Source organism: Haliotis cracherodii, unplaced genomic scaffold (genome assembly GCF_022045235.1).
Source record: "Haliotis cracherodii isolate W230 unplaced genomic scaffold, xgHalCrac1.p SCAF_5, whole genome shotgun sequence".
Taxonomy (NCBI): domain Eukaryota; kingdom Metazoa; phylum Mollusca; class Gastropoda; order Lepetellida; family Haliotidae; genus Haliotis; species Haliotis cracherodii.
The window spans coordinates 14,392,203-14,643,758 of NW_027266308.1; the positions used below are offsets into that span (position 1 = coordinate 14,392,203).

Below are 251,556 nucleotides of genomic sequence, written 5' to 3' on the forward strand. Positions count from 1 at the left end.
AGGACGGTGCTTGTTAACCTCATCTTCATTAGTCTCTTAGGTGAGCTTGCTATTATCTTCACCAGCCCTTGAGGTCTCCAAGCCCAGACCTGTCAACATATTATAGCTCATTCTAATAACACCAGTACTATACACCTCCCCGGGGTTTTTGGAAGAGCATAGTATCACTGGTCAGCTTTAATGGCTCATGACTCACGATTGTTTGTTGTTTGAAGCTGCACTCAGAAATATTCCAGCTGTATGGCAGCGAACTTTAAATACTGCTCTAGACAAACCGCTGATTGATATAATGAGCTTCGGTTCACGCAAATGAGATACGATGACATGCAATCAACCATCCTTACTCAGGACGATGGTGTGTAAGCACAGCATGGCGTCGACATTGTATAATTGACAAGGGTATGTTAGTGATAAAGTCAGCACAGTTTGACGTCTAGAGTTCCTTAATGACGACCGTATGTCGGGTTGGGCTAAGAGAAGGAAGCATGAAACGAAACTTGAGTCGAAGTATTATTACAGTGGCAGGCTGGGCTGGAATTGCAACTTGCACGTAGGACAACATGTTCTTGACAGGGTGGTTTCTTTGACTTGATGGTAAAAGGCAGCACATTATGAATCTCAACCGATTAGAAATATAACGGGGTTGGAAACTACGTGTGAGTATCACTTATAAACATGAAATACACCTTGTCAGTGATATTCTGACCAGTGTAATGACCAGTGTAGCATTTGATATTGGAAGGATGTTTCTTCGTGGGTCAAGATATGATGAGGGCGTTATGAGGATTTGAGGTTATTAGTTTTATGATTAAGTCTTCTGTTAGCAATTTTAGATTCTGTGTAAAACCAATAACGTCTTGTGCTAAAACTAAATCTTTTTTGTTCTGATCTTACGAATGGTATCATTGACGGAAAGGTAGGATGACTAGTCTTGGGTTAAAACCCGCTCGCTTGCTCCTTTCCTCTTCCCTCCTCATTCAATCACTCAGAGTGTATATATATATGTTATGCTTATGTACAATATAGTCATTAGACGTGACATTCATCATGTTATTGGCATATAACATCTGTGATCAATGTTTCTTGTACGCTTGTGCACATTTACTTGGCCAGCCTCATCAATATGTAAGATTCCCAACTTCGATTAGTGATGAATGATGGATGTGATAGCGTCCACCAGCAGACAAAATGACACCTCACTTCAGGTTGTAGTCACATTGTCAAACAATTGATTACATTATATGTTGTCATGGGCAACACGCAGTGAAGTTGGGGGAATGTAGATACAGGTCCCTGAAATCAATGTTGTCACTTAGTATTCATAAATAATACGTCACTTAGACAAAAGGGACTTCATCACGTCGAATACTCGGGTTCCAATAATCATTTTCCATTGGTTAAGTCAGGGTCCCGTTTATGATGCACCCCCTCCTCGAACAAAAACATAGTTGTGTGAGACCTACCCTAACCAGGTAACCACACAAGGGGCGTGTGAGAAGGAAACCGTTGAAAAAGATCTTGTAACACTGCAGAGAAATAACGTTTTCCGCACACCATTGTACCATTCCCAGCAGACTCCATACTGATGCCGTGACTTTGACAGAATGTAAGAATAGTCTCAAATACCAGTTATTCGTGGTATCTTTTTCCAACCTCTGCTAATAGGTAATTGGAGTATGCCTGTGTGAGTCGGAAGATTAGCTGAAGGCACCAAATCTGAGCTAAAGAGCCCATCACAGTCGCAAGGGAATGATTCCAATAATAAGAGATTAAATTTGATAAATACACAATAGAGTTACCTATCTACAACATGAATAAAAAAAGCATATGAGTCATTGCACTTTTGAATTATGTTAATGGTATAGTTTCATGGAAAACATTGTTACAAATGAAGAGGATTATAGTCGAATCAGTTCTCGTAGAGTCAATCCAATTATCTCTGAGTTATTTTAAGAAACACTTTAAAACCGATCGTTTCAAATTTTCTCTTCTTTTATTATATATTTATCCAGGAAATGGAAGAATATTATCAACCTAACCTTTACTGAGCTCATAACAAGATCATTGAAGAACATTGATACACTAATCTTTATTTAGTCACAGAATCAAGAAGATTGAAGGGACAATGACAATGGGACATCCTTCTGAATAATTGCGATTATAGAATGAACAGAAAAGAAAGAATATTGTCAAATTTGTACATCTTATCCATAATGTAGTCGTAGAAACAAGGGAATGGAAGAAAATTCGATATCAAAGCAGTTATTACAATCATTGAAATCAAAGATATATACGATTCTTATCATTTTGACATTATGGAAATTACTGACATTTGAAGTATTATTTGCCATTGATTGGATTTTGAATCAAGAAAATGGAAAGTACATTAACACAGTTTGTCACCATAACCATCATATTGATTCAGAACCAAGAAGATGGAGGAACACTCACATTTGGACATCCTAACCATTATATTAATGTAGAAGCAAGAAGACGGAGGAACACTCACATTTGGACATCCTAACCATTATATTAATGTAGAAGCAAGAAGATGGAGGAACACTCACATTTGGACATCCTAACCATTATTTTAATGTAGAAGCAAGAAGATGGAGGAACACTCACATTTGGACATCCTAACCATTATTTTAATGTAGAAGCAAGAAGATGGAGGAACACTCACATTTGGACATCCTAACCATTATTTTAATGTAGAAGCAAGAAGATGGAGGAACACTCACATTTGGACATCCTAACCATTATTTTAATGTAGAAGCAAGAAGATGGAGGAATACTCACATTTGGACATCCTGACCATTATTTTAATGTAGAAGCAAGAAGATGGAGGAATACTCACATTTGGACATCCTAGCCATTATTTTCCATGATATTTCAGTTAGATCAGGGCGTGTCAGTTCAATATCAAAGGAAAACACAAATTAATACAAATCAATGGCGATTACAACTTTGGTGAAACCAACAACCACGGACATTGTGCTGACAGGCCAAGGATAGATATGAGGTCGGATCTGAAATTCGGTATAATTATTTATCCATAGAACAAAGAATATGAAAAATAACCACACTGACATTTGAGCCTCCAAACCCAATTGGTGGAAGAATCAAGAAGATTCACAGTATGTCTGCCATTGCGCTGTAGAATCAGGAAAATTGAAGACCATTCATTTGACATTAAGACATCGTGACAGTCATTGAGCTATAGAATCACGAAGATAGAAACACATTGACGTTAAGACATTCTGACAGTCATTGAGTTGTGGCATCATGAGGGTGAAGGGACTTTGACGTTTAGACATTATGATAATATTTGGTCGCAGAATCAAGAAGAAGGAAACATTGAATACATGATGGCAGAACGTACGAATAATAGTTGAAGAAATAACACGGTGTTTCGGACGAAACAGTAATTTAATCAAACAATGGACACAATGATAAATGCGGTCGTAATTCGGTTCGTTTAGACATTAATCACACTGATTATAAATAACTTTTAATCTGATGTTGCTGTTGGTTGTGGGTAAACAGTATAAAGCTGATTGCAATATTACGCCATGAATCTTCATCAATATGTTTAGATAACGGTCCTGAATAGAAACGCTAACCTGTCATCGTTTGAGATTTACATGAGAATCAATAGCAAGTAACCAAATGGAAAGGTGTACAGGAAAGGAAATATTCATCATCTGTAATGATGTTGTTATTAAGGGTCAAATGTGATGATGAAAGTCAAAATCATGTTTATCGCAATTTTCACATTTTGAAATCATTTAAGCTAACAAATATCCTGGGCCCCGTTCGACAAAGCGGTCGTAGCGCTAGGACGATCGTAATTCACATACTTTAACATAGACTTACGACTGTGGTAGCGCTACGATAGCTTTGTGGAACGGGTCCCTGGTATTCCTTTAAGGACACAATTTTGAAACAGATATTGTAACTTTTTTTAGTTATGAGTTTTAAGTTTTTTACTTAATTTATTTTTTGTATGGATATTGCCCAAGGGTTTCAATTGGAAAAGCTGCTCGAGGTTCGATATGCTGCAAAGCTTCAGAATAAATTTCCAGAACTTTGAGTGGAGAGATCTGAAGAGAGATAAAGTGTGTTGTTTGTTCTTCAAGCTGGCGGTCAATACTTACATTTCTGATGTGCGCACACAGTCAGTGGTTATAGACAATAACATATTCACGAAAGCGATCTTGAAGAGTACAGCCACTTCTTATAAGCCAGCAATTGATTCTTTTTGACATGTGAAACTATCCAGACTATGACAAACTGAAAATATCACTTCTAAGCAGTTGCTGGCCATCACTGTCTCAAATAAACAAGTACGTGGGGAATGTGCAGGAATAGCAACTACGAGGAGCGATGTTATCACGTAAAACAACATCTCGTTTCCGGAATTGCCCGTGCCACCTTGGAAACACCAGGGGGCGCTGCGAGCACGTGCGTCAAGATCACACATGTTGAAATGAAATGACAAACTCGGATCAGATATTTTGATAACAGCTTAATGTTTCCTTGGCAACGAATTTTGTTAAATGCTGAAGGACATCTTTTTGTAAATGTATTGTGTTAGCGATAGATGGAGAGTATTTTGAATTGAGTCAAACCCTTTTTAATACAGTTTTGAAATTACAGAATGAACGTTTAAAATCGAACCTGACATGTACTAATAGAGGTTGTTCCAGTTGTAAGGGAGTGAGTAAATGTGAGTGAATGTTGTTTAACGTCGTAGTCAGCTAGCTATACGACGGCTACCTGCAAATGTGGGAGTCTGGTCTAACAACCCAGAGTTTGATAGTACGAACAGCGATCTGTACTGGTACGATGGCACACAAAAGGTCAAATCACACGTTGTAACCACCGATCCTCACTTTAGTCATCTGAAATTTTCAGTCATCTAGCCTTTCAGTTTAGTCAGTTCCTTAGACAAGCATAGGTAGTTTGACACCAATTCTACACAAAGGGATTCTGGGTAAAAGGGGACGTTTGGTGGCGCAGCGCAGCGCCGGTCCTTTTTTTGTCAGCACTTGTGACAAACCAGTCCTGTGTATTGATCTATTTTGTGCCTTATTGAACTAGTACTCTCTTACATTTGAGCCTCATTCGTTTTAAATGAATTTCGTTTGCTATAATCTGAAAGATACCAAGCCACCTGTTATCAAGAATGTGCTATATATTCAAAAAATGGTGATTTTAGTTTAATATTTTTTGAAGAATGTACAAATATACCTCTTTCTAAGCATGACAATAAATATTTCAAAACGAGTTTCGTTATCCTGTATATTTATCTTCTCACTGAAATGTAGAAAAAAACACATGCTAAAACTACTTCATCGTGATAGGTTGTCACGAGGCTAGTACCACGGTCACCGCCCAAGTCAAGGACACTAGATATGTCTTACATAAAGTAGATACTACATTCTGTGCAACTAACTACACGTGACGGGAAGCGTCAAATGAAGTAACGAAGCTAACATGTTGCGAAGTGCTACTTGAGCATGGCTTGACCTTATAGGAACTCTTAAATTGTGTATTTGTAGATCATATAATCTATGTCATGCGCTGTACAAGAGACAGACTTGTTGAGTGCAGGACGAGGAGGAGGAGGTGGCGTGTTTATCTATATAAACAGTCAACGTTGAAAATAAAATAAAATAATGTATACATGAAGCGACTTTTGTTCAGTAAGAAATAATTCGACGAGGCATTTAACTTAAAATATATAACCAATTTCGTAAAGTTTGGTTTTGAAATGACCAAAATACAGCAACACCCTGTTCATATGGACAGTGCCGTTCACAGTTAAATTAACCAATGTTCGGAATAACGAAACATGGTCTCGGAGTATTTCTCATAGTATGTATGTTACAAATTCATCCGTAATACTAATTTTCTCCGTATTTCCGTATTAAATTCATTTTATACAAACTCTGTATACAAACATTGTTTTCTTCACCGGAAATGGTGCCTTTTCAGAACCAATGAATAAATGTCAGTTGTCACTTACTGGAATTATTCAACGAAATGGCATTTATAAACCATTTATAATAGCGATATTGGAGATGTGTCAAATAATTACGTTACATCTAAAACCAAGGTTTAATGTGTATAAAACTTTTCGATCGTCAAGGAGGCTGAGCAGATGGAGGATTTACACTGATGCAACAGTAGTCAGTGGACAACAACAACTACCACATTTCTCGCATGATACGGCTGGGTATCGAACCTTTCACTCTCTGGACAGGCGCTCTATCCACTCGACCACGGAGTCGGTCAACTGCATGGCATAGGCAACGCGAGGCATAGGCAGCAAAGAAGCAACTACAATCATGACTCGATGTTGTTGTATCTAAGCATGTTAATTATTTTTCTGTAATGCCGCTGTCATCAGTATTCCAGTGTAAATAGTGTGTAAATAGGGCCAACTAATTACCGAAAACAATAACAATGATGACGTCATTGGACACGATGGCATATCATCAACTGACCGAAATCCTCAAATTGAAAATACACCTCAAAACGTTACATTTGTAACAGTTATGATTTAAGGGAAACACAAGCCTTTGGGGGATTTGAACAGGTTCTAAAAAGTGACATCCTAATGATTACGACAATTTGAGTATAAAAATCAATAATTACATCACAGACCTTATCGCAGCAGGCAGGAAATCGATATGAATTATTTATCTAACGTAAAATGCCCATGTCACTTTGGAGTATCAGTGCCACATGGCTCGAATCTAGAAATCATTGGCAATCGCAGTGCTTACATCACAGTTCCAGCTATGTTTCACCTTCATTTACCAAATGCCTCTTCAAAGATTCATGGCACTCTGGCATTCGCGGTCTCTCGTGGACACTCACAAAGGATCGGAGTCTTCCAATTCATCTGCTGGCGCACTTTGCGCGGGGAGACGATATTCCATCGCAGTGTTCATGGTCACTTATCTGCTAAAGTAGGTTCTTGACCAGCGTGGTTAATTGCCCCTTCCATTTCCCAGCGTCTGACGTCATAGCCACAGGAATATTGAGTTGATAAAGCTTCTGATAAGGAGGTATGTGGAGGTGCAGCTTCATTGTCGGGGACCGGCCTCTGGTGGAGTGTTATTCCTGTGATGTGCGATCAGATCTCAGCGCAGCAGGTTCATGGCAGTTCATTTTGTATTGATTCATTCGTACTTCACTCTGGACTTAACCATCATTTTGATTACCTGCTGGCTTATATCTAAACCAATATCGACATAACTTCTAGGTGAGCGCAATAATGGAAAAGCTGATGGTGAAAAACACATTGGCCATGGTTTGATTTCGGTCGAATGATGCAGGAGAATTACATGATGTGCTCAGATTGGCCACTGCAGTGTTAGAAAATACCCTCTTCCAAATAATTAGGCTATGATGAAATAATACGTTTCACATCAGAAGCTTAATCTCAAAATAGACCTTTTTCTCTGTAGACATAAAACTATTCAGCAAACATGGCGGCATGGTTAAGTAATAAAAGCCACAAAACCCTTTCCATATTCATAAAAGAATCTCGGCTAAAAGCAGAGTCGTATTGATTCCAACTACATATATCATGGCATGTGTTTACGAATCACTATCAAATAGTGATAATATAACGTGTTCGCGAAAACATATTTTTTCCAAAATCGGGACATCTATGAAATTCAAAACCGGACTCTTTACCAGACAGAACCAAACAATATTGATCTTGGTCTTTTTTAAACTTTCTGTTGCCTTACACATATTGTGCTGATATTGTAATGAGACGTCTGGAGTCCAAGTGGCCGCAATCCTCTGTGCAGAGGTTTACCTAGGCCGGAGTTAATTCGGAGATGCCATGCCTCAGTTAAGCATGGAAACCCCACCAAGACAGACAGGCTTTGTTTAATACACTTAATGCCAAGAGCCAGGGTAACAACAAGTACATCTTTTAACGAGGCGGACGGGGATCGAATAACCTACCTTTCGTTCTCTGGCCACACTGGAGACGTCCACGCTCATGGGCACGGGGCATGACTATCAGAGCGAACGTAATTACTCCAAGACCAGTGTATCGCGGCGAAATTGACAACTGTGCTACCAAGCGTCGCATAAGACTCGAGGAAACAGTTAACTAGGTTGTAATTAAGATTCAAAGAATGACGGACTGGATATGAATCTACTCCTAACCAAGTCGGGAGACACAGCGAATTGGGCATCGAACCCAGGCAAGCGAACGCGTTAACCTCTTGGCCACCCATTTCATTGAGCGAAACCAAATTCAATTTCATAATATTTCTTGATTGATCTGTCTGGACAATTTTGAATCATAAATGTGTTAGATAGAAGGTTATACAGGTTTCCGACATTTCCAATCTGAAATTCATCTACACATCAACAATTTGTCCTCAATATGCCATGAAGAACTAATAGACCAAACTATGCATCTCCGAAAATATTTATAGATGTAAACTACTCATATTTATCCGGGTTAGAAAGTGTACTGCTTGTCAAAAATGGCGACAACATTAGACGATTAATTCGTTTGATTGTGTCAAAATACCCCGACCACGTGGAATGTTGCTCATAATATCAACCACTTGTATGTCTACTCCAGAGTCGATAATATACAGAGCGCGATAAAATGGCTGGAAGATTGCTGACCCTGGCGTTAAACAGCGAGCAAACAAGATACAAATAATTCAATAATGTACCTTAAAATAAATCACTTCTCAAGCGAGGCATTCTGGGTGAAACTAAAATCCCCCGTTATATCATCCGGTTTCACGCATTGTGGCCTCAACCTATCACTGTGGGCAGGTGGGGATGTAATCCCCTTCATATCACGCTGTGATGTACGTCGTTTCAGTGTATCAATGTCCGCCTCGACAGATTAACGGCACCGTTGACGTATCACGCAGTTGCAGAACGTCGTTGTGAAGGGAATATGAAAATAATACTTCAAGGTTCTTTGCTTATAAAATGGAGATGCGATCACGCGTGATTTTAAAAAAAGTATTAAACGATTATATGATAGAAAGGAAGTCTGCTTGAGCAAACAATGGTTTTTTACGAATTGAGGATTGAGATTTAGTTCCCTGGGTTTGGGGAAATAACGTATGTAATAGATTTATATCAGGGAAAAGGCTGATGACAACTAGGGGGAGTTTGATTGTCAGGTGTAAATCTCATATCAAAATATTTGATGTAGTGAATGAACATTAATAAACCAAACTGTAAAAATCAAATAGTTATGACGCCAGGTTTTCGAGAAAAGGTGATCATATCCAACATCACCGGTGCTACCCGTCCCAAACACATGCAGAAGCTTTTTCATTTGGAAGTCAAAATATGGAGATATACGTGTTCGTCAGGTTTGCAAATGTCCTCTACACAAAACACAGTGAAAGCTGTATCTCTAATCAAACAAGTGTTGAGTTGAATGACTATCTTTAAAATCTTCGTAGAAACAACATGCTCGATTTTACCTAAAAATGGAGATATTATTCTATATGAGATCAAATCAAACCCACGATATAATACTAGTAAAATGGTTGTATACAGAGAGTATATAGACTATAGCAGTGCATATGTAACTGAAAGGCGAACAGCTGACTCTTCCTGCGTCACGAAATGACACAAGCTAGAGTACATATATACAGGTCTAAAAAGTCGCACTATTTCGATGCGTTGGTGCATGTATGAATCACTTTAACCATTAAGAGGGCCATTAATACATAACACACGCACAATGGTGATGTGTTTGTATTTACGCCACAGCTTGGAGCCAGATACTGCCATGAGACAACACTTTATCCCTGAAGGCTCCAATGGACCCTTTGATGGCCCCAGCGTTCTTGGTGAATAAGGAATTGGTATTACCGCGCAGTGAGACACGCATCTATATACGGAGTGCCAGTGAACACCATTCCCGGGGGCAGAAGGGTCTCTTCAGAATCGAGATGATTTCAAAATGTCCGATGCAGTCGTATGGTTCTCTGCCGTGCTGAAGCCATGATCCCACAACAACAGCACTATTCCAAATGTCAGTGTTGTACTAAGGGATTCCCTCCAGCTAATTACTTGGTCGGAGAGCAGGAGATCGATCTCGGGCTAATTAGCGCAGGTTAATCCTCAAGTTGCCCTCCCACAGATATGGAGGACTTACCATGCATGGACCTCTCTGCCCCTGGCTTATTGAAACTGGATTCAGAACGATGTTTTCACACAAAATCGTTACAAGAAGATTTGTTTGTGTCCAGATTTTATCGTGGTGTGTACAGTTATGTCCATTATATGTGCCAGGATCTACTAGTCGTGAGTTCGAATCCCAGATTTTTACCTGACTATGACTCTTGGTCTGTCAATCACATCGCTGTGTGTAAGTTCACTCGTGGGAAATGTCTCTTTCGGCTATCTGTGAACTTAAATATGACACTCGGTGATAATGAGCTTAAAGCCGCGCAATAGTCACTGAGTTAGCATTACAGATCTGAAACATGATGCCTTGTGCACCTTACACATCTGAAACATGATGCCTTGTGCACCTTACACATATGAAACATGTTGCCTTGTGCACCTTACACATCTGAAACATGTTGCCTTGTGCACCTTACACATCTGAAACATGTTGCCTTGTGCACCTTACACATTTGAAACATGTTGCCTTGTGCACCTTACACATCTGAAACATGTTGCCTTGTGCACCTTACACATCTGAAACATGTTGCCTTGTGTACGTTACACATCTGAAACATGTTGCCCTGTGCACGTTACACATCTGAAACATGCTGCCTTGTGCACCTTACACATCTGAAACATGTTGCATTGTGCGTGTTACACATCTGAAACATGTTGCCTTGTGCATGTTACATATTTGAAACATGTTGCCTTGTGCACGTTACACATCTGAAACATGTTGCCCTGTGCACGTTACACATCTGAAACATGCTGCCTTGTGCACGTTACACATCTGAAACATGTTGCATTGTGCATGTTACACATCTGAAACATGTTGCCCTAGTGCACGTTACACACCTGAAACATGTTGCCTTGTGTACCTTAAATATCTGAAACATGTTGCCTTGTGCACGTTACACATCTGAAACATGTTGCATTGTGCACGTTACACATCTGAAACATGTTGCCTTGTGAACGTTACACATCTGAAACATGTTCCCTAGTGCACGTTGTCTAACATAGAAAATAAGTATTGGAACTTCTGTCCACAGCTCCTATGAAGAACCCTCCGTGACAGGCAAATGAGAATTGATAACATCCTTTTTGCAACTATTATCAACAACAAAGGTAACTAATTTGTTGCTAAAATAACAAAATCGATAGGTGAGGACAGATGATTGATCTCAGGAGCGGTCGTTCGGAAATGACACATCCCGATTCATGTGATTGTGTTCAGTGACAGTTCAGGTCGTACGCGCCTGAGGATGCGTCATTCGGCGCGCCTCGCTGCTTTCCGTGCATGTCTGAGAGATAGTATGAAAACTGTAGATGAGCACTCAGTGTTTGAGTACTAAATAGTTTATGGTATTACTCAATGTTTGAGTGAATATTGTTTTACATTAATATTTCAGATATATCCCCTCTCGGCTTGTAAATAGTAGTCTTGGTCAGGAATACTGGTGGTTCATAGCATGAGCAACTTAACATGCCGTCGGGGCGAGTGTACAGTGTTACATCGGTAGTCACACGTTGTCACAACCCGATCCTCATATTTGTTGGTTCATTCTTAACACATGAAGTCCTGGGAATCTATTCCGCCACGAAATATCCTCTGTGAAAAATATCCTGAGCGATTATGATGTGGTTAGGTTTGTTCGTCACGCGGAAGTACCGATTCGATTCCAAAGAAGGATACTAGAAAGTAACGAAACAACTCTCTTGGTTCAAATAAGTATTTGTGTTTCATCAGAACCAGATAACGTGGAACAATGCTCATTCTTTCGGTCACTGGTTTGTCGGACCTAGAATCCGATATTTACACGAAGTCGAGCCGCAGCTGGAATTTAGCGGGATGCAGTGTTCAAGAACGAAACAACAAGAGTACATGTTTTCACTACTTTAAAAAAATTGCTCGAAAGAGGCACAACAAGGCAGATGAATAAAATGGCCCCTTTGTATCTCCGAGGTTATGGTTGGTCCTGTGTGATCGGAATGACTACGGGTTTCCATAGCGACATTGTACGCTAATGAAAAGGCCACCAACAGGCTTGCTTACGTGACCCCTCGTGTCATTCCGAGAGAAGTGAAATGGCTACCAGATTCCCTTCCCATGATCATCTCATGAATTCATTCTTTGTGCATGCTGGCTACAGCAAAAGAGAAGTTTGTTGAACAACCGGGATTTCATAATGGCTGTGTCATCTTCATGGATATGTTGTGAATAGTGCAGTTGTTCAATCAGTGGGCAATATCTCAGTACATTCAACTTCCCCAATTTAGGTCATTCCAGATTAACAGCATATAAATAAAGAAACATAGAAATATTTCTTTATGGAAATACATGTCTCGGAGTGTTTGTCGGAATGGTTTGCCGTGTTTTCGCACTAGCATCAATCGATAGGTTACGGAAAGGGTCGAGTGGTGACGAATGACTCGCATGTCCCCCACTTTGCTGTGTCGTTTGACTAACGTCAGCTAATGGACTTTGATTACTGCAAAGACGTAAAACAACTTTAACCAACGTCATTCTTAACATAACCCTGAGACTGCCTTAAAGTGCTGATGAAAGATTATTTGCTTTTTAGTTCTCCGTGAAACTCATACTGAATAATCAAAACTCATTATTGCGCGAATCGAGATGTCCTTAAACAGTTGTTATTGTTGTAGCATGCACGTTGTCTTATATAATTATGATAAAAACTAACAACGGATTCATTAAAAGCGTTAGTTCATTTGACAAGGTATTGGCAATTGTGGATACTGGCCATGGTCTGGTCCAAATAAAAAATACCTTAAATAAAATGGTAACTACAGTGAATAAATTCAATATATGTGGTAGCTGGATCGTACCTCGATGGTGTTGGACTTTGCTCATGATATCAAACACTAGCTTGTTCAGATTCGATTATTTATTCGACGAAATAGCTGGTATATTGCATATTGCGGCGTAAAACAACAAACGTTGTTGTGGGCGACCAGGCCTAGGGACAAGGAAGCAGCCCACTTGGGTTAGAGTAGATACGCTGCACCAAAGGCAACACACAAAACCACTACCGCTAGGTACTTACCTGATGTCATGTTGTCCATTTATTCGCCTTTTAGAGACAGGTATAGGCGACTGGGGAACAGAATTGGTACTTCGAATTCCTTCGGGTTTCATGCAAGCCATGTCGAAACTAAGTGAAATATAAAGCGTTTGCTTCACACGCCGAAGGCAAGGGTTCAGCTTCCATATGGGTACAAGTGGTGCCCATCTCTGGTGTCCTAGCCGTTGTGTTATATATCGCCAAGAGCGCTGTAACACTCCTCACTCTTCCAACAAGTCTCGTGCACTGATTCCTGCATATACGAATCATAATTAATACAAATTAAATTCAAATCATGCGTGTGTACCGTATTAGCATTACACAACTTTATAAGAATGAACTATAGGTTGAAAGTTAATCTAAATATTTAATAATAGCGACAAAACCCTTTCTCTAACCATAACAATTCTCCAATGTACGATTCCGACTGTCATGAGCATGTGTTTATGAATCATTATCGAATAGTGATGATACAGGTGTTCGCGAAAAAGTGAGCGTATCCTGCCACACCTGTGTCATTCATCACAAACACATGCAAAGGCAAGTCAAATGCTTGCCTAAATAAACACGGGGACACACCGTACGACTGTGTCGCTTATGCTTCATATTTGGAAATATCCTCCACGTCAACAATAAAACAAGAGTCATATGCCGCTCTTTGAAATTTTCGTAGAAAAAACATGCTCATGTGTACCTAGAAACGTAGACACCAAAGGCGGGCGCTGCTGGAAGAATGTTTTTGAAGGGGAGCATCATTGGTGCCTATTTGTCCTACACTCAAACTTATATAGATGTTATCAATGATGAAGTCCAGGGACCAGCTTTTCACATACTGTTTTTTTAAAGTAAAATTCAGATGACATTTCCTTACATTTTGAGAAATTGTCCTGTACCTCTTAAGATGGAGATGTAACTGCTGTAATGCGTCTTCAAAAGAATGTGACTGCTAGCCCCTAGCCCCAAATCGACTCAATATGAATGCGACACCCCCTCCTCTAAAACATCAGTAGATTTACATCTAAATATCTAATTCACGCTTGCATTAATTTCAAGATTTACAGTATGTCTTTGATCACCATGCTTAAAAACAAATGCCCTATGGTTCAAGGGTTAATTGTTTCCTTGGGTTTGCCGTGTGTGATAGTGGCGTACAAAGTTAAATCAAAATCTTTTCACAGAATTGAACTTGGTTCTTTTAAGATGTTGCAAAAATTCAAGCAAATTCTTGTGTAAGTTTTTCACAAAAATGGTGACTCTCCAGCATATAAGCGTGTATCTTAGTGTCTGTGTGTCCCATCTGTCTGTCTGACTCATGTTAGAGGTAGAACCAATCCCTTTCCTGGGCGTGTGAAATACATGCTTTTCTAATGTCCGCAGACACAAAGGTGGGGGTATGTCTCCTGTCGAGAGGCGTGCAATACAACCTCTTTTACTGCCTCCATATAGAACATCAGTGACAGTTTGACAGGATGTCGTGAGCATGATTCGTCAGACAACTTCCGGTGTGATTCAGGCGGGATGGGCTGTCGTACGTGTTTCAAGAGAAACTGATAATCGTTCCAAATACCCCTTTTACTGAGGTCATAATCAGTGCGGATCGCCATAGTTCCTCCTCTCTTGGTCAAGATCGACCGCTTCCGTGGTTTAGTGGATAGTGCGGCAGATCGGTGGTATACCAAAAATATGTTAAGAGATGTTACTTGTTGCTGCCCTGCCTGGCGCTCGGCATTAAGGGGATAAACCAAGAACTGGTCGGCTCAACGTCAGTATACTTTGACTAGGTAGGGTGTCTATATTGACATGATATCTCAGTGGGCTGGTACCATATAACCGGCATAAATCCGGAAGAGTACAAACAGCAACACACGTGCGTAAAAGTGCAACAATATTGAACGTTTCACCTCAAATGGAACAAGATCTGACAAACCCTCCACTGAAAATCACTCCGAGTGAACTTTATAATCATCCAACCAGTCTGGAAGCTTTTACATTTTACATGCATTCGGAGCAGCACCCCGCAATACGTTATCGTTCGTTACGCTAAATTAAAGACCAAATTAAAGACCCACATGGGTCCAATATGTGAAGTCTGTTTTTAGTTCCTCATATCGGGACTTTGCTTAACAGCTCTAAAAGCGTAAAACACAACTAGAGGAATCTTTATGTGAGGTGAAATGGGGTCTGACGTGGCGTTCGTGGTTATTTCACCCGTGGTCTAGTTGTAGAGCGTCCGCCCGGAGAGCGGAAGGTCCGGGGTGCGATCCCCGGCCGCGTCATTCCAAAAGACTTTAAAAGATGGTACTTTAAGGGCATTAAGGGGCGAAAACAAGGACTGGTCGACTCGGAGTGAGTAAACTGTGTCTGAGTGGGGTATTCATGTTAAACTGCGGCATGGTATCTCAGTGAGCTAGCACTATAAATCGGCATCAGTCCGGACTAGTCCGTTTGAGGTGTACACACTTAAAAGATTTCACGCTAAAGAAAATTTAAAGAATACCAACAAGTCAGAAAGCAAATCTGTACCGATTGGAAGAAATCTAGAAAGACATCTGAAAATATTTCTTCAAGAGGGGTTCTAATTGAACGATACATGATAGTCACAGAGATCAGGTACGTTAATCGCCTCGATCCAGAACATCGCATCAATTTCACATCACCGTTGGAGCGGCGTTCAGAGTCATGAAAATCAAGTGATTCCATTAAAGTCTAATGTTGCAGTTCTATAGGGGTTCCATCAAGTCGGAGGAGCATTACAGTAACGTGTCTTCAGGCATAGCTGTTGGAGAGAATTCCTGAAGCAGGTTGACACGACAGATCTCTTGAAACATTGGTAATTCAAAGAGATAATGGGGAAATTGAGAATATCGGTAAAATGTCAAATGTACTGCCCACATCAACTACTTTCCCGCACATGTAACGCCACTGCGTTGTGTATTAGCATATAAACATCACCATCACGGCGACCTTGTTTAACCTCAGTAGAATATATAAATGTGTTTTGATCACGGTTGCATCATTCAAGGTCTTAATAACGCTTTCCAAAAGTTTTATAGCAGTATTATGTGGAAGAAATGTGCATGTTTGACGCACCAGTGACACAAATGGTGTCCGATGCAATTCTCTGTTTTGGCCTGTACCCCATGTTCCCGTGATTTTTTTTCAGATGAATAATTCAGTTGCCTTTGCATGTGTGCCACTGTTGGAGCAGTATAGGCTTACCTTTTCGCGAACAGAGCTTTCTTATGATTTGTCGCTATATTTACGTCATCGGACTGTGTTACGTCATCTTCAGATGGTCACGTCAAAATGTCCTGACGTATTTTCAGTGGTTATACAAATGTCATACGCTTATTCCCTCTCTTATTAATACATCGACATTCACGGATGAGTGAGTGGGTTGGGTTCCAAGCTGCTTTGAAAGGTATTTCAGTTTTTCGTCGCGAGTCAGCTCTAAGACGTTTACCACTTAGATGAAAACCCACGAACACGAGAATGGAGCTGACAAACCTAAAAAAATAATCAGGGCGAATATGGGACTCGATCCAACATTCATAGGTTTGTGACACACCTAAATAACAAAAATCTGGACAGCCCACAGGGCCACTCGTGCATCCTTACATCCACACTCCAGCAGGTTCTGCTGAGTGAGTGAATGAGTGAGTTGGGTTTAACGCCGCTTTTAACAGTATTGGAGTTATATCACAGCGTGTCAGCTTAATGTGGGAGGAAAGCCCGAAGTGATGCAGGTCTGAGACGTTTACCACTTGAAAACCACGAGCACGGGTATGGTGCTGACAAACCTAGAAATATAATCGGGGCAAACCGGGCTTCGAACCCACAATCATAGGTTTCTGGCGTGCCCAAGGGACGCAACTCTGCACAGCGAATCGCGGCGCCTTAGAAGACTGCATGTTCATTATAACCGTAGTCTACTGTATGGTTATATATATATATTTGCCTTATATATATATTGCCCTTGAGCAAAATTGTCCATTAGTCTGAAAAACTACCTGTCGTGTTCCGTATATGAATCTGACTTGGTTTTCAAGACGAAAAAATAACTTTCTGAACCGAGATATGAGATACATCTGTCTGGTGATTTCTTACTAATGACATTAGCAGTCATCTGTTCATCAGACGGCTCCTGTTGCCTTCTGCCAATGGTGGAGTGTTTGGGTATATGAGTGTTGCTCTATGGGACAATGCCAGCTTACATCAGGGTAGTCGGTATAGAAACAGGTCTATATCTGGGTCAGTCAAACCAACTGTATGAGCAACGCCCCTGGTTGCGATGGCACGCAAGATAGGCTATTCATTTACTGACCAGTCATCAATCCTTGACCATTTTCTTCCAGGGAATCCTCAAAAGGAGACTGTCGTAAAAATGGTGGGGGATAGAATTGATTCAGTCATACAAATATGAATTTAATAACTATTCATATCACTTTCTGAAACAGAATACGAATTTTCTTTTCTTTTATTATTGTGTCATGTTTTACTTTCATTTTTCTGGACAACCTCCGTGGTCTAGTGGTCACAGTGTCTGCCCGGAGAGCTGCAGGTCAGTGGTCAAATCCCCTGCCCGTGTCCTACCAAAAGACATTGAAAGATGGTACTTGTTGTTACCCTGCTTTGCTTTGGGCATTAAGGGCATAAAACAATGACTTGTCCGCTTGGAGTCTGTATACTGTGTCTGAGTGGGGTATACATGTTAAACTGCGGCATGGTATCTCAGTGGGCTAGCACTATAAAACCGGAATACGTCACGTGTAGCACACATACCAGCATGCACGTCGCAATGTAAGTGCAATATTCTTGAACGCGACGTTAAACCTCACTTCATTTCATTTCATCTTTCTTCTGACATACACGTATGTGGTATAAAACTGTGATAAAAATTGAAATATATGCAGCAATACCATTTCTGAACTCCAACCAATATATTTACTTCAATTCAACTGTTTATTGTACGAAATGACCAGATACACAATAATTATATTGCATATATGAGAATATGACATATTGATTGTCCAATTATTCATTTACTTTACAACATATAATGCATGATGGGTGAACTGGGAAAATGGATATTGTATTGTTTTATCACAATCTCATGAAATCAGATCTTAGTTCTCGCCCCCGCTAAACAAAGATCTGAGGACATACCATTACGGCTCACGTCAGACCGACGTTGCTCAAACTTTGACCGACCAATGGAATGAATGACAAGAAGTAGACATTAGCCAATCAGAAGGCAGCAGAATTTCAAATTGGCAACTACGCTTCGAAACATATTTTGACAAATTCTCTCTTAAAAATTTGAAACCTCAACAAAAGAACATTCTGGAATGGCTAATAGATAGTCTATATTGTTTGGATTCAGTCGTCAAGCCTGTTATCGTTCGGATTACCCCGTGTTAAAGTTTTCAAGGTTGCATGATTGGATATCACATTCCGACTGTCACTTTCATGATCTGGTAAACGACGCTCTGATTGGTCGGATGTAAGGTCGTTCTGGCACGACCCCTAATGGGATGTCCTCAGATCTTTGTTTAGCGGTAAGCGAGAACTAAGATCTGATTTTAATAAGATTGGTTTTATCATTATTTGACGCGGACGAAAAAGTATGGAGACTAGTGACTGAAAGAACCCTTACGGGGAGATACTCAGTTCTGATGTCAGTATATGTAGGACAAGAATCATGAAATGAAATCTCCCACACCCTTGCAACAAAAAGGGCAAATTCTGAATGATATGTCTATGCAATGATGCCGTCACGAGTTTTCTGAAATTGAGAAAAGTGATATTTTTATTCCGGTGAACATAAAGCTTGATATATCACTCCAGTGAACACAACACTTGATATTTCACTGCAGTGAACATAACACTTGATATATCACTGCAGTGAACATAACACTTGATATATCACTGCAGTGAACATAACACTTGATATATCACTGCAGTGAACATAACACTTGATATATCACTGCAGTGAACATAACACTTGATATATCACTGCAGTGAACATAACACTTGATATATCACTGCAGTGAACATAACACTTGATATATCACTGCAGTGAACATAACACTTGATATATCACTGCAGTGAACATAGCACTTGATAGGACATGGCATTGTTTCGCCGATGGATCTTGCAACAAAATTCCACAAATTACGTCATCGGGTGTTGTGATTGTAAACTTTGAGGTACAAGGCCCGTTCCACAAGGCGATCGTATTGTAGCGCAACGACAGTCATTAGTCTAAATTAAAGTATGTGAGTTGCGATAACCTTAGCGCCACGATAGTTTTGTGGAACGGACGATTGAATTCTAAAGGTGGACCGTTGTATGGTATTAAATTCATACGTTTCAACTTTTGACGTGTTTGAAGTATTATTCTGTTAAACTCACTTGAAATTTCACTGCATTGAACATAACATTTGATATTTCAGTGCAGAGAACACAACACTGGGCCGGAACTATTGTCATACAAGAGCTTCCTCCTCGCAAATTGTCTCCCTTTATCATAAGTGTCTAGCCGTATTGGAGCTCATTTCAGTATGAGGATTCATAGAGTGAGGGCCAAATTGTTTGAACGTCGGATCTTACGATAAATTTGTCCATCACTGTCTGGTACCTAGTAGGATATTTAAACACATATAGTCGGTACGTGTGAGCTATTGATTGAGTACATGAATGTATATTCAATATGTCCCACATTAATATCCATTTTAGTTTGGTTACGACAAACTGTTTCCAATAATATCTTCGTTTGATGAGCATCTTTTGTTAATAACCACATAAGTGGGACACAGTGATCTAAGGTCGCAATACATCAGCTTCACGTACAATACGCCAAAATACGCACCTGGAGACATCTCCAAAACGTTTTCACTGAAACTGTCACCGTTACGATAAAATGTGCGTCGCCATAGCTGAATTGTCCGATCAATAAAAGGTCATCATAATTAAGTGTCAAATGGTAGATGAAATGACTATATAGATAACTGTAGATAGCTAATACTCGTTTTGTTCACAAGGATTGGTGGTAGAAAGCATATTCTATCACAGACATGCTGGAAAAAGCTCTTGACTTTTTCCACTCTAATCACAGAGATGAGAACATATATATTCGTGCTAGTGAATTCCCACGGGTTAAACCATGAATGTGGAAGTAGTCGGTGTATGCGTCATTTCTGGAATCCAGACTCGTGAAAAACGTATGCACGTCAACATCTGTCTTCCATACGCTTATTAACGTCAGTTTTGCAGTAATGTGGCCCGCATGTCGTCCAGTGGGAAATCCTTGTATCGTGTAAACGTCACATCAAAAACTATTTCTTGAATAAAAACGTTAAAATGTCCAAATATATTGTGACAAATCAGTCAGAAATAGAACACTTTTTGAATATTTTATTATATTCTAAGCAGTGTTACCAACTACTGTCCTTAAAAAGACAATTCCATCTAGAAAGAATATGTATACAATACAGAGATGTATACAATACAGAGATACAATCGGACCCCTGACGTGAAGATATCAGGTCCTTTGAATGTAAGCACCGCGATGTAGGTGTGAATTGAAGCTCACCTGACATGGGCAACGCGGCGTACATGACGTTCCAGTAACATCCTTATTATAACCAATCATTTTCATGCAGCCAGAAAGTATCAAACGGAGAAGTGTATGGGAGCGTCTTCCATGTGGCTAGACCATGACACTCCAGAGTGATGTCTGTGGATAGTCAAACAACAGTTCCTCGAGGGTGTTCATTTTCCTCTTTCAGACACGTGAGTCCAAATAGGATGGAACCAACAGTTGAACACCTACACTCACGAGTCAGCGTAAAGGTATTAAGAAGACATCAATATCCCATTTCGTGGTGCAAAACTGCGTCTCTTAGATGCCAGAATCTGCTGTTCGTGGGTTCGAATCCCAGAGTATCTCAAATTATAATTCTTACTAGCTGCCGTTGACTGCTGTTTAAACCTGGCCACGCCAAGACTTGACACTCTTTCACCGACAGTCCAATCATGTACTGCAACTAATAATTACAAAAAATATATCAACAATAGTTTCTGTCGCCACTTATAATACTTGTATATACCAATCATCTTGAACATTTCTCCAATTAAATAACAGGTCGATGCATAATTTCCAACAGTGAAACCTCGTTAGTCCGAACCCTTTTAATACAGACACGATCTTGTTAGAGTGACATATTTATATAAACAAAATAATGTCACACTGCACCCAAGACCAGTTAATCCTGAAATTTGATAACCTGCACAATAACCTTAGAAAGTTTCCATCAGGATTAACATGGTTGAACTCTCCCGTTCAAAGCAGGCTTACCCCCGTCCCACTTAGCATTCACCAGTGGTCATCAAGTGTCCTTCTGCCACTGTGGTCATTTCAGTCACCTCCAAGGACAAGTAAGATGGATCATTCTGTCCCAAACATCCACGTGGGTACAGCGTGACAGATCTCTCTACTCTCTGATGTGGGTCAAAAACACGCCTACTAGCTTAATGGCAAAGATTGTATAAACGATATCTAGTTACGTTGAAACACAAGTTTAAAATAGATGAAGATTTATGTTTTAAATAGATTAATTTCGAGTTAACGGCTGCAAAATGTATGTTATTCAAATAAAATACCAGAAGTGTGTGTTTGTTTCAGCCTCATCACAACAACCTGTAAACAATGGAATATAACCTTCAAACCAGTGACTGAAAGCATAAACAACGATCCTCGCTATTTGGGCACCATGACATTTAATCAGCCATGTAGCCGAACGTCACATGTTAATCTGCTGGATGATTATGATGCGATGGTACGGTATTACCTTAAACCAATCAGGTGTTCTTCCACGGCACATCAATCAGGTTTTATTTCACCGTACCCCGACCAGGTCGCATACCCCAGAACACCAATCAGGTCTTATAAAACGGTTCGTCAATCAGGTCGTATACCGCGGTACACCAATCAGGTTTTATACTGCGATACACCAATCAGGTCTTATGCCAAGGTACACCAATCAGGTCTTATACTGCGGTACACCAATCAGGTCTTATACCACAGTACACCAATCAGGTCTTATAAAACGGTTCGTCAATCAGGTCGTATACCGCGGTACACCAATCAGGTCTTAAAATGCGGTACACCAATCAGATCTGATGCCACGGTACACCAATCAGGTCTTATACTGCGATACACCAATCAGGTCTGATGCCACGGTACACCAATCAGGTCGTATACCACGGTACACCAATCAGGTCTTATACAACTGTTTATCAATCAGGTCGCATACCGCGGAACACCAAGCAGGTCGTATACCACGGTACACCAGTCAGGTCTTATACTGCGGTAAACCAATCAGATCTTATGCAACGGTACTCCAATCAGGTCTTATACTTCGGTACACCAATCAGGTCTTATACCACGGTACACCAATCAGGTCTTATACAACGGTTCACCAATGAGGTCTTATACAACGGTACATCAATCAGGTCTTATACCACGGTACACCAATCAGATCTTATGCAACGGTTCACCATTCAGGTCTTATACTGCGGTACACCAGTCAGGTTTTATACTGCTGTACACCAATCAGGTCTCATACCACGGTACACCAATCAGGTCTTATACAACGGTTCACCAATGAGGTCTTATATTACGGTACACCAATCAGGTCTTATACCGCAGTACACCAATCAGGTCATATACTTCGGTACACCAATCAGGTTTTATACTGCTGTACACCAATCAGGTCTCATGCCACGGTATACCAATCAGGTCTTATACAACGGTACACAAATCAGGTCTTATGCCACGGTACACCAGTCAGGTCTTATACCACGGTACACCAATCAGGTCTTATACCACAGTACACAAATCAGGTCTTATACCACGGTACACAAATCAGGTCTTATACCACAGTACACCAATCAGGTTTTATGCCACGGTACACCAATCGGGTCTTATGCCACGGTACACCAATCAGGTCTTATACCACGGTACACCAATCAGGTCTTAAACCACAGTACACAAATCAGGTCTTATACCACGGTACACCAATCAGGTTTTATGCCACGGTACACCAATCAGGTCTTATGCCACGGTACACCAATCAGGTCTTATGCCACGGTACACCAATCAGGTCTTATACCACAGTACACAAATCAGGTCTTATACCACGGTACACAAATCAGGTCTTATACCACAGTACACCAATCAGGTTTTATGCCACGGTACACCAATCGGGTCTTATGCCACGGTACACCAATCAGGTCTTATACCACGGTACACCAATCAGGTCTTAAACCACAGTACACGAATCAGGTCTTATACCACGGTACACCAATCAGGTTTTATGCCACGGTACACCAATCAGGTCTTATACCACGGTACACCAATCAGGTCTTATACCACGGTACACCAATCAGGTCTTATACCACAGTACACAAATCAGGTCTTATACCACGGTAAACCAATCAGGTCTTATACCACGGTACACCAATCAGGTCTTAAACCACAGTACACAAATCAGGTCTTATACCACGGTACACCAATCAGGTTTTATGCCACGGTACACCAATCAGGTCTTATGCCAAGGTACACCAATCAGGTCTTATACTGCGGTACACCAATCAGGTCTTATACCACAGTACACCAATCAGGTCTTATAAAACGGTTCGTCAATCAGGTCGTATACCGCGGTACACCAATCAGGTCTTAAAATGCGGTACACCAATCAGATCTGATGCCACGGTACACCAATCAGGTCTTATACTGCGATACACCAATCAGGTCTGATGCCACGGTACACCAATCAGGTCGTATACCACGGTACACCAATCAGGTCTTATACAACTGTTTATCAATCAGGTCGCATACCGCGGAACACCAAGCAGGTCGTATACCACGGTACACCAGTCAGGTCTTATACTGCGGTAAACCAATCAGATCTTATGCAACGGTACTCCAATCAGGTCTTATACTTCGGTACACCAATCAGGTCTTATACCACGGTACACCAATCAGGTCTTATACAACGGTTCACCAATGAGGTCTTATACAACGGTACATCAATCAGGTCTTATACCACGGTACACCAATCAGATCTTATGCAACGGTTCACCATTCAGGTCTTATACTGCGGTACACCAGTCAGGTTTTATACTGCTGTACACCAATCAGGTCTCATACCACGGTACACCAATCAGGTCTTATACAACGGTTCACCAATGAGGTCTTATATTACGGTACACCAATCAGGTCTTATACCGCAGTACACCAATCAGGTCATATACTTCGGTACACCAATCAGGTTTTATACTGCTGTACACCAATCAGGTCTCATGCCACGGTATACCAATCAGGTCTTATACAACGGTACACAAATCAGGTCTTATGCCACGGTACACCAGTCAGGTCTTATACCACGGTACACCAATCAGGTCTTATACCACAGTACACAAATCAGGTCTTATACCACGGTACACAAATCAGGTCTTATACCACAGTACACCAATCAGGTTTTATGCCACGGTACACCAATCGGGTCTTATGCCACGGTACACCAATCAGGTCTTATACCACGGTACACCAATCAGGTCTTAAACCACAGTACACAAATCAGGTCTTATACCACGGTACACCAATCAGGTTTTATGCCACGGTACACCAATCAGGTCTTATGCCACGGTACACCAATCAGGTCTTATGCCACGGTACACCAATCAGGTCTTATACCACAGTACACAAATCAGGTCTTATACCACGGTACACAAATCAGGTCTTATACCACAGTACACCAATCAGGTTTTATGCCACGGTACACCAATCGGGTCTTATGCCACGGTACACCAATCAGGTCTTATACCACGGTACACCAATCAGGTCTTAAACCACAGTACACGAATCAGGTCTTATACCACGGTACACCAATCAGGTCTTATACCACGGTACACCAATCAGGTCTTATACCACAGTACACAAATCAGGTCTTATACCACGGTAAACCAATCAGGTCTTATACCACGGTACACCAATCAGGTCTTAAACCACAGTACACAAATCAGGTCTTATACCACGGTACACCAATCAGGTTTTATGCCACGGTACACCAATCAGGTCTTATGCCACGGTACACCAATCAGGTCTTATACCACAGTACACCAATCAGGTTTTATACCACGGTTCACCAATGAGGTCTTATATTACGGTACACCAATCAGGTCTTATACTTACGTACACCAATCAGGTTTTATACCGTGGTAAACCAATCAGGTCTTATACCGCGGTACACCAATCAGGTCTTATGCCATGGTACACCAATCAGGTCTTATACCACGGTACACCTATCAGGTCTTATACCACGGTACACCAATCAGGTCTAATACCGCGGTACACCAATCAGGTCTTATACTTCGGTAAACCAATCAGTTTTTATACCACGGTACACCAATCAAGTCTTATACTTCGGTAATCCATCAGGTTTTATACCGCGGTACACCAATCAGGTCTTATACTTCGGTTAACCAATCAGGTTTTATACCGCGGTACAGCAATCAGGTCTTATACCGCAGTACACCAATCAGGTCTTATGCCACGGTACACCAATCAGGTCTTATGCCACGGTACACCAATCAGGTCTTATGCCACGGTACACTGATCAGGTCTTAAAGTTCGCTGGACCCATCAGCCGATACACTGCCGTACATAAATCAGATTTCAAACACAGTACGCTAATCGGATTTTAAACAATGTTGGTCAATCATGGGTCACTTAGTATACGTCAGTCATGTAGTCCGGGACACCCTTTCCACACTCCATCACTGTGGTTCAATTTTCTGTCTCGAACCCCGATCTGGTGTGCTTTCCCGTGAACACGACAGCTGAGTATGCAGTCACCAGGCTTCCATATATTGGCACAATAATTCAGATCATTGTCCTTTCTTGTACTTTTGTTCTCCACTAATGCCCCCAGCTCAAGTCCAGGAGATGTATAGCCTCGCCATGGGTTGTTTCACTGATCCTAGACTAGGTTTCAGCGGATCATAACATAACAATTTTGACAAGAGAACGAGATCGATGAGAAGAAATCAATAGGTAGTCCCTGTGATCTTACTCCGCGAAAGGACAGTGGTCTCCAGACATGCTATGTGTAATTGAAGTCCCCAGTTGAATGGCGGGCTGGAGGGAGGAGAAGGGTTGATGAAGAGGACACTGTTAAGGGGGAATGACAGGGCTGTAGAAAAAGGATGTATCAAACAAATATGAGTCAAGTGAAGTTTGTTGAAAGACTGTTTTGGGTTTTGGTTTTTGGTTATATTTTATACTTATATTATACAAAGGTATGTGGAAATGTATATTCTTCACGAACACCTGGCAGCATAACTTATTGGGTTATTGATAATAATAATACAGTAAACTACGGTTATAACGAACTCAAAGGGACAGCTAATTTTAGTTCGTAATAACCGTAGTTCATTGTAAGCATATATACAGCATATATATGTTATAGTGCAAACCATTTCAATACTTTTACTTAAATAGTGCAAACCATTTCAATACTTTTATTTTACATTTCATTTATCCAAATACCTAACTGGTTCAATATGTTTCCAAGTGCACCGAAATTCTATGCCCTTTGTCTGTTTAATATATTCAGCAAACATTCGGCGTTCCCCTCTTATCATAAGCCCCTCCGGGCAGGACCCTTAATCTCCAGGGTTATCTATAAATTTCAATTAACACCTCTTAACGTCGCCGGATCTTACGTCTATACATACACGTGGGACAATGACCTTGCCACACGTTACGTAATACCCCGCTCTACAAAACCCGACTGACATGGTCAGTCAGGGAGACAGCCTGGAGACAGCCAGAATATCGACTTGTGTAAGTGACAGAACGGTTCTCCCACCCGGGAAGATTGGCCACTCGGTCCCGGTGTGCGTTCTGTCACGTTATTATCAACATGTACCCTTTCGACTCATTTCAACTATCAACAATAAATATGGCTGCTGTCGTCTAAACTTCACCCCTGAGTTTTGTCTTCCGTCATCACCCTGAGCTACCATCCGAGGGACGAAATGTACGCCCTTGGACATATACATCAAATGGCCGTGACTAAAGAATAAGTTCGTTATATCCGTGAGTTCGTTAAAAGCGTGTTCGTTATAAACGTAGTTTACTGTAATGTGAAACATCAACGTAAGAGAATAATTAGTCTCCGTTACCTGCCGAAACAGACTCCATTTGGGCGTCGAAGGCAAATAGTCGTGATATCACATGAATCTAACACAGAAAATCCGTGGCGATACCAGGTGTTCGTATTTCTGAAGAGTGTATTCTTTTCTTGAGACCTAGCGGTTTACTTGAAGTATCCTGTCGAGCAACAAATGTGAAGAGTTAGTTTCCTTCCTTAAGATGTGAAATTTACCGTGGTAAATCTAGTATGTGCTTTCGATGAGCAGATTCTATCGATCGGCTAAGACAGGTATTTTAGGGTAGATAACTTAACGAGGGCCTCATTTGATTTCATTTCAAAGGATATTCACGCGATCAATCAGTTCGTTTTCTCCTAAGACTACACACAGTGGTACATTGTGTATTAATCTTGTCGTAAGAGGCGACTAACGGGACCGGGTGGTCAGGCTCGCTGACTTGGTTGATGCATGTCATCGATCCCAACTGCGTTGATCGATGCTCATGATGTCAATCACTGGATTGTCTTGTCTTGATTATTTACAGACCGTCATATAGCTAGAATATATCTGAGTGTGGCGTTAAACAACAAACCAACAAACAAAACATTGTATATTGTACATGTACTCTGCAAAGTGTTTTTGGGAGTGGGAGTGTTTGTGAATGAACTAACATTTAAAATCTCATCGAAAATGTTTCATTCATATACCGATGAGAGCAGTAATCAATAAAGAAACATGTTATCAATACAGAGACCCGTGAAGATTCAGGGGTAGAATAGGTCTTTAAAAACCCATGCTTGGCGTAAAAGGTGACTATACTTGTCGTAAGAGCAGAATAACGGGATCTGGTGGTTGGTTTGTTGTTTAACGCCGCACTCAGCAGTATTCCAGCTATATGACGGCGGACTGTAAACAATCGAGTCTGAACCAGACAATCCAGTGATTGACATCATGAACATCGATCCACGCAATTGGGATACGATGACATGCATCATCCAAGTCAGCGAGCCTGATCACCCGATCCCGTTAGTCGCCTGTTACGAAAAGCATGGGTTGCTGGAGACCTATTCTACCCCGGATCTTCACGGGTCAGTTTTGATGTAACAGGCCAAACATTTGTGTAGTTGACTATATAAATGATAAATGCTACTGAAACTCGGGGACTTTAGGCCACCAGCAGAAACATCGACCCAGTCCAAGTAAATATAAAACGTCAACGCCAGAGACTAACCAGGTGAGGTGAGTAACATTGGGTTTAACGTCGCGATTATAGCGTTTATGTAGCAGTATATGCACGTGTGTGTGTGTGTATGTGTGTGTGTGTGTGTGTGTGTGGCTGTTTGTACTAGTCCAGACTCTACATATTTCTACCCCACTGGGATACCAGTTTAACGCAGTTTAACATGAATACCCCATTCAGTATTGAGCCGACCAGTCCTTGTTCTAGTCTCTTAATGCCGAGGGGCAGGGTAACAACAAGTACCACTTTTTTACGTCTTTTGGTATGACATGACCGGGGATCGAACCACCGAACTTCAGCTCTCCTGACACTCTACCAACTGACCACGGAGGCTTTTAACAGTATTTCATCATATCAGTCAGCTTAATGTTGTTGTTGTAATTACCAAAGCGACAAGTCGTACACGTTATTGACGCCTAGAAACGAACCGTACTTGACAGAGAATACATATATCATAATGCCATACATTTACTTGTTATAGTTTAACTATTATATGTCAACGAAATAGAAAGACAGCCGTGAGCTTATAATGGTGACTCGCCAAACTGTTCCATGCGTAAAATACTAGTAGAACCGGCAATGTATGTGCTACTTTTATGTTTAATTCTTATTCTTTCATCAATATATGGGGCGGTCGGGTTAAAGCGTTTGCTCCTCACGCCGAAGACCCGGCTTCGATTCCCGACATGGGTACAATGTGTATTGCCCATTTCTGGTGTCCCCCACCGTGATATTGCCGGAATATTGCTAAAAGCGGCGTAAAACCATACTCATTCACTCACTCACTCACTCATCTATATATATCAAAAGCTGCAGCTAACCTGATTCAATATTGGAATAAATTATTCCTGCTAAGATAATAATTTCAGATACAATTTCCTCTTATCATTCCATTAAAACATTAGTTCTTTACATCTTCTTATTGGGTATATTGTCACCGGCAAATCTGGATGAAAATGTGTGTACATCAGATAGCTATTTCAGGTTTAATTTACTCGACAAATACAATAGTAATCTTAATCTCTGCATATAAAACATATCTGCATGATATAAATCCCTGGTGCATAATATCTTTCTTTTTTTATAAAACTGAAGGCGAAAGTAGATGACACCAATACCAGGCAGAACAGGAAATGCAATTGAAATGGTAAATCATGTCTTATGATTTTCACATTTTCATTGACCACGTCTCTTATCTTCTATTCGTTCACCTAAAGCGATACGATGTATGTTTTTACTGCAAAAATTACTCGAAACATCGGTTCTGCTGTTCTGAATGTTCAAAGTCGTAATCAAGATGTCGGCAACACGTTTCCTGGGTGGCGAATTAAAAGACAAAGACTGAAAAATGTCTTGCGGTGATAATACATCTGGTAATATATTTATTATGTTCTGACAGGAATATGAAATCCGCTGTACGGGGTGTAAAAACCTCTATTGAAGTCAAGTCTTCCTACACACAATGTGATCACACTAGACGGACAGCTGGTCAAGGCTGTGGTGTTCGGTTTACATAATGCCAGATGTGAACGATAATAGCCCTTGTGTAAGGCTTCAATACAAGATTGGATTCGGCTGACGACTAATCAGAAGTGTGCAATCAATGACCTGTTAGAGTAGTGGGACAATCGGCATGCGGAAAACGTACAGTTGTTGATTAAAGATCGATGCATTTGATGCAATTAAACGCAGATGTCCGTCCATGTTACACTCCGATCGAATAACAGCGATCGCATTGTGACGTCATAAGCAGGGTGCGACTGAGAGCAGATTGTCTGGTTGTAAGGACTCTGTCCCGATAACATTTATTTCGTTTAATACTACTATTCCACACAGGCCACGAATCCCACGAATCGCCACGGTTTGTAAATTTTAGGATTCGTGAGGATTCTTGGAATTTAGCAAATATTCTGGTTCAATTCGTGACGCTGTACGATTTAGTTACGATACAGGTACGATAGAGTTACCAATATTCGTGGGATTCGGCTGGATTCGCATGGATATTGTCAAGAATTCACTACGATTTACAAGAAGCTATTACGAATACTGCACGAAAGTTAGGAATCAGTTACGAATCAGTTAAGAATACGCCGAATGCATGTACGAATAAGGTACGAATAAAAATGAATTCGTGAATATTCTTGAAATTTTGGGGATTTTTCCCTAAATATAGATTCGGCGTGTATTCGTTGGCTTCATGACAGATTCGTAGCCGATTCGTCGTAAAGCCACGAATTCACGAGTCCCCGAATTAGTTAAGAATACCTACGAATGCCTATGAATCGATTACGATTCAGTTACGATGCCTAAGAATGCATTACGAATTTGTTACGAATTAACTACGATATTTTTGAATCGGGAGATCGTGGCCAAAACTTTGAACAGCTCAAAACTTTTGCCACGAATTCCCGATAGCTCAAGAATTGTAAGAACTAACTACGAATATATGCGAATCAGTTAAGAATTTCACGAACTGATTACGATTCAACTACGAATTCTAAAATTTATTAATTCGTGGGATTCGTGGTCTGTGTGGAATAGTAGCACAACGGGACCTTTATGTGCCGAAACTGTTCTATTTCTGAGAACGCTGCCAAATGCAACTATTTACATGAATCTCACGTGCTGCACCCAGTCCTCGTGCTGCAGTATTTTCATATCCGAGTGTGTTACGGTAGAGGCCAATATCACGCTTCGCATGAAGTGCACGTGCAGTACACGACCCCCATCAAACGAACTGTCTGCAATTTGAAACAGTTATAATAATTGGCTGACCACCCCCCCCCCCCCCCCCCCCCCCCCCCTCCACCCTAGGATCAGCGTGGAGCATAATCGCTGTAATTGCGATTTCTTGTAGGACTATAAACAGTTCAAGCATTCATGTGTATGCGAGTGAGTGAGTAGGTTTAACGCTGCTTTAAGTATTTCTTCGGTGTTAGCTTGATTTGGGAAGAATGCCCGAAGTCATTTTGGCCTAAGACGGTTATATTTCAGTGAAACCCACGGGCACAGGTATGGTGCCGCCAAACCTAGAAAAATATTAGTCCCCACGATTCGAACCCACGATCATATTTTTCCTGACATGTCCAAGTGTCGCAACATTGAACAGTGAATTGCGGCGCTTTAGACGACTGGCCACGAGTCGCACGACGCTGGGGACGTCGCTAGGCACGTGGCCCCAATAGAATAAAGTTTATTTTGATATTTTTAACCAAATAAAGAGGTAAAAGTGTAACAGAATCATCCTCCCTACTCACAATTTTAAAGAATTCATGAGAAGCAACAACATACTTTACTGGCCTAACATACTTTGTTTGTTTTGTTTGATTGTTTGTTGTTTAACGCTGCACTCAGCAAAATTCAAGCTACAGACGGCGATCTGTAAATAATCGAGTCTGGACTAGACAATCCAATGATTAATAACATGAGCATCGATCAACGTAATTGGGATACAATGCACTGCATCAACCAAGTCAGCAAGTCTGACCACCCGATCCCGTCAGTCGCCTCAGCATGGGTGGCTGAAGACCTATTCTACCCCGGATCTTCACGGGTTTAACATACTTTGAAAGAAATGAATCACGATACTCCAATGGTTCTAGCCTGCATATGATAACCTTATCCTAACTCAGGTGCCACAGGGGGTGGAGTGGGCGAGCGGTCTAAAAGCCAGGCTTGCAAGCGGGGGTGCGGAGATCGTATCTCGCTTGTTATTCTGCCAATGGATCAACAACATTGATACGTCATTATGCTGTTGTCATTACGCTCAGTGTGTGCATGATAACTAGAATGCATACGGATCCACTGGTCGAAGAACCAATAAATCGCAATTGAGCAGGGATGTTTGTATACGGGCGATATATATATATATATACAGTAAACTACGGTTATAACGAACTCAACGGGACTACTAATTTTAGTTCGTTATAACCGTAGTTCGTTATAAGTTACGAACATGACTACAGCAAGTAGTCGGGACCAAAAAGTAAGTTCGTTATATCCGTCAGTTCGTTATAAGCGTGTTCGTTATAACCGTAGTTTACTGTATATATATATATATATATATATATATATATATATATATATATATATAATGCTAAACCATCCTTATCGTATTATGAATCTGACATTTGAGACTTTATCTATGTATATCACAGGCTTGCGAAATGGCAACGAATGTAACTTTAAGTATTAATGCACTGAACTGAATTATGCATTTAGTTGAAGAATTATATATTATTGTTTGAATCGATAAATAATATGATCCATGATGAAACTGGTCCCTCATTACAGAATCCGCTGTGAAACCTAAAGGTCAGCGTAACTACATTTACTGGGTACTTCAGTTTAATTTACATAGGAATGTTACACGTAAGCTTCAGGTATGTCGATAATCGGATTTCGTTCAATAATGGATGGATCACTGAAAATCAGTGACGACACCAGGTGTTCGCGAAAAGGGTAGACATGTCCGCCCTGCTCCGTCAGAAGCACCCACCATCCACACACGTTTCATGATAAAATAAATGTTTGTTTGTTGTCTAACGCCGTACTCAGAAGTGCTCCTTCAGTATGACAGCGGCCTGTAAACAACTGAGTCCTGACCAGACAATCCAGTGGTCAGTATCATGAGCATTGATCCACGTCGTCAAGGCCACGTAGTCAACCAAGTCATTAATAAGTATCAGTGAATCAAGAGATGTTGAAACCTCCCTGTAGCGGTCATACTGTAGGATAGTAATGTATATTGCTCGACATGATGGGAAAGTGACGGTGGGAAAATCGAAATCATCTCTCATCATGTAGATGTTTAAATAACGAAAAGGTATAACACCACGTGCAGCAGGTGGAAAAGTACTATATGTCACTGATTACATATAACGCCTATGCTTATATACTGAACAAAAAAAATTTGGGATCATGCATAATTTGGGGTATGTTTTTGTAGGGAAGACTGAGCAGACAATGTCATTATAAAAATACCCGCAGCTAGTCATGATCCCTAACTTATTTTTTTCAGGACTGACAACAGCAAGTTAATGAAGCATCTTCCCTATCGTTTCATTAAATACTCCAATCCTTAACAGAAACTGTATCCGAGGCATTGAACACCAGGTGATATGCCGAATTGGTCATAACTGTCTCGAATCTCATTTGTCCCTGGTAAAGTCACGATTAATTGATAAGGTGCTTTGTTGTCAAGAGGCCCCACAGAGGAGGGCGGGTCGATACTACTTACGCTACAACTTGATGACACTTTTAAGTACAACCGTGGCCGTAGTCAGCACATGGCAGTGCTATCCACGTATAGGAGATACATTAATTTGAACCTGCGTCCCGACTGATATGCAGAGCGACATTGGTTGGATATAAAGAGCTGGGTTGCAAAAGTCACAAAGTCGATAACGACTGACACTAATATCTTTTTTAATGTTACAAAAAAGAAGGTCGTTGGGTCACGAACAGGAAGGTTTATGCATTTGACAAATGACAACCTGATGCCTAAACAAATTTATATTTATCAAAAAATTATTTAATTAACTACAGTAAACAACGGATATAACGAACTCAAAGGGAGCTCTAATTCTAGTTCGTTATATGGATAGTTCGTAATAAACATACATTATATATACATACAGTATGTGTACAGCAAATTGCCGGGAGCAAAAAAGACAGTTATTTATATCCGTCAGTTCGTTATAAGCGTGTTCGTTATAAACGTAGTTTACCGTATTAGAAAACGAACTTAACAATCTCCATTTCAGTCTTTGTCAAATTTAATATATGATGTATTTTGATAAATGAAATGACTTAGTTTAACTTGATAATGCCTCTTTTTAGCAAAAATGAGAGGCATTACCAAGACGTTTACTCTGAATGTACCAACAGTCCCATATCTTCCTCAGGCGAGATACATTTGTGATTGTGAATAACGATTTGAGGTTGGTCATGCGTACACACGTTTCTTAAAGCGAGTAATCTCGAGATAAACAAAACAGACTTTGCTCGGGGGAAATTATCCCTGTCTTTTTCCAAAGCATTTTTTAAGCAATTTAATACTATTCATATGTGTAGTGTACATCCGACTGGAGGTTTATATTGTTCTCAGAAATTCACAGCCACTTTGAATGATGATAAAAAAAAGTTAATTATCCCTTTAACAAATATGGTAAAGCCTTACAACACGGAAATGCTGTCTAAACGTACTAGTGGTGATGGCTTTATATCGAAGATTAGGGTTTTATCAAATCTCTGTCGTATTGTCTGGGCTTTTTAGTGTTACTTCAACGGGCAAGATATAGTCATTTGCCCCGGGCGGCAATCATTCACGCACAAGACTTCCGTGCCAAATTTAATTACTATTGAAATCGATTAAAAGCATTCTTAGGTGAGGAGCATTATAGGCAAAGAACGTTGTATATGCTGGGAAATTGCATGATGTACTCGGTCTCGAGGAAGCGCAGTGTCAGCCATAAGCAGGGAGGTCCTTGAAGAAGGACGACACGAAACGAGGAGGCATACGCGTAGGTCCATCAATCTGAAGCCCAGACCCATCTTCGACGTGCCTCTATAGTGTCAAGCGGCGTTCTGTTGTTCGCGGAATTTTCCCAATAATCCCGATCGATCTGCCATTATGGCCGCCGTTTCCTAGGATGTGACGTCAAACGACCACGTGACCAGAAATTGTTATCGATTGCGCGCCATCACCGCGCGAAGGCAAGCGAATATTTTATTAGGTGCTTTTTGCCAAGAACGACCAGGTCGGGGATTCAAGCAGGGGAAAGGAACATCAGATATTGAAGTAGAAACATCGAAAACAACACCTGAAGATTGTTGCTGGAAACAGAAAAGGAGAAACCGGAATTGAGGGCGTACTGTTTGAAATGGTTAATTTTCAGTCATGGAGAACTAGACGATTTCTGGGAATATTGGTAACATTGGCTCTAGTCCTTCCCGAGCTGGTCGTATGTAAGGAGATAGAAGTGCTTACTAACTCCTGGTTAGTGGAGCTTGAGGCCCCTGGAGGAGCAAGGGTCGCCAGAGATGTAGCAAAGAGAACAGGATTTACCTATGTGTCTCCGGTAGGTAACTGTGGTTCCAGGGAATTTCTTTTTTAGTCCCTTGGCCATCGCGATGGTCACTGATGGGTATTGTGGTCGATGAGGGTTTGCACGGCCAACAGTGCCCATTCAAAGCTTGTCGTAGCTTGGTTGATACGCGCAGGCGTATATCTACCATTCCTGTTATTTCAGAAATCGTGATCTACAAATGTGTAAAAATGATTAAATAGGTTTATTTCATGATGTCAACAAACTTCAAACCTAATCTATGAGGAACCGATTTACCTTCATATTGATATTGTTTGGATGACATTTTAGTGTATTTTTGCATCATGATATTTGTGTTGTCAAATCGTCATTTTCTCTTGAATAATAGAAAATATAGATGTCAGGATCGAACATCTTGCTTATATATTATTCACTAAGCTTCAGCGTTTCATCTCAGCAATTGCGAGCTCGTTTTGACAACGTCACACATAGCGCCCATAGAACCCATTGGCGTAGGTAACAAAGGGGTGTCATAACTGGTGATAATCAATTATATAGTTGTCATGGAAACGAAACCGTTTGACAATTAGCACTTACAGATATTGTGTTCCAGGTACGTCATCAGGCGCAATCGTCAGTTTCGATTATGGCACTATATTCGACGGCCATCTGTTCTTATTGATGTTTTCACACTTAGGGACCGGCTGTATAAACCTACATTAGCATCAAACACGGCATGTCTTAACTAACAGTAAATACACATCGCAGAAAACGTGACGTTGACAGTGCTTTCGTCTCTCGCAGACATTTTTCCACCAAGTCAATCAGAACTTCTTCCCAACTCTCATGAACCAATCTTAGTGATCATAGGGATTTCGTTTTCTTGTAAATAATGTGAACCGGTGTTTTCTTGTGATGTACATGAGCTTGGAATATGAAATAATAGCAGACTTCTGAATGAAATAATCAAACCATTGTAGATATTTATCTATTAATCTGTAGGCACTTCAGACAACTTTATATTTTTAATAATAATCAAACATATAACAATAGTCAATAGCGGGAGACCTAGTTTAACGAGGACGTGAGGTGAGATGGGGTTAACGTTAACGCCGCGTTAGACATTATTGCAGTTATATTGCATCGTGTTAATACCAGTACTAGTCCGGTTTAATAGTGCTGGAAAACTGAAATTACACACAGCAGTTAAACATAGATTCCATACTCAGACACTGTATACTGACTCCGAGCAGGTCAGTCCTTGTTTTATCCAGGTCTTTCGAAAGGCAGTGAGACAGGATAGGCATACACACAACGTCAGAGCCATGTTTCCTGATAAATGCATAGTAATATTATAGACCCTTAAATCGGTTCAGTTAGTGTTTAATATAAAACCGGTGTCAGCACCCTTCAGAAAACTAGAAACAATCCATTTTACCTAAACTGTCGGGAAAAGAAAGTAAATATTATCATTACGTTACTAATCTGAAAACAATCACCGAAACACTGAAAAAGTAAGTCCAAAACGCAAGTATGATACCCGCGTCAAATTCATCGCCATCGAATAATAAGTTCATGTTTCTTTCATTTTAGCCACAATCAAACATGGGTGTATTCTTTACTTTAGCCCGGCAGTATAGCATATTATCCTATTCCCACATTTAATTACGTTAAACTGTTATTAAAAAGTATCGAACTATGCATTAATTGATGACCCTCTTAATAGAGATTGAAGTTTCTTTGTCTATTCCCGTTTTATATGCATTTAACACGTCTAAGGGATTTGTCATATTATATTTTAAAGCCTATACTTAGTATACTATCATTCATAACAATACGTGGTGTGTCCATGGATTTGTTAGCTTAAACGTCTTTGTCGGTCAGCTTGTTGCTACCATGTGTAGCAGTGTCGATCACCTAATATATATCATACAGTGAACCCCGTTTTTCCATTTTCTAGAATTCCCAATAAATACTTCCACTAGAATAACCAACGAATTAACTATTGCAATAGAGCATTTACTAAACATTCGGGTAACAGTTCAGCGTGTTACATTGTGAACAAAAACAAATGAATTTCATCAGAAAATTAATACAGCATGTGATTTCTAAAACTGACTGTTTATAAGAAAATATATTATCAGCTGCTCTTAGCTTTATTCTTTGTATATAAGTAAGCGTTCAGGGCAGCGATCATTCCAATCCCAGTTTGTTTCCGCATAAGCGGGTTCCAGATTAACGAGGTTCCACTGTCGTTTCAATGGGATATCAGGTGCAACGGCCTTGCTAGCTTCTTACATTTAAATATATATGATGCAATGTCGGGTGTTGGGTGCGTCACGTCTCATAACAGTATCTGTATCGTTTATGTACTACAGTTGTGCGTGTGTAATGAGATATCCACCATGTATGAGGGTATTATCATATATACACCTGTAAACAGATGCCGTGATAAGATATCAATTTAATCCCAAGATAAGTACAGAGAAGAAAAAGCGTTCCTACACAAACGAAGTCACATTATATTTCTTTTTTACAAAAGTTAAAAATATTCTCTCTCTCAGTCTCAAACAGGACAGCAATGAATAACATATATGTTTCTTTCTTTAACTGGCAAAACAAAAGTAATTTTTTAATTTCTGTTTTATCAACGATCGAAATATTCTTGTTTCACTTTTAAATAAAAGATTAGATTATCGACATAATGTTATTGCCCACTTTGACATTGTAAATTCAAATTTCTCTTTTGGTCAAATTCAAAATATTTCTATTATATACCCATAGGAAAGCTTAAATTGTTACATCAACTCTTCACGACATTTTGGCTATTACATTCTAGATACACATTTCAATGTATCGCTTCACTATCTACCAATGTGAATTATTAGTTTTCATTGGCATCAACCCTTTTGAGATATTATTGACTTTTCTTTTAAGAGGTTTCACCATATTGACACCATATTCTACTAATAATTGGTTATCTCAGTCAGTTCCCTCAGATCTATTCAGTGGTAGGTATCCTGACATGAGCGACTTTCACATATCTCCCCTCAGCAGCCGGCTGTTCACATATCTCCCCTCAGCAGCCGGCTGTTCACATCTCCCTTCAACAGTACGCTTTTTACATTTCTCCTACCAGTAGTTTGATATTCACATTTCTACCGTCAACAGGTTATTCACATTTCTCCCGTCAGCTGTACGTTGTTCAGATTTTCCTATTAGGTGTAGGCTATTCACATTTCTCCCGTCAGCTGTACGTTGTTCAGATGTTCCTATTAGTTGTAGGCTATTCACATTTCTCCCGTCAGCTGTACGTTGTTCAGATTTTCCTATTAGGTGTAGGCTGTTCACATTTCTCCCGTCAGCTGTACGTTGTTCAGATGTTCCTATTAGTTGTAGGCTATTCACATTTCTCCCGTCAGCTGTACGTTGTTCATATGTTCCTATTAGTTGTAGGCTATTCACATTTCTCCCGTCAGCTGTACGTTGTTCAGATTTTCCTATTAGGTGTAGGCTGTTCACATATCTCCCATCAACAGTACGCTATTCACATTTCTCCTACAAGCAGTTTGATATTCACATTTCTCCCGTCAGCAGGCTATTCACATTTCTCCCGTCAGCTGTACGTTGTTCGGATTTTCCTATTTGTTATAGGCTATTCACATTTCTCCCGTCAGCTGTACGTTGTTCAGATGTTCCTGTAAGTTGTAGGCTATTCACATTTCTCCCGTCAGCTGTACGTTGTTCAGATGTTCCTGTTAGTTGTAGGCTATTCACGTTTCTCCCGTCAGCTATACGTTTTTCAGATTTTCCTATTAGTTATAGGCTATTCACATTTCTCCCGTCAGCTGTACGTTGTTCAGATTTTCCTATTAGTTGTAGGCTATTCACATTTCTCCCGTCAGCTGTACGTTGTTCAGATTTTCCTATTAGTTGTAGGCTATTCACATTTCTTCCGTCAGCTGTACATTGTTCAGCTTTTCCGATTAGTTATAGGCTATTCACATTTCTCCCGTCAGATGTAGGTGTTAACAAGCACAAACATTTTCATGTACTCTCTAAAAGTGTAAATCAATATGTAAGAAAAAAATAAGCTTTTAAGTCTGAAGTTCCATTACCTTGTATCCTTTTACCGTAGTAAACATTCATCTATTAATAATTCTACATATTCAAACACCACGTCAAATATACGATATGCTAAAATGAAATAGGAAATTAACGATTCGCATACTCGAAAATGCGTTTAAGTTCATATTTCCATGTAAATAAAAACTGTCAAATTACACAACCACGGCAATTATTATGTAACATTTTGAGATGAAAACTAGCTTGATTTGTTGCCAGGCAACCGCTGTGTATATGCTATTATGTATGGGCAGATATGATTAGCCCTTTGTCTCCAACGGCCACTATGTAAATATGACGTTTGTCTGTCAACTACTTGTTATGCACAAACAGGCCATACCCTCAACGGACAAACACAGTAAATTGCCCGCTATTACCACGGAGTCTGGAATATCGCTATCCTTGTGTTTATCCCAAGCCTTGTTGCCAAACACTTGGGCCATTGAAGGATGGCGATGCTGTTTGACGATCTTATGATTTCATATCCTACATTGTATATTCCGCTATGCATACTTAATACTTAATACTTAATCCCTTGGACACGCCAGAAATCTATGATTGTGGGTTCGAATCCCGGTTCGCCCAAATTATGTTTCTAAGTTTGTCAGCACCATACCCGTGCTCGTGGGTTTCACCGAAGTGGTAAATGTCTGATACCTGCATCACTTCGGGCTTTCATCCCACATTAAGCTGACACGCCGTGATGTAACTGGAATACTGTTAAAAGCGGCGTTAAACCCAACTCACTCACTCACTCACTCACCTTAATACAAGATGTCAGCGGTTGGACTGTTTATTTATCTATTTGGTTCTTTTTAATGGCGTTCTGGTTCATTTGTTTTTCATTCGTTCGTTCAATGTTTTATTTCGATTCATGTTTCTTCATATTGTTAAAGGGGCGGTCGGGTAGTCTTGTGGTTAAAGCGTTCGCTCGTCACGCCGAAGACCCGCGTTCGATTCCCGACACGGGTACAATGTGTGAATCCCATTTCTGGTGTCCCCCGCCGTGATATTGGTGGAATATTGCTAAAAGCCGCGTAAAACCATACTCACTCACTCTTCCATTGATTTTCGATCATATTTCAAATGATTAAGAGTAATAAAACTTATTTAGATCTTACTTGAAATGTTGGTTGACATCACTAAGAACTAATTCAGTGGTTACAGTGTCGTGAGCAGAGTTTCCTGTGCCGTTCCTGTTCGGAAAGTGCAACAACCATTACAGTGTTAAACCAACCACCCTCAACTCGTGAAGTGTCTGTTTTCTTAGATATCTCATAATATATTCATCACACAATTGTTATATATTGATACACAACCTAAAATAGCCTAACAAGGCTAAAATTGACACAAAAATTCCCTATTATGATTTTATGATGTCGTTTTCACTCTGAACATTACCGGGTTTTTGTTCGTCGTTATCGCACCAGAAGACATCAAAAGTAAAGATAAAAATATAGAATTTTTTGTTGAATGTTGACGTAGTGTATATAAATAGTTCAACGATGATGGTATGGTTCGATTTAGCTGGAATATTAATTAAAAGCGCTAAAAACGTGTCTAAACCATGCTTCATATGCTTGGGTGAAATCACTGTCCATCGAGGAAATTGTAGTTGCTACCTACCAATGTATGGTTTGGCATCAGCAGAGCTAACTCCCTGTGAGTTATATCACGGCGTGTCAGTTTGAAGGCAGGAAATTTGATGCAGGTCTTAGGCGTTTAGAGACCGACCATTTGTTATACTGGGGGGCTGGGGGGCTGGGGTTGGGGGTTGGGACAGCTTGGATATCTTTTAAGAAAAACTCCTTGCAACAATGTAAATATGTGGCAGGCAATTCTTTTTTTCAACAGCCTGAAGTATCGATAAAATCACAGCACCACCCCACCCTACCACACAACACCTCACCAGCCACAGCCCAAAAAACAAGACATTATCCAACAACCAAGAGCAGGTGAAAATTCATTGTTACGAAATAACACCAAACGTAATCGGGTCACTATCTAAATTGCCACTGAATCAATACCATCCTATTGACTATATCCATTCAAATTATATACAATTACAGTAACAAAGATAACCATGTACAAGCATGTGTTCCTACCATTGCATTGGCGTACAGGGATGTGATGTTTTCTATTTATAACCACCTTGTAATTAACTTGTTTCTATATTAAAGTCACCAGTGCTAATCCCGTCGACAACGTAGGTGTAACCTCCTCCATTGCAGCCTCTGGCGGCCACCTGCTTCCTCTTACAGCGTTAGATCAGTACTGATAACGCTATGTTTAGTCCAAGACTATTGACATCCCTGCGGCTGGTGTTCACTTGAGGAGTGTCATCTAGTCATTGATAATACACGTCGGTAGCTTTTAATTAGATGGTAGTCGATATTCCACACCCACAGCGAATTAGCTATCATATTCATATTTTGATATTGATTTGGGGCATATACCCCGCTCACAGTGGATATTGTGACACCTAATGGAAAGCATCCATGTACAATGGTAAAAAAAAGGAGTATTTTGTAACTGGTGTAATAAAACTTTCATGCATCCTGTTTGATAATGTGTGAAAATCTGGAAAACTACTGGGATAATTGCTATCATTATCAAAAGAATGGTCTAATATACTGAAAATCAGTGTCCAACTGCGACGTGGCTAAAACATTTTACAAGTTTGGGCAACTTTGGAGATATAAATTGCGAAACAATTTTGCTAGGGCACTACTGGCAGTAGCCAAGCGGGATCAGTAGCCATATCTGTGCTTGTAGACCTCAGTGGCTTGAAAGCTTTTCCACAAATTAAAACAGATGGATTTGGCCGAAATATGTTCGAATGGTTACCGTGTTTCGTTTTGACGCCGGGTGTACATCTGACTGCACTTCGTAACGTTATGACAGGACAGGCCGACTGTCAACAACGTCTGACTGTGGCCGTGACGTCTCATAGATTAGGGTTAGAGTAGCTTCCCTTTGATAAAGGGCAGCTACTCTGTCGGACAGACCGATGGATTGCCGCGAAAGTCAAGTAAATTCAATTTGTGTTGGCAACTGTTGTGTTGCATATATGTAGTTACTCCACCGTATGAAAAACTGGTTACAGTTGAAACTATATCGGCTTCTGTCACTGTCCGACACATCACTTACCCTGTGACGTAATATATATTAATGCGCACATTCCAGGAAAACTTGCAATGTTTAGGTAATGTTTGTGAGGGATGGGAAGTGATTTTCGGGCACAGAATTTAAGAATGACATTATATGATAAAGGCTCGCACAATGCAGTGTTTATTCCTAATACAGTATATTCTCCACCCCCAAACACACTCGCGTTATAACCTCTTTATATGTGCCAGACATATCAGTATGTGCCAGAAATACATATATGTACCAGACATATCAGTATGTACCAGAAATACATATATGTACCAGACATATCAATATGTGACAGAAATACATATATGTACCAGAAATACATATATGTACCAGACATATCAGTATGTGTCAGAAATACATATATGTACCAGACATATCAGTATGTGTCAGAAATACATATATGTACCAGACATATCAGTATGTACCAGAAATACATATATGTACCAGACATATCAATATGTGCCAGAAATACATATATGTACCAGACATATCAATATGTGACAGAAATACATATATGTACCAGACATATCAATATGTACCAGAAATACATATATGTACCAGACACATCAATATGTGCCAGAAATACATATATGTACCAGACATATCAATATGTGCCAGAAATACATATATGTACCAGACATATCAATATGTGACAGAAATACATATATGTACCAGACATATTAATATGTACCAGAAATACATATATGTACCAGACATATCAATATGTGCCAGAAATACATATATGTACCAGACATATCAGTATGTGCCAGAAATACATATATGTACCAGACATATCAATATGTGACAGAAATACATATATGTACCAGACATATCAGTATGTGCCAGAAATACATATATGTACCAGAAATACATATATGTACCAGACATATCAGTATGTGTCAGAAATACATATATGTACCAGACATATCAGTATGTGCCAGAAATACATATATGTACCAGACATATCAGTATGTGCCAGAAATACATATATGTACCAGACATATCAGTATGTGCCAGGAATACATATATGTACCAGACATATCAATATGTGCCAGAAATAAATATATGTACCAGACATATCAGTATGTGTCAGAAATACATATATGTACCAGACATATCAGTATGTGTCAGAAATACATATATGTACCAGACATATCAGTATGTGCCAGTAATACATATATGTACCAGACATATCAATATGTGCCAGAAATACATATATGTACCAGACATATCAGTATGTGCCAGGAATACATATATGTACCAGACATATCAGTATGTGCCAGAAATAAATATATGTACCAGACATATCAGTATGTGTCAGAAATAAATATATGTACCAGACATATCAATATGTGCCAGAAATACATATATGTACCAGACATATCAGTATGTGTCAGAAATACATATATGTACCAGACATATCAGTATGTGCCAGAAATACATATATGTACCAATCATATCAGTATGTGCCAGGAATACATATATGTACCAGACATATCAGTATGTGCCAGGAATACATATATGTACCAGACATATCAGTATGTGCCAGAAATAAATATATGTACCAGACATATCAGTATGTGCCAGAAATACATATATGTACCAGACATATCAATATGTGCCAGAAATACATATATGTACCAGACATATCAGTATGTGTCAGAAATACATATATGTGACAGACATTCGACTATGTGTCAGAAATTCGGATATATAACAGAGATACACATATGAAACAGATACGAATAGGTGTCAAAGATACGAATATGTATTAGCGATACGAATATGTGGCAGAAATATGAGTGAGTGTGTAAGTATTGTTTTACGCCGCTTTAAGCAATATTCCAGCAATATCATTGCGGGGGACACCAGAAATGGGCTTCACACATTGTACCCATCTGGGGAATCGAACCCGGGTCTTCGGCGTGACGAGCGAACGCTTTAACCACAAGGCTGCCCCGACTGAGATATGAATAAGTGTCAGGTACGACCGTGTGACAGGATATGAATACTTGACAGATACGAATATGTGACAGATAAGAATGTATGACAGGGATGTGAATGTGTTACAGATACGAATCTGTGACAGACCTCCGAATACCCCCAAAACTGAAGAATACCCATGGACCACGCATAGACTCGTTAGTCCAGCCAAAATATTACTTCACAATTCCAGTCTGGTTCGGCAAGGGGGGAAACTGAACTTTTAAAGTCAGGTAACTCCTTACCGCGGGAAGATGTACACTACAATGCAACTCGTCTCTCTTTGTGACCGGTTCTTAATGTCCTCAGCGACTTAACCAATCGAAGATAGCAGAAACAGGCAGTTGTATAATACAATTACCTCGACCGGAGATGTTGTAATTGAGATCTGAGTGGTGGCATTCCTTCAGCTGAAACTTAGTCACGTCGAACAGCAAGTCTATTACACATCATCATCCCCAACCACGTCCGCGCGGGGGCGACTCTATATAGCTATGGTGTCCAGTTCATCGATGCTTGGATAGCGTGCGTTGTCGTACATTCAGCCACAGACTGCATATGTTTATAGCATTTTGAAGGAAAGGTCAGAATGTATATCCGTCATATGGTACTGAACATCAAATCCGTGCTTCACCAGACCTTGCAGGGTAACCTCAGAGCAGATTTGACGTAACAGGATAGCTGATGATGAGCCTAACCAGCCTGACTGTGCCAGGATCACCCAAACCCAAACTTTGCGGCATTTTCAATAATAATAATAATAATAATAATACTACTACTAATAATAATAATCGATTACGAGAACCTAGAGTGAAGGGTAAGTCATGCCTTAAAAAGACGTTTGTCGGGTATGTAGAGGCCAACAGCCTTGACCGTGACTCGACATTCTGACTACTAATTAATTACTGGCTAATAAAAGGTCACCAAGTTTAATCTGCGAATGTGTATACATGTGTTATAAAGTGTTCTAGTGTGTGTTACAGTGTAAAAATATACTTTGTCTCCAATAAATACCCCCGTACCCTGCACCTTACATATTTCTGAAACCTCTTTATTCGAAACCATTATAGATGTCATATTTTTATCCACTGACTTCTACAGTCATCTGTATCCTAGCAACTATGTATCCGTTTAGCCTGTGACATGTAAAAACATATGCGTTAAAGCTTTGCTGAAGTATAAACTATTCCAGCTTATCAAATGACGAGACAACATTTCAACATGTCCAAACATTTGTACATATACGTGTGTCGGAATAATAGAACAGCCTAATATATTTTTTATATACATATCTTATGTTGATGTGGACATATTTGACGATAAAGTAAATGTATAAAAATGTATAAAAATTGCATATTATTTATAGCTATTGATTTCACATTCAATCCAACATTAGATATGATTCTTCATTATCGTGATTCAGATGATATGGGATTAGCTGGTTTTATCTGAGCTCTGTTTATTTGAGCTCATTTTAAATCTTATCTCCCGTGGTTTTAGTAATCGAATCAATGGCTTTGAGGAGAAATTAGTTTTGGAGTTTAACAGTCTTCTGTATCATTAGCATCTTAAACGTCTTTATAACAGCCCTCTGTGCAGGTTAATTATACCAGCTCTCTATACCATTTCTTTATACCAGCTCTCTAAACCATACCAGCCGTCTAAACAGTTTCTTGATACTAGCTCTCTATAAAGTTTTATTATACCAGCTCTCCATACATTTCTTTATACTAGCTCTCTATAAAGTTTTATTATACCAGCTCTCTATACAGTTTCTTTATACTAGCTCTATACAGTTTTATTATACTAGCTCTCTGTAAAGTTTCTCTATACCAGCTCTCTATACAGTTTCTTTATACTAGCTCTCTATACAGTTTCATTATACCAGCTCTCTATACAGTTTCTTTATACTACCTCTCTATACAGTTTCATTATACCAGTTCTCTATACAGTTTCTTTATACTAGCTCTCTATAGTTTCATTATACCAGTTCTCTGTACAATTTCCTTATACTAGATCTCTATACAGTTTCTTTATGCTAGGTCTCTATACAGTTTCTTTATGCTAGCTCTCTATACAGCTTCTTTATACTAGCTCTCTATACAGTTTCATTATACTACCTCTCTATACAGTTTCATTATACCAGTTCTCTATACAGTTTCTTTATACTAGCTCTCTATACAGTTTCATTATACCAGTTCTCTGTACATTTTCCTTATACTAGTTCTCTATACAGTTTCTTTATACTAGCTCTCTATGCAGTTTCATTATACTACCTCTCTTTACAGTTTCATTATACTAGCTCTCTATACAGTTTCATTATACTACCTTTCTATACAGTTTCATTAAACTAGCTCTCTATACAGTGTCATTAAACTAGCTCTTTATACAGTTTCATTATACAAGCTCTTTATACAGGTTCATTATACTACCTCTCTATACAGTTTCATAAAACTAGCTCTTTATACAGTTTCATAAAACTAGCTCTTTATACAGGTTCATTATACTACCTCTCTATACAGTTTCATTAAACTAGCTCTTTATACAGTTTCATTATACTACCTCTCTATACAGTTTCATTATACTACCTCTCTATACAGTTTCATAAAACTAGCTCTTTATACAGTTTCATTATACTAGCTCTTTATACAGTTCCATTATACTACCTCTCTATACAGTTTCTTTATACTACCTCTCTATACAGTTTCATTATACTACCTCTCTATACAGTTTCATTACACTAGCTCTCTATACAGTTTCATTATACTAGCTCTCTATACAGTTTCATTATACTACCTCTCTATAAAGTTTCATTATACTACCTCTCTATACAGTTTCATTATACTACCTCTTTATACAGTTCCATTATACTACCTCTCTATACAGTTTCTTTATACTACCTCTCTATACAGGTTCATTATACTACCTCTCTATACAGTTTCATTACACTAGCTCTCTATACAGTTTCATTATACTAACTCTCTATACAGTTTCATTATACTACCTCTCTATACAGTTTCATTATACTACCTCTCTATACAGTTTCATTATACTAGCTCTTTATACAGTTCCATTATACTACCTCTCTATACAGTTTCTTTATACTACCTCTCTATACAGTTTCATTATACTAGCTCTCTATACAGTTTCATTAAACTAGCTCTTTATACAGTTTCATTATACTAACTCTCTATACAGTTTCATTAAACTAGCTCTTTATACAGTTTCATTATACTACCTCTCTATACAGTTTCATTATACCAGCTCTCTAAGTTTCTTTAAACCAGCTCAATAACAGTTTCGTCATACTAGCTCTTTATACAGTTTCTTTAAACCAGCTCTCTATACAGTTTCATTATACTACCTCTCTCTCTACAGGTTCATAAAACCAGCTCTCTATACAGTTTCACTATACCAGCTCTCTATACAGTTTCATTATACCAGCTCTCTATACAGGTTCGTTATACTAGCTCTCTATACAGTTTCATTATACTAACTCTCTATACAGGTTCATTATACTAGCTCTATATACAGGTCATCTTGGCTGATACAGGAACCACGCCTAACTCGAACTATTGATAACTCGATTTATTTTCGATGATCCGTATGATGACTTTGAGTTGAAGAAATTTCACAACTATATTATCAGTAGGCTCTAAAGGTTACAAACCTATAACTGAAGTACAAATCAAACCTGTCCTTTAATGATGGCAGTGCTTCTGTTCGCCAAGGGATCAACCGAAGTTTCAAATGATAATAATTCGGGAGAACCTACTAAAAGCAGAAACGTCGATGCGCTGAAACGTTAATCAATATTCCTGAAATATCCAACCGCCCAGCTGCTTGTCACAACTGATCATATTGCACTCGTCTACTGCGTTAAATAGGTTAAATATGTATGCGCGTAGAAGATATTTGTCCTATTTCATATTGTAAGAATGGATACTTTAATAAAGTGCACTTTAATTTAATGGTGAATGAGATCTTGGCATGTTTCAGACTTACCTCTCAGTCAGATGTCAATTCCTAAAGTTTCAGACTTACTTCTCAGTCAGATGTCAATTCCTGAGTTTCAGACTTACTTCTCAGTCAGATGTCAATTCCTGAGTTTCAGACTTGCTTCTCAGTCAGATGTCAATTCCTGAGTTTCAGACTTACTTCTCAGTCAGATGTCAATTCCTGAGTTTCAGACTTACTTCTCAGTCAGATGTCAATTCCTGAGTTTCAGACTTACTTCTCAGTCAGATGTCAGTTCCTGAGTTTCAGACTTACTTCTCAGTCAGATGTCAATTCCTGAGTTTCAGACTTACTTCTCAGTCAGATGTCAATTCCTGAGTTTCAGACTTACTTCTCAGTCAGATGTCAATTCCTGAGTTTCAGACTTACTTCTCAGTCAGATGTCAATTCCTGAGTTTCAGACTTACTTCTCAGTCAGATGTCAATTCCTGAGTTTCAGACTTACTTCACGGTCCGATGTCAATTCCTGAGTTTCAGATTTACTTCTTAGTCAGATGTCAATTCAAACACTTGGCAAAATGTATGAGTGGCGGGTGTTACCGGTACGGTAGGATATGCTTACCCTGTTTCATATAACTTTCACCGCTGTTTTGCCTTCTGCCCAATGGAATTTGTTTTTTTGCGGATGATCGTTACTGATTATTATCTGGCATGACATTTTATATTTCTAAGACTCCAGATTGATACATAACATTCCCACAACATCAAGCGCCGTCTGTTATGTTAACAGGACCGGGCATTATACATCGCCTGTTCACATCACGGGGCAGTAACTGTGACGAATTGAGTGGGAAAGTGTGGTGATCGGATGAGTGCGCTGTTCCTTCCTCGTGTAATTCATCAATTATTTACATGGTACATATTCCAGACGCTCAACGTGACCCAGAAACGCATCAAAGATCCAAATGAATATTCCATCTGCAATCCAGTCAGTACCTCTCGGGCATTGTCATTGTGGCTGTAGTCGTTCACACAAAAGCTGTAGTTGGAGAGGTTGCAGCAGCATCAGTAGAAGTAGTAGAGACTACAACAGTCACTTAACATTTGGTATTAGCAGATGCAGAAATGGTTTTGATAGCTGTATAAATAATAGTAAGGTAGAAATCGCACTTTTTTATGTGGTACAGTTTTTATGTCAGTAGTAATAGTAGTGACAGAAGTGATATATGTAGTGGCAAGACTAGCGTCAGAATAGCATTTATAGTGAATGTAAAGTTGCTGCAGTATAAGGGGTAGAAGTAGCTGTTGTAGGAGCAGAATTAAAAGTAGTAGCATAGTAGTAGTTATAGTAGAAGTAGCAGCAAAAGTAACAGATCTAGTCGTAGTAGCAGCAATAGTAACATATCTAGTAGAAGTAGCTGCAATAGTAACAGATCTAGTAGAGGTAGCAGCAAAAGTAACAGATCTAGTAGAAGTAGCAGCAATAGTAACAGATCTAGTAGATGTAGCAGCAATAGTAACAGATCTAGTAGAGGTAGCAGCAATAGTAACAGATCTAGTAGAGGTAGTAGCAAAAGTAACAGATCTAGTAGAAGTAGCACTAATAGTAACAGATCTAGTAGAAGTAGCTGCAACAGAACAGATCTAGTAGAAGCAGCATCAATAGTAACAGATCGTAGAAGAAGAGGCAATAGTAGTAGTAATATTAGAAGTTTAAGCCATGGTCGCAGTATAAGTAGAATTAGGAGTAGAAGCAATGGTAGAAGTAATAGTAGAATTAGCAGTAGAGTATGTGAGTATTGTTTCACGCCGCTTTTGGCAATATTTCAGCAATATCACGCTGGGGGACACAAGAAATGGGATTCACACATTGTACCCATGTGGGGAATCGAACCCGGGTGTTCGGCGTGACGGGCGAACGCTTTAACCACTAGGCTACCCCACCGCCCCGAATAAGCTGTAGAATGGTAGTAATGGTAGAAATAGCAGTAGAAGCAATGGTAGTAGTAATAGCAGAATTAGCAGTAGAAGCAATGGTAGTAGTAATAGTAGAATTAGCAGAAGCAATGGTAGTCGAAATAGTAGAATTAACAGTAGAAGCACAGGTAGTAGTAATAGTAGAATTAGCAGTAGAAGCAAAGCCAGTAGGCGTAGGAATAGTAGCGGCAGTAGCATCAGTAGTTATAGTAGTATAAAATAGTACTGATGGTAGAAATAAAAGTCTTGTAAATAGTGGTGGAGGTACGATGGGGCCATGAAAGGGACGCCTGTGTCCGTCCGCTGGGATCGAGATTCTCTATTTCAATCGGAACACACCTGCCCCCGTTATCACCGGATCCGCCCACACCGTCTCAAATATAGCAACAACAAAAAGAATGCCAGAGGGCCAGCATTCGGTAACCCTTTCGCACCTGGTTCATCGATATTGGATAGTGATTCATAAACACATGATTGTGATACAGCAGTGCCTTGCTTATGGCAGAGATTTCTTATGAATGTAAAAATGGTTTTGTCTCTTTTATTTAGATAAATCCAGGCAATATGACTGACAAGTGGTATTCTCCCGAAACGTTCTTTGTACTCGTAGCCTTGTGTTTGTATGGAAATGTGTGTCCTTTCAAGTTTACAAACACGATCGAATACAGTATTTAAACAGTAACATTACATGTATTGGAATCAGGATCACTCACGGAACTCCCCGGAACTCTCCATTAGAGCGCCTTCCCCTAAGACAGAGACCATGTTACGCACAGGAAGTATTCCCATGACTGACAACGTGTAATGACGTCACATTCAGCACGGACTGCACACAATGTTTAGCAAACAGCTTTGTCAGGCAATTGCTGCAATTGAAGTCATTTCTCTGCGTGGAGTGTCAGGGGAATATCCATGCCAGTAGATTTATCGCGCTATTGATCACATACATAGGAACTGCATACACGTTGTGACGTCAGACCGCCGGTAAACAATTCCCGGGTAATTGCTTCGCGCGTGACGTCATCAACATGCTTGTGTTGCGACCGGCCAAAAGGTCAGCCGTGTTGGTCAATACACACTACAATGATTGCCCGACGAGCTGGGTGGTCGATATGTAGCCTATCTTGGACAAACAGAATATTCCAAGTGCTCTGTGCAGCTATACTTTGGCGTAAGATGTGACAGCCATATTGGTGTTCACATTTGAAACTCGATCCCTCATTAATTCATCAGCAACCGCGGTGATGTACCACGTCAAGCAAACGTGGACAACGTAACTGTTGAAACGGGCGATGCTGGCTGAAGCGAAAGCTGATAGGCCAGGCATATATGTGCTCAATTATCATCACAATGTCGGAAAAGTTACCCTACTTCAGTTCCATGTCTATTTCAATTTTGGAGTTTCTTTCTTCATTTCATGTTTTCGCGTTTTTATCTATCCAATTCACTTGGCGGAATCGAAATAAAAAGAACACCATATCTCACAATTATAAAGTATGGTATAAAGTTGTTTTGGTGGGTCGGTGAATGGGGAAAAGCGATGTCAATACATGCAGGATGTGTGCTATTTTCATGTCTTCCCCGGGTTCAATGTCACATGAATACAATGTTGTAATGTGAGACTTTTTCCCAATTACACAAAATACACTTTATATTTCTAAGCAGTTTCTAAAATTTTGAGATGATATATATAGTGAGTGATTACAAACCCTACTTGAACGGTTTTTCAGTTAAGGTGAGATGGGGTTAAATGGGGTTTAACGTCGTAGGTGTTGTAGTTGTATAGCGACGTGCATTTACACGCGTGCGTGCGTATGTGTTTGAGTGCGTGCGTGCGTGCACGGTTATATAGTAATAGCCCATTGAGATAACAAGAAAACTCATTCTGTTATTGCTATGGTCCCCCATGTGAGCTATATTGCTTATGTTCCAAGCTCGAATTGCCGAACTGTTGGCATTACATTTGGCACACACCAACTGCAATTTTGTATCTCCAATTTGGGGGAATGACTATGTTTGTTTTCTGGCGTCTTCTATTTTGCCTAACTGTGGTATTCTTACCGATTCGGGCAAAAGCATGTATGAATAGGTCATAAATGCAAAAAGACGTGTGCGGCAAAATGCATTCGTTGTCCATCGGTCCCGGTGGAATGGTTTGATATACCCTCTATATTAGACTTTGAGGGTTCAACAACACATGCCCCCCTCGAGACCGGTTTAACGCCGCTTTGACAGTATTTCAGTTAAATCAGTTTGCTGTCGGAGAAAAGTCCGAAGTGATACAGGTCTTAGACGTTACCACTTTGGTGAAACCCACGAGCATGGCTATTGTGCTGACATACCTTGAAACATAATCACGGCTAATTTGATATTGTATCACTCTAATTATGTTCGTACATTATATTAATGACTAAAGGTTTGACTTGTCTAGCAACCATTTTTGAGAGTGATAAATTCGTTCGGATGTACCTTCTAATTTCCATATATAATATGCTCCTCTCAAGAATGTAAACAAACTAGATTCGACCAACAAACAGTCGCCTATATAACGGTAGACAGTGCAGAGTCAAACTTAAATTTTCAAATAGATAGAAAATGATTGGAAGAATATATACAGAGAAATGAATTAAGCACCCTGTTTTTGCGATCCTATCTGTCCAAAAGCAAGATATCATTCGCGTCAAGCAATGGCGGTGGAGAATTAAATGTCTTGTGTAAGCTGAGACTCGTGACTAAAGAAAACACAGATAAAAAGGCAAATGTTCAATATTTAATCGTATTAATAACACAGTTGCTATAGTACTGTAATTGAGCAAAATTTATAACTACGAAAATTATGGATCTGGGAAGTTCTATGATCGGGTATGAACGACCATAACTGCCCAAAAACGTTCATTGTTATCTTACAAAGATAGTCACCGCCCTATGCCGTGATTCTGCCCTTCTCCTCATTCCCCAGTGAGTCCTCCGATACCAAAAGGGGTAACTGCTGTCACTTCCGATACAATGAAGCCTCTGAAGCGGACGTCCAAGAATGTCCCAATCATGTCCCAGTAGATTCAGATCTGGACTCATAGCGGGGCAAGGCAGACTGTCAATTTATGTCCTTGCAGAAATGCATTCACAGTACGAGAACGATGGGGTCTATCGTTGTCGCCCATAAACACTGGTCGAGTGGCAAGTGCATGAGTGTCAAATGTGGCACAACAACAGGATTGAGGAGTTCCTGGATGTAACGGTCGCTGTTGAGATTGCCTCGTACTGTTACCATGTCCACTTCACAGTCATGGGATATTGCTCCCCACACCACTACGGAGCCTTCACCATACGAGACTGCTGGTACAATGTTCCTAGAGGTATACGCAGTGTTTCTGTGTCTCAAAACCCGCCTTCGCCCACCTGTGACGTGCTGCATGAATCTGCTTTCATCAGACCAATGGATCCTTCGTCCAATCCTCGGATTCTAATGTCGACGAGCCATACGCCAAGCCTATCCAACCAAGTCTCTGAGGATGAGAAGTTAACACGGAATCTATGATGACCCTTCGTGACTTCAACCCAAAAGATTTTAACCGGTTTCGGGCGGCTCTGCAGACAGATACCTGTTGGGAAGTCTCTGATCTTTCATAGCTTTACTCGCAAAGGGTGGTCGCCTCACAATACGTGCTAGAGCTATGTCTGCCCGTACCGCTGTCCTTCGGGGTGGCCCTGGTCGTGGAAGGTCCTTTATTCACGTGTAGGTCGGTGTTTTCTTACGATTCTGCTGATGACTGTATAGTCATAGCCAAGTTGAGGTCCAGTGGCTCTGTATGACATGCCTGTGTCATGCATACCAATAATTTGCCAAAGGAGTACCCCTGTCAGCCTGCGTGCCATGATTACATGTGCTGACCGAACAATTGGGAAATGGCAATCTATATACCCTGACTTGTATTAATATCAAAATAAGTGTTTTTCCTGAAACTCGAGCGTTTCATGCTTCACGTTCATATGTCTTTTTGTTTGGGAGACACAGTCTGTTGTAGCCATGGCTATACTCGCGGTCGACAGCCATTCTATGAGTGAGTATCATGAAACTTCATTATTTATAAACGGGTATATCACTGTTCTCTGTTTTGTAAGGGTGTGCTTAACTAATTTCCAGGAGCATATATAAGACATGGCATAAGTTAACCTTTATATTTGCTGTTCTTTTATAACTTATAATATTACTCCAATAATATATCAATCTATATTTATGTTACGCATCTTATTAAGCAGTTGGTTAGTATTCCCTGAGTTGATGCTTCACGTTGCTTTTTTCCTGTACCTTCATTTGTAAGTTCGTACTTTTTAACCCCTGCCATGATATTGCTGGTTACTACTAAAAGCGGCTTAAAAACATAATTACTCACTCACTCACTCAAGGTCCATGTTTCATGTTTCATACATACATAACATATAGATTGATCCGTCGAGCCAGCGTTATGGCTGCAGCTGTAACAATGCAAAGTGGCCTTCCGACAATCCGAGTTTATGTTAAACTTTCGTGTGGTTACGAATCCTGGTATTCCAGAGTACCACCTGGGAATAATTACATACTGTTTCCAACACGACACCAACCTCGTCTGGCGTTTGGTCGACCTACATTCTGAACTCAATGGCTAATAATGCCCCCCAAGTTGCCCAAACCCGCTGTTTTATAACACAGAAGCACTCGACAAAATTATAGACCTGACCATCCAATCGAACGAGTTTAATCAAATCTCTGCTGTTTATATCACATTCTGCAGGCCGATCGTAACAAGGCGATCTCTTAGGCATATATTATCTTTTATTAACCGACTTAAAAAAATAAATAAATAAAGTGGCAATATTGATGGTATATTTTATTGATTAACCTTCCTACCTAAATGATTGCTATTTAACGGTACAGTCAGCAATTTGCAGTATGCCAGATAATTTCTTTTATGCTTTCAACTCTCTTATCAGTCCAAGATGGCAGACATTTTCTTTAGTTTCACGAGAATCGAAGTACGTTTTTAACGAACTGACTTCCCTGTATATCATTTCGGCCTGTGAATAATCGAGTCTTTCCCAGACAAACTAGTGGTTGACATTATGAGCAACGACGCATACCAACCGTTCTCCGGTTTGTCTTGGTCTAACAACATGAGGTACTGGGGATGTATTCTAACTAGGAAGCCACACGGGGTATCTTTTGTGATATATGCTGTTTAGTTTTTCACTGATATTGCACACTTTGCTTTTTATGAAAATAGAATGTTTTCATCTGTTAGTCATGTCAGTACAGTTGGACTTTAGTAACCCATGTCTCTAAGTGAAAGCTTTGTAATTTATATTTTGGAGTCTTTATCCCGTTGTATCCAAATATGGCGGAACATTCTTTCCCTGCGCTGCAACCTTTTACAGCCCAGACAGGCCAGTCCGGTAATAGATCGGTCTTAGATTAACAAATTACTATGTCACCATCCATGCCAGCACCCGACTCTTGTCCTAAATGTCAAAAATGATGACAAGACTTCAGAAGTCTCAGGAAGCTATCGAGTTGTTTACACCAGCCACTTGGCTTGGAGCGGTTGTTTCTGGGGATTTGCAAGCCAGTGTCCAGCTTAAGTCTTCCATGCATAACTATGATGAACGGCCTGCTCTAGCTTCAGCCTATCCTACTTATGCCTAATAAAGCTGCACACAAACTAGATGTTTGAGATTCAATAGCGGTTGCCATCAACACACAGGCATGATGGCGGAGGGTCCCTGGAGAGGGCCGGCAAACGTAGCAAGGTCACTCTATTGTCATCCTGTGTGTGTGCCAGCATTGTGAACGTACTGGTTGACTGGGACAGGGATTATTACGCCTGACACAGACTTACTGTCAATTTATCTGGTATTTTCGCCGATTTCATGTTATAGGTGGCATTACTAGGCCTGTCATATAAGTACCTTTGTATAATCTACACGTTGAGTAAATTTATTCGAGGATCAGAACGGAATGGATTTATTAATTCGAATGTTTCATATTAACCCTCAGAAACTGAATGAAACTGTACTCTATCTTTTTAATCATCATCCGGTGCAGCGTGCTAGTGGTTAAAGTATTAGATCATTACGCTTGAGAATCGGCTTCGGGTTCGATATGGCTGGGGTTATGGTAGTAAAACCTCTTTCAACCACTTCCCGCATTCTTCTCGCATATACGGTAGATAAATCAATCAATGAATATTTGGAATACATGTACGCCATCTATTCCTTGGGGTAGCATAGTGGTTCAATCGTTAGATCGTAAAGTCCAAAAATTGGGTTTGATTCTCCGCGTACGCATAATGCGTGGAACTCAATGTTTGTGTCCCCGTCTTGCGTTTGCTCGAATAGTGCGTGCTGAAGGCAGCGGAAACCCTCTCTTACTATCCTTCCCTTCACACGTTCCTTGCTTAAAGATCAATATGCCAAACCTAGTTACATAATCATTGTTGAACCACCTTGAAATGCAAAGGACAATTTCATTTAACTTTGTTGGAACGGTACAAGAAGAAATGTGCATCCAGCTCAATTTGTATTGATGTTTGACATTCACATGAAAATCCACAGTTTCAACCAAACTCATTTCACCCTCCCAAGCATGCTGAATCCGTAGCAAGTCATGTGGATGATTAATAGCCTCAAGACAGGTTTCATGAAGGTTTTTCTCTAATTTGCCCATGCTTGGAATAGTAATTTCGCCTCATTATCATTGACCCACTTGCTGTACATTCATGACGTTGTACTCTCACCGTAGGCAAATATTCTTTATATTCTGACGTATTGATTCTACAAGAGAGTTTACAGATATGCATTATCTCGGTAGCAGGTCCCATATTGATCGTTTTTCTAAATTTCGTTTTATTGAGATTATGAAGTGACAGTCCTACTGTGTAGAACAAACATGATTGATAGTCGCAGCGGGAAATATGGAAAGTAAAGATGTTGGTTTTACGTGTTTTACTCACTGATTTTCAGTGATCCACTCATATGGTTTTCACATTCATATTTTAAAATCTAGATTTTCTGGCGATGACGCTTCATATCTATGTACAGTGAACACTCAGTAGCCCGGACCCCAGTAAACCGGACATGCTCATCCAGAAGAATCTGTTTGAACGTCTACACGCTTACAAAGAACATCACTGCGTAAAAATAGTCTTTAATCCCAAAGTTTAATTATCCGGACGATTTAAACTGGTGTCCTGAAAAGTTCCGATTAAAAAAGGTTTACTGTACTCGAGACACGTCTTGTCAATACTGTAGGGCTGTTATTCGAATGGTGAAACGTTGAACCTCATTTTCCAATTTGGCGTGGTCTCATGTTAAATAATACGCATCGTCTCTGGATAGCGCTTTAACGGGACCACAACACTGTGACAACACAACACAGCTACTGTTGTGAGCGGTGTTAAACACAGGCCTTACTCAATTGTATTAAAATGTTTGTATGGTTATTTTACAGAAACGTATGGGGTGGTTACACAATGCGACACTTATCCGTCGACCGACTCGGGTACATAGGCTCACACACAGGGTGCATCACTTCATGTGCCCTGAGGGATAGGTTGACAATGAAGAATTTATCTTACCAACATTCTCATACAGGTCCAGAATATATGCCCGAAGTTTCACTGAGTTTGCAAATCACGTAAAAGACCTCGCAAACGAACGGATGTATTTCCCTTTACCGAATGCATTCGGAAAAACATTCATTTCTTGTTCGAGATATGCATGTTACCTACGATGCGTTCCGATTGATTTCTTAGCAGGGTACATGTTTGGGCTATATGGAAAGTAATTGCCGACTCCTTGACCAATCCAAAGCTGGTATTTTGATGTAAGGTGAGACAAAGTCCACTGTGAGTCATCTTGCGGAGACGGCAGGTATCGATGCTCATGCAGTCAACGTCTGGTTTTCCTGTTCCAGGTTCGATTATATACAGGCTGATATAATTTGAATAAAACTGACCACGAAGTTTATTAACACCATCCTGAACAAACCAAAATATTATTGATTCCGGCGCTACAAAACAAACCATTAATATCCCCCCAACTCTCTTGACAAACCGAAGCAGGTGCGTGCCACATTATCTAATGACCATTAGGCCCAAGATGTTTTATACTGTGCAATGAAATACTCTTTATGTAGCAATAAAAAACGACGCATGAAGTCTCCACAACAATCTATAAAAACAGGATCCATGAACAATACAAAGATGACCGTTTCTCAGTCAAGCCTCCACCATCAAAGAAGGTCATTGAAGTGCCGATGTAGGTATCTGGCTTTGTCAGTCTCCGATCCCAGGACTATTATCTCATGCATCGACTTCGCTAATTATCAAGGTGGGAAGTTTCCTCTCTCCATCACCGGATCCATTGCCTCCTGAAATTTGGACAGATTCACGATAAAACTGACAGGAAATCGATAGCTTTGGTCTTTAAAGTTACCAGGCATTTCCCTTGGCACGTAGAACTATCGTTATTCTTTCAGCACAGGAGTATAAGACACGAATACTCCAGGAAACTAATTATTAGTAAATGTCCCAGCGGTAAGCAAGACATCCATATTCTTACTGTTAGAAACGACCCGTTTGACTATTATGTCTTCTTCACAAATCACCTACCAAGCATCCGACCCATTGCTTCAGCTTTGCTCTCTGTGAAACGCATGCTACGTTTAAGAAATAAATTATTTGCATTTCCATATTCGCGGGTGCTATTGGGTATTTGCATTCTGGGAATTTATTTGCAAATTGGATTGGGTATTAAATGAAGGAAAGGCAATCAACTTACTCAATTCGATCCGCAATGGTAAAAAGATGAAATATTTATCGACACTGGATAGACAAAATATATGTAATTTAAAATCTGTGTGTACTCCAAATAGTGTGATGAAGAAATACCTTCACACTGAATGCGTTTCTAAGAATGGATGACGCCATCATCTATCATGAAATGATTAAATAATATATTGATGTCCACATGCGAAGAACCGTTTTTACGACTTAGAAAAAGGTGTGATTTTTACATATCCATACAGTGAATTTGAATATAGTGATTCCCAAACCGTTTATCGTTCGTGTGACAACTAAGATGTGTTTTACAATGACATATACTCTGCAAAAAAGAAACGCAAAGGTGATTTTAAATGTATATTTGATATATCGTATAAATAATCAACAGATGGTAATCGATTGTTCACAATTGGCACACAACATTGTATTGACCCAGGTTCCGTATGACAGACACGGAACAGTACATTTTGAAGGTAAACGTCATATGTTCTGTATGGCCACCGTCCCGTTGAAGCAATCATATCCCTGGGGAATGTTCAGCCACTCTGCCTGCGGTGCCTGTGCCAGCTGTGGGAGGTTATATGGTTGTTGCTGACGTTGCTGAGGGGCATTACATAAATGTTCGTTTGGGTTTAAATCTGGATGCCTGGATGGCCATGGCATGACCTGGATGATGTGATTCTTGAAAAAGGCTGTTGTCAGTCTTGCCGTGTGAGGTCGGGCGTTGTCCTGTTGGAAAATGACGTTCGCAGGTTGCATAATGGGAAGGACGTGTGGCCGAAGAATCTCATCCATGTAACGTTGTGCAGTTAAAGTTCCTCAGAGCTTGCAGCAATTCTGTTCTACCAGTGTAGTAGATGGCTGCCACCTCCAAATATGTCCACGTCCTGTGACTCGTCGCTAAACCAAACTTGTCTCCATCGCAGTTGTGGCCTGACTCTGTGACCTTGACACCATTGACGTCGCAGCCGACGATGCAGGTCCGTCAACATGACACCTCTAACTGGTCGTATAGAGCGAATACCTTCAGCGCGTAAACGGTTCCTCACTGTCTGAGCTGATATTGCCACAGTTGAGGCGGCCGTGGTGGTTCTTACGTACGTAGCCGTAGGAATCCGACCTGTGCTCTAGTAGTGATACGTGGTCGTCCGGATTGGGGAAGGTCACGTATTGTCTGATAACGGTTCCACAGTCTTGCAATGATGCTTGGTACTACGTGGAAAAACATGAAAGGTCAAAGATGACTCTCCTATTTGCAATCGGCCGATGGCGTTGTTGATATGGGCGTGTGATTTGTGACATGTTTTCGCTGTTCACGTGCTGTAAGATTGTGATGGTATGCAAATGAAAACCAAAATTATTTATAGCCCAACAAGTGATGCGTTTCGGTGCCAGGCTCCCCCTTGGTTGTGTTTTTGCAATGTTTCCATCTTTTCACCAAATTTCCGTAGTACCTCATTCTTTCTAAACAAATCAATCCCAATCCATACAGGAATGACCAATTTATTTTGGGTAATAAATTTGGACCTCCAGATCAGACATCAGAGTACCCCATTACCATATATATTGCTGATACTACAGCTAACATTCTGGAGATTGTGCAAAGTTTATCACTGTTCTCCGCTGTAGTAAGATCTCAAGCATCAATACCTCTGTAAGTGATGCATAGAACGTTCCAGATTTCAAATATCGATTACCACCCTTCCCTTGGCTGTTTTATCGATAGACTAAAATACAAATTGTTTAAGAAAACCTGCTTTATACCAGATTTCAGACACAACATAGAAACATCCTTAATGCACCACGTCTAAACGTTCCGTATATTTACGTTCGATACAAATACAATAAACAGAAACCATAATGAAAGACGTTTCCATAACACTATCCGCAGTTTCATTGTGGTATAACAACACACATATCACGTTAGAGTAGAGTGTGAATGGTTTCGTGTAGACGATGCGCAGCGAGATTCTCAGTGTGACAATGTATTCTGAAGCTTGTGGTATAGATTCAGTCCATATACTTCTCATGCGTTGCTTCTGGGCGCCGCGTTTCTGTGTTCAGAAGAGACACATGGGAAGGCTCCCACAGAAAGTATGGTTGTATGGGTGGCGGGAAGAGGGGGGGGGGGGGGGGGGTAGGGGGTTTGGGCAACTTATTTGGACATCAGAAATCAACCTATATGAAGACCTTTAGAAGAAAGGCTAAATCATTCAGTTAGGCAAGTTCAGTTCAGGTAACTTCAATGTTTGACCTTCAAAATCAAAGAAATTTATTTATTTTAAATTTATTGAATTTTTTTATTTTTGCGTTTAAAGATCTATGTATGACATATAACGATTGTAAATTTTGAATTTATTTGTCTTTTCCGTTTTGCTAGAAACACTATATTTGACATATACGATATTACTAAAGGATGAGTTATTTTATTTTAATAGAGCATTAGCATCTGGTATAAGACAGAATTCGCTCTTTAAATCTTATTCCTTTGCATGCGAGGTATGATTAAATGTCCAAGAATACGGCCCCTCCAATCTAAATGGTTGAACAGTTACTGATGTTAGTGCATACTCGGTCGTCATTCAAGTTATATAAACTGTTCTGGTAAGATGGAGATTGATTGCTAGACCCTCGTGCTTGTATTGCAAGAGCTTTGTGTCTGATCGACAAGCTTGGCGAATATAAGACCAGACCCACACATTGATCAAATTAGCCCCAAGTAGAAGCAACATTATTTTGTACGTACTTGCCACCGGAAGCACACATCATGTCTAAAGGTGACAAGTGGACCCAGTCATCCGTTCCCTATATCTGCCAGCGCTCATCGTGTGGGAAATGCTCAGTGACTGACCATCATAACAATGTTCCCATGATCAGAAACAGGAAGTCGGGAAACATTTGGTAAATGGAGCTCAGAACCGGCCGTCCATGTGCAGCCTAATTTGGACGCCACGCTGAGCGGCTATAGGCCATTTTAATACAAGGTCAATTAGAGCATTAGAGCCAACGTGCCAAAAGTATCCATTGTGTCTCCACGGTAACTGACCCATGTCCTGCAAGTGGTCCATAACACCATGAGGTCCATAAGAATTTCATTCCGTCTCCATGGTAATTATATCTGACTCGGGTTTTATACGTGAAGTCTCAACAAGATCCAATGATCCATGATTATTGTCATTTTGTCGACGTCGCTATATAAGTACAATAATCTCGGACGCGTCGTTAAACCCCATTTCACCTCACCTCACGCCATTTTGTCGCCATTTTTAGAGGTAGTTGCTACCCTGCCTGGCGCTAGGCATGAAAGAGGTTAAATAAGGACTGTTCGACTCCTGTGTCTAGGTTGGGTATCAATGTTAAAACTGCGCAGTGATATCTCAGTGGGCTAGTACTATCAAACCGGCACGCCCACACCCCCAACCACACCGCCAACCATTTATGTGTGTATCCATAAGTATTCTGATTCAGTCCATCATTACTGACCAAGGGTCCGGGCGTAACATGTATCTTTTCAAGCGCTGACTATAAAACTATTCCGTGTCTCCCGCCGACATAATCCTACTTCCTGAGTGAACACGGGTGTTGGCAATATTTCAGATATTGACGCCTTGAAGGTCCCAATTGGTCTCACTAATTAAATCTGAGGAAAGAAATTCTGTTCTGGAGGATAGTAGGTTGTGAAAGGTCACTGATGTTATCTGCTTACGTTCATGCATGGCTTTTGCTGACAGAGTTGATGCTTCAGACCGCCCTTGTTCAAGATTAGATGTTACTAATTCAATAAAGCAGTTTCAGAAATGTCAATGGGATCTTACATAAAGACTCAGACTTCATAACTGTGTAAATGGCATCTTGATAGAAGGTACGCTTATTTTCTTAATGTCAATCTTGTGCGGATTTCCTAATAAATTAGGTGTCACGACAAGTCCCAGTGGCCTCGGGCACCGCGATTGGCTGTGCGTCACGTTGTCTTGCCAGTATGGTCGTTGGTTCGAATGCAAGATTTACCCTGATTAGGAATAGTTTGTCAGTACATATATGTGCAGGTGTTTTCACCAAAGCGTTGGACGTCTACGAAATACCTTAATATTATACAAAGTTGTTCAAAGCGGCGTTTAAACCAACATCCACTCACTCATTGTTCATGAAATATGCTTTTAGCGTTACCATATCTGATATATTCAATGCAACGATCGTCTAGTCATGCCGATATAAAGGCAATAACATAGGCTCTCTGCATATTATGAAAGTCTTGAAACGTGACGTTATGGATAGTTTGGACAGACTTGTTGATAGCGTTCATCGTACTTCAACGGCTTTGGACGTTATTCATAATACCAATCACTGGTTTGTCTGGTCCCGACAGGCTGCCGTTATGCAGCCGCAATATTTCTGAGTGCTACGATACACAATAACCTGTACGTTTTAGTACTTGAGACAAGGTGATGGTAAATGTTGTTGAACATAATAGATTATGTGTGTTAAGCTTCAATAAAACCAAGCTGAATGTTGACCGGTGAAAATGAAAATAATCACCTCATCTTATGTTTATAAATATAAGAAATGTTTAGGATTTTAAAAACTGATGAACATTTTATGGCTTTCCATTCAATGTGCCGAACGGAGGCACTGGTGGCCCAGTCGTCTAAGGCGCCGCGACTCGCTGTGCAGAGTTGCGTCCCTTGGGCACCCCAGAAACCTATGATTGTTGGTTCGAATCCCGGTTCGCCCCGATTAATTTTCTAGGTTTGTCAGCACCATACCCGTGCTCGATGGTTTCGCCGAAGTGGTAAACGTCTGAGACCTGCATCACTTCGGTCTTTCCTCCCACATTAAGCTGACACGCCGTGACATAACTGGAATACTGCTTAAAGCGGCGTTAAACCCAACTCACTCACTCACATGTGCTTTACGCATTAACTCTTGATTTTGTTTTATTTGTAATCGCAATGAATATCGAATGGCATATTTAATCATCCATACAATGGTTTTGATTGGCAACTACGACATATTTGCTAGCTTATCATCTCCGCAACCTTACGCACTTACATCTGTCATTTTACGTTTTATTTATTACACAAATTAAAATACACAAAACATCATGTAATTTTCAAATAGCAGCGTCATCGGTATTCATTCAAACCCACTTAAATCTTGCTTCAATCTTCCATCAGTATAAAAACAAGACACATCTCTGGAATGAGTCTAATTGACGTCAGTCTTCATCAGGCAGCCTGGGTCTTCAAACCCACATCAAAGCCAACCAATGGCAGTTTCAATCTTCTAGAGACGGTGTGTTCCTGACAGTAATCACTTGAGCTGTTACAGCTGCACCGTCACTGGGGCTACCAGGCCACCGCCTCTGGGACTTGAAACTCACCATCCCTCAGCATAAGGCATTTCTCACCCACTATATAACACTGTGGTCATGTAAATGCCATCACAAAGGGCAAAGCGGAGGATGTTGTGGTGATTGCCGAACTTCTGGTTGTTCTGCTGATTAGAAAAAAATTTATTCATGACATGTTTGCTCTTATTCTTTGTAAGGAGAGCTTAGTGACGGGACTAAGTGTTGGGACTTTCAAGAGATGTTTTTCACCAACATGTTTAATAAAACTCAGAAATTGAATTGTATTCATTTATATTGAAATGTCAGGAAAGCGCAAAAAAATTCATTCTTAGTGTTAATTGTGAGTGACACACAATTTATTCTTTTCTGTGCATGTTTCTGCTTATTCATAATTATTCATCATTTAGGTTTAACAGGTTTAACTCATTTAAAGTAAAACGTCAAGAAAGAATAAAAAGCAATTATTCAAATGCTTTCTAACAACATTCATTACGACAGACAATGCATTTTTGATTTAGCTTATTTACAATTTTGTATTATATGAGAGTAAATGTACTTGTGCCATTTCTCAGTGTCAGATAACACAACCCCACACCCGCATCCGCATCCGCACCCACACCCACACCCACGCCCACACCCACATCCACACCCACACTTAATCGAGTGGGCCCCTCCAAGTAATATCCTTACTGCTGACTAGTTGTGGCACAAAGCCTTATTTGCAAGGAAATATCATTCCTTTCCTTCAAGGTTGCCACACTGAGAACATATTGAAAAGTTGAGAAGAATTGATCGAAGGTCATTGCCAATTATTTGTCAATTTTGCGCAAGTTGTTAATTCGGTAGTGTTACGGTGATCGACGAGTATAGCACATATCGAAGGTATCGCGTTTGTTGAACTCTGTAATCTGTTACATATGTAAAGTGAAACCTCCTCAGACAGGTCTTTCTGTAACCCCGTGGCTATATAGAGATACAAACTGGCCTTTCTCCGTACGCAGCCTAGTGGTCTGGTGGGTACCGCTGCTCGGAGAAAAAGTGATGTACGCGAATCATGTTATTGGTGGCATAGTTAATAAAACATGCAACTAGTTTTTCCAGTATTTACTGTTTTCACAAAATGTTTAACATTTAAAGAATTGACATGTTCCTTTAGGGAAAATTAGTATCTCAGATATGTAAATGTTCAGAAGTGTCAGTTATATCAAGTAAGTATTGAGTGTTCAGTAAAAAGGATTTCACAAACGATTTTGTTGTTGCAGGTTCTCAACTCACAAACACAGTTCCATCTCATCAACAAGGGCGTGCACCATGCCAGATCAAGGAGAAGCGTACCACATACTAGACTTTTAAAGGCCCATCCCAATGTAAGTAAAACTGCCAGGTGGATTTCATGTTAGGTCCTACATCGTCTAAACTCTAATAAATTCTATTTATTTCTAAATTTTCCATTCATGGAAATAAGTGACTTCCAAAGGAACGTACTAATTTAAGAATCTTCGCGAGAAATTTCTTGACAACAGTTACTCTTTCCACACACTGGTTCCATGTTCTTTCCACTTACTCTTTCCACACAAGTGGTTCCATGTTCTTTCCACTTACTCTTTCCACACACTGGTTCCTTGTTCTTTCCACTTACTCTTTCCACACACTCGTTCCTTGTTCTTTCCACTTACTCTTTCCACACACTCGTTCCTTGTTCTTTCCACTTACACCTTCCACACACTGGTTCCTTGTTCTTTCCACTTACTCCTTCCACACACTGGTTCATGTCCTTTCCACTTACTCTTTCCACACACTGGTTCATATCCTTTCCACTTACTCTTTCCACACAAGTGGTTCCATGTTCTTTCCACTTACTCTTTCAACACTGGTTCCTTGTTCTTTCCACTTACTCTTTCCACACACTCGTTCCTTGTTCTTTCCACTTACACCTTCCACACACTGGTTCATGTCCTTTCCACTTACTCTTTCCACACACTGGTTCATATCCTTTCCACTTACTCTTTCCACACAAGTGGTTCCATGTTCTTTCCACTTTCTCTTTCAACACTGGTTCCTTGTTCTTTCCACTTACTCTTTCCACACACTCGTTCCTTGTTCTTTCCACTTACTCTTTCCACACACTCGTTCCTTGTTCTTTCCACTTACTCTTTCCACACACTCGTTCCTTGTTCTTTCCACTTACTCTTTCCACACTCGTTCCTTGTTCTTTCCACTTACTCTTTCCACACACTCGTTCCTTGTTCTTTCCACTTACTCTTTCCACACAAGTGGTTCCATGTTCTTTCCACTTACTCTTTCCACACACTCGTTCCTTGTTCTTTCCACTTACTCTTTCCACACTCGTTCCTTGTTATTTCCACTTACTCTTTCCACACACTGGTTCCATGTTCTTTCCACTTACTCTTTCCACACACTGGTTCCATGTTCTTTCCACTTACTCTTTCCACACACTCATTCCATGTTCTTTCCACTTACTCTTTCCACACACTGGTTCCATGTTCTTTCCACTTACTCTTTCCACACACTCATTCCATGTTCTTTCCACTCACACTTCCCATGTTGCTATGAGATTTTCTTGAAAGACTATTATCTTTTTCCATATGCTTGTTGAGTCTGACAAATATTTCGTGATTACTCTGTGGAATAGAACAAAGCAATACTGTTCTTATCTGTCAGGCTCAATTGCGTTGTATACTGTACTTTGTAGATGTGTTCATTAATTTTGAAATTGTTTTGATATAAGAAGGTGTCTGATGCTATTTGTTACTCATGATATATGTATAATAGACAACGTCAAGGACAGAGAATAACCAGTCCCGATTATCCGCCCAAACAGATTCCATTTGACGAAAATAAGACAAAGCGAAGGTGAAAATTTGTTGAATGGATCACTGAAAATCAGTGATGACACACGGTGTGCGGAAAATGGTAAGCAAAAGGTGTATGTATCAATATTAAACCGTTTAAACCACGTGCTTTTATATTTTGCTTTTCCTTCCTTTCCTAGGTAAAAAGCGCCGTTCAACTCACCGGATATTTACGTCAGAAAAGGGGTTACAAACCTTTGGATGCTATACTAACGGATTTTAGGCTACAAAAGCCCAAAATAGTAAATTACCCAGCTTTTGAAAGGAAAGAGCCAAAGTTACCCACAGATCCAGATTTTGACAAAGAATGGTATTTGGTAAGTTTCGTTTTGTTCATACTTGTGAGTTATTAATCAGTGCATATAAGTGAGTGTGTGAATAAATGTTGTTTTACGTTGGAAAAGCATTCATCCTACATCATATCCGTCTCTAAAAATTAATCAACTTCGGTCTAACACCAGTGGTACTCCATGAGCTACAATGTACGATCGACACCACTTGTTCACAATCAAACAAAGTCACCGTTCGAACCACCAGATTCTCGGTTGATAGCATTTTAATACATCCCATTGGCGTGGATTGATGTTCATGCTGACAGTCCCTGGATTGTCTGATCCAGATTTACACACAACCGTCATAGAGCTGAAACATTGCTGAATGCGGCGTTTAACAAAATACTCGCAAACACGCACCGCGTTGGTACATTCAACTCTGGGATACCCTTTGGGTATTGTATCTAAACAGAAGACGATCACCTGTAATATTCACTTAATACTATGATACCAGTCTAAACGCATCACAAGAGACTCATTATTCTTTACAATATTTTACGTGAGAAAACATGAATGAATATGTTATTCATTATGATATTGTCGTACTAATAAATCATTGTGAATAAATCGAAAAATGCAGTTGTTAAGCTGTCCCCATTGACAAAAAATATATACAGATATTTATTTGATTTACAAAATGTACTACCTCATCAAACAGCATCGTATTATAAAAAAAATAAGAAACTACATTCTTTATTGATCAATCAGATCGCTGATGCTGTATCTGCGAGATAGTTGAATTCATGCACGCAATGAAAGTAGGACATGTGACTAATAAGTGGCCCACTAACAAATCCACTTTTCAAGGTTTTGTGTTCGAATCCATTCTTCAACTTTCTTTGAGATCGTGTGAAGATGCAATTAATTGCAAGAAAGAGGCAGCAAGTTCCAGGATTGCTCAGATAACAAGGTATTTAATCTGCTCAATCGGAAGTACTCAGCTTTGCTCTTAAAGAGCGAAACAGCTGACGACTGACAGGATACCAAAACTTCGGAAACCATTTATTCGTCTTGCTGTCGATTCTGTAATGGTTGCTTGGTAACCAGGGGATTCACTTGAGACATGACAAGTTTCAATTGGCACTAAAGACAACCCTCTTTCCTTATATTTGGTATGGCAGCATGTCAATAGCTATGACCATTTCAAAAGTATCGGCCTCATCTGGCTATGGTTACAATGTAGCAGTATAGTGTCGTTCACATGACTCCTACACGTATCAGGGCTTATTACCTGAGTGCTGGGGCGTACAGGCGTCAAACACAAAGGGATATGATAGTTACCATGGACACAACGGGGTAAGTGAATACATATTGTTTCAATACATTAATCTACAATGTATAAGCAGGTTTGTTGTTTAACGCTGCACTCAGCAAAATTCAAGCTACAGACGGCGATCTGTAAATAATCGAGTCTGGACTAGACAATCCAGTGATTGATAACATGAGCATCGATCAACGTACTTGGGATACAATGCACTGCATCAACCACGTCAGCGAGTCTGACCACCCGATCCCGTCAGTCGCCTCTTGCCTTTTACGGCAAGCATGGTTTGCTGAAGACCTATTCCACCCCCGGCCTTTACGGGTGTATATGCAGGTGTATGATTTATAAGGGACCATGCGACCTCCAAGGCGTCATGGTGATAAGCATTGCACACGTATTAACAACATTCCTTCCCAGGGAAGCATAGTTCCAAGTTCTAACTGCCAAAAGAAAAGGGAATCAGACGGTCACATGTCATTTGGTTGATTTGTACCCAGATGGCAAAATCAATGCTTTTGCTATCAACCACTAGCCTGCGGGTGTGGTGAAGCTGTCTGTTGCGTAAACAAATGCACTCAGTGAGATAGTTGAGCAGGAACAGCTCAGAGAGTAAAGTTCTGTAATGTTCTGATCTGTTCCTCTAATTCAACCACCGCCTCCTTGGTCTAGTGAATAGAGTGTCTGCCCGGAGAGAGGAAGGTCGATGGGTGAACCCCATGACCCTGGCCAAAAGACGTTAAAAGATGGTACTTGTTGTTACTCTGCCCGACGTTCGCCAGTAAGGGGTAAAACAAGGACTGGCCGGCTCGGAATCCGTGTGATGTGTCTGAGTGGGATACCCATGATAAACTGCAGCATGGTATCTCAGTGGGCTACCGCTTTAAGTCCAGACAAGTACAAGCAACCACACACACACGTGCATGCACGTCGCTCTAGGAGTGAAGTAATCCTGAACACGACGTTGACCCCTTTTCACCTCACCTACTACTTCACAACAGCAGAACTTAGTTTCCGGGCACCATTCCGGCAGCATTGTTCACTAACAAGTATTTGTTATTTTAGCTGTTTGGCAGCGAAAACGATAAATGAGTCTAATCAATATGCGTACTTCCCTTAGACTCTTTGGAATATGGTAATATGCTGAAGTATCGGTCGATATTTTCCCAATCTATTTTATGTAATTTGTTTGCAAGCAGGTTACTTGGCAACGGTTTTATTTGTTATGCCAGTGTTGCAATAGGAATTCAATCTGGAAATTAAACTTACTATCTGTTTAAATCTCGTACAAAGTTATTACATCATTACGACATTAAGCTTAAATCAAAATATGATGTTTACGGATCTACAACAGAGGTCTGCAAAAGATGCGTGAAGTAACAGTTCGTTAATCCGGACCACTGTTAGTCTGGAAACCTTTCTTTCCGGGGCATTAATGTCAGAACGTCTACATATATTCGTTATTGAAATTGTTCCCCTGGATATTTTATCAACTGAAGCCTCACTACATCGGAACCCTTTTAATCCGGATATCTGTTACAGTGAAATCGTCTGTATTAACAGAGTGTTATTGTACTTAGGCTTCATATGATGAAATATACAGGCGTCGAACGATAACAGGGGTCATGAGTGGCCCAGTCGTCTAGGGTGCTGCATGTCAATGCGCATCTGTGATCGTTAGTTTGAATCCCGGTTTCCCCTGATTTATTCTTTGCAAGCACTATCAAGCATACATGCTGCGATGTAACTGAAACACTGTTCAAAGTGGCGTCTGAAAAACACTCACCAACTCGAACAATAACAACCACTGAATCAAGTCAAGATCAAGCCGAAACAGTAAACGGCACATGTGATTATTTAGCATAGCCCCAAAAACTTAATGCAGCGTAACATCCAAACTGATATTTTCAACACGATGTTGTTCTAACGGGTTTTGAAAAATAAACATCAGCTAAGAGAAATTTCGATTTCTGTTCCTCAAGTTTAGAGAATAATCTTTGGAACAAAATAGTCAATTTGCTGTGACTTGTCAGTGATGTGCTAACGTAAGGCCATGAACAACAGTTTTCAGACTAATACAAAAGACTCCCGTTAATCCAGACACTGTAAGTTAGCAATATAATCAACCGGATTAACCAGAGCGATAACTCTTTGGGCATATGTAAATGTGCATGTAATTACTGCTGCCACTGATGGCCAAGACTTGAGGCTCCGCAATTGGCAATGAAGAGTTGCATACCATGGTCGTGCCAGAAACCTAGGATGAGAAGTTCGAAGCCCAGATTCGCCCTGAATATGTTTCTGGGTCAGCACCAAACCTGTGCTCGTGGGTACCACCAAAATGGTAAACGTCTGAAACATGCATCACCCCCAACATCAAGGAGGCGATGGGGTAGCCAAGTGGTTAAAGCGGTCGCTTGTCACGCCGAAGACCCGGGTTTGATTTCCCTCATGGGAATCCGTGAAGCCCATTTCCGGGGTCCCCCGCCGTGATATTGCTGGAATACTGCTAAAAGCGGCGTAAAATCATACTCGTTCACCCCAACATCAAGCGGAAACGCTGATAACTTAAATAATGTTCAAAGGTGTTCAAACCCACCTCATTCACTCATGATCATATTGGTCCTTATGGCAGGGTGTCCTTACTGTTATTAATATCTGACCATGTTTAAAAGGAGGAACTACGATAAGGGACCCTTTGTGGAATACTTGTATGAACATAATTTATTTGCGAAAATGACTAACATATACTCCTCTTTGTTTTTCCTTACACCTGCTAGGTAAGACTTTTGCATAAACAAAAACACAAGTATGGCTTAAATGAGTAAAAGAGGCTCATTGTTTTGAGTTCAAGTGAAAATCGAAGTATGAGCTAGCCCGTGACGCAAAATGGAGTTCTTACTCTATATTTGTACTTATCTAAATCACCTGAGAAAATCAGCTTGGATCAAAGACTTGCTCATGTTATATACCCCATGCTAAATTTAACATTTGAAACATCACACTGCGCATGCGCGTTCGGTCCGCAAATTTTAGCGCGGTTATGTGTGCAGGTAATCTAGCTCTACATTGAAAACACAGTATGTTTATCTCCTTATTGTTATCTATGCTCATGTGGATAGATTGAAATCGCTATTGGATATTAAGAATATAAAGATAATGAAATATAAAATGTCTCCGTCGTTTTCGCAAGACCCACATTTCACAATGTGTGGGAAGCGCTATCCAACTAGCCGTTACAATTCAAATGTTCATTTGCCTCTTTGCAGTGTAACGCGTTCTATTTTTTACAAACGACTTTTTCCTTTATTCAACAAATATTTGACAGCATGAAAATTATTACACAATTACTACTCAGTTCGGTTGCCAAGGTTTGTTCACGTAAACGGGTTTTTGATTCTCTAAACTCATTTCGTGGAAAGCATTTGAAATGTCAGAGTTGATTCATTGTAAAAGACTTAAAAACTTGATTCGCATCCTCCGTCAAGCTGGTGGTGAAAGCATGCTTTGGTTGGCGACCCGAGGCTTATTCGACTTCATGTAATAGCTTCGCCGAATGAGAAGCAGATGCGTTCATCCAAGACCTAGTTATCTCTGTAGGGCATCTGTAATGTTGCCTTGATGCAGTGTAACCATATGATATATATGTAGCATTACTCTTCAAAACGAATATACAATCGATCGCGGACAGGTCGCAAACACATCGCGTTTCATCCTCGACTTAGGCTTGACAATGTCGCGACCCGAATTTTCTTTTAATCAAAATGTACTTACCTCCAATCACGAGTGGTAGGCCTAATGGCATGTGACGTTAGGCGTTGTATACAAATGGAAAATATTTGTAATTCTTTGGGAATGACGTGACACTATTTAAAATGAATTTGTTGTTAAGGTCTTTCATATTCTTACATAAATATAAACAATTTAATTGCAATTTCTTTTCTTAAGACATCGTAGTGTATTTTTAAAGGCAGTGTTAATGCGGGTGATTATAACACTGACTGTATGTTCTTTCAGAGGAACACGGGACAAAGCGGCGGAGTTGCCGGCCTGGACCTGAACGTAGTGGAAGCATGGGAGATGGGATACACCGGCACAGGCGTCACCACCGCTATAATGGATGATGGTAAGGTCATAATGTTGCAGCTTATATTAACTGCATGGGTGGTGGGTTTTAAACAATCGTAATCAAAAATATTATTTAAAAGATTTTTTTCAGGGTTTAACAATGAATGGGTGACAGACAGTTGTGTTTGCGATGACTCTCTCTTTGGGATGCCAGTATAGATGTTGGTTGCAGCAGCACAGCTGGATTGATGGATGTGCTTGCTTGCGTGCGTGCGTGCGTGCGTGCGTGCGTGCGTGCGTGCGTGCGTGCGTATGTGTCTGTCTCTGGAGTGTGTGTGTATGAATGATGATGTTCTTAAGTGTCATCAACCATTTACGGACACATAACAATGCTGGTTCTACCGTCTATAAGTGAATGGATGTCAACCGTTGCTAACAATTGCATATGACGGGCAAATAATTATGCCGTAGTTGAAGCCAAAGTTGTTCGGCTCAATAAATATTTATGATTCAAGACTGAACTTACAAATACTAATAACAACCTTGTCAGGAAATGCGTCTATGCAGCAGACAATTGTGTTTGTGACATTAGAATGATTTTTCAGACTAGTTTGTCTATTTTTGCTATCACATTGCCATCACCCTCGTTGAACCCATAAAGTGAAGTAATTATTGCAAATGAGAAAGAGCATAATAGCTTATTGTGTTGCCAATGCCATTCTATAATAGGCGTAAGCGTAGACATCGGCAACATCATGAGCGAGATTCAAGACCGGTCCTTCGATCTCGCCTACAATTGTGTGAAAATTAAAATAGATAATGCTATTATCATAGAATAAAATACGTATGAGGGTGAATGAAAAGTGGTTAGTGACTATTTATTGACTGTATGTCCATTACGTGGCTAAGGTGTTTACAGTGCTGGATGAATGACTTCATGTTTACTTGTGTTTATTTAGGTATCGACTATCTTCACCCTGACCTGCGCCACAACTACGTAAGACAAATTGTTGTGCAGCGACAGTGATACGAAAATGTTTTGTTTTTATTTTATTTTTCATGTTTTATGTTGTGCTAACTAACACGTGTTGTGTGTTTCGTTTATGCCGTGTTCACTCCCGTTCCTAGAACTCTACCCAGTTCTAAACAACAGCTTCCAGATCGCGACTTGAGTGCGAACGTTTCGCGTCAGCGTTGTGAATCAGACGCGTATAGTGCGCGATCAAGGGGACATTTGTTTTGAAACAGTGAACACCTTTTTATGTTAACTCTAGCCTAGTACATTTTATGTTAAACATTATTCATTGATATTGTCTATAGACTTGCGCCGTATGAATAGGTACCGGTACCTAATATCTCAAGCGTTTTGTCAAAGTCAGGATCATGTGGGCTGCTGAATGTGAAAAGTACTAATATTAATATTCTACCCTTATGTTATAAATATCGGCTAATATTAGATAATGCTGGGGTATGTAACTAAGATTACCCAGAGGCAGACGAAGAGGTGTGTAATTTTGCAATTTATGACGTTACAAGCATTCACTTACAGCTACTTGTCAGTATCTGTCAGATCTTTAGATGGAGTCCGGGATGCAGCATGAAAACCTCTTAAACTTTGAATGTAAATAAAAGTGACGAAACCCTTTCCATATGCAAAAGAAATCCTGCCGAAAGCAGAGTCGATTAACGATATATCATGAACATTTTTTATGAATTACTATCAAATACCAATGATACCAGGTGTTCGCGAAAGATGAACGTATCCTGCGAACACATGCGAAGGCAAATCAACTAGGCAAATAAGGAAATTGGCTATTTGATGGATCGTGAACTATATCAGATGATCGATAGACCTGAAGCTAAAGTTGAACTTCTTAGCTAAATTACTTTGTTTTGAATATGCCAACCCGAGCAGAAATTCCGATTCATATGCATAAAGAAACAGATCAGCAAGAAGGGTGAGCACAACTGGTGCCCATGGGGATGCCTACTTCTTGCCTTAATGTCGTACCCCCAAAGTTAACATGGATCTAGTCCAGCATTTCAAATATTGTTTTTATAGTAAACTTTAGATGGCTTTCATTTTTGACACATTGACCTGAGCCTCTGTTGATGGACGTATAACTGTACCTAAACAAAAGCCCAATGGATCAAGGAGTGATGTTTTCCTTTAACCTTGTCATGTTGGAAAAAATCAAATGTTTTGACAGAATTGTGACAGAACGATAAAATGCTAAACGAATGGCCTTTAAAGGATTATTATTTTCATACAATCTTTAAAACGGTTTACTCTAATGGATTCAGCCACTCCGAAGATAAAAGATAAAATGAAAACACTTTTTCATTGCATGTGTGGTATCATCAACTGATTATGGCCTCAGTTGGTGATAGCCAGTATCGATTTTAAACGTTAACCCTTTCATTGCTTGGATAATATTTATTGCAGGACACCACCCTGTCAGAATCTGGTGTCAACTAAGACGTTCAGCATCAGTCTCTCCATTTATATAGATCACCTGATTGAATGTGTAATCAGTTACAAACTGACAAATCGATTTAGCTTCATCTTTCTCCGAAGTCATCTTCTCTCTTCCCTTACTAACAAGGCCTACCATTGTCACTTAAACGCCATGTTGACGTCCGTGTTTCTAACACCATGAAAATGAGAAAATGTCCCATTGTCCTTCGTGCACTAAAGTCACAATTCTGCCGAACAGCATGAAATCACTCAAAGGAATTAGAATTCTAAGCATCTTGTCGTAAAACGTTTTACACATTTTGTCGATAAATGTCTTCTTGGTAGCAATTACAATCGGTCGTTATTGTTGCACTTTACAGACATTGGGTATTGTTCTCGATGTTCGAAATGTCAGTTTCCTGAAGCGAAACGAAATAAAAAAACGGCGTGATCAATATGCTGATTTATGATGAAAAGGACTCTCTGAACAAAGGGAATTGACGTTACTAGCGCTGGCTTCGCAAAGACAAATGTTGGTCTGTAGGTGTTTTTTTCTTGAGATTTGTTTTACATTTCAAAGGTTACCTGAATGTCAAGGAACCAATAACAGTTATCTGTGATTATTGTGCAACAATGCAGACCAATGGAAATAGTTACAGTGGAAACCTTGAGTTAAAAGCTTTCACATCCTATTTGTTTATGTAACACATGCATGCAGCTGAACCACATGAGTCGAAATCCGTTATTCCCGACAGAAGCGTGTCTGACGAATGATCTGCCGAACGTTCCAATAAAATACCAAGGAGGGTTACTCTGAAACCTGCTAATGAATGAAATTTGGCTAGGAATCAGATTAAACGTAACCATGTAAGGCGTAAACTGGAACGTTATGTGTAAAACAGGAGTTGAAAAACAAGTTCGAATTTTGCTGCAAAAATATTGTGGAAGTTAAAAGGAATACTATCTGGTCTAACAGGTGCAACAACAGTTTGCAATTGTGGATATCTATACATACGTACCACTTAGCTGCTTGAAACAGTTCGTGTTGTCACATGCCGTGTCTATGGTCAAACGGATGTCACGTTAAGTTGTACGTCCTCTGACAACCTTACAGAAATGTTAAAACAGCGTTAACTCCTATATCTCGATGTAACGTTTATAACGATGTCATGTTGTCATTGACTACAGATAAGTTAACATGGTTCCAAGGAGTCAAAGAGTCTCCCTGAACCTGAACACAATAATGTCCTCGTCTGAAGATCAGCGTCTTCGTGTCATCCATGTACAGTTCACCACCTAGTTATTTGACTACAGTTTCTAGTATTCACATCATTGTTTTATTCCGCATCTGTGTCACACGTTGTTTTGTATGAAACCCACATTGTTGTCGTGTTACTCGAAGTAACTAGTATTTTCTTCTCATCGTTTTCTTTAATCTATCTTCCACTCCACTCTTTTTCTTCCTGATTGTTTTCTACAGTAAAATACTAAAATTCTACGACTTCCAAATGTCAGCCATTATGGGCAAATAATTTCATAAAATGAAAATCAACTGGAGGACCTCAGTAAAATCCATACCATTATTATCTATTTTCCTTTCGAATGGCCAAAGACTCAAGCCTGTTGTTCAACCTAACAGGGTCCCCTTTATATGTGCACACCGGATACCTATGGAGGTTGTATGTTCACTTTTGGCCAAAATAATTATAATATTTTCCTATATTTTATAACGCCCTCGTGGGGTTCGGGGTAAACGCAAATCTATGCTGGTCGTCAGTGGCGAATATGTGCTGGTCGGGCTCTGTGACGTGTTCGACTGCGTGGAAACGTACCCCGACGTCGTGGAACGTTGCTCACAATGTCAATCACTGGATTGTCTGGTCCAGATTATTTACAGACCGTCGTCATAAAGCTTGAATACTGCTGAGTACGGCGTTAAGCAACATACAGAAACTTATTTATCATGTCTTTTTCTTCAGAACGCCGAAGCCAGTTATGATTTTAGCAGTAACGACCCATACCCATACCCACGCTATACAGATACGTGGTTCAACAGGTGAGTTCGTACATATTAATAGATGGGGGGTTTATACATTAAACGTTGACATGACATATAGCCTTACAGACATCCATACAGCTTTAGATCAAGATGTTATCACCGACTACCATGGTGCAGACAGGCGGGTAATTAATACAGATGCCAAGCCCAGATTACCTTGGCATTTGGAGCTGTCTTCATCCATGAATATCTTAAATGGAACTATTTCTTTGCCTTGGGTGCTACTATATACTCACGGACTTATTGCCCCGATGGTATTAATATTGTAACAGAGGGGTATACCAATGGAGACAAAGCGACAAAATCCTTTCCATAATCATAAGAAATCTCTGCTTAAAGCAGAACCCATTGTACGATTGCGACTGTTGTAAAAAGTTCGTTTTTATGACTCACTATCAAATACCAGGTTTTCGCGAAAAGGTGATCGTATCCTCACGGCTCATCCAATACGCACAGAAGAACGTAAATTTAATCACTAGGATATATACAGTTAATGAGAAAGTCAGTACTGCAAAGATTCGATATCAATACCTTATGCTGAGTGGGTATTTTAGAAACCCATGACGTTGTTAGGGTATTACTGTCGCATGAAATATTTCATATACACAAGAAGTACAGATCAAACTGATTTCACAATACCTACATCCGCTGACACCTACACCTTTAAAGGATGTTGGATTTCAGAACCAATATAGATAAATACACGCTGTCCTTGATAAGGCCTAATGTCATTTCAATAAAACCTTTCAAATCATTCGGAGTATAGTTTCAGCATTGGGGTAATTACTGTGGTAGTGTATTCGGTAGGGCTTGTTGTGTTCCACAGAAACATAACAGTCTATCTTCTTTGAAGATTCCAGCTGTATTATTTTCTTTTGTAAATGTGATTGCTGTCAGCGTACTATGGAAATTAGTATCTGATTTCTATGAGTCATTTTTGGAGAACATTTCGAAATGATAGCAATACATTTCAAAAGCACAAAATCGAAGTATGCGCCTGTTTGAAGACTGGAATGATTACCATCATTTTCAACGCTAAACGAACGGTATACAATATCACGGGAGGCACGTGTGCCAGTAAGCATGTAGTTCTTGACGAATTTACAAAACATATATGAATGTTTCGCTTAAATGATTATTTAGTTCTGAATCTTTCTTATATTGCTTGCTGGTATATGCGTTTGAACATACATTATTATTATTATTATTATTTACAGATTAAAATTAAAAATGCAGCAAAGAGGGTTTTGTTGATCCTGTCACAGTCTGGTTGGTTAGGCTCATCAGCTCAGGGCCTTTGCCCCCTCTATTATTATTATTATTATTATTATTATAGACAGTTTGAAAATAAACTTGACTACCGTCTTCGTGTGTTGTAAGAGTACTGCATAGTGACGAGGATGTCGTTCATGTTGCAGTCACGGGACTCGATGTGCTGGCGAAGTATCCGCCGCCAGGGACAACGGAGTTTGCGGAGTGGGCGTGGCTTATGGGTCAAAGGTTGCAGGTAATGTTCACCAAGAAATCAAACCTTAAGAACGACTATACTGCTATGTGTTCTTTAGCTTAACCACATGTAACCTGGTATTACGTACCAGGACTGCTCGGCTCGGAGTCAGCAACCTGTGTCTGAGAGGGATATCCACCAGAAACTGCAGCATGACATCAGAGAGATAGCACACACGCACACACATACACTCACGCAAACACAAACCACACACCCACACACATAGATGTGCATGTCGCAACATAAGTGTAATAACCTTGAACCTGACGTTTAAGCCCATTCCACAGCACCTTTATATGTGCCCTACGTCACAATGGTTGCAAATGTACTCGTTTTGTAGTAAAACGTGACTTGAGCAAAAATAATATTAGCAATCACACTGACTCAAATTCACCTAAAGTATTATCCACGGGGTACACTCTTTGCAAGTCTCGCATTCCCTTAATTCTCTTCAAACAAAAAAATACAAATTGTACAGCAATTATAACGATTGTCGGCAAGTATTCACTAGCGTTCAATATAGGTATTGGTCAGAACTGTGTATAATTGTTCACATTGTTGGGCATTGTTCATGATTGTTTTTTTATTTATTCAGCTGCTCTCCATCATTCAACTTTCTTCTCAATTGTTCGCGGCTATTCACTATTGTTCATTATTGTTCAATTGTAAACAATTGTCCATTGTTCGCAATTGTTTGGCATCATTCACCACAGTTCTTATTGTTTAAATCTCTCTAACTAGGTCTGAGAATGCTGGACCAGCCCTTTATGACCGACCTGATAGAGGCCAACGCTATGGGCCATATGCCTAACCTCATTGACATCTACAGCGCCAGCTGGGGACCCACAGACGACGGCAAGACAGTGGATGGCCCAAGGAACCTCACCATGAGGGCCATCGTCAATGGCGTCAATAACGTAAGTAGTGCCGCAGGCATGCACAGTCATTTGGCATTTGAAAAACCCACACACGACCATAAAACCAGAGGTATTGTCTGGGAAGAAATAGATCTATTGTGCTCAAAGGATGGTCAAAGGCTGATATGACGTATCAAGTATCAAGTCTACGACAATCTGAGGACTGTATGGCGTCAGGTGTCAGAAACTTTTTTTTATTCTGCTGATGTCTAGATAGGCGCTCAAGGGACTATTTGTTTCTTACCAATACCAATCTCTGCTGCTACTGTCCATAGAAACATATTTTAGGTACACGAAAGGTCGTTTTCAATGTCTGTATTGCGTCAAAGTATATCAGCTTAGAATCAGTTACACATAGATGTATGTGAACTTCTCTAACCATTTACACGATACAAGATATTTTATTTATCGTCGTTTATTACAAGTAACAAATCACATTAGGTACTGTATGGCTATTATTCCGAAAAAAAACAGGTTAAGTGAAAAATATATAACAACAGAGATGATAAAATGAACACTGAAAGAAAAAAAACATATTTACAGGATTTCTTTTAAAAAGAAATAAGAAAAGGTTCTTGTGGTCCTCTAAGCAATATTGTCCAAACATAGAATTTGTTACCAAAGGAATTTCCGCTGTAATATCTGCTGGGGATGGGGTTGCCGGGGGTTGGGTTAGGTCTTTTGTGGAGCATGAGTCACAGCTTACTATATAGTATCATTCCCTATCGATTTTATCTCACATTTTGTCGTTTAAGCTCCGTAATACTTTCAATATGATAAGTGAACCATTGAATTCCTGATATGGCAAACAAAGATAATACGTTGATATTGGGTTTACAAAAATATATTCGGGTAAAATGGAATTCTCCAGTCGGCCTTGGCACTGGGTTATAAAGCTTTCTGCAATCTTTGTAGAAAGTGGTTATGAATTATTTATGTGTTACATTGAAACGGTCCCAGGGCGCGTATCTGAAAGTTTCCCGAAAATAGTAATCGCTATCTCGGTAGCACATTACAGTTGGTCCTGACGTACGGTTGTGATCTATACGTATGTGATATGGTTATGGTTAAGACGGTCTTGTTGGAAGTGAACAATGTGAGCACTGAATATGATAAATATGCTGTGGTTAGAATGTAATATATTGTAGCACAGTATAAGCATATGAATGTGATCTTAGAATCGTTATCACATAATTAATAAATAAATACAGAAAGACAGGCTATTTAAATATCTTCACCCTTCGACATTTTCTTACTGAGTGCCAGGTTAGCTCTAAATCACCGAATACATTGCACTGTTACGTCCCTTAGCTACTGTGATTTGCTCGTCGTGGTTCGAAACCGAGGTTTTTCCCTTTCATGAACTTCTGACAGCACAAATCCTTAATGCTCGTTGGATTCATGTACACTTTTAAGATGAAACGTCGTGATATGCATTTGGTACTTCGTTCAGTATGACGTTGGAGCTGATGACGACAACGACTATTATAATGACGACGATGACGATGACGATGATGATGATGATGATGGTGTTGGCGGTAATGGTGATAATGATGCTCTCATACAGGGTCGTGAGGGAAAAGGCAACATCTACGTCTGGGCTTCTGGTGACGGCGGTCCCAATGACGACTGCAACTGTGATGGATACGCCGCCAGCATGTGGACCATATCCATCAACTCCGCCACCAACGATGGCCAGACTGCCGGCTACGACGAGAGCTGCTCCTCCACTCTCGCCTCCACCTTCAGCAACGGCAAGGCAACGTCCCGAGATGCTGGAGTGGTGAGTAGCATTTCATATAATTACATTTGAATTACTTTTGTCTGAACTGCGTCATTAACACCCTGTGGAAGAAACTATTATCCGTTCTGTAATCAACCAGCTATTCTCAAGGCTTTGAAGTCTGGCGAGATGAAAATGGGCATATAAAACTTAATGATTTATCCGTATTCTTACCGGCGTATATTATGAGCTGGTTGGAATGTTGGATGTTGGAAACGGAATTTACAGTAAACTATATGTAACATTCGAATCTTTATAACCTGCGGAGGTGTATGTGATAAGAGTTGCCAACAGATTATCATTATATGATTGATTGAACTAATGTCAGTTATTTACGGTGATATGGACTATATGGTTTTACAGAAACATCATTCGTCTAATTAATATTGTGTACACAACAATGCACATTGGAGTAAAATGTATAGTCACACCTTAACTTGTTTAATCGCTTTGAGACTGCCGTAATCTCATATAGTGAATACAAATAACCGGAGATTTAACAACTTGTGTGAAAAACATAAATTGTTTGGCAAATGTTATTGTTGTCTTTTGGTTGGTTTTTAAAATTAATTTTAAATTTCGATTGCAAATGCGATTCATTGTCAGTGCAATAAAACTCAAAAATAACTAAAAACGAGATTAGTTGAAGTGATATGCTTTTTAAACATTGTAAATAAAAAGTATCACATTTATACTCCCGTTTATGAGTTAAAGGGAAATCTCAGGACACCTACCTCTCTGTCCTTTGCTTTTGGTATTCTGGAGGCGAGATAGGTTCAAAATAACCACCACACACTGATAACAGTGATGAAGCCATCCGATATTACTGTAGGATCTGTTTCTCTCTTTAACATCATACTCCCCCACAGCGCGTCGCTGCCGTTCAATTACTTCTCCCATCGCCATTCCTCTTGCCGTGTCGCCCCATTTGGGAAATAACGATTCCAGAAATAATTAGTTATTATGCATACCACTGTCACATAATAACTCCAGCGATTGTCTTTGAAACTACCACTTACTCATTCTGTCTATCATGTAGAGTAATGTCACTCTAAAGGAGATCCCACACAGTTATTACACCTTCGCTGTTCGGAGCTCTTCCGGTCTCCCACAGTGCAGATGACCGGAAACTAATTTGTACTCAGTGCCGTGAGGGCGGCTAAATGGTTGATCTTCGGACTCTGTCAGGCTGATCACAGGGGAATTATGGGTAATGTCCCCAAGCATCACACGTGCATGACGTGCGTCGTCGAACAGCTGTTCTACAGGGCTAGTTAATAACGCCAGGTTGCGAAAGGCATTATATCCAAAGCTATATTGTTGTGCAATATCCATTTTAAAAGTGCTCTTGGAATCTAGTTGGCACGATAACTACCATCTTCCCGAGGCAAGAGAGTTAACTGGCTATAAAAGTCCGAACTAGGCTGGAATTACGGGGCTCGATCGTTATGTCCCCTCTAAGCCTCTCTTAAGGACCAATCAGATTCCACCTCTCGTATCACTTGCGTTTGCTTCACACAAAATGGTGGCGCCCAGTCAAGACGATCTAATCGATAATCAAGATCTATATTGTGATAAAACGGGTCTTACATCGCGAAATGCATCAAATCAAGTGAGCACCTTGATCAAAAACAAGAAAAGATTGGGAAAATATCTGCTGACAACGAATTGGCGGTGCACATGCTTTACAAATCCCGCAATCGACCGAAATCTGCACGACAGTTTACGAACCGGATTTTGATTGGACTATGCATAGACTCGTTAGTCCAGCCAGAATGTTACTCCATAATACCAGCCTAGTTCGGCAATGGTGGAAACTGGACTTTTATAGCCAGTTAACTCTCTTGCCTCGGGAAGATGGATAACTACATCAAACATTGTGCATGATTCGACTCAAGTGCAGGATGCTATAAACAAGGAGGCAGTAACGTCATTCCGTCCTTACTCAACGTAGGTTTATCTCGGGTCGGCTCCCCGAAATGGCTTAATATCTGTCGTCTACAAACGTTACAATCAGTGTATTAGTGTTCAAGAGTGACAGATGGTACATGCTAGAATTATTGACGATTTATTTCCGTTCTTTACTGCTTTTTCCACTTTTCTCTCGTATTGAAAGAGGACGTATTGTTTGCTGAGCATCGTTACCGCTTTCAACGTAGCCACTTTCCACAGTCTCTCTATCACCTCATGCGGCAATAAGCACCATTGACCATCCGTTCATTCGCCAATATTTTGTCTTTTGACAGATTTTCGAATCTAGTTATTCTCTGGCGTTGACGTTTTATATTTTAGAACTTTCCTCGTTGATAAAATCACTGAAATTTCATTTTTGTTTGTCATTTAAAACACGAGAGTAAATACGGTAAAAAATTCGGTAAAGGCAAAATGTCCATATTTCATGGGAAAATATATATTTTTCCAATATTGTCAAGAAGCAGGAATATAGATTTCTTGTGAATATTTATTCCATTGTAACGTGTAAATAATATAATTTTGGAAGAAATATATATATGGCACAAATGGACGGGGGAGTGAAGTTGTTGAGGGTTTGAAGGGGCAGGCTGGTTAAATGCCTCGAGTAATGACATATAATAGGGCTTCTCCAGTGATTCGCTCCTGTAGGCTTGTCTCAACGTTGTGCCGCGTAAAAAGCTAGTTATCTCAAATCCCGTGCTATATCAATTCCACTTAAGTTCAAAACCAATAATCGTGAAATGAGATATGTCGATTATGTTCTTGGAAACTTTGCGTCAATTATTCTTCTCACACTGTTAGATCCGATTTTGAAAATAATCCGAAAGAAATGGCTTACACTCCGGTGGCCCTTTTCATCCTTCCTTGAGTCTTTGCTGTAAGTTATGAGAGTTGATGTCACATGGACACGAACGCAATCCATCATGGCGACAACGACGTCGAGAAACGTGATAAATCATCACACTGTTAATTACATGCTGAAAACCAACGTATTTGTTCTTAGTCAGAACTATTGTCTTATGGTCGTCAGAGGAGGTGGATCGGTTGTCATGGTGTGACAAATTACCGGAAGTTAATTGTGACAATGACGACCTGCCGGGAACTGACTAATATATACCGTCCGGTGCGCCAATCTGGGAAGGGGTCACTTCAGTCCATGGCAAATCGATTTTGGAATACACTTATTCTCTTTCCAAGCAGTGGTTTGGTGCGATGTTATGATGATGATGCTGACAACAATGCACATATTGTCACATCGAAGACAGTCCTCCATATTGGAATAAAAAAATGTCACTCTCTCTCTCTCTCTCTCTCCCCCCCCCCCCCCGCCTCTCTCTCTCTCTCTCTCTCTCTCTCTCTCTCTCTCTCTCTCTCTTTCTCTCCCTCTCTCTCAAGTAATAACATATCTTCATCTTCCAGGCCACCACCGACCTGTACGGCAACTGCACCGCCAGCCATTCCGGGACGTCTGCAGCTGCCCCCGAGGCTGCTGGAGTTTTCGCTCTAGCCCTTGAAGCTAAGTGAGTTGACCTTTTCCCCATTCTTCGGCTACAAACTCCGTTAGCTCGACCCCATTACGCCCAGATAGATGAGGTCCCTGGCAAGTTGAAATTCGATCCAGAAAATCCTTAGCCATAGATAGTAGCCTTAGGTCGGCAGAAAGTTCACTTGCAATCAAAGTGGCATGACATTTGTTTTGCTGAAGACCTTGCTTGGCACCTTGCAATATTGCACCGCTGCTCGTCTAACTGTTCCTGTTTTTTATGTTAATTTTACTTAACTAATTTTCATTTATCCTAACAGTATGATACAACACTTCTCTTGTTGACAATATGATACAGTACTCCTCTTGTTGACAATATGTTATAGTACCAATGTTGCCAATGTTACAGTATTTCTCTTGTTGCCAATATTACAGTAATCCCCTTGTTGACAATATTTTACAGTACTCTACTCTCGTTCCCAAAATGAAACCGTACTCCCCTAGTGGACAATATGTTACAATACTCCTGTCGCCATTATGTTACAGTACTCCCCTAGTCGATAATATGTTACAATACTCTTGTGGCCAATATGTTACAGTACTCCCCTAGTTGACAATATGTTACAATACTCTTGTGGCCATTATGTTACAGTACTCCCCTAGTCGACAATATGTTACAATACTCCTGTGGCCATTATGTTACAGTACTCCCCTAGTCGACAACATGTTACAATACTCCTGTGGCCAATATGTGTCAGTACTCCCCTAGTCGACAATATGTTACAATACTCCTGTGGCCATTAAGTTACAGTACTCCCCTAGTCGACAATATGTTACAATACTCCTGTGGCCATTAAGTTACAGTACTCCCCTAGTCGACAATATGTTACAATACTCTTGTGGCCATTATCATACAGTACTCCCCTAGTCGACAATATGTTACAATACTCCTGTGGCCAATATGTTACAGTACTCCCCTAGTCGACACAATGTTATAATACTCCTGTGGCCAATATTTTACAGTACACCCCTAGTCGACAACATGTTACAATACTCCTGAGGGTTGCGATCGGATTCTTATTCCCCTTGATGATAAGCTTTCACATCCTTGTTCTACAGTCAGAATCTGACTTGGCGGGACATTCAACATCTGACTGTGCTCACCTCCAAGCGGAACTCCCTCTACGATTCAAATGGAGTCCATGAATGGAAGTACAACGGCGCCGGACTGGAGTTCAACCACTTGTTCGGCTACGGCGTGCTTGACGCCGCCGCCATGGTGGATCTCGCTCGCACCTGGAAGGGGCTCCCTGAACGTTTCCACTGCACCGCCGGCTCCCACAGCTCCGAGAAGTGAGTCCCTGTAGTGCTGTACCCACGAGGTGACCCTTCGCTTTGATTCAGTTTGTACACCGTGACCTCTCTGAGGTCAAAGATGAACGTTCATCATGGAACCTTTTTTTCTTTCATAAACAAATCACGAGAGTTAGTCGATATTTACACTTTTTTCTTTGTTTGTTTGTTTGTTGTTTAACGCCGCACTCAGCAATATTCCAGCTATATGACGGCGGTCTGTAAAATAATCTAGTCTAGACCAGACATTCCAGTGATTGACATCATGAGCATCGTTCCACGCAATTGGGATCGATGACATGTATCAACCAAGTCAGCGAACCTGACCACCCGATCCCGTTAGTCGCATTTAACGACAAGCAAAGTCGCCTTTTATGGCAAGTATGGGTGGCTGAAGACCTATTTTACCCCGGCGTCTTCACGGGTCACACTTTATTCAACAAAACAAGCACGTCACACACTCCAATATCGCTATGCATTCTAAGTTATATCTTAACAATACATATATTATATAATCGAGCTATAACCATGTGTTGTGTTGCACAGATAGATAGACGACATGATATGCACACAATCACTTGAGTCATTCAGTTTTATTTAATGTTAAACAATCAGCCTGGCGAAATGAAGCCAGTTCAGAATATGTGGAACGATATCTAAACTGTGCCCTCAGTATCCCATGCAAAGTATATTGTGTGATAGTGTTTGTGAAAGTGTTTGTGAATGAACACGATTGCACAATCAGATCACTCGAACTGAACGTTTTCGATGTAAATCATACAAAAAGCCCTTAAAAGTGTGCACGACTTGTGCCTGATGTGCAGCCCAAATATCCAAGTTGTGGACAATAACACTCTATATTAATCTTAAAGGCGGTGTGTTGATCATGGTTATCTGTTCTTAGTCTGATGGTGACCTTGACCTCGTTAGAAGCCGCCATTGACACGATACTCAAGCATATTTATGTTTGTTGATTTCATTTCTTAAGTATAGGGTGGTACAGTTAGCATGATCATCATTTGTCATACACACAAGCAATATTTGATAACTTCTACAAAAAATGTATATCCTTTGCAGGTATTTCGATATGAACAAGCCAATCCGCATCACTATTGACACCGACGGTTGTGCCGGAAGTGACAGCGAAGTTAACTACTTGGAGCATGTGCAGTCGTTCGTCACTTTGCGAGCAACGTTCCGAGGAACTGTCACTATCTACCTCACCTCTCCCATGAACACCACGTAAGTGTGCACAGAGACAAATAGTTACAGAAATATAATCAAATTATCAAGTTGATTTCAGTGGCTGCATACAGTACATAAAACAGCGACACAATATATGAATATATAATACATTTATAATACCCCACTGGGCTATTTCAAGTTCTTACTCTGCTGTGGTATTTCACATTCACATTCCGTCGTTCATCAAGAAATACTGTATTGTCCACAATTCCTTGGAAACCGCTGATTTTTTTTGGATATGATCCCACAAATACGTCACCGAATTCCGATCTAATCTTAAACATGGCTTCCGGACTGAAAACGTTATGAGTATGCACAAATGTATCAGGTAAGCTACAGAGCCTTGTGGCTCAGTATTCCCTATTGGAGGAGGCACGGGTGGCCCTGTCGTCTAAGGCACCGGGATTCGCTGTGCAGAGTTGCGTCCCTTGGGCACACCAGGAACCTATGATTGTGGGTTCGGCTCCCGGTTCGCCCCGATTATGTTTCTAGGTTTGTCAGCACCATACCCGTGCTCGTGGTTTTCACCGAAGTGGTAAACGTCTGAGACCTGCCTCACTTCGGTCTTTCCTCCCACATTAAGCTGACACGCCGCGATATATCTTGAATACTGTTAAAAGCCAACTCACTCTCTCACTATTGGAATTTTATCCTTCTCGGTCCACAGATCGATGATCTTGAGCCAGCGACCCAACGACGATGACAGCAAGAACGGATTCACTCGCTGGCCCTTCATGACAACCCACACCTGGGCCGAGATGCCCCATGGCCGCTGGACCCTCGATGTTATCCTGGAACCAATCATCGGCCTGAAGACCAACCACGAGGATGGAGTCTTCAAGGAATGGACACTGGTCCTGCACGGATCCAAGGAACAGCCCTACAGGGACCAGCCTGTCAACAAGGCCAAACATCAGAAGCTGTACAAGGTCAAGAGACAGCATGCTAGTGGCATCGCTTTCCGGAAGTAAACGCAGAGTTACCCCCCATTGTATTGGACATCATGGCTGACAGCTATCTTGCTTTGATGTTTACCGTCACAGCCAATGTCTTGATGCTAAGGGCAGGTACTGCGTTTCGGAAGCCTTACAGCAAGGAAATAAAATATTATCGAATTACAAAATTTGTTCAATTTTTATTAAAAGTGATAACGTATATTGAACAATCCTTCAAATTTGGGTGATTAATTGTCAAAATTGTCGAAATGGTATACTTGAAAAAATTGATATTTATGATACCGTTTTAAGAGACCATACGCAAGTGTCAACGAAGAGAATTATCTAAAGTGGCAGTCTTTTTCAAAAACATTCTGAAATACGAATGCAATGGTGATTAAAAAATATATATTTTGCCATTCCTTAAAGGAATCTTATCTCTAATTACTCATATTGATGGAAATTCATCAATCAACATCTTTCACCATTTCCATTTTTTTTTATTTTTCGGGAGAACTATACAAATATACTATTTTTGTTAGAAACTGGATGTAATAATCCCTGATAAAAGCTCTGACTCGGTTTCTGCAATTGTTATCGTTATGATTTTATCACATGTGATAACTTCAGTGTAATACCGTATCTTTTGTTTATGACTATTGCACTGAAATGTACAGACAATATATAACATATTATTACATTATTTTCCTGTTACAGAATCAAATTTCACACAATATTATGCAGCCATTCATACCGCAAGGAGATACTATGTCATGGTCGTCAACTCCGGTTCTTTTCGCGGCCTACGAACAAATCTGAAATTCACTATTCACCACTACTCGTCTGTTTCCATTCATTGCATTCCTGAAAGTCACAAGTGATACGATGGTAACGAAAACGTCCGAATGCGGCGAAAAGAACCGAAGTTGCACGAACGAAAATTGAAAGGGAGGAATGAGAGAGAGTGTGCATATCGAAAATTATTTACACAAAGTATTATTTTTAAAACAAAACTGCACACTGTAAACATTTGGCAGAGTGTGGAGTTTACGACGGTGTCACTGTGTTGCGCGTTGCACACTCACTGTTGAGGCAATAAGCTGCGAGGCTAGCTATTTATGTTGTTTTTAGCTCACCTGGCTGTGTTCTATAAATAGTCATTGTATGTCGCGGTGTTATATTGTGAACTAACTTGCACATCGTGATGTCCTCCGAATATACATTCATTCCGAAACACTGCCTAGATACATATTTTAATATTTTAGGCTATTATCCTCTGAAACTTTACCGCATTGAATATAAACTATTTGCCATCCACGTCAGGTATATATATTTATGTTTTCTAAAGTATATTGTCGTGACCCAAGCGCTTGAATTAGTTCCAGTAGTGTATTAGTTCAGCTTACCTATCCCACCCTGCCCCGCCCCACCCTTCTCTACCCTTACCCCCTGACTGCTGATAATAGCACCCGAGGTGCTTTTTTTCTCTGCTTACATTACCCACACATGCCCCTGTGTTCATAGACTCTTCTGTGTCAAAGTCCACCTCTACGGCATTTTCTGTGCTAAATATTTCGAAGCTAGCGCACCACTTTTCCTGGTATATTTTACACGAATTGCGATACCCTAAACGCTCATTTGACTTTCGTGAACACATCTACCGCTTCTATGTCATTTAGCAGATAGCTGCTAACGTATTGGTGTCGTAAAGTTGATGTGCCCAAGAACATACTTGGTCCCTTTGCACAGCTGGTTGTGCTGGACTTGTCACCAAGTTGTTCCCTGCAAAGAGCTCGGCTTGTTGTTCAAGTTGTTTAACTTGTCATATGCTGCGCTGGTCCATCTTCTGAATCTAAAAAGATCTCATCAGATATGCTTTTTATGTGGCTGATCCTAAATCAGGTCTTTTTGTTTCGAAATTATGTTTCCTGCTTAACCTTCAGTTTCAGACAATGCTGACAGTCACGTCGCTATAGATCCACCTCCTTATGCTGAAATGTGTCCCACCAGACCACACTCACTAGACGATTAACATCAATGTCTCGCTTAAAACATCAGTTATCACTTAAGCTGTATATTTGTAACTTTCTGTGATGTAAAAAACTGTTGAGTGAAATAAAAGCGTTTGGCAAACGCAATCATGTCTCTCTTATTCTTTCCTCCTCGTTGTGAGTGCCATGATAACACTAGTAGTTCCCTTCATGTGATCGACAAGCACGCAAGCACATTCACGTCTTACTATCTCCACACGCAAACACAAACATTTACCACATTTACAACACGAAAATACACATGCATCAGTAATTTGGCGAAACATAACATATTTACCATTTTTTAGCCAAACACGCAAACAACATATTTACCCCTGATTTGTCGAATACGGAAACACGAAACATTTTCCACTTATGAGACGAACACGCAAACAACGCATTTACCATTTATTTGTCCCTCACGCAAACACGATATATTTACCATTGATTAGTCCAAGACACAAATAACGCATTTACCGCTTAGTTATCCAACACGACACATTTTCCACTTGTAAGAACAACACGCAAATACAACGTATTACCTCATATTAGACCAACACACAGATCCCGTAAATATTTCTGACTGTGGCGTTAAAAAACTTTCACTTCCTTAATTTATCGGTCAATGGCCAGTTTACAGTTTGCTACTTGGTGTGATTAATTAGACATTACTAAGTATTGTCCATGCATGGGAGGGGTGAGATAATGACCAAGAACAATGTCAGTGAAGTTGTTCTTGAAGTTCCGATAAAACGTTTCCAGTGTTAAAAGCAGCATTCATCTGAATTTGGAATAACAACTGATGTCCCACCACAGAAGAGCTCCAGAGAGGATCGGGTGGTTTACAATGTGTGGCCTGCCTGATGGTGTGTCATTGTGTCCCGACTGAGAGGATGGGATGGTTTACAATGTGTGGCCTGTCTGATGGTGTGTCATTGTGTCCCGACTGAGAGGATGGGATGGTTTACAATGTGTGGCCTGTCTGGTGGTGTGTCATTGTGTCCCGACTGAGAGGATGGGATGGTTTACAATTTGTGGCCTGCCTGATGGTATGTCAGTGTGCCATGACTGAGAGGGTCGGGCGGTTTACAATGTGTGGCCTGCCTGATGGTGTGTCATTGTGTCCCGACTGAGAGGAAGGGGAGGTTTTCAATGTGTGGCCTGCCTGATGGTGTGTCATTGTGTCCCGACTGAGAGGAAGGGGAGGTTTACAATGTGTGGCCTTCTTGATGGTGTGTCATTGTGTCCCGACTGAGAGGAAGGGGAGGTTTTCAATGTGTGGCCTTCTTGATGGTGTGTCATTGTGTCCCGACTGAGAGGAAGGGGAGGTTTACAATGTGTGGCCTGCCTGATGGTGTGTCATTGTGTCCCGACTGAGAGGATGGGTGGTTTACAATGTGTGGCCTTCTTGATGGTGTGTCATTGTGTCCCGACTGAGAGGAAGGGGAGGTTTTCAATGTGTGGCCTGCCTGATGGTGTGTCATTGTGTCCCGACTGAGAGGAAGGGGAGGTTTACAATGTGTGGCCTTCTTGATGGTGTGTCATTGTGTCCCGACTGAGAGGAAGGGGAGGTTTTCAATGTGTGGCCTTCTTGATGGTGTGTCATTGTGTCCCGACTGAGAGGAAGGGGAGGTTTTCAATGTGTGGCCTGCCTGATGGTGTGTCATTGTGTCCCGACTGAGAGGAAGGGGAGGTTTTCAATGTGTGGCCTGTCTGATGGTGTGTCATTGTGTCCCGACTGAGAGGAAGGGGAGGTTTTCAATGTGTGGCCTGCCTGATGGTGTGTCATTGTGTCCCGACTGAGAGGAAGGGGAGGTTTTCAATGTGTGGCCTGCCTGATGGTGTGTCATTGTCCCCGACTGAGAGGATGGGGTGCTTTACAATGTGTGGCCTGCCTGATGGTGTCTCAGTGTGCCCCGACTGAGAGGGTCGGGCGGTTTACAATGTGTGGCCTGTCTGATGGTATGTCATTGTGCTCCCGACTGAGAGGATGGGTGGTTTACAATGTGCGGCCTGCCTGATGGTGTGCCAATGTGCCCCGACTGAGAGGATGGGATGGTTTACAATGTGTGGCCTGTCTGATGGTGTCTCAGTGTGCCCCGACTGAGAGGATGGGATGGTTTACCATGTGTGGCCTGCCTGAAGGTGTGTCATTGTGTCCCGACTGAGAGGATGGGATGGTTTACAATGTGTGGCCTGCCTGATGGTGTCTCAGTGTGCCCGACTGAGAGGGTCGGGTAGTTTACAATGTGGGCTATCTGATGGTGTGTCATTGTGCTCCCGACTGAGATCGTCTTTGATAATGCAGTCATCCACTAGGTAATAAAACACCAGCTGCCCTCAGTTTTATTCCACACAATGAATGCCTATCAAGGATTTATCCTCCGTGTAAACAACTGAAGGCATCTTCAGTGTTATTACTAATAAAGCATAAGGTGACATAGGTTGTGGACACAATAATCCAATGAATGAACTGACAGAAAAAAAGGTAATGAATTAAAAACGAGGCGGAAACAGGAAGACCGGGCGTCGGTCTTATCGTCATAATCGTTGAAATTGCGCATGCACTTCAAACACCAGGAACCCGTTTTAACCCGAGAAAGGAAATCCCTTCAGAGCTTGTCAACATGATGCGCGGTGCTATCCCATGTCATGACCTTTATTATGAAGATGTCAGACCTCCTTACTCACCTTGTGTCATCAATGATTTTCAGTGATCCATTCATCTATATTTTATCACTATTTTGCCTTTTCCCTGAGGAAATCTGTTCCGACAGATAATCGAGACTGGTTATTCCCTGACGTTGACGTTATGAATTTACCATGGCATTCGCGTAACCATGTTATTTCCGGTTCATTTAAACGTCAGTGTCTAAGACGTAGTCATATTCTGTTCAGTCAGAAAACAACGACTGGCGGTTAATCATCACGTGTCCTCCATGCGACATACGGGGGCAAGGTCGCTGACCAATTGGCCCAGATAAAGTGTTACTACATTACAAAAACGTATATTAGCATGGCTGTCCTCAAACAGTGGCACGCCTGGAAGCAAATAGGAATAGTTCCACAACTCCACAAGTTTAACAAGCAGTCAGAAATACATTGTCAGGTTGGAAATGTTCTGAAGAGCCATAAGACTTTTTGACCAGATATTTTAGATTTGCCTCATTTCACAACAAAGACAGTTCTTGTCAGAGGACCAATTACAGTACAGCGCCCGGTGTCACAGAAGATTCGAGGTTAAATTGGTCTTCAGCAACCAATGTTTGCCGTAAAAGGAGACTATGCTTGTCGTAAGTGGCGACTAACGGGATCGGGTGGTCAGACTCGCTGACTTGGTTGATGCATGTCATCGATCCCAATTGCGTGGATCGATGCTCATGATGTCAACCACTGGATTGTCTGGTCCAGACTCGATTCTTTACAGATCGCCGTCATTTGGCTTGAATATTGCCGAGTGCGACGTTAAACAACAAACAAACATAACAGGCCCGACTGTACAGATTGGTCCAGAAGAGGCTACTGAACATTTGTGGGTATTTTGCAAAACCAAATTATGGGGTCAATAGTAAAACAGGGGCCATGTCAATGACCAGCATATGTACAAACATTTCCACAATCGATGGCTTTTATTTTGTTACTTTCTTATGGAACTTCACTGGTTACAACATACAAGTAATAGCGCGGATTATATTGTTATACAAGAATAATAATACTAAGCATTTTGTGGCATTGTTGATGTAAACCCTAAGAACATCAGACTAATTATGAATACACTTAGTGTTTCTCAATTCAAGATGGTTGGATTGATGCATTGGCATTCACGTATTTCTGCTTCAGTCGTTTGACAGTGTGAGGCAGCAGTTTCTGGCTTAGGACGGCGATATGTCATGTAAAATAAAATGTCCAATTGTTTCTGGAGAACTTTGCTTTGTATAACTGCTGTCACGCCATGTTACATGTCTTGCATTGACGTTTTATATTTACAAAGATTTGTTTGTATGTTTTTGATAGGTTGTTTAACGCTGCACTCAGCAATATTTCAGCAGTCTGTAATTAATCGAATCTGGACCAGACAATATCCAGTGATTGACATCATTGAGCATCGATCGACGCAATTAAGAAAACAAATGATATGCATCAACCAAGTCAGCGAGCGAGCCTGACCACTCGATTGCGTTTGTCGCCTCTGACGACAAGCCTGGGTTGCTGGAGATCAGTTCTACTTCGGGTCTTCACGGGTCTTATATAGTTTTAAACTTTGACAGTATCACCGACATAGCAAATGCCTTTCCTGCTAATTAGGGGGAATGGGTGGCCCAGTCGTTTAAGGCGTCGCGATTCGCTGTGCGCGCCAAGTGTCCACGTGTAACCTTTCAAGACGACTAACGCTCGTATCCCCCGCCGGGCACATAAAGTAACTGACTGCGTCCAACAGCAAAACATCAGCAGATTGCAACCTATCGTTGTTGGAAGATTCAATTAAAAATAGGGGTCACGGGGTGGCCCATTCGTCTTAGGCGCCGCGATTCGCTGTGCAGAGTTGCGTCCCTTGAGCACGCCAGAAACCTATGATTGTGGGTTCGAATCCCGGTTCGCCTCGATTATGTTTCCAGGATTGTCAGCACCATTCCCGTGCACGTGGGTTTCACCGAAACGGTAAACGTCTGAGACCTGCATCATTTCTGGCTTTCCTCCCACATTAAGCTGACAAAATCGGCGTTAAACCCAACTCACTCACTAATTCCTGCAAATTAATGCCCAATGCTAGCTATTAATTCAATGGATGTCCCCAGTGACCCTATACCCACTGGCCCACTGAAGATGATAAGGAAAACGTGTGATACGTTTGCTTCTGATGCCACTCAATCATTGTCAACAGCACGTAACCGTGCAGCATCTCTTCATCACCTGTTACATCTGCTGCTTTCAACATAGCCTCACATCCTTGAAACGTCCTGACATTTCACACACATTTCAACCAGACTATTGGAACACGTGAACGTGATAGTTTACCTTCAGAATCTAAAAAACATGCATATCACCTTCAATTATCATCGATTTTTCTTATAATGTGGCTAAAGAAAAGGTCTGACTTTCCGAAAGTTCTGCTTATTTCTTGTGCTGTTATAACACCCTGAATGCTTGCAGACTTCGACATTTGTAAGTGTGGGTATAACTGTTCTTAAATGTCACTTTGCCGGATTTTTCGTGCTGCAAGGAATGTGATGAAGGATGAGTGCCAAGCTCAGAATATCTGTTTATATTGATTGACAAATACTGTTAAAAGTTTGAAAAGCGAGAAAAACAAGAAATTGAAATTTTTCAAAAATGCATTGAGTAAAGTGACGCAAATGAAACAGGTCATGTCGTCCTGAAACAAAACACACACAACGATAAGTACACAATGGGCAAACAAGTTCAATAACGTGAGTGGCCCCCATTTGCTTAATGACGGACTGGCATCGATGAATTGAATCTCCGGAGAATTTATTGGGGAATGCTGCTTCTTTCTCCCTGCAGCGCGAAAAGAAGATGCTGCGCCCAACATTTGAGGAGGCGGCTTTCTTTGACGGACACGACGATCCAAATCATTCTTAAAATGTCCGTTGAGTGAAAAGTATGGTAAACCCTGCAGTCCACAGCAGAATTCTGACGTGCACGGAAAAAAGTCTTGGCAACCATGGGCGAGGTGCGGTCGCGCATGGTTTTGTTGAAAAATGCTACCATGTACATTAAGGGACGGCACATTAAGGTTACCGTACATTAAGTGGAATCTGCTGTGCTGTCTCTGTTGCTGTCCAGAACCTATCCGTCAATGTTGTACATAGTTATAATGGTCCAGAGCAGGTGTCGCTATTCCTGGTCTATCCTGCAGACTTCCGGTTGATCTTAGTCGTGCACAGAGGTTATTGATGGACAACCTGGACACGTCCATGTGCCTTACGACATCACCCAAGGACATTTCTGTCTCTAAACGGTCAATAGCATCACTGCGTTGAGCCGACGTCAATCTGGGCATAGAACGGGATAGGACAATGCAATAACAAACAGGTACAACTGTTACCTGTTGAGTGCCCCACGGACCACATTGCCTGACGTATGTTTATACAGGTTTTCATGGGTGCATGCTGCATTGGTAAACTGTGCAATTTGCTTTAAAAATATTGAATGACATAGTTAAATATCGTAAGGGGTGGCGTTCGAGGAGGCAGTTAGTCCGTCTGGCATCAAGTGTTCCATAACATCCTTTTTCATCTTCAAAGTTAAGCATACCTTCTCATGACAGCAACAGCAACATGTACAGTTTCTTGTTTCGGTAGTATGCTAATGCAACGGTCATAGATTTGTTTTCAAAAATGCAAAAACTAATATTTTTCTCACTAATTATTGGTCAGTGTCAAATCAAGGCAAAGGACCAATTATCGATGGAAAATGTCTACAGGCATACACATAACATCAAAGTTTGTAAAAAAAAATCAATCGTTAATTAATTATTTTTTTTAATTTATTGCTGAATGTTATGCCATGGTGGGATTTTACTGTATAATGTGAACATGATGATATGTCGATTAAGAAAGGTGTTTTGGTAATTACTTGACATATGTTCTTGCAGTTTGTATTATTGTTTTTGTTCTAGCATTTTACATTTGATAATGTAAGGAATATATCAATTGATCACAAAACCTGCTTAATGGTTCAATGAACCGGGAAATACAAATTATACCAAGGCATATCTGTAGCAGGACGGGGTTGACCTCTTTGGTCATGTGGACAAGGCGTCCGACCTCTGATCAGAAGGTCCGTGGTTCGAATCCACTCACGGGACTCGGAAATTTTATGGCCGCTACATTGGCGCCCAACGTGGGACTGAGCACGTTCGTATTAAATTTGAGCAAAATAAGCCTCAGTACCCTACTATGCGGCCCGGAACGTGCCTTCTGTTGATGGGGAAGTATGTAGCAGGGCGTGGAGTTATCTCAGAGATGACATCCTTACCTTGTCAGCTTGCTGACGGGGTTAACACCTGGTCATGTGGACAAGGCGTCCGACCTCTGATCAGAAAGTCCGTGGTTCTAATCCAATCACGGGACTCGGAAATTTTATGGCCGCTACATATCATCTTGACTATATATTCCGTCCAACTATCCTGACTGATGATGTTATCGTGGAAGAACACATACATATCAGATATAATTTATTCCGAAATGCTGACAGATGGTATCAATAAAACACGACACGCTATATCAACAACAACAATGATGATAATAACAACATTGCAGTAATACTGGCATCACCTTTGCGGCTGACATCTACATCCGTGTATATAGAATCGTACAAGGGGAACAAATAAACATAATTATGATTTCCTTCCATGTAGGTTATATTCAAACTTCGACCGTCTCCGTGGTCTCGTGGTAGAGCGTCCGCCTGGAGAGCGGAAGGTTCGAGGTTCGCGTCATACTAAAAGATGTTAAAAGATGGTACTTGTTGTTACCCTGTCTGGGACTAAAACAAGGACTGGTCGGCTCGGAGTCAGTATACTGTGTCTGAGTGGGGTATTCATGTTAAACTGCGGCATGGTATCTCAGTAGGCTAGCAATATAACTCGGCATCAGTCCGGACTAGTACAAGCAGCCACACACATACACGTGCATGCACGTCGCTATATAAGTGCAATGATTTTGAATGCGACGTTAAACTCCATTTCACCACACCTATATTCAAATGTCAAAGAATTCAACCAGCATGCATTTGTTTGTACGAATGACGTAACATCCGGTATAGTAATGAATATGCATGAAGAGACCATAAATGTGAGTGATACATGATGAAGAGGCTTTATATGTTTGCCTTTAATCCATCAGTAAACAAGCTGATATATATATATATATTATATATATAATAAAATCATAAAGTCCACGTTAGTCCATCACCTTCTTATATCAGTTTCAGACATAGTACTTTCGCTGTCTCGTGACATGAATAGCTGAATAGCTCAAGCAAAGCTGTCATGCGACAGCGAAACTGATATAAGAAGATGATGGACTAACGTGGACTTCATTATTTTATTATATATACATATTATCATATATTTATTATATATTACATGTACACCGAGTAAACATTTACCTCATTTTTGTATATATATATATATATATATATATATGTGTGTGTGTGTGTGTGTGTGTGTGTGTGTGTGTGTGTGTGTGTGTGTGTGTGTGTGTGTGTGTGCGTGCGTCAACCGCAGTTATTTTCTACGTCTTAATGCCACTTAAAATGTCTTCAGAGACGTAATACTGAAACCGACCTGTGCAAATTGTATTGATGATAAAAATACATGCAAGAAAAAGTCCAATATACAGTTACACGTTTGAAACAATCTATGATTATTTCTATCAAATTTAAAGTACTAAATATTTCTATCAAAAATATTCAGCGAATTAGTAAACTAGGAAAACATAAAATAGATCATTCAAGGAACATGTAACCCACTTTATTGTAAACAAATATGTCAATGCAAATGGCAAAGTAGTGTACCTTATGCATGGTAATATTGACAGATAAAAATCCAATTTACAGTTATACGTGTGAAAACAATCTGAATTTTGTTTTCATTTGTTAAAGTATAAAATACTTAATACCCATATCAAAGATGGTCGACGAATCCGTGAACACGGAAAACATATAAAAGATCATTCAAGAACATGTAAACAAAGTTATGGCAAACAGAAGAACAAGTAATAATACTTTACAACAGACCGACATGTTGTCTTTAATGCTTTTCACGACGCACAATGCTACCACAAAACAATCGTGACTTCTGTCACTCTTGCACATTGCAGTTAAATAAAAACAACCCCATTTGTCAGGAAACCTCTCATTCAGGGAGATTATTGTTATTTACAGTTTTTGATTTAAGTATATTTATTGCGACAAATCAAATGGATTAGGCACAAGTGACACACTCACGAGGCCTTCTTCTTATTTACGGATGTTTACACACAAAGAGACACCTACACTCTTAAAAAGAGAAATGTATTGGAGATAATGATAATATTGATTTTGTTATTCATGAAACACTCAATACAAATGCATTATTTTTGATTGAACGATGTTAGTCACATGTTCGTCAACTGGTGTAGTGCACAAAAGCAACCGTCTTAATCTTTTGCAGCTTTATGCAGCATTTTTTATAAGACTGCACGAAATTATCATGGAAAGGAAATTAACAGCAGAATGCACGTGCAAGTTATGACAATCTTGGGCAGTGACAATGACTATAAGAGGTCAAACCTCGGTCAACATTTTGTCGTACGTTTGTCGACTTATTGTTAGTGGGAAAAAGAAATCAGCTTGCACGAAAGACTTGCTCATGATAACATATTCACGAATGCATACTGGAGAGGTCTTAAAACATATTTTTAGACATAAGTACAGCCTCAGTGTTGTTAAAAGTCCAAAACATGCAGTTGTTGAAACTGGTACTTACTTTAAAGTCGTACTTTGCATCCATATTTTCATATTTGATTCGTATTTCAGTTCATAATTTATAAACATTGATCTGGACGGATATGTTTTTAGTTCCATGCATATTATTCACAATCATCACTTTAAACTATATATACATTCCATTGTTAAACAATATTTATTTTGATACGGTAACTGAATGCGTAATTGTGAAAAAATCAAACATGTAAACATTTTCTAGTCAACAATTTACACTTACAAAAGATATTTACCATAGCTCACGAAATTCAGTAGACCACTACATCTTAACGTCACATGTCTTTGTACATTAATGGCATTTATGCTCGTGGAACACCGATAGAATACAAAGACTGGATAGGTACACTTTTGTGAAAATAAGATTATCTTGATTTGGTTTCCTTTTATAACTCAATAAATCAATAAATGATGCCTCTCTTGTCTATAAAATGTCAATTTGTGGAGGAATTCTAGTATTAACCTAAAAACCAATTGTTCATCCGCTGGACACACAGCAGGTGGCTGACGACGAATCGTGATATTATTAGTATGTCATGTGGTACTTGAAGCTATCGGTACATTCCGGTCACCTCGGCTTTCACCGTTATCTTTTACCGCTTCGGAGCTATAAGCTCAGTAGCATTTATCAATAATGCTGAGTCAGCTACAACTCTTGGTGTTGACGTTTTATATCTAATAGTATATGATAATTTAAGTAAATATGGCGTTATGAACTGTCATGGTATTTCATGATGTAAACTAAATAACAACCGATCTTTCCACATATAGTTCGTTGACTATGACGTCAAATATTTGAGAGAGGCATATTTCATTGTACATAGAAATAACGTATAAAATGATACCGAACATAAACGTCACGAATGCCGCCAGATGATTGTGTGATCATCACGTAAACGAGTGAAACTAAGGACTTCAGTTCCAGTATGCTTCCTTCCAAACGGGATTGTCGACGTGGCTGTCGGTAATAAGACGCAAATCTCGCGTAGATATTGATAAATGGAACGTTTTACCGGAGGGTACTTGTTATTATATATGTCCATTACAGCGATCAACTAGTTTGTCCGGGTGTAATGCAAGCGTTAAGACTTAGGGTGATAAATATGAACCCGACGTCTACAACAAATGTGATATAATATTAATTATATCAAGAGTAGTCTTATACAGTTGTCAATTAAGCAGTTAACCAGTTATCTATGGTGGCCGAGAGGGGACATCGCTTTCTCGCTCTTTCGCTTTCTCGCTTTCTCGCTTTATCGCTTTCTCGCTTTATCGCTTTCTCGCGGTTAAGCAGTATCCCCTCTTGACCACTACAGGGGCTACATGTGATATCTGCTGCAATTGGGAGGTAATGTTGAACTTTTCTCACTATTTACTTAAAACATAATTTAACTGTACAGACGTAGGTGATTTTAAAACAATCCACCGATTTTTGCGTAAAATGTAATTGATTTATTTATGGCCCTATTCAGTTGTATGTGACCATCACGCCGAAAGCGCGTGGCAGATCATGGCAATACGCTTTAAATAAATCAGGTTAAAATCTAAATATATACTTTTCAAAAAGAAGTTAAGAAGACTATGGTTAATTAGTCATGGCTGATTGTTTTGCAAAAATACAATCTTATAATTGTGGGTGTTCTATAACTTGTTTTCGGTAGTATATGATTTACAGTGTGTCATAATGTTGTCCGTAAATGTTCTTTTTGACATTTGATGTATGTTTAACTTGAATTGTGTTTCTTGTCTTGTGCAAATCTACAAATATATGTACTTACATATAGTAATTTGATAAACACCGCTGTGAGTGAGTGAGTGAGTGAGAATGGTTTCACGTCGCTTTTAAGAATAATCCAGTTATATCACGGGTAACACCAGAAATGGGCTTCACACATTGTACCCATGTGGGGAATCGAACTGGGTCTTCGGCTGGACGATCGAACGCTGTAACCGCTAGGCTATCCCACTGCCCCCATCGCTGTGGCGTTACCACAGTTGATATGTGTACTTGTGTAAACTACACATATGGAGAGACATAATTAGTGTGGCCACATAGTTAAGGTTGATAACAATATGAAATGCATTACTATGATTATCTATAACATATATTAAATCAGCTATAATTGTGATATGTTATGTATATCTTAAGTATAGTTTTGTCAAAATTATGTATGTGTGTGTGTGTGTGTGTGGTGTGTGTGTGTGTGTGTGTGTGTGTGTGTGTGTGTGTGTGTTTCCGACTCATTGTCTGTGTAAAAAGGTAGTAGATAACAACATAACTCATATCAGAACGCACAATTGTTAACCATACAGTTTAAATGGATAGAGAATTGCTACATGAATATGTATATTCCTGCCTGAACCTATACTATAATTGGATATCTAGTCTCTCCTTGCGGGAAAGTTAAACTTTATTTTACAAGCACTTTAGCATTAAATTTAATTCCCGAAGACAGTTTGATCGAAAGTCATTATAAGAAACGAGTTGTTTAAAAAAATTATTTACAACGCATTTCTTTTCTATTGTCCAAGGAATGGGGTTACGGGTTAATGACGCTCTCGAAAGTCGTATATGTGACTTAAGGTAGAGACATATATCTAATTCATCTGTATTTTGTAAGGGAAACATAACTGTGTACATGTATGCATAATGTACATGCAACTTAATGAACATAATTGTGATCCCGAAATCGGACGAGCACATATTCGGCTTCAATTCCAAATCGAATTCCAATAATTACCGAACAAAATAATTCTTTGGACGCAACAATACAAACTGGCTAATAAAACTGACATATATGATCTCCTTTTTATCAGTTTTAAGTTTGATGGAGGAATGGTGGGGGGGGGGGGGGGATACTATGAACAAAATGAAAATATGAACAGTGACTATCTGTATTCTTTGAATCTTGCATATTTATTACACTACAAGAAAATATGCAAGCTAAACGAGAAAAAATTACGTGTGTATTTTGTAACATATTTATCTACTGGAAGATGTTTAAAAAATATAATCATAAGAGGCAAAATAGCGGTGAGAATTACAGGATCACTAAATATCAGCAAAAACCGTTTTAATGTACGGCATTATGGGAAATATCGCTTTCTCGCTCTATCGCTTTCTCGCTTTATCGCTTTCTCGCTCTATCGCTTTCTCGCTTTCTCGCTCTATCGCTTTCTCGCTCTATCGCTTTCTCGCTTTATCGCTTTCTCGCTCTATCGCTTTCTCGCTCTATCGCTTTCTCTCTCTATCGCTTTATCGCTTTCTCGCTCTATCGCTTTCTCGCGGTATAGCAATATTCCCTCTTGTGGGTTTTAATCATAAAAGAGAGCTTAGATTTTTCCAGTCGCATTTCAAATTATACATATGGACGGAATGTTGAAATTTTCTCACTATCTACTGAAATATAATTTACCAGTACAGACATATGTGCTTTTATAACAATCTGCGTAAAAAAGAATTTGATTGATTTATGACCCTATTTAGCTATTGGATCCCCCGCCCCCAGGCCAAGTTATCACAACAAATAGCAAATAACACCGCTCAATAGCGCTGAGTAGTACGTACTTCCTAAAAAGCAATAGTGTTTTCCTAAAAACAACGCTTATATCAACGTTTAATCTGTTTGCGGAGTAGATGTCATCAAAGTGGAAGTCCTCACCCAAGCAATGGTTAATACTACCGGATGTCCTTTATGTAATTTCTAGTTTTTTGATGACATATTGTTCTCAGTAACCGTAATGTGGAAATAGTTGATTGGTTTTATATTCAAGTTGGTATTTCCGCTATTCAAAGTGTTCAGTGAGGCCGTCTTATCAACAGTCATTTCTGAGACATAAATGCAAAGTATAATTACCTTATTCGAAAGTAATAAGCGCCCCGTTCTAATCAACGCCCACGGCGATATTTGCTAAAATATTGGCTAGTGAACAATCCCAATTAGCACCCCTTGCGATTGATTAATCTACACCAGACTTATTTATTCGCGTATAATACGCACTCGTGCGTTATATGCACACTTAATTATGGGCAATTAAATTCGGGAAAAATATATCTGTCGTACATAAACATTTCAGGCTGTCAGCATAAACCACGAAATTTATCTTTCAAGTCAACTTTTTTTTTCGCCACAATATTATTCTTGAGAGCGCCCTGGGCACTTATTACGTCGAATACGGTAATTATGTCTACGCTAATTTTTTTGCATTTATAATTAACGTTAATTTGAAGATTTACAGCACATACTATTCAAAAGAAGTTAAAGAACACCCGATTCCTTCATATGACTATGGTTAGTCATTAGAAGAAGCAATAGGGCGAGAAAGCGATAAAGCGAGAAAGCGATAGAGCGAGAAAGCGATAAAGCGAGAAAGCGATAGAGCGAGAAAGCGATAGAGCGAGAAAGCGATAAAGCGAGAAAGCGATGTCCCCTCTCGGCCACCATAGTTATCCGTTATGCACTGTATAGTCGAGGCTGGTAAACCGAGGGTGATAAAAAAGTGCACTGAAACCGCGTTTATCAAACAACGTCAAGAGATCAAGAAAACATAGCATACATTTGCATGAGCGTATTATACCAGCAGTTAGATAGTTATTTGTCATGCGTTATCGTATGATACACCTTAAGTTCTAACATGTGTACCTTGACCCTGAAACGAACAGGAATTAACCTGCATTGATACATAATGTGTATGTGACCTATGCGAGCATCGGTGTAATACCAGCATAGATACAAATAGTAGAACCAGGTGCTCTTACCATAAACATATAACATTACCCTGTATTGATAAATAATAACAATGTAACATACTTTTGTTTGAGTGTCACATCAACATTTAGCAAAAGCATTTATGATTGTTTGCAAAGCGTTACAGTCAACCCGTAATCATCTAAGGTGAATAAATCATGTATTATAACCGTGAAACGAACAACAATCTCCCTGTACTCAACTACTGTGAATCCCACGTTTGGAGTTGATGTGGTAAACATTTGGATTAACTCTCATCGCCTCCACACGAGTTGCTAATCCACTAAAATATTACCTGAGCTCCATGTAGCTGAATATTTGTTTATCAAGGTATTGTCTCAATATTGTAGGCAATATACATGTAATTCAAATACACTTCCGCGAACATGTTAACAATCAAACGAGAGAAAAAGCCTATGATACTAATGTGACTTCATATTTCAGCCAAAGATTTCAACATATAATTCTCACTTTAGCGTATACGTTTTGTATTTCTTCGAGATATTTTTACACAAAACCGATGTTTCTCGGAACATGATGCTGTTTTATTTGATTCAACATTAGCCGTTAATGGAAAACCCATTAGTTAGATGACTCCATGGCTGCGTCCCAGAGAATCGGAACGCCACACGATATATTCTCTGATATTAGTGAGTAATCAAATAAAAATGACAGCTTCAGTGATGTACGTAGAGTGGGCACATGTGGTCCTCCGGAGCTTACATGGATGTCATATTTCATTTAGCATCTTTACAGATGGAGAGTTTTTACATCCGTAATATTTCACAAGACGCTGAGTCAAGATTGAGATTTCAAAATGGCGGACAGCAGCTTCCGGTAGTCTCCGCTGCACTCGCTCTGCACGACATCTTCCAGTGACTTCTTAAAGGTGGCCTTGTATGCCATCATGATGTTTACCAGGTCAATCTGTTGAAGATAATCAATTGTAATTGTATCAATATGTGTTACTTGCATTATTCGCAATGTAACTGTGATCGTCGTAACTTGGTTAGACTAGATTTATCGGATTCGGTCAAAATTGGAAAACGTTGCACACGCTGCCGACAGTATTTTACCCTTGGACAACGTCTTTCTTCGCTTTGCGAATATAATAATCTGGCCACTAGAGAGTGATACAAGACCCTTCGTTCTAAGGGGGCGGTGGGGAGGCCCAGTGGCTTAAACATTCGCTCTTCACGCCGAAGACCCGGGGTCGATTCCCGACATGGGTACAATGTGTGAAACCCGTTTCTGGTGTCCCCCGCCGTGATTGCCGTGACTCTTAGTGAAGGCATAGATTGCAGATGAAAGAGGAACATATTTCGTATGGTTTCAAATGATCAGTTTTGATTCATATTTGATATTTTACGCCGCAATAAGCAATATTTCAGTTATAGCACAACTATCTGTAAATAATCGAGTCTGAACCAGACAAACCCGGTGGTTGATAGTATGAGCAATTTCTCACCCCCTCTGAGTAATCACACAATCAACCAAGTGTCAGCGCTAAATCACCCGATCCAAATATAGTCACCTCTAACGACAAACAGCTTTCTCATTTGACTAAAGCATTGGACACAAAATACTCATTTTGTAAATGACTGATAGGTATTGAAATTTATTAGAGAATGATATAATGTTGGAAGTTTTTAAGGAAATATACGAAAGAGTAAAGGTTGGTCCAGTAATTAAAGCGCTCGCTCGTGACGTCGAAGACCAGGGTTCGATTCCCCACATGGGCACAATGTGTTTATCCCATTTCTGGTGTCCTCCAACGTGTTATTGCTGGAATACTGCGCCGTAAAACCACACTCACTCACTCATTCACTTTTGTCAACTTACCTCTGACCTCCCGACGATGACAGCCATCAAGAGGTTGTCGTTGGTGCCGGTGCCGCTTGTTGCCTCGTGCAGCACGTGCGCCGTGTAGAGATAGGGGCTTTGAAGGTAGCGCGCTGTAACACATGTCAGTAGGACATATACAAAGAACTGCTTGACAGGAGTGATTAGTGAAAAAAGAGACTGGTGCAGAAAAACTGAATGGCAGCAGAAACTATACCTCTCCGTTGATATTACCATATATGTACGTTTGATTTTATAACTGAAATAACCAGGAATTGTTGACACTATATCCCAAAAGTGACTGTACTGGCGCTTTGTCAGCACTCAAAGAATACTTCTACAGGGTTTTGTTTTTTAAATATATCTTGATCTTAAACTTTTAGAAATGAATAAAAATATTTCCATAATTCACAACAACTGTTATTTTTTTTTAAATTATAATATACACAAAATTACCTGGCCACAGATTACTTTTTACAAAACTGTTGCAGGAATGAGCGATGGTTAAATAGACACAATCAGATTTAATGCCAGTTCTTTCAGTTACATAAAAAAAATAAACTCGGCATATCTTCTTTTGTCCCTCTTTATTTAAGTAGTTTTCAAAGAGGTCGATCGAAACCACTAGAGTCGACTTACCAACTGACAGGCACGCCATCTCAGGATAGCCTGCCATGTGTTTCTCGATAGACTTCGTCACATCCTCTCCGGAAAGCTGAAACAAAAAACATGCATTTGTTTTTTTGTTTATTCATTCGCATTACATCTAAGTATAAAATCCTTCTTGTAGAAGTGTAGTGCTGGTTGAACTAAAATGTTTGCTAAAGAGTGATGCTTCAATTATCACGTGAAGTAACCAAATGGCCCATAAGAGATTAGCCTGAAACTTACGGAGCGTGCTGCCAGACAGACATCTATATGATTAAAAGATGCAGGCAGTGCTGTCAGGTAGACATCTAGAGGGTTAACAGCTGCAGGTAGTGCTTCCAGGTAGACATCTAGAGGGTTAACAGTTGCAGGTAGTGCTGCCAGGCAGACACCTAGAGGGTTAACAGTTGCAGGTAATGAGGCCAGGTAGACATCTAGAGGGTTAACAGTTGTAGGTTATGAGGCCAGGTAGACATCTAGAGGGTTAACAGTTGCGGGTAGTGCTGTCAGGTAGACATCTAGAGGGTTAACAGTTGCAGGTAATGCTTCCAGGTAGACACCTAGAGGGTTAACAGTTGCAGGTAATGCTTCCAGGTAGACACCTAGAGGGTAAACAGTTGCAGGTAATGCTTCCAGGTAGACACCTAGAGGGTTAACAGTTGCAGGTAGTGCGGCCAGGCCGACACCTAGAGGTTAATAGATACAGGTAGTGCGGCCAGGCAGACACCTAGAGGGTTAACAGTTGCAGGTAGTGCTGCCAGGCCGACACCTAGTGGGTTAACAGTTGCGGGTAGTGCGGCCAGGTTGACATATAGAGGGTTAACAGTTGCAGGCAGTGCTGCCAGGCCGACACCTAGACGTTAATAGATACAGGTAGTGCGGCCAGGCAGACACCTAGAGGGTTAACAGTTGCAGGTACTGCTGCCAGGTAGACATCTAGAGGGTTAACAGATACAGGTAGTGCTGCCAGGCCGACACCTAGAGGGTTAACAGTTGCAGGTAGTGCTGCCAGGCCGACATACCTGTATCCGCTGAAAGGATCCAGGTTTTAATGTTTGTTTTGATATCGTGGCACGTTCACACATATTTTATTGCAACATTAGATTTTGAGTGAGTTAGAACTCTTATCCAATCAATAAATCAAACAATTTGTGAGCGTGAGACTTGTCACTCAGTAATAAACCTAACGGGGAGGTATTGGTAAAATTGTGAAAGGGTCACTGTGTCACTCGGGACAGACAAACGCATAGTTAGATCGCACGCTCTTTCCCTGTCATCGTGGACGTAGAATCTTGTTGACCAAGGATGCAATAATACGACACATGTCTTTACTTTGATTAAAATCCCGAGCAGAAAACTGTACACTGGTTTACACGCATTTTCTTATCTACAGGCCCCAAAATAATCCCATAATGCTTTTGTTTATCTAATCCCTAGATGACTGATATACGCTTAAAGGTGCTGCTAGGCCGACCTCATCTGGGGGTAGTGTTTTACCTACTAGCATTTAACTTATTGGTTAGCGCGGGCATAGCAGAATGGTATAACATAAGGGAACTGCCCGTGTTTTAATAACACTTCGAACAAATTTATTGACAGATATCAAAAATAGTCGCAGTACATGAACACATAATGCCATTTAGAAAGTGGTCAATTGTAACAAACGTTATATTTAGGATAACACTTTGTTAGTAAAGTACATTTTTTTTTTTATTATTTCTATTTTTTTTTTATTTATTTATTTTTTTTTTTTATGGGGGGGGGGGGGGGGGGAGTCCCGTCCGGGATTCGAACCCACACTGCCAGAGTGAGGCACCTAATCGCCAACACACAAAGTCAGCGATCTAACCCACTCAGCCACCGAGGCTTAAAATGGAAGTCCGACAGCTGGTAGTCTAGATCACATACTTTGTGTACCCCTCTGACAAGTGTAAATTGGCACGGCTCCCATGGCCGAAGGCTATGAACACAATGCCATTTAGAAAATGGTCAAATGTAACAAATGTTATATTTGGGATAACACTTTAGTAGTAGAAATTCTGTATTTCACTAAGAAAGTGTTATCCCAAATATAACATTTGTAACAGTCACAATACAGCTTGCGTGGTCGTCACGAGGACGTTTTTTTTGTGTCATCACAACTTTAATCTTTCGCGATTTAATTATCTGTGCGAGTGAAAAAAGTAAGACTATTAACAGATAATGAAAGATAGGAAACCTCTTGCGAGGCAAGTAATATTGCAGGCTAGAGCTTCAACGGTTTCAAAGCGCTGCTTAATGACAAAATGAGACATATTACTGTACAAATTTCAGTGTCTTTGGATTATCTACCCATGAGAGTAGATAGTACAATCTGGATAGTGTATGTTAATTATAACACTGGTGTCGCGTGCCAAAATCCGTTGTGACGTATTTAAGTCACGTTTGACTTTACGTCTTCCAACCTTTCGGGATTACTCGATGGCTACCTTGAATTGATTTGAAAATATTGGGGGACACCGTCGCTAATGACGTCACACAACGAGACATCCATTAATCGTAGAGCGTTTGGGTTGTTATTGCTTCCTAAAAATTAGTTTGTGACAGTCGATAAATTGTTCAAAAGACAAAACAAAACAGAAATAACAATACCGCACAATTCTAACATACAGCGAAATCAGGTTAAATCGAAATGTAATTCTTGATATAGATTTAAGATATGGTCAAAGCGGAATCCTTATTGACATAATGATCCACCGACACCCTACTGTCTCGTACTACGGATATCGCGAATATATTCAATAAGGAGGTTTAACTGTATGTATAGTGTACTTCACTGGATGGACTGTCGTTTGTATTTTCTAGAAAAAATCAAACTCCATTTCATTGCAAAATATTGATTCCATTATCTTTCATTGTTCTTTGGAGCACTTTGAGCAGCCATTCCTGTCTGGATTAAAATTACATTATTCATTAGTTTCATGTTTTTTTTATTTCATAATTGCTATATGGATGAAACAATGCCATTGCGGTGTAACACTTAAACTCACTCACTCATGGTTGACCTTCTCCTCTAGTCAGTACATAATTTCATAACATAATTTTCCTAAGTAAAGTTACTATTCCCCGCTTAAGCAGTCACAGTGTAATCTGTCTTGGGTCTTATCGGGTAGCAGGGAACATCACTTATATTCAATTAAATCTGTCTGTGAGCACAACGCCCACTCACAAGATTGATGTCTTTCAGACGCCCCCCAGCATGTTAACGACTTTAATATAAACACTAACCTGTTTTCATAACCATTAGCTATGACACAACAACACCTGCTCGTTCTTGGCAGTCTGTGTTGCTCTGTCGGAAAACGCCCACCCTGTCGAGGAAGTCGATGTGAATGTGGGGAAAATGCAAGGACGTATTATGGAGTCAAGGCTATCAGCGCCATCTCTGAATTCATGCACGGTGATTTACGAGCCTTGCACAACTACCGTACCACCAATTGTTACTATGCACTCTTAAATGTTTACACCACTGCATACGTAATTATCATAAGCAATCTTGTTAAACTGTGTTTGTATTGATAATTTCAACAGAAGGCCTTTTGGAAGAATAATGAGTTGTTAGTAAGATATTATGTTAGGACCCCTCACTAACTGCACATATACAAATTGTATTACATCTTTTAAAATAAGATGATGGCCGAATAATGGCCATCAATTGTTTTTTAATATAGCTGCTATGCGGCAATTTTGAAAATCGGATCAGGACATCTTGAAAAATTAATATTTCATCACTGATGGGAACATGCACGAAAAGGTGTTTACGGAGCGCTACGTACAAACAGGCCATGACGTGAGTTCTTTTGACTTTCGGGCAAGTGCACTTGATCCAGAAAAATAAATAATCAGTTCTGAATGGCTTCATCAAGCAACGATGTGGTAATTTTTCCCAAGGTGTCCTAAATAAAATAATAATGATTTGTGTGAGCAGGAACCTTTGTAGACAGGATGTATGACGTTGGTGGTACTTTCTGAACTTGAGGATATTCACGGACATGCAGTCAAACACATTTACTATTTCCAACGTATACAATCCCCCTCAATGACAAATACCGACGTTAAAATCCATGTCAATGATCCTATAATGATCTGAAATGCAGCTTTAGTAATATACAATGTAACTTGGATCAAACCACAAAGACAGAAGACAACACAATTCACAAGAATCCTCCCATGCATTAGCAAGCCAGTCAGAAAGTTAGAAAACCCCTCAAACAATTCAACATAAATCAAGATACCGCCTACATCAGCAACATCACCTTGAAGACAATCGTCCAGATCAGATACCACCCGATCACAAGCAGACATCACCCACGACCACAGTCTACAAGATCCAATGCATTTGTGCAGACACACAGTATGTCAAGAAATGACACACCACTGATCAACTGACAAACCAGACTCGGTATGAGATCACAGCCAGCAACACCCTTGCGATCAGACCCATCGCCATTGCCTTCAGCCAGAAACCAACACCATTAAAAAACTAAAAGAAGCCATCCACATGAAAAACATCCACGCTGGCCATCAGCAGAGATCAGGGTTAGCATGCCCTACCAGCCTACATCACTACACCCACTAAACTCGTCAACTACTAACTGTAACTGTCTTGTTACAGGCTCCGTCACCAGGCTTCTTCATCTGTCATCCTGTTGTTGTTTGTTATTGTTTGTGTATAGCATCTCTGCATGTCCTACCAAATTGTTAATCACTCGCTTCGATAGCACCTACGCCCAAACGTCGTATTGCAAAATTAACTGAGTTGAAATTCAAACGGTGACTCTGTCTTTGACTCCACGTGACCATAAACAATGATTCTGTGTGAATTTGTGCAATTCTCATATCTCGATAACCTTCATATCGTGAAAAACATCAAAAGAACATCAAAAGTGTTCCTCATATGTTTAGGGCCATGTGATCGGTTACCAACTGGGATTTCAAACTACGGACGTTCTGATAGGAGGTCGGATGCATTTGAATACATGAGCGAAAGTTGGCCTTTCGAGACCCAGCTTATATATCGTCTCTGAGTACAAGCATGGTCGATAGGTCGACCTATCACCTATGGACGTGGTGAGGATATCACTTATGACATCACGACCTGCTACACAATATCCAGACGTTGACGCTTAGAGCGGTTATGAAAGTAATCTGTTCTGTGATGCAGGTGTGAGTAATAGTGTCAGCAGAGATAGCCGTCATGAGTAGATGAGTACAGGAACGTTGGGATTCGTTGAGTATTGGATGGATTGATTGGAATCATTTTATGCAGTGAAATCTGAGACAGTATACCTGCCGTTCGTATTAATATATAAGCGAAATGTGGTACGGCGTGAACACAATTTCAGACTTTGAAAGGGCTTGTCACTTTTGGAACTAGTTATTGCTTTCTTTACCCACCCTGGCGTTATGGACAAGTGATGGGACCTCTGACTGCAGCCATTATTAATGAAACATGCATGGTAGCACGTTTCTGGAAATAAGCAATAGTTACGCAGCTTTATTCCTTGAAGATCCAGTTTAGAATTGGAATTGGTCTTCAGGAACTGAGCAAGAGGCGACTGACGGGATAAGGTGGTCAGGATCGCTGAATTGCTTAATGCATGTCCCAAATGTGTTGATCGATGGTCATGTTGTCAATCACAGGATTGTCTGGTCCAGACGTGATTATTTACAAATTGCCGACATATACCTGGAATATTTCTGAGTTCGGCTTTAAACAACCAGCGAACAAAAGAAGCTTAAGGAAGATGTCTGCAGGCGTATAAACCCCTTACAACAATTAGCCAAAGTGCTGTCGGCCAATTGTGTGTTCTGTTCGCGCGGATGACAGCAATATGTGGCCTCCTGTACATGAGCTTTGTTGTGATACTATTTTTATTCTATACCACTCCCGTATAAAGATAATTATTGTCATACGCTCTCACATAATGACCAGTCAGAAACGCTTACCAGAATAATACATTGACACTGTTTGTTACATCTGCAACAGCTGACGTACACACGGTGAAATCTGGTTGATCCAGGCTGTTCCCCAGGGAAATTGTCCCACTAACAATTTCCGGATTAAGGGGGAACAGGATGATATTTTGTTCCCAACAAGGTCGTCTTGAAACAGAGCTTTGGAATTAATGTGAGAAAATATTTCACATATGTGTGGTTATAACCTTGTGACAGTAATAAAAAATAGGCCGGCCTCTTGGGCAATATAACCCATCTTCCCCGTAAATAGACTGGTATTGGCCATAGATACCAACCATAGACATCTTTATAACTCACACCATTATCAATCATCTCCCGCAACAACATCTGCACCACCCAACACATTAATAATGTATACGACCTACATCTGGTCGACATACATGCTGTTTTATTTGACAGACAACAAAACCCCAGGTATTGGTGACATTTGTCAAATGATCACGTCTCCTCACTTGGGAGAAACACTTTTGACACAAAGACTATCAACTATAGAATACTAATACATGAAACGTTAGACATACTTCGTGCAATCAGGCTATTATATACCTATTAAATGTAGATCAAACGACTGGCATCGATTATTTCCAGACAGTTGTTAATTACACGCAGACGACAGCAGGGACACACATAGCAGGATAGCCAGAGATCAGAAGATACGACGTCGTAGCGACTCATTTGAAGGAAACTAATTGAATTAGTAAGCAGCAAAATCTTCAAGAAGTGTATGTCTGTATGGGACATATCACCTGGGGATCAGCGATCAGACGACAGTGCGTGAAGCAGACGACAATACGAAGAGCAGACGACAATTCGGGGAACAGACGACAATTCGGGGAAGACAGACGACAATACGGGGAGCAGACGACAATATGAGGAACAGACAACAATACGGGGAGCATTATCACGTAATCGGGTCATTCTGCAGAAAATGGAAAAATGTTGTCCCCAACTAAAACATGCCATTCTCGTTTTTACTAAAACAATTTTCACTTCTGAGTTTCAACACTATCGGTAGCATGTACCAAATCATAAAATTACATTTTTTATTTTGATTCTGCTTTTCATTTAGGATGCTACTAGTTCAATGTTTATTTTGCTTCAAAACTTATTTCTTTATAAAACAAAACACATTAGAAATCTGTACTTTGTAACATTTGAGACGTATTCACCTTGGTGTGCTCCTTGGTAATGAGTTTATACTCAAGCTCTATATTAGCAAACTTAAACAACCAGACTGCGACTTACTGCAGAACTAATTCTGAGAATAATTCTAAGAAATTACGACTTATGTGGAGACGACAGATTTTCATAAATGAATTTCGTGCAAACTTCGCTCCTGAGTAGTTTGTTTATAAACGTTAATTTAAAAGGGATAAAATAATTATGCTCAAACAAATACATTAATAAACTCATTTTGTGATAAAAGCATGTGTCAATTTGGTCCATTACCACAACAGGTAAATATCACAAGTTTTGACGAGCCATCTCAACCTCACTGTCTAACAAATGGGGTACTTGACATATGAGGTATGACCCATAGTTTAATGTGACGTCATATGAACGAATTGTCACAAACAGCTGAGGATGAAGTCATCCATTTTTCATGACTTCACAAAGAATTTATTGGAAATGCACTATTTCTACATTTTCTCAGAAAAAAGAGGATTGGAAACATCGAGAAAAAACCTTCGGGCAATCAGAATTAGGGAATTACTTCCTGGTATATTAATATCTTTTACTTAGGACAGGTAATCCGTTACTCTCCGTAGCTCATATGTTATTCTCTAAGTAATTTCCTTTCATATGATATGGATTCGATAGTACCAGTTATACCAGCCAGACGCCTAAAGAATCCCCCAAAGCGTACTTCACGGAGAAGAACGAAAAAAGCTTAAACCATTACGAGAGACCATTTGGCACAGACATATTACCGGAAGTCACGCGCATGCGATCAGGGTTTATTCGAGTGGGTGTCGACAAAGAGGGAAGTTGGATATTATCTCTGTTCTATAACCTCCTCATGATGACAAAGATATCAGAGAATTTCTGGTCGGAGGGCATTAGACACCCAGAGTGAACTGACTGTTTCCAATATGAGATTACCATATCTGGAAAATTGGTCCCAGTCGACAGTGCATATCTAAAAAGAACTACAAGCACTTACCGAAGCCTACCGAAACCTTGTCACGGAGCTGTGCCCCAATGATCAGGGGTGTCATAAAATAACAATTAAGTGCGACACGGGACTTCACGATGGTAACACAGTCCTGTTTGAGATTGTGGGCTTGTTTCCGGATACCACGACTCTGCTGCTACACTGTGACCATGTTGTCGCGGTAGTTCTTGGCAGATCTCTGTCACGCTCAAGAGCCACTATGTTCTCTGACTTTATTTCCGGCACCGCTCGGTAATCTCCGGCGTTCGCAATTGTGCAGTGTGTGATCATTTGGTGTTAGAGAATTAGTGGCCCAACTATGTTACTCTCTTGTAATCTAATGACACCCTCAAACCAAGTAATGACTGGATGTATGTTGTCTCTCATATGTTTGCTGCCGTATTCTTGTATTAAAAAGGTTGTTGTATTTATGATTTGCAAACATTAGGGGATTTCATATCTACATTCAGATATTTCTCATGCATTTATGGTCATTTTTGCCTCGTTAATAATTGTACATAGCTTGTTGTGAATCGTTAATCGTTGGATAGCTTATGTTCAGCTTAGATATTGTAGTTTCATATTCGTGTTTTCCCGGTGTTTAGAAACACACGTTGACTTGTTGCCCTGCTAGTGGTTTTTCCCAGGGTTTGGCATGGGGCTGGGACGGGTAACTCGGGTCGGGTGGGTCCTGTGTAAGACCCGGGTACTCAAAGGACTACCTGGACCCGTGCTTAGTCACGTGATATATTGTTTAATGACAAAAACTGACTACAGTGGTTACACTACAAGTCACTTTAGTCGATTAAGACAAGTTGTTATTCAACGTAATCGTCTAGTTTTGTAGTCTTAGTGACTCATTATAGGGATAAGCCGAGTTTATTTTACTCATTAGAGTGTGGAGTTAATTCGGTTCAACTTTCATGTCTTCGGGTTTCATTTCTAACTAGCATTTTTCCAGCTATGTTTTACTGTAATCAGGGAAGTAATGTTTGAATCTAGCGGTAACTGACCATGTAATTTGAAACAGCCACCTTCTCCCGGACATATTTCTTCCGGTTTGTTACAGTCTGACTGTTGCAGTTCTTTTCGCCTCTTGTCTTTAAAGACAGGTCCAATGAACATTGTTTTGATCCTACTCTCCGTTGATTGGCTACTGACTGTGTAGGCATGTTAAGTTATGTGCATAAATTAAACGATCACCTGATTCATGCCACGCCACAGTATGTGTTCCTACACCTGGAATGTTTATCAATCTCGTCATTTTTGTCTGTTTTGATATATACAACTGTTTTGGGTTAAACTATTGTAGATAAAACATGTTTTACGTTGTCGAATTTAATTATAAGCATTGACTGTGTATATTTTCGGTTCACTGAGGTATGAATCGAACAACCGATGAATCGAACATTTGTAAGAATCCACAACGCGGATTGATACAGTAAAAGATGTGCAAACTTTTGTAAGAATCCGCTACACAGTCAATCCTTAAATGTGTTATGTTGTTGAAATAATTTTGTACATCTGATAGCGGCCTGAGTGTAAATAAAGTTCAGTTTAGCTAAAACTTGGTTGTATATTTGTGTTGACAGAATTTATTTGTTATCTGTGTGAGCGCAGATTGGATTTATTTGTAATTATCAATCATAAGTACAAGTATTACTTAATAAACCTCTGAGTCTATCACCACGTTTTCTGTATCACTTTATTCTTATTGTATGGGCACCCCTGATCATTGGAGCACAGCTCCGTGACAGGATGGATGGTGTATTCCAACTCAACATAAACATAGTTTAAACACCGATCATAATAATTTAAGTATTGTATATTCGGTCATTATAGCATCGATGACCCCATGTATAGCTTCTTGTTTGACAAGGAAAGATAATATCAAGCATGCAGCACAACACAACGTTGTGTTGGCCCTGTCACTGCCTTCGAAACACAAACTGGAAACGAGGCTAGGTGAGGTGTTGTTTTTGTTCCCGTCAACATGTCTAAAATAGCATCATGGCTGCTCGGCGAGTATCAACATGATTCTGACCTTTAGCGATGTTTTTGAACGGAAAATGCAGGTATGCTTCGCACGAAATATGATCGTGATGGTGTTAGTCACCGTTAATATCACCTTGACATTCCATGATGTTAGCTTATGTAAATATTTATCATAAATCCCGCACGTTCCGATGGGCCCTGTGAAGCTATGTGTAAATTGAACCCTGTAATAAAATATAGCTGTGCATCTTAACCCTATTTCTATTTTTGAGCAGTTTGTGTTGGGGGCTTTGCGCCATTATCGTCAGCCGCAGCAGCAATCACGCTTGGACCCCCAAGGCAGGCAAATCAATGTGCGGTCGTCTAACCCTTGCTCGGTATCATACGATCATCCCAGGGTCTGCGGATCGTAGGTTCGAATCCCAGATTTATCCTGATTATGTTAATTGGTGTGAAAATATCACACCCGAGCTTGTCTGCGATCTGCGCTAGCCATGTGTCCCCCCACAGTAAACTGTTTAGCTGGGATGTAACTGAAATACTGCTCAAGCGACGTTGAACCCTAGGTCACTGAACACTCAGGGGTTGCGAAACTTCCAAGGAATTCAGCAATCTAACTGCTGTCTATAATCAGAAACCGTGGCCATCCATCTATATGAACAATGGTAGTCATCCATCTATATGAACAACGGTAGTCATCCATCTAATGAACAACGGTAGTCATCCATCTATTAAGACAACGGTAGTCATCCATCTATATGAACAATGGTAGTCATCCATCTAATGAACAACGGTAGTCATCCATCTAATGAACAATGGTAGTCATCCATCTATTAAGACAACGGTAGTCATCCATCTATATGAACAATGGTAGTCATCCATCTAATGAACAATGGTAGTCGTCCATCTATATGAACAACGGTAGTCATACATCTGTAGTGAGCCGATGCTGTTATCCAGCTACTTTCAGCTATTGGGGCAACCCATGTAGTATAAGCCATTACGGTCACCCATCTACAATAAGCCATTGTAGTCACCCATCTACAATAAGCCATTATGAACACCCATCTAAAATAAGCCATTCTGGTCACCCATCTAAAATAAGCCATTATGAACATCCATCTAAAATAAGCCATTATGAACATCCATCTAAAATAAGCCATTATTGGCATCCGTCTAAAATAAGACACTGTGATCATCCTTCTAAAATAAACCGATGCGACAATCACCTACAACACGCCGATGCTATTATCTATCAATAATGAGCTATTGTGGTATCCCATCTATGATATATTGCGGCCATAGCTTGAGACAAACCGCGACCCTTTACGTAATCGCAAAGATTTGTTTGTTTGTTGTTTAACGAGGTCACCTGCACTAGAGTGAGTCATCATTGACTACAAATGGTCACTAAATTGGCAAAAAAAATATCAGTTAACTATTGCTGTTCATGATCATACACCCCAACCTGATTACCAGATTTCCACGGCTTTTCCGTCTGACAAGGCGTTTATGGTTGTCGACTGCAAGTTAGGATGTTTACATCACGTGACGGTCATGTGCTAGCAAGGTCAACGGGTCAAATTTAGTCCCGACTAGAAATGGCTATCCCAGGTGTCTGTTTTCCGCAGAAATTACCGATCGTGTTCAGTGAGTGAGTGAACTGGGGTTTAACGCCGCTTTTAATATTATTCCAGTTATATCATCTCGTGTCACCTTAATGTGGGAGGAAAGCCCGAAGTGATGTAGGTCTCAGACATTTTACCACCTCGATGAAGCCCACGAGCACGGGTATGGTGCTGACAAACCTAGAAACATAATCGAGGCGAACCGGGATTCGAACCCACAATCATGGGTTTCTGGCGTGCCCAAGGGACGCAACTCTGCACAGCGAAGTTGTTCAGTTGGAGGGTGGTGGAGTGGACATTTTGAATTTGTATACAATCGACTGTTTTTTCAACACTAAATAGAGGACTGCACTACTTTATATTTATTTTGTTATGAACACAGCCAATGCGGCTGATACAAAAACTTTCATCACAATAAATCTTTAAATGATTGCATAACCATGAAGCGCTAAACTATCTATAAAAATAACTATCTCCTAAAAACTGCATGAATTCCGTCCAGATGCACAAAACATATAGCATCAACTTCCAAAAGCATATATCCTTTGAATTTTGAAAAGAGTAAATCAGGAAAAATCACACGCTTGTCAATTTGCGGAGGATCGAGAATTGATTGCCTCTCGACCTAACATAAACTTTAAAAGATTGTATCTTACCTCCTTGTATCGGGAAAACACAGCTTTGGCTTGACTCGGGCTGAGGGTTGTCAGCAGGTCGGCACAGTAGTCGACGTCATATTTGAATGCGTTTTCACCATCCTGTGAAGAAGTGAAAAATATACAAAAATACTAGCTTCAAAAACATGATACCATACACAGGGTTTGGTAGAACAATTAACTGTGGCGACATTAAGGCGTGGGTTGTAAGTGACGACTACATGTCACAAGGTGTCCTTTCTGTGTGCGAGGGTGTGAGTGAGTGAGTGAGTGGTTTTACAATTCACCCTGTATTTAAAAATGGTTTACCCTTTCGCCTAATTATAAACATGACTACCTATACCAAACGACGACATCGCCGCATTTATGAATATTCACAAATACGATGTTTGGTTTCTTTCTTGTTCAGGTGAGGTGAAGTTGGGTTTAACGCCGCGTCCAAGATTATTGCACTTGCATGCAGGCGTGTGTGTGTGTGTGTGTGTGTGTGTGTGTGTGTGTGTGTGTGTGTGTGTGTGTGTGTGTGTGTGTGTGTGTGTGTGTGTGTGTGTGTGTGTGTGTGTGTGTGTGTGCGTGGCAGCTTGTACTAGTCCGGATTGATGCCGTTTTATAGTGCTAGCCATGCCGCAGTTTAACCTAAATACCCCACTCAGACACAGTATACTGACTCCGAGCCGACAAGTCCTTGTTTTTGCCCCTTAACGCCTAGCGCCAGACAGAGTAACAACAAGTACCATCTTTTAACGTCTTTTGGTATGACGTGGCCGGGGATCGAACCCCGGACCTTCCGCTCTCCGGGCGGACGCTCTACCACTAGACTTGGTGGGGTGGGGGGGTATGGTTTTTACAAAGTGTACCCATGTGAGGAATCGAACCAGGGTCTACGGTAGTCACCAATTCAGCCCAGGACCTGCATCATGATGTCATTGATTCACCTGTAGGATATTATAGCTCCTTTAAAGTGGACAAAGGGAAAAATATGGCCCACATCATCATCATCATCATCATTATCATCATCATCGCCTTTTCAATTTTTTAGCCGCAGTAGCAGTATCGCTATAATTATTGTCATCCCTACCACTCATCAGCAATTTAAAAGTACAATATATTTAAATATATTTTAGTATCCACTCCATCCCCTAACTTCCAACTCCCTGCTCCTCTGGCTAACCAGTAAGATCCTCCTAATATTAATGAACCGTCTCTGTCAGGCTTGTATTGCAATGCTAGGTCTATGTCTAGACAATAGATTATTGCTGTGTGCAAGATGGACCTCTCGGCATTTGAATTGAGGGAACATTGTTTCCCAGATGTAACTGAATTATCAATTTTCCAATTGCAGACCAAAATGTGCCTTGACAGGACAACCGAACTCAATCAAGCTCTTCAAGCTTAAGCAAACCATCTTGAAGATGATCTTAATTAGGGTACTTTATAAGCACATCCATCCTTATGGCAGACCGTAATAACTCAAATTTTTCGTTTCTCAAATATTCTTAATCAACCACTAAAATATGAAATAAGAACGCGACGAAATTTGGTCAGAATTTAAGGACCTCGTATGCTTGTGTTTTCAGTACAATGCATTTTTCGTGGAATCGCGAAAATGTCACCTCCGGGGCTCATATATTTTGACATATCAGTCGAATGTCTTAGTGCCAGTCATTTGGTCACGTGATTAATCTTTACATTCCCGAACAATATTCTACGCCATGAAGTCAATCATTGAATTTTGAGTCAGCGTGGGGGATTAATGGATCCAGTTTTATCTCACCGACTGGGCACGACCTCGGTCTCCTAGACACATAAATATCAGCCATACACAGCTCTATACCGGTCAGCCATACACAGCTCTATACCGGTCAGCCATACACAGCTCTATACCGGTCAGCCATACACAGCTCTATACCGGTCAGCCATACACAGCTCTATACCGGTCAGCCATACACAGCACTATACCGGTCAGCCATACACAGCTCTATACCGGTCAGCCATATACAGCTCTATACCGGTCAGCCATACACAGCTCTATACCGGTCAGCCATACACAGCTCTATACCGGTCAGCCATACACAGCTCTATACCGGTCAGCCATACACAGCTCTATACCGGTCAGCCATACACAGCTCTATACCGGTCAGCCATACACAGCTCTATACCGGTCAGCCATACACAGCTCTATACCGGTCAGCCATACACAGCTCTATACCGGTCAGCCATACACAGCTCTATACCGGTCAGCATTGTTCAGGCTTATGTCCTGGACAATCAATTTAAGACGGCAACAAATTAAGATTGTCTTGGGTACCTGTGTTGTTTTCACGTTCCTGTCCCCGTACGTTCGATTCCCTAAATGGGTATAATGTGTGAAGCCCATTTCTCTTGTTCTCACAATGATGATGGAATATTGCTAAAAGCGTCGTAAAACGTCGCTCACTCATGATAGACGATAGTGCGTTGTTCTTCCATTGTGTAGTTTTTTGATCCACCGAACCTCAACTTCACAAATTAAAATTATGAGTTGTTATTTATTCACTGAAATAAATGTCAATTTCGAGGCCGTTATGATAAATGGAAAACGTGGTAAGGTGACGTAAAATGCTGTTATACGTCGCGTTCAAGATAATGGAACTTGTGTAGCGACGTGTGTGTGCATGCGCCCGTGCGTGCGTGGGTGTGTGCGTGTTTACTGACACTCACGCTGACCAGTCCTTGTTTTATCCCCTTAATGGAATCCGTTAAGGCAGATAATCGAGACTGCTTATGTAGTCTGGTGTTGACATTTTACATTGATAAGAAGGGACATACATGGCCAACATCAGCTTCAGCAGTCAATAGGTATCGGAGGAAGAGTTCTTTATAATAGCATTAGGAACGCGAAAAGCTCTTTCCACTGTCAAACGTCAATGTCGGTGTTACTGTGGGTCACAACGTTATATTCCTTTTACTGGTCCCTAATAAGAGAGAGTCTCCTCTTTGAAGGGCTGTGGGTCCCTTGCCCTTGCCTCGAAGGTCAAAGCAAGGGTTGTTTTGGCTACGACAAACGACAGTCATAACATTTATATGTTTTCGGTAGCTATAATTGCATTTATTCGATATACCATAGTCATAGAAGTTGCAGAATATATGATAATCGAATACACGATAGTCGTAGCGGTCTTCAATCTTGCTTGCAGTTAACAGCTATACTAACAATTTGTATATAAGATGGTTAACTAACCTTATTGATCGACATTGTAACTATTTATGTGAATTGACATAATCCATTATTCACCCTGATCAGGTTATGGTTTCGATTGAAATAAAATTAATATTATACACCAATACGATCTTTTTGAGCGAATCCTACCAAGAGACAAAATATGCATCAAAAGTTCTCAATTGTCGAGTTAGTTGATCGTGAACACTCACATTGTCTATCGTCGTATTATCGTATCGTGACTTTGAGGTAGTATTACCAGTCATTCACATATGAGGGCTAACCGGGATTCAAACCCACAAACAACAGAATCGCGGGGCCTTAGGCAACTGGGCCACACGTGCCCCCCATTCATATATGAGCTACTGCTGTAATCAAGAGTGAGTGAGTTAGGTTTAACACCGCTTTGTCAGTATAACAGTTACATCACGGAGAGTCAGCTAAAGTCTGAAGCGAAGCAGGTCCTAGACGTTTACCACTTTGGTGAAATCCAGGTGCTGACAAACCTAGATTTATATTTAGGGCGAATCTGGGATTCGAACAACGATCATGTTTCTTCCATCAAATTGCGGCGTCTTACATTACTTGGCCACCTGTGTCCCCACAGTAGTCAAGAGACGATTAACCTGGATAATACTGATTCAGTGTATTCTTCTTTAAAACACCATGTACACCATACAATCTCTTCGAGTCAGTATTTACAAAGACTTCAACTCCTATCAGATGATATAATAAATTCACCGACAGACAAAATCCTCACACAATTAGATGTTCCTGTACATTATATTCTATGTAAAAACTACCCTGTAGACTCTGCGATTAACCAAGATTGAATACTGAAGATGCGTTTTTGTGATAAAGCAAAAAATAAAACGGAAAAAAATATATGATTAGTTTTAAAGCAGTCGCTTCCTGCTGCAACCCACTAGGATTGTGTAGGCGGAAAACTACGAGACAGCAGAAAAGGTTTCCATATGAATTGCGTCATCATCAGTCTGACCAGACATAAGAAACCATTAATCCGTGATTGAACACTGGGAGACGATATGGCTATGGTCGTACACAGTACAGAGTATGTCGGTAATAATTGTCACTAGTGTTAACTATTTCCGGGTTTTTGTTGGCTTTCACAGAAATTTGTAACTTTATCATTTCAAAAATTATCTTATCGACTTAACGATATAGTGATCGCTTTAAAAAAAATATTGTTTAGCAGAAACATTTTTGAAAAAAACCTAACTGCGTTAACGTCTTTTGATATGACGCAGCCGAGGATAAACCCCCTAAAATCTACTTTTATTTCTACCACATACATCTGTATATATTTTACATTAAAAAAATCTGTAAACCAAGTTATAAATGCAGAGCTGTAGCTCACCTGAACGATGAAGAAATGTTGTTATGGTGTTAGGTAGACAATAACGCAGTACTTGATGTCGTCTAAGGCGCCGCGATTCGCTGTGCAGAATTACGTCCCGTGGGCACGCCAGAAACCTATGATTGTGGGTTCGAATTCCGGTTCGCCCCGATTATGTTTCTAGGTTTGTCAGCACCATACCCATGTTCGTGGGTTACACCGAAGGTGTAAACGTCTGAGGCCTGCATCACTTCAGGCATTCCTCACACATTAAGCTGACACGCCGTGATATAACTGGAATACTGATAAAAGCGGCATTAAACCCAACTGACTCACTCACTCACAGGATGTTGGATGAGTACGATATAATTAAGGACCTTTTGAGGTCTTGTTTCGATACGTTTTGGGCAGGTGGTCAGTGTGAACATATTTTATACAATATGAAATTTATCAGGTTACAGCACAACTACAAAGGCTATCTCCAAAAGGCAAAACAATATTCAGGAGACATTTCTTCAGATGTTCCATATAAAGGCCAGATATCCAATCCCCTATGCATGCCACTCTAAGCAATCTTCGTAAGTGCCGCGTTCACAAAAACACCACTTCTGATCGTTTTGATGAGATTTCATTGTGTCACGCCTAAGTGAAAATGGCAGATGGCGAGCCATAGGAATGCATTTAAGGCGATGTTATCAACGTAACAACCACGTCACAAGCCGTCCCCGAAGTGGCCTCCTACTCGGGATAGCCACTCGCCTGAGATATATGGATTCGAACCACGTATCGTTGACGAAGGTTCCAGACAACAACCATCACAGCTTGTACCATCCCCGGCAACAGAGGCGAGGACACACAGACGACGTCTACGAATGTACGGCACCCGTGCGAGGGGCAAAACATGTCTGGGCGTCTCCAATGATGAGTCGCGTTGCCTTCGTCACCAATTCAGTGACTTTGGTGGTGATGGCGTTATGATCTGTTGTTGAGGTGAGGTGAAGTGAAGTGGGATTATTGCACTTATATAGTGACATGCATGCACGCACGTGTGTGTGTGTGTGTGTGTGTGTGTGTGTGTGTGTGTGTGTGTGTGTGTGTGTGTGTGTGTGTGTGTGTGTGTGTGTGTGTGTGTGTGTGTGTGTGTGTGTGTGTGTGTGTTTGTGTGTGTGTGTGTGTGTGTGGCTGCTCGTACTAGTCCGGACTAATGCCGGTTTTAAAGTGCTAGCCCACTGAGATGCCAGTTTAACATGAATACCCACTCAGACACAGTATTATGATTCCCAGCCGACCAGTCCTTGTCTTGTACAGACAGTTGGTATAGATCATTTATAAAGGACAGCCCCACAGCTGCCATATATCCTATCGGTTAATATGTCTGCAAGTTTGTCATCCGTCAAAGTCCACTTTAAAGGCGTTTCTATAAATAACGTCTCTATCTTAATATTTTCACGCTAAAAACGAATGGCATCTCTGACGAAGGTATAAAAAACAAGTTGAGAGGAAAGGTGACATACTCGAGATATATGCAGCACCATCATTATAAACCATGAAAAGGACCACAAACAGGATTCGCTTAATAAAAAATCTCGTTGAGGATGTCGACATTTTCAAAATAATTTGTCGAAAATGGGGTATCAAACTTTGAGAAATTGTGGTTGTTTATCCTCCATGGGACTGCCAGGATACCTAATAACTGTTCTGTGATAACTGTACATCGGCTCTTTGAACCACTGTGTTTCATGCAAGTTTAATGTATAACTGTATTGTCTTTGACGTTGAAACACGCTGGTGTGTCAGGATGAAATTATGTTACAGGAGATCCGTTTGTGTAGCTCGTTTGAGAGACAGTGCAGGTTCGCGGAAATATAATCATGTGGTGAACACAATGTCATTTATAAAGGTGGCGCGGGGCGCCTGGTGCAATATCACACACGGCGATGATGCGATTTATGTACGGCGATTTTAAGGTAATTATTCAATATTGTGGTAACTCCGCAGCCACAGCCATTCACTCGATACAATTCGTTGATCCAACCAGTTGTATACAATACGTTTTATGCGATAAGTAGTTGGAATGGACGTACTGTATACAGTTTGTATCGGGGTCCAGTAATACAATGTTTCCACAGCAATCTTAAAAAGTTACAAAATCTTTCGTCAAAGAATAGTAAAGTCGTTGTGCTAATGTACTGAACTCCAAGAAGCCCAGTTCAAACCTAATGCTAAAATGACACAATCTCATTAAAATCAGATGTTAGTTCCCGCTATCGCTAAACAAAGATCTGAGGACATCCCATTTCGGGTCACGTCAGAACGACCTTTCATCCGACCAATCAAAGCGTCGCTTACGAGATCGTGAAAGTGACAGTCGGAATGTGTTTTCTAATCATGCAACCTCGAAAACGTTAACACGGGGTATTCCGAACGACAGTTACGACCCGTACGACTGATTCCGTCAAAATTATCGTCTGTCTCTCGCTTCCGTGGGATAAACATTTGAACGTAGGGGGCGTTTGCACAGTATGTGGGAAGCACTGCCATACAATCTCAACCATATATTAGACATTCCGTGATGTTCCTTTGTTCAGTTTTCAAAATCTCAATCAAGAACTGATTGTAAACATATTTTTCAAGCTTAGTGTGAAATAGAAGTCGCCAGGTTGAAACGAGTGCCGTGAAGCTCGAGAAAGCTGCCTTCTAATTGGCTGATGTTGACTTCTTGTTTGTCATTTCAGTAGTCGGTCAAAGTTCGCCAAAGGTCGTTCTGACGTGACCCGTAATAGGATGTCCTCAGATCTTTGTTTAGCGGCAGCGAGAACCTTGATCTGATTTTAATGAGATTGAAAATGACACTGTTTTGTACAGTTATCACAAAATTGGCATATGTTTCGCACATATATCAGACATGTATACATAGGACGGAATTACAAAAAAAACATCAATATGAACAATTCACACTTTTACTTAATTTTGAAAAATACTCGATTTTGATGGGTCAGGCAAAGGTTCAAACCACACAGATTGCAGGTGATCTGAGCTTGGTTCGAGACATGGAAAATCAATTACTCAGCCCCCCATGGTCGAAATCCACGAGAATCGTTGCAAATGGCATCATAACGATTTGAATCAATATATCAATATAAAGCAAAGGTGGCTTACATTACTTGATTTAGGAAATGGTTTATTTTTTAAAAAACCTGCAATTTGTCGGTGTTGGTCCAGATGAAATTAAAGCTTCAAAGACATGACTTCAAGTGACAGACAAGCAAACTGAATTTGGTATTTAGCTCATTAGCTCAATTTCAAATGATCATATCAAACTCCTTTCTTTGAGGTTCGTTTACTGAAAGAAATACACTGGGTTTGGTGCAAAACAAGGACTATTTTGAAACACATTTTGTTCTCCAAATTTGTGATATTTAGGGTTGGCGGGTTCGCAAAACCAGTAAACAAACAAACAAGAAAACACTCCGTGGGGTCACAATTCTGATGTCCGTGGCCATTACAGTAAATTAAGTTGTTATAAATAAATTGTGTCTACTTTGAAACAAGAAAACACATACTCCGTGAAGTTTCTTGGCTGATTCTTCAACATCTTTTTCCTTGACTTGTGTCGTCTGCGCACGTTTTCCCGCCAAAATGTTGAGAAGGACTTTTTGAATCACGCCACTTGTCTCTGACGCAACTGCTTTACTCAGATCCTTCTTGTGCGCTGGTGGTTAAATATAGAACATTTATGGAGAAACGGGGTAAGGTGAACAAGAAACAAACAAACTATTGTCATTCCAGACACACCAGGAGTGGCCCAGTCACCTAAAGCGTCACAATTCTCTGTGAAGAGTTACGTCCATTAGGCGAGCCAGGAAGCAATGATCATGGATTAGAATTCTAGATTCGCCATGATTATATGTGTCTAGGCTTGTCAGCACCATACCTGTGTTCATGGGTTTAAAGTGGTAAACGCCTAAGAACTTTGAGGCTTTCTTCCCACAGTAAACTGGCACGCCGTGATATAATTGAAGTTCTGTTCAAAGCGGCATAAAACACAACTCACTCACTCATCACAAAGACATTCATATACTTGACACTAGTCGGATACGGCAAAACAGTCACGATTCGGATGTTAACATTATGCCTTGTGCACAGCATTAACATTAAACACAACGTTTGAAACTTAAAAAGGGTCAATTGTAACTTAGCCTCCTTCCTGTTATTATTACAGCAATTATATCATTCTTGGAGAGAATATTCAATAGTTGCAATAAAATATAGTTGCAATTATAGTATCATTTGAAAGAGGAATTATATTATTTTGTGAAAGAGCAATAATTTTATCCTTTGAGAAAGCATTTATATTATTTTGTAAAAGCATTATTTTATTCTTTGAAAGAGCAATTTCGCAATTTTGTAAGAAACCCACACAGTACTATTAAGGCTTGGCAGTATTAGTGTTTGCCAAAATCCCACACAGTACTATCACGGCTTGGCAGTAGTACTGTTTGTCAAAAGCCCACACAGTACTATTTCGGCTTGGCAGTACAACAGTTTGTGAAAAGCGCACACAGTACTATTTCGGCTTGGTCGTATTACTATTTGTGAAAAGCGCACACAGTACTATTTCGGCTTTGTGCGACGACGTTTGTATGATGAATGACTTTAAGCATGACCCGATCTGTAGAATCCTCCATGCATCATGCATATCTGTCTCACCTTCTTTATATTTCTTGCACAGACTCTTCAGATCCTGAAAAATAAGATGGATTTATTATCATGTATGTGTAATGTACAAGATCAAGAAATCAAAGCAGATAAACATAGGCTACTTGCAAGTATCTTTAATTGGTTTTATGAGTTAAAACTTTGTCACTAACGTGTTGTGCGGGATTTTATGAACTGTATTGACTGGACAAAGCTTAAAATCATATTATTTAATCTAAACATTCGTTAAACTTTAACGTCTTTTGGTGAGACTTGGTCAAGAGATTGAACCCCCGCCCTTTCGCCTATCCATGCCAACGGTCACGGCGGACAATAGGGATGAGACTAGTACCCAGCGTTAGAAACTAACAGTTTTCGTCCACTAGTCCTTATAATGATAACATATAGCAAAACCCTTTAAAATGGCAAATTTCTACTAGTCCTTATGATACCATTACCTTTGGGCAGTTTGGCAAGGACAATAGGACTAGTGCCAATTTCTAACGCTGCTGAGTACTGCACTTCATTCATGCTCAACTGGCATAGTCATTATCAGCACTGGAATATATAGCGGTGTACGGTATAAAATACCAATTCCATTCCATAGCAAATGTCTCTCAGCGTCAGTGATTCAATTTGGTTAAATGCCGTTTGGAACAATATCCAGTTATAGCACGGTGTGTCAGCTTGGGAGGAAAGCCCGAAGTGATGCGAATCTTAGACGTGTACCACTTTGATGGAACCAAGCAGCATGGGTATGGTGCTGATCCTACCATTCCAGCACGCCAATGGGACGCATCGTGCGGAGAATTACGTCGCCCTAGACAACTGGAGACGGCGGCCTGAACAACTCGAGGAGGCGCCGTCGACAAGTCCCACTCTCACGATGTACTCGTACAAGAAATACTCCTCGATTACGCTCATCAGCAGAACAAGTCGGGGACATGTTTTGCTTCACCCGCAGTACGTATCGACATCTCACTGGCGACTCTCCAAATGCCAAGTGTTTGAATTACCAACTATTGTACTCTTGTCATATATTGTCTGGTCCTTGCTTAATTAGTTGCAGGCCGCCGTCATATAGATAGAATATCGCTGAGTGCTGCGAAATATTGTTCATGGCGGCGTGAAACTAAGCTCACCCACTCACACTAGACACATCGTCGCCACAGCCGTTTCTGTTTACTGTTTCCCTCGTGGGGAATCTTTTCAATAGCTCCCCAGCAACCCCTGTCCATCTGGTGGATGGCTGTTCATGCTATCAACCACTAGTATGCACCACCGACTGCAGCGGAATCAATATTCACGCAGCCGCTTTAAGGTGCTCAAATTTCACAATATGTCAGTTCCTTGTTTATATGACACATGCCCATAGAATAAAGACTAATTAAATCAGTATTGACGACCATATGTCGACACTATCAATATAGATAGATTTATCAATAGAATGATAGAGAGCTAATTCAAAACCCTAAATGAATATTGCCATACTTTAGCATTCACAGAACATGATTACATTGTGCGTTCAATCAAGAAAGCCAATTAATGGAGTTGCTATCGAGAACGACGATGCTGGGGATTACTCATCACCCCCTGGATGCAGACAGAAGAGCGATAACTATGCCACGTCCTCCCCCCTCGGGCCGATGAAAGGGCAAGGAGCTACATCGACAGCCAAAGGGAGAGACCCCCTCGTCCACAACGACAAGTTAAGATGGCGCCTTGGCATTGCAAGGCTTCCATACTTGATTTCCCCTGACAAACATCGTTGATAGAGCTTCCCTCTTTCAAGTCGTGTCAACACCAACCTGCGACACCAATAGTGCTATCAGATATGTGTGTCTCTTTAATGATAGGCTGTTTAAGCGATATTGAATTCTGATCTTATTTTGTGCTCTGAAAGTTGAATCACTACAAGTAGATGCTTTCAAGCAGTGAGCGGAGGACTCGGAAGATGAAAAGATGCATGGGGATTACGTGATGATGCGGATTGGGGATCGATAGATTGCAGAACCGCCTGCTGATGTTGATAAGGCTAGGTAATGATCACTTAACCCTTATTCTTCAAAATAGCTCAGCATTAAATTTTCCCATAGTGTCATTGTATACTTAAATCAGGATATATGTGCTCGCCGACAGCCTCTAAAGTAGTAGCTCCTTATACAATGTTGAATCCTCGTTTAGAATGACTGAACGTTGTCTAACGCTATAGTCAGCAATGTTCAAGTGACGACGGCCTGTAAGTAGTCGAGTCTGAACCAAGGAAAACAGTGAAAGCATCCACCATTCTGGGCACGACGGTACCAACCAGTCAGGTCACAGCGAGTTTTCCACCTGATCCATTTATTTGGGTGAATGAGGGGATGAGTCAATTTGGTTTAACGCCTCTTTGAGGAGTATTCCAGTTATATTACGGCGTGTCAGCTAAATATGGGAGGAAAGCCCGAAGTGATGCAGGTCTCAGACGTTTATCCCTTTAGTGAAACCCACGAGCACGGGAATGGTGCTGACAATCCTGGAAACATAATCGGGGCGAACCGGGATTCGAACCCACAATCATAGTATACTGGCGTGCCTAAGGGACGCAAATCTGAACAGCGACTTGCGGCGCCTAAGACGATTGGGCCACCCCGTGACCCCTATTTTTAATTGGAATCTTCCAACAACGATAGGTTGCATTCTGCTTATGTTTTTCTGTTGGACGCAGTCAGTTACTTTATGTGCCCGGCAGGGGACAGTCGCCTTGAAAGGCTACACGTGGACACTTGGCGCACAAACGGAACAACTATTGGCGCCAGCATGTTGTCTCGGTAGTACTATGCAGTGAACATTCCATGAACAATATCCAGCGGCGTTCTGGCAGTTATAGCGATCCCGGCCTATATCATTACAGATCCATTCACCCGTGAAGATCCAGGTTAGATTTGGTCTACAGCATCTCATGCGTGTCGTAAAAGGCGACTTTGTTTGTCGTAAGATGCGACTACGGGATCGGGTGGTCAGGCTTGCTTACCTGGTTGATGCATGTCATCGTATCCCAATTGCGTAGATCGATGCTCGTGATATCAATCACTTGATTGTCCAGGCTCGATTATTTACAGACAGCCGTCATATAACTGGAATATTGCTTAATGCGGCGTTCAACAACAAACAAACAACAGATTCGTCCCTAAACATGTCATTTTGCCTTACGTTTACGTTCGTATGACGTTCGTTAGGACGCCACCAGACCAGTCCACGCCTTTACAGAAAGTATAGCGTGACACATTACAGGAGGCCATCAGCAATTCCCCCAGTTTCTACGCATTAAAACCAATAGCGCCTGCTAGAACGGTGGTATAAGGGCTCAGTCACACAAGCAGGATTTTTACTGCCGTACTTGATAGGACCATTCGCGATTAAAATTTGTCAAAAGTCTGATCAGGATCCTGTGATTCGTGGCGGAAAATTCACAAACAATCAGATATTGTTCAGGAAGCGTCCAAATTCAGCCATTTCCAGCCGAATCGGCTCGATTCTCCAGTTCTCAATCCGAATCCGATCCGATTTGTATCTTCCGCAGGGTAAAAAACGACCGAATCTGTCCCGACAGCGTCCCGATTCTCCCGAATGCGACCAGACAGAGATCAGACAGTGACCGTGCAGTGAACCGACAAAGACGGTTCGCATTCGGCAAGAACGTATACGATTGCATTCAGACAATGATAGGACATTCCAGATCATGGAGGATAGTACTCCGACTTTTCGTGTCGTAGCCACAATCTGATCTGTGTGAGCCTGGCCTTATAACTGTCGCTGACCATGCACACGATTTCTAATTGGCTGGTCAGTAACTTAAACAATGGTGGCCTGGTACAAGTGAACAGCGATTTGATTGGTTGTCTGGGATCATATCTTAAAGCCTGTTTTCTAATTAATCGCTCCTGGACTAGTGCTAGTGACCTATGGCGCCCTGTGCGAGGCCGATCATTAACTTTTTGCGTCTGCAGGAATCTGTTCCAAAGTCTGCAAATCACAGACCGAGACATATTAAACCCTTTCGCAGAGTTCTACCAGTTTGAAAAATGCCAGTAGCCGAGAGCGTTCATCACGTTGTAGACGACAGAATCTGGTCGCAAATACTGCATGGAAGCAAGGGTAGAGAGCTTACGTGTGCATCTTTAACTTAGTTGTCAAAATCAAGAATTAACTCAATCAAAGTGCAGGGGGGACTGCATGCTCCACGTTTAATATTTCGCATGTGTGGGGAGTTTGGTTCTGGCACCGAAACCGTTTTATCCCTGGCAGTCATTTCTCAAATCTGATCTTTTTTTCGACATTTTTCGTGGTACCTTAAACCTAAATATCTCCCACGTGACGATGGCTAATATAGTGTGGACTTTTTGTATCTCCCCGTGGCTCAGCACGGTGGATCAGAGTGGCCATGGCTAATACAGAATGGACCATTGTGTATGTACCTGTGGTTTAGCATGGTTGATAAGTGTGAGTGTAGGTGGTATTGCACTATTTACCTTTGGCCTAAGGCTGTGGACAAGGGTGACTATTGCTAACATGGCACTATTTACCTGCGGTTTGGCACTGTGGACAAGGGTGGAATACATGAGAAGCCTCTCGTCAGTTCCAACTCCGTCCATGGCTCGATGCATCCCCTCGACGGCGAAATCTGTTGGTTCCATAAGTAGTAAGACCACCGTTTCCTCCATGTCCCCAGTAAGCTCCCCTTTTAAATGCGCCATCAATTCCTGGAAAGCCAAAAATGCGTAAACTTAAAGTTTTACATAAATGCACTTGAATGTTGTTTAAGTGACGTCACCGCACAAGAACAGTGGGAGCTCTTGTTGAGCGTCGTTGACCACACTTCATCTGGCCTGCTCTCCCAAATGCTACAAGAAGCAGAACTGACACACAGCGACATTGCAAAAAAGCATTTCTTTGAGTGGCCCTGTCATACTGTATTAAGAAAATCGAATCGATTGTATCACAAAAGATATAAACAATTGATTGGTTGTGCCTAAAGTGAGCTATTTGAGTGCCAATGTTACAATGACATGCAACACGCTGACCAGAGAAATTATTCTTGTCGCTGAGAACGTCCGTCAAATGAAGAAGGATTTATATAAACACAATTACTAAAAACGCCATGATTCCAAAACGAAATATATCTAATCTGTATACATGTAACATCAAAAGCTGATCATATTACATCGGACTCTATCAACAGGGAATACAAGACAAGTGAACATGAGTCCTTAACCACCATCGCAGCAGCATCTCTTTTCGGAACGCTTGCCATCAGGGCGGTGGACTTACATCTTGGAATGACGCTGATGTGCTGGGTTCATTTGTGAATGTGGACTTAGAAATCAATCTCCGAAAGTAATCAACGCCTGACGTTTCAAGAATCCCTCAGTTAACAAACTCATTCTCACCTAAACACACATTTCCTTATTTAATTCACTCGCTAACTCGTCCCCATGAAGACTCGCAATTTACATGGGCCTTGTCAATACGGACCGGCTGGGCTATTCCTGTGGTAGGAGAATACACATTTGACTGAAAGAATGGTGAAAACTGATTTTTACACTCGTGGGCAGAAGGTAGAAACAGTCGAACAAGAAAAAGCCTGTTACAGCATCAGTCACTGAAGTGAGATGTGTGTGAACAACATGCTTAAGAATTCTTCTCAGTTGGATAGTCTGAGTCGTGAATGCCAGGTCTATTCTGAGTATATTCTACTTGATGTGACCTGCTGCACTGATGCCTTGGGGATTCCTGGTTAGAACAGGCTGTCAGCAACCCACTGGTTTGGGGCACCGTCAAACAGCTGGAATATTGCTGAGTGCGACGTTAACCATCAAACGAACCAACCAACCAACACTGATTCGGCAAAGACACCAATGTTACCGAACCTATTTCGTTCTACCAAAATACTGCCATCATATACTACAATCAAACTTGTAGGTATATGTAACTGGCTTACTACTCATTTACCTACATACAAGCGACAAAAATATTTTCATTATCATAAGGAATATCCAATGTATGATTACGACTATATCATACACATGTTTCTATAAATCACTATCAAGTAGTTATGAAACGAGGTTTTATCGAAAAGGTGAGCATATCCTGCCCCGCCAGTGGCACCCATCACAAACACGTGCAAAGGCAAGCCAATTGTTCACCTGAAAGAACATGGAAACATGGTACAAGTCAAAAGAGGAATTCAGCCGTCACCTTTGTTACTGATGCTTTACCATGTTTAAGCCTTGACATATTGTAACCCTGATCAAACAACTTTTGAGCAAGAGCCGTATGATGCTTTTGGAAATCGTGGTAGTACGATCATGCTAGGCCGCACGTCAAAAATTGTGAAATGTAGACACCAAAGGCTGGAGCTGCTGGAAACATTGTTCGACATAAGGAGAAAACTGACTTTCGGAAACTTGAAGTCATCACTCCAGTCATACAGTTTTGAGGACAGTTTTTGTCCATACGCAATTCCCCTTTTTTGTTATTACTAATCGGTAAGTCAGAGTTAGAGGCAACAGCAATATACAAAGAATTACTCTTGGCTTGGTCATTATACGGAAACAAGGCCTCTGACGTGTCCGGTCAGACCACATGGTTTGGGGACGGGACCGCGGAACCTTGTGTTCGGACAATGACCTCACTTGAGCAATCAGTTGTTTTATCATACCGAAATCCATTCATAAAGTGCTGAATTTGACCTTTTAGCAGTCGTCCCCTTACAACAAGTATAATTCATAGAGATTCTTCAGAAAGATTGGCGAAGTGTGCATTGTCACTGGCAGTCGTTATTTCGTTTTCTAGTCAATGAAGTTAATTATTGATCATATGACTGGTCAAGGGTGATCATGTGACAAGTCATTATTCGAGGTCGGTGTCCGTATCGTGATTTGACCAACCATTTTCCGGTTAGTTATACATCGTTTAATCAGCATTAAGTTTAATTGTTTCTTCACGAAGTATGGATTAACCATTGAAATTCAAAGATTATTAAAAGACTAATAACAATAGATATACTCACACGCAAAAGAAACGCAAGTCGAGTATGCAGTATACATGTTTGTTTTTTTAACAGTAAAGACAAGAAATACTAATAGGGCAAGATTGACAAAAATTTGACTGAAGACAGTTTAATGGATTAAAAGATGACATAATTGGGTTTTATTCAAATGTTAAGGGCTTACACAGTTTCGGGTCAATACCCAAAATGTCAGTCAATACTTTGTGTGACAACCATTAGCATTGATCACTGCCACACATCTCCTGTACATTGAGTGGATCAGACGATTTGTGAAGGCCCTAGGGATCCTCCTGCACACATCCAGAGCAGCTGTGCGTAGTTCATCGGCAGTTGTAGGGACTGGGAGCACATTGTGCAGACGCCTTTGAACCTCATCCCACAAGGGATCGATGGGGTTCAGATCAGGGCTGAGGGCTGGCCACGGAAGAACACGGATGTTGTGTTGAAAAGAAAGGTCACGGTAGCTCTGGCAACATGGGGACGAGCGTTGTCGTGCCGGAAAATGTGTTGTTGATGTTGTGCAAAAAATAGGTCCAAGAATCGGCCAGTTTTATACTCACTACAGTTCGTGACAGTGCGTGCATTTTCAATTTCGCGAGAAACGGGTGCATGATACCCACATAGTCATTGAAATGGTGCGTTTTGGCGATTTGTTTTTTATGTTGCGTTTTTACTCAGGGCTTCCAAAATGCAACCAAAAATATTGATAACACCATCAGGCTTCACTACATGCTATAAAACTCGTATCAATTTATGGTTCCGTGTTTGTTACCTATTTGCTTAAAACAACTTTCGTTTCTTTTGCGTGTGAGTATAATCACCTTCGATATGACACTAAATATAAAACCCACGAGCGTTATGTTCCGTTCGTATTGTTTCTATATGTCAAAGCAACGACCATGACGTCACAATCAAATGACATCACTACTGGCTCTGCTACTGAAGCTGTTAGCAATACATTTTACACTTAAGACACTACTAATTACTGTCTACAAACTGAAAAAGTTGGAAGAATGATGTTGAATGATAAATATAATCTCACCCTCATGTCTTTTGATATCAAATCTATCAAAAACACTCGTTGAAAAAAGTGGAAAAACTCCTCGGGAAGCCTCGGAGTTTTCCACTTTTATCAACTCGTATTGATATATCTGATATCAAAAGACTCTCGGGTGAGATTCTCTATATAATAGTCCAAGGAGTCTTGCTTTGAGAAACATATTGAAACTGAGTACCATGTTTTGACAGCAGAAATGTATATATGGTTGAAAACTTGTTTAAACTGGATTCACAATTAGAACACAGGTACATCGCGAGATTAATCTATTTCTTCACGGCCGTAAGATTATACAATGGTACATTATCTAAGTGAGCCTACATTACATGAGCATATGCCATATGCATTATGATTGGTTGAAAAAAATACTTTTATCGGATTCAAAGCCACGAAATCTGCCGGACTATTGACTGCGTATGAATACTTTTCTTGATAAATATCATCCCAAGGTTGGAAAATGTTGCACTCGGCAAGGTTCGACATTTTCTTGTGTTCTGCCAACAAGGCGGATCAACATCATCATGGAACGTCATCCATTGTAACTATCATGATGTCCTCGTGTAAGTCTAGACTGATGTCGAGTTACCAATGGAAAATTACCGATAACATTTTGTATTTACAATGTCGTTAAACATTGTGTCGTGAAATTTGCGTGTGTTATTTTACATTGAATACCAGGAAATATATCATTTTGAAGCCCCCGTCACAACAACGTCCACAAATCTACAAAAACTCAATGATTATCGGATAGACATACAGAACTCGAGCATATTTCCTTTGCTAAAGACATTTTGTCTGAGTGGTAGGCGGCGATCTCACTAATTTTATGTCTATCACAAATTGAAGGATTTCGGCGGCGCACTGTCGGGGTAGGGAGAGGACATTTATTTCAATAATGGATGGAGGTGTCAGAAATGTCGGGAGTACAATACATATTCGTTCAAAGGAAACATAATTCTACACTAACTGTTAAGCGGATTGTATTTCTGGGCGTACTTTATAGAATGGCTTCTGTTATGTGACAGTATATTTTGTTTTTGAACAGTGATTATAACTGTTACATTGTTTCTGTCGAGATTCGGTAGACGCTCATTGTATTGTGTTTGGACAGTGATCAGTCCAAACAGAAGTTAGAATATTTAGATGTTAGTGAGGTGTGTAAACTTCCGGTCCGGTATACCGCGGGCGGTGATAGTATGTTATAGAAACATCTGGAACTTTCCAGTATCTGGTTAGACGAAATAAATGGGACAAGAGCGTGTTTAGGTATCTCTAACACATTTCGACTCTCTCGTTTTTCATCGGTTCGGAACCAGCTTTTCTGTGAGGATTGCTCATCATTCCTAGCCCATCTCAGAAGCTTGACCACCGTCGCCACTGGGTGAATATATATTGTTATCACTGACCTTTACTATCACCACTGTACTTTTCTATTTGATACTGACCACTGCCATCATATTATTTGTGCCATCATACTGTACTGCCTCTCTATTGTATACTGCCATTATAATTGCTGTGCGGTAACTTGTGTTCATTTGTAAACCAAGTAAAATTTGTGTACATGTGATACATTTGTTGATCGTATACCGCTTGTTGGTTGTTTGTTGTTCTTCACGTATAGATTTCTGGGTTGACATATTGTTTTAATTTGGGAATCGACACGTAACACTCAGGGTCCCGTTCCACAAAGGGATCTCAGACTTAAGACGTACGTAACACCCATACTTTAACACTGACCGACAGTCGTAGAACTAACATCAGTCTGTGGAACGGTTAGCAGCTATGATCGTTGCGTTATTAACTTCCACGTCATTGATCGAAGACTCACAGTGGATGAGATCTGATGTAAAACGTTGAGTTATGTTCCAATTTTGGATAATGCGATATTGAAAATATGACATGAATATTTGTAATCATTTGAGGAATATAACCCAGGTCTTGGCGGCCGAACAACATGCACTAGCGGAAATAAATAACATTTGCTTCACATAAGGTGGTCAAAATTGAAAATAACTACATAATATTTGGTCCTTTATCTGTTCAATGATTTACAACAACAAATTCACTTACAAAACCGAGACCTGGTAAAAGGAGACATTTAAAAACCTAGTGCATGAGGAGCATGCTCCCAACAAACATGCAAACATGCAAACATCAAATTGTTAACTTGCATTAACAAATTGTGAATCACGACCTTAAAGTCGAGGATATGTCTTCATGAATATGTATTAAAAGATACGTTATCTAATTTCAGAATACAGTTAGTAACATTGAACTTTATGTGAAGCACAGTTGCTATTTTCCGCTGTGACTTTTATATACTTATGTATGACAGACGTATAATATGCGAATTTCACGTTGACAAATTATTTAGAAACGGAATATAAAGGAACCAGACTCACCTTCTTGTATGTTTTCTTGTACGTCTTCTTCAGCTGTTGTCTCTGAGAGTTGTTGCAAGAAGTCAGAACTGTGATGATGGCCCCCTCGTCCGTACCTATTTGTACGAACACGTTCTATGATATCTTTGTAGTTATATCTAAAGCCGTACCATATGTACGAATGAAATATTGAGTGAGTAAGTTGGGTTTAACGCCGCTTTTAACAGTATTACAGTTATATCACGGCGTGTCAGCTTAATGTGGGAGGAAAGCCCGAAGTGATGCAGGTTTCAGACGTTTACCGCTTCAGTGAAACCCACGAGCACGGGTATGGTGCTTACAAACCTAGAAACGGGGTGAACCGGGATTCGAACCCACAATCATAGGTTTCTGGCGCGCAAAAGGGACGCAACTCTGCACAGCGAGTCGCGGCGCCTGAGACAACTAGCCCGCCCGCGCCCCCAATGTAATATTGAGTACATCCGTGCTACGGAATTGCGCTCAACACAACGATGATCCAGTACTCTGTGAGAAATGACCCGTTTATATGAAAATCAAAACAGCAACAAAGTTACTCACTTCCCTTCATGAAATGAATAGCCATGGCTATTTTACAGAAGAGAATTCAAGCCGTGACAGTCTTAAAATCACTAATTCATCTACTACATTATCATTATTGCTGTTGTTATTGTTGTCGTAGTCGTTTTCGATGTCATCGTATTAAACACTACACAGCGCCAGAAGTGGAATAATATATATGTGTCCTTTCTCCGATATTCACCACTTCACAGTACAAGTGTTCACAGCCTTACCGATTCCATCCATCGCATCATTTAAAATCTTGCACTGCTCTTCCAGCTTGAAGTTTGTCGCCGCCTTGATCGTCCCTGTGGGCTAGAAAAGACAAGTAGGCGTGAAGAATCGGTTTGTGGGTTTAAATGTGACAGACACAAGTTGAGCGAAAAACATCAGAGGGGCAAACTCTTTACGGGAAGGCCCAGAGACCTCAGTAAACCAGATCTATCGAACTCAGTCAAGCAAAAATAACCCTTTGGGAATCTAGTGCAGAATACGTGCTTCGTAACTATTGTTTTCTTGAACGACTCTATCTGGGTATCGTGTGGTCAAAATGGATGAAAATAACATAAGACCAATCTCATTGGCTGTGAGACCACATTGTGTGACATGGAGGACTGTATTTCAAGAAAGGTTGTGAGGCGAAGACAAATGGGGTTCAAAGTCGCGAAAAGTCAAGATATTTATTGAACTTATACAACGACGTGTTTGTTTGTTTGTTTGTTTGTTTGTTTGTTTAACGCCGCACTCAGTAATATTCCAGCTATATGACAGCGGTCTGCCAATCATTGAGTCTGGGCCAGAAAATCAAGTGATTGATATCATGAGCATCGATCTACTCAATTGGGTTACGATGACATGCATCAACCAAGTCAGCGAGCCTGACTTCCCGAGCTACCATGCTGCAGTTTAACAGGTGAGGTGAAATGGGGTTTAACGTCGCGTCCAAGATTATTTCACTTATATAGCGACGTGCATGCACGTGTGTGTTTGTGTGGCTGCTTGTACTAGTCCGGACTGATGCCGATTTATAGTGCTAGCCCACTGGGATACCATGCCGCAGTTTAACATGAATACCCCACTCAGACACAGTATACTGACTCAGTGCCGACCAGTCCTTGCTTTAACCCCTTAAAGCCGAGCGCCAGACAGGGTAACAACAAGTACAATCTTTTAACGTCTTTTGGTATGAGGCGGCCGGGGATTGAACCCCTGACTTTCCGCTCTCCGGGTGGACGCTCTACCACCAGACCACGGAGGTGGTCGCAGTTTAGCAGGGATACCCTACTCACACACATTATCCACCAGGCGACCAGTCCTTGTAGTATTCCTAACCGGAGGCAGGTGTACAACAAATGCCATATTTTAACGTCTCTCGGTATGACGCTGCCGGGGATCGAACCACCAACCCTCTGGGCATGCATACGTTCTATCCACTAGACCACGACCCAGAGACGGTGATCATCATGCTGTTAATCACTAATTTCACCCATCGGGACTCACCACAAACAAAATAAGTATCAAATTTCAATGCGATCATTCAGGTAATAAAGACACCAAGTATTTGCTGAAAGGATATTCGCGTTGAGTGGAGGTCAAGGTCAGCGTAATACAGGTCAGTGAATTAAGTCACGTAGTGAATGGACATTCGGATCAGATTCTCTAAAGGAATATCCAAGACTCTTACCGGATCTAAATATGTCTATTAGCTCTAGCAGAATAAATCATATTTGTTTTCCAAAATTATATTTCTGTAGAAAACGCCTGCTCTGCAAGGCCGTGTTCAAGTTAACGAGATGGCCTCTGTCTATACAAACACCTTAACCGCTTACAACAGATCACTATCAGGATGAGGTATTGGCAATGCGGAGATACAGCTGAACCCGCTTACAAATCATATGTTTGTACAGCAGAAAATAGCTTTGTGTCTTGAAACATGCTTTCTACATGAGTATTAGTTTCAGCGATTGCATAATAGAACATTTGTCGACCGTCTTGAACTTTGTTTGGGTTTTATCCCTTGAGACCTACTTCAAATTACACGTTTATTTGTATGCTGATATAGTGTCGCCTGTGCAGCACAAGGCAATTCCAACACCAGCCGATCCAATGAGCGCAAATACCAAAGCACCACGACAGATCGGAGACCCTGCCCACACAGTTAGCATAAGAGCTCACAGTAGGGAGGATTATTGCCTTATCGAACAGGGACGAGGGTTTTTGCCCCGAACTGTTTGTTCGCAACTCACGACAGGAACAAGGAAGATGACTTTAATGGATTTTAATGCTTTGCCTAAACTCCGGATAAATATTGGACATATTTGATCTACGAGACGGGATCTTGACTCAATGGTGCCGTGGTACTGAAAGGACACTCTTGTGCTTTTTTCAGAGGTTTTATTTTGTAATTACGTGTAGAGATTAAAGTGAGACATGTTGAAGGAAATTTATAGAATATAAAGGACCCCGGTAATGATGGCAGTTTAGATGGCTTTGATGTTGGAGTGACTAATTTGTAATGACTGAAGATTGGACGTAATGAAGAATAATTTGTTGGGTGTTTTCTATTTACAAAGAAGCAACTACAACAGAAGCATGTTACATGGCTTGTACTGCATGATGGCAGTTCACTCGAAAACCTCTCCTGGAATAATTTAGGACCTTTTGTTGTTTTTGGGTTGTGGGTGTGTTTATTTATGTACATAATACAGGACATACTTAACAATGGATTTACTTACTTATTTACAGTCCCATTATAATTGCAATAATCTTTAAACCCAATTTCACCTCATCCTATTTGCACATTTTTTATATATTTTAAATTAACTTTGACTTGATGATTTAAAATGGAAGACAATTTATCATCCAAAATATACATGATATCATTTGTAGATTTCGCTGCAATGAAATTGTCTCACAATGCTTTGCAGACCACTGCAACGTCATTGTTACCATGACGTCACAATCAAATGACATCACTAATGGCTCCGCTAGTGAAGCTGTTAGCAGTACTTTTTACACTAAAGACAACTTAAAACACTTAATTATTGTCTACAAACTGAACAAAATTGGAAGAATGAAGTTTGATAAATAAATAAAATCTCACCCTCGGGTCTTTTGATATCAAATATATCAACACTCGTTGATGAAAGTGGATAAGCTCCTCGGGAAGCCTCGGAGTTTTTTCACTTTTATCAACTCGTGTTGATATATCTGATATCAAAAGACACTCGGGTGAGATTCCCTATATAATAGTCCAAGGAGTCTTGCTTTGAGATGAGTACCATGTTTTGACAGCAGACAACAATATATCAACCCCTTGTAACCAACAAAGGAACGTTTGATGCAAGGCTGTGGCAGAAATATGGTATGGAAGTGTATCATATACCTAGTCCACAAAGTAAGGAGTACAAAGCACTAACAACTACTTTATTTAATTAAGCGATAAGGGGCGGTCGGGTAGCCTAGTGGTTAAAGTGTTCGCTCGTCACGTCGAAAATCCGGGTTCGATTTCCGACATGGGTACAATGTGTGAAGCCCATTTCTGTGTGAAGCCCCGTCGTGATATTACTGGAATATCGCTAAAAGCGGCGTAAAATCAAACTCGCTCACTCACTAATTAAGCGGTATGTGTAATTTTTCATTTTCTGCCAAAGGACATCTACTGAAAATATACAAAAGTAAAGGTGTCCGTTAAAAATGTCTAGTCTGGGCAGTAAGTTGTGGCACAGAAAATCATGGGTGGATTACATTGGTACACAAAGGTAGAGGATGTTACTGATAGTTCAAGCCATTGTGGTTCTTTGAAGATACCATTGTATTATGTTGTTGTTGTGCACTGTTCAGGGGGGTGTAAACCTTGTGGTTAATTTCTACACAACATTCGACATGTCCCCAACACATCTTTGCTTGGCTATTTTGGTAACGAGAAATACTTCTTCAATTCAATTTCCTTCAGAATTCCGGGTTAGAATTGGCCCTCAGCAACCTGTGCTTGTCGTGCGAGGCGACTTAATGGATCGGGTGATCACGTTCGGTGATGTGGCTGATTCCGTGACATCGTGCCAACAGAGTGGATCATATAGCTGGAATACTGCAGAGTGCGGCGAACAAACAAGCTTTTGCCAGTGATATGTTATTTTTCATTATGCTATCATAAATCATGTCGTTTTTTGACAACTTAGAATATGGATGATATACCCATAAGTGTGTCATACACATGCAAACTTTAGAAATACTTTTTAGAAATACTTAACATAAATGTGAGTGAACATTGTTTTAAGTCGCTTTTTAGCGATATTCCCGCATTATCATGGCGGGGGACACCAGAAATGGGCTTCACACATTGTACCAATGATGGGAATCGAACCCGGGTTTTCGGCGTGACAAGCGAACACTTTAACCACAAGGTTACCCCACTATCGCCTCAACATAAAAGGTATTATACGATGATATTGTGATCAAAGACATACCTCCATTGTATCCCATGCATTGTCTTCCTTCTCGTCATCCGTATCTTTATTCTTCTTATCATTTATTTCATCGCTCTGTCCATCAGGTGATCTTCTTTCTGCCAACATGGGGGTCTTGGAGCCTGACTGCATTTTCTTTTCACCTTTGGACTTTTCCGACTTTGATTTAGTTTTAGTTCCCTTCGTATTTTTGGTATTTTCCTTCGGTTTAGATTCTTTGTGTTTATCAGCGGTTTTCTTCTCAGATTTGTCAGACTTTTCACTCTCCTTCCCCTTTTCAGCCTTTGTTTTTTCATCTTTTGATTTGTCCTTACTGTAAAAGGTTAAAGGTCAAGGTTAAAGGTCAGTGTTAAAGGTCACGGTTAAAGGTTATGCTCTTACCAAAAGGTGCCAATTGCTAAAAAGACTTCGGGACTTGAATCCGATAATGGGACCTCACAAAATACATACAACAGGTAACATTGCAAATCAATAGGTATAAAATAGACCAGACAGACTTAAATAACACTCCTTACATAGTTACATATTCACATAACCTTTGTGGAGAAAAATATTTTATTTTTATTTCACCCACATACCGACAAACATTGTTCACAAATAACATCGGTAAACTAGATCTGTCCTTATCGTATAAAATCACAATATTTATGTTCGTTAACTATTAAATGTACTTTCATGGACATGAATGTTTTGGACTTTGGCGTTTAGACAACAAAAGAAACACTCCATTGGGTTTAGTCATGGGAATACTTCAGTATGGTCGGATTTCAAATTGAAACTTAATTCCATCTAAAAGTCACGTCCCCACGCTTGCAAATATCGTAACACAACATCAATACAATTCTATCTCTGCGTCAAAGGAAAAGATCGCGTGTCAGACCACCCACCTAATTTCGGCAGGAATAATGCCATAGGGTAATTCCTTGCGTGGTGTCGACGCCGCACAATATCACATTGTAATAAAACATCAATCTTTGCATCGGCAGAGTCAATCATAGAAGCCACAAATAAAAGAATTGATGTAAATAAAAACGTGCTGTTGTCTCATTTATTGGCCTGCATTATTGAGTTACAGTGTCAACAGAGATTAGCGGGAGGGGTTAAGGGGTGAAGCTTGGAACCATCAATATTGTGGATGGAATAATTGTTCGTTCTGTTTGTTGTTTTACGCCGCACCCAACATTCCTAAGAAAAAGTCATATGATTCGTATATATACTGAGTGAGTGAGTATGGTTTTACGCCGCTTTTAGCAATATTCCAGCAATATTACGGCGAGGGACACCAGAAATGGGCTTCACATATTGTTTAACTTTAACCACTAGGCCACCCAACCGCCCTTATGAGTGAGTTTTCTTTAGATATAAATCCACTGATGCTTGAAAGGAAGGGGGTGTCGCATTCATATTGAGTCGCATTTTTGGCTAGGGACCAGCGGTCGCCTTCTTTTGGAGACGCATTAATTTCACGATTTACAGTATATGGATTTACAAAGCGTGCATACCAGTTTTTCATTTATACATCCATAAAATGTAAGAAAATATTGAGGCCAATTCTTAAATAATCTTTATTCTTTATCAACCAGTGGTTGATAGTATGAGCAACGTCCCACCCGCCCGGTACGATTGCATGCTGTCAACCAAGTAACCGAGCCTGACCACCCTTTCCGACATGAAACAGAGTGCGTGAGTGCCTTTTCTAACACGGGCCCTGGTGAGTGAGTGAGTGAGTGAGTGAGTGAGTGAGTGAGGGTATATCAGAAATATTCCTGCTTCATGTTACAAAGAAAAAAAGGGAATTCGAACAATGATTTCTGATCCTTGCACGGCTAAGGGCCGCAACTCTACACATATTCTACGCATCTGTTACGTGGACGAAGATATGGTGTGTGATCATCGTGTATGGAATGTTCTCAGTGACATGATGTTTGTGCTTGACCGTAGAGCCATTGGGTGGGTCTTCTTTATTGATATAATATGTTTTTGCTCTAATCTGCATTTCTGGTGTGCTAAAAGCGGCGTAAAACCCAACTCACTCACTCTAATCTGTGTGAGTGAGTTGGGTTTAACGCCGCTTTTAACAGTATTACAGTTATATCACGGCGTGTCAGCTTAATGTCGGAGGAAACCCCGAAGTGATGCAGGTCTCAGACGTTTACCACATCGGTGAAACCCACGAGCACGAGTATGGTGCTGACAAATCCTGAAACATAATGGGGGCGAACCGGGATTCGAACCCACAACCATAGGTTTCTGGCGTGTCCAAGGAACGCAACTCTGCACAGAGAATCGCGAAGCCTTAGGCGACTGGGCCACCCGTGCCCCCCACACCGATCTGAATAACATACATTTTAGCAGTCACCAATATCGACATATATATTGTTATGCGCTATCTAAATCAGCAACAACTAGTCAATGTCGAACGAAACACACTGTTCAATAAAGCATCTTCGATACATGTGGTCGAGATCTAAATAGAATTACATTAATAGTAAAGTGTATTCAAAATTGACATTTACGTGACCTGGTTTGGTGTCACACTTACTCTTTCCAGTGGTTTTTTTCTTAAGTAATTCCCATATTGAGTGAGTTTGCGTTTTTCAGTTATATCAAGGCGTGTCACCTTCGTGTTGAAGGAGAACCCGATGTATGCAAAGACATTTGCCAATTGGGTGAAACAAGTACAGATTCACTTTTGTTTTGTTGTTTGTTTGTTGTTTAACGCCGCACTCAGCAATATTCCAGCTATATGATTGCGGTCTGAAAATTATCGAGTCTGGACCAGACAATCCAGTGACTGACTTCATGAGCATCGATCTACGCGTTGGGGGTGCTGCTCAACGCCGCATTCGGCAATATTATATGGCGGCACAATTAGGACGCGATGACATGCATCAACAAAGTCAGCGAGTCCGACCACCCGCTCCCGCCAGTCACCTCTTATGACAAGCATATTAGGTTGCATAGGGGAACAGTATATGGAATAAAATTCAGATTGATATATTCAATCTGTCGACATACATTTGGAAAATATGTTTTCCACCTAACAATACGAGTTTGGAACTGATACATAGGGGATTTATAATCGGAACATGGCAAGGATTCGAACCCACGTTAAGCAGATACTGCACGGCAAAGGGAGGCAATCCTGCACAGCGAATTGCGGTGTCCTAAGCGACTATACTACTCATCATTACCTAAAGATCACACCTTTCACAAAGGACGACTATTTAGGTCCTTAGCAAATGGTGAGTAGTATATTATCAATAAACATATATATATAGAATCATACTCTCATTGCACGACCTACGTCGTGTACGAACTATTGTGATAGGGAATTTAACCCAAGATGATAAACAGAACAGTGGTGATATTTGACCCCAGGCATTTGAGCACAATCCAAAACTAATCCGAGCCAAAACACTAACATCAAATTGCATTGTATAGATATCACATTATGACCTGCGTAAAGGACTCTGCTTCGTGACGGTTACGCCGTGCGCATCTCCAGAGTCTAATTGTAGCTTGTGAAGAACGTAAAATAATTCAATTTGTCGTGAAAATACCGATTTCGACCTCCTTGCATATTCCCTGGACGTCATGTCGGGATATAAATTGTATTTGGCCATGTCACGCCGCAATATATAACTTCTAATTACAGACAGTGCGATGCCAGAACGATGGCCCGATTCGTTTAACCATGCTTCACGTCGCCTGATATGTCGACGAAGTCGTGAGTCCAACGTCTCATTGGCATTACTCACGTCCAGTTCAATATACATCTTCGTTCCCGCCCCCATCCATTTCTTAAAAGAATTCACACTTGAAGTTTCCTCTTTTTCATATTCTCACAAGAAATGATCATGTTGAATTAAGTTCTGTCTGCCCTCGTGGTACAGTACCGTTCCCCTTAGGTCCCAGTAATTGCAATATGACACTGCATGTTGCGTTAGAAGGCCTTCGTTATTGACGTGGAAAAAATCCACGCGTGTTAAAAGTCAAACAAAAACATACCCTGTCGACAAATTGCTCCCACGTTCGACACTGAGGATGAAAACATATAATCATAACATGAGATCGCCGATATTTCTTGCACTGCCTTAGGTTTTCTTTGTTTTCTTGAAAGAAGCGAGCGATGTATCTTGTACAACAAAATATTATAGATATTATAACAGCTATTAAGTTTTATGGTAGGCATGTGGAAAGAATTTCTAAATTTGACGCTTCAGTGACAAAAATAATGTCCGAGGTAGTTCCCTGTTTCGACTTATACCATGTGTTCTAATGTTGCTGTTTATCATGTAACCAATTGACTTGCCTTTGCATGCGTTTGTGACAGGTGTCGACAGCAGCTCACCTTTTCGTAACACCTGGTATCATCACTATGTATTATGTATATTAATAAACACATGCTCCGGGAAAAGTCGGAATCGTACTGAGCGCTCTGCTTTCATGGAAAGGGTCGCTTTTATTTATATTACTGATAATGATTATCTGTTTTGATCTGGGATGCTGTTATCCTAAGAGCGACGTGGGTTGACGCACCATGGAACAGTATTTGAGTTATTTCACGGCGTGTCATCTTACTGTGGAAGAAAAGTGATGCAGGTCTCAGAAATTACAATTTTGACACCCACAAGTAGGGTATGGTTCTGACAATCAAAATGATCAAGAAAACAGTTCTAAGACTCCGCAACCACAAATCGGTCTCATTTTCTGAAACATAATGCGCAGTGGATGCAAAAACCATTGTTTGGCTTCAACTCTCAAAGGACATATTCAAACATGTTCTGCCTTAAACAATACTCCCAACCCCCACAGATGAGTGGTCTATAAGTCACCATTACATAAACTGGGCTTCTGTCAGAAATAAAACGTATGGTGGTTCTGACAAAGATTTTAAATTAACAAGAGTTGGCGTTCTCTGCCTACACAATTAACACAACCGATGTCCATCAAACTCTCAGCACTTGCGATCGTATTTCAGGGAAGCTTGTCCTGGTTTTGTGAGTGCATCTTGCAGAACTATCAGCATTTCTTCAACTGAACAACACATTGTTGCCAACGCGTGAAGACACAAAAGACATTGGCTATTTATGCATCATGTTTTTGTGGACGTCCATACTGTCGGTAGAGGCGGATGCAGGATTAATTAACGTGTAGTCTGAATCCTTACTTAACATTATCGTTACCAACATGGGGGGGGGGGGGGGGGGGGGCTTGTATGGTGGAATGTACCCACCACTGTTCCTGCAAATATCCCAACCTGGGTTACCTACACTATGCAATGCTGCAATCGAACCTTCGTGATTGTAAAACAAGCAAACGTCTTTATTTAATATCGTGTATAAAATAATTTAGGGACATCTTAGGTGAGGTGAAATTGGGTTTTACCTTGCGTTTAAGATTATTGCAATTTTATATGCGACGTGCATGCATTTGTGTGCGTGTGTGTATTTGTGTGTGTGTGTGTGTGTGTGTGTGTGTGTGTGTGTGTGTGTGTGTGTGTGGCTGCTTGTACTTGTCGGCACAAATGTCGGTTTTATAGTGCTAGCCAACAGAGATGTCATGCCACAATTTAACAAGAATACCCAACTCAGACACATTGCACTGACTCCGAACCGATCTGTCCATGTTTACTCCCTTGATGCCGAACGCCAGGCAGGGTAACAAGAAATACCTTCTCTTACAGTCTTTCGGAATGACAAGGCCGGAAATCGAATCACCGACCTTCCACTCCCCCGGCAGACGCTCTATCCACTGGACCACGAAGGCGGTCGAAAATCTTAGGAAATCTATTGTTCTGATATATTAATTTCAGCTAATATAAGAATTCCATTAGCATCTGGTTTACGACTTACTGTGACAGGTTTAGGCATATGTCAAAACTTGATATAGTGATCAAAATACCTGATTGTGTGAACACAATAATAACGACAATGTTTGCTTGGATATATTTCATTGTTTTGCTCTCATCCCAGGTGTTTCGTGATCTTAAAGATGTAAAAATGAATCCTCCGTAGCTTTTAAAGGTTCAGATTTCAAACGGTAACGAAACGGAAGCATGTGTGTTGATACTGTGATGTAGATATTGGCATTCCTTTCAGATGACCCTGTCTCTGATTACAGAGGAACTGTTGGTGTGGACAGTGCTGCGGCCGCTGATTTTACAGATGTTACATGAGCTTCAAGTAGAGGCGATTTCGCACAAGTTGTAGTTTGGTTCATTGAATCCAGATTTGAATCTGATCCTTATATATGTACATTGGTTCTTGGGACGGAATCAAGATATCATGGATACATCATACTGTCAGCTTATTGAAAGAGACACCAACGTGTCATGGACAAAGCTTACTGAAAGAGACACCAACGTGTCATGGACAAAGCTTACTGAATGAGACACCAACGTGTCATGGACAAAGCTTACTGAAAGAGACACCAACGTGTCATGGACAACGCTTACTGAATGAGACACCAACGTGTCATGGACAAAGCTTATTGAAAGAGACACCAACGTGTCATGGACAAAGCTTACTGAATGAGACACCAACGTGTCATGGACAAAGCTTATTGAAAGAGACACCAACGTGTCATGGACAAAGCTTACTGAATGAGACACCAACGTGTCATGGACAAAGCTTATTGAAAGAGACACCAACGTGTCATGGACAAAGCTTACTGAATGAGACACCAACGTGTCATGGACAAAGCTTACTGAATGAGACACCAACGTGTCATGGACAAAGCTTATTGAAAAAGACACCAACGTGTCATGGACAAAGCTTACTGAATGAGACACCAGTGTGTCATGGACAAAGCTTACTGAAAGAGACACCAACATGTCATGGACAAAGCTTACTGAATGAGACACCAACGTGTCATGGACAAAGCTTACTGAAAGAGACACCAACGTGTCATGGACAAAGCTTACTGAATGAGACACCAGTGTGTCATGGACAAAGCTTACTGAATGAGACACCAGTGTGTCATGGACAAAGCTTACTGAAAGAGACACCAATGTGTCATGGACAAAGCTTACTGAATGAGACACCAACGTGTCATGGACAAAGCTTACTGAATGAGACACCAACGTGTCATGGACAATGCTTATTGAATGAGACACAAAGATGTCTTGGACAAAGTTTACCGAATGTAACAATGAAGCAAATATACTACTCAAGAGAAGTTAAAGAACAGTTGATTCTTTTATATTAATATTAGTCAATTTATGATGGAATGACATTTCAACTCTTGTAATATGAAAGCTTTGGCTGTTCTTTAAAGTTTACATTTATTATCAACTACTGTTCCCTTGCTGATACACCTAGTGGGATAGTCTTGTATATCTCCAGCACGAAACATATTTTCATATCTTTGTATAGTTGCCCTATTACTTTCCTGGTTGTCCACATGTCGGTTGGCATAAGCATTAGTATGATGTTTAAATATTCAAATCTGTTCCCAGAATCGCTATATATGACTACATTATACTCAAAAACGAATTTTCATTTACACTAACAATGGAATGATTTAAACATCAAAATATCAAACTCTTTTGTAAGGGAAAATGTGAATGATGTTAGGGTTCTGGGAAGAATCGGTCCAAAGCATCAGTTGGTGATTGGGTGATTACATGCTGCCTACAAGATGCTGTAGAACCATGTCCTTCAGCGTCAGACAATATTCACTCACTCACTCACTGAGTAAGAGTCAAAATGTGCCATTATTTGATTCCATCATAGCATAGAAACTCATCAGCATGATGAAAGGTGTCAGGCAACAAATCAACAATTACACATTTTTAAGAAAACTGGTGGCAGGGCATGCTTGCCCTTCTGGGAACACCTGTTGTCATAACTGGTTTCTAGTCATCCTTTCATACAATCTTCATGACTTTTGTTCCGTGTAAGCAGATAATTGTGACTGGTTATTCTCTGGCCTTGACATTTTAACTTTGCAAGTAGGGGATAGGAGATCTTCAGACTGGCAAATACAACACATTGGTATTTCATAATGATTTTGTCCATGTATATTAAAATAGTGACAAAAAAGGCCCCCAGTAAAGTTTGAGAAATCGTATGTAGATAATTGCTTATGTGTGATGTGCGTTGTGAACTTTAAAGTGCTTGCAAACATCAATTTAAAAACAAAAATCATTGAACAGGTAATTAGTATTTATGAATATTGGATAGTAAATTGGCACTCACTCTCATGTTTTTTAGTGTGAAACACTGGTCAATAATTAGCAAAGCTACTATATGCTACTAGACTCTACTAATGCCACTGCCACTTGATATCAGCACACTCTGGGAGATTATGTATTAGGGCTGGGACGGGTAACTCGGGTACCCACAGGACTACCCAGACCCCTGGTTAGTCACGTGATATATTGTTTAATGACAAAAATCATGTTGAACTCTATGGTTACACTACAAGTCACTAATGTTCGCATTTCTTTTCTGACTGTGCACCCATTCCTTCCGATTTTTCATATGGTTGAATAAAGATATAACTTAATTCAATTTCAGTGTATGAATGACCAGACTGTTCTAAAAACGTTTTGCCAGGGCTATGCTAAAGATGTTCCAAATCAGACATTTGAGACATCTCCTGAGACCTACAGTGGGTACCCGGGTAGGGTAGTGTAATACGGAGGTGGGTACCCGGGTAGGGTAATAGGGAGGTGGGTACCCGGGTAGGGTAATAGGGAGGTGGGTACCCGGGTAGGGTAGGGTAGGGTAATAGGGGGGTGGGTACCCGGGTAGGGTAGTGCAATAGGGAGGTGGGTACCCGGGTAGGGTAGGGTAGGGTAATAGGGGGGTGGGTACCCGGGTAGGGTAGTGTAATACGGAGGTGGGTACCCGGGTAGGGTAATAGGGAGGTGGGTACCCGGGTAGGGTAGGGTAGGGTAATAGGGGGGTGGGTACCCGGGTAGGGTAGTGTAATAGGGAGGTGGGTACCCGGGTAGGGTAGGGTAGGGTAATAGGGGGGTGGGTACCCGGGTAGGGTAGTGTAATACGGAGGTGGGTACCCGGGTAGGGTAATAGGGAGGTGGGTACCCGGGTAGGGTAGGGTAGGGTAATAGGGGGGTGGGTACCCGGGTAGGGTAGTGTAATAGGGAGGTGGGTACCCGGGTAGGGTAATAGGGAGGTGGGTACCCGGGTAGGGTAGGGTAGGGTAATAGGGGGGTGGGTACCCGGGTAGGGTAGTGTAATAGGGAGGTGGGTACCCGGGTAGGGTAATAGGGAGGTGGGTACCCGGGTAGGGTAGGGTAGGGTAATAGGGGGGTGGGTACCCGGGTAGGGTAGTGTAATAGGGAGGTGGGTACCCGGGTAGAGTAATAGGGGGGTGGGTACCCGGGTAGGGTAGTGTAATAGGGGGGTGGGTACCCGGGTAGTAAATTTGGACTCGTCCCAGCCCTATTATGTATACATACTGGTTTCCACACCACTGACTGGTGAGTTACTCCAACATGATAAATCATCTTTCACTTTCTAAAACAAGTGAATCTGAAATAAGTGACTAAACCTTTCCATATCCAATAGAAATCTCTGCATAAAAGAGTTGATTGTAGGATTCAAAACCACTGCCAACAAAAAACATGCATCAGGACTACATGACACTAAAACAGAAAAAAACATATCTATTTTAACAACTACATAACAAAATCATAATAACAGAAGTAAATAAATAAAAAAATGAATATTTTATTGAAACAAACGCAAACATGCATATCACAAATGACGTTCTCAAGTGCCAATGTTGAAGGTTCCAGAGACAAAGTATGTGAAAATTGTTTTATGCAGTATTAGCAATTTTTGAGGGACACAAGAACATTCAATACCTGCATAGTTGTTGTGAAGTTTTATGATAAGCATATCTTAAGTGTTTTGTCAGGGATATAACCAAATCAACTAGGAGCAGTTTCTTTAAAAAAAAATTCTTCTCTTTTTCTTGGCATATTCATTCAGAGAATCCATAAAAAATTTAGAGAAAACTCTGCTCCTTTTATGCAACAGAGCACTTCAAACATAACAAGTTTTTGTGTGATGATTTAAAATGAATACAGCATGTAGTTTGCTGATTTGGTAAAAATATATTTTTTGGACATATTTTGTAAAAACATTGGCACTTCATGCAGAAGAAAGAACATAATGCTGAGAAAAACATGAGAACAGAGACATTAATATTGATTAATGCTTGCATCGTTGAAAGAAAAGACAATAACAACTATATAACTCATTCACCAAGCAACTATGGCCAGATTTACAGGCAACAGTCATGATACAAAGCTTTAAAACTTAAAATGAAAAATACATAACATATGACACATTATACTAATCACTTTCTTTACTTGTTAAATGTTTCATACAAATTATTTACTCTTTATAATTTCTACACCAAATTGACATCTTTAATCCGAATGGGATACATTCATATTGGTAGCCCTTTTACTGAATGTATTTTTGTGTACATTTAGCACTATTATGCAATACTAATTTTAACTATTGTGTAGGATGGTAAGGATACTAAATCTTGCTTTATCTCACCTTAATATAGGTCATTCTGCATTTGACATTGTTTTGAGCTTAGGAAGCTTACAAGCTTACATACAGATAAATACTGACTGAAACAGCCTAATTAGATAAGGACATATATATATACAATATTATGACAATGGAGACCAAACAAAATCAGTAAAACTACTTCATATAAATCTATTGTTTGGTATTGTACAATTCTTAATATTCATAATCACATCACTAACACTTGATTATGGAAGCAACAAATTGCTAGAAATATCAAAAATATATATATTCAATCACGGAATAATATGTTGCATCATCAAAATACATTCTTGGTTAATGAATAAATTTATGAATGGTAATGCAATGAGCATCCTTTTCCAACGATACCTTAACCATTGATGTTAAAAAATACCACAACAATCAACCCTGAATTGTGAACAATAACTTCAGTTTCAACTTAGACGGTCTGAAAATAAATGTCAAGTTTAAACTGAACTTGATATAAAGAGTGAAAAGCAGTCATTGGTAAAGGGATTGGGTGGTCACGCTCGCTCTCCCAATTGCATGGATCGATGCTCATGATGTCAATCACTGGATTGTCTGGTCCAGACTCGATTATTTACAGACTGCCGTCATATAGCTGGAACATTGCTGAGTGCGGCATTTTAAAGCCTTTCACAATTCCACTTTCTTTTGGTCCGTTTAGTGAACCAATGATTCTAAAGTAAGATCTATGAAGAGCATATTAACACTAGTGCGGACAGCCTAGTCTTGCTACAGTAATAATCCATGCAAGATATGTGGGTACAACCCTAAACCAACCACTGAGATTAGCACTGACAAAAGTTATGGCAGACCCAGCAGGGGTGCATGGATACATACCCTTCTTTGACAACCTGTGTTAATACATATGTATTGTTCATTTCATGATTTGGGTAATGTGCAACCAGTTTTCAAAATAATGTATTCATATAAACAACATAATTTATAATGCACCTGACTTCCAACTTGGATAGCTGTTCACAATATCATTACTCCATCATTGGATCAGTGTGCTTTCAAATTTCATTCTCAGCTCCCTGGGGAGTATACAACACAAGCTGCCTATGAGGTGCTCATGCATTAACAAATTATAATTTGACCATCGAAGTCTTATTTACATTTGCAACATTAAGTCAGTGTCTTATTTATATGTGAAACATTAAGTCAGTGTCTTATTTATATGTTCAACATTTAGTCAGTGTCTTATTTATATGTCAACATTTAGTCAGTGTCTTACTTATATGTGCAACATTAAGTCAGTGTCTTATTTATATGTGCAACATTAAGTCAGTGTCTTATTTATATGTGCAACATTTAGTCAGTGTCTTATCTATATGTGCAACATTTTACAACATTTTAATTTTGTTATATAGTGTGGTACACATCTGTGCAAGACAACAAGTTGCATTTGGAATCCATGCTGTTGCTGTGATACATCAAACATTACAACATCAAACATGTCCATGTCCTCAAACTGTCAAACATCATCATCATCATTTTGAAGATGCCATTTCCATTCAAGTGGCTAGTTAGACTAACATGAATGTAAAGAGCTAAACAAAAACTATGAAGTAAAATATAAATTCTAATATTAAAGCTACTAATTTGATACAGCTTCATATTCTGGTTGCCATGACGATTTTCAGTTTAGAAGACATGGACAGAAGGTGAGGCGGTGTCGGATGAGGTGAGATTCAAGATGGCTGTCGGTCTTACTTCTCCCCAAGAATGGTCAACAATGTCCGCTTGTAGTGCCCAGAACACTCCGCATCTACTTTCTCCCGGAGACTCTTTCCATAAAGCTCGGCATACTTGGCTTTGATGTCAGCCAAGTCAATCTATGAATTTAATTAAATAATTAAATATACGCAATTAAATCTAAAACTATCATAACAAATACAAGTATGGATTGTTTTAAACTTAAAAACAGTAGAGCTGTTATATTTTTCCAGTCATGTACACTTTAACATCATAATGCTATTCAATTGATTTAAACAAACAGATCTTTCTGATACACAGGACATTCATATAACTCTATGAACAAATTGGTAAGTGTTCTTAAAATAAAGAAAAGGGTATCATGTGTCCCCAAAATGTTCAGTCTTATATCCTGTAATACATGGTTTTGAAATTTGAAACCAACAGCAGGCAGCACCTGTTTGTCTGGCCAATATACCTTTAGCAGTATCGCTAATTAAAATATAAAAACAGGTGTGCACAGCTTGATCCTACGATTACTTCCTTTGAAAAAGATACATGTATGGCAGATGAATATATAACTGTTAATGAAACACTCTATTCACTCGCTCACTTGCTCACTCACTCACTCCTGAAGATCCGGGGTAGAATAAATCTTCAGCCACCCATGCTTTTTGCAAGTGGCGACTATGCTTGTCGTAAGAGGCAACTAATGGGATCATGTGGTCAAGCTCGCTAACTTGGTTGATGCATGTCATTGTAACTCAATTGTGTGGATCGATGCTCATGATGTCAATTGCTCGATTGTCTGGTCCAGACTCGATTATTTACAGACCGCCGTCATATAGCTGGAATATTGCTGTGTGCGGCATTAAACAACAAACAAACAAACAAAAACTCACTCACTCACAAAAGTACATCTAACTTCCAAGCTAGTCTTAAGAAACAATAGAAAATTAGTTGACTACAAAAAACAGTATACAAATGACACTTAAAATAGTCAAATTTGAAGTATTCTCTTCAGGATTTTTCTCATCAACATACTATCTCCTGCATACAGGTGAACTTAATATCTCCAGAATAATTATCTCCCCTTACCTCCGACCTTGACACAAGAATCCTAATAAGTCGTGTATCATTAGTGCCAAGCCCCTTGAAACCTTCATGTAGGCGAGCAGCATAAAACTCAATTGGGTCCTCAAGTGCTTGTGCTGAAAGAAAGTTTCTCGTTTAGTTACATGTTTAGATTCTGGCTGATGAAACTGAGCACCTACAAAGTTCTAAGCAAGATTACCTGCCTGTCCAAAATCATATATCACATATGTACCAGACTTGGATCATTTCAGGGTGAATAATATATTTTGCTCGTGTAAATGTCACATTGCAAACATTTCAGCTGTATTCCATGCTCAAATATTCCATGATGCCTGTGGCAAATCTAATTTCCCATGTAAAAAGATGACATGTTCAGGGCTATTTATTTTTTGTTTCTCCACAGATTTTTAATGGTTAATACGGCAAGAGTATGGCCAGAGGCAAAATATGAAGATAGAGAAAATGTTAATTGGGTTACTCTCCTGAAAAATCCTCTTGAAATATACTTGTTAACTAAAGTACTGAACAGTGACAGAGGTATTAGGTGTTTTTTGTATCTTGAATCTTCATGGCAACATTTATACTTTGAGAATTTGTGGTGGGAATGTTTTAATGTGTCAGTCACATGTTCTATTACATTTTCATTTGCTACTTTATTTTGATTCATTTTTGTAGATGTTGCGAGAAAATTGACTTTTCTATATCAATGTTATATTATCTGGCTGGCTGTCGCATCATGGTGAACAAAGTTTTAATTTCTTTTTGTTCCAGCAACATTAAAGACTTTTTCGCAACAATTTGTATTTCATAGAATCATTAAAGGTTTGCTGTCATGATTTAATTATTCTTAACTTAATCATTAAGGAAAGACCAATATAATTCTATACTTTACAGATCTCTTCATCACTTTGCTCATTTAGAGGCAGGAGAATTATTCAGAGAGGATTTAAAGTTAATTACCAAAAGAACTGCTAAAACAGCATTTGTTTGGTAACAAACTATTTAAGCTTTTTTTAGGGGGTATGGGGTACGTGTTCAGAATTTAGAGTCATAAATAAAACAAGAAAAACATTTGGACAGGTCCAGTTGTAACTGTTTTGTTGTATTTTCACATGAACAGCAGGATGAAAATGCTCTAGAAGGGTCATCAACAAAGTTTTAAAACACACTTCTATGTCCGAAGCAATCAGTTCTAATTTGCCCACACGGAACTGAAAAATAGACTGTGGGTTTTCATTTGGTTGACTTCATTTTTTCTCAGCAAGTGTATTGTGTAAACATGTTTTTGTCTCAGTGAGGGCTTTGCTAGGGATCCTGTCACTCACTTAGTGATGGTTTTGCTAGGGATCCTGTCACTCACTTTGTGAGAGCTTTGCTAGGGATCCTGTCACTCACTTAGTGATGGCTTTGCTAGGGATCCTGTCACTCACTTAGTGATGGCTTTGCTAGGGATCCTGACACTCACTTAGTGATGGCTTTGCTAGGGATCCTGTCACTCACTTAGTGATGGTTTTGCTAGGGATCCTGTCACTCACTTAGTGAGGGCTTTGCTAGGGATCCTGTCACTCACTTAGTGAGGGCTTTGCTAGGGATCCTGTCACTCACTTAGTGATGGCTTTGCTAGGGATCCTGTCACTCACTTTGTGAGGGCTTTGCTAGGGATCCTGTCACTCACTTAGTGATGGCTTTGCTAGGGATCCTGTCACTCTCTTAGTGATGGCTTTGCTAGGGATCCTGTCACTCACTTAGTGATGGCTTTGCTAGGAATCCTGTCACTCACTTAGTGAGGGCTTTGCTAGGGATCCTGTCACTCACTTAGTGAGGGCTTTGCTAGGGATCCTGTCACTCACTTAGTGATGGCTTTGCTAGGGATCCTGTCACTCACTTAGTGATGGTTTTGCTAGGGATCCTGTCACTCACTTAGTGATGGCTTTGCTAGGGATCCTGTCACTCACTTTGTGAGGGCTTTGCTAGGGATCCTGTCACTCTCTTAGTGAGGGCTTTGCAACCTGTGACCTTCTGCCAACACCTTCAGGATTTTCATCAGCATAAATACTTGTTTGGATAATTGTCCAAATTATTGGAAAACATTCCTGACTTATCAGTAAACAAATGGATGTCATTTGCTTTGAGTAAATTTAAGCATTAGTATCTACACATTCCATTAAAACACTTCGACAAATGTTTGAGAGAGTGAATGAGTGATTTAGGAGATAAACCCACTGTGTTTTCAGTGTTGAGCTAGGTTACCTCTCGATTTAACTGCACTAAATTGAGTTTGGAATAGAATGTGTAGCATGTGGTTTCAAATGTTAATTTTAGCTGGTTAAATCTACAGGTAATCTAGCTCTCTATTGAAAATATGGTCTGTTTTATATCTCAATTCTACCACAACAAAATAAAACACGGACTGAGGAAAGATTGAAGCAGCATGGTTTAAGTTCAATGTTTTCAGCGGGATACGAATCTGAAATTAGGACCCACTGATAATATTGCCTTATACAAACCTTGATATAGGCTCAAACAATTTTAAATCATTATACTTTAATCGCATATAACACAGGCATTGAAAGTGTATAGCACAACGTCTTTGTAAGCCAAACATAAGTATCCACACCCTACATTTCGGGTTTCCCCCATCTTGATTTATGGGAATATTCCCAAATAGTGAGAAAACATACTCACTCACTCACTCCAAAATATACATGTGAAAATATTTGAAGATAAATAAGGGGTAAGGATAAAATTATTTTCCATTTGTATATATGATGTCGAAAACGGTGAGACAAGAAATACTATTTGTCTGGATTTTCTAAACAATAAAAGCACAAACCAAGTCCCTCGTAGCCAGCCTTAGCATCCCCAGATGCAGAAATGGCAGCAACTATCTCTTGATCAGCAAGTTTTTTGTACTCTGCAAATGTCGCCTTTGCTTGTAATCTGTTTTTCTTTGTCATCACACGTTTGAAGGTTTCATCCGATACTTTGATCGATTTGTCCTGCAACAAAAAAAAGAAACACTTGAAAAGAAACATTAACTCATCCTCGTCTGCTCTCAAATTAATGTACTATGATTGAAAACAAACAGATTCTAATCAAAGTCAGAAAATTGTTGGCTCTGTCAGAATAACAAGAAAATTGACAGGTGGAAAGTAATATGATAACAGGGAAAAGGCAAAAAATATGTTTCCATAGAAACTGAAGTCAGTATTATCAGTTCTAGAGTTACATCAACACATCAGAGAGCATCTCTTCAATGAGTGAGTGAGTTAATTTTCTTTTATGCTACATTCAGCTATATTCCAGCTATAGCACAGTGGTCTGTAAACAAGTGGTTGACAGCATGAGCAACAATTCATGATGACCCTCTGTCCACTTTGTAACCTCCACATCCTCACAAGTCCACTAACCCATGAATATCCAGGGCAGAATAGGTATTCAGTAACCCATGATTGCCACAAAAGGTGACTGCGTGTCGTAAGAGACGACTAACGGGATCGGGTGGTCAGGATCGCCATACTATTATATTATTTGGATAGTTCATACATCCTTCTATTCAGAGCACAACGGTATCTACATTCTTAAGGTTGTACCATCAAGGATACATTTGTGTTAAGTGTTAAAGTGTTGTGTTTCTTTTGCATAGACCAAAATTTAGGAATCAAGGTGGAAAAGTAATGAAGCCAAATTGTTTTAAACAACTGACATCTGATTAACTCATGAAGCCACACATCTTGTATTTTTAAAGAACTGTCAAAGTTCGCTACGGGCTCACCAAGCGCGACCACTTATAGAGATGTCCTCAGGATCGTCACACAGAAAGGTATTGTGTCGGAGTAAACTATCTGATTAAATAAGGTTACTTAAGAAGCAAAGGCCACTGGTTGTTGTTTTTTTAAAATCCAATGCAAATCAACAAAAGATTTCAATTTAGCTAACTTTACACAGTCAAACAATAAAAAAGTCTCATGCTTCATTGTTTCCCTTCTCACAACATCCTGACAACTCCCCTGATTTTATGCTTGTCTCTAAGGGGTTAACATTCTGAGAAACTGAAATAAATTCAATTCTATCAGCATCAACAATACTCGAATTTGCCCTGTTAACGAAAAATAGATTGACGTCGGCATTGAGTTTTCCAATACTGTTTCGCTCAAACTGAATTATGCATTGCAATAAATTGGATCATGAACTGAAATAACTCCCTGTTTGCTTTCTCAATCACTGGCAGCCCTCTCACTTGTATTCATGGGTGATTTCAGTACAGCAGCCATTGCATGACGTCAGACGCATCATGTCAAGCCGACATTTCCAACAGAAAGCTAACTTAAAAAAGAACTGTTATTTCTAATATAATAGTTAACTTTGATCTGACAGCATGACTTCACAATCTAATCACCATTGAACAAAACAAAAACTTTAATTCCTGAAATTTAACAATTAATAACCCTTGAACATTAATCCCAAAATACACAGCGAACAGGATCAATGACAGAATTAGTTTATGCTTGACAGGATAAAATATCTCTTTTTATGCAAGTCTTGCCTAAAATTAATTACAGCTCTGTGGTTTAGGAGTTTAAAGCTGGCTCACTATTGATCCTCCTGTCCCCATTATGTCAGATTCCCTTGGTAACTGTCTGGTGTTTTGATGCTCCAGCATAAGTAGTTCTTATCTCCCTTGATTTATGAAAAGCCTGCATAAACCATCTTCCTGAGGCAAGATAGTTAACTGACTTTGAAAGTCCAGTTTCCACCCTTGCCGAACTAGGCTGGAATTCCTGGGCTTGAACGTAGCGCCACCAGTGGCTATTACAAGTTATGTCCCTTCTAAGACTCTCCTATGGACCAATCAGATTCCACCTCTCATATCACTTGCATTTGCTTCAAACAAAATGGCGGCTCCAAGTCAGTATGATCTGCTCGATAATCAAGATCTATATTGTGATAAAACGGGTCTTACATCACGAAGTGCATCAAATGAAGTGAGCACCTTGATTAAAAACATGAAATGATTTTGAAAATATCTGTTGACAACGAGTTGGTGTGGCACATGCTTTGCAAATCCTGCAATTGACAGAAATCTGCACGACAGTTTACGAACTGGATTTCGATTTCGTTACGCGATTTTGATTGGACTCTGCTTAGACTCGTTAGTCCAGCCAAATTGTAACTCCATAAAAACAGAAGTGTTCGGCAAGGGTGGAAAATGGATTTTTATAGTCAGTTGACTCTCTTGCCTCGGGAAGATGGCATAAACTGACCTCTCAAGTTGATTATAAATCATTGACAAGCAGAAAAAAACCACTTAGTGCCTTCTCTTAAACATGCAGTTCACTCTACAGTTATAAATCCTATTTTCTGAAAAAGATATTACAGCCTTGAAAGTTTTCTTTTAAATATATTTGATAGATATGCTATCACTTATGAAAATTATTTTTTTTATTTTTAGGTTCAAAGATATGCAAAATAAGATAGCAGATAATTTTTCTTTCTTCAAATTTCAGTGATAATAACACTTCCTAAACAGACTGATATTGGAGAACCACATGCTATCAGCTGCTGGTTGTACGTCCCAGACTCAAGTACTGCGGCCTTCATCAGACCACACTGTTTGTAATAAGCAAGACGAGGTATTTTTGAAAATAATTGTGTCAACCGTATGTGAAATGGCTAACTAGAGGTTTAGATATGCTTTGATATACATATCCTACTGATGAAAGGATGTAAGAATATTGACTGTAGGATAAGCATGTGGTACTACAGCTCAATTCCAGTACCAAACATATTATGAACACCCTTCAAAATAAATTTCTTAAGCATAAAACATAAACCATACAATTTGTTCCGTGGAAAGACAAATGAAACTGAAGAACATGCCGTTTGTATTCTGAAGAATGGAAACTTACATGGTCAACAACAAAAACGTCATGCAGTAGGTTAAAAGTATATTAAGTTTAGTTTAATATAAAGAAAATAAAAATAAAATACAGATCCTTGACATCAACACTTGCCTCTCTAACATCCCCTCTACCTCGTACAGATCCTTGACATCAACACTTGCCTCTCTAACATCACAGCTACTTCGTACAGATCCTTGACATCAACACTTGCCTCTCTCACATCACCTCTACCTCGTACAGATCCTTGACATCATCACTTGCCTCTCTATCATCACCTCTACCTCGTACAGAGCCTTGACACCAACACGGAACCCTCTAACATCCAAGGGAGCACGAGTGGCCCTATTGTCTAAAATTCGCTGTGCAGAGTTGCGTCCCTTGGGCATGCCAGAAACATATGATTGTGGGTTCGAATCCCGGTTCGCTCCAATTATGTTTCTAGGTTTGTCAGCACCATACACGTGCTCGTGGGTTTCACCGAAGTGGTAAACGTCTGAGAGATCTGCATTACTTTGGGCTTTCCTCCCACATTAAGCTGACACGCCGTGATACAACTGGAATACTGTTAAGAGCGGCATTAAACCAACCTCACTCACTCTCACATCACACCTACCTCGTACAGATCCTGGACATCAACACATAACCCTCTAACATCACAGCTACCTTGTACAGAGCCTTGACACATCAACACTTGTCTCTCTAACATCACACCTACCTCATAAGGTTGCTTAACATCAACACTTACCTCTCTAACATCACACCTACCTTTTACAGAGCCTTGACATCAACACAGAACCCTCTAACATCACACCTACCTTTTACAGAGCCTTGACATCAACACAGAACCCTCTAACATCACAACTACCTTTTACAGAGCCTTGACATCAACACAGAACCCTCTAACATCACACCTACCTTTTACAGAGCCTTGACATCAACACAGAACCCTCTAACATCATAACTACCCTGTACAGAGCCTTGCCACACCAACACATAACGCTCTAACATCACACTTACCTTGTTCAGAGCCTTGGCATCAACACAGAACCCTCTAACATCATAACTACCTTGTACAGAGCCTTGTCACACCAACACATAACCCTCTAACATCACACTTACCTTGTTCAGAGCCTTGACATCAACACAGAACCCTCTAACATCACACTTACCTTGTTCAGAGCCTTGACACACCAACACATAACCCTCTAACATCACACTTACCTTGTTCAGAGCCTTGGCATCCTGTTCGGCCTCCTTCTGGTTGACCTCCCATCCTGAATCTCGGCCTCCTTTCAGGAGTTGCAGCAAGAGCTCTTCAAACTCACCACTGGTATCTGAACGAATGTCATTTTCCAGATCAGACGTGTAGGCTGAAACAAAAACACTTAAGGTCAATATGGACAACAGGTCATCAGCACATGCTCACTGTATACCCCCAAAAAGGGTGTTGAAAAGAAATTACGAACAACTTTAAACCGACAGGACATTTTGAGAGGAAAATAAAACAAAAAAACAATTGAACACAATTCTCTGAAATAATATCTTGCTTTCATTTAAAACACCAGATTCAATGAAAATAAGGATATCCACAGTTGTGAATGGGACTTAATTCATTTTTTGTTTGATGTATAATGGATGGAGCAGAGGGGTATAGCGCAGTGGTTAAGTGTTTGCTCATCTCACTGTAGGCCCAGCTAGGTTATTCCCCGATTGGGCACAATTTGTGAAGCCTATTTCTGGTGTCCCCTGCCTCATTATGCTAAAAGCAGTGTAAATCCATACACACATAATTTATGATGTTCAGCTTCACCACTTCAGAAGGGCGACAGATTGACCTACATTATGTCATAACAACACTCCCTTACACAACAGTTCATGTTCCACAGTGATAACACAATCATACCAGCAAACATCCGTTCAGGGTGGGGTATAATTATGACAAGGACCAATATTTTCGGGATTTGCATAATTCAAGACAATCAGTCTTCGTATTTCAACACTTGTATGGTTTGAACTTATATCAATGTAACTTTACAATTTGATATTTCTAGCTGGCTAAACAAGGTCCATATCCTACCTCGTCTACATACCAACATTAACCCACACACTGGCACTTACTGTTTAAAGGAAATTGTGCAAGTGGCTGAGTCATTATTGATTTTCAGCAATGTATTCATATAATTTCATATAATTCCGACTTTGCCTTTTATGCCCTATGGAAACCAAAATGCTGTTTGTTTGAAATTATGCTTTTTGTAACATCTTGCATTATTGTAGTTTTGCTCAAACTTTTTTTCCAATTTTAATCTAGGATATTATACGCAAAACAGCATCTTAAAAGTTTCTTCAACTTTGAATCTTGCCTCATGGCATTTTGACCAAGAACATAAATTAGTCTGGACAAGCAATGAATTATTTGAGACTCCCTTTAGAATGATCGCAACACAATAAGATTACACTGGAGTAATGATATAAAACTCCCTGCCAGCACACAGAGACAAAGGAACATATCAAGCAACTTGATTAGATGTCAAGAATTAGAAACAGAAATAAATGTCCATATAATGAGTCTAAAAAGAGTAACATGTTCTGTTATTCTCACCTCGTCTGTAATGCTCCTTGATTGCCTTGATGTCCTGAAGGAGAAGATGAAGAGAGAGTGTTGTTAATGGAACCGGTACTGTCTGCAATCTTGAGTATATGACAGGAGCGTGGCCCAGGTGAATGCATATTACTGGTAACTATGGTGGACATGATGGACATGATGGATAACAACTGCCAGGTGCCTGGATGACACATGAGTGACACATGAGTGACACATGAGTGACACACGACCCACATGGCTGGTGCTGGTCTAGAAATAGTACTGATCCAGGAATGCCTGATGACCACATAGTCGTCACATTACTTATAACACAACTCACATATGGCTGACATATGCCTTATATAACACAAAACACATATGACACACACAACACACACATGACATATAACACAACTCACATAGGACACACATGACTTATAACACAACTCACATATGGCTGACATATGCCTTATAACACAAAACACATATGACACACACATGACATATAACACAACTCACATAGGACATACATGACTTATAACACAACTCACATATGACTGACATATGACTTATAACGCGACACACATATGACATGCACACAACACACATGACTTATAACACAACTCACATGTGGCTGTCATATGACTTCTAACAACACACATATGGATGACATATGACTTATAACACGACACACATATGACACACACACAACACATACATGATTTATAACACAACTCACATATGGCTGACATTTGACTCATAACACAACTCATATATGACTGACATATGACTTACTCATGTTTTGATAATACTCAGTTCTACATCATATTTCAATCATGATATAAGCTAAAAGTTTACAAGACTTTATACAAACTTTCCAAAGTTGACAATTCACCTTGCCGATCAGTGCTACCCACCTTGTCCGACCTGGTACAGAGGATGCCGATCAGTGCTACCCACCTTGCCCGACCTGGTACAGAGGATGCCGATCAGTGCTACCCACCTTGCCTGACCTGGTACAGAGGATGCCGATCAGTGCTACCCACCTTGCCCGACCTGGTACAGAGGATGCCGATCAGTGCTACCCACCTTGCCCGACCTGGTACAGAGGATGCCGATCAGTGCTACCCACCTTGCCCGACCTGGTACAGAGGATGCTGACAGTGCTACCCACCTTGCCCGACCTGGTACAGAGGATGCCGATCAGTGCTACCCACCTTGCCCGACCTGGTACAGAGGATGCCGATCAGTGCTACCCACCTTGCCCCACCTGGTACAGAGGATGCCGATCAGTGCTACCCACCTTGCCCGACCTGGTACAGAGGATGCCGATCAGTGCTACCCACCTTGCCCGACCTGGTACAGAGGATGCCGATCAGTGCTACCCACCTTGCCCGACCTGGTACAGAGGATGCCGATCAGTGTTGCCTCGGATGTGCCTGGCCCCTTGACTGCTTCATGAACACAGTGAGCATCATACTCTGTCGGCTCCATCATCAAGGCAAGGACAAGCTCCTCAAAGTCCCCCCGGAGCTCCGATTCAAGATCTTTCATCAGATCCTGCAACAGTAGAGATGCACATACAATCAGCTTAGGTTTAAACCTTCATTTAAATGACATGATAGAACTGAAATATTGTTACAAAAAGTTGGAGACCCCATTAACACACAATCTACACAGCAGCAGAGCTCTCATATTAGCTTCACCTTATAGGTTTTCAAAACATGATTATACTATAATGGAAAGAAATACATTATCTTGGCTGACATTCTTTTACCTGAGACATACTTTTTTTAAACAGCAGAATTTCTGCCAGGTAACTTAATTCTTTATCCTGTGATCAAATTCCACAATGTTCCTGTTTATCATTCTAGGGTTGTCACCATGGACAGGATTGTAAGTTTCAGCAAAATAGTAAAATTCTATGACCTACAATATTTTCTCCCACATTTAACTGAAATACCAGGATAAAACCGAATTTTGTATGAGATGGATCCATCCATCCATTCACTCACTCACCTCTTGTACTTCCTCTGAGTGACTTTACGGCCTACTCACTCACCCTTTGAACTTCTTGTATTTATTCTATTTTGAATAAGATTACACCCCTCTCTTTTACTCACGCACTCACTCACTCACTCATGCTGTACCTTCTTATACTTCTCCTTGTACTTCTTCTTGAGCAACTGCCTCTGTTCATTACTCTTGTTGGAAATGACATCAATGATGACCTGTTCATCTGTCCCGAACCCATCCATGGCCTTGTGGAGTTTCTCCACCTCCTTTACGGCATCAAAGTTCTTGGCCGGAGTGATGGTGCCAGTCGTCTTTGGTGCCTTCTCATCCTTCTTGTCATCCTTCTTTTTAGTTCCTTCTCCTCCCCGTTTTGAGTTGAGTGGGTTTTGAGAAGAGTCATCATCCTTGCTTTTGTTTTCAGGTCGTTTCAGAGGCTTGCCTTTCGGAGGGGGAGCAAGAGCCATGCCAGCGTATTTTTTGTTTCCTTTAGACTGAGAACAAAAAACAATGATTACTCAATGTGCTCTCACACAGGTGGTCTATTCATCTTGTTTGTCAAGGTATATGACAGCGGTCTGCAAATAATCAAGTCTGGAACAGACAATCCAGTAACTTACATCATGAACATCGATCTATGCAATTGGGATTTGATGACATGCATCAACCAAGTCAGCAAGTCTGACCACCTGAACGCATTAGTTGCCTCCTATGATAAGCATGGCTTGTTGAAGACCAAGTCGGATCTCCACAGATCTCAAGTCATTAAGGTGCCACAATTAGCTGCGCAGAGTTACATTCTGTAGGAATTACAAGATGCTATAATGGTGGGTTTTAACCCCAATTTGATTGTGATGGTGAGTGAGCACTGCAGCCCTGGACATGGGTCACACCAACATGTTCACATCCGCTTCTAGTTGTCCTATGTAGAACTGACATGCCATGATATAACTAAAATACTGTTTAAAGTGGCAAAACAGCCAAATCAAGTCATTTACTTGCCCTTCTCCAGACAAAATAAGCTACAACGCTCTGCTTCTGTTACAAAGTGGTTTTAACTTCCCGATAATGGAAGTTCATTCAAAAGCAATGTCCTGACTAGGGTTGTAAGGACGTCTTTGTCCCAGAAACAAATAAATGTCAACTTAAAATCTTAGGCTGTTGAATGTTGTGGTCTGTCACATACAGAGCATGAACAGCATGAGATTTCCAAATAAGAACATGCGCAAGTGGTATAGCAACAGGTGTTTTGGGGCGAGCACTTCCAAGTGAATCAATGAAAATTTGGGCGAGCTATACCAAAACAAACCGAGAACAATTCTACCCTTCTGTTCACCAACAAAAATGTCTGACCTGAGGAACCATCCATTTAGTTTTCAAATAAGTAACCAAATATAATGTATGTCTAGAGGTAGTTATATAAAATTAGTGTCTTTAACAAGAAAAAATGTATAATGATCATGGCCTAAACCTTGACCTTCACGTTCAGGTAAAATGCACTGCAATATTGTTATTCATGAACCTCTGGTCACAGACCTATTCTAGGTCAAATCTAAGTGACCTTGACCTTGACCTAACTTTCAGCCCAAGTGCACTTCAATGTTGCATTTCATCAGCCTACCTTCTTTGAAGGTGTTTTGGATGCCAGTTCCTTCAGCAGCTTGGCTGTGGGATGCAAACATCGGTCCTCAATGTCCTCTGTCAGTTCTGCGTCATACTTCTTCTTGTACGCCTTCTTCACATTGGGCATGTCAATCTGACACACATACAACACACTTCAGAAGTGTTTCTACATGGTACTGAATTAATGGTGAAGGAATGAGTGTTTAATGTCGCTAAGCACAACTTTGCATACTTTTGAGGTATGACTTGACTGATTGATTCATTCACCAGAATAACATATTGTGTTTGATTGAAAATACGCTTTTTTTAAACATGTTTTTGTTTGCATTTGTATGGGTTGAATTTTTTATTCCAATTTTTCAAATGGTGCGTTGACACTCATTTTGGTTTGAAGAATTAGTGCATGTAAAGAAATTCAAACAAATTCTAAAATCAGAAATAAAGTGTTGTCATGTGCTACTGATATAAATAACATTTGATAGGAGGATTAAAAACTCTGTTACCATTGACGATAAATGATATTCTTCTGTTCTAAACTCTGTTTAAAACAGAATTTAGAACACAAGAACATCTTTTGAAACCACTCTTGAATAAATGTAGAATTGCATTTTCCAGATTTAGATGTTCATCGCATCTGGTGCATATTAAAACAGGAAGAAATACAAACTTTCCAAGGAATGTTGACAATGAGTGAGTGAGTGAGTTGGGTTTAACTCCGCTTTTAACAGTATTCCAGTTATATCGTGGTGTGTCAGCACGTGTATGGAGCTGACAAACCTAGAAACATAATCGAGGCAAACCGGGATTCGAACCCACAATCATAGGTTTCTGGCGTGCCCAAGGGACGCAACTCTGAATGTTGACTGTGAGAAATTTACAGTTTAAAGAAGAAACATACCCCCTTGTCCTCATTATCCATCTTATGTCTATGCCGTACCTATCTAGCCCCATTAATGTACCAATCTCCAAATATCTTTAAGTATAAGGAACTAATGTATTTACATATCAATGTATTAATGTCCACAATGAATGTCCTAACAGCTGGTATATGTACTGCAATGAAGTTAAGATTAGAAGTGAGTGAGTGAGTGAGTTAAGGTTTATAGTCAGTTTAGCAATATTTCAGCCATCTCGTGACTAAAAGATGAGAAGTAAAGAGGTTATTTCTGTATATCTTATATGCATACAGATTTGGCCTTTCAGTATTTCTGCAATAAACACATGACATGATGGTAAGAGGTTTTCATATACCTCTGCCCTTGTGACAAGGATCTTCACAAACACAGGGTTGGTAGCGTCGAGGTTCTTATACAGCTTTTCTGCATGCATGTCTGATGAACTCTTGACTGTCGATACTGCAACGACACACATCACACCATCACAGCTTCATCACAGTTTCATCACTTGTTCATCACATAATCACATATTTTTCTCCAACAGTCAGCAAGGAGATCAGATACGACAGCTTAAGTTGCTTGGAGCCAGTTTCTTATACAGAATCCCCATGTGAGTATATTGATACTGGTTACACTCTTGAGAAGATTTAAAAAACAATTCTGCATTTGTAATTATTTTTGTAAAAATTATTTTAAGATGCGATGTCTGTACATAACTGGTTGGCACACACATGAACATAAAACACAGATGTTCTCGCTGGATGAGTAATATTACATTGTAGTCTTTGGTTTGATCACTCGCACTTGGAATATCAGCACAGTGATCCCTCGCTATAACTCTACCTTAGGCATCCAAACAATTTATGAGCGTTATAGACAAACAGCGGTTTAATGAAGGTCGAGTCATAGATGGTAGATGACCAATAAAACAGTAGACATGCTCTGCCTACCTAACACGATCTACGTTGCACGTTTCAAAGTTTTAAAAAAGATTAGAATAGAAGTTGTTTATAATTCAAAGTGGAAAAAAAGATTTATCGTGTATTATCTATTATATCTATAGAGACCAATATCTATGATATGGTCTCTGGTATTAATGTGTGCTTTCAAAAAAACACATCATATAATTTTAGCGAATTCAGGTGAATAAACAGGTATAACAAACTTGGTCAATAAAAGTATGAAATTTGATATAAAACATCACTGGACATGATGATTTACCATTTAAAATGTATTTCCTGCTCTCTAAGGCATTGTTTTATATGCAGATATTAAGATTACTGTGTGTATTTTCTCGTTAACTAAGCCAGAAATAGTACTGTCTTCAGACTCACCAAATGCTCCCACAGCATCTGCATACTCTTGATCACACTCTTCCTTCACTGACTGTAAAAGCTCCTCCCCTCCAGACACCTGTAAGGAACTTTGGCATATGATTGTCTAAAAATGTACAAACTCACTGTGTTCAAGAGGACTGTAATGGAGTCTTTGATGCCATAGCCATAAATGTAAACAGTGTTTATCATATAGATTATATGATGTGATATATAGCATATCATAATTTGTAGTGTATTATTATATCACATATAGAAATTGTATCAAATCAAATCATTTATCATATCATATCATATCATATCATATCATATCATATCATATCATATCATATCATTGCAGTAGGAAACACCGGACATTTGGAAAATACTATGACAATGTTCATATCATCTTGTGAAAAGGACAATTTTTACGTAGTTAACGTGAATCAAACAATATACATATTAGTCAGTTTATATAATTACAATGCGACCATATAATTTACCGAAAACACTATTTTTCAAAAACAGATCGTTTCCTTAATCACCTAAACAATCTCAAAGGAACAAATTCTTCCAACTCACTGATTCTACCCACTCTGTGACTGCTTGTAAGGTCAAATTCTTAGAAAATCGACATATAAATAAGAAATATCTTGACGTTTATCTTCCACAAGAAGAAAATAGCTAGCACTAAAAAAATAGAAATAAAAATGTCTTCTACTACCATCAATCAATAGCAACCTTTATACTAAACTAACAGAAAATCTATTAGAAATAAAAAAACCACTGTGATCGTGGCCCTTTAACATTTAGATGTCATGGAAACTGGGAGAAAAACTTATGACCTTTGCTATCTGGACAGGCAATATCTATCAATGACGACACTGGTACATATAAGGTAATTTTTTATAGTTGTTTGATCACAAATCAGCCACCCTATTTCAACAAGAATATTTTAAAAATGAAATTTACACTCATTTGTTTCGCTGACAGATCACACAAAAAAAATTGTGCTTTCTCAGTGATTTTAGAAACATGAATCAGCAAAAACTCATTTTCTGCATCAGTTCCGTCATGTGTCATTGTCAAAACATTTTGCCTAAATTACCTCCCTTAGTCTTCCATAAATAAGACATTGTGTCCCCTTGTATAGTTTGAAAAACTTAATAGATAGAGGATGTCATTTTAAAAACCAAATTCCCTTATCCATCAAATACAAAAATAATGGCTATGTTGTGCCTCGTATATTGTCAATGATCAGTATGTACCAGACACAGATACAGGTCAACTTGAATACCTGATACAAACAAGGAATGGACTGATGCAGTTTACATACAGGATGTATCTCTTGTATTGATAACTAAAACAAATGCATACCTGAGGGAAACAATGGACAAAGTATGATAAAGGCCTTTTTAGCTGATGGGATATACCGGTACATGATTTGAGAAATCATGAGTTTTTTTGTTTTTTGTTTGTTTTTTATGCTGCACTGAGCAATATTCCAGCTATATGAAATATTGCAATATCTGTAAATAATCGAGTCTGGACCAGACAATCAAGTGATTTACATCATGAACATCGATCCACGCAATTGGGATCGATGACATGCATCAACCAAGTCAGCGAGTCTGACCACCCGATCCTGTTAGTCGCCTTTTACAACAAGCATAGTCGCCTTTTACGGCAAGCATGGGTTGCTGAAAACCTATTCTACCCCGGATCTTCACAGGTCTTTTGAGCCAAACCTTAACAATTATAACAAAAATTATCAGATATGCTCATAAGGACTGAAAATTAAACTTTGTTATTTCATCAATTGCATGTTTGGGACTTACAACAAAACAAAAAAGTAAAAATGAGTCGAAAAGGACGATTTTAGAGGATTTCTAGAAGCATTTTTCTGATTTCTGAACATGATGAAGTCTGAGACTCAAGCAGATGTACCAAGGAGAGGCAGATACAAACAGTACAAATGTCATGATGGAGCACGGACTTCCTCACAAAGATGCAAAAATCTTTCTTTATCATTCTTTCTAATTTTTCTCATGTTCTTGAAGATGCCACAAGTAACACACTTGCAAGTGGAAGAAAGAAATAGGCCTGTTGTCAACCATTTGAACATGTGGGCTCCTTTTTCATACCAATATTCAAAGTTTTTCACAACAATAAACATTTCCCATTTCCAGTGGGCATTGATGGAATGCAGACATGACATACATGAACTCTACTGCATCAAATACTGCCAACAAATCTCTATCTCGCTTGTCACTTTGACCTATATCCTTATTTTAGCTCTTGCATCAGGAGACTGCCTCTGTGATCTAGTGGTGGAGCGTCCGCCCGGAGAGCGGAAGGTCCGGGGTTCGATCCCCGGATGCGTCATACCAAAAGACGTTTAAAGATGGTACTTGTTGTTACCCTGTCTGGTGCTCAGCATTAAGGGGCTAAAACAAGGACTGGTCGGCTCGGAGTCAGTATACTGTGGTTGAGTTGGGTATTCATGTTAAACTGCGGCATGGTATCTCAGTGAGCTAGCACTATAAATCAGCATCAGCCTGGACTAGTACAAGCAGCCACACACACACACACACACACACACGTGCATGCACGTCGTTGATGCAATAATCTTGGACGCGACGTTAAACCCCATTTCACCTCCCCTCCTGTATCAGGTGACCCCTGAGACAACACATGCACACTAGAAGTCCCCTGAAACAATATGTTTATACAAATAAGGTCCACTCACTGTATTAAATATTCAAAAACACCCAATAGTCTGAAGCAAAGGGAGTGAAGATATAATGAATATCACCTTACATCATTTTCGTGAAAACCCTCTTTTGTTTATGAGAACAATTAAAAAAGAAAGTAACAAAATAAAATACTATTTCAACTTCCATAACAAAAAAACACATAAAACATATCTCCACATTGTTCATTCTAAGGACATATGTCAATTATTCTGACAAGATAACCAAGAAACTGACGTGCAGGGAATGCCATGTGTCAGGCTTAACTATTTTCCCTGATAATGTAGTTGAAATGAGATCTAACTGAAGGCGACATATCAATCAATCAGCCACCAGGGGGCACTTTGTATGGCCGAGCATCACGTTTTATATTTTTAGGTTCACGTATCAAACATATCCTATTTATGTAATTCTCAATTTTAAAACCAGGTAACTAAAAGAGGCTTATAACAGTTACTCAAAAGCAAAAAGGTACCATTCCAGAATCAAAAATGGGAAAACAATAATGTATTTCCAAATGTAGATCAAACGAAGATATCATTATCATCATGTCAGCCAATTTGTCAGATGATCCATATGGCAGTATAATCTCTTAAAAAAACACCTAATCCTTTCTAAATGACATTTTTAAGAGTTGTATATAAATGATATGTGTCTGTGACATTTTCCAGGTTGAAAATTCTCATTATTTGTATCATGTATTAATGGTTTTTCAAAGGTAAGAAAGTTCGTGGGATCAAGATAGGATCTTTCAGGACACGTATATTTGTGAAACATCATTATGGATTATATTAATCAACATTTATGTCTCTTGTCTCCTCACAAATCCTATTTTGAGTGCCACAGCAAATTAACAACAAGTCTCTTTCATTACCAAAACTCAGACTTGACCATAAACATGATGGGAGTCTTGTGAAGTGATTTTGTGAATTCTAATTGGTTTTCTGAACATTATTTCAACTCCATCAATTAAAATAAAAATTCCCACATTTGAATTTCCCAAATGATTGTATTATAATAATAGCTGAAGGTACGGATTTGAGTGAGTGAGTGAGTGAGTGAGTGAGTGAGTGAGTATGCTTTTATGCCGCTTTTAGCAATATTCCAGCAATATCATAGTGGGGACACCAGAAATGGGCTTCTTACATTGTTTCCGTGTCGGGAATCGAACCTGGACCTTCGACATCACGAGCAAACACTTTAACCACTAGGTATGGCTTTGAAGAAGTGACGTGTATTTCACTTAAAACAGTTTGACATTATCGCATTGAATGCAACATTAAAATACCTCTGAATATATGAAAATAAGAACATCCTAATCTGGTACATTTTGTATTTTTCTGAATTTGCCTTATAATCTTATGAATCCCTGCAAGGTTTATAACTAGGGTAAAAGATCTCAGTAGGCAGATCCTGCACTATAAAAGTGATTATGATCCTCAGTCTGATGCAACCCTACCAGTGCTCTGGGGTATAGTTTTTATATGTTTGTTTGTTTGTTTAATGCCGCACTCAGCAATATTCCAGCTATATGACGGCGGTCTGTAAATAATCGAGTCTTGAGCAGACAATCTGGTGATTGATATCATGAGCATCGATCCACACAATTGGGATACGATGACATGCATCAACCAAGTCAGCGAGCTTGACCACCCGATCCTGTTAGTCACCTTTTACCACAAGCATGGGTAGCTGAAAAACAATTGTAACCCAGATCTTCACGGGTGTGAAGCAGTACACTAGTGTACATGTATAGAGAGATTATTAGCTGATTAGTTTCTGTATCATAAATATGATGCATTGAGAATATCGATCACAAAAAAGTTTGTAAACAACATGTTGTAATGAATAAAGTTTTTTCAAACAACTTTTATAATGTTATATTTTACTTTCATTGTTTGTTGTTTCAATGAGGAAATAGCTTAAATTGCTCCGATTTTGGTCACCATAAAACATTTACCTAACAGTTTCATAAACATTTCATTTGTATACAAAATATATGCCTTTGTTAAATATTTAATGTCATCAAGGAGGCAGTCAGGATTGCAGCCTAGAATTCCCAAAACATCCATTATCAAACCACCATCTATAATTGACCCTTGCCTCGGCATGTATTAGAGACCTGGCTGTATTAGAGGAAATATAGATATGTTTTACAGTTCATATGGGGTTGATCAATCGGCAACCCTTTTTTATGAATTGATATGTAGGCTATCTATGTATTAATATGCATGTTTTTTGTGAAACAGGTTAATATATTTGAAAGGGGTTTCCATAGCAAAAAGGAAACCTCTTTTTAACCAATCAGAATCAAGCATTCATCAATGTCATGGTAGAATCATATTTAAAATGCTTACTTATTTCAAAATCTGCTTTAAACGTAGAACAGTAACTTGTATTCACCTCTTTAGGAGAGTTTGATTGGATCAATTAATAATAAAACAATAATGAGCTTCTTGTTACATTTCGCAGTTACATCTTTTGATTCTTTTGATGAATACCATAATTTAGTGCAGATACACAAGAAGAATGAAATTGATTATTTTTTTAAATTGTGAGTTTGGGATGCAGTTAATCAATCAATAAACCAATATATCTGCCATACTGCATGTTGTTTAAAATAAGTATTGGACATTAAGAATTTCTGATACTCATAAATCATAGACACATTTATCAAATCAAGAGATTTAGCAGAGACTGGATATATATCATTTTGATCTTTGAAGAAGAAGAAAATAGTGAGTGAGTGTTTTAATGCCGAAGTGATGCAGGTCTAAGATGTTTACCACTTCGGTGAAACCCACAAGCAGGGGTATGGTGCTGACAAACCTAGAAACATAATTGGGGTAAACCGGCACTCACACCCACAATCGTGGGTTTCTGGCATACCCAAGGGACGCAACTCTGTACAGCCCTAGACTGCCCCCAGATGTACTTATATGGTCGTGTGTTATGTTGCAGGTTATATATTCCATAAAATACAATCAATGACTGAAAAGTGTTGAACCACAAGACTGTTTGTTTGTTTAACGCCGCAGTCTGCAATATTCCAGCTTTATGATGGTGGTCTGTAAAAAATCAAGTCTGGACCAGACAATCCAGTGATTGACATCATGACCATCGATCCATGCAACTGAGACACAATGACATGTATCAACCAAGTCAGTGAGCCTGACCACCCAATCCCGTTAGTCGCTTCTTACAACAAGCATGTGCTGTGGAATATTTCAAACATGAAATTATATTGGTCATGATAATTAGGTGAAGAAGAATATGCAAAAACCTACTGCAAAAGTTAAACAAAACAACATAAACATTTCATAATGACACAAGCATAATTGCATGTGCCACAATGTGCCATCATAAATATGGCTTCTGTTGTTAGCATCCTTGAAATCAATATGGCAGCCATGCTAACATTGATGAGACTTTGGTGAGCTAATTTTAGAGACACCATTTCTTGGAGGATATAAATACAGTTTTGGTTTCATGAACCAAGAGATTGTGAGTTGAAATGTTGAAAATGTAGTAAATCAAGACAAATTGGTGAAAGTGAAAGTCAAACTGAATAGACAAACATGAATATATGCCCAATAAACATATCAAGTTCGATGATGATGGATAGGTAACTGAAAGAGTACTGGCAAAAATGACATTCTCTATGTCGATATCTTTGCAGTATCTTTAAAACATGACTCGTGGGATCCATTTAGACACTATATCACAGCTGGGATCATAAAGTCCAGGTGCCACAAAATGAAGTCTACAATGGACAGATGGACGCCAGACAACAGACAATCCACCTGGGTATCATTCCACAAAGTGATCTTAGCACTAAGATGACAGTAAGTCCCATACTTTACCATAGACCTACAACAGTCATAGCACTGGGTACTAGGGCTGGGATGAGTCCAAATTTACTACCTGGTGTAAAGTCTGAAAGTATACCCCCCCTTCAGAATCTACCCGGGTAGAATCTGGGGCCTTCCAGAATGTACCCGGGGTAGATTTTGGCACCTTACACGGGGTATCCATCCACCTATTACCTGACCCTACCCTTTATCTTTATTCAAACATATGAAAGTCTGGGTGCATAGTCAGAAAGAAATGCAAACATTAGTGACTTGTAGTGTTACCATAGAGTTCAAGATAATTTTTGTCACTAAACAATACATGTATATCACATGACCAAACACGGGTCCCGAGTACCCGAGCACCCCAGTACCCGAGCACCCACCCGACCTGAGTACCCGAGTTACCGATCCCAGCCCTACTGGGTACCATTTCACAAGGGGACTGAGCACTTAGTAACGACTGTCATAAGTCAATGTTCAAGTTTGGGAGTTACGACAGTCACAGCGCTACCATGTCTTTATAAGACGCGACCCCTGCTATAACCTTATTAAATTAATAGCTCAGGTGAGCTAAAATTCCAACATCCTAGAATTTCTTCTGACAAACACAATCTACCAAAACAGCCTATTACTTTTCAGTGGAACGCCAAGACTTTCATGAAGGTAAATCCATAGATTATGAGGTTCTGGGAAAATGGAATCAAATCATCCTGCTAAAAAAAGACATTTTGTTACAAAAGGCACAAAAGGCACAGAGCCAAGATAAGATGGATATTACTCCAAAATACCTCTCATCTTCAATTTCTCTATTTGGTTGCCACACAAGGGAAAAGGTTGCTAGGAATAGCTACAGCACTGAAAACTAATTTAGCAAATGAATTATTTCGTCTTCTGCAATTACCATTTATGGGGTCTGATAAATGAATGTAACAAACTTTGTTTTGGTCTTTTGCTCTATATGTCATTCCCGACTTAGCCAAATTGCATTGTTAGCCCAGATTCCTGTGGAGAATTCACTAATCTCCTGAAATGTCATGTACCTAAATATTTACCTGAAATCTAAGAATATTTTCTAAATAAATTTATCAGAGCTGTTTTTAGAAACAATACACATTATGAAAAAATAATGACCATATGTAAAATGTCAAATTCTAACTAAATAACGATGTTAGTTAACCTGAAAAGATCAGGCATGCTAAATCTACATGTTCTGTATTTAATGGCAGCAATTCCTATTTTGATTTGTACCACATGTTCCCATGTTTTTTTCAGGTAAACAATTGAATTGCCTTTGCATGTGTTTGTGATGGGTGCCACAAGTGGGGCAGGATCACCTATTTGTGAACACCTGGTGTCATCACTATTTGATAGTGGTTCATAAACACATGCTCATCATATAGCCGGAATGGTACAATTGACTCTGCTTTTAGCAGAGATTTTTAACAATTATGGAAGGGATTGATGCTTTTAATCACATATTCTTATCTGAATAAAACCCAGCTTGGAGAGGTCACATATACAAAAAATATTAAGTGGCTCAATATTATTTTTTTTTAAATTGGCAAACTGTTGTTTGGGTGAGTTATTGTTTATTGGGAAAAATGTTGAGGAGGGTCATTATTTTTAATAGTAATTAACCAAGCAGTTGTGTGTTGGTGTTTTTCACTGGTCCTAAATTACCGTCCCAGTAAAAAACACTCAAAATGTTTTCTTAAATCCACCCATCTCAATCTTGAATACATGTCATCCTGCCCTGGTAATAGATTTAGCAAATTTCACATTTGATTAAATGGGGCTGTATTTTTTTAGGTGAACAATTGACTTGCCTTTGCATGTGTTTCTGATGGGTGCCACCAGTGGGGCTGTATTTCACTAGGATATTCAAAGATAGGATATTCTGCCTATTTCTTTGTTATATTTGCCCTTTAAGCTCTCAACATGGATACAGCCACCATTGCACTTTGAATAAAGGACATGAAAGCACATGTGATAACTAGTTTTGAGTATTTGAGGTCAAAGTATTTTACTGAGAACCATTCATGCAGACTACCCTTCAGTTGTATTCTCAACCAAAAGCTGAATGTTTTACGTTTTGGTTCTTCCCTCAGGCCACCTTCACCCTCAGAAGCTGAGCATGAAAACCACACTAAATAATATAGATGGCCTCACATTTACCACATGAACAAACAATCCTTATTGCTATATTTTGGCCCTGATCAGTCAAATCTGTAAATGGAAATTAAAAAAGTGTTGCCTAAGTTAAAATGGAGACTCACCGATTTATACATTTTGAGAACTGCTTTGATGTGTGCGAGACTTTTCTCCTCGAGGAGAGTGAGGAACTTGCCACTCTTGTTGCTCCATCGACCATCACCGAACTGAAGGGGAAGAAGATTGGTTGAGAATCATGAAGGCCAGTCCCATTTGATTCCATGTTGTACAGGAGGCAGGAGGTTAAAGATGTAAATTAAAGTATGTTCTTAAAATTAAAATTAACAAATATATATTACTGCAGTGTGTCTTGTGCGTTACTGTATCAATTTTGGAGGTTAAGTGAATTTGAGCCTTAATATGCTGGCAGGGTTCTACATGACACAGATGAGCATCCAGTACACGCATACATATAGAATGGATGCCCAAAAATATATATTGCATCCCAATGGATGCACAATAATATTTATTTTACCAAATTCTTGACAATAAATATGAAGGACCTGCCATTAAAGTAATAATCAAATCTTACAGTACAGTACAGTACAGTACAGTACAGTACAGTACAGTACAGTACAGTACGCTACACCAGGTCATTTCTTTAAAAGACCCTCATATTTCCTGGAATTAAAATCCCCAGCAAGCAGGAGAGAATAAACATCAAAATGTCAATGTCAGTTTTTAGATAAAAGGTCACTCAAACATGATTGTTTTCTGTTATGGAATATATTTTTCATAAACTGGCTAAAATGACAGGCAGATCTATAAACTGATTTTTTTACATAATTGTTGCTGTTCTGTTCTTTTACTGTGTAGTAATGCTGTTGTATTGTAGTTATGGTGCTACTGTTGTGTTGTTGTTAAGAGGTAGTAGTAGTAGTAGTAGTAGTAGTAGTAGTAGTAGTCAGAGCTAGGTTATTGCTGTTGTTATTCATCTTGCGTTATTGCTGTTGTTATTCGTCTTGCGTTATTGCTGTTGTTATTCGTCTTGCGTTATTGCTGTTGTTATTCTTCTGATCCGTGAAGATCAGGGGTACAATAGGTTTCAGCAACAGGATCGGGTGGTCAGGCTCACTGACTTGGTTGATGCATGTCAGTTGCGTAGATCAATGCGTAGATCGATGCTCATGATATCTAGCACTGGATTGTCTGGTCCAGACTCAATTATTTACAGACCGCCATCTTGTGTTATTGCTGTTATTCTTCTTGTGTTGTAATTATTGTTGGTAATCGTCTTGTCTTGTTATTATTGTTGATATTCGTCTTATGTTATTATTTTTGGTAATCATCTTGTGTTGTTATTATTGTTGGTTATCAGCTTGTGATATTGCTGTTATTCTTCTTGTGTTGTTATTATTGTTGGTAGTCGTCTTGTGTTGTTATTATTGTTGATAATCGTCTAGTGTTGTAATTATTGTTGGTAATCATCTTGTGTTATTGCTGTTATTCTTCTTGTGTTGTTATCATTGTTGGTTATAGTCTTGTGTTGTTATTATTGTTGGTAATTATAATCGTCTTGTGTTATTATTGTTGGTAATCATCTTGTGTTGTTATTACTGTTGGTAATCATCTTGTGTTGTTATTATTGTTGGTAATCGTCTTGTGTTGTTATTATTGTTGGTAATCATCTTGTGTTGTTATTATTGTTGGTAATCATCTTGTGTTGTTATTATTGTTGGTAATCATCTTGTGTTATTGCTGTTATTCTTCTTGTGTTGTTATTATTGTTGGTAATCATCTTGTGTTGTTATTATTGTTGGTAATCATCTTGTGTTATTGCTGTTATTCTTCTTGTGTTGTTATTATTGTTGGTAATCATCTTGTGTTGTTATTATTGTTGGTAATCGTCTTGTGTTATTGCTGTTGATACTCTTCTTGTATGATGCGATTGCTATTGATTTGTTTGATAGGCATTTCTTAGACATTGACAGATGACAAAGTAGACACAATTTATGAATGAGAACTTCTTTATCATACTGTTATACCAACATTTCAGTTAAGATCCTGAAATCTGTCAAGAATGACTGAGCAAGACTAGTTACTGTACTGCTTGACAACTGTATCAGGATCTACGCCGAAACTTCGCTGTAATAGTATAATATAGAAGTTGTTATCCATAACTTGTGTCTACTTTATTATTGCTGCGGTGATTATTCTCGTGTTGTGTTATTGCTGTTGTGTTTGATCCACCCACCTCATGCAAGACAGTGGCATCCTTCTCCACCCTCTTGTCATCGATGTCGGTCTTCTCATCTCTCCCCTCCTGGAACACAGCAGCAACATTCTGGGTGTGGCTCCATGACTCCCCCAGCAAACAGATCAAACCATGCAACACACATCACCCACCATCAAACAAGGGACATTATGGGTCGAAACCACATTTTGACTTCTTATTACATCTTAAAAACTATAGTATTCCCTTTTTTCCTGGCGAGTCACATATTGTGGCTCGTACAGATGCTACTACCTTTATAAAGAATAGATTTTCCAAGTTTTCAAATTTTCCTCCTACACTTAAATATATTTTTGGTGTTGATATAAAATGTCAATGTTAGAGACTAATCAGTTTCAATTATCTGCCGACAACATATTGTTTGCACTTCAAGATAAAAATCAAGTTTGATAATTCAGAAGTAAACCTTGTATCACGCACAAACAAGAGGCTATTCAAAATTTCAAAAGCAGAGCTCCAGATAACTTTTTGAGCAATTGAGTTTTTACTGTAGGGTTTCTATTTTAATTGTGTTATTACAGTTTTCATTGGATAATCAATATCTTTTTCACTCATCTATTCATCATTCTATTGGTTTTTCCCAAAATTAGTGAACATTTTAAGATTTAAACAAAGTGAAATTATGTTTTAGATGTATATAACTGTTCTAAATATATAGGCTTGACTCGGAAAGTAAATTAGCTTGTAATTGTGTTTCAGAAATTAGCTCCTTTGTACGCAAATTGTCTCCTTTCTGTAGCTCTGAAAAAGTCGTTAAATTAAGAAAACAACTATTTTCCCCTTCCCCATCGATGACATCACATGTCAGGTAAGATTGTGATTTTACCTTGAGTAGAGTCATCAGCAGCAACTGCACGGGCTCCTTTGTCTTGTCAGCAACATCGCTCTCCAGGCTCACAGCAAACTCTGAGATACATTTATGTATAACATGATTTCATTGTTTGTTTGTTTGTTTGTATAATGCTGCAGTCAGCAATATTTCAGCTATATCACACGGTTTCCACACCTGCTTGTAAACAATCAAATATGGGCCAGACATAATACCAAGAGAAAACCTCCCATGCCTAAAGTGTTCAACCAAGTCACATAGTCACCCTTTTGACAAACAACAGAGTGTTGGGGACATTAATTATCTAAATGGTGTTTCAGGAACTGAGTTACGTAGTTTTTCTATGTAGTTACAGTTCAATATTTTATTTGTTTATATTTTTATATTCTTTTATTTACTGATGATTGAGGCCCTAAATGATACATTTGTTGCATCAGCATTTATGTATGTGAATGTTTGTTTTAGCAATATTCCACCTATATGACGGCAACTTCTGGACCAGAGCAAACCAGTGATTGATAGCATGATCAGCATCTCACCCTATCATGCAGGACATGAAGACCTACAATCACCCATGTCACCGTGACTGGCTATCCCATCCATTTCTTCCACTAATCACAAGCAAAAACTGGGGGGACAAATTCTAATGTGGAATCCACTCAGGGGATCATTTCAAGACAAACATAACATTTGTACAAGTTAAGATTAGATTTCCTAAGTTTTCATATTTTCTTTCTACACTTATTTATTTATTGTTGTTTTTTTTTGCTTGTTGTTTGACGCCGCACTCAGCGATATTCCAGCTATATGACGGCGGTCTGTAAATAATTGAGTGTGGACCAGACAATCCAGTGATTGACATCATGAGCATCGATCCACGCCATTGGGATACGATGACATGCATCAACCAAGTCAGCAAGCCTGACCACCCGATCCCGCTAATCACCTCTTACGACAAGCATAGTTGACTTTTACAGCGAGCATGGGTTGCTATTAAAGACCAATTCTACCCCAGATCTTCACTGATCTATTTACTGTGTTAATACAACACCAGAGAACAATCAGCCTTGATTATATGCCAAACAGATTCCTTTGGGAAAATAGCGGTGACAATTATATGAAGGAATCACGGCAAATGAGTGATGGCACAAGTTGTTCAGAAAACAGGTAAGCATGTCCTGCCCTACTGGCAGCAAAAGGGCCATCCTAACATTCCTAAGCACAGATTATTCAAAGTAGACTGGAAACATTATTACAAGAATCCAAAGGTGGGCCTACATGAGAGTGACCTTCAATTTTTTTACTTGAAACACACCAATTTCATTTCTTTACTGAGAACAAACTAGATTTAAACACCTGTTTAATTGGCTTCATGTCCCATTGGCTTCCACCAATTCTCTGTCCATCGTGTTGTGACAGTATTATCCCCTTGTTGTCAACACCTACCTATGTTATCCCACTCACGTATGCAATTGTTGTTACTGTTAATCCTCTACTGTTAATCCTCCACCTATCATGTCCCTCATTCAGTCTTGCTTGACAAGGGTATAAGGATCTATACCGAAACATCGCTTTTTACAGTATTAAAGAAGTTGTTATAAAATTGTGTCTACCTTGACTAGATTTGGCCTTCAGAAATAAAAGACACAGACATAAAAAATAATACACAGAGATATTACAAGATATCCCTGCCGGCCAGTCAGACTATTTATGTTTATGATATATGATATCATTGATAATTCAACCTAATCCTGAAGTTCTTTATTTAGATTCTAGAATTTGTAACAGAGGATCATTGCAAAGCATGAAGGAAGACGTGACATTAAGTTTGACAGGATACCTTTCCGGTAAGCATCCTTAATCTGTGCCAAACTAGCCTGGTTTGAACAAAGGATTTCCACAACTGTCGGAATATTCTTCTTCTGAAACAATACAGATGAAATACTGATTACTTTACTGAATGAAAGGACATAAAATCATAGACAAATATCCCACTGAAATTTGCCAAATGTGACAATGGCCATAAAGAGACTCTAAACTGTTCATATTTGGGAAATGTTGGGACACACACACACACACACACACACACACACACACACACACACACACACACACACACACACACACACACACACATTAAATTTAAAAAATCTCTGTAAATAACAATAGCTTCTTGTAAAAGATCAAAACGTAAAGCATCATAGTTACATTTGATTAAGAAATGACATTTATTTTCAATATGAATGGGGGGAGCTTCGTGTTTATTAGAGTACAGATGAACCCGCCTATTTTCAGACAAACAGCTTCATGTCAACCTGAGTTGTCCAAATACAAGATTTCAAAAGTACAAAGTACACAGCAAGTACACAAAGATGAAGATGTTACTTCCCCAAACACTAATTGGTTGATTACTATATTAGTAATTAGAAATACGTTTTGGTTTTTTCTATCATTCTTTAACACAAATTTTCACTAATGTGGAAGTAATTACAACTTTTCTTTTCCTAGGTGGATGTGGGAATTGAATTAACCCTCTGACTAGTTTTAATAAACAAACATTCTTGTATTTCATCTTTCCTCCATTTAAGTTATTTTTGTTTCGACCATCTACCAAGTATTCTATGTACAGGTTCGAATGTATATTCAATACTTATCAATTTCATTTGAAACTAAAAGCGTAAGGTCGTATTCGAAACAATTGCAGGTATCAAAGTTATGTTCCAAACATGTATAATGAAAAAAAACAAGGTATATCTCCATTCTCCCATGACACAGTGACAAAACAAACATGTAGTCTTTGGCTATAACTGACATCTTGAGAGAAAAGGAAGTGACCTCTGTAATCTGTTCTCATCCACACAACGCTATTATGATGTAATAAAGATCTATAGATGGGTCTAGTCTATATGTTGTGACGCAGTAGACATGGAGAGATTCATCTAGACCTCTTCAGAGGCCAATATTCAGCCCCAGGTCTGCAGTAAGTGCCAGTAAATATTCCCAAATTGGAATTATGAATTTCCCAATTCCTGTTACACAGTAATAACTAAAAGTATGCCTTTGTGCAGGTAACGTGTATATGACTCACCAGTTTGAGCAAAATAGCTATTTTTTCCCAGATTACCTGCAGAGATGAGGTGAGGTGAAATTGGGTTTAACGTCGCGTCCAAGATTATTGACTGCACTTATATAGCGACGTGCATGCACGTGTGTGTGGCTGCTTGTACTAGTCCGGACTGATGCCGATTTATAGTGCTAGCCCACTGAGATACCATGCAGCAGTTTAACATGAATACCCCACTCAGACACAGTATACTGACTCCGAGCCGACCAGTCCTTGTTTTAGCCCCTTAATGTCGAGCGCCAGACAGGCTAACAACAAGTACCATCTTTTAACGTCTTTTTGTGTGACGTGGCCTGGGATACAACCCCGGACCTTCCGCTCTCCGGGCGGACGCTCTACCACTAGACCACGGAGGCGGTACGTGCCTGGATAAATCACCTCACATGACATCACAGTACATGGTATAGAAATGCTAGAGTCAAGCTGTATTGAAGTTACTATTTTTACAATACATTTTCTCAGTATCTGTTTGTCAGTGATTCCACCTTAAGTATATTGGCACACCTGCTGTAAATACCGTATTCGACGTAATAAGCGCCTGGGGTGGTCTCAAAATTAGAAATAGGGGCTCTTATTAGAATGAAATGTTGCTGAAAAAAAAAAGATTTGAAAGATCATAAATTTCGTGGTTTATGCTGACAGCCTGAAATGATACCAAAGAAATGTTTGTGTGTATCAAACATGACAGATATTTTTTTCCAGAATTTATTTGCCCATAATTAAGAGTGCATATAACACACGAGTGCGTATCATACACATATAAATAAGTCTTGTGTACATTGATCAGTCTGAAGGAATTGAGATTGTTCACTAGACAATATATTAGTAAATATTGCTGTGGGTGCTTATTAGAGCAGGACACTTATTACATCAAATACCGTAATGTAGCAACACCATGTTATTTTGCTAAAGAATAAGATCAGTATTTGAAAATGTCCAAAATGTTTAAAGAAGTGCTACTGAATAAATACTATATTTTGTGGTATTATAATGCAGTCATTAGCAAAATCATGGTATAACATAGATTCAAAACCTCTGATGCACCAATCAGAATGCAGGAATCTAAAATGTTAGACGTGGGTTTACCTCTAGAGCGGTGTGTAGTTCCCCCGCGTCCCCCTCAGTAGGGTCAACCAGTAGTTCATCAATCAGAAGATGCCAGTCAGATCCCAGGCCTTGTTTTAACTCCTTGCCCAAATCCTGTGAACAACATGGAAATACTGACTATCAGATCCCCTGATGCACTGTATATATACAACATCAATGCCAGACAATAACCAGTCTTGATTATGTGTCCAAACAGATTCTTTTGGGTGTATAAGGCAAAATAGTGGTGAACATTATAAGAATGGATAACTGAAAATCAGTGATGACACCAGGTGTTCTCAGACCATGGCTTCTGTTTGTTAAGCCATAAGAATTGATTTCTTTTTCCTCAAAATAATCATCAACCTTTCCCTAATTATTCAAATTTTATTTCAATGGTGCCAACTTTATGATTATGCTCAATATAAAACGTCAATGCCAGAGAATAATCTGTCCTAATTATCTGTCAAAACAGATTCCATTGGGGGTTAAAGGCAAAATAATGGTGTTCACCACAATTCATCACCATGGAAGAAAATATCTGGCAAACAATTAATCAAATTGGGTGGAGTCTTTCCAGGCATTATGTATTCAGTTTCAAAGGGTAATCATCAAATGTAACAAATGAATGCTTGATTTATTTGATGGATATGATTGTTCAAGTATGTTCTTGCTTTGATGAATCCTCATAACAAACTTATTTTCCAGTATTACTGATCCAGTTGTGTGTATATTTAGAGAATAACCTATGGCAAATGAGGCAACAGATTATCTGTCCAGAGTGAATTAATTTAGTCAGTTCAGCATATCCTGGCAGCTAAGGGACACAACTCTGCACAGACCACTGGTCCACTGACCCCTGCAATGACCCAAGACTGTACTGACCAGGTCATACATTTCCTGGAACTTTCGCTTGACCTGCTGTCTGTAGCTAGGGGATTTCTTGACCAGCGTCTTGATCAGAATGTCCTCAGGAGCAGCTGAAACACAGCTAGGTGTCATTCTATGTGCATAAGACATAAGACCTCCATCAGGAATGGTGTTAAGTTCCATTAAAGAAGATTTTCGGACTCGCCTGTAGATTTACAAAGGGGAAATTGTTTTTAGGAATAGCAAGTTCATGTTATTCTAACAGTCAATTTTGAAGTTGGTTGGTTTGTTTGTTGTTTTACGCTGCACTCAGCAATATTCCAGCTATATGACGGCAGTATGTAAATAATCGAGTCCGGACCAGACAATCTAGTGATTGACATCATGAGCATCCATCCACGCAGTTGGGATCGATGACATGCATCAACCAAGTCAGCGACCCTGACCACCCGAGTCGCCCTTTACAACAAGCATAGTCGCTTTTTACGGCAAGAATTGGTTGCTGAAGACCTATTCTACCCCAGATCTTCACTGGTCCAATTTGGAAGTAAACACCTTCAAACGTTTATGGTCAGTTTTTTAATCAAGTTTTTTCAATATACTTTTATGTATATTCTGAAATAAAGTTTAAATAATTAAATATTTAATTCATTGATGTGAACTGTCAGTCATGACATAAGATAACACTTTATCATCCTGAGGGAAATTATTTCTCCATTTTAGTGACAAGAAAGCATGATAACAAATTAAAAAATAACAACAGCAATATGTTTTTCACAGAAGTGTAAGGATTATATCAGGCATGACAATGAAGATAATCTAGACTGGTTCTTTGACATACTTGAGCTGCAAGAGCTTTATAATGTGTAGTGACATATGCTTTACGTGATTTATTCTCCAGAACATTTTTACGCAAAGAAAATATTGAGATTGCCCTGTAAGTTTAATAAGATTACATATATATATTTGCACAGTGCAAGGTAATGTTAAAATCTGGGTGTTATTATCTCATATGAAATAAAACTGTGAAACAGGCAAAGATTTGCCAAACTGATCTTGCACCATCAAGGAACCGAGTTCAAGAAATATGTCATCCATTTGTAATTGAACAAGTACATATTATACAGAAGTCAGAACATTTGAAATGTTTTGCCACAATCGCTTTTGGATGAGGATCATACAAGGGTTGATTGCTAAGCTCTCAGCTTGCTGTAGAAAGAATTGTGAATAGTGAAATATGTTGCCATGCACATTACAAATGTGAGGCCCTGAATTTATCAGTCAACCTCTTATCTTCAGGAACAGACATGCCAGATGAAGTTCACAATATATGCACTAACAAGAAAATCTTCTTTATTGCAGGTTTTATGTCAATACTCTATGAATTGGATACACAAATTTGAAATCAGTAAGACATTTTACTTAGGTACTTCGTATACTTTTAGAGAAGCAGTACCTGCCAATCATATGCAACATGTACACTCATAGAACAATTTCACTGGTTATCAAGGCCCACTTGCACAAAGCGATTTTAGCGCTAAGATGTTCTTTACTCCCATACATTAACATAGGCTTACGGTAGTCTTAGCGCTAAGATCGTTTTGTGCAAATGGGCCCAAATCTGGCCTGAAAAGACAGTGGAAGGATAAAACATCATATTTTGTGTCTCAGATCTGATTTGATGTTATATTTTATTCACATTAAGTGAAAAGGATTTGGTACAAGTTACAACAACTTAGAATACCCATCCCTAACATATTTACAATAATTTGATCATTGCAGTTACATTTATCACAAGAAAGGATTGACAGGAGACCATGAGAATAGACCAGGATACCAAATTGAGATTTTAAGTTAAATAATTTGTTGCCTTTAACTGATGCTTGTACAGAGAGAAAATTTGGGAAAAGATTCTACATGACCTTGGCACCACACGGCACCAAAAGTATTGGATGTAAGACAATGCTACGAGAATAACCTGACTCAGCTCATAAAAAATAACACATGAAAGAAAAGAATGAAAACAGTTCTCTTAAAGTAAACTACATTGTGTGGACAGAGTTTCTTTCAGAATGTTTATTCTCAGATCTATTTACCTGAAACACATTTGGTGGGAAAATATACAGAAATATTGTTTACCCATCTCCTTGGCAACCTTGAAAAGTTGTTTGGAATCAGCCTCCAAAGGGGTCATGTCAGCCTGGAACACCAGAGGTCAAGGTCATATATATTACATCTGTATTAGAACAGTCTTGTGCTACTGATTCAAATTCTAAACTAACTGAATTGAAGTCATGCAATTTTTTGATCAAATTGATTATTTGTATGGTGAGCTTATAATATAAAACAAATATGGAAAAATAAAGCACAAATGCAAAACTGATCTGTGTATTTCGGAAGTAGAAAGCCATATTTTACAAGGGCATATTGAACTCGTATAGTGATGAAATCAATCATAATGCTATACACCTTCTCAAGGATGTGCGCTGGTCGGTATCAAGAATATTTAACTTTTCCTTAGATATGTATTTCTATAATCTTTGTTATTTCTTCTAACTGACAAAATATAGAAAGAAGACGGTTTGTGTGCATTTTTTCCCACAAGGTGCACCTGTAAACAATTGTGCCAAATTCACACTTTGACATCTGACATCCCTGATGACATCATATAGTAATATGATGTCATACAATATGGTGACAGTGCAGTGCATAGTTTAAATAACATCGTGGCGCTTCTCTCATTCTGTAATGCTGTAAAATGGCTCCTACTCCACAATCTTGCAATATATTTCATTATCTGACTTTAGTCTGTGACTCTCGACTTCATCACTTCATATTGGCAAAAGACTGGCAATAAATATGTTGTTACAGGTCTCCCGATACATGACAGTTAGAGTTGCTTTGTGATCAAGCAGACATCCTTAAGGGACATTAATGAAACGTTAGAAGACAAAAAATATGGACAAGAACTTCTCTATATTTACAAAAGCATCATCAAACCCATCAATCCAAAAGGTAATAAATATGAAAAGAAAAGAAGTCTAAAGAGCAATCTTATATTATGTCATTGTCTTGGATTCCAAAGTTCATTGCGTAAAATAATTCAAATTATATTGATACGAGAAGGGAAATAACTCTTTGACTCATTCAAGCAGTGAATTTCTTTTTTCTCATTTCACTCAACAGACAAAATCTTGAGAGATCATTTTACACGAACTTTGTTTTGGGATTTTTAACTTTTATTTTGATCTCCCTTTGAAATAAATCTTTATACCAACAAAAAAAATCAAACAGGCCTAGTTATGGTCTTTTTGTTCACTGAGAAAAGATATATCAACACCCTAAAAGTTGGTTGGTCGGTTGGATGTTTAATGTCGCACTCTGCAATATTCCAGCCATACGACGGCGGTCTGTAAATAATCGAGTCTGGACCAGACAATCCAGTGATTAATATCATGAGCATCGATCCACGTAATTGAGATCAATGACATGCATCAACCAAGTCAGCGAGCCTGACCACCAGATCCCGTTAGTCGCCTCTTACGACAAGCATAGGCGCCTGCCTCACACCATAACAGGTAAACATGGAAAGCACATTTATCCATATATTGAGTTCATTCTTTAAAGCAACTGCATCTACATAATCAACTAATATTACTACGAAGCCTACACCAAGAACTGTCTCCTGTAATAACTAATATTTTATATAAAAAGACTTGAAGATGCAAAAAACGACATATCAGAATGCCTCAAAGAAAGGCCTACCTGGTCTAAGGGAGATAACTACATTTACATTAAGGATTTGTTATGTCACATGTGAGCACTTCTGAACTATATTTCTAAGTTCAAATCCACTCCTTGGAACTAACGTTGTCAGTGTTAAAAAACAACATGTTATAAAATCAATCTTAAAGAGGCTTGAAAAAAGATGTTAGGATAGCAAATATCTATTTATAAAACATCAGTATCCAAGCCAAGTCCTGAAATGGGAACAAATATTGAAACTATAGAATAATTAACTAAGACAAAACAACCTTTTTAGTTTCCATAACACATGGTAACAAGCAATAGACGAAACAGTTACATATGTTAATCACAAAATTCTAATAACAAATGAAAGTAAATAAAAATTATTTATTTGATAAATCAATAAAACTAAACAACACATGCCACAGTCAACGAAGCACGTATCAAATCATTCCAACACTTGCAAGGCACTCACTACTACATGTAAAATACCCCCACAAAAAACATGCAAACACTAAGTTTGAAACAAATGCCATGTTTTACAGCACCCCTTGTTCAAAAACTCAGATCACCAAAATTGTTGTTGTTGTGGTTGGTTTGTTGTTTAACGCCGCACTCAGGAATATTCCAGCTATATGACGGCGGTCTGTAAATAATCGAGTCTGGACCAGACAATCCAGTGATTAATATCATAAGCATCGATCCATACAATTGGGACCGATGACATGCATCAACAAAGTCAGCGAGTCTGACCACCCGATCCCGTTAGTCACCTTTTACGACAACACCAAAATTGAGATACAGCGAATCCTGGCATCTTAAAGAGATAAAGATCTTCTAACATTTGTCATGACCAATAGATAAACAAAGTTTTGTTTGTTTCACAGACATACCAACCACAAAGGAAATGTGTTAAATATATAATATTCATAATAATAATAATAATTATGATGAACACTGTTTCATCATGTTCAAATGAATTTTTTGCATTAGTTTTTATTTTAGAGGCTGTTCACAGCCTTGTACACTGATGAAATACTAACCCCTACCCATCAGGATAAATTCAACAAGCAAAATATCTTCTCTTTTTTGTCATGGCACAGTGTACCACTAAATCCGATTTGAAGAGCAGGTAAAAACATAACATAAATATTACATTCTTAAGTCAGATGGGAAAGCATGTTTGTATCTGATATCTGAGCCGTATCTTTAATCGATGAATATGTAGGGGCTCAGTCAAGATCAACGAAACATTTCATATGTTGGTATATCATGCAGGCTTGTTAAAATTTTATTTCTTGTTTCTTATGATCCAGACCCACCCCTAAACTTGCCCCAATCCCTGAATACATATTTTATTTCTAAGCACTGTTCAGAAATGACTTAAGAAAACAAGTTGCTCAAGCTCTTCCTGAAGCTTATCCTGAACACCTGGTGTCATCACTGATTGGTCATTTTTGTCATTGCCAGGCTACCATCAGGACCCACAGACTTTATACGCTGCAGGCACAAAAACTCAATCACCTCATTTCAAACAAGGAAACATTGCCACGCTGCCACCAGGACCCACAGACTTTAGACGCTGCAGGCACAAAAACTCAATTACCTCGTTTCAAACAAGGAAACATTGCCAGGCTACCATCAGGACCCACAGACTTTAGACACTGCAGGCACAAAAACTCAATCACCTCGTTTCAAACAAGGAAACATTGCCAGGCTGCCACCAGGACCCACAGACTTTAGACGCTGCAGGCACAAAAACTCAATCACCTCGTTTCAAACAAGGAAACATTGCCAGGCTGCCATCAGGACCCACAGACTTTAGACGCTGCAGGCACAAAAACTCAATCACCTTGTTTCAAACAAGGAAACATTGCCAGGCTACCATCAGAACCCACAGACTTTAGACGCTGCAGGCACAAAAACTCAATCACCTCGTTTCAAACAAGGAAACATTGCCAGGCTGCCACCAGGACCCACAGACTTTAGACGCTGCAGGCACAAAAACTCAATCACCTCGTTTCAAACAAGGAAACATTGCCAGGATGCCATCAGGACCCACAGACTTTAGACGCTGCAGGCACAAAAACTCAATCACCTCGTTTCAAACAAGGAAACATTGCCAGGCTGCCACCAGGACCCACAGACTTTAGACGCTGCAGGCACAAAAACTCAATCACCTCGTTTCAAACAAGGAAACATTGCCAGGCTGCCATCAGGACCCACAGACTTTAGACGCTGCAGGCACAAAAACTCAATCACCTCGTTTCAAACAAGGAAACAATGCCAGGCTACCATCAGGACCCACAGACTTTATACGCTGCAGGCACAAAAACTCAATCACCTCGTTTCAAACAAGGAAACATTGCCAGGCTGCCATCAGGACCCACAGACTTTAGACGCTGCAGGCACAAAAACTCAATCACCTTGTTTCAAACAAGGAACCATTGCCAGGCTACCACCAGGACCCACAGACTTTAGACGCTGCAGGCACAAAAACTCAATCACCTCGTTTCAAACAAGGAGACATTGCCAGGCTACCATCAGGACCCCAGACTTTAGACTAAACTCTTTAGGCTCTTCTGTAGCTTATTGTGAGAAAAATATTGACACATGAGTTTATTGCAGGCCAAAAGGGCCCATACAAGTTTGAAACTAGTTTGTCAGAATCACGTGGAGATAATCATGTAATACTATATCAGAAGAAACAAGGACATGCGCGGTAAACTTCATGGCCATGCTACACTGACTAAAATTGAATCGGTTTAATGATTCATTACGACATACTTTTTGTGATGAAATGGGAATCTCAGTGAAAAGTGTTCGCATCGAGTTCCAATTTTTAAGCGCATAGAACGCAAAAAAATTTGTACCTTAAAACCCTGCATATGTAGACATTCCTAAAAGCAATTGACTAGTAAACAGGTTTCTGAACTAAGAAAGTTTCATTGTAGTGAGATCTAGTGTTAGTGAATATGTTAAACACAATAAGGTCAGTATGTTGAAACAAATTGGTCAAATATGCTACTTTATAAATATCACTACAAGGAAGTGACGAATGCCCACAACACACAATACTAATACAATATGATTATATATCAACTTGACTAGCAAATAAAAATATGTAAAAGAAAAGTCCAAATCAAGCTGGCTAGTACTACAAAGCAAAGCTGAACGAAAAACATCCAAGGTCAATTAACAGCATCTCATTGCCTTGTTCTTGCTCTTGGAATTTTCTTTGGCCGCAGATGATTCTTCGTCCTTGCTGCGTTTTCCTGCATCACTTTTCCCCTGCCCGGTTGTCTCATTGCCTTTCTGGTCATTGCCTTTCTTGTCATTGCTTTTCTTGTCATTGCCTTTCTTTCCATCATCTTTTGCTTCGTCCTTTTTCTTATCTTTGCCTTTCTCATCTTTTTTTCCATCTTTTTTTTTATCATCATCCTTTTTTCCATCTTTATTCTTATCATCTTCCTTGTCTTTTTTCCCTTTGGCATTGTCTCTCCCTTTCTCTGATTTCTTTCCCTCCTCTGAAGCCTCCTTGTTATCATTATCTGATTTACCCTTGGAATTCTGGGAGGTTAAAAGCATTATGGGAAATTTCAAGAGTCTGTCATTATTCAACATGTATTCTCAAATAAAATGTTGAGTACCAAGCATATGAAGTAATTATAATTCTTGAAATGATTGTCAATGACTCAAGGTATTTAAATGTGACAAGATATCTACCAGTACCTATTGTCTGGTTTAATATTTAAGCTCATAAAACAGTAAATTAGCGCTTACAACTTACAAACTGACACAATTCAAGAAATGGTGTCCTTGTAATAACCAGTTGAACTCAATTTTAGATCCAAGGGAGATTCACTTGTCCTACCAAAATGGTGTCCTTGGTGCAACTCTGATCAGGAATTCCAGTATATGATACTGCTTATCTTTACCAAGGCAAGGGAGTTAACTGACAGTAGAGTCCAGTTTCCACCCTTGTCAAACTAGGATGAAATTTCTGAGCTCAATTGTAGTACCACCAGTGGCTTTTACGAGTTATGTCACTTTTATGTCCCTCCTATTGACCAATCAGATTCCATCTCTCATATCACTTGCATTTGCTTCTCACAAAATGGCGGCACACACTGAAGACGATCTGATTGATAATCGAGATCTATAATGTAATAAAATGGGTCCTACTTCACGAAGTGCATCAAATCACGTAAGCACCTTGATTAAACACATGAAAAAATTTGGAAAACATCTGTTGACGCTAAGTTGACGGTACACATGTTTTGCAAATCCTGCAATCGACCAAAATCCGCAAAGCAGTTTACAAACAGGATGTCGATTTTGTTCCGCAATTCTGATTGGACTATGTATAGACTCGTTATTCAAGCAAAAACAAAACTCCATAATTCCAGCATTCTTCGGCAAGGGTGAAACCGGTCTTTTATAGTCTTTTATAGTCTTTTATACTCCCTTGCCTTGGGAAGATGGTTACTGTTCCATAGAACATCACTTCTTATCACTCCAACCTTACAGTTCATCAAATAATCCATATACCACAATGAGTGAGTGAAGACGTTACACCTGCTACCATAGTTTCACAGGTAAGCCTAACGTGTGTTCAAACTCAGATATTAGCCCACTGTTCCATCGTGAACCAAAGATGTACATAGATGTTTATCTGTGCATAAACATATCAACCCTCCTGGACCATCATACTTCCACATGCCAAACATAACAAACTATGGTTGAAATCCATGTTCAGTGTCTAATTCTCTGACATGAGTTAAGTCCCCTTGTGATTAAGGACCAACATTTAATATCCTGGGTGGGGGGGGGGGGGGGGGGGGGGATTTTGTTAGAGACAGAAAAACGTCATCTGTCACATTGTCAAGACTTACATTTTATTTCGATGAAAGGAGAAGTTAAGTTTTTGTGACATATTTTGCCAATTTTTTTCAGGACATACAGCATGCCTATTAAACAACTTTTTTGTTGTATTAATTACCTGAGGCCAAAATTTACTTCTGAAAACCTCTGGAACAAATTAGTTTTTTTTAAAAATTCTCAGGCCCCCACCCAGAATATCAAATGCTCAGTCCTTATACCTGAGAGAATATGGCAGCCGTGTCTGGTGCAGTCTATTATTTGACGATGTAACTGTGATATACCAATACCAAACGCTGTGCAAATGCTTCACCAAACAACATGCTTCAAGACACATTCAAAATACTATTTTCTCAATCTGATGAAGTTACAATATTCAGATTTTCATTGTGACATATTGTTTTACATTTTTTTTTTAAATTAATAATTTATTAAGAGACAGCCTTCGTTGAATTTCAGCATTGAAGAACTTTTATTTTCAAAGACACACCCAAAGTATTTCTACCTTTTACTGGTACAACACATGAAGTCACCTCCTACCTATTCCCATGTAGTCATATTTGTTTGTTTTCATTCATTATTTAATATTTGTTGGAACAGGTATATATGTTTCATACAGAATATTCATTACAATGATACATTTTGTTGATACTATTATTCAGTGACTATTTACGGTCAGGAACTAGGGTTATGAGGATGGCTTCTTTCTAGGAAATAGCTTCCTTGACTATACGAACTGGCTTGACTATAGGAACTGGCTTGACTATAGGAACTGGCTTGACTATAGGAACTGGCTTGACTCTATGCACTGGCTTGACTCTATGCACTGGCAGTAGGACTATATGACCTATATACAACACGGAATGATGAAGCGATGTAAGATCATCTTACATTGCAATGATTACAGTGATGTCTTGTTAGCCAGGTTGAAACAAGAAGTGAGATATTACCTGGTTTACAGTTTATGTATGAAAAGGATTTGTCATCAAAATGCTTATCAAAGTGAAATATTTTTTTATTGAGCTTTTAAACGTATGATAATGGTGAAATAAAAACCTGGAAAAAAGCACCAAATACAAAATATTTCCACATTAAGTAGCCATCTTTTGTTAAACATATCTTGCATAATTTTCTGTTTACATATGACATACTCAAACTGTAATTTATGAACCTCCAGTGACATCTCCCTACTGTTCTCCAGTCAAGTTAGACCTCATAAACAGGGATGTAATGATATCCTGAGGATTATATATAATATCCAAGGGATTTTAGTAATACAACTTCAGTTTAGATTGTAACATATGAATGTTTCTCACTAGAAATTTTGTTTTGCATTTTAACACAATGTAATAAAATGTAAAATCAAATGACAAATGTTTTCTTTATATTCCTCAGGATTGAACTCGCAACCTTTATATCTTTAGCCCAGTGAGTGTACCAGTAGGCTACAGTCACTGATAAATCAAGTACCATACGCCAGCAAAAGATATTTTATGCCTGTTTCCTAAGGTTCATGAAAAATTTGAAACATAAACTTGTTGATAAATGTAATTTTATGCTTCTTTTCTTAGTTTAAATGTTAGATAAAACACTGAAATACATTTTCTAATTGTAACTGTCCCAAAGGGAGACAATTATTTGACTCCTATCTTTTTTGTTTCCTCTGCGTCTTTGCATAATCATATGTACCAGACTTCAGCAGGAATCGATGGTATATTAGACATTTATTAGAATGAGACCAATGTACGATTTGTTGAATTTGGAACAAAATGTACAGCTGTTTCAATCAGAGGTGGTTACTGTGGTTTGAAACCTCTGATTGACCAATCATAATTATTTTGTAAAATTATTGTTCCATTCTATTTACATATGAGAAATTAATTATCAATGGACCTGTAAACCAAGTAATTACCCAAAAACTTAGGATGGTGAAGGGTGGAGACAATTTGACATCAATTTATTCTGTAGGTAAGTTTGTATTAGCAGTTCATTTCTAAAGAGGATTTAAGCCAAAATTGTAAAATTGTTCTTAGAAAATAAATTGCTGATTTGATCAAATTAAAATCTTTAAGCCAAAGTCACATTATCATAACAAATGAAGTTCAGTGCTTTTCCTTAAACATTGGAAATACATTCAAGTGATTCTATGTACAATGATCTTTAGTTCAAGGCTCTTATTAGTCAAACATGCACAGCATACAAAGTGCTGATTGGTTAACATGCACAGCATACTGAGTGCTGATTGGTTGAACATGCACATTACACTAAGTGCTGACTGGCTGAACATCATACTCAATGTTGATTGGTTACCTCTTTGTTACCATCAGGGTCATAACGATCACCCCAATACATCTGATAAGAGTGATCTATTCCTAAAGACTCCTGTCAAGTGCAGATAGGAAGAAATATCAAAAATGTCAAAACATGTTGAATTATGAACAAAGGAAAATCAACTGAAAAATAATCATGTGCAGATTATAAATGCTTTCAAATCAAATATAAAAAAAACATTATCATTTTTCAGCATTAATATCTGAAATTTGAAACATTATCACAAAGTGGAATAATGTACCAGATGTAAGGATAAACAAAATAATAATCTTGGTTCTCAGGCACCGCCAGCTTCATCACAAAGTCTGCAGCGCGTTTCCTTGTTATTTCCATATATTTTTTAAAAACTTAAAAATACTTAAATATTCCAAATCCAACAGTAGTCAAATACTGTATTCCAGTATTTTACTCATCAAGGAATACATTTATGTATGGAGGCCCTTTCCCAGGTTGATTGAACACAACTTTTTATTTGGTTACACAACTGTTTATTTAGTTACATACTAGTTTGGACCCCCCCCCCCCCAAAAAAAAAGACACCACCAGCCCACACTATATTTTCAAAAAACATTGCCTGAGAACCAATTCTTTTATTTTATTAAGCCTAACACATGTTGAAGTACAATCTCATTAAAATCAGATCTTTTAATCCAATTTGATACCTCAATCAGTCAAGATTTGATGCCTCTCAATAGGAAGACACGTCAGGGGAACATGCCAATCAGTGTTGAGGATTCTAAATTTATCAGCAAGCGAAGCATTTGGAGCAGCATATCTGAATTTCTGTATCTCAAAAATGAATGTAAACAGGCAGTTCCAAATGGAGAAAAATAACACCTTTACTGAGTTATTTTATGCATAGTTCAAAAAGGATGTACAATGGAGGGACCGTTTCTGTTTTGTGCAGACTTCCAAATGGGGACAGATAGTTGTTTAAGAAATAGTTGAATAGCTTATGAAAGCTGACATCTGATTGGCTCAAAACAAATATTAATTGGGCACTCTTAGTTCACTCAGTGTTCACCTGACAGACCTTCTATGCTTGTGGCTGAAGTGTAACATTTCTAGAAAGTCTACATACAAGTAGAGGCCAAAAAACTTTCAATTCCGATGATAGGATTTACACCCACGGACCTTCTGATGCCAGGTCAGACGCTTTGTCTACATGACCAGAAAAGTTAACCATGTCAGCAAGCTAACAAGGTAAGAGTGTCATCTATGGGATGACTCTGCTACTCCTCAACAAACCGAAGGCACGTCCCTGGCCACATAGTTGGATACTGAGCCTTAATGAACCTTATCAGCCCTACATTGGGCGCTAATGCAGTAGCCATAAAATTTCCAATTTCAGGGATGGGATTCGAACCACAGGCATTCTGACCCAAGGACGGACACCTTGTCCACATGACCAAAGAGCTGACAAGGTGGATAACTCCACGTCCTGCTACATTCAGACTTTCTTGTGAGCGTGATGAGGACTTTGACTAAGATGATGAATGACAATAGTTCTGAAAAGTGACATCATCATCAACTGTTTGTGAGAAATAGAGATGAATTGTGAGCCAGGTATCACTGAGTTATCAGGCAACTAGTCACTTATCAAAATAGTGAGTTGGGTTTTCAATTATGTATGTCAAAAGAGTCTACTCATTGCTGGAGGAAAGCCTGATGTGATGCAGGTCTTAGACAGAACCACTTTGGTGAAATGTGTAATATGGTGCAGACAGACCATCATGCTAAGGGACATGACTATGAGACCTTTGGACCACTGGCCCATCCTTGAATCAGCAATTGTGAAAGAAGTTTATAACATGTCTATTTAAAGCATGCATTTAGAATTTTTAGAGACGTGTATCCACACGTTTCAAATGTCTCTATCACAGAAGTGGACCTAGGAGATCAGGGAAATATTTAGGGGTTTCAAATTTAAATTCTTCAGGGTTTTTTATATAATAGTTTTTTTATTCAAAATGTGATGAGAGTATCTATACTGATGATTTTGAATTTCAAGGCTATCATCATATTATATGAAAGTCATTGGGAACCATCTGTGACTTTGAAATCATTCGAACCCCTTGAACATCCCCCCCGATTCTGCCACTGTAACATCCGATGGTGTGAGCACAAAACTGGGGTATGAATTTACACTACATCAGCCAGACAGGGCCTGTGATGGTCATCCTTTGTAGCCCCATTCCTTCACTAATGTAGCCAGTAGACTGAGACTTAGCTTCATTGTTTATTTGTATATTTAAATAAGCATGGATCTAGTTAAAAATAATTTACCTTTTTCTTGTCATTGATTTTGGGAAGCTTGGTGACATGGCTATCGTCTTTGGATTTCTTCTGAGATTCTTTCTTGGTATCATTCTTCTTGTCACTTTCATCCTTCATGAAAAATAAAAATTACAGGAGAATGTAATTCATTATTCAAGTAAATATAAGGAACAAATCAACATAAAGTCTGATGACAGTGAAATGTATAAAAGATCAAACAAATACAAAAATAAAAGTGTGCAAAAAAATAAAAAATCTTATTTAAAAAATCTTTTATGTCATCTTTGTGTATAGTTTTCAGTTTAACTTTATTCAGTAAATTCTACTTTCAACACATCAAGGCTATAAATGATAAAGGAACATATCACAGTTAGTAATGATATGCATCAGTAAAACAAATAAAGTTTGTTGATGAAGTGTTTGAATGATCCACCATTACATGAAACACAAGCTGTCCAAATGCTCAACAAATCAAGGGAGACAACTCTATAGAGCTTTAAGACCTCCTCCGTGGTCTGGTGGTAGAGCGCCCGCCCAGAGAGCAGAAGGTTTGAGGTTCGATCCCTGGCCGCGTCATACCAAAAGACATTAAAAGATGCACTAGGCATTCAGGGACTAGAACAAGGACTGGTCGGTTCGGAGTCAGTATACTGTGTCTGAGTGGGGTATTGATGTTAAACTGGTATCTCAGTGGGCTAGCACTATAAATTGGCATCAGTCCGGACTAGTACAGGCAGCCACACACACAGACACACACGTGCATGCATGTTGCTATATAAGTGCAATAATCTTGAACATGACGTTTAACTCAATTTCACCTCACCTTACCTATTGAGCATTAAAAATATAAGCACTTCAAACATTTATTCTTTTCATATTTAGGTAAGTTTTCTACTGTTTTTCAACTTTATGAACTATGAAATAACATAATTAACTATATTTCCACTTCACCTCTAGCCACATATTAATAGGGAAAAAATAACCCTGGAACCACCAGTATTTGAATTTGCTACTACATAAATACAGTAATTATAACATTATTCATGCAACAAATGCTACAAATCTACTCTTTCTACTGTAACACCGAGCAATACTACAAAAAAACAACACTATCTATACAAGCATCAAGTTATACACACTACAGCCATACAACACTATCTATACAAGCATCGAGTTATACACACTACAGCCATACAACACTATCTATACAAGCATTGAGTTATACACACTACAGCCATACAACACTATCTATACAAGCATCGAGTTATACACACTACAGCCATACAACACTATCTATACAAGCATCGAGTTATACACACTACAGCCATACAACACTATCTATACAAGCATCTAGTTATACACACTACAGCCATACAACACTATCTATACAAGCATCGAGTTATACACACTACAGCCATACAACACTATCTATACAAGCATCGAGTTATACACACTACAGCCATACAACACTATCTATACAAGCATCGAGTTATACACACTACAGCCATACAACACTATCTATACAAGCATCAAGTTATACACGCTACAGCCATACAACACTATCTATACAAGCATCGAGTTATACACACTACAGCCATACAACACTATCTATACAAGCATCGAGTTATACACACTACAGCCATACAACACTATCTATACAAGCATCGAGTTATACACACTACAGCCAAACAACACTATCTATACAAGCATCTAGTTATACACACTACACCCATACAACACTATCTATACAAGCATCTAGTTATACACACTACAGCCATACAACACTATCTATACAAGCATCGAGTTATACACACTACAGCCATACAACACTATCTATACAAGCATCGAGTTATACACACTACAGCCATACAACACTATCTATACAAGCATCAAGTTATACACGCTACAGCCATACAACACTATCTATACAAGCATCGAGTTATACACACTACAGCCATACAACGCTATCCATGCAAGCATCGAGTTATACACACTACAGCCATACAACACTATCTATACAAGCATCGAGTTATACACACTACAGCCATTCAACACTATCTATATAAGCATCGAGTTATACACACTACAGCCATACAACACTATCTATACAAGCATCGAGTTATACACACTACAGCCATACAACACTATCTTTACAAGCATCAAGTTATACACACTACACCCATACAACACTATCTATACAAGCATCGAGTTATACACACTACAGCCATACAACGCTATCCATGCAAGCATCGAGTTATACACACTACAGCCATACAACACTATCTATACAAGCATCGAGTTATACACACTACAGCCATTCAACACTATCTATATAAGCATCGAGTTATACACACTACAGCCATACAACACTATCTATACAAGCATCGAGTTATACACACTACAGCCATACAACACTATCTTTACAAGCATCAAGTTATACACACTACACCCATACAACACTATCTATACAAGCATCGAGTTATACACACTACAGCCATACAACACTATCTATACAAGCATTGAGTTATACACACTACAGCCATACAACACTATCTATACAAGCATCGAGTTATACACGCTACAGCCATACAACACTATCTATACAAGCATCGAGTTATACACACTACAGCCATACAACACTATCTATACAAGCATGAAGCATGGCATTGACAGCCATGCTCAAACATAATTTAGCGGCAAACAATGTTGGATTAAGACAAAATGAAGCTGTGTTTGTGACTGATACTGTATTTTCCTTTTCAACTTACAATGGACGGTAGTTTGTTGCTCTTTGCATCATCATCATCTGACTCAAAATCTGAATCATACTTGCCATCTGAATCTTCCCCCTTCTGTGGATGAAATGAAACAATTTTGCATTATATGGCACAAACAAGTTGAACAAGACCACAGTAATTCAACTGTTAAATTTGCATCCACATTTTAGAAAGTTTGAGGCAGGAGACATTTGTATTTTGTTTAAACGAACTGGCCCATGAATCTGTGTACAGTAACTGTTGATGGATGTTATTCACGTGAAACATCTGTTGTTGTTTAATGCCATACTCAGCAATATTACAGCTGGCAATCTGTAAATAATCGAGTCTGGACCACACAATCCAGTGACTGATGTCATTGTTGTTGCTGGGTAACTTCTGATATATTCTTACTCCGAATCCCGACGGGTTACTATTTCTTTTATGAATCAGGATATTCTCAATTTTCTTAAGATAATATATATTCAGACCTTTTCATTTTTTAGCAGGAAGCTAATTAGGAACCAAAGGCCTATCACTGTTATTTTGGACACAGCATATGATATACCCTAAGACACAGGTCAGATTGCACAGTTAGTTATCAAAGTCATCATCCCAACACAACATCACAACACAACATGACAACACAACATGACATATTTCATTAAGTAAGGTTATCATCAAACTACAACACAGATTTATGAAGTCCACCACCAATGCAGACTGTTAACATCATCACTTGACTATAGGTACTGTAGCTTACCGATCTCTTCGCCTTGCCACGGGGGGTGTCATCATAGTCTTTGGTGGAGTAGGCCCACAGGTCCATGAGGTAGCGACGCTGCTGGTACTCCTCCTCCTACAGCATCGCAACAGCGTCAACAGGACAGTGACATAATTAGGAAGTAAACGTGTTTTCAGATTTGCAGGGGTTAGTAAGTATTTTGCCCATTTATTTGAAAATGTTGAGATTTCAACATACACACACAAAGCTGAAAACTTATAGTGATTATTGACAATTAAGTGAACTTTCACCCATATGAAACTGAGATGAAAAATAAATTCACTTTGTGAGAATGCAGAGAAATGAACAAAATTCTGATTTAGATCAAATTAAATAAATAAATAAATAAATTAAGTATGCACTTTGTCAGGCCACATACCCCATTATTTAAACTTGAGATCAAGTAAAAATAAAGAAATGTATACAACTGCAGAGATAATTCAGATTTAATAAAAGATTTAGCCCATTTGACTGCAGCAGATTAGTCAGTCTGTTATTTATTTACTTGTGTGTTACTGTTCCAGATGTAAAACAACAATCACTATACATGACTATCTCCCTCTCACCCAGTCTTCTTTGTTGTATATCGGCTGTACAGTTTCCAGACGACGAGCGATGGTGACGTTCTCCTCCGCAATCTTCTCAAGCTGCTTATGTTTGTAGGGATAGTTCAGGCTGAAGCAGAGGTTTGCATTTACACAAGACATTACTGTAACAGAAATCCTCAGACCATCATTCCATTTAGTTTCACACATGTGAAGGTGGTAGCTGTGTAGTTAAAGCATTTACTTGTCGCAAAAAGGTTTAATATTCTACATGGGACAATGATCAAAGCCCATTTTTCTATTCCCCCTACCTCCTAACCTCAGTGATGATATTGCCAGAATATTGATAATAATGGTGGAATAACTCCCTGACACATGTGAAAAACTGAATGTAGTGAGTGAATGTTGTTTTACACCACTGAGAACATGTGCAATGATTTCATCATCAAACCATGATGACATGCAATCAGTCAAGTCATCAACTCTGACCACCAGATGTTCTCCAGCTCTCTTTCACAATAAGCAGTTGAATCTATTCTTCCTAGGATTATCCCAAGGATAGCAAGTATCCAAAGTGCATCTCACACAGGAGACCTTCATCTAACTGACCTTCATATCACACACTCAAGATGACCTTCATCTAACTGACCTGCATCTCACACACTCCAGGTGACCTTCATCTAACTGACCTTCATATCACACACTCAAGATGACCTTCATCTAACTGACCTTCATCTCACACACTCCAGGTGACCTTCACCTGACTGACCTGCATCTCACACACTCCAGGTGACCTTCACCTAACTGACCTTCATCTCACACACTCCAGGTGACCTTCACCTAACTGACCTGCATCTCACACACTCCAGGTGACCTTCACCTAACTGACCTGCATCTCACACACTCCTGGTGACCTTCACCTAAGTGACCTGCATCTCACACACTCCAGGTGACCTTCACCTAACTGACCTTCATCTCACACACTCCAGGTGACCTTCACCTAACTGACCTTCATCTCACACACTCCAGGTGACCTTCACCTAACTGACCTGCATCTCACACACTCCAGGTGACCTTCACCTAACTGACCTTCATCTCACACACTCCAGGTGACCTTCACCTAACTGACCTGCGGGGCTCATGCTCCAGGTTCCAGTTGTCAATGCGTCCATGCGTCCTCATGATCTGCGTCATCTTCTGCAGCAGCAGCTTGTTCTCGTGATCCACCTCTGCCATCTTCTCCTCCTCTTTCTGGAATAAAGGTCAAGGTCATTTCTAAATGTCAGAATTACATAAATAATTCTGTCATCACACGACCTAATAAAGCAGTTAACTATTTTAATGGAACCAGTCTTTTGACAAGTGGTTTTAGATTTGTGGACGTTATTGATTAGTCTATTTAATGGACAGTAGTTTTATTTGGAAATATTAATTTCCATGCATCACCTGCACATCACTGAAAACAAATATAATGTTTATGGACATTGTAAACACAAAATATTTTTCCATGGCACTCTCAAGTCTTGTAACTGTGAACATACAGGACAACTGATTCTGCCTAGTAAGCGGAACGCAGAGAAAATCAAAGTTGTAATAATATTGATCAAACTAATTAATGAGAGCACCATCCTTTTTGTCAACCAAATGCCCCGCTTTTTTAACATGAGATCATAAAAATATCTACATAAAAAATTGTATTCAAATACAGAGAAAATTTAGAAGATTTCCAGGTTTCTAGTTTCTTTTACAATGAGGGTTCCAGGGGGCAAACAGAATATATGATACACACAGTTTGTGTCCTTTTACTCATAAATGTATTGCCTTTGGGGAATGCAACACAAGCAAGCTTGGGAACAAATGGGTGAACATTCGGAACATACCTCGCACTGACCATTTCTAGATGGAGCCTGGGATTTTGTTCAACAGATTCTCTAAATTTGAGTTTTCAAATTGTGAAATTTCAGCGCATCAAATACTCACTAACCCCCAAATACATGAAAACACATAATTCTATCGATATTGTTAATACATTCAGTTCATAACCAATTCATCAATCAGCTCATGACACAATTCCATTTGTTTGCAATTGATTTTTCACAGAAACAGACTTTGTTGTTTGACAAAGCAGTCAGCCATTTCAAGCTATATTCCGTCCCCCTGTAAGTAACCAAGTCTAGGCCATCCCATACACTTGTCATAGGTCTCTCTAAATTCAAGAACATTGGCAGTAATATTTGACCAAAACGAAATAATATATCCTCAAGAAAGTTCTTTGCCAAGGGAGATAACCCCTCATATGCCATTATGCACGCTATCCTGACTAAAGCACATGAAGCATCACAGAATCTCCCTCTTTGGTCTCATTGCGTGGTCCGGCATCTGAGGGGAATGCATGTGGGGAATCTATACACATTCGTTCTTTCGTTCGTTCGTTCGTTCGTTCGTTCGTTCGTTCGTTCGTTCGTTCGTTCATTCGTTGGTTGCTGGACGCCGCACTCAGCAATAACCCAACTATATGATGGCGATCTGTAAATAATCAAGATGGAACAGACAATCCAGTGATTGAAATCATGAGCATCGATCCACACAGTTGGGATACTACGACATGCATCAACCAGTCAGTGAGCCTGACCACCCAATCCCGCTAGTCGCCTCTTACAACAAGCATAGTCTCCTTTTATGGCGATCATGGGTTGTTAAAGACCTATTCTATCCCAGATGTTCACGGGTCGGTGAGATCTGTGAGTTGTGTAGTTAAGGGGACTGAGGGGCACTGTAGACCTAGGAAATAAACAACAATATCAGTTTTGAAACATTTAGTGCAATCAGCACGAATTTCACTGACCCACTTTCACAGATATGGAAACTTCATAGAACAAACCAGATGACGTCACTATTGAAAGTAACGCACCTATCCCTATCCCAATGACGTCACCTAACAATGTGACCCAGGATGATGTTTCTAAAATTACTAAAATCAACAAAGTTTAATTCCCACTGACAGGAACACAACTGATACATTTCAAAATCATTGGAAAAGGTTTTCCTAATTTGTTAAAGTTTGCATATTCTATTGGACAAGAAAGGACCCTATCACATATTTCATTTGCTGACATCCTGAGATTTAAAGGGGCACTGATCTAACGCAATTCCCCGGACTGGTTGTTGCCTTTGTTATTGTTTTTTTCCCCGTGAGTACCCGGATGATACGCAACGCAACTGAGCGTGACCAGAGACTGGGCTACCGTCTGCAAGGACAGCTAAATAAACTTGGAGGCTGGAGGCAATATTTGTTTTACGCATTTTTGCATAAACACTGATTGGTTAACTGTGATCTATAAAGATTTCGACAAAGGGCACATGTTAATTAATTTCTTCAGCCTAAACAAACAGACAAAAAGAACGGCGGAGCTCATCGGAAGCGTCATTTGGAAATACCCCAGATGGTTATAGTTTAATACAAAAAAAGTATCCATGCAGTGAAAGCAATTTCGGATTTCGGATTGCGTCTATCATACGATTCATACTCCCTTGTTGTCATCCACGTGTTCTCGTATAACCCTACACTTGTGTATTTGTCGTCATTCACTTGATTCTCAGTTAATGAATTTATTACAGGTACAATTAGTGGTAGCACCACTTAGATTACCTGACAAAGGTTCCCATTTGACATTTATTGTGTCTGGGGGTAATTATTCAATCTAAATCCAGGTTTGAAGTGAGGTGAAATGTGTGTTATGTAATATGCACGTGGCAGCCCAGCAAGAGATGAATGATCAGTTGATTTACTTTTTTTGTAAATCAACGGATCGTTCCTAGTCATCAAAGGATTAACAGAAAATACGTTGATTGATTAATCACTGTTATCTTGCACAGTGGATATGTCAAAAGTGAGAGTTTACATGTATAGGTTTACTAAAACAAAGGGAATACACTCTTATCATAGCGTGAAGTGCCGATGTAAAAACAACATACTTTGTTCAAAGGGTTAACTGATAATACGTTGATTGGTTGATCATTGTTATCAATCACTCAATGGATTTTTTAGGAACCGTGGACGTTATGAAAATAGTTGGCACGTGGGCTTTCTCAGCCGACCCTTGAGACTTGACACCTATGTGAAACACCTGAAACAATCCAAGTGATCAGTTGAGAAACGAACACGGGTTATAATATCCCGAAACGATACATACCTTTTTTAAATATTTGATTGTTACAGAGACACGTGACATCGAATATGTTTCTTTGTACAGCTGCAGACGAGTGCGATATTGTTCCTTTGTGTGGATATTCACGGATACATTCCTCGAACAAGGAAGCTGCCTAACATTTATACACATAAATTTGGTAGGTTGTAATTATGGTATTTGCATTTTGTTTTCCTTCATTTGAACCGATTCGTTCTTGTTTCTCTACGTCTTGGTTGGGAAATTCTTCAATGCGCGATAGACGTTGTTTTCACCGGTCTTTTCCTTTGTAAGCGTGTATATATCACCGTCAATTTGTGAAATGTGATTCACTCAGGCAATTTATAAAATGTGTAAATATGTCAGTCATTTTGACTAAATAATCTGTCAAGATTGATTAAGACGATCACAAAAGGTTATTATGTAGGATTAGAAGTCAAACAACATAGAAATGTACTTTTCAACGTAACATTTTCAGTCTCTTGGTGATGACATTAAACATCAAAATGTTTGGAATTCGTTATCATAATAATACAGAGGGAAATGTTTTTCAGTCACTTTGTAAAATAACTGAATATTTAGACGTTTAAAAATTTGTTACACATTTTGACAGAAAAAATATACACACTATATAAAAAGCAATGCTCAGGTGAAATATCTACTTTGTGTTGCAAGTCGAAATAGTGTAAACGAATATCGCAAAATTACCAAGCAAGTGACTTATCAAAACTCGGTCACCATTACCGATGCTACCCACAAAGATACCTACATTTCCTTATTATCTCGAAAACTGTATTTCATTTTGTTGATCAATATGACCACGCGCCCCTATTACTACCAATAAAAGTGACTAATGCGCTTACGAATGGCGCAGCAGAGGTCGCGAACTAGTCTAGATTTCTGCTATACATCCGGGTACTCACTGGGAAAAAACAATAACAAAGGCAACAACCAGTCCCGGGGAATTGCGTTAGATCAGTGCCCCTTTAAGTGAAATACTTTTGAGCGGGGGCCGGGTGGCAATTCGCTGTGCAGAGTTGCCTCCCTTGGGCATGCCAGAAACCTATGATTGTCGGTTCGAATCCCGGCTCGTGCTCTTGGGTTTCACCGAAGTGGTAAACGTCTGCGACCTGCATAACTTCAGGCTTTCCTCCCACATTATGCTGACACGCCATGATATAACTGGAATACTGTTAAAAGCTGCGTTAAACCCAACTCACCCACTCACTCAATTACTTACAAGCAGCAGAATCTCTGCTGTTGTACGATTGCTCACTCAATGCGGCAACCCAACTCATCAGCAATCGATCATTTCTACTTTCCATTATAGCTCTCATAAACAGAAGCATCTTAAAACACAAGCCATTGATTTATTATGGAGTGGGTTCACATTGATCAACATCTTACAAACTGAGAAAAGAAATCACCATGCTACTCATCTATTTATGAGAAACACAATGAAACTATTCTGACTTGGACGTATATATTCATTTTTGTTTATACATTCTGTTGCACTGCTCGACACCAAGTCAGACCACCGGGAAACAGACAATGGATCCTGGGGAACAAAGGTAATTCTTCAAGCAGACAGGTAAGTAAACACCTGGGCCATTGGATCTAGATAGGAGCCTGGTTCACAGGAAAAACAGCAGCGATGATGGTCAATACCTCTTCAGTCTTCAGTTTACCAAGCACAAGAAGCAAACAATTGATCAACATTGGATAAACATTCTCACAGGAAACGACGTGCCAGTGATAAAAGGATTTTTTTAATGTGAACGAAAGTGATTGAAAAAGCCAACTTATATTTGAGATAATAATGTATTTGAGTGAGTGAGTGAGTGAGTGAGTGAGTGAGGTCTACTGCTCCAGTGTTACATCAGTTATATCACAATAAATTGCAAGTGATTCCATGGCATTTGATTGGCTTATCAAGCAATAATTTTTGTGTTTTAGCTTCCATAAACAAAAGTTAGGCCAAGCTCACGTGGGGATGATCATTTCCTCTGTTTCCTTGGCTTGTGTTGCATGTGTGATTGGCTTGTGTTGCATGTGTGATTGGCTTGTGTTGCATGTGTGATTGGCTTGTGTTGCATGTGTGATTGGCCCGTGTTGCATGTGTGATTGGCTTGTGTTGCATGTGTGATTGGCTTGTGTTGCATGTGTGATTGGCCCGTGTTGCATGTGTGATTGGCTTGTGTTGCATGTGTGATTGGCGTGTGTTGCATGTGTGATTGGCTTGTGTTGCATGTGTGATTGACGTGTGTTGCATGTGTGATTGGCGTGTGTTGCATGTGTGATTGGCTTGTGTTCATGTGTGATTGTGCTGAACAATGTCACTGAGTTATTATCGTTGTCTACAGTTTTTGTGTGTTACTGATTCAATATGCAATCTGTGAAGTTATTATTGTTGACTTCTTTCTTTATGAGAATTGACATTAACATATATTTGCATTTAAGGAAATGTAAAAACTGGAATGCACCGGGTACTGTAAATCTTGAAATTAACGCGAGCGTGAATTAAATGTGAAAATGCGAGTGGTCTTTGCTCACATTATTAAACATCGCATTTATATCAACGATAAGACATTTTGGATAGCAGAAATACCAACTTAGACATACGCTGAAAACAAACAACTACTTATGTATTCCACATCACTGTACGTTTATTGAGCAGCACTTGTAGCAAGTATATAAACAATGTCATTTAAACACTAATTACATCCTGTGAATTGTCATTGCTGGGGTCAAGACAAGAGTTCTATGTCATCACTGATCACACCTGCCAAGTCCAGACAGACGCCACCCATGCAACATGGTGTCTTTGTTCTTTGCGACTGCGTCAAAGGCCGACACAAGCCAGTGTACATGTATTTTTTTAAGAGGACGTAATCTACTCAGCGCTAATAAGCAGTGCTATCTGGTGTGTGATTGGATTAATGTAAGGTTGGATTAAAGTGAGGATTCTCCTGTAACTGACTGTGTATGGTTTTACGAAGCTTTTAGCAATATTCCAGCAATATCACAGCGGGGGACACCAGAAATGGCCTTCACACATTGTACCCATGTCAGGAATCGAATCCGGGTCTTCGGTGTGACGAGCGAACACTTTAACCACTAGGCCACCCAACCACCTCTATGAGTGAGCGAGCGGATGTTTTCTTTAGATATAAATCCACTGAGGCTTGAGAGGAGGGGGTGTTGCATTCATATTGAGTCGCATCTTTGTCTAGGGACCAGCGGTTGCATTCTTTTGGAGATGTATTAATTTTACGATTTACAGTATATGGATTTACAAAGTGTGCATACCAGTTTTTCATTTATATCTCCATAAAATGTAAGAAAATATTGAGGACAATTCTTAAATAATCTTTATTCTTGAGGAAGGCTGAAAAAGCCATGGATTGCAGATATTTTGAACATAATAAGTATTTTAGTTTTGGATTGACAAAAAAATGACACTTTGGGACCATAACAGCCATTAGGGCTGGGACGAGTCCAAATTTACTACCCGGGTACCCATCCACCTATTACCCGACCCTACCCAGGTACCCACTGAAGGTCTCAGGAGATATCTCAAAATGTCTGATTGGGAAATTTTTAGAATAGCCCTGGCAAAATGTATTCAGATACATAAATTAAACAATCTGGTCATTCATACACTGAAGTTGAATTAAGTTATATCTTTATTCAACCATATGAAAAATCAGAAGGAATGGGTGCATAGTCAGAAAGAAATGTGAACATTAGTGACTTGTAGTGTAACCATAGAGTTCTAGATAATATTTGTCATCAAACAATATATCACATGACTAATCACGGGTCCGGGTAGTCCTGTGGGTACCAGTGTCCTACTCAGTACCCACCCAACCCGGATACCCGAGTTACCCGTCCCTGACCTAACAGCCATAACAAAGATAGGGACTGAGTACTTTTTGTGACAAGGGATATACGATACAAGTGTTTAAGTGTGTGCGGAGCTCAATTCAAGTGGTTTCTAACATACATGATTACCTACATAAAGTACAGAGAGCACTGTGGAGTTTAGCTGAAGTGGTCTCTAGTACAGGAACTTGATAAGATTTTATGTCCAGTCAGGTGCCTTCGAAGGGCCGCATACTGTGCAGTGCAGTGTGTGGAGTGATCCGATCAATAATCACTGTGTATACTAAACAACGACCATGGACAACAACATCATTATTTCATGAGATGGCCATGTTTTCATGTTAATACAAACAATGGTCAATTATCAAGTCTACAAGTTCTGGAATTAGGAGTTTATGATTAAATCAAAACCTATTGTGCTTCCTCCAAAACCTTTCATTTCAACTTCTTATCAAATTGTGTGTCTTTAAATATTTGTTTTATCAATCCAATAGACCAGCATTGTTTCCTTAAATACTCTTTACATCAATCCAATAGACCAGCATTGTATCCTTAAATACTCTTTACATCAATCCAATAGGCCAGTATTGTTTCCTTAAATACTCTTTACATCAATCCAATAGGCCAGCATTGTTTCCTTAAATACTCTTTAGTCTTTAGCCTAGTGGTTAAAGCGTTCGCTCGTCACCCCGATGACCCGGGTTTCGATTCCCGACATGGGTACAATTTGTGAAGCCCATTTTTGGTGTCCCCTGCCATGATATTGTTGGAATATTGCTAAAAGCGGCGTAAAACCAAACTCACTCACTCACCCCATATTACATAATGTATCCTGAAGTTCATATCAATCTCTCATATCAGTGTTTCATTTTCATATCAACCCCTCAAAGCAACATCATAATATTTTCTTGTGTATTTCCAAATCATGACTTTCATAGCATGCCCTTATAGACTATATTTCATGATACATAAATACATTCAACCCCAAATTGTTTGTCCCAACTACATCCCTATATATCAACATTATATAAAACGCCAATGCAAGAGAATAACCAGTATCAATAATCCAGCAACACAGATTCCATTGGGAGTACAAGGCAAAATAGTGGTGGACATTATATGAGTGAGTGAGTGAGTGAGTGAGTGAGTGAGTGAGTGAGTGAGTGAGTGAGTGAGTGAGTGAGTTGTGTTGAAGGTGCTTTTAACATTATTCCAGTTATATCACGGCGTGTCAGCTTAATGTGGGAGGAAAGCTCGAACTGATGCAGGTCCCAGATGTTAACCACTTCGATGAAACCCAAGAGCACAGGTATGGTGCTTTATTTTCCTATTTTATTTCTTGAGAAGGCTACAAATATATTTTAAAAACACACAACCTTGATTCAGAGGTCCAGATAAGCTGCATCTTTTCATAAGATCCTCAAACTAAATCACCATAACCCAATAAATTTTGAATTGCTTGCATACAAATACACAAATCTATAACAATGCTGTGCTGCCCGATGTTGCTTTTTCAGCCTTTGTACATGTCATCACGTGAACATGACTTATTTCTCTACAAACACAATATGTAAGTGTTAAAAGTTATTCTTACCTGTATTTGTTTAAGTCGAAGTATGAGATGGGGGTATCGCTTTGGAGGACTGTTGTCAATGCCATGCCGGACGCTTGACACCTGTAATTAAACAAAGTATGTTAAAACAGAGAAATATATATAAATAACATATCTTTAAGGTCAGATGACATCCCAATCTTGCTCCAATGTGTGGCAACTGTTTTGTACTTCAGCAAATCATTGATGATCTCTGGTTTCCAGAGAGAGAGAGAGTCTAACAGAGAGTCCAACAGAGGGATCGAGAGAGTCTAACAGAGAAAGAAAGAGTCAAAGAGAGACAGACAGAGTGAGAGTGAGAGTTTAAGAGAGAGAGACAGAGAGTCTAAGAGAGAGAGAGTCAAAGAGAGACACACACAGAGAAAGAGTTAAATAAAGACAGAAAATGAGACAAATTCTAAGAGAGAGGGGAGAAAACGTCCAAGCAAGACTGAGAGAGGGAGAGTAAGAGTTTAAGAGAGAAACACACACATGGAGAGAGTCAAAGAGAGACAGAAAATGAGAGAGAGTCTAAGAGAGAGAGAGAGAGAAAAAGTCAAAGCGAGACAGAGAGGGGGAGAGTAGAGTACAGAGAGAGTGAGTCTAAGAGAGAGAGACAGAAAGAGAAAGAGAGACAGAAAATGAGAGAGAGTCTAAGAGAGAGAGAAAGAGTCACAGCGAGACTGAGAGTCTAACGACGGTGTCACACACTGGTGGGAAGGAAATTGGTGAATTTGTAGGCAAGGAAACATAAAGCTTTTGTTAAAATCCGGACAGTAAAGATTTCCACTCAAAAATTAATAAAACAGGAAATTTTTACCAAGTAAAATAAAAAATTAAAGAAAAGAACTGTTCACACAGAATGTTTTAAATAACTAACACAACGAGGGAAGCATGTGTTTAACCTTTAATGACCTTATCTGCAACCATTAGTTTAAAATCATATTCTTTGACAATAATTTTTTTAACGTTGACAGTGCGCATCTGGGTGTCAGATCAATATCATCCATATCAAATTGATATCACTACGTTCTCAAACATTGATCCTTTCTACCCCAGGGAGTTCGTACAGTGAGACTAGGTGATGCTGAACCAAGACTAGCTATCGAAGAGTGATGTTCCCCGGTACAGTTCACATTCCAGTGTTAACCTTATAAGTAAATGATATTCCAATGTACCAGATGACCACAGTTTATTTATATATATCTAACTTGATGCTTGGAAACGTAATGAAGCCCATTTCTGGTGTTCACTGCCATGATATTGCAAGATTATTGCTAAAAGCGGAGTTAAACCATACTCTCTCATTCACTTGATGCTTAAGGGGCATACTTCCTTTTCTACTGAAAACATTTTTATTTATTTATTTTTGCGTCCAATTCAATATCCATATCAAGATTTGACAGTTTAATTAGATGAAACAAACACCAATTCAAAGATGTTTATCATTTGTGTCTAACTGGTGCCACCAGGAGGGCAGGATATTCTCACTCTCACTCTCAAATCTGTCATGATATTAATGAAACTATCCTTTACCTTCGAAATGTAAAACCTAATCAGCAAACAACAACACCAAGACTATAGAATTCCATGACACAGTACTGAGTGGCAACAGTTCACTTGTATAATACAGTATGTTTTCTTCTCTTGACATGGGATGTAACTTTCCATTAATTATGAAATTCCAAATAAGGCATTTTCCAATGGGATAGATCAACCAACAAAGATTATAAAAGGTTTAAAGTTTTGGTACCTGAGTAATCACAGTAAGTTGCAGCAGGATCGCGATGGGTACATGGGGTTTTATGTGTTCCATGTTAGGCTTTATACCTCGAGCTGGAGGCGAGTGGTATACAGTCTACCGAGGGACGCATAAAACCCCATGTACCCCTCGTGATCTTCCTACAACAAATTTATCTTACCGACATGTTTTTGTATGACATTGTAACAGAATGAAAAAAATTCAAAATTGATTAAAAATGGCTGTTCAACTGTGCTGAGGTTTACTTGTACTATGTCACATGACTTTCATTGACTTCGAAAAAGCGTGCGGCTTCGAAGCGGGGTATGAGGGATATATTCTGCCTCTCAGAAATCCATGTGCAACCTGTCTTGTTCATGGCGGGGTATAAGGGATTTATTCTCCCGCTGAGAAATTTATTTCCCTCCATGGTGGTTTAAATAGTATTTTATCAAGATCACATGGATCAATCAGATCACATCATTCTGCCAGTGGGTATGATAAAATTCTATGAAAGTAAGTGTGCAGTGTAAAGTATTCACCATGACTGTAGTAACTCTGATGTCAGGTTCACCACATGGGAGAGCAGAGTTTCTCTCTAAATTATAAGATTATTTCATAGGTTTCCAAGAACAGAGACGCCTTCATACACAGATGGCGACTGTCATAACTGCCTGAACAGCTTGTGTAAACTAACCACACTTGACTCAATACTTGGTGAGAAGCACTAAATCTAGCACTTGATTGCAATGTTTATTTTTGGTTTGCTATGTATGTCATTGTTTCCGCCCTTGTGTAGTCAACCTGCTGCAACAATACACTCCCGGATATGTCCAGATAATAGTGATCTCTCTTTCTCTGCGATCTGGGACATAGGAAGTTTTACATGCCATATATATAGGGGGTGCTATTAAAACCATTCACGAGGAGTTAAATTGTTATTTTCAGAGATCTAGCAGGAGTGATCAAACTTTGCTACCAGGCAATAGGGCTAGGACGAGTCCGAATTTACTACCCGGGTACCCACCCCCCTATTACCCAACCCTACCCAGGTGCCCACTGTAGGTTTCAAGAGATAGGTACAAAGTGTCCGATTGGGCATTTTATTACCATAGCCCTGGCAAAATGTATGAAGATACATGTAAAAAAGAATCTGGTCATTCATACACTGAAGTTGACTCAAGTTATATCTTTATTCAAAGATATGAAAAGTCAAAAGGAATGCGAACATTTGTGACTATAGTGTAACCATAGAGTTCCAGATAATTTTTGGCATTAAATAAGATATCACATGACTAACCACGGGTCCGGGTGGTCCTGTGGGTACCCGGGTCCTACTCAGTACCAACCCGACCCGGGTACCCGAGTTATCCATCCCAGCCTACCAGGCAATTTTGTATCCCTTGTGTGGTGCTGTTTTCTGTAAAGGAAATGTGTAGTATGGACTGCCATTTAATGTTCTGTCATATACAGGGGCGCTTGTAAAGATTACCTACAGACTGGTCCGGAGGTTGGTAGGAGGCGCTTCCTGGATCAGGGCGCTAACTACAGTGAACACGGTTTCTATGTAAATATATCCGTAACACATACTGAGGTATAAACACTGGAATTGATTCATGGACTTCGATCTGTTGTTTCCTCATGTTTCATATTTTCCCACAAGGCTCAGTTTAAAGGCTAGATTAATGTGAAAGCGTTCAAACGTTATGAAACAGTTCTGGAAGCTGGAAGTTACAAAACATATCGACACCCAGGTCCACTCACACATTATAACCACTATATCTTTATCAGAAAACATGCAAATGATATGATCTGGAAAGTTTAAAAACATTTCTATATCAAGTCTTGAAATATGTATACAATCCTTTGAAAGAATACTTCTTTCAGTTCTTTCATTGCGTATACACCAGCAACAGATAGTCTTCATCTACAGTTGCAAACCTATAGCAATTAGTCACTTTAGGCTGGTATACGAGTAAACTTTGGTTCATGATATTGGCCAACCCTTGGATCCTAACTCTTATCTCCCTAGTCTATGAAAACAAAGGAGGCATGGCTTAACCGAAAATAGCATTTACTTTTTTGCACGTAAATGACCTCTCCAATGACAAATAAATCACAACTCTTGCTAATCATATTAACTTTTACTTCAACGACCCGGCCAAGTTCAATGTTATGTGAAAAAACAAACACTATCAAACATAAAAAGCATGGCCTTAATCACTATATAGTCACACCATATATCACCTTCAATTGAAAAGGGCCATTGAAAACACTTAGATATTTCCTGCAATCAAATCTCAAAATCAAGTTCTGAACACAATCAATGCTTCACAGCACAATTACAAAACAATTTGTCGTGACAGCCATTCATATTCTTTGTGTGTGCAATTGCTCATACGGATCGTGTTACTAAGCACTTATCAATGGTAGGACACGTGTAGTTATCTCCCTTTAAGAGGACATCATAGAGACCAGTAAGGCAGAACTGCCCACAACAATGTCTCTCTGACAGTACACGAATGTGAACTTTATCGCATGCCACTCATGTGACCTGTGTGGTGTGAATATCCTTGGCAACTGGTATGTGTGGTATTGTTGGGGGAAACTATCATTGATTTATCGAAAATGACCAGTCAATAGGAAAGAACGAATTCAGTGTAGCGCTGATGTATTGAAACGTTCTCCCGAAGACATTAAAGGGGTACTCTGAGGGGGGTATTGTCAAGGTAATGAAGAATGTCTTTTAGAGCTGGACTTGGTTTATTTCCCACTTTTAAGTTTTAAGAGACTTGTAAATTACACAGGAACTTGATGATAGCGTGTATAACATAATATATTCGTATAGAGAGAAAAAATGACACCCCTCTAAATACATAGTCTCTATGGGGGGTGCAAATTTTATGTAACACATGTAATAATGTTCAAAGTTATAAAATATATATTTGAAAATAATAATATAATAGAACAGTCATTTTTTTCATGTCCCCCCTCCCCCCAAAATAGTTGTGATAAATTTATTAAAAGCACTTTACAGAAATAAATGATTGTGATAATGCCATTTTGTTCTGGTGTAATCAAGGTAATATTGATAGGGTTGAATCAGGGAATGTAAAAAGACCATATAACATGCAGCACTTCCCAATACAAACACTGCTAATGGTATCCCACCATCCCCAACACCCCGCTCTGCTGTTATATCACACTGCTGGGGAAGTATCAAATAATATTTACATTGCTGATAACAGCTGACCCACATCAATAAACTGGTTCTTTATCCATTAACATAATTCATTAGGTATATAATCCTACTGCTGGTGCTTTGCACAGTAGAGCACAGTGGACGTGGAACTGGAGATGGAAGTGGTGATTGTACATGTATTAACTTCTGCTGAGCAGGATTACAACTTATTACCTCCCTTTATTCTCCAGGCTCAACTCTAACAAAAGGAAACGCACAGCTATTATACAATGACTAACTTGGGTATTGCAAAGCTGATTACTGTTATGACGGAAGTGAATGAGTGAGTGAGTTTGGTTGTAAGCCACTTTTAGAAATATTCCAGCAAGGTAGACACAATTTTTAAGGATAACAACTTCTTTAATACTGTAAAAAGCGACGTTTCGGTATAGATCCTTATACCGTTGTCAAGCAAGACTGAATGAGGGACTTAGTACAGAATATATATGGTAGGTGGAGGATTAACAGTAGGGGACAGTAACAAGTGCATATATGAGTGGGATAACATAGGTAGGTGTTGACAACAAAGAGATAATACTGACACAACACGATGGACAGAGAACATAAAGGTGGAAGCCAATGGGACATGAAGCCAATTAAACAGAATAAGTGATTATTGCTTGATGAGTTCATAGTAGGCGGATGGGATGAAATAGCCTTGATCTCTGTTGATTGATGGCCTTGTGGTGGTGAATGTGGACTGCTTCTGTTAGTTTTCTTTTAGTGAAATCATGGAGGTTGTTAGAGAGGACGTTGTCCCCCCAAAATATTCCATTAATATCATGGTGGGGGACACCAAAAATGAGCTTCACAGTCATTGTACCCATGTGGGGAATCGAACCTGAGTCTTCGGCGTGACAAGCGAACGCTTAAACCATAAGGCTACCTGACTGCCCTGTAATGACTGTAACATTGCCCTTACAGTACTGCAGGATTCTGTGCTGCATGACTGTTTGCAAGGAGAGTACACATGTAAGTAGTGAGTGTGTGAGTATGGTTTTACGCCGCTTTTAGCAATATTCCAGCAACATCACTGCGGGGGACACCAGAAATGGGCTTCACACATTGTACCCATGTCGGGAATCGAACCCCGGTCTTTGGCGTGACGAGCGAACACTTTAACCACTAGGCTACCCGACCGCCCCCACATGTAAGTAAACCTTGTTTCAAAATCTTTTAATCTTTTCTCTATTTTAAAGATTTTATGACACAAAAAGTAAAAAATACAATTTTGCATTCATTCATTCATTCATGACCTGTGAAGATCAGGGGTAGAATAGGTCTTCAGCAACCCATTCTTGCCATAAAAGCTGACTGTGCTTGTCATAAGGGGCGGCTAATGGGGTCGGGTGGTCAGACTCGCTGACATGGTTGATGCATGTCATCGTCTCCCAATTGCGTGGATCGATGCTCATGATGTCAATCACTGGATTGTCTGATCGATTATTTACAGACCAACATCATATAGCTGGAAAATTGCTGAGTGCAGTGTTAAACAACATGTAACAAACAAAGAACATTGACAATCAAGCTTGGTGACTCGGTGGTCACTAGTCCGAACAGTGTGAGACTGTGATCTTAACGTCAACCAATTGTTTGTTTGTTTGTTTGTGTCTCATATGTCAATTACACACATATCATAATCATTTATTTGTAGTAAACTTAATTCTTCCCAGCTTGTCTAATGTCACCACAAGCAGTAATCTGATTTGACCACGTACTGACATGGCATCCTGAGGCTATTGTTATTCAGTCACTAAGCCAACTTGGGTGATGCATTGTGGGGTATTATTCATCAGACAATGACCAATCAGGGGGCAGGCAATCAATAAGGGTATAATAATTCCCTCACCACTGATCCCCATTGAATCAACATAGATCCATACTTCCTTCAATAGTCTTCTCATAGCCTCACTGGTGCCTTGATCCTGCCATTGTTATCCAGAGTTGATGCATTAATACTTTTTGTAAAGCTATGGATCCTACCTTAATCTTGTTGCTGTACATTATGTCAATATGACATGAATAACATTTAATACTTATGTACATAGGTAATTACAGTAATCTATTTAATATATACCCAATAAAGAAGGCTAATGGGGAGATGAGACATGAATGATGACCTTATTAGGTTTTTTTGAGCAGATAAAAAACATATTTATATTTAGGTATTAATAAATAATGAAATGATATCAAGCCTGACAGCCTCAATTATCCAGCATGTCTTCCTTCTATTATGAAAGTACCCTGGACCCATACCCTGTAACAATGGCTTCATGTCGGAAGTGACGTCAGAATCTTCGTCTCTCTTATCAGCAGCCTTGCACAGACTTTGTCTCATTCATGAGAGAAATTTGATTGGATGGCTATTATTAGCGTCACATATTTGCGAATTAGACTCCAAACAAAGTTATGGCCGTGAATGGGTCCCGGGTATTTATCACAGTGAGTGAGTTTGATTTTATGTCGCTTTTAGCAATATTCCAGCAATATCACGGGAGGGGACACCAGAAATGGGCTTCACAATTTATCCTAATAGAGTAGAGATATGATACACTGAATTAGTGAGAAGGCAAATCACACCGATGCCATTTTGTAGGTTCAGGGATAAAGGTGTTTCAATCGTTGAAGGCGCTGCTATTCAATGTGCAGAGTTGTGTCCCTTGGGTGTGCCAGGATTTAGCTTCATTATGACCCTAGCATGTCAGGAACATACTCGTGTTTGAGGGTTTCGCCAAAGTCAAGTGGACCTGCATAATTCCAAGCTTCCTCCCACATTCAGCTAACAGACCATGATTTGACTGGAATACTATATAAAGCCTTGTTAAACCCAACTCCCTTACTCACTCCTAGGTCCAATCGAATTGATTACTGTCTGGCAACACTTCAAAGTTTCTTAATGTCTATTATTGCAAAATAAATGGAAGAGAATTTATCAGGATATTTGGTTGTCAGGATATTTTATCTTTTTATTATGTCTTTCAAAATTTAAATAATCTGCTGTCAGGCACGGTCGCAGAGAGAACCACTCATATCTACAACGTCTTCAATGAGTTGTCACCAGCCAGTGGGTGACTATAAACATTTGTTCAAATACTCACGCAAAATATTCGAAGTTGACAGATGATCTAAGAATCTATATAATGATAAAAATTCTTAAAAATGATTTTATAAATAAATCTGCTTGTTGATGCAAAACATATTATTCAACACTATTCAGTGTGCAGTAATGAACCATCAAAGGTCCATGAAATAGGAATGAACTGACTGATTGTGTCGTTACTACCTGTAACTGATTGATCCCCAGCTTCACCTGTCCCTGGTAGTACAACAGTTGCTATAAACAATGGCCAGCCAATCAATAATACATCTCACACACCTTCCCCACAACACCCTCGCCTTGTTAACACCTGCACAGGTGTGCTGCAGACAGACAGGTAGCGTCTTCCCATGGTAAGGGAGTTAACTGACTTTCCACTTGGAAAATATCTGTTGACAACGAGTTGATGATGCACATGCTTTGCAAATCATGCAAACGACTAGTCTGTCTTACAGACCCTGATACATTTATATCAACTACAGCCCATGCAAGTCTATAATGTTTGGCAAGTCTAGATTACTGCAGTATCAGGATGAAGAGAATCACTAGGCTCCCTTTTTATTAGATTTTTATTAAGATAACTGAACAACTGTTTTTTTCTGTATATGTTCATTTCAGAGACTATATGTTAGTCTAGCAAACGACCAAAATCTGCAGATTTACTAACCAGATTGCAATTTCGTTGCGCGCATTTGATTAGACTATGCATAGACTCATTAGTCCAGCCAAAACGTAACTCCATAATACCAGCCTAGTTCCGCAAGGGTGGAAACTGGACTTTTATAGTCAGTTAACTCTCTTGCCTCAGGAAGATGGACAGGTAGTGATATAACGATGGACTGGCTGACATTGCTGACTATGGAAATAAAACTTTGCCCGCCTAGTAACGACACTTTAATTTTTCAAATTCACATGATAAAAATAGTTTGTCTATTTTTATATGACCATCCACTCCATTTTTGAAGGAGAAAAAATAAAAGATCAGCTAAAATTATTTTACAAAATTAAATTATTTAGTCCCTGACCAAGCTGTTTATAAAAAGAACAAAGCATTCTCAGTAGTAAGTAAGTGGCAGCAGGGTAGTCCAGTGGTTAAGGTATTCGTTCATCATGCCGAAGAACCAGGTTCTAATCCAAACAAGGGTTCAAATTGTGAAGCCCAGTTCTGGTTTCTAGTACTTCACAAATTAGTTTTTTATATATTTCAACTGACCCAAGTTAACCATACACTCAGTAAAAGTAACTCTTTAGCCTGATACAAAACCTCTAGTGCTGCATAAAGATCTGATACACCCTCCACATTTGACCTTACTAATCAGACAATCAGTGCTACGGAAGCATTTACTGCAACATATGTGAATATGTCACTCAAAAAATAAACATACATTCAGTTCTGAATGGAAAATAATAAAAGCTGTGGTGTACAAATAGTGGATATTTTATACACCCTGTTCTTTCTGTGTGCAATGGCATCTCCACCAAAGACTGTACTACAGAGGGAACATTTGAGATAAAAAATTCAGCAATCATGAAAGCATTAAATTATCTAAGGTTTTATATGAATAGATAAATTGTGTGTTGGAAACAATACTTGATGTCCTGAAAAAATGAGCTGTTAAAAAAACTAAAATTGCTGGACCCAAAAATCTAACAAATATTCCAGGTCTCCCCGAAGAATATTTAACAGTTGGTCCCCAAGTTACATGATCTGAATTAAATAAACAACCCTGAGTGTAGTTCCCTAACACTTCAGGATGGCTGAAAGTACAAACATAATACAGTACCAAGTATTACCTGTAACTCAGCAAATGGTAGATGAGCATCTGGTTTTAATTATGATACATAATTTATAAATATTCACAAAATTATCACAATTTGAAACAATCCTTCACAATATGTCCTCCCAAACTAAATGTTCATTTGTTTTAATCCCATGCTGCCATTCATTGCCAAACATGTCCAATATATTAACATAAACTTAATACAAGTACAAGTCTTGCTGTGTTTTCTTTGTATATATGTATATCGTTTTAATTTGATTGTTTTTATCGCCTACTTATTCCAAAGAAGTGTTTTAGTACCTGTCTTAATGTGTGTTTTGTGAGGTGTTTTACCACGTATGTTCTCCTGATTATTCATGGACATGTAAAAGATGACAAGTAACACATGACATGGGTGCAGGGTACCATATTCGATGTAATAAACATAAACAGGCTCTAATAAGCACCCATGGTGATATTTGCTAATATATTTGCTAGTGAACCATCCGAATTAGCACCCCTTCTGATTGATCAATGTACACAAGACTTATTTATTCATGTATAATACGCACTCGTGTGTTATATGCACCCTTAATTATAGGCAATTAAATTCTGGAAAATATATCTGTCGTGTATCATACACACCAACGTTTCTATGGTATCATTTCAGGCTGCCAGCATTAACCACGAAATTTACGATCTTTCAACTCACCAAGATTATATTCTAATAAGAGCCCCCTATTTCTAATTTTGAGAGGGCCCTGGGTGCTTATTACGTCGAATAAGGTAATTTAATCTTTTGAATAAAAGTGATGTTGGACATTGACTGTCATGATTATGTTTGAATGATGTACGTTATCGTTTCTTGTTTCTGTCATTTCAACATTTCACTTTGCTGGGTCATGGTGTATTCCAAGTGAGTGAGTGAGTTGAGTTTAACTGCTTTGAACAATATTTTGGTTATATCATGGAAAGCCAATGTCACAGGCCTCTTAGTAGTGAACTGGACCACAACTGTTAAATGTATAATTACATCATAGTACACGCTAAAGAGACACTTGTGTTCTGTTAAACAAACACTGAAATTTCTCATTATTTCAAACTATTTGGGGATGGCAAATTTGAAAAACAAAGGATGTGGACAGGTTATAAAATGCAGTAACTACAATATTCTGAGTATGCGTGTCAGTACCTTTTTAGGCAGAAAACGCGATAGAAATCGACTTAGTGAGTGCATTTTAAGTCTTGCAGAGAACAGTACGTGCTTGAAATTTGATGCTTTTCTATAGCCAACTGTTACATCACAGTTTCTGTCACAGTGTCACACTGAGCATTGTGACATCATAATAGTGACGTGCAGTGTAGAACTGATCCATGCAATGCTTGCCTACTCTTCTTTAGGGATGGCCACTTAATACACACTGTCAATGCCTGTTTTTATAAGTGAGTGAGTTGGGTTTAACGAGGTTTTTAACAGTATTCCAGTTATATTGCAGCGTTTCAGCTTAATGTGTGAGGAACGCCCAAAGTGATGCAGGTCTCTGATGTTAAGCACTTCGGTGAAACCCATGAGCACGGGTATGGTGCTGACAAACCTAGAAACATAATCAGGGCAAACCGGGATTCGAACCCACAATCACAGGTTTCTGGCGTGCCAAAGGGACGCAACTCTGCACAGCGAATCGTGGCGCCTTAGACGACTGGGCCACCAGTACCCACCCTATATGAAGATAAAGCATATTGATTTGTAAAAGAACAATGTCCACATTATCGGTGCTAAAGGTTATTGGTGATCCCTGAAATGAAATGGACAAGACATTCTAAACAATGGACTGAGCTCACTTCATTTGCTAACCCCACAGAGTGCACATTTATTTAGTCATGGTAGAATGGAGAAAGGCCTCCTGGGCTTTCAATGTAGAGTTAGGTTACCTATAGATTTAACCATGCTAAATTAAACATTTGAAACCTCACACTGTGCATTCAGTCCCAAAGTCAATTTAGTACTGATATCTGATATGATGGCTCCATAAACCTGCTGAAAAGTAATAAGACATATGTTGTAAGTAGTTTAAACGATCAGATAAAGCAAAGATCATCATCATCACCAATCTGTGTTTTTGTCAACTGCCGGCAAGAAAGTGTACACGAGAAAATTGGATTTGCCAAAAAAATTACAGAGGTTATCAAAACATTTCTTGACCAAACAGTCCCCGAAACTCTGCACACTAAAGGTACAAAACACAAATATATGACACCCACCATCAAGTCTGTTTCACAGTCCCTCAACCATATTTTTTTCCCTTCAACCCAACCCATAAGTGTAATGCAATAGCTCTCAATGAAGCAAGTCTAGATTTCCCTCAGGTTCGGGTCTGAATCTCCCTTCTCAATGGGGCTCCCTTTCAATTTAAACTGAGTTATTTGATTCTATCAATTTTACGGTATACAATTTCAGAGACTAGGCGTTAGTCTAGCAAAAATCAAACATGGGTGTAGAATCTATTCTTTCTTTTTCCTGCAATTTATTTCAAAATGTGTATGTCAGCTGTGTACAGAAACAAATATGTTTCATCTGAGTAACAAGACAGGATATGGTTATTTTATATGGAAGTACATAGCAAGCAGTGCTTATCCTTTTTCCAGGGCCTTGTTTAACAAAGCAATCGTAGCACTACGACTATCGTAAGTTATAATGTAACACAGACTTACGACAGCCGTAGCGCTTTCTGGAACAGGGCTCGGGTGTTTGTCAACTACAATTCCTATATTGACCAGTAGCAATGATTAAGTAAGATATTATTGGTATATTTTTTCATTTTCAATCAGAACTATGAATAATGTAGTGCGGTATTGATCCTAAATATTGATATTCTTGGTTGTCACTGATACCGATAAGGTTAAGGATAATTGCAGTGCTCGATGGTAATCAATGGGAACGCACAGAACAAGAACAAATAAACACCTGAAATATTTCAACATTTCTTACCATTTTAACAATACTAACTGGATCATAAACAAACCCAAATTAATATCACTGAAAAACCGTCGATATTGATGTGAATAGACACATCTAAACAAGCACTGCCTTAAAACATCACTGACTCACTGAATCGTAGAACCAGATGACCTTGCATTATTAACAAGCAAACTCCATGATGTAACTGTGATGACTTGAGGAGACATTGTAAGTTTCAATCAATCAATGTCAGGACCGTTTGTCATGTGAGGTGTGACATGGGCGTCATCAGTTTCTGTCCGATACCGATGTAATCACAGCTGACAAGGCCGGAGAGGAATAGCTGATCAATACAATCAGGACACTTCCTGTCACTGTCTGGGTAACACAGCCCTCGCTGTTGACATTAACAATTAATATCAATTTATCTAATCCTACACCGAAACTATCCTGTTATAAATCATTTTTAGATCTAAGTGTTTAATGTTATGGAATTTATGTGTAAAAAAATTTTCATGTGACATAACCAATGGCTCACCTAGAGGAGTGTGTGTCATGTTTACTTAGCTACGAAGCGGAGACATCTGCTTTGAAAAAAACTCAGTGTGACCAAGTGTGGAGGCTTATCTCTCCACTCACATTGCACAATAACAACATAAGATTCAATCCAGTTCCATGTCTCTATCTCTTTCCTTCCCTCTTCAGACCTAATTAACATTCTGAATAGACAGGTATGGTGACATCCTAAAGTCCTCTGGTGATTATCTCCCGACATAATCCCCCTGACAAGTCATCACCAGGAATGGCTACTTGACTGCTATGGGGGTTAAGTCCATCATGGGTCGCCAACCTGTCCTGTGATGTGTACAATGGCTTTGGCACAGACAGAGAGGCAAGAATTCCACATTGGATACTCTTGAAATCTAAACACACTACTTTTCAGAATATAAGTGTGTGACAGGATTATAAATTAAATGTCTTATTCTTGATAGTAGGTTCCATGTAGTCTCTCTCTCTCTCTCTCTCTCTCTCTCTCTCTCTCTCTCTCTCTGTTAACTTTCTTAAGTAATATGATGGCAGGTACACTCAGAATTGCCTTCACAAATTGTGCCCATGTGCTGAATGTAACCAAGGTCTTCAACATGAAGGAATGTTGAACCACAAGGTCAAGGACATGGCATACAAAATGTTAAGAGTTATCCACCCTGGTTGCAGGAAAGATCAAGAGAAAAGAGTGAATCATAGGATGGATGCTGAACCGGGTGAGCAGGTTAGATTGCTGGAATCCATTCAGAATAACAAGCAATGCTTGTATTATACCCACTTCTCCACTGGGGGCACGGGTGGCCCAGTCATCTAAGGCGCCGCGATTCGCTGTGCAGAGTTGCGTCCCTTAGGCACGCCAGAAACCTAGGATTGTGTTTCTAGGTTTGTCAGCACCATACCCGTGCTCATGGGTTTCACCGAAGTGGTAAACGTCTGACACCTGCATCACTTCAGGCTTTCCTCCCACAATAAGCTGACACGCCGTGATATAACTGGAATAATGTTAAAAACGGCGTTAAACAACTCACTCACTCACTTCTCCACTACTGGGTATACAGCATATCAATCTTATAATCATGTACACAAAACGGTATATATTTATAAGAAAGAGCTCCACATAACAATGGCAGAACCTGCTCAATATTCAAACAATGAACCTATCATAGAGCCCTATACACCTGTCAAAGAGCCCTACATTCAAATGATACACCTGTCAAGGAGCCCTATATTCAAATGATACACCTGTCAAACAGCCCTATATTCAAATGATACACCTGTCAAACAGCCCTATATTCAAATGATACAACCGTCAAAGAGCTCTATATTCAAATGATACACCTGTCAAACAGCCCTATATTCAAATGATATACCTGTCAAAGAGCTCTATATTCAAATGATACACCTGTCAAACAGCCCTATATTCAAATGATACAACCGTCAAAAAGAGCTCTATATTCAAATGATACACCTGTCAAAGAGCTCTATATTCAAATGATACAACCGTCAAAGAGCCCTATATTCAAATGATACACTTGTCAAACAGCCCTATATTCAAATTATACACTTGTCAAAGAGCTCTATATTCAAATGATACACCTGTCAAAGAGCTCTATATTCAAATAATACACCTGTCAAAGAGCCCTACATTCAAATGATACACCTGTCGAAGAGCTCTATATTCAAATGATACACCTGTCAAAGAGTCCAATATTCAAATGATACACCTGTCAAAGAGCTCTATATTCAAATGATACACCTGTCAAACAGCCCTATATTCAAATGATACACCTGTCAAGGAGCCCTATATTCAAATGATACACCTGTCAAACAGCCCTATATTCAAATGATACAACCGTCAAAGAGCCCTATATTCAAATGATACACTTGTCAAATAGCCCTATATTCAAATGATACACCTGTCAAAGAGCTCTATATTCAAATGATACACCTGTCAAACAGCCCTATATTCAAATGATACACCTGTCAAGGAGCCCTATATTCAAATGATACACCTGTCAAACAGCCCTATATTCAAATGATACACCTGTCAAACAGCCCTATATTCAAATGATACAACCGTCAAAGAGCTCTATATTCAAATGATACAACCGTCAATGAGCTCTATATTCAAATGATACACCTGTCAAAGAGCTCTATATTCAAATGATACAACCGTCAAAGAGCCCTATATTCAAATGATACACTTGTCAAATAGCCCTATATTCAAATTATACACCTGTCAAAGAGCCCTATATTCAAATGATACACCTGTCAAACAGCCCTATATTCAAATGATACAACCGTCAAAGAGCTCTATATTCAAATGATACACCTGTCAATGAGCTCTATATTCAAATGATACAACCGTCAAACAGCCCTATATTCAAATGATACACCTGTCAAATAGCCCTATATTCAAATGATACACCTGTCAAAGAGCTCTATATTCAAATGATACACCTGTCAAACAGCCCTATATTCAAATGATACACCTGTCAAGGAGCCCTATATTCAAATGATACACCTGTCAAAGAGCCCTATATTCAAATGATACACCTGTCAAACAGCCCTATATTCAAATGATACAATCGTCAAAGAGCTCTATATTCAAATGATACACCTGTCAAAGAGCCCTTTATTCAAATGATACACCTGTCAAACAGCCTTATTTTCAAACGATACATCTGTCAAAAACTTTTTTATTCAAACCAATCTCATTAAAACCGATGATCTCAGGGCTCGCTACCGCTACACAAAGCTTTGTTTAGGAAATATATATGTTTTGTGATATTTGCGTGATGTTATGAATGGATGTTTATTTGAATATGACGCTGTAAGAAAAAAATGAACTAACTTCAACAGTTCTTACGTGTGCACACTTATCTGATTATTGAACAAAGGAAATCCCTAGCATAAAGCAACAAGATAGTGATCGATCATGCCTTGAGCTCTGAGCTCTCCACCATACACTCGCCCCGAGTAGTCTAACACTCAAGTGGAGGTATTCTCTGGTATTTACACAGTCATGAAACTCTACCTAGTACAAAACCCAGTACCTACTCTACGAAACTCCATATCTACAGTAGAGAACCCGATATCAGCCATTACTATAGTGAGCCGAGTGTTGAACGCAAACAGTCATGCAGGAGAGTACTGGCAGCTGACACTGGGTATGGCACAGAACTCCACTATTGAGTGCCCCCTGAACTCTGAGACATGTTACATGGGTCATGACAGTCATGACATACATGGAGCAGGGATGACATTTTGTCATGTGTCATGTACTGGTTGTACTGCTGACTTGGGAGGACATGTCTGGTTTAGGCTGCATCAGTTTAACTTTGGTTGTCAAGTTCATTCAATGAGGAGGCCTCACAGAAAGATGCTTATTATTTTTATTTTTTATTTACATATTCTTTTGTGAGACATCCTGGTTGGTAGGTGGAATAAAAAGAAAAACTGACTTCAGAACTATCTCTTTTGCAGTTCAAATATTTTTCCTGAATACTTCAATGTTAGCACTCTTCATTAGGCTAAGGGCGGTGGGGTAGCCTAGTGGTTAAAGCGTTTGCTCGTCACGCTGAAGACCCGGGTTCGATTCCCCACACGAGCACAATGTGTGAAGCCGGTTTCTGGTGTCCCCAGCCATGATATTACTGGAATATTGTTAAAAGCGGCGTAAAACCAAACTCACTCCCTCACTCCCTCACTCACTCACTCATCAGGTTAAATGATACTTTTTTCCTCTGAATTGATTATACAAACATTTATTTAATACATACCGGTACACGTGTGGCAAACACATAAGTTCAGATTCTATATAATTTTCTCGCAAGGTTGATCCGTCATGACCATTCTCTTTCTCTCTCCATTCTCAGTGTGGCCCAAGGAGTTACTAGATCAATAAGCATTCTGTGAAGTTTTTATTATTGACTTATTTATGTTTTTGTGTTGATGGAAGTATAATTGTAAAAACCTGTGTGCACCCTTTGCGTAAGTCCTCTAGGCTACGAAGACTTTAATACACAGTGTGCACAATGTTTTTTACGGTTATACCTCTATGAAAGCAAAACCTATTGAAGTCAATTCTTAATAATTCCCAAGTTGCATTCGTCACCACTCGCCCCTTTCCGTAACCTGCAAGAAGACTTGTTCTCCCATTGATAAATTTTATGTACGAAAATATGACATACCCATCAAAATGCGCGTACAACTTCAAAGAATCCCTCAGGAATAATTTTGATTTTACATGCGTTTTGCATCTAAAACATACCCAAGATACAGTTATATGTGTTCAATCATACTGTATAATACCGCATGTACTGATGTGCTTTAAATTGCATCCAAAGTTATATAATATATGGGGAAATATATGTGAATCATTACGCAACAAGTTGACAATTCTTTTAGCTGTGCCCTTTTGCGCTTAGATGGAACCTGGTCACGTTTAAATTAACATGGCTACAAGAGGGGCACGAGTCGCTATTCGGCTTGTCCCGGAATAACACACGTTGGTCACCAATGCCCAAGTTGGGGACAAGTAACAAAGAAAAACATTGCATCTCCTATCAGTTGTTTCATATCTCACTGCCACCTAAATATCTCAGTTTCCAAGTCTGGATGGTTATGTGAATATTTATTGATTCTAGGTCAACCAAGGTAAACATACTTTATCTGTTTAATCCCCAAAAATGTCACTCTTCATCTGTATAGTAATTTTTATCCTTTATTAATACATATTTTTTCTGAGGAGTGAGTGTATGACAGAATATAGCTTTACTCGTCATGAACATTTCAAAAACTATATGAAAAAACAGAGCTCAAGAGTGTTTTATTCACAAATATCATTTTCATTGGTTATTGATAGTTTTCATTTGGTATTCAATGTTTTTACCTGATAGGGTCCTGTCTATTGGGTATTTTTACACCAATGAGTATACATTATTTCAAGTAATTAATTCTTCATAAAATGCTTTTCAGGTTACTCCTAATTTGTATCTGTTCGAGTGCTGCCCCAAGTGTGTAACACGTCGCCTCACTGCAGTCTAATGAACAGTAAGTGAGAGGTCGTGCCTTGTGTTTGCATTATTAACTGCAGTAGAGTTCATGTGCCCAGTATGTGTGATGAATGAAGCATGGAACTGAAGGTATATGCTGGATGATCACACAGAGTGCTGTTTTACACTACTGGGGTTTTGACATTTTTCAAAGCAACTGAAAATAAAATGGGTAATGGTGATTTTTGTTTGTTTATCTGGAGCTATTGTCTGACAGTATAACTGATCATAAGGAGCTTGTCTGTATAGTACATGAGTAGGCTCTTGTCTTTACAGTATATATGAAAAGGCTCTTGTCTATATAGTAAAATGAGTAGGCTCTTGTCTGTACAGTATATTGAGTAGGCTCTTGTTTATAAAGTATACTGAGTAGGCTCTTGTCTATATAGTATAGATATGAATAGGCTCTTGTCAATAAAGTATAATGAGTAGACTCTTGTCTATATAGCATATATGAGTGAGTGAGTGAGTTTGGTTTTACGCCGCTTTTAGCAATATTCCAGCAATATCACTGCGGGGGACACCAGAAATGGGCTTCACACCTTGTACCCATGTCGTGAATCGAACCCGTGTCTTCGGCATGACGAGCGAACGCTTTAACCACTAGGCTACCCGACCGCCCCTATAACATATATGAATAGGCTCTTATCTATAAAGTATACTGAGTAGGCTCTTGTCTATATAGTATAGATATGAATAGGTTCTTATCTATAAAGTATACTGAGTAGGCTCTTGTCTATAAAGTATACTGGGTAGGCTCTTGTCTATATAGTATAGATATGAATAGGTTCTTATCTATAAAGTATACTGAGTAGGCTCTTGTCTATAAAGTATACTGAGTAAGCTCTTGTCTATAAAGTATACTGAGTAGGCTCTTGTCTATATAGTATAGATATGAATAGGTTCTTGTCTATAAAGTATAATGAGTATGCTCTTGTCTATATAGTATAGATATGAATAGGTTCTTATCTACAAAGTATACTGAGTAGGCTCTTGTCTATGTAGTATAGATATGAATAGGTTCTTATCTATAAAGTATAATGAGTAGGCTCTTGTTTATATAGTATAGATATGAATAGGTTCTTATCTATAAAGTATACTGAGTAGGCTCTTGTCTATAAAGTATACTGGGTAGGCTCTTGTCTGTATAGTATAGATATGAATAGGTTCTTATCTATAAAGTATACTGAGTAGGCTCTTGTCTATAAAGTATACTGAGTAGGCTTTTGTCTATACAGTATAGATATGAATAGGTTCTTATCTATAAAGTATACTGAGTAGGCTCTTGTCTATATAGTATAGATATGAATAGGTTCTTATCTATAAAGTATACTGAGTAGGCTCTTGTCTATAAAGTATACTGAGTAAGCTCTTGTCTATAAAGTATACTGAGTAGGCTCTTGTCTATATAGTATAGATATGAATAGGTTCTTGTCTATAAAGTATAATGAGTATGCTCTTGTCTATATAGTATAGATATGAATAGGTTCTTATCTACAAAGTATACTGAGTAGGCTCTTGTCTATATAGTATAGATATGAATAGGTTCTTATCTATAGAGTATAATGAGTATGCTCTTGTCTATATAGTATAGATATGAATAGGTTCTTATCTATAAAGTATACTGAGTAGGCTCTTGTCTATATAGTATAGATATGAATAGGTTCTTATCTATAAAGTATACTGAGTAGGCTCTTGTCCATAAAGTATATTGAGCAGGCTCTTGTCTATATAGTATAGATATGAATAGGTTCTTATCTATAAAGTATGCTGAGCAGGCTCTTGTCTATAAAGTATACTGATTAGGCTCTTGTCTATATAGTATAGATATGAATAGGTTCTTATCTATAAAGTATACTGAGTAGGCTCTTGTCTATATAGTATAGATATGAATAGGTTCTTATCTATACATTATAATGAATAGGTTCTTATCTATAAAGTATAATGAGTAGGCTCTTGTCTATATAGTATAGATATGAATAGGTTCTTATCTATAAAGTATACTGAGTAGGCTCTTGTCTATATGGTATAGATATGAATAGGTTCTTATCTATAAAGTATACTGAGTAGGCTCTTGTCTATATAGTATAGATATGAATAGGTTCTTATCTATATATTATAATGAGTAGGTTCTTGTCTATATAGTATGACGAGTCGACTATGGCTCGTGTGTTTCACCAAACATCTAACACCTGCATCCCTTCAGACACTTCAACATCCTTGGAACTCAGAAGTCTCTGCATGATCATTTTTTCCAAATTTTGTTGAAATAATTTTAAAGTTGAATGAAGTAATTGTATTTTCATGCATACCTGTGAAAAGTCCCTTGTGTGCCTAGATATATAGTAATGTGTGAATTTAGCGCAGTAGTGAGTAAGTATACAGAGTGAGTGAGTATGTTTTTTACACCACTTTTAGCAATATTCCATGGCGGGGGACACCAGAAATGGGCTTCACACATTGTACCCATGTCGGGAATCGAACCCAGGTCTTCAGCGTGATGAGCGTAAGATTTTTAAAATACTCACATTTGAAAAAGTTAAAAACTCTTCAGTTCCAATTAACCATGTATACCTAAGGTGTAGTGAGAATTATCTTCCCTTATTGAAAACACTCAAGAAAAAAGACTTGATTTATCAGTCTCACAGTCCCTGAACCATATTATTTCCCATCTAATCAGCTCTAAATAGGATGCCACAGTCCTCAATGAAGCAAGTCTAGATTTTCCACAGGTTCAGGATCTCACAGGGGCTCATTTTCATTTTAAATGTAATTATTTGTTTCTATCAAAATTATATATTTTCAGATACTAAGCGTTAGTCTAAGGCTTGATGTGCAGGGTTGAAAATAATTCTGAAATGTTATTATGTCCTAGTTAATTACATAATTACTAGTGTCTTTGTATCAAATACTTGTTTCACGTTTTAGTGTTATTACTTGAACGATAGTTCAACTGTTGCAATCTTGTTCACCCATCGTATCATTTTTTATTAATCTTTTTGTCTGCACTCAGCAATAATCCAGCTATATCACAGCACCCATAGTATCAACAGAAGCCTGTTTGCCAATTTATAACAATCTTTTCTACCTTCCAAGTTGTTTTTATCCCTTGTCTATTCAGTTCCTTTCAAAGCAACTGCTCAATCAATGATCCCATGGCCTCCTCGCATGTGACGGTCCCTCTTTGTGTGCATGTGCTGACAGAGATCACTGACTGATAATCACCATAGACCTTGTAGACAGACCTCGAGGACACTACTCCACTGTATATGTCAGACCAGCTCCATGGTAGGACTCAGATCCATGGTGATCCAATTCAACTCAGGTTTTTTACTTCAGTACGGTACCTCTCCAGGACACCTCCTTAAGCACAGCATTCAGACGAGCATATGGGATATTTGTATCTTGAAAACAAACTAAAACAACCCTTTCCCAATGTAGATAAAAAAGGCCACCCCATTATACTTGTGGATATCTTGTATATTCCATGCCATGTTTGTGACCCCTGGCATAGATGCCAAGAAAGGAGTAGGATCATTGTTTTCCATGTTACCAATCAAAATTCCCAATCAAAGCAGTAAAGAAATGAAGCTGGATTGTTTTAGGAAGCAGACATCTGACTGGCACCCTTCTTATAGACTGGACGGTCAAAATGCCCAGATCTGCAGAGAGCCATCATTTTGGAGTAAATGGTCTGATTTTAAATAAATTTATCAATGTTAAGGGTTCCGATCCATGGCAGGGCTCAGATCCATCGTAGGACTCAGATCCATCGTAGGACTCAGATCCATCGTAGGACTCAGATCCATCGTAGGTCTCAGATCCATCGTAGGACTCAGATCCATCGTAGGACTCAGATCCATCGTAGGACTCAGATCCATCGTAGGACTCAGATCCATCATAGGACTCAGATCCAAGATAATGACACCCCAGTAGCACCACATCCTCAAACCATCACCTATCCCTTTTGAAAATCAAATATGGGCACCATTGACATGAACCTTTGCAGTACTATTGAAATACAACGTATGAATACACACATCCAGTCCCCCAAAACTGAAGTAAAGACGTCAATAAGTGAAAGTTTTCTGTTACTTAACAAATGTATGATAAGAATAAAATATCTTAAAATATTGTGTGCAAGTAATGCCTACACAGATGAGTAGAACTGATAAACATGGAATGGTTTTCTTCAGACCTAATTATCATTCTGAACAGACAGGTATGGTGACATCCTAAAGTCCTCTGGTGATTATCTCCCGACATAATCCCCCTGACAAGTCATCACCAGGAATGGCTACTTGACTGCTATGGGGGTTAAGTCCATCATGGGACGCCAACCTGTCCTGTGATGTGTATAGTGGCTTTGGCACAGACAGACAGGCAAGAATTCCACATTGGATACTCTTGAAATCTAAACACACTACTTTTCAGAATATAAGTGTGTGACTTATGATATTAAATTAAATGTCTTATTCTTGACAGTAGGTTCCATGTACTCTCTCTCTCTCTCTCTCTCTCTCTCTCTCTCTCTCTCTCTCTCATACAACAAACATAATATATCTATCTATCTGCTTGTGGTGTTTGTCCCTATCAATATATGGTTCGTCCCGCTAATGTGTAATAGTCACAAATGGTCACAATGGCATCATCAGCTTTGTTTCAGCTTTGTTGCTTGTGGTATAACTCCCTAACAATAATACGCCCGGCTACTTTTAATAACCCCTGTATATCCCAGCCACGGTTACAACTGTGCACAACGTGTGTACAACATTGACAACTCTTACCTTCTGTCGGTGGAGTCGATATGCTCTCTCCTGCTCATACTTCGACAAGATTCTACTCGCCACAGGTCTGTTCGAGTAAGGCATGGCGATAACTTCTGTCAACTCCCAACACTTGAAATATCCCTTTTTGAACACAAGATAAGCGTATATCCAAAGTTAAATATTCCAACGATGGTTAATTCATGATGAATGATAGCGACTTGTGATAAAAGGTACTTATCAAGTCCATTGCGCTACCACCGTCGCAGGTGTAATTGGTAGCGAGTTTGATGAATGACAGGCGGCATGTACATTTCACACCTGTCTATTACGGTTGAGCCTGTTGGAGTCCTAACCGACAAGATGATTGACACGACTCGGTGCTATATGTCTTCTGTATAATACCATGAAGTATACAACGGCACACACAATGATCTGTGTACGGACTGACGGCTCAGCGTGACAGTGGGGGCACTGCCATGACGACGGAGTAAACTATTACCGTAGACTCCCAAAGAATAGCGCCGCTACGCTTGATCTCTGTGCATAATGTTACTGTTATGTGGATATATGTTTTTTAAATATTGTTCTGGTTGGTGTTTCGGAACATGATGACTTGATGGTGATTGTGTCAAGTCTGGGTCCTTTCAACCGGACATGATGAAGCCTGTCGAAAAATGAACGGTCCGTGAACTCGACAACTTACCGATCGATTGTTTAGCGATGAATGGATTACCTCTTGCGAAACCATCGTCTTTCACTGCAACTATTAGAGCGCGGAACAGACAAGTTCTATTAAAATAATTATTGTTATTATGCTTTTGTTATTACTGTTAATGAACACATCAGGTTGAACTATAACACATATGTTTGTTTGTGTCTGTTAGTTTGTTTGTTGTTTAACGCCACACTCAGCAACATTCCAGCTAAATGACGACTGTCTGACAAGACAATCCAATGATAAGCAATCATAAGCATTGATCTACGCAGTTGGGATACGATTATATGCATCAACAAAGTCAGCGAGCACGACCACCCGATCCCTTTAGTCGCCTCCTATACAATCATGACAAGCATGGTTTGCTGAAGATCTATTCTACCCCGAATAACACATGTATGCATCAATGTTAATATGCGTGACAAAAGAAATGATAAAATCTTTTCCAATTATTGTCATTGGTATGTTCGCGTAATAAATATAAAAGATAAATAGTGTACCTGGCTAGTCAACATGTGCTATGTTTGTTTGTTTGTTTGTTGTTTAACGCCGCACTCAGCAATATTCCAGCTATATGACGGCGATCTGTAAATAATCGAGTCGGGACCAGACAATCCAGTGATTGACATCATGAGCATCGATCCACGCAATTGGGATCGATGACATGCATAAACCAAGTCAGCGAGCCTGACCCCCCGATCCCGTTAGTCGCCTCTTACGACAAGTATAGTCGTCTTTTTTACGGCAAGCATGGGTTGCTGAAGATCTATTCTACCCCGGATCTTCACAGGTCTTGTGCTATGATATACAGTGCTTGGGCGTTATCCATTATTTGTTTGGTCGTCTGTTTGTTGCTTAACACCAACGACTGTGAAAAAAGTCTGGACTAGACAATCCAGTGATTGATATTATGAGCAACGTCCTACGCCGTCGGGGAATGATGACACTATACCAACCAAGATACAGAGCCTGATCATCTCATCCGAGTTGCTGCTGGAATCCCAACAGTATTAAGTAGTATATTTGTGAAAGTATTATTTGCACTAGACCTCGGGATAAAGGGTGTTACGAATGCTTGGGTGATCAGGTCAGAGTCTAATGCTGCTATTACAACTGGCCATATCATAACATGTTTTGCCAGATTTCGGTTTTGAAGTTTAGAAATGTTATAAACCACGAATTAACGACCATAATATAAAGGATGTTAAAAGCAGAATTTGTGACTCACCCAAATTTCAATTCAGAAACATCTTTTTGATTAATGTTATAAACAGATATTTAAGAAAATCAACACAAAAATCATTAAGGAAATGAATCTCTAATGTTTAACTTTCGTCCCACACATTAGCTATGAAAAACGGAAGATACTCTCAAATATGACCACAGTGTTAAGATACATATAATGCAAAAGCTATCATCTTGTATTTTTGAGAAAAATTAATTTAAATCGCGGTAATATCTTTTCTAATTTGCTATGAAAATAAAATCTTGGCCTGTTTTTATATCGTTTGTAATTAACATCGCATTTATACGGTATTTCAGAATTCGCACTTTCGTGACAAATGTTTCGATCTTTGGTCAAACGGTAGGGTCCGGGGTCAAAACAGCTAATCAGGACCATTTGGACGATTCAGACACATATTCTTGCATTTTGGAAACGTGTATTAAAACAGAAAACAATCCAGGGTTGTGATAAAATGATGTGGAAAGACTGAACCAGAGTAAAACCGCATTTGAGCAGATACTAGTACCTGGATACCTGCGGTATAATCTAATATAATTAAAACCCTCAAAGCAATTCATGACCTACAATTACTAGTCACAGTTCGTTCTTGATCAAAAGTTGTTGTTACCGTTGTGAGATATAGGTGTTATGGTATGATTCAATGTATTCGATTGGATGGCGTTATCGCGAGATATGATATTGTATGTACGCTTCAATAGAATATCTGTTTCAGAGGGCCTGTAAAATATCCTGGGTTGCACGAGAGCGACAGTATGGGATTTTATACCGTCCACAGAAAGTGTTCAGTTGTTTCAAGGCGGGTTCTAAGAGTCATTGCAAGTGTTCACATGTTCACGTTTAACATAATACGTATTGTAAGTGTTGGCATGTATCATGATACGCATTGTAAGTGTTGCCATGTATCATGATACGCATTGTAAGTGTTGCCATGTATCATGATACGCATTGTAAGTGTTGGTATGTATCATGATACGCATTGTAAGTGTTGGCATGTACCATGATACGCATTGTATGTCTTGGCATGTATCATGGTACGCATATAAGTGTTCACATGTATCATGATAAGCATTGCAAGTGTTCATATGTTCACATTTATCCTAAAACGCATTGTAAATGTTGACATTTATCATAATATGCATTGTAAGTGTTGAAATGTATCATAATATGCATTGTAAATGTTGACATGTATCATGATATGCATTGTAAATGTTGACATGTATCATAATACGCATTGTAAGTGTTGGTATGTATCATAATACGCATTGTAAGTGTTGGCATGTATCATGATACCCATATAAGTGTTCACATGTATCATGATACGCATATAAGTGTTCACATGTATCATGATACGCATATAAGTGTTCACATGTAGCATAATATGCATTTAAAATGTTCACATGTATCATGATACGCATGCAACTGTTCACATGTATCATGATACGCATGTAAGTGTTCACATGTATCATGATACGCATATAAGTGTTCACATGTATCATGATACGCATATAAGTGTTCACATGTAGCATAATATGCATTTAAAATGTTCACATGTATCATGATACGCATGCAACTGTTCACATGTATCATGATACGCATGTAAGTGTTCACATGTATCATGACACGTAGTGCATGTATTCACATGCATCTAATACTCATTTCAAAGGTTCACATGTATCATAATACGAATTATAAGTGTTCATATGTATCTAATACGCATTATAAGTGTTCACATGTATCATAATACACATTGCAAGTGTTCAAATGTATCATTTACGCATTATAAGCGTTCGCATGTATCTTATACGCATTCTAAGCGTTCACATGTATCATGATACGCATTGCAAGTGTTCACATATATCATAATACGCATTATAAGTGTTCACATGTATCATGATACGCATATAAGTGTTTACATGTATCATAATACGTAGTGCATGTATTCCCGTACATCTACTACTCATTGCAAGTGTTCACATGTATCTAATACGAATTATGTGTAATGTATTATGGTACGCATCTTAAGTGTTCAAATATACCTAATACGCATTTCAAGTATTTACATTTATCATAATACGCATTATAAGTGTTCACATGTATCTAATACGCATTTCAAGTGTTCGCATGTATCATAATACGCATTGCAAGTGTTCACGGGTACCAAGATACGCATTATACGTGTTCACGTGTATCATGATACTCCTTGTAACTGTCCACGTGTGTCATGATACGTATTGTAACTGTTCACGTGTATCATGATACTCCTTGTAACTGTCCACGTGTGTCATGATACGTATTGTAACTGTTCACGTGTATCATGATACGTATTGTAACTGTTCACGTGTGTCATGATACGTATTGTAACTGTTCACGTGTATCATGGTAAACATCGTATTGCAACTCACTGGACACTTTATGCTAGAAGAAACCGTTTGACTTTACACTACTTTCTTCAATGGCACATATCTATTGTCTACGAACTAACAAGCACACACTCTCTTTGAAGAGCTTTATATAGATGTCGTGAGTCACGATTTATTCTGTCAAAATAATGATGTAAGACTCCATATCTTTATGTTGATGTACTGTAATGTGTAATCTAACAGTATATATTTCACCATGACGTGTTAAAATACTTTAATCAAACACGACAATATGGCAAGCAACACCACCGGCCCAAATGCAAACAGGAGTATTTCACATGGTGCTGGGTGGGTCATAGCATATATCAGTGATCACAATTTTCCATGCAAGAAATCATCACATTCAACCTAGATGCTTTTTAGTCGTAAGTAAAATGGAACAGGTGCTCTGGCCCGATGACAAGGTGGATGATTGCATCATCGTGCCCCGAAGTCATGGGTGGAACTTTGCTCATAATATCAACCACTGAATTGTCTTGTCCAGATCCGACTGTTTACAGGTCGATGTGGTCAGGCTGGAATACCGTTAGGTGCGTGAACAATACAAACATACATTGCCTTCAATACAACATTAAAAGACGTGGCGAGACGCCTTAGTTATTGATAATATAGCTTAGTTGGTTTGTTGTTTTACACCGCACTCGGCAATAGTCCAGACGGCGGATTGTAAATAATCGAGTCTGGACCAGACAATCAAGTGATTGATATCATGAGCATCGATCCACGTAATTGGGATCGATGACATGCTTCAAAACAAGTCAGCTAGCCTGACCACCTAATCCCGTTAGTCGCCTCTTACGAGCATAGTCGCCTTTTAGGGCAAGGATGGGTTGCTAAAGACCTATTCTATTCCGGATCTTCACGGGTTGATAATATAGGTACTGGTGGATATATGTGTTTGTTTATATGTTCTATTGAGGCACCAACGGGGACGAAATTATAACTCATATATGTGAACGTTTTACTCAGAAGATTAAGACGTTATTTTGTCATACAAAATATACACGCTCTTTAAAAAGTCTACCATTTTCCTTATTCAATTATTCCCCTATGCACACTTTTAATTTTTTTTGTACTGGGGATTCAGGGTTAGAATAGGTCCCCAGCAACATATGCTCATCTTAAGAGGCGACTCCATGGGGATTCAGGGTTAGAATAGCATCAATATGACCCAAAACTTACGAAATGAAGTTTTTTTATTTTATTCCACATCGAACTTTTGAACTGGTCCCGAATGGGTACAGATGGACGTTATATTCGCTTTGGTCAGTGATTATGATTTCCAAATATATACGTGCATGTTATGACACGTATCTCGTTAAGTGCATCATTTACCGCTAAACAGGCATAAACCACGAGTCACGTTTCCGGTGATGCCAGCTGATAATTCTCTAACCCAGCTATAACAAGCATGCGAGGCTATGCAAACACCAAGATCCTTGATTAGTTCGAAGGGTTTCAATAGGGACACAGTTGATAAGAAATCGGTGACGCGCAGAGGTATGGCGTCTGATATCCACACAATGAAGGTTTTTCTTTAGGTCTATGTGTTAGGCCAAAGCCACGTGTATCAATATGTCTATAATTGTCGAATTAACAATGTAAATACGTACAAAGGTAACGAAACGAAATAGTATGGCAGCCTGTATAGCCTGAAGATCTCGTATAGTCTCGTTAATTGAGATTTCATTCCGTGGCCATCTTTGATCCAGGGCCTCACTTTTTAGACACGCCACATTCCATGGTTTTTGTACACAATTTGGTGTCAAGATTGTAAATATAAAACATCAACTCAAGAGGATAACCATCCACCGAAACAGATCCCATTGGGCATAAAACGCAAAAATATCGGTGAAAATATGAATGGATCACTGAAAATCAGTGATGACACCAGGTGTTCGCGAGAAGGGTAAGCACGTCTTTCCCTACCGGTAGCAAACAAACTAGATAATCAAGTTATCAATGGACCAGAAACTCCAGAGACGTGACAGCACATTTATTGATTTTGTTGAAACCCAAAGCGATATGTTAATTTTGAATGACGCCTGCTGTGTGCATGTGTAGAGATTCTGCTGCTTACAAGTAAAGAAAAACATTTTAGAAATATGTTCGTTTTGCAACACAGTCGGTAAAGATAGGACTACGTGTGAAAGCATATTGTTTTTGAAAACAGTTTAAGTTTAAGTTAACCTACATTAAATTGACCAATGACTGTTTCAAGAAATGTCTCTTGTTCGACAAGAATGTAAAGTTTTGGGCCAACTAACGAGGTGCCACATCACATGGTACTTTGTATAGTGTAACAAGACGTCATTGATCACTGATGAGTCACATGTCACCCCAACAGCCTCCGGTTGTCTGCTTTGGATATAGTTCTTCCGCTACGACCTTAACAAAAACTGACGTTTCCTATCATGAAGCGAGGTGAAGTTATGATGCAAATGACACATCTGAGGATGAGAATGATTGATGTGAAACGATAAAAATGAAACCATGTAAGGCAGGTCGTAGATTGTAATCCCATAATACGTATTAACGTCTAAGTGTGCCCAACGTATACACGGGATTTGTACTTCACGCAGGTAGGTGTTTTTGTTAGTTAAATTGCAAGCAATAAGTTTGTTTACTAAAGTAATCCAGTAGAATGATATACACATATAAGAGGCCATTATAGAAATTGCGGTGTGATTATTTTTTAAATTTCTTTACATATGTTGATTATGGGGCCAGGCACAGTGATTTTGGTAGAATGCGTGTCAGCGTACCCCAACGGCGTGGATAGCTCCTAAGATAAACCACGAAAGTGTCTGGTCCAGACACCTAAGATAAATCACGGAACTGTCTGGTCCAGACTCATAAGATAAATCACGGAACTGTCTGGTCCAGACTCCTAAGATAAATCACGAAAGTGTCTGGTCCAGACTCCTAAGATAAACCACGAAAGTATCTGGTCCAGGCTAATAAGATAAACCATGAAAGTGTCTGGTCCAGACCCCTAAGATAAACCACGAAAGTGTCTGGTCCAGACTCCTAAGATAAATCACGGAACTGTCTGGTCCAGTCTCGATGAATTATAGACCACCGTCATGCATCTTGAATATTGCTGGATGCGACAGAAGGACGTTTCAGTACAGGGTCTATTAAACTTATCAGAGCAAGTGGCCTCGACACGACGTTAGAATTGATCTTCATCAACACTTCTGCTTGTTTAAAAGGCGACTAACGGGATCGGGTGGTCAGACTCGCTGACTTGGTTGATGCATGTCATCGTTGATGCATGAGCCATTTGCTTAGATCGATGTTCATGATGTCAATGACTAAATTATCTGGTACAGGTAGTTATTTACAAACCACCATAATATAGCTGGAATATTGCTGGGTGCGGCGTAAAACAACAAACAAACAAACAAACAAACAGACAGACAGAAAAATGCAGGCAAAAATACAGCAATTTCGCAAGCTGTCATTGTGGGTTAGAAGTAACGTAGATGGTTTTGTTAACACGTTTATATGTTGCATGGCGTCGGGGATGCTATGAGACCTCTGCTAATTGTACTGATAGTTATGTATAGGTGGTCGTATACATTGTCGACTGGAATACTGCACGTATCTGAACACAAAAGACAGTCGGTCTGTATGTAGACATTTATACCAGTTCAGTACTATATCTCAGTTCAGTTATTCGTCTGATGAAGGGGCGAGAAGCCCCGAAACGTCGTGACAAATAAAGATGGCCCACGTCTTGTGTAATCGCCCTTGTACTGTGCATGCAGTTATAAGTAAAACGCAAAATAACGTGTTACCTATATATTCTAGTATACACACAAGGCGATGTGTGTGTATCCAATGTGCACGTGTTTGCATTATTCATTTACATTGACAGTAACGTGTCACGTAAGTGTCAGTCATTCCTTCAAATGACACGTCGAGGTTACGTCATCGCGGTTCCCGTCAATCAACCCGAACGCTGCTCGCCGAACACGAAACAATATCAGTTGGTGTTGAACTGGTGGGTGGTTGGGATGAGGTGAGAGAGGGTTGGGGTTGGGGTTGGGGTTGGGGATGGAGTTATAAAACATAATCAGGGAGAAAGACTAATATCTCTTTATTTTTTAAATACACTATCCAATCTGATTTCTTCATTTTATCAAAAGAAATTGGATTTTGATTAAAAGCTCAACAAATAATCAAATTGCTCTTCTTGCTCTAGGACAATTAATTCAAATCCATGACGCGTGTCATTGTAATCTAGCCTTCGTACCCAAGCACGATCTGATAATTGTATGGCTGAATCAAAGCATCACCAGCCAGATAAATGGCATCGTTCTCGATGACATTGTAGGTTCCCATCCTGCTGGTTGTATATAATTATTTTAATCAAGCCTGATGTTCGAGAACCATTGATTTTGATACCAACATCTTTTATGGACAACTCTCTGACAAACACGTGTGTTATTGATTAATTAGTTACCATGGAAACGAAAACAGAAATTCGAGGCAAATAAGTGACTTTGCGAAGCTCAATGTAAGCGTCACGTATTCCTCAACAAGGTAAGAGCTGTAAACCATACTCTCTGTAAGTCCAAATACGTAGCTCTTACTCTGTTGCCTAAAGCTTGGTATGTCAATGAGGAATTAGTGCCGTGTGGCTTTACTGGAATCAGGGATGACTTGTATTTGGATTTACTCTTATTTCTATTGAATAGTATTAACGTTATAACAGAGATACAAGTGGGAGCATCATGAAAAGAAGAAGGTTCAGGAATTGTCTTTTCGGTATTTAATGTTGTAATACATCCATGTATTTTTAATTGAGATAATATATTTTTGGATAGCGGTTAATATCTAAGTACAGATAAGTCCACTATTTGTAGGTATGGTCATCGAGGGCATGTTTACTATTGCAGCATCGTGATAACACGATTGAGATGTTATTATAATTCACTTAAAAACACAATTGAGATGTTACTGCGATTTAGTTTAAAACACAAATGAGGTGCTTTTGTCGTATAGTTTAAATCATTTTTAGATGATATTGCAATATATTAAAAACACTGTTGACATGATATTGCCATATAGTTTAAAACTCTATTCAGAATTTGAGATGTTATGGCAAAAAAATTAAATCACTGTTGAGATGCTATTGGAACATAGTTAAAATCACTTTTAAGATGCTATTACCGTTTAGTTTATAACAGTATTCGGATGCTTTTTCAATATATTTAAACCAATATTGAGATGCTATTGCCATATCATTTAAAACACTATTGTGATGTTATTGAAACATCCTCAAAATACTATTGAGATGCTATTGCAATATGTTAAGAACACTATTGAGATGTTATTGCAATTTTCTAAAAACACCATTGAGATGCTATTGGAATGTAGTTTAAAGTACTATAATATAGAAACAACTATCATACACGACTTTATCAATACAAATATCACGAGCTGCTATATGATGGTGTATACAATCAATTATTCAAATGTGAAATCAATGTTAGCGCTCTTGTTTTTCTAATATATTGACATAATTCGTTGTGCATTTGCATTATACGAGGAATTTAGGAATACACCCCAATACGGATAAGCACGTAGAAATGGGATGTAGATCAATGAAACATCGATCGATTTTATTTCCGTCTTTCAAAAGTATCCATGCATGGAAACACCAGCCAACACCGAAGTCCAAATATTGAATATGCGTGTGATCAACGAGTGTCCGGGTGTTCCAGTATAATCGTATAAATCATTCCTTTTGGTTCGAAGAGTTGTCAACAACAACGTGTACACAATGTACATTGTTTCGTTGGGCATGCTGAAATGACACAGGTTACCTACAGGCAATAATCTACGATCTGTGAAAGTTGTACAGGTTAATCCCCTCCGGACATTGCCGAGCAGACATGTTAGACACTTCTATCAGGAACGGCTGTATGAGTGATACATCACGTGATATAAGAACGTGGTAGACAATGATCTATGTATTACCGCTGTCAACAGCAGATGCTCGAGACACACATATTTACCAAACCTTCGGACTTGCTGCTATCCGGGACGTGCTGTCTGAATTTTAAGACATGGAATTTCTCTTTCTGCTCAACGTAAGCATGCTGTGATTTGTTACATGGATTCTCTATTACGGATATTTTATTGGGTTTTGTATATAAACATCAACGCCTAAAATTGACCGATCGGTGGGATGACATTAAGAGAGGCAAATGTAATGGTTCCAGATAGGAATACATTCATCGACGAGCTTTAGCATCTGAGATGTCGGTGTCATGATGAAGCTGGGCAGATCTGTCCTTCTTCCACAGCATACACAATACGCATTGTTTCCCTTATTGTCTGGAAACGACTAGAGATACCTACAGGCAATATTCGGCGGGATATGTGAAAGGGTGGGATTATATTTCTTCTTGTTTGTTCTGTGTCTCTAATCATCAGTGTCTTTTTTATTCTCTTGATGTATTGTTTTAATCATCTTCCCGAGGCAAGAGAGTTAACTGACTTCAAAAGTCCAGTTTCCACCCTTGCCGAACTAGGCTAGCATTATAGAGTTACATTTTGGCTGGACTAACGACTCTATGCATAGTCCAATCAAAATCGCGCAACGAAATCGAAATCCGGTTCGTAAAGCTGTCATGCAGATTTCGGTCGATTGCAGGATTTGCACAAAACTGTCATGCAGATTTTGGTCGATTGCAGGATTTGCAAAGCATGTGCACCGCCAACAGATATTTTCCTTATCTAAGGTGATTTGATGCACTTCGCTATGTGAGACCCGTTTTATCACAATATAGATACGCGATTTTAGATCAGATCGTCCTACGCCGAATACCCGGGTTCGATTCCCGACATGGGTACAGTGTGTGAAGCCCATTTCTGGTGTCCACCGCCGTGATATTGCTGGAATATTGCTAAAAGCGGCGTAAAACCATAC

The 251,556-nt window shown here is 39.4% G+C and overlaps 3 protein-coding genes across 3 annotated transcripts; 2 read left to right on the plus strand and 1 right to left on the minus strand.

Moving 5' to 3' along the window:
- The first annotated feature begins 35,365 nt into the window (after positions 1–35,365).
- Positions 35,366–90,833, plus strand: LOC139442108 (neuroendocrine convertase 2-like). The gene is made up of 13 exons (XM_071222909.1): positions 35,366–35,819; positions 66,416–66,520; positions 68,167–68,343; positions 73,637–73,745; positions 74,647–74,684; positions 78,125–78,201; positions 79,623–79,711; positions 80,453–80,628; positions 82,196–82,411; positions 85,805–85,905; positions 86,988–87,221; positions 88,299–88,463; positions 89,134–90,833. Exons 1-13 carry the CDS (start codon positions 35,622–35,624, stop codon positions 89,435–89,437), a joined length of 1,989 nt encoding a protein of 662 aa, XP_071079010.1. The 5' UTR covers positions 35,366–35,621; the 3' UTR covers positions 89,438–90,833.
- Positions 90,834–106,333: 15,500 nt separating this feature from the next.
- Positions 106,334–240,649, minus strand: LOC139442857 (uncharacterized). The gene is made up of 35 exons (XM_071223760.1): positions 240,248–240,649; positions 217,060–217,140; positions 208,523–208,644; positions 207,415–207,523; positions 206,828–206,923; positions 206,077–206,160; positions 203,318–203,419; positions 197,033–197,389; positions 192,212–192,272; positions 190,088–190,182; positions 189,203–189,316; positions 186,833–186,914; positions 184,990–185,069; positions 184,125–184,193; positions 181,996–182,097; positions 173,134–173,212; positions 172,155–172,258; positions 170,902–171,036; positions 169,418–169,774; positions 168,657–168,827; positions 167,286–167,319; positions 165,905–166,053; positions 161,614–161,779; positions 158,784–158,896; positions 157,704–157,825; positions 145,420–145,732; positions 141,184–141,265; positions 140,393–140,487; positions 134,448–134,624; positions 129,895–129,928; positions 128,748–128,896; positions 120,629–120,730; positions 108,168–108,243; positions 107,529–107,641; positions 106,334–106,613 (listed from the first exon to the last, which is right to left on the minus strand). The coding sequence occupies exons 1-35, from the start codon at positions 240,329–240,331 to the stop codon at positions 106,485–106,487; spliced, it is 4,338 nt and encodes a 1,445-aa protein (XP_071079861.1). The 5' UTR covers positions 240,332–240,649; the 3' UTR covers positions 106,334–106,484.
- Positions 203,980–205,644, plus strand: LOC139442153 (uncharacterized). The gene is made up of 3 exons (XM_071222955.1): positions 203,980–203,990; positions 205,173–205,280; positions 205,578–205,644. Exons 1-3 carry the CDS (start codon positions 203,980–203,982, stop codon positions 205,642–205,644), a joined length of 186 nt encoding a protein of 61 aa, XP_071079056.1.
- Positions 240,650–251,556: the final 10,907 nt, after the last annotated feature.

Coding starts and splice junctions, on each gene's coding strand:
- LOC139442857 (XM_071223760.1), bottom strand. CDS start 240,331: ATGCCTTACTCGAACAGACCTGTGGCGAGTAGAATCTTGTCGAAGTAT. Junction 145,733..157,703: donor TTGACCATTCTTGGGGAGAA/GTAAGACCGACA, acceptor AACCTTTTACAG/TAAGGACAAATCAAAAGATG. Junction 107,642..108,167: donor GATGGCGTGCCTGTCAGTTG/GTAAGTCGACTC, acceptor CATGTGTTACAG/CGCGCTACCTTCAAAGCCCC.
- LOC139442153 (XM_071222955.1), top strand. Junction 205,281..205,577: donor AGCCATACAACGCTATCCAT/GCAAGCATCGAG, acceptor TACACACTACAG/CCATACAACACTATCTATAC.
- LOC139442108 (XM_071222909.1), top strand. CDS start 35,622: ATGGTTAATTTTCAGTCATGGAGAACTAGACGATTTCTGGGAATATTG. Junction 78,202..79,622: donor ACAGATACGTGGTTCAACAG/GTGAGTTCGTAC, acceptor TTCATGTTGCAG/TCACGGGACTCGATGTGCTG. Junction 82,412..85,804: donor CGTCCCGAGATGCTGGAGTG/GTGAGTAGCATT, acceptor TTCATCTTCCAG/GCCACCACCGACCTGTACGG.